The sequence below is a fragment of the Dromaius novaehollandiae genome, chromosome 7 (assembly GCF_036370855.1).
Source record: "Dromaius novaehollandiae isolate bDroNov1 chromosome 7, bDroNov1.hap1, whole genome shotgun sequence".
Taxonomy (NCBI): Eukaryota; Metazoa; Chordata; class Aves; order Casuariiformes; family Dromaiidae; genus Dromaius; species Dromaius novaehollandiae.
Window position 1 is genome coordinate 32224412 of NC_088104.1, and position 245092 is coordinate 32469503.

Here is a 245092-nt window from a genome sequence, read left to right on the forward strand (position 1 = left end):
TCCAGCCCTTTTATCTAACAGATCTAGGACTGACGTGGCCTTTCCAGAGCCTTGGACCCGCTGGAACATCCCCTAAATCAGAAGCTGCAGAAGAACAAACAGCGACAACGCGGCAGGTTGCAGCCCACAGAGGACAGGCTTCGAAACGTGGAGGTTTTCAGTAATAGGGAGTCCAGGAGAAGAGAAAGTGATCCATAAATAAAGATATTTTTCCTCAAATGTAGGCTATGCTAGAAAAGACATTTATAGTGTTTTGTCTTTTTCTTGACCAGCATCAGAATTCAGCTCTGTGAGGAACAAGTGGGTGTTGGGGGGAGGCGGGGGGAGACCTGCAGGCATCCCTGGTACCGAGACCCTGGCTGCGTCGGAGCCCAGGGTTGTGTTTGTGTCAACAACACTTGAGAGCAGCCTAGAAAAATCCCACGCAAATACTGCGATTTCCTTTGCACCTTTAAAGTTAGGCATCCAGAAAGATAAAGTTTTGCTTTGTCCTGGGGCCAACAGGCTGCCAAGAGCAGCGCACTTGGAATTTTCATTGAGAAAATACGTAGCTGTTACCATTAGGCTTCCTAACCTTTGTCCCTACCAAGTTTGCTTTTCCTTGCGCGCCGGGCTGAAGGTCCTGGGGCAGCAGGGCCTCAGCTTTGCAGCTCGGCCTGCACCTCCCTGCCGGGCAAGCAGGACGCGCGTCCCCACGCAGGGCCCCGCCGTACGGGCGGCCGCGCCGGCCTGCCTCTCCGCAGGGCTCCCGCAAGGCGCTGCGGCGGCGGCACCGGTGGCGGGCGGCGTGCCGGGGGCGCGCTGCAGGGTGCCTGCCCCCTCCCCAGCGCCAGAAGTGCCTGTCTGGGAATGCTTCGTTTTTAAAAACGGTGTTCTGCTGCTCCTGAAGGTTTTTAAGCTCTTGTGCACCTCGATGGAGGTCAAATGTTAATTCGATTCTTTTACTTGCTTTCTTCGAAAGGCTTTTTAAGGGTCACGTTATTCCTTACCAGAAAGACTTGACACAAAAGCATGGGGAGAAAGAGGCTGGACTGACGCCAGGGAGATGAGAAATCCAGCAGGCCATAAAGGCGGGGGCACCCCGCAGAGCTGGCGTTCGCCGGCGGCGGGCGACTCCTGGCAGGGCAGCGGAGGCCGAGGAGCAGCGCCGGCCTCGCCTGGGCACGCGGCCGCCCCGGCCCGGGCAGCACGCCGCGGGCACATTTCGAGCCGCAGTCGCTTCCCAGCTGGCTGTTCCTGCTGCCATCGAGAGTCCCAGAAACACGGGAGATGAAGGAAGGGTGCTGCAGGTAAAGGAAGGTGCTTCCTCAGCACGGTCCTTGAAGTCCTGAAGCGTGCTTCGTCTCACGTTCAGGTGTGTAAGAGCGAGATACCAGGTTTCGCAAAACGTGGATCTCTACCCAGCCCTTCCCGAGGGCTGCAGCAAGCCGGCTCCTCGCCCCGGCACTTCGGAAGGGCACCGGCCGCGCGGGCCGGAGGGACACGTGCAGTGCCTGAAGGTACCTGCAGCACCTCTGCCCCCGAGGTCGTGCAGTCCAGGCGTACTTCCGCAGGTCCGCCTATACGCGCATCTTCCCTTCCTCCCCTTGCCCTCGTCAGGGGATGCTAGATAACACCGTTGCATGATTACCATTTTCCTTCCAGAGCTTTACGCCTGCTTTTCACAGAAGGTAATCCAATAGGGATTACCAGAGAGAGGCAGCTATATTTTCCCAGTTGCTTGTAGATAAGGGGAAAAATAAGAAGTGCAGCTGGTGCAGAGGCGCTCTCCTCATCACCGACGCGTTTGGGTTTCGCAGGCGTTCCTGCCCAGCAGTCGTTCGGCTGTCTGACCCCGGGGGAGCCTCCTTCAGGTGTCCGTCTGCAGCCCCCAGCGCGCAGCAAGCCCGCTAAAGCACGTGGCAGCGGCCAGAACTGGACTCGGCAGAGAACAAGACGGAGGAAACAACAACGTGAAATGCAACTCAGGGAGACCTCAGGAGATCACCTAGTCCACCTCCTGCCCGGAAGCAGAGTAGCGGAGGTATGCTTACTCCTGACAGATACTCCTTTAATCCCCTGTGCCTCTGGTAAGGGTGATAGTGACCCACGCAGCTTGTCCGGTGCTTGCCTCTCACAGCTTTTCCTAATAAAAGTAATCTGTCTTTCCTGCAAATTCTCTATTCTATTCTTCCATGTTTTCTGTGAACGTCTTTGGTAATAATCTTTAAAAAAAAAAAAATTGAAAAAAATCAGTATGCCACTCTGCTTCCTCAAAAACCACCCCAGCTCATTCAGCCTGTCTGGTCTGCTCTTCTCCAGGCCCTCAGAAGCGAGCGCTGTCCTCCGAGCTCCCTGGGGGTACCTGCCAGGACGCCAAATCCTCGTCCTGCCGATTTAGTGCGGGTTCAAGGGCAAATTTTGGCAGGCCCATCTCATGCCGAGAAGTCCCTCTGGGTAGCCTTTAAACGTGTTTTCCCCGTCCTGGCCGTGCCCCGTGCCAGCCGCACCGCGCACGTGCTGCGGTCGCTCCGGGGGGCGGCGGCGGCCGAGGGGCAGCGCGGCCGGCTTGCTGCGGCTGCACCCACCGCTGCGCCCCGCCGGGGCTGGCTCGCCCTCGGCCTCCCCGCTGCCTGCCTTCGGGGAGCCAAGCAGCAGACTGCAGTCGTGTAGACTGGAGCGTAGCCAGGAGAGCGGGGCCGCTCGCCTCCAAGGCTGCAAGTCACATTGAAATGGTACTCCGAGCAGCTCAGGACTTTAACTACTGCATTAACTTAGCAAACGAAGGAGACAGCTTGTCACAACAGAAAATCCATCTTCACAACCGGAAAGAGGGCAGAAAACACGAATGCGATTTGTGACCCTGTACGAGAAACTCGGCATGAAATCGCGAGCGCAGAAGCCCCCGGCAGGGCACCCTCTGGCTCGATGCTCCATCACTGAAAAACCGTTGAGCCACCACTGAGATAAAGTACTAAAGCTAGAGTTATGAACAGCATTGCAAGGAGCATGCTTGGTTTTAAGCTACGTGTTGCTCTAAGCTACTTAGAGAGAACTTTTTCTTAGCATTTTTGATAACGTGCTGAACCTAGCCCCTTTGGTGAACATCACCCTCCCGCTGCTCCCACGCCCCGGCCCAGCACCAGCCCTCGGCGCTGGCCGGGCCACCCGGACGGGACTGCGGGGGAAACGTCTGGCTTAACTTTGTGGGGTTTTTTGGTTTAGTTTTAAGATGTTCGCAAAACCACAGCCAAGTTGCACTGAGAACAGCAAATTACTCTAAGAACTTTTTATATACTCAGTAGATGACGATTTTGCTACGAACCCAAAATCCCACTGGCTTCTGGCCGAAGCGGAGCCTATACCTGGCCTGCACCAGCTTCACCCGCGCCCAGCGCGCTCCCGGCAGGGCTGGGGTTTCGGAGGTGCACAAGCCACCTCCGCGCCAAGGCGGCTGCCTCACCCCCGCTCTCCTCTCCCAGCCTAACACACCGGATAACTAAGCTGCAGATGACATAGTGGCCTGCAGTGAAGAGAAAATACTTCTAGCTTGATACTACCACAGCATTAATCTCCTCGGGGGGCAGGGGGTGTCTTTTCTTAGCTTCTAAAATGAAATAAGTTAAAGAATGACGAGTTTTTAAACACATAATAAAGTATTACTATTGGATCCATGACCTTCGTCCTCTGTTGACCTTCATAGATACATGTGTGTTGCTAGGAATTAGGCTTATCTGTCAAGCACAGACACTGCAGCCACAAGCCTTTCTAATTTCTTCATGAGAAGAACGAAAGAATAGGTTTCAAGAAAGAAGGTCCTACCCAGAGCAGCAAGGTTTTTCAGATGGCCTTCTCATACTGCGCTTACTGCCTTTATTTTAAAGCATCAAGGAATCTAAATTATCTCACCATAAAACTGGTTATCGTTTTGTTATTCTTTCCTCAACTTAGGTTTGTTTGCAATGCTACTTAGTTTTTGGCATTTTTAGATTTGATACTGTAATGAAAGCTTCAGATTTTGATCTTGGTTATTTTACATCCTTTGGTGACCGACTTCTTCCCCAAAGTGATAAAACAAGCTAACAACAAAAACCTCACATTATCTGAGATGGCATCTCTTTCATTTTTAGCCACCTACTCTACAAATAATAATAAAGAGTAACTTGGCACTCCTGTAAAGTTTGCTATTCAAAGGCAATACGCAATTTTCACCAATAAAGTTGGAGGTTTTGGAAGGAAGCGTTTTGTTCAGGTGAAGTTTTCTTTGTGTCTAGGATTTCCCTAGGCTCACGGCTGCTTCCCTGCTTTGCGTGCTAGCTCTTAAGGAAGAAACATGGGGTAAAGGAGAGAGATCTTTTATAGTCCTCTTTCTTTTCCAGTTTGAAAATTAAGCTTGATGTACCAATAAATCCGTGAGATCCATTATAATCTAAGTATGACTTCCAAGTTCAAAAGACAAAAGATCAGAAGCCTGCCTTGGAAGAAGGGAAAACAAGCAAAAACAGCCCTAGGCAAACCTAAATCCTCTCCAAAATCTCTGCATCTCTTGTGCTTTCCTTAGCGAACCGCAGCCACGCAGGTGCGGGCGCAGGGAGCAGAACAGCCAGCGCCGAGAAGCCGGTGTCCACAGCGCGCGGTGCCTGCGGAGCTTTACTTCGAGCCGGGATGAGCCGGGTCGCACAGTCCAAGAGCAAAGAGCACAGAGTAAAACGCTGCAACGCCAGAGCGCTCTGCCATTAATTGCCCCAGCAGAAGGGATATTTTAAGCAGTTACAGGTTTTCGCTACAACGGAAGAGCGGTTCCGCAAGAATTTGGTGCTGTCATTAGCTCTGACATGAGAACGTGGAAAAAATCCCAGAAATTTAAGGGTAAGGGACCTCCTTGCAGTCTCAGAATGCAACCTTAATTCTCACACCCTATCTTAAGATTAAAGATCAGGGGGCTCCGTTTTGTCAAAGAGTTTTAAAGGAAAAAGCAGGAATGGGTTTGTCACCTTCTAGTGCGTATATTGTGACAGATCAGGAGCAAACAGTTGCAGTCAAGACCTCCAAAGTATCCCAAACTACTTTAGTCTCTCTCCTTATTTTTCACATGAACTAACAGAGATATCCAACTGCTTTATTTCCTATGTCACTTCCAAATCCATGAACAGTAAAGTATGAAAAGCATAAGCAAAAGTAGAACAGAGTGTATACACTCTTAGCACAAAAAGGCTATTGAAAACCTGAAATACTCCATGCTGAAAAGAGCCCTTTTCACTCAGTGTAGTGGAAGAAACCTGGATTTCTCAGAACTATCACATAGGCTAGGAAAGGAAAAAATTCATAGTACTTCCCTCATCAGTCAATACAGTATGTTATTTCTGGACTACTTAGTCTGTAACAGACTCGGGATACAGCGACGGTTGATCTTTCTTCTTCTATGCAAAATCCACTAGCTGATCTCAAGGGTCAAATGGAAAGAAAAACTCGCATCACTTGCAAAATAAAAAACCACTTCTAAATCAGCTACTTCAGATGAAGCCAGAAAACCACCATGAACATACACCAGTGAAAAGGCACCTGGAAGCAACAGATAGATTTCCGCTTAGCCAGCAGAGAGAGCGTTCCAAAAACATTTCAACTTTGAATAATGCGCTGTAAGTGCAACTACGTACAAAACAATTAAAGATGGGCTCGTCTAGACAAACATCGGACATTTCCTTCTACCCTCCTCAGCTCAGGAATAAGTCAAGCCATTTACACATTTAACACAAAACAATCCAGTAGACGCTGCTACACTAGGTGTATAACACAACCATGCTGGAGACCTAGACTTAAAGATGGATACCAGTTTAAATACGGACTATTTAAAAAAAACTGCCCATTTACAAGAAAAAGTATTCTGAAGTTCTCATGCAGTTTTCCAGACTACATACAAATGCATCATGTGTGATACGCAAATACTACATCCTGAGAGCTATATTTTAAAGATCTTACATGCCTAACTTTGTGAATCAAGCAAGAATGAATCTGCACAGACTCAGATACCTGCTCAGATTGCAAGAGTAGTGTCAATTGTTCAGCAAGAGGAGAAACAGCAAAGGGGAACTGGTCAAAGAGAAATGTGCCAAAGGTTTTAGGAAGAAGAAGTTGTTCTGTGCACGGCAGGAGGCGATGCCAGTTTTCCCATGGTTTTAGGGCTTTGGTTTCTCCAGCTTCTCTTCATCTCCGCCGGATGCTTCTCTTGTACCTGCAGGATTCATGTTTCTCTTCCACGCGGCCCCTCTGGCATCAAGCTACAGACTCCTGGTCAGCAGGACGCTCATGGCAACTCTCTCCTCTTACCTACTGCTTTTTTTCCAATTAACCTTTGGTAGTGTAACCTCTTGATCAAACAGGGCTAAAACTGACCCAAGGGTTCAAAAGTTATTTGGAAAGGGAGACACACACAGAGGAGTTGCAGGAAGGTGTTTGTAAAAAACATATGCAACCTAGAAATCCATTTTCTCTTCTTCTGTGTAACCCTCCACTAGTCCCTGATGCCAAGTCCAAACAGCAGCTGTACTTTTCCCACATCCTCGGCCACCAAAGGTACTGGGCGACAGGCAACAACCATACGCTAATGCACAGGGACCAGCACCTCCAGTCAAGGTCCTGCTGACCTAGGGATTTTAAAAATACTGAACAAAAAGAAATCTAACAGATACAGTCCGGATCATAATTTCTAGACAAGAATAATTAGGAGAAGCAGAAAGGAAACTTTCTTCGCCCACACTGAATGGACTTGTAACGCTACTAAAAGTTTGTAATCATTTTACTGCGGTAATTCAGACTAGCATGCAGATGTTCAACCAGAGGTGTCCCCAAAACTTTACAAGTGGATTGTTATATTGATTATGTGTCTAGGGGATGCTTCTCCCACAGTGAAGCTCTTCCCAAGGGGTGATACAGCAGATCATGAACGACACAGAGCCATGTTATATAAAGGCTTAGGTTTGCCTGCGGGCACCAACTACGCTTTTTTAAAGAAGGAAAAGTTCCACTAGTATAAGACACAGGGATCTGCGAATTTGGAGCCAGTTATGAGACAATAAAAAAAAGAAGCAAACAACAACAATCACCAAGAGATCAAAACAGGCAGGAGGAAGCAGCCAGGACTGCCAGCGGCTGCTACCAGAGAAAGAGCACTCTGATGGAGGAAACTTGAGACTTACGTAAGTGTGCAGGAACTAAATATCAGATCTATAATCCTTCAATTGATAATCACAGGAACAAGAATCAAAATAAACAGCGATCTTCAGAATAGGAAGAGCTTTTCGGAGAAGTAAAAGGTCTCCAAAGGAAGATATCAATTGATAGCATCTGGGAACTGTTGTACCTGTTTTTGTTTTAATTTCCCTATTTAATCAAGCTCTGGCCATCACTTTTGTAGTACGCATACTTCAGGAGCAATTTGCTTCTGCACAAGCAGAGTCCTGTCAGACGTAGCAAACTTCTGTGCAAACTTTTCCCATTCACAAGTGTTTGCTGATGAAACAAAATGCAAGAGAGATGGAGCATTCACAAGCGTGTTCGGTACCGGACCTCCAGCATGAGCTGTGGAACAAGCCATTGCGTTCTCAGCATGCCAGGTAGTGTTGTCATTAATAAGGAAATAGAACTGAGTGAAAGAAGTGACTACCTCCCTTCAGAAATCTGAACCATACTTTTTTTTTTTTAAAAAAAAGATCCAAGAGTTGCTAAGAAACCACATCTAGATTAATGTAAACATGGCTCTGATCTAAGTGAAGCTTAGAATATGAACAGCTTGACAGACCTCAGAAAACTTGATTTTTTAATGAGTCATTTGGTGCAATTTTTTTCTCCATAGGAAAAAATGTCCATTTAATAATAGGGATTAGGTTAATTTCCTTAACACTTTACTGAAATAATCATTTTAATTGTTTTCATTTAAGTTTTGTAACAGCTGCAGGCTCAAATCTATAGACTTTAAGAAGAAGGAAACCAGCAGGGTTCCACAGAAGTCACCGCAGAGTCTTCAGGCATCATTATTTCTCCAGAAACTGGAGGAATAAAGAATTTCAGAGTAAACATTCAGTTTAAGTGGTAAATTAAAGAGTCTATTTTTTATTAAATCCAGTCAATGTTAATTATTTCTTACGTGGAATCCAAGAGGTACAAAGCAGCTTTTTGTTAATCCTGCGGTCATTTGCAAGATTGAGTTTGACTATTCATTAATAAGATCACACTGCATAGAAAGAAATGTGAACCCACCCATCGCACAAGCTCACTAATCCTGTGTTTCTTACTTGCTTACACAGGCTATCAAGAGAGTTAGATGTTTGTAAACAGAAAAAATAGCATAAAATGAAGGAAATGGGTGTCTAGAGAAAGAAAGATAAGAATAGCGGTGCTCTTCGGAGCAACCCGAGCGCAGGGGAAGGGCTGCAGCAGCCTGGAGGAAGGCATTGCCCGGAGGCCTTTGAGGAAGGAAGCCGGCATTGCTGGGGCCGTTGCACACACAAGCGATAGCGCCTGGGGGCCGCGCTGCCCGCCCTTCGGGTCGGCTGGGCCAAAGGCCGCCGCAAAGACCGCGCTGGTGGGAGCTGGGCTGGGGCGAGCTCCCGGGGCGGCTGGGACCCCCGGCCCTGCAAGGCCCAACGCAGGGCCTGCTTCGGGCACGGGCCCAGTGCTGGGGACGCGTTTGCCCATGCATTTTGCATTGACCAAGACCAAATCTGTCTTAAAAGCAATTACTGGAAGCTCAGTTCTATCAATGTTCATGGCTCCAAGGGTAAATTGCAAACCAGAAGGCAACAAACAAACAAAAATCCCCTGCAATTTGGAGCGCAAGACTATTTCTCACTTGAGACGGAGTTTGGAAGAAGTTAGGCTTGCTAACCCGGTGCATTTTATCTGTGTTATTCGCTCATTTCATGAGCACATCAGGAAAGGAACCAAATAAACATGAAGCAGCTGTGTTTACATTAGAGCAAACATTAATCAAAGGAATAACCTTAAGAGCAGCTTAGAAAGTTCATCATGCCCTTCAAATATTTGTAGATGATTATGTATTTATGTAATCTTTTATTACAATGGTATCTAGAAATGAGGAGGGGAAGGAATTATTTGGTTCACCACATTTATTCGTTTAAGCATAATGGGCTGAAATAAGAGAGGGAGGGTGAGCTGCATACTTTGAAGAGTTTTTTTTCCACAATAAATCTACCCTCATCCTCAAGTTTCCAGCTGACATAAAAAAAGAGGAAAAATTATTGTAGAAATAACCTGACAGTTGTCTCTATTACTCCATTCCTCCTCCTGCTACAAATCTAGTGGATATATCCAACACAAGTATGAGCAGATGTTAATAGCAGGTGTCAATATTTTATATCATATTTTATGATACACTAAATTGTTCAGATGTTGTTCTTCATAGCCTGAAGAACACTTTTCTGCACTGTATACTAGATGCGTTCCAGTCTGCTAAATTTTACCAGTTCAAATAAGATCTAGATCTTTCTCAGTCCCTGTTCAGAGCAACATTAGTATCATTGAAGCTACAAACTAAAAGCCCTGGTCCTTGCGCATGGGTGACATTGCATAAGATCAGTCTATTTTATATTATTGTGACAATTCAGATATAATAGAAACGCTTTACATACATGATTGCAAAAATCAAAGACTTACAGCCCTTCAGTGAGTGGGAAACAGAGACCAGAGAAGGGGCAGAAATGTCATGCCAAGGTCAGCAGCACGTGTTCTTAATGAGTTTGTTTTTCTAATAACATGTAAATTAAAGAGGTTCCAGATGATTAAGCATGTGCTACTGGTCTGTTAGGTTCAATGACATTCTTTATTTCCCCAAAGACCTGAGTTCCTAGGCCTAGAAAGAAAATAGTGCTGCCTGGGATGGCCAATTCAGCTGCTGGAGCACACATCCACATTTAAGATTACGAACAATCCCACTGAAGTCCATAAGGTCAATCACACGAAAAAGTTGGCCAAATGCTATGTATATGTTTGGCTCAACATAGTCTCTCTCAGGTGGCCAAACACATACCTAACCTTTCTAGGTTCATGCCTGTAGTCTATAAATAACAATTCAAGGTAATTAGTCACTTAATGATATTTTGTTTTATATTTCCTATGATGGCATGGCTTAAAAGAATTCACAGGTTAGTTTCTAGTGTCTTTTTTAAATCTGAATTCATTACTACTATCAATAACATGTTATCACTAGCATGCAAGACACACACAGGCCCTAATCCTATAGCTGGATCAGCAGAGACCCCTATGCTCATCTGGATGCCCACAGACGTTTTGGGGAGTTGTGGCACCCATTTGCATAGGTAGAATTTAGAGAAGGATGAAGCTGTAACTTCTGTTCACACGTTTAAAGCAACAGTGTGTGTCCATATATATATTTAGAATAGAAAAAAAAAATCAAAAAGCAACTCAGGCAGTATTTCAGTGGTCAAAAGATTTTTTGAATATGTGCAGTTGTAAACTATTAAAAAAACAAAACACAAGTTCCCATTTCTCTCTTAGTTGCAACCCCAATTACAGTTCAGTAACTCCATGTGACACCAAGTAGTAAAAGAAACAATACACTGAATTTCCATTGAGGTTGCAATTCTACTCAACCCCCTTAGAATTAGTTTGGGATTTTCTAGATTAAAATACAGTTGTTCTGCAAGGGATCATTTGAAGTGCTGCCTCTATCCAAATCACTTTTTGACAGCTTGGTGTTCAGACACATGGAGAACTTGCAGTTACTCAACACCTTTGAGAACTGAGTCACCTCTTCCCTCCGCTCCGAGTAGCGGTAAGGATTGTCATGGAACTTATTTATATAAGCAAGTATAAAAAGACAGTGTGTTTTGTCTACTGCTGCACACATGCTGAAAAATTATTAAAGGCATGTTTCTTCGGATCATTAAGGAAACCATCAGCATTACTGCACAACTCAGTGCTCCTCCGCTATCGGAGTTAGGCATTCTGCCAAAGGAACTCGTTTCACATGTCATCCTGGAAAACACTTTGAAAACTACAGCCTGTTAAGAAGAATGGAAAAAAAAAATCCACATTTATGTAAAGGATTAGGGATACGTGTAATGCAAGATGTGTTGTGTACCGGGCGCCAAAGGCCTCTGCTGCATATGCAGTTGTACGTTCCCATTTTCAGAAGAGCAGCAATGCCTCCAAGCAGGCTGGCAGCATTCCCGCCTGCGCATACCTGTTTTTTCACTTTCACTTCTGGAGATTCTAAATCAAACCAAATTTATGATCATAAACTCAGAAGACTATCCCGATAGTCCCAAGCACAAATCAGACAGTGACATTAGACAGTTGTGAGGCCTGAGCTCCCAAAGATTAAAGCTAAAAGCACAGTCCGCAACTATTTACACCACCGAGAACACGGATGTCACATGGGAGCAATCACGTTAATGCAGACAGTATGCAGCAGCAGTTTAGTGTCCAGTTTAATATTTTGTAGTTTTTAATTTCTTGCACATTTTTTAAGTTTACATTTTGCCCTGTGAGATATGTTGACTCTTATTAAAACAAAGCTGAAAAAACACACTAAACTTCGCCTTAATCCCAAGAATAGATTCTCCAGATCAAAATCATATGATTTAAGAGTCATTTTTATTCCTGAAATGTTAGTTCCGACACATCTGGTCATTGAACCAGTCACAAGTCACAGCGCTTTTCTCCTGCTACCAGTACCTAAACTGGTGAGAAAGCTGACAGAGCAGATACGCTGCGGCTTGGGTCGCTGGCAAAAGGGGATCTTTCATGCTTAGTAACCTTTGCAGTTTCGCAGAGAAAGGACAGTTTTACTAACCACAAGAGCTATTGAGCAATGCACTGTCTTCATTTTAGTATTCTCATTGTGTCCAGTTTTTTAACATGTTTTTCAGCTTTTCCTTTAACTGTTCATACAGTGTTTATTTATTTTATTTTAAATATCCTGCCAAAGAATGAACCACCCAGTAGATAAAGTAGGGGAGCTATTTGTGTCGTTTCAGTGGAATATATTCCCACAAAAGCCTCCAGGACCACAGAAAGGGCCAAAACAAGAAACACAAACAATCCTTCGTGTTTTACTTCCCACAGAGGATATCTTGCAATGTGGCCTCGCTCAGCTGAAGCATCTTTTGGGCTGTCTCAGTGCAACTTTTGGCCTAGATAAAATTTTTCTTTTTGGAAGAGAAAGAACTATAGAGTATCTTAGCTGGAGAAAGCATGAAGCACGCATCTCACTTTGTGGGTGCTTTTATCTTCCGTCTGTCATCTATGGCTAAATATACAGCTAAAGAAAAAAGCCGTAACCATATACCAAGCATTTTATATCGACGAGGATTTTAATTCCAAGGAGGAAGGACAGTCAGAGATCAGCACACACACCTCTTCACACTGACAAGCTGCAGCTTGGCTAGTCTGATCAAAAAGGTGGCTGCAGAGTCTCTGGAGCTAATGTGAAACAGGAAAAGTGTTTCCTTCCTCGTGCTCCCGAGAGCTGGCTTCCCCTCATGAAACGAAATGCCTTTCATACAACTGGGGCGACCAAACCCTCAGGATCAAAGAGCAAGGAACAACTTGAACTTTGGGTTTTGCTGCCCTCCGACCACGCCGGCCAGCCCAGGCACCAGGCACCGACGGGGCAGGCGTGAAGCCCAGGGTTTGCCGGGGGAGCTGGACCGTGCCTCGGGGTTGAGGGCGTCCAGGGCATTCCCCTGGGATCTGAGCCTGCCTCTGGCAGCCTGAACTCAGCCAGGCGAGTCTGCAGGCAGGGAAAAATGTCTCAGCTCAAGGGAAGAGACAACAAAGCCCAGCGTCTAACTCGGGCTCCTGAGACACTTCATTTTTATTTCCGTTTCCATAGGTTCCCCACTTGGGGAACTTGCCCAGAGAGCAAGGCAGCCTGGAGAACATGAGAGCCTGTAAACAGGGACAGGGAGAGGGAAAAAAGTTTTAAAGAAAGAATGGAAATTTGAAATCTTAATGGCACCATCTAATGGGTAGTTAGACACTAAGATGGTGCATTTTTTTGGCTGGGATTCAGTGGTTTGGGGTGGGGTTGAGGTTGCCCTGTTTTGAGGGGACCCTTCGCCCACCCAAGCCCAGCCTGCTCCATCAGGAGGACAGTCACTGATCTGCAACACCGGACATCTCTGCTGTTGTTGTCTCCACTGTAGGAACTGCCTGGAAAGCCAGACACTGCTGCCGCCTCAGCTCCTTAGCACAGGGAGCAAGAAAGTACGAAAGAAATCAATTTTTGTCTTAATTTTGTTCTTGAACCTTTGCAGGACTTCTTTCCCCACCTCAATAGCCAGTCTTCAAGCCTAAAGAGCTTTTTAAAAAAAGAGCTAGAATAGAGATTTGACATTTCTAGAGGTAAATATGATAATACTGGGGAAAAAAAGTGGCTATACACTCATTTAATTCTCTATGGAGGTATACAGGTTCTTGAGCTAGCTACAGCTAGAACAGCTTCAGTGGAGAGTTTAGTGTGAATACGTTATAAAATAGAAGTCTTTTCTACCTCTCTTGGAAACAGAAACAGTATTCAGTTCACACGAGTTTTGGACCGAGTGTGAATTTCCAAAGCAAACGTTCACATCTGGCTTTCTGTAAAAAACCTGCAGAACCAGCAACTTTCACAGGCAGAAGGAAGAGCCCATCACCCAGCCAGGCAGGAGCGGCCGCCGCGGCGCCCGGCGGGGAGCCCTCGCACGAGCCATGCCAGCCAAAGCCTTCGGCTGCTCTGTGGTTCAGTCAGCGCCGAGGCAGTAATGCTACTGTCTTCTTCTTTATTAGTTAACACTGGGCTATTACTTCATTTCTGAAGATAACATAAATTGCCCAATGCTTGGATCAGAATATAACATATATAATTACAGGATGTTGTCTATGTTCAGCAGCCATCTATATTAGCAGTAATACACACAGATTCCTATAGTAGGAATAATCCCATCTGCATTTTTAATTCAACTTTTAAAGTGTTAAGTTGTGTCGTGTGATGCTTACCGAACAACACAGATTGTGTAGCTGGCAGTTAACGCATGAAGCATGAGACAACAGGCTTTTTGGGGCAAGGTCCTGGAGACCAAGCTGTAATACACAGGACTAGATCACTGAGACACGTAAAACCGAAGCACTTGGAGATGCACCACGCTACAGCCACGCAAGGGAGGGGACTGCACCTCCAATCTCTGCAAAAGCAGAAGGGATGCAGCAGTGGGTGGCAGCACTCCTTATCCTGAAACAGCAAGCCGGGTTCTCTGTCTGTCAGGCAGCTAAATTAATGTTTATAAAATATACTGAGATCTAGCAGTAGAAAGTGTCCTAGGAGCGGAAGACATCACCACCCTTGTGCTACACAGGGCTGCATTAATTTTACTCCTTTGAAACCTAGCTTGAATTAAGAACTACGTAAAACTTTGATGTAAAGCAAATAATTGTGTGGCCCAAATCACAAGCTGTTTTTGTGCTTTGAAGATGCATGGCGGTAAAGGGAGGGAAGCCGCAACCGATTTCCCTGGGAAACATATGACTCCACAGCACCCCTATCATCGCACAGACATCTACTCCTGGGTCTTCTGATTACATTATGAAAGGATGTGAAACCTCAGAAGTATTATTCCTTGTATATTTTTACATGCTGTGAGTACAATGATAGTTATGGCTCCTAGGAGTAAGTCACAGGGCACGCTTATTGCTAGGATCACAATGCACTATACTCAGATTTTGATCTATTAAAATGGACTATTTACAGCTAGCCTTTTGAAGAAACTTCCCCTTCTGAAATCTCATTTTTTTCCTAGAGTTTTCTAGAGCTTTGGGGGTTGTTTTTAAGGAGGCTGTTGGTGCATTACACGCATGCTAACATGAGGATGCACCATTATGCATGATGCACCTATTATGGTTTTGATACTGGTAATTTTTAGACAGATTGAGAAAGATTCATGGTAGCAGTTTTCCCCCAGATCACATGATAACTGCTTCAACCAAATAGCAAAAGCTGTTACAGCATAACCTGCTGTTCCTTTGAATGGGTAGTTGGCCAGCAGAGAACCACCAAAAGCTAGTCAAGAAATCTGCTCCCCCCATTTGTAGAAGCTCCGGTGCTTTCAAGGCTCTAGAAAGCTAGCATTTCTGATGCTGCAGGGAACGAACTGAATCCAAAATAACTTTTACCCACCAAAAGGCAGAAACAACACCTGAGCAGGTAACATGTAAGAAAATATTCCTGATCACAGCTTTACAGGCAGAGAGCCTGTATGACAGACAGACCGACCGACCTCACTGGTTTTCGTGCCGCCCTATTCGAGTTTCCATCGCACACCTCCGAAATGCCCCAACGCCCTTGCAACGCGTCTCCGCTCAGCTCCTCTCGGGGACCTGCGGCTACTGCCGAGCACCCTGCCCTGCCGGCAAGCGCCGCTCCGGCGGGACGGGTGACTCTCGGCCCGTAACGCCAGCGCTACGGAGCCCCGTTCCCACGGAGGTGCCATCTGAGCAGCCACTCCCACCCTAGCACCCGGAATTGCTCTGCTTAATAGTATGCACACGTATACAACCGAAAATATTTATCTTCAGTTTCGGGGTTGTGTTTTTCCTTAATTCCTAGCCTGCGTTAGGAAAATAAGTAACACCTCTGAAGAGTATAAATCGGAGCTATGGAGGTTAATTCCAGCCCGCAGACGAGGCAAAGGAAACACACCAGCTCCTTTCAAGGCAAAAATAAAGATCATGTGAGGAATGTGCCAGCTGTTCATAGAAAACCAATAGCAGTTGGACTTCCTAATTGCATTTCTGTTTTTCCAAGGACAGAGGAAAGAGCAGCTTCGAGGAAATGAAACTCCTGCTTACAAGCATCGGCATTACTATATTTGCTGCATCTGTGCAGAAAAACATTATTTATAACTCCAGAAACAGCAGCAAATATTCTAACAAGCGATCCTGAGGGAGCAGCTATCACATGAATTGTCGGGCTCTATTTCAGAGCTGGCAGATCCTCGTACGAAACGTCACAGCAGGCGCCCCTGCTGCTGAAGGTGCCCCGGAGCAGGCTGCGACGAGCAGGGCTCCCCGCCGCCCGCAGCCCCCGCGCAGGCACAGCGCTCCGCTCCCGGCACAGCGCTCCTCCAGCAGCGGCTGCGGGAAAGGCAGGAGGGTATCCGCCACGGCGGCGGCGAAGGCCATCGCGTTAAAGTGAGCACGGAGCTGGTACAGTAGAGATGGTGTTTTCTACATTGCCGACCTCACACCCCCATCTTTTCAATGTGCGCAGAAATTTTTGGCTGTTACCTGCATCTCTCAGAAGTATTTCCACTATTTTATCAATAAACAAACATTTGAAGCATAGCAAAGTATAGTAGAGATTACTGATTTTCCAAGATTAGCCCAAGCGCTTCCAGTAACAGGTACACTAAGACAAGACCGTGGCACAGAAACTGAGCCCGATGTTGCACTGCGCTTGGCGACACCGTGCTCCAGGGAAAATAGAAGGGAAAGCGGTGATGTCTGGGAAGGGACCTCCAAACCAGCTCTTAATGCATCCTTTCCAGCATCCAGCGACTGCAATGCTGAATTCGAGTCATAAACCTGATCCGAAGCCCGGTGAAATCCACACAAGTACTTTTTTCTGCCGACTCCCTTGGGCTTTGGATCCAGCTCCCGAGAAAGCCAAGGAGCAAGGCTGGTTTCCCCTCGCATCCCCTCACCCCCACGGCCTGCAGCCAGCTAACGGCACTGGAAACTACCATCGTTAATGGGTATCGTGGCATGTTCACATCATCCGCTGTTGCCAGCCACGTGGCCTGTTGCAGACATGTAGCTAGTCCCTGGTCTGCACACGCGCTCAGCCTGAGCACCCGTGCCAAAGCATTCAGCAATTGGAGAAGGACACTGCAGAAACCTCAGGTTTTTAAACTCAGGGAAGAAAATCAGGCATCAGCAGCATTACAGGCAAAAGGGAGTAGTTGTCGACTTGGAGCACTGTTTGCTTCACAGAGCCTGAACCATTCTGTTGATTTGCCCTTCTCATTCCTTCTGTGTTAAACTTAACTGGAGGGGCTTGAACTTGCAAAAAGAATTTAAAAACAATCCTAAAACAACCAGCTTGTTACCCTTTTACCTAAGAGCAATAAATTTTCTTACTTAATGAGATATGTTAACATATTATGCAATGGCTATTAATTCTATGAATTAATAATAAGACCTAAGATTTGCAATTTAATAACATTTGAAATACCTATTAGAAGTTATAAAACCATCTTATAGTAGACTATATCCATTTCCTGACCTACTGAGCAGAGCTTCTATTCACGTCAGTACAGAATCAGAAGTTTGCCGTCTGAAAAGTGGATTTTTATTCCGATCAGCTGTACCTGTCACTCTGATAATACTTATTAATAAGACAAGCAATGTTTTTTTTCTTCCTTCTTATTCCTAAAGGCAGTAGTCCATACAGAGAACCTATTCAGGACTGTGTGAAGTGCTTGCTGCATATATTAGTAGTTTGAAGGGAAAATTTACCTGAAGACAATAAGGGTTTAAGCCTCAGATCAGTAGCCTTATGAGATTTGCAGGTTCCAACATTTATGTTCACATCCTTCTCCTTTTAATAATAAAAGCTTTCATAGTCTGAAATACAACATAGGTAGTGAAGGGAAGGTTGTTTCACCTTTTAGATGATGGAGGGTCAGTAGCGCTGTGCAGAATTTGATTTAAACAGTATTATCCAGGTGAAGTTATTCCAGAGCCTATTTTCAAAAGGTATTTGTTTTTCCAGGCATGGACACCTGCATGTCCAGATGTTTTAGATAGAAGGAGAAGACAAAAGCAAGTAAAAGCAAGTAATATCTCCATGTAAAAGCACAGTATGTGTTAGCAAGGAAGTTACGAAACTTGGGGGGGACATAAAGGCCACCATCACCCAGGAGTTTCAAGAGGAGCTTAGCTAAAAGGTAACTGCAAGGTGCTGTAAAATCTTATCGCCATTACAAATGCTCTAGATAGCCACAGATCTGTTCAACACATCCTTTGGTGCTGCCCAGAGCGTCCGATGACGTTCCGCTGTGTAAAGAATTTCTTAAGGAACGAACACAGCAGTTTCAGTCCATGTTAATTCTTTCCCCCGCAAAAAGACAGTGAAAGTTAAATGCCCTCTGTCAGCTTCCCAGGACTAAAACAGGGAGACATCTGAACCAGCACACAGCACGGCACCAGGAGCGGCGGGAGGTGCCTGCCGGAGCCTCCGCGCCGGGCAGCGCCGAGCGGACCGGACCGGACCTCGCCGCCCCTCGCAGCGGACAGGCCGGGGGCCCCCGGGCTTTCCGGGTTTCCCTCCGCTTTCCTTGTGCCTGGTGGAGGGGGGAAAGGAGAGGGAAGAAAAAAACTGCGAGAATCCAGAAAAAGCTTTCATTTTAAGTTGCTAATTATTGCGTGTTAAGCCAGCAGCTCCCGGTGCCCTTTCACTCTAATACCCCGTTATTGCCGATTTCTTTTAACACATCTCACACACACTTTCTTGCCCCGCTCCATTGACTGACAGGGTAGGCTTTATCCACCTAGCCTTGACCTAAGGTGGGCCCTGCTTTACCAGAGACAGCCGAATCTCACACGACCTGCCGCCCCCTCGCACCTCGCCGCCAGCGCCCGACCTTGCCCGGGAAGCGCTGAGCCGGCCCGGGGGCCCCGGCCGCGGGCGCCCCTTCGCCTGCGCCCAAGGGCGAGCGGCTCACGCCTGCAGGGCTCTTGTTCCTTACTTCCTTGCTGTGGTTAATATTTATCCGTACCGTCTGGTTTTCATATACTGTTATACCTCCAAAAATACAAACCAGCAGGCTAGGACTACAGTGTTAAAGGAGTTTTGTTGTGAATTTGGGCTAAATCCCTGAACAGCTTCAACCAAAATAAATAGGTTTTCCTCTTCACTTGGGGGGGGGGGGGGGGGACCCAAAACCACAACGCTTGGGGTTTGACATTTAGAAAACATTTTAATCTTTTACTTTACAGAGTTACTTTTGTTTAGAGAATGTTTCTTTTTTTCAGATAAGCTCAATATTTTGGCTTTCCTAAAATACATTCTGGCGCGTGCTTTCTTTTGCTGCCGTTAGCTTTTTTCATTGTTTTTGCCAAGAACGTTCAAGCACTTGAGCGAGACCCGCGGTTTCTCTCTTCTCCGGGGCTGTTTCCCCCAGTTCGGCCGGGCCCACGTCTAGTTGCGTGGCCCCGTTGGAGACCTGCTCTAGCCCCGGACTAGGGACCGGCTCTGCAGAGCCGCAGGGAGTGCGTGCCGACCCCCAGCGCCAACCGCCCTTGGCTTTTGCAGAGGGCTCAGTTACCGGGTCAGGTTTTCCCACCTCCCCCTCCCTGCAAAGGGAGCACCACGAGACCTTCCTGCAGGGGAAGGCGCTTGCTTTCTCAGGTGCTGGAAATCGGCCTTGAGATTTCCACTAGCCTTGGCCCCGCGCAGGGGACGAGGCTTCCCGGGGGGAAGGCAGGGAGCCGCAGAGCACTCCCGCGCCGGCCGGCGCAGGGGCTTTACGAAGCGCCGAGGTGTCCGTCACATGGGCTGCCTTTCCTTTCCCGTTCTGGTGAAGATTTCCGTGGGAAAGGGAGGCCGAACGGCGCCCGCCGCTCACGAGGCTGCATTTCTGTCGCGCCAGGGGAGCGCCAGGCGCATTCCCAAGGTGATATTTATAGCTGGTGTTTATAGCAATGCACTCCTGGCTGCGTTTTAAACGGCACGATAAGCTCCCCCACGCCCATCCCATGTTTTAATGTGGTTGAATCCTACCTTTTTCGTTATTTTATGCTCACACTTAACACGGTCATCTCAAGTTTCCAGCCTTACAGCTCACCTCTTACCACAGCGTTTTCCTATCATCACTGTCAGACGCGCGCCTGCAGCTGGAGCCCCAGCCCGGGACGCGCACACAGGTTACACCTTCTGCGTTGGGAGAGGTGAGCAGTCCTCCGACCCGCGCGTGCAGTGGCAAAGCCCTGTGGTGCAATACCAGTGAGCTGCCCCCATCTTGGTTATATTTCATGAGTTCCAGCTCTCTTTCATTCACACCAAATTCCCTCACAAGAATCAGTATCTTGGAGGGTGCTGCAAACAACTGCATGCAACGGGAACATCGCTAGCGACCACTGCGTCCAGTCAGCAGAGTCCTCGCGCTGCACTGAGCATGCGACGCACTCCGATGCTTGTTATTAATGAGTAATGCATTAATAGATTTGCCACACAATCACAGATAAAGCAAGAAGGGGAGAAGCGTAACTAGGAGACATGTGACGGCAGCTCCTGCAGCGCTCTGGGAGAGGCCTCAGCGAGATGCTGGCGCGCGAGCTGCTGAGTCACGCGCGCCGGCTCGGCCTCAAAATAGCATTTCCTCTGGCAAGGCACCAAGGGGCCGGTCGCGCTCCCTGCTGCTCGGGGGCCGCGCAGAAACCCCACGGCAGCGGCAGCGCACTGGCCAGCAGGCCTTCTCCTGCCATACAGCTCTGCCGCTCACATCAGCTTTTAGCAGCACAGGAAAGCCCTCAAAACATTTGCAAAACACTCTGTGTTTTTCCTGGGTCTGAGGCACCCTCGAGCAAGCTTTACTTGCCTTAGCGCACGCGCAGGGCTGCGTTGCTCCTGGGGGATGCCCACGCCGTGGTGCCCTCGGTGCCTGCAGACTGAGGTGCTTCCTAGTCCCGGGGCGGGGGGGAACAGGCACCTTCCTCCAGCAGCTGAAGCAGGCAGGAGAGGGTGATAACACGAGACCTATCTGAAGCCTTGGGAGAGGGTGATTGCTTAATGCAGCTAACGAGGGCTGAGAGGTTTAAAAGCCAAGGTTAGAAGCCCCAGCTGGAGGTAACGAGGGTCTCTGATAGGTTTTGCTGCGGCTGCGCTCCCCAGTCCCGGCAGCGGGATGCCTGCTGCCTCCTTGTCCCCTCCACGCGGCAGGGCTGGAGCGGGTGCTGGTGCCCCTCTTCCCGCAGGAGCAGGGCAGCCCCCCGCCCCGGCCTCCGCGGGGCAGCCTGCTCGGGAGGCAGAGGACGCTGCTTCCAGGGTTTCCTGAAAGGCGCTTTCGGTCGCGGGGGATCGAATGCCCGGGGTGGGCTGCAGAGACGTGCTGGGCTGGTGTTGTCGCTAGCGCAGGCGACCTGCCGCCTCGGCCCTGCGCAGGGGGCTGCAGGCGCTCCGCTCGCCTCCTCCGCTGCGCGGGCTGTTCCTCGCAGCTCCTCCCCGAGCAACCCCCGCAGCTCTTCAGCACGGCTGCGGTTAGGCGCTTCCAGGTCTTCGCCTGGCAGGTCGCGCCTTTTCCTGAAAAGTACAAACAGGTGTTGCTTCTTCACCCCACTTCTTCAGTTTTCAGCGGTAAATGACTGAGATTTTCTGAACGAGTGGATTGGCGGGCCTCCTCGTTCAGCAGGCCCAGGACACAAGCGACCCAGGTGATCAGCCCTTCGGTCGCTGTCACTAGGGCGACACAGGCCCGGTCCCGCTCCAGGTCGCTTCAGAGGCGGGAGTAAGACCCAGAGCCAGTTTTCTGCAGCGTGACCAGCGACGGTTGATGATCTGGGGGTGAGGAAGCAGGGAAGGATGGGAAGTTCCCTCGAATAAAATAAAAGCCTGAGGGGGGCAGAGATTTGAGTAACGGCTAGAAGAGAGCTGATCGCAGGAAACCCCTGAATCTCGTTCTGCAGCACCGGTGTCTGCCTCGCGCTCCTCGCAGGCTGCAGCGCTTTCCGCTTCCTTCACGTTTTATACTCTTCTGTCATCCCAGCCTGAGCCCTCCACCGCGCTCTTCTCCAGGTGTCGGAGAAACCTTCGCTTACGGCCGTGTCTGCAGTCCTGCCTCCCTCCCCGGCTTCCTCCTGTGCTCTGCTGCCCTCGGCCACGCGCTGCCGCCGGACCTGGCTTTTGCACTTCCAGCCAGCGTTCGTCCAAAGGCTCCCACGATCCGTTTATTCTCCCCATCTTACTTCTTTGTGGTTATAGCCAAATTTCTGGTGTTTCCCTTCAGTATGAGGCAAGATAATAACTGCTGACTCACCCTCAAATACCTCCAATAATGCCCCGTATCGCTTCCTCAGAACCGTCTTGAGAAACTCGTGGTTCCTTTTTTTTTTTTCCACTTTCATATATGTAAGCAAAGTTAGCGGAATAAAAATGCATGGTAAAAATTGCAGCCAACGCTACTGAAGTGAGCTACCCGTACCCGCGTTGTTACTCCAGACGTGACACCTGCCGCTGCGCCGGCCGTCTCGCTGGGCGGCACCCCAAGGCGAGTCCCTGAACACCACGGACAACCCGCAGCGCTGAAGTGCTACCGATGCAAAATGCTGCTTCTCATCTGCGTGGCAACAGCCCAACAAAGCTCCTCCAGATGCCTCTTTTCTGGCGTCAGATTTGTCAACGAATACGAAGTTATCCACACCAAATGGGGGATGCACTGGAAACGCATAAACCCAGAGATCACCTGCCCTGACACACAGATGCTGCTTTCACAGTTTGGACCTCCACGGATGCGGAGGCACGTGGCGAGGGTTGAGGAGGATGCCGATCTGTACTTTAATTTTCTTTATTGCATTTAAGAGGACTTACAAATGCCAGAAAGTGCTGAGGTTGTTAATACGATCTTCTAGCGCTTCCCTTTCCTCTAGTGCTCTGATACCTGTCTGAACCACGTCCCTGGGGCTGACTGGGGAATGCCAACGGGACAGCAGGGGCAACAGCAGAGAGCAACATGAAATCGGCCTGAAGTTACAGCTTTCTGTTGACCATCCAGCTCTTGTCGTTGGTCTCTTCTGTTCGCTCTGTTCCACTGAGAGAAGACAAACGTTTAGATTTTACCTAATGAAATGACACCTTACTTTCCTCTATAGCCCTGAACTTGAACTGGTAACCTAAGTTAGTACCCAAGTTAAGTCAAGCTACCATTTCTTTACTGAAAACCTAGTCTCAGTTAGCAAAGCAGAACTGGATAACTTCAGAACTTGTTATTTGTGGAGGAGGACATACCTATGCATTCATCTCGGAAAAAAAAAATCTCGCTGTTGTTGTCTGATCAAGCTGCTCTGAACCCAAAGAGCACACACACATCCTCAGCTCAGACCCCTCTGCTCACTGGATATACACTAAAAGTGAATCAGTCCCGCTTGTGTCCACACGGTCCCACAAAATTTAAAAAAGAGAGGATTTGAACAATAGGAGAACAGTTTCTTTTTTCCCCTCTTTTGGCTAACTATGGGGCAAATAACACGGGCAGGGGAAGGAATTAAAGGTGATGAGACACACTTTATGCTTGAGCAGATACTGTGGCTTTTGCATTGAGGCTAGTGGTATCTGCCAGCTTCATGCACTAGTTACAGCACGCAAGATTTTAGAAAAAAAAGAGAGCCAAAGCGTGACTTCTTTGACACGTGAAAATCACTGGAAAGGCTATCTTGGGACAGCAAACACAGGAAAAAGGCAGTAGAGTTCAAGGTCCTGAATGTGCATTACATAAATGACTGTTTCTTTGTCATATGGCAATTTCTAGGATTTCTGTCCTGTTCAAAATGAAGAGAAATGTTATGTCCTAAAAACAAATAAAAGTCTCCTGACGCATATACATTTTCAAGATATTTCAGGTGGGGGAAGAAACTTGTCAAAAGACACTGGGGAGACTTTCTCGTACAAAACTTTTGTCCTGGGAGAAACATTTACGTTTCTTTCACATTCCTGCCACGGGCACGTGCTACCTCAAGCAGTATTTTGTGTGCTCCTCTCCAGAAAGTGGTTCTGCTCTAACATAGTGTGTATTCTGTGTAGGGGAATTTGCTCCTCATGCCGTCCACTCGGTCCACTGATATCTTGAGATTATGCTGCTGAAATCTGAGCGAGTTTCCACAAATTTGCTTTGCCTGCTCATTCAAAACCTCTTGAAAGAAAGCGTTGCGTGAGTGACGTTGCTCCTTCCCTCGGACGCCGGCCGAGGACGCGCTGCAGCGCGCAAGGAGCTTCCGTGCTGCCTTGGTCCCGGCTGCGCCCGGGGTCGCTGCCCCGCGCACGGCCCGCGGCAGGGTGAGCTCCCGTGGGCTACGCAGAGCGCGGCCGCGCAAACGCAACCACGCCTGCTCGTAAGGCGCGTCCCAAATGGTTCTCTCAGTCTGGATTAACTCATCTTCGTTCCTCTGCAATTCCTGTCAAAGCTGTCCCAAAGAATGGGTTCTTTATCGTGTTTTGTTATCTTCCAAAGATAAATGGAGAGCAGCACACTTTATACTGTGAACAGTAACTTTGACTGGCCCCACTCCAGTAACAGCTGAACAAATATTTCTGAAACAAGCAGCTCGTCCTCCCTCTTTCTCAGTTGGAAAGACCACATGTTTTCGTAACTCCCTGTCAGCTCCTATGTCTAACGCGGTCAGTTCGTGGAGGGAAGCTGTCAGATATAAAGGAATCCAAACATTACATGTACCCTTTCAGTAGCCTAAAGCCAAAATATGCCTTTCTAGAAGTAGACCCAGAAAACACACTATCCATGTCCTCCAAGATCCATAGCTCTTATTTAAATCAGCAGGCTCCGGACAGCTAAAAGAGATCAAAGAAACAGGCCGTATAGGAGATGTGTATGTATAATGTAGGCTGGCTCTGCATGGCCATATTGTAGCATGTTAGCATTTTGGAAAATAGTTACTGCAAGTCTGTTTAATGAAAATAAGATGGGTACCATGTTTCTATGACCAAAATAACTTGAGAGAAAAACTAGTATTTCTAACTGTCAGGCTAAAAAATAATGAGAAAGGTCTTGTTTACTTAAAGCAGGTTCTCCACTAGAATAATATGGATATTAATCAAGATGCATCATTTTGAGGTCCTTAATGCTTATGTTCTCAAGCATGATTATACATTATTTCCATCCTCTTTTACATACTCAGGTATTGTTATCACATCACCTCTCACTCTTTAAAGGATCCTAATTCTTTAACTCTTGTCTTACTGTCATGTTTTCTGGACCTCTGATTGCATCCATCTGGTTTCTGTCCGTTTAGCACTGCTGTTGAAGAAAGATAGGAAGGAAAGCCGAATGTGGTACTCCAGTCGTACCACTTCCAGGAGGACAGCAGCGTTAGCTCATGAATCATACAGGCTGCAGTCCATTTCATGTTATGGAGCTGACCAATGTTTGGCCTTTGCTATGCTACAACCTCACGGTTCTTTTCTACATTAGCAGGTCGGCGTTCCCCATCCAGCATTTGAGCTGTCAACTCTTCCTGCTTAAATGTAGCGCCTCGCACTTGTCTACATTGGATTTCATCTTCTTTTTTTCCGGACCACTTTACCAATTTGTTGAGGTGACACTGTTGATTATAGCACAGATTGCGGGCTTATCACATGCCCTCAGTTTTTACCCTTGTTTCCCAAGGACAGAGGACTTTCACAATCACGGTGTCCTCTGACTCCCACACACCACCATCGCTTCCTGCCAAATAGCCTTGCAATCAACTGGCGAACTCCATCTAAATTTGATGAGAGAAAAAGGTCTCAAAGACTGACTTAATTTTAAAAGTTTTGCAAAAATCAGTGGCTGGGTAGAGGAGCAGATCAGAACGGTTTCCCTTCTCAGAGGACCGGCCTTTGGCGCAAGCACGGTGTCCTGCCCGTCCTGCCGGCTGGCTGATAGCCCCAGGGACGTGCGGCCCCTCGCGCACGGCGCTGGGGAGCGGGCAGAGCTGATGAAGCAGGGAGAGCGGGGTGCTGCAAGGAGATGGGGTGGGAGCGCTGGGGGTGCGCGAGGCAGGGCCGAGAGCTATGACTATCGCAGTTGTGGGTGTAGAGGGACCTGAGACACAGCTATAGAAAAAACAGGCTTTGTTAGTTTTGCTGCTCAAGGAACACCAATTCTGAGGCTCCAGTATGCTGCCACTGTGATGCCAATATTCTCCAGATTGGCTTTCCCCTGCCTGAAAAGCACAACGGCTTGTCAGGAATAAACAGCTGTGCCGTCTGAATCAATCTGCACTGCCATAGCAAGTGTTCGTTTTGCTCACTCTGTTATATCAGGGTTGGGTTCTTTTTTTTAGCCGAAAGGAGTGGTGCTCAGGTACCTACCGGAGTTTTGACAGCAGGGTCCAGCGTACGTTCTCTTTCCCTTGTCTGCCAAAGGAGCACAGCCAGACCATCTAAATATAAGTCAAGCAGCTTTCCTTGCATTTACACGGGAGGAAGAGCTCTAATTCTGCACGTATGAAAACACATTGCTCCATCACGCCGTATGTAGAACAAGAGTGGAAAGCAGTTATGTGCTTTTGTTGTGACCAAATTCAATAAAAGCTGAACTAGAAAGAAATACTGACCTACATGAAGATGAGCTGAAGTATTTGGATAAGGCATTATCAAACAGCTCGCACTTTGTCCATGTGCTTTGCCAGTTTTCAAGCAAATATCCTTGTCCAGTTTACTCTGCCCTTCAGAGTTGCAAAACATAGGCCCTCTTATTACAAGCAGAAGCTGGAGGCACAGTCTTATTCCCAGGGGCAAAATACTCTTGTCTTTTAAGCCTACAACGATTATAGCACCACGCTGGTAACAGCAACCACAAGCAGGGGGAAAAAATGCGAGTACAGAGGGTGAGAGGTACTAGAGCAAGACAGGAATGCAGAGCACAGCATGGCACTTTCCTGGAGGACCTGAAAATAGATCAATTTGAGACACATAAGGAAGCAATATCATCTCTCTACAGCTGGGTTTTAGAAAAGCTGGATCTATTAGTTGCACTCTTTTTGGCAGAAACATAATCTTCTTTACACTGAATTATCTGGGGTTTGCTTGTAATCCTGAAGTGCTGTTTCAAAGTCATGAAGAGCCTATGACTTGGGACTGACTCAGTAGTATCTGCCAGTTTTTTCTGCAAATCGTCATCATTTGTAGATTAAGAGTTTAAAACTACGCTCCGCAGCGCTAGTTGTGTTGCAGGCTCAGAAAAAAGGCTGTTCACTGGGAAAAGAATACAACTACGGTATGAAATGTTGTGGCCTTTGACAGCGATGTGGAAGGAACACAGCCAACTTAGTAAGGAAATGAGTCAGCGCTGCTAGCTGGGGATACAAACACCATGCACTTGGGAGAGGCAAAGGCAGCAGTGACTAAAGAACTCCAAGACTGCTGGATATGAGCCTATTTACTCTTCTGGAATTTCTAAGTGATAGACTTTTATCATGAGAGAAACAGAAAATAGCTTAAGTTGAAGGGATTAAGTTCACTCTATCCTTTTTCTTTTTTGAAGAGAACTCATGAACATGTTTTTCTAAGACAAACTAGCTCAAAGAGGAATCAGTTCAGGGAAATCCTACTGTGCTACTGAGCACTGTATCTTTTCTGGCTGGTCTTACATTTGAGGATTGATTAATGAAGCACACACGCTTTCTATAACAAGAAGCAGTTCTGTAGAAAATGCTCTTTTTCCCCAAAAAAATTAAAACCAAAATATTAAAAATTAATTTATTTGCAATCGCTCTTCTATGCCTAGCTGTTATATAGTGCTCTCACCTGCAGACTGTGCTGCAGAAGAGCATCATCCCATTTGCAATATTGCAAGAAGGAAAGAAGTATAAGAAGATAAAATCATTTGCTTCCTGTTGCGCAGCAGGCCAGTAGTCAAAACTGCTGTATCCTGAATGCTGTCCTGTGCTGCTGTCGTAAGATCGTAGCCTGAACTTCAGCTATTGTGTCTGAAGTTCCTGCAGATGAAATTCTATGGAATAATTACTACAAATCCCACTCAGTTCACTAAAGATGGAGCTAGAGTCATGCAAAACTTGCTACTGCATTTGCAGTCCATTCCCTTCCCCCTCAACTCCATTTGTCTGTGCTTCCTGGCTGCTTCCAGCCCTTTATTATCAAAAACCTTCATCCTCAGGATCCATAGCAGATGCAGCATACCACAAATGCACATGCCCACACACTGAATAGTACAAGACAAATAAATCTTTAAGCAAATTTATTCAAAAGCTTTATTAGCAAGATTAATATATCAATCAATACTATGTCCAGCATAAAGTTGTATAACAAAATACGCTATTTTGGTAAGATTGATTTTTAGTGTGCACATTTTAAGGGCAGTTTTCATCCAAATTGGACATCCAAAAAAATAAATAAATAGTAGGCCAAAAATGCTTACTTAGCAAAAGCCCTGCTAAGTAAAACTTCAGGCTCCACACTGCTCCAAAGCACTAACCCTTACAGGTGTCTGTGTATTTATTAAAGCTATATACACACATGGGTGTGTACTCAAGCAGCACACGTTTTTTGACATCTTCTGACTAGGTCAAAAATATACCTGATTTCCAATACAGACCTCCTTATTCCTGTTAAAGCTAGAGTCTGTCTTGCTACTTTCAACCTTTTAGGATTGTCTTGGCATCCAGTCATGCATTCTTTGCACACACAAACTCCTAGCAACAGTACGTGTGCGAAATATGAAGGACCAGCCCCCTCCCAATACTACTTTTTTGGCTTGAGATCCAGATGCCAATATGCACTGGGATTGTTTGTGAAACAAAGTGCTACTCTACTGACATAAGAATAAGGCTACATTGCTCTTCAGGAAAAAAAACCCTCACTTTGGGAACAGATGGACACACGGTATGCTCCCAGCTCTGCTTGCCGATGTGGGGCTTCTTGGGGCTCGACAGGCAGCGGGAGACCCTGCCTCTCGGGGCTGCCCGGCGCCTAGCGCTACCGGATTAGGCTTCAGGCACAGGGTGTTTCCCTAGGCTCCAGAAAGCCCCCAGGAAATGTATTTTCAGCTTTGTTTCTCTGAGGGACAGTGAATCACATATACATGGTGGCATTCAGGTGATCCTGGAAGTGCAGTATAGAGGCACTTATTAAGGCTACCTTTATTTGCAACAGTATTACAATCTGGTCCCAAGTTAGCTAATAGATGTATGGAAACAACATGTTTGGCAAATCAGAGATTTTATTTACTAGTGTACTTCAAAATTCCTTACTGGCTCAATCCTACTTGCTATCATGTACTGCGGAGGCTATCCTTTGGGCATCTTCATTCTGCAAATCTAGACAAGCTTGTTCTAATTCCTCTGACTTCAAAATTTTGCTGATCGCAAAATTCCCTTTTCCTTCAGAAGTTATACCTAGGATCAAGTCAGATTCAAAGAACACTCTACATATTTCACTATTACAGTAAAAAAACCCAGAAGCTTGGTCAAAGTACAAACACTTACAAATCTAATGAAAACATCCCTGAGAGCCTTTCAGTAATGATTACTTTTGGTCTATTAGAGAAGAAAAATTGTTATTACGTCCAGTTATTGAATATTGAGAGCTACAACTGGGTTGTACATTGGATTCCCATTCATTCGCTTTCAGTCCTCTCACAAAATATCATATTTGAGATAGAAGCTACTACAGGTTTTTTACATTCTGTCCAGACTGATATGTGATACACTCAAATTTTTTAGATAACTGGCCTAGATTCAGCCCTGGTGTAACGCCTTTAATGTCCATGGAGTTGATACACTTACATTTCAGGGTTGAAGTCTGGCAACATAGATGACTATTAAAGAAAGTACCTAAAATAAAAAAAACTTTAAAAAAAAATATCAGCAACATGTAAAAAATACGTTTTCTTATTTCTCATTCTTCTAATTTTGCAAACAAGCATTTTACAAAGATTTAAAAGTCATGCTGCCACACTATAGGAAAACTTGGAATACTGTAGGATTCAACTCCACTGAAAAGCAAAGTGCTTAGAGTAGCTTCCACAAAAGTGCATAAATGGCTAATGACGATAGAAGCACTGTGTTAGTACATGTGCAGGGTCAAATAATGCAAGAACTTCTTGAAATCAAAGGGATAAATCATTCTCCATTTCTCTGAAGTTGCTAGAGGGCCACACAGTCCGATGTCTGGTACTGTTTTAGCAGTATCTTAGAATAAACTAAATTGTAAAATTCACATAAATGTAAAATGGGTAAGTGTAAGTAATCCACTTTTTTGGATATGTTCTGCCTGGACTAGTAATCGTTTTTCACTACATCAGCTTTTAATAAGGTTTCTTAAAGCAATGGCATTTGAAAATAAACCAAAGCTGCTTGTACTGAGGCAAAGGCTAAATTAGCCCTTGGTTTATCTTTCTGTACCAGCACTCCTGACCTTAGCACTCTCTGCTACAAACCTGAACAGAACTGGTATGTGAGTTTAAAACAAATGCTTTATAATGTTACATTACATCAATAGCTTCTACTAAAATGAGGTTATGCTTTATGAAGTGCAAAAGCATAATACAATATTTTGCACCCAGCACTAATCTAATTGGTAAGGAAACATGAAAAGCTACACAGGTGTTTCTGTAAAGTCAAACTAGAATAGATGTATTTTGGGAAAACACCAAAACTTAAAGTCCCCTTCAGACCTCCAACAAGGAGGTTTTATCCAATTTGGGAAAACAGGAGCAATACGTGGAACAGAACATGCTTACAGAAGGGGAAAAATAGAGAAAACCAAACAGCAAAACAGGGTAAATCAAGCTTTTCTAAAAGAACTAAACAAAAACCTTATTTTGCTCAATGAACAAACATGGACAAAGTGAGTATGTATAACTGCAAACAGTATCAGGATGTAGGAGTTGGACAGAAATCCAAAGTTATTTTTCTGATCAAATACTTCACGCATAACTTCTGGGGATCCTTTCAAATGCTAGCTGTTAAGATCCAACTACGTCATCCCTAGACCAAAATGAAATGTGTAGGTTCACTGTGAGATGATTTCTATTTCTTTTGAGAAGGCTTCCTTAAATAGTTAAGTTCTATGCATTCAACTCTAGAGAAACACCTTAGACTGCCTTTTGTGACCATTTCTACTCATCTAACCACGATGTATGTGTAGCAAATTCCTTCAGACTGTAGATGTATCACCAGGTGATGAACAGTCAGAGACTGCTTTGGGATCAGGAGTGCAACAAGCAAAAAGTTGTGTTCCCAAGCATTTCTGGGCAAATCTGAAGTACATTATGTGACCCATTGCAACAAAAGACACAGAAATAAGCACCAATAAGCCAAAAGCTTCAGGGTTAGGAGCCAAGATGACCATGATGAAGTGCAGCAGATCAAGAAGATAATTCATGGAGTTTTGGACACCATTTATGATGCCTCTTTCAGATTCCATCACGTTTTCTTGGAGCAACTGTGTGACAGTCAAATCGAAGGACCAAAGGCCTACGGAGAGAAAAGAAAGTTATCCATACAACTGGACTTCTCAGCTCCCATTATTGGCACAATCATATGTATTTCTGTGAACACTCAGCTTTGCCTAAAATATGAGGGACAAACTAACCACTTGACAGACCAGAACGGATTTCACACTGGCACAGTCAAGAGCAATTTTTTCCCTTTACTATTTTTTTTCTTAAATAATACATACTGCTTGACATGTTAACTCACCTGTCATGTCTTGCTTCAACACATCTACCAAGTTAACAGTGTTTTGCTCAACTATCTGTTCCTTACTTAAATAGCTGCTTTAACACCTTAAACTGTATTCATGCTAGTTACTATTGCTAAGTTTTGCATAAGAACATGTTTGCAAAAAGAGAAGGGTCATGCACATTTTAAACTCTTAATTAGCAAATTTAATGCATAGGAACCAAATATTTTCTTCCTTCAAAATTCAGCTAAAGCTTCAGAAATTCATGAGACAAAGGTTTTACAGGTTACAAGAATTAGATTTCATTACACATTCAACTGTTCTTTGATGGAGATATACTAATATTAGACTGTCTGGAAACTCCTCAAAACATTAAGCTGTCATCCAAATCAAAGTGTCTACTTCTGAACTTCCTTGCTGCTCATAAGCTTAAAGATTATTAAATAAGACAATTTAATGACTAAATTAACCTGCTAATTTTGAAAGTTATAGTAGCACAGATGTTTCATTTTGTTTCCCATTAATGAATGGTTTTATCTGGGTGGGAAGAAAGGAAAATTTAGAGATGAGCATTCCCCAAAAAAACAAGTTGCATCTATCTCCAAATGTGATAACTGTTTTCATGATTCGAGCAGTATGATATTCAAGAAATTAGAACTGCAGTCTCTGTATTAGCAGTGCTATCGTAAGATCATTTCATTTGCATATTAAGTGTAATGAATTAGTCTTAGAAACATGATGCAACACTTCAAATGTAGCCAACAATTCTGAATTCAAATTGGATTTAGCTGACAAGCTGTGTAAGTTCTAGAATTAAACACAGTCAGTAAGTCAGATTTTAATAGCCATATACTACTTACCAACTCTAGCAGCAATGACTCCTGCAAACAGCAGACTAACAGAGATTAAAGGCACAGGCTCAGGACTCATCTCTGGGTCGCCGTTAGCAGGAGTAGACCCGTTTAACACGTTGGGCATTCCAGTTGCAAAAGCCATTTCAGACTTATCTCCTGGAGATGCAATAGTAGGTAATGGCTCACTTTCAAACAGCCTGGCACCGAGGTCAGCAAACGGGGAAACGGTCAAATCCAGGGGACTTCCAGGCATGAATACAGAGATGGCGCATAAGATCAGACAAGCAAACTGGGCTACTCCAGAAATAAGGCCTGTGCGAACCAGGCCACATTTGCGACGAAGCCAGGTGAAAGCTACTGTTCCCATGATGCCAGTGACCGCCGAGGCACCCATCAGAAGGCTGAGCACAGAGCCGCTCAAACCCTGAGTGTACGCATAGCCTGTAGTAATACAATCAAAGCCTAGAACAGTCATATAGAGAAATGCAAGACCCATGCCTGCCAGAAACACTGGCTGGTTGTAGTATGCAACCCATCCATCACGGAACGTGATGAAAGGCTCAGCAATCCGGGCGGCGCAGCTGACTTCCTTCTCCTGTTGGGGCTCAGGGCCAGTCACATCTTTCTCAACAATTAACTGCACTCCTTCAGCGGGTTTTGGTTCACTCTCTGCGAACAGAAATGTAACTGTCAGATACTCTCCTGCCAGGAAAGGGCAGAGTGTAAACTGCAAGACAATTGTTTGCAGTTAGTGGCTCACTGCTGTAGAAGTGTATCAGTTAAATTCTGCAATCAACTTTCCTCTGATCAGTTGAATGTTTAAGTGCTTTTAATTCCTTTCTATACAGTAAAATCAAGTAAAGTTTGTCCATATCAGTTTAAACTGCAGTCTAGTTTGTTAAACTGTGGTGGGAAAGGAACAGGCTACGCTTTCTTCTTGATAAACTTCTTGTGACTGAATGCTCTAAACAATCTTCCATAAATAAATTATTTATTAATGAATATTAGTTAACTAACGTTACTTCGTATTTTAAGAGAGCTTTTATGTTTGAATGCACTAACCATACGAAGTAGGGAATGTTTCATCAACTGGCAGTATCTCATGTTATAGCAGAGAAGCTTGCTGAAGCCTACCAAAGAAAAAAAACCAAAAAACCCACACCTTTCCAAACTTGATTTTAGAATCTTAAGGCCATGCTTTTCTACAATTCCACTTTCACTCCTTTAATGTAGAAGAAAGGCACCACACTTCCACTGTTCACAAACAAATCCAAATACCAGGGCTGTACTTGGATTAGTGGTGTGGATAGAAACTATAAAAAAAATTAGAAACTCCACCTACTCTCCTCTAGCTAGACTAGAAACTACCACCTATTCCACAACTTCCTGAGAGCCTGCATGTGGAGTACTGCGTGCGAGTAGAGACCAGCTAGGAAGAAAGAGTCCTACACAAATTGTTTTGCTTGTAGACACTACATATCAAAGGGCTTTGCCAGCACATTAGATATAGACAGACAGGGATTCATCAAGATCAGCCAGCTCCGAACAATAGGGCAGGCGTACTGTAAAGGATCAGCTAAGAGGAAAGGATTCGTTCTTTGGCTGTATTTTACGGGATACCTCTAATAGCTGGAGCAAGAAGTATTGTTACTTATAGTGTCTGGTGTCTAGGGCCAAAAACAGAAAGCTTCAAGCTGCAAGTAAAAAGCTATAGCCTCAGAACAGCATCTGTACAAGACAGAAAAGTGAACAATTAAGTTTTGCTCTGACTAGCGCAGTGAATATACTGAGGTTTTGAACAGCTACTTCAGTACTTTCAATACCTTTCTTTACATTCAGCTGCTTCAGTTCTGATTCTTCAACTTTTGAAGATTTGAGAGCCAGAGTAGGGGTTTTCTGATAAACCTTCCAGAGCAGCAGATATTCGATGCACATAGACACCAGGTTCCAACCCGAAATGAATCCACAGCCGATCACTGGGGAGCCAAACGTCATTATCTGCCCAACCGCCATTGGGGCCAAGATATTGGTCAACTGGTCAATTCTTCGTATTGTGGCATTCATATCTGTTAGAGATGATTTGATAATATGAAGTACTTGCTAACACTTACAGGGAAATATTTATTAACAATTGAGAACTGCATACACGTACACATCAAGCTCCAGAACATATGAAGTCAGGGAAAGTCTCCTGACAAGTGATTTCACTTGGAGCAGGAGTTACTCTGACTGCTAACTAGAGGCACTTTTATGCACTCCAAAGTCTAAGTTTATTGGGACCAATCCAAGTGTTTGGAAACTAAATTCCCACTCCTCTCAAGTCTTGCCTGCATGAAGGCTTCCAGGTTGAGCATACAGGAATACAGCTCCACTGTAAACCCAGGAAGTGAAACTATTAATCTGCAATCACACACTGCTCTTGCATCCAAGTGACTTCATGGACTCCTAAGCCTCTCTAACACTCAAACCCAGCATGCACAACTCCAGATACTAATGGGAATCTCACATGGCAGAACACATTCCTGTAAAGATATTTTAGCAACTGCTATCTGGACTATGCTAATAATAATAATCTGCTAATACTGGACCATGTATTTCTTAATCTCTTCCATTTACTTCTAATAACTGGTGACCACACAATACTCACAGTGATAGCAGCAGACCTTTGAAATGGATTTAAGTTTCCTTATTGAGTCACATTGCCTACAAGTGCCATCAGCCATTCTCAGAAGTCACTGAGCAAAGTCCTCGCTCCCTTCTGTTCCACACTTGCATGTTTATGGTCAAAGCAAGGAGCCCCTTCCTCGTACGGATGGGTCTTCCCTTTGCCAGTAGGGCAACTTTTCCATTCCCCAATTTAATCAGCTTCAGAGTCATTTCACCCTCTAGGCTGCTGTAGGTCAAAGCTCAAAGCTTTTGTACATCTGGGCCTCACACCGCTTAGAAGCATCTCTCATACGCATTTTAATGTCCTATTACGAAAACAGAACTTTTAAAGGATGAGTGAAATTGTAAACCAATGTGAATCTGCTCTTCCTGAATCTGCAGAGAATCTAATTGCTCCCTATCATTCAAAGTAGTGTTTAGGTTATTCTGTTTAGAATTCAAATTTAAATCAACTACTAACCATTTCACTGATAATTAAGATGAGTAAGTTAGACTTCTTGATATTTTGCTTTAGAAATTCCAAGAACTAAGGTTCATTGAGTTATTTGGGTAAGGCTAGCATTTCTAGACTTGAGAGCTACACAGCATTTGGAGTGAATGGAAAGACTAATCAGTGATTAAGAAGGGGAAGCCAAAGCAACTTTTATGTGCTTAGTCCACCAAGCTAGTTAAGACCCTTCTTTGAGGAAATGTAAGAACACAAAGATAGAAACCAGTATTTGCTGCAAAGTCAATACTGGCTTTTATTTATTTATTTAAGTGAAGGTAACTTAAAAGTGCCCAAATTACATTATAATTAAACACATAACCAACCCTATACCTGCCTGGGAGAGCTTTCAGATTTGCTGAGCTAAGGGTTTTCTTTTGCTGTTTTACATAAAGTTGCCTCAGAGTCTGCAGGAACCTCTTGCCTGGTTTTCAGTACAGAATGGTCACGCAATTCTGCCTAAAATTGCAGCAGACATGGGACTGCCTGCCATGCAGTTCTCTGCAGGTGTGGTCTGGACCTTATCTCATGCGTAGAAGTACAGGGCTGGGGGACAATTTGCTGAATAAGATCTAACACACCAAGAAAGGTTAATGAGAGCCATTAGAACCTTAAAGGCTTCTACAGATAGTTCTATTTTTCCACCTGCGATTCATATGTGTAAAGGAAGTTGACCTGTACTGCTGCTCTACAAAAGGCATGGCCTAGAAAGGCACTGCAAGGTCAAAATAGAAGACTACCAGGAAAAATTTGTACACTGGGAAATGAAAAATCTGAGACACTTTCTTCTGTATATAATTAAGGGTTAACCTCTCAAGTGAGGGGAAGTAAAACTCATTTACTGGAAACAGACCTCAAGAATAAATCAGTGATATGTAGGTCCAATCCCTAAAAGGACTTAGGCATGTGAATTGAACTTTATGGACAAGACGCTTCATACAAAATTAGTTCACTGAACTGAAATGCTGCCTAAGCCTGGAGGCACCTAAACTCCACAAGTGTCTTAGACTAAAAACTCTTAGAACCAGAGTTACCTCAGTGAGCTGTGCATGTCTGGGCAATGTAAAGCTCTTCTGTGCCTTGTTTGTATTTCAGTATCAGTTCCTCTATCTGAGAGGGCTTAAGTCCCTATACAGGCTTATTCAGAGCCCATGTAGACTGCCCAAGTTAATCACAAAAGACAACTGCTTCCCACACTGTCTTTTGTGTTGTAATCAGAACAGCAACACGGCCAGAGATCAATCATACGTCTCAGTGTGAATAGCCTTGAGTACTCTCCCAGCAAAAGGAAGTCAGGTTCAACGTGTCCTCGGCTTGCAGAGGATCCCAAACCATCTCTCACACCCTAGTAGTGTCACAACCACCAAGCGACAGAATTTGAATGGAAACTCACTCACTCTCCTAATGATGTCATGCCACTGTGCAAGAAAGGGAAAAGGGAGAAAGAAAAAGATTTAATAAGCCAAAGAGAATATTAAGTCTGTAGTCTAATGCCGAAGATATCAGATGACAGATGAGCATTTCAAGTTTTCAGTTCCAAGTGAAGAAAAGCGTTCACAGCTCTGAGTCAGGCACCTAACGCTAGAGAAGTGCAAGACTTTATACTGGCAGTTTCCTGATCCACGTTCTTTACTGTTCTGGACTTCATTCATCCTCTTTCTTTGATCTCCATATAAGGAGCCTAGTTAGGCAACACAGTTCTGTTGCATCCCAGGAGCCTAAAAATAAAGCCAAGTGTTGCAATACTTTAAGTGCTTGAAAGTTAAATAGCTTTTCTATTAAACACTGGTTATTTGATTTAAGAGCACGTATGTTTATTTGGTTGACAAAAACAAAGTAGTTTCTCTTAACAAGGCTGCAGTAGGATTAGATGAAGAACAAAAGTTTAGGGTTACCTAACTGTATTGTAATCACAAATTCACAACAGTAATTTCTAACCTCAGTAAGTGTAGTCAAGAACAGAGAAGAAGAAGAAGGAAAAAAAAAAGGCTGCTCTTTTTAACTTTTTTTCCTAACAGTATCTAGAACTCAGAAACATGCTGACCTCCAAAATTCTAATCTAAAGTCAAGCTCGAAAAGTAAGACACTTTAAGGTATTAAAAAGGCAACATATTTCACCTGCCAGTTTGCTTCTGTCTTCCCCTGCAACCACCACAATCCAGTCCCTCTGAATTGTGATCGCAGTGGCAGTGCTGGCCAAATTGGCAATATTTGCTATCGTGATAACCAGGATATAGCACATCGTCTAGATGGGGGAAAAAATTATGGAGTGAGAAAAGTGATGATGGGAGACCTCCACTGCTACCTTGTACAACCAGAAACTACAGATCTACATTTGAACCCATTCATTTAAGTATTACTCTTCAGACATGACAAGAAGTCTACCTTACCATTCCTGACAGAAAGCAATCACCCCTCTTTTTCCAATTAGCTTAAATTTTTATTTGCCAGTTTTAGCTCATAGAAATGTCTAAAAGGACTAGAGAAGAATAAAAATTTCATCTTCTTTCTCCCATACTCCCAAAAGTTCCCTTATAAGTTAATTCCTTATAACAAGTTTGAGCACTCACAAGAAGCCATCCATGGTACAGGGTCAAGAGCTGTGTCTTAAACAAGAAGACAATCATCAGGATAACACCACACAGGATGACGGACGCATTCTGTACAACCAAGGATGTCTGGGCCACTGTGTTAAATCAAAGAGAAGAGTAGCAACAATGAATGCAAGAATAAGCAAGCTATAAGCTTCAGGAAAGTGTAGTTAAAGAGCATGCAGATTCTGTAAATGTTTTTAGCTTCCTAGACATTTCCTCCCCCTGTTCTCCCCCACCACCACCACAAAGACAAAAAACATCTGAGAGGTGTCATTTTATACTTGATTTTGAATCATCCATTGTCTCAGAGAGTCAAACTAATGTCTAATGTGACTTCGTAGCTTTGAGCAGTTTTATGCCCAAGTAGGTCTTTTCTCAGTCATCAAAACAAACTGTATCTATTTAAATTATTACTTTTAAAAAGGTAAAAACAAGACTTGGCTTGAGTCTCTTAAATTTATTTCTGATGTACCATTGAGTGATGCTATTGTGTAAACTCTTAGAAAGAGAAAGTGTATGAAGAACTTGATGCTATATCATTTATACAACAGACTAGAGCATATATATTAAAAATAGGTATAAGGCAGCCATTGTGTGTGTTCGTACATCTTAAGTGGAAAATATCTGTAGCCAGACAGAAGATAGCAAATGACAATAAGATTTGTAGTATTAGCTTGCAAACAACTGAGTCTGCAGTTCTTAAAGCTATGTGCTTTCTACCTCATGCATTTGTGCGTCTACTGATTATATGGGCTTAGCCTGTGTAATGAACATATCGTGATGTAAAATCATTTTCCCCCTATCTTTGATACTGTCCTTGCATAATTATTACCATCATGCTGAAACAGTATCATTCTTCTAAGAGACTGAGCAAGTCCAGTTCTCTCATTTGACTTGAGGCATTAACTCTAATAGCTTTGACTTTTGACATTAATTTGATCTATCCTTAAGTAAATAGCCTGCTCTAGACATGCTAACCTTTGAGCCTGGAGTTCTTGTCCACCCAGTCTCCAATAATGGCTCCCAGGAGAAGAACTGATCCTGCCACAACCAGTCCATAGACTGCAGTCAGGAGTAAGCTGTTTCCATAAAGTTCAACCAGGAACACAGACACAGCAAAATGCCACATACGATCTCCCTTTAAAAATAGAGTACACACATAGCATTACTATTTGCACTTCACAAGTATGCTGGTTGGCTCTCCTGTTTCATTAATGCAATGAAAAACATCCAAATTAACCAAGTATGAGGTTTGTTGCACATGCTTTTTTTTTTAAACCATAAACTATATGCTGCCATTGAGTTTATTCAATCATCACTATGATCACCTGTTCCGATCAAGTGCTATGTTACAGTTTTTAACATTACATCACAGATTCCAAATTTTCACTTTTCTAATAATATGGGACAAAGTCTTTGCCAGCCACTTCCAATAAGATCCAGAGAAGACTCAGATTCTCCAGCACAGATCGCCAAATGTTACCACAAAATTTTGATTATCAATGCTGTTTACAAACTTTAAGACAATGGTTTGTCCTTAGATGAGCAAAGTTTAAACCAATTTTAAAATATAAAAGTCAGTCAAAAGTCAGAACAAGTCAGTAACACAATCAAGGCCAGATACAGATAAGTCAAGGAAGGTGCTGTCCTAAACCTTCTTAGGTCAAGTTTTTGAAGTCAATGGACTTAAACTCTTTTTAGCCATGGTAAGTATTGGTGTATTACTAAGAGGCAGAATATCAGAGCTAGTTTATACTTAGCCTATTGCAGTACTGTTCCTTAGACTGCACAGTTTTTCCTATTTCGATACTAGCTACAGCAGCGAAAAAAAGTCCAAATGGTGAAGATGCCTAATTGAAATAACTTTCATACTGTTCAAAACATTTGTTACCAAAGAGATCTATGATTTGCTAGTGAATACATCAGTTTATGTTGTCACATGACTGGAGGCATTATCGCACTGTGTTTTTAAACATGAAGTGCGCTATAGAAAAGGCTTTATTTAATCAATAACAAAGCAGATAAAGAGAACACATGCATACTGTTCTAGGGCAGAGAGTATGTTTAATAAGGGTTCCTGATGTTAGCCTTCTACAAAACAAATGTGAAACTGTTCTCTTCTGTCACCTTAAGTAATTGCTGTGCGATACAGCAACTACAAATATTTAAGGACTACAAATATTTAAGGACCTTTGAAACATGTAGTATCTGAAGGGCTGGAACGGTCAACATAAAAGCACTTTTAAAAGAGCAAAGACCGCCAAATCTAACACACTGAATAAAATAGCCATCAAAAGATGCATAAAAGTCATGCTATTTTAAGGGTTAAAGCAACTGCAGACCAAATTTGATGGAAATCTTTAACATAGCAATAGTATACACGCTTAAAGAATTTGGCTTTTAACATTTATTGAAGTTCTCTGAAGGAGGTTTCTTCAAACATTGCAAAGGGTAAATATTCACGCTGGTCTCCTTAACCACAGGCATAGAAATAATTGTGCCCCAGTTATTCATAAAATTTCACTTTTTCCAGTTCAGAGAAGCATCTCATTATTTTGTATGATTTTTAACTAAAACCAATGAAAGAATGCAAACAGGAGCATGACTGACTTTATTATGTACAAGAGGGCAAATTAACTTATCCCTCTCCCAAAGTGCCTCGTATCTTCTTTAAAATACGTTCCACTTGCATTCCACAGTTAATAGAAGAAGAACACAGAAAGCATTCTGGCCATGAAAAAACAGAGATTATTTCTTCAAGTCTAGCATTCACTTAAGCTTAATAGGAATTTAGGTACCTCTTTACCAAATTTCATTTATAGTGTATGCAGGCAGATTAAATACAAATTTTGATTAGCCTGGGCAATCTTTTATTAAGTTTGAAAGTAATGTTCTAAGTCATATTTCTCACTAGTAAAGTTTCATAACAAGTTTTTTCCTTATGCAGAGATGGTTCAGTTACTGAATTCTGATAAAAATGAAAGAGGAATCTTAAGAAGTTAAGTTAAGAAAGTCAGTGATAGTCATCACTGTCAGAGTGACAAACCCAACCGCACTTGGAATCTGCAGGAAAATTCCCTCGACTTCAGCAAAATCATCATTTCACTACAGGATTCATTTAAGGAACCCATGAACTCTGTTTAACCTCGTCCAACTTATTTACCCAGAGTACTTTGATCAGGCCAATCCACACAGCTAACTTTTGGAATAACTGAAGCCGTTCCAACCTGGAAGCATGAGTTTCAGAAATTAAAAGCCATAGAGAGCAAGTAAAGATAAGTCAGTGTCACGAAAGAGCAACATTAGATTATTGTAGAGGTTATGAAGCCAATATGAAATTTCAAAGTAAAATTTGAGATATCAGTAGTAAATACAGCCCTCAAACAGGCAAAGCCTTGATTATATATACTTGATCCTACTTTAAGATGACTCAGAATAGGGATATTTAAACTTCTTTTAATTAATAACTATAGCTGTTTAGCCTGACCATCCTTTTAAAGCCAGTTCTTAGCTTCTCTGTTATTATAACCATCCTTACAGCCTCCCAGATTAAGTGTATATAATCCCAGCTCAGAACTGAAGCCAACAAGTCAAGCAGTAGCCAGGCTGCTGCTTGATGAAAGGCGTCCTGGGAGTCTTGAGCGCCATAGACACAGCTGGGAAGCTGCAATACTTCTATTGGTAAGTATTAGGCCAGGCAACAACTCCGTGAACAGTTTCATTCTGCTCCATCCCTGTCGTTGAGCAATAGACAGGAATAAGTGACATACATGAAGCAACAGCATAAATTCTGAGGCTCCGGTTCAGCAGTGCAGTTCAGCCTATTTGTTGGGGATCACTGAGGCCAAGCACGCACTCGAGCACTTTTACCAAACAACAGTCTATGGCACAGTCTAGACGTCGTTCAAATTTGAGCATTTGTAGAGATGAGAAACATTTAATCATTTATAGCTTCTCCCTGTATTTGGGAATGGCTTGGCAACATGGAAGTCGATCAAGTTCTCTCACCTACAGCAAAGATACATTTCTATTAGGTTTTATGTTTTGGGCATACACGTTTTCGAACAACGCTATAGTAATTTCAGCTTTGAAGATGAAGGTGCTTGCTTGCCGTCTGCAGAAAGCTCTTCTTGTTAGGACACACGTTCAGACTACATGAACACCAAAGCCTAAGAGATGAAAAAGGTGCAGTCCTGCACCCAGTCCTGTCAAAACAGGCGACACTGCTGATACTTCAGCAGTTTGAGTCAGATTTTCAGCACAAGAGGAAAATACCCAGGAGCCAGGAGCGTACTGCTGATACTGCCAGACAGCTGAACAGACATCCTGCAGCCTGCTCATCGCGGCGCGTGCTGCAGCTTTCAAACTGCTCTGCCTCCCTTGCCCGGGCATTTGAGTGATCCCACTGCTGATTTCGGTAACACCTGACAGCAGGGAGAGGCCTGCAGGGCGCCCAGGGGAGCAGTTTGCCCCTTCTGTTGACAGAACAAACGCTTGCAGGCAACAGCCCTGGACTCTGAAGAACAGCAAGCCAAACAAACATCACCCAACTCCCTGAATAAAATTAATAATTGCTAAAAATATTGCACTTGTTTGAAAGAGTGTTTGACACCCCTCCAAGCCTTCCTTTTTCCATTAACAGAAACATCAATACGACTTTTGGATTGGTGAAAGCAAGCCATTGCCAGAGTTAGGCAGGCGATGTTGTAACTGCGTATCGGCAGCATGCTCAGTGTCGTACAAAGCACACGTTAGAGCAGTCCAAACCCAGGACTAAAGACAAAACAGGGAATATCAGGAAAGAAACTTTCCACTTCTTTTGAGCCTAGCCATTTGTAGTGAATCCACACTCTACTACATCTTGGTTAAATACTGGCCTGTTCTTCATTTTACCATAATGAAGAGGAGCAGATTCTCTTTTCTGTTCATTTTTTAAAGGCTCTGAACGATGCTCCCAAGTGAGCAAGGGCTGCTACTTTAAAGCAGCTGCTCCTGCTGCTTTAGCACGCGAGCGTGCCAGAAGGGAAGCGTTCTGCCAGAGAACAGGCACCTCCGCGAGGCTCTCCGCAGGCTCGGCGAGCGGCAGGAAGCACTCCTGCACACACCGTTTCCTATTTGCACGGCAGCACAAGCACCCTTCCAGGTGCCTGCTGCCACGCAGCGCGCCCTTCCCGCGATCCTCGCTCCGCGCCGCGCTCCCTTGCTTTCCCCGGCCTCCGCGGCTCCGCGCAGCTGCTTCAGGAATTAACGCGCGCAGCATCAGGCCCTCGGGAAGTCGTGAGCCCGGCACTTCTGTTTCCAGTCAAGAGTGACTACACCGCAACCCACCACGCAAAGGCTTCTGGCGGCGCAGCCAGACCCCCGCCCGGGGGTCCCCGCTCCGCGGCGGCCGCTGGAGGAGCCCCCCGGCCGGGCGGGGCGGGGCGGGGCGGGGCGGGGGCGCGGTACTCACCCAGGTGGACAGCGCGTGCCCCAGGTAGAGCAGGAACTTGGCGGACGTGAAATACCCCACCAGGGCGCCTGGGCGAGAAACGAGAGACACGGGCTGAGCACGCCGAGCGCGCCCGCCCCCCGCCGCCGCCGCCCCGCTCCGCTCCGCCGCCCGGGCCCGGCCCCGGCCCCGGCCCCGGCCCCCGCCGCCGCGCACTGACCGCAGCGCCGCCGCCCGCCCGCCGGCCGCGGCTCCTCTGCCGCCCGCGCCATGCTCGCTGCCCGCGCCGCTGCCGCTGCCCCAGCCCCAGCGCGTCGCCCGCGGGGGTCGGCGGTGGCGCGGCTCCGCTCCGTGCTTGCCGTCCCCGACTTAGCCAGCACTGTGGCTGAAGTGGGGACGCGGTGGCCTTATGCGCCGCCGCCGCCGGGGACCGCGCCGCCGCCGAGGGCCGAGCGCGGCGGCGCCCGGCGCAGCGCGGCTCCTCGGTCCTGCCCTGCCCCGCCCGGCTCCGCTCCGCTCGGCGCGGCCGCGGCGCACAGACTGCGGGCGGCCGCCCCGCGGCGCCGCCCTTTGTACGGGCCGCCGGCGCCGCCCCGCCACGGCCCGGCCCCCGCCGCCACGGCCCGGCCCCGGCCCCGGCCCCGGCCCCCGCGGCGGCCCCCGCGGCGCTGCTGGCTGCGGCTCGGGGCCGGGTGCCGAGCCACGGCGAGAGCAGGCTGACAAGCGCCGCGCCCGGGGCCGGGCGGTCCCGGCTTTGCTCCGCGCTGCTCTGCTTTTCCTTTTTCCCCTGCGGGCTTTCAACAGCGGGAGGTCCGCGAGCACTCGGGGACTTCCAGGAGCAGGGGCGACGGCTGCGGGGAGGCTCCTCCAGGTGCCACTGCTCCGAGTCGCGGCTTTCGGAAACCAGAGCCAGGTACCGACCACACGAGCCTGTTCGGCTGCAGTCGCGTCCTCTTCCCCGGGCGCGGGTGCAGGGCGCGCTCCCGGGGCCCCCGCTCGCGCCCACTGCTTCGCATCAAGAAGCCGCCCAGTTCCTACTGTAAATGTCACTGTATTTTTTTCCATTCCATGTAAGCCATATTTTTTTTAATGGTACTTAGAAATAGTCACGATGTACAGTGGCCTATGTTTTTTTCAGGATATTATACAAATATTTAAGGCCTGCTTGTCCTTGTGCTTCAGAAAACACAGTGACTGCTCCTGGCTGCCAGGGTTGAGATAACTTCTTCATTTTGTAACACTGCAAAGTTCCTTGCTATAGCTGTGTAAAATCTTTTTCTCCTCACCCCCCCCCCCCCTTTTTTTTAAGTATATAGGCAATCCCAGAGGCAAATGCCAGGCATAATAGACCAATAATCTGTTCTGGTTTTGCCACTCCTGTGATCCTGTTCAAAGTATTTCAGGTATTAATAAGATGGCTATGTTTTCTATCCACGAATCACAGTTTATCCTTTGCAGAAAGGGAACTCTACCTTGGGAAAGAATAACAGAAATAAAAATCCACATAAAGATAGGAAGCTCAGAACTACTATTTTAGTGGGATTCATGACCCTAGGTGAGTTAAGTGTTTCTTCATAGGGTATAATGCTTGGAAAATACACAAGATCTTTTCTCAGACTGCCATCAAAAGTAGAGGAAGTTTTCTGATGGCCCATGTTATAAAGCCTTATTGCTTCAACTATATTCTTCTTTACTAACAAATAAAAAGATATTTTTTCTAAAACTTAATGGTTTTAATATTATTGGTCTGCATTAAATAGTCTACAGTATATCAAAATCCACTGATATTTAGTTGGGGTTTAAGTCTATTTATTAACTGCCAGTTCTTGCACCTTTACTCACAATTTAGGTGTACTGTGCAAATAGATGCCCTGAATTAACTTGGGCTTCTTCTGAAGTTAAGCTGTGCTTGGCGTCTACATTACTTGGACTTTGTGCAATAAGGTGATAGACAATCTCTAACAGCAGCATGAGCTGCCTGTAACGATCCACATAGGCCAACATACTTGACTTGCGTCTTTTCCGGCCACTGTCCCCCATGGAGTTTCTGACCATCGTCACAATTTGGTTCCTGGACTAGATGGATCCGGGGTCAGATCTAGTCTGTCAGGTACCATGTTTAATAGAGGGGAAGCAGAACTGGACCCTAAAGAGATTTACCCTTCATACAGTAACACTAGGAAAGCATATCAGTAAAAGACTCCTGGTTAGACCTTTTAGACCTAGAGAACACTCTGTATATACTAAAGTTCAAATAATCTTTTCTGATTGAATGCTCAATGTACTTCATACATATGCAGTGTACTTTATACATATGCATTGCATCACCTAGCTGAAAATGTTATCCTCTCTACTTTTCCTACAGGCTAATGACCCTTTGTTGTGATATTTAGGGCGTGACATAAGGGTAAGAAAAACACCTACCATTATCTGAAGTTTAACAGGCAGTGGTTCCTGTATCTCTGCCTGGGATTTATTGGACAGAAGTATGTATATTCTGCACAGTGCATATACACCGAGGCTGACATGTCCATGAAAAACTGAATATATTGGATGCCAATGACATATTGCATGCAGTGCAGAGTCGATCCGCGCACAATAAAGTCAGCCTGTCCAGAACGCACAAAGGCACAAATCATATGAGGCATATGGTTTGCATAGTGCAAATAAACTGTGCAGTTCATATTCTGTAGGTCATGTATGTCCCAGACATACAGGATTCACTGCACATGTGATACAGATACCCGCCTTCACTGATGGGTACAGCAGGTATCTATTCGTCCAGAATTTTTTGTTTCTGAAGCCATTAAGAGCACCTTCGCTAACACTGTGTCCACTGGATGTCCAGAGGTCCCAGACATACAGCTACAAGGGCCGCCATAGCTGATTTGTGAAGTATTTGTCTGCTTCCAAGAGCAGTGAAGTTGGCAGGTATGGGAAATCCACAGTCCTCCAGAATTTGCCACTGCTTTGCTCCATGATCTTTCCCCAGATGTTCATTAAAATAAGTCTGTTCCTAGGTTTCTTTCCCTGTCAAACAGGGAACAACTTAACATTCCTTATCAGATTGATATTAAACCTAATACACTGGTTTATGCGCTTTGATTTTTACATGTAAGAAGATGCTAAAAAAAATCTCACATATTCTTATTAATGCTCCAATAAATGCAGCTTTTACTGGATTGCTTTGTGAAGCCCTCGTGAATATTTTTAAAGAGACAGTTCTTTTATCTTGGTGCCTGGCTCACTGGAGTCTTTGTACCACAGCATTTGCAGATTTCAAATGCATCAAGGGAGGTGTTCAGTAAGTCGTATGAGAGGTGTGACCTGTTTTACTGGGTATAGCCCAGACTCAGCAGTCTTACAGCAATAATTTCCATAATGGGCTAGCACGCCAGCAGTGGATTTGAGCCCAGGCCTGACTAATTGTCACTGGCAGCATGGAATGGGAGACACAAGAGTGGAATTTGGGAGACCCCCATCCTTCTTTCACCTGAACCCAGGTGCCTCAAGATGTTCTCAGACTCAGAAAGTCTGCTTCCATGCCCATTTAGGTTTGCAAGCGATAACTTTGGGGTTTTCAAAGGTTCAAAACAATAGGATTTGCATCTTCCCATACAACAACGGCAACCAGTATGTGCAGAAGGCCTGGAGTATGTTTATGAGTGTTGACCAGAACAGTAAGATAACAGCATCGCTGTGCAGATAACACTGGCGTTCCACAACCCACTGGAATATAGATGTTTGCGAGCCTCTTCCAGCCCTCACCTCCTACATAATAACTTGATGTTTCCTGTTCTTACCTACATCTCTGCTTTTCCTATGGGAAGGATTAATCATTTCTTTTATTACTGCCTGTTCCAGATTATGAAACAGATTCCACAATTTAGCTTTGTTTTGTTTTTTCATGTGAGGAAAACCCTTTCAGAAATTCTCCTTTCTGCTTTTGGGGCTCTCACAAAGGCCTTTTACTCTTAATAGAATTCTCTCAGTTCTTTACAGCCTATCTCTGGAGATGCACAGGAATTAACAAGACCTGTATTTATGTTATAGTCTTCCTAGGCAAAATGTTTCACTGGATAAACAAATCTTTAATTCCTTATGCTTTATTAAAAATACATGGTTAAAGTTCTCTCTCTAGTTATTGAGTGGAGAAATATAACTACTAGACTAATTCAGAATTTATAAGCTACAGATTAAAAACTAAAAAGATTTTAATTTCATTCAAAAGACAGAAATATTCTTCAAAATGTTTCTAATGAGACAGATTTCTGTAACTGAGAAGCTACTGTACATTTAACCTGTCTGTCAACTAGGACAACAATTCAATTATAAGATGTAAACAACAGAAAATGTTTTAATTATTAGTAAACACATGACACACAGAATATTCAAAGATACATTTCCAGGAAAGACATGTCTTGAAAAATAAGAGAGGATATATTTTGGCTTTAAATCATTGCCCACATCAGTGGCAGGTTCTATAAACACTGCTTGTAATAGAGTCTCAGAATCTAGAGCAATAGCAATTTCACGAAATAATTCCCACAAATGTCATCACTGATTCAACTAAAGAGGCATGAATAATAGTGAGAGACTTCATGTAAACTCAGATCTTATACTCAGCTGAGAGGTTTCATGAATTTTAATTATCATGATATTACCATTCTTTATTAAGACTCCCCTCTTGGTGTGCAAAGTGGTTTTTTACTCATTGGCTTATAAAGGCCTAGCAAAGCTGGGAAGAGTATATTTTATATATATATATATATATATATATATATATATATATATAAAACACCTAACCTGCAGTCTTTTGAAGAGTGAAGCAGAGAATCCCTCACTGATCTGGCCTTTGCTACGACTTGGGTGCAGCGAGCTGTGGCTCTGTTGCTCGTAACCCTATGCACGTAAGCTATCTGAAGTATACTCTCTGCATCTGCTGACACTCAGAGTTTGCAACGTACTTGCAGAGGGAAGTAGGCAGAGATGGGGTGGAGAAAAGTTTCCACGGTTTCTTAGGCTTTGTGCTTTGTGTTTCCATTTAAAAACTGGTGCTTTTTACTCCAAAATTCACTTACGTGTAAGTAACCTGAATGTCTGTACGTAATCCTTATCAAGTAAATGTGCATGCCCTCCCACCACTTTCTAAGATACTCCCACATCTATTGGATTTGTTTCCCTTGGATTTCAAAGTGACAGTTTCCTATGTTTTTCATTGCTCAAACACAGGCTGCAGTCATTTTAGCCTGAAACAATCATCATTTTCATTACCAGAGAAGACTCTTGTGACAAACCCTTGCAGGAAAACTATTCAGGAGCTCAAGCAACTTCAGAATGCAGTGGTTTATCAGGCCAGGCTAGACTTATCTGAGCTTACATAAAACACCTGCTCCGGAGGCTGAACCAGCTCTCTGCTCATAGACGTAATCCAAGGTGTTTGTATCTGAAAAGTTGATGGTCTTAACTGATAAGCAAACCAACTTACTTAAGATGCTGTTGTCTGTGACAATTTGTTTCAGTAAGAGATTCCTTTTGTCAGATCTTTCTCAGTCATAAGAAAATACTGTACCCAAAACACAAATAATGAAAGCCTCTTGTACCGAATGAGACAAAAAAGTGATTGAAAGAAAGGAAAACACAACATCTACAAGTAACAAGTGAATGCTTCACACCCAAATGACAACAGTAGCACTTCTGCAATTTCCCTGTACGTGACTGCACATTCATTTTCGAGAGTGTGAAATTGTGACTTGAACTGGAACACTGTGACTGGGGGAGACTGAAACGACTCTTGAGGGTAAGATAACAACCTATCTGCAATTTAAGCTCATTTTATGTAGTTTTCCTCATTAGAACTTGCTGAAGTTTGTCTTCTAAAGAGTGTCATTCTGCTGTTACTAAAAAATACAACAATGTTTAATAAACTCCTTACTCTAAGGAGTTTCTCGTCTGGGACAGAAATGGGGTTCCTAGTCCCAGAGTTGGCCTGAACAATTTACTAGGGTTAGGGTTAGGGTTAGGGTTGGGAGAAAGAAAAAGCCTAGAGGCTTTGTTGGAGTGGGTCTGCAAAGGGGCTGCCAAAGGAAGGTGTGTGCTGCCGAGAGACCTGTCCTGTGAGGAGTTTCTCATCTGGGACAGAAATGGAGATCTTAGTCCCAGAGTTCGCCTCAAAAATTTTGCGGTTTTAAGGATAGGGTTTCTTTTACTGTGGTCCTAAGAAGTATATGCATGTTAATATTACGTTACTTTTGTAACGTATCTAAAATGAATGTTAAAGCTATTAAGTACAAATGAAGCACTCTCTCTCTGTTGCATTAATGACATCCATGGCCTGAATCATACTACGGAGATACTGCCTGGGTGACTCCCCAGTATCCAGTGTGGTCTGCAGAGTCTGTTGCCACCAGCGTATTTATGCAACCATTTTCTGTGACTAGATACAATTCTCACTGCCTGAAGATGGTTTTCACAGAGATGGTCTTTCACCGCAATGGCGGTTTGAGCCTTCACTTTCAGCTGGTGTACGCACGCACTTCATCAGAGCTGAAAATGCAGCTCACAGTATTTGCAGAAGTCTTTAATATCTTACTAGCTTAAATCAAGAAAAAACAAATATGAGTAATAGCTTGTCATTATCTTGCGATAATACTTCTCCACCATGTAGTTACACCTAGCACTCCCAAAGTATTTGGAATGACCAATTATCCTAACCCAGATAGCCGGCTAAAGCACAATTTTTGATGGAATAATTAATGTATGGTGGCCCAAATTGTGATGCCGTGAAATATTAAGTTAGGGAAAACAAATCTCAATACAAGCACCAATCAAAGATTTTAAAAGCAAATGAGATCAACATTTTAACAAAAAATTCAACAGAAGCAAATGCGGTCTTGCTTCTCGTGTGGGACAACGCCATGCAACAGTACAGCCTGGTGGACAACTGTCTGAGAAGCAGCTTGGCAGAAATGGATCTGGAGGCACTGGTGGACAATTTCAACATGTGTCACCAGCGTGTCCTTGCAGCAGAAGAGGCCAACAGCATTCTGGGCTGCATTAGCAAGAGTGCAGTCAGCAGGTCCAAGGAAGTGATCCTTCCCCTTTATTTGGCCCATGCCAAACTCTGTCTGGTGTACTGTGTCCCATTTTTGACTCCCCAGTACAAGAAAGACACGGACATACTGGAGTGAGTTGAGCGAAGGGCCACCAAGATGGTGAGGGACTGAAGCACATGACACATGAGGAGAGGCTGGGGGAATGGGGCCTGTTCAGTCCGGAGAAGAGAAGGCTCATGGGACAGCTCACCGGTGCCCAAGGATAAAGAGAAGACAGAACCAGACTCTTCTTGGAGGGGTGCAGAGATAGGACAAGAGGCAATGGACACAAGCTGGAACATGAGAAATTCCCACAGGTATATTTTTATCATGAAGGTAGTCAAATACTGGAGCAGGTTACCCAGAGAGGATGTGGAATTCCCATCCTTGGAGGTGTTCAAGGCATGACTGGACACGGCCCTGAGCAACCTGCTTTGATTAGAGCTGCTTTGAACAGGGACTAGAGGACCTCCAGATGTCCATTCTAACCTAAATTATTCTATGATTCTATGGTTATGGAAATTTTATTACCTCCAACTCTCAACTTCTCAAACTATGGGCTCTGACGGTAAATAAGTCCCATTACAGATCCACCAAGTACAGCATCAGTGTATATGAAGAAGAAAGGTCAAAAATTCAACTTGTCTTTTGAAAAGGTAATTCTCATTTAAATTTGGGATTGGGGGCTTGTAAAAAAGATAAATATTACAGAAAAGCTGGTAATGAAAAATACAGCTGTATTCACTGCTCAAGAATCAATTCAGTTTATATTAAGGTTCAATTAACAGAAGAAAAAAATCAGATCTTTAAGATTTTGCACATAGGAGATCAAACATTGATAAATTAAGGGAAATGGTCTGGAAAGTTATAGCATGGGGATCTGGGTCAAAATATATTTGAGGCCTGGAATGCAAGTCAAATGTGAGTTAGCAAGAATCCTTTCCTTCGGTATCTGTGTCAGGAATACAAGCAAATATTTTCAAAAAACTTCAAGCCACTTTAAGCAATGATAAGAAGAAAAAAATCTAATGAAGTCTGTATATTTCTGTTGCTCCAAAGAGCAGCTGTGTTTTAGCTGCATTCTTAAACTACACTGCATGAGTTCAAACATGGGAAAAGTAAAAAAAGAGCAGGATCGGTGGACTTAAATTTGTCCTTAAAAATTGTCTAAAATTGTCTCTTACTGGAGAGTGTATCAATTTTTTTTCTGACCTCAACTGTGGCTAAGGAAGGACTTTTGCTTCACTGCAACAGGGATTGACTTAAGTTATTTTTCAAAGTAGATTTCAAGTAAATAGTCTTTTAAATCTGTGGACTGCTCACCAATTATGGCTTCAGTCCTGCAAAAACATATAATTGTCCATTATTCAGTAGGAATATTCAAGTATTTATTATGCACGTGCTTCCAAGTGTTTTCACAGTGAGAGCCTATGCTGAAGTCAGTTAAGTGTAGGGCTCCAAAGTGGTTGGGAAATTCTATAGGACAAACAAGCAGAGGATGTTTCTTACGTGAAGGTGCAATTTTGGATTTCAGACATGGTCAGAAGCATTGTTGTGATGTATTTAACCTTGGGAACAAACAGAAGAGCTAATGTAACATATAATTATTAAAGAACGCATTGACACAATTAAACCTCTAACTTTAATGCCTATTTACACAATATTCACATCCATCTTGAGGAGCACAGGTTTTTTATTTATGCAGTCTTTCTATTTTGACCACATTCTTACTGTCAGCAATAGATTTCATATCTGCCATCACAACACAAATATTTTGTTTATGCTGTTGCACATCACGAGTTTCAAAATAGTGATTAATTTAGCTGAAAAACTGCACAGTCACTACATGTTTCTTAGGGCCAAATTAAGCTGCCTATATACAAGCATGTAGTTTGAGAATGTGTATCTGAAACATCCAAATGGCAATTATAACTTAGGTCCTATAGGAGACTTGTGCTCTTCCAGATTGATAGTTGGGTGGCAGGTAGGATACCCTTTGTCATTTCAGATGATACATCAAACCCTTATTCTGTACAAACCTTATGGAGGCTGTCGGAGATATGTTGAATCTTTAGGACATCATGTGTTTATTAACATGCTAAGTTTTGCTTTTGTATGTTATTCAAGAGACTCAGAATACTTTGCTAATATTTCTACATTGAGATTCACGGCAGCACTTTTGCACTAGATATTACAGCTGTACTATGGGAGAGCCGAGATTCAGGAAGACTGAGAGCCACATTCACCTTTCCCAAATTCTATATAAGTCTTTTTGTCCAGCATTTTCCACTAGAAAAGCTTATAGCCAGCTAATCAAAACACTATAACTTAGCTGCAATTCAGACAGCTTGAGCTTGGACTTACACAGCTTCCTCCAAGATGGAGTCATAGTGGGGAACTTGTCCTTGCTGATTTTTAGAAAACAAACTGAAAGGAAAAATGAGGACTCCCCAATACATGAGCTTGTTTCCAAACACATGGGATTGTGGCAAAGATTATGCAGTTGCAGGGAATAGTATGTTGCGGTAGTAACTGAAGGAGCTCCTCAGCAGGAGGGAGAGAATCATCACAAGCTAGCCAGGGGAACTTGCCTATCTTCATAATTATTATTCATTAGATAATTAAATACATGGAAATGGGCTGTGGGAATCATTATTCGGATTTAAACAGATTCATTTGCTTAACATTTTGTATAGGTGCTTAGACTTGGAGGTTTAAAGAAAGCCATTAGAACAAGTATTTCATTAACTGACTCAAGAGACCAGATTCATCCTCTTCATTCAGCTTTGTTAGGTACTGCCATTTAATTAGTAAGTTTATATAATCATGTTCCAATATATCAAATTAACAAACACAAGATACATTCAGCTAGATTTATTACTACAACTCAAATGAATAGGGCAAGACAGGACCTAAGAGAAAAACACAGGTGGACATTTACTTAAGTAGGATGAGATAGGAAAAAAAAAAGAAAATTCAAGACAAAATTCAGGACTGTACCTGCCAATGTGGACATGATCTGATCTCCAGTAGAGTCTGGAGGAAGTAGAAGGCAAACGTGAAGAAGGCAAGAAAAAATGAGGCTTTGGCACACAGAAAGAGAGGATCAAGCAAGAGACTGAATCCAGTGACTGACCAATGGGCTGGGTGCCAGGCACTTCTGGATTCTGATCTTAGATTTGTCATTGACTCACCAGGCAGCCAAAACCAAATCGCTCCACCTTTCTGTCTCAGTTTCTCATAAGCAGGGTGATATTTATCTACTGGTCTCACAGAGCGTTACAAAGATTTATTAATTAATGTTTGTAAAACATTTTGAAGATGAAAGGCCAAATTCACAATAAAGTCTAGGAAGGCATCTAGTTGACTTGCATGTATGACTGTTTATCAGCTAAAGTTAACCATATGCCCAACTGATTGCTGGACTGTAAATGGTGTGGAAATAGACAGTCTTTTATAGTATGGCTACAGATACACCTAATACACATTTTTTAAACACAAAAAACAATAGCTGATAAGATATAAAAGAGTGCCAAATACATATAGAATGAATCATCAGCTCTCTGAGCCTAGGACCATTTTTAAGGTCTACATTTGATAGGTGTCTTAGCATCACAGCACATTGCTGATGCCTGATGTTCATTAGAATTTTATATTACTAAATTACAAAAAATTCACCACTAACCATAAGATACATTTATTATTTCCTCTAATGTCAAAAGCCTAATACATCTCAGGCAGCTCTGTGTTTATCTGGTGAGAACTGGACCAGATAACCATTCTAGGCTGGTTAAATTCTGCGTACTTACTTTCACTAGTGATTCCTCTATTCGAGGCTAAGGTTATACAGGAAGGCAAAACAGTGTTAGCGAGGCCATTAGTGTCCTATGGCTGCCTTAAGTCAGTTATAATTTTTGTCAACTTAATAAGCCTGTCCTTTCTAGGAGTCTATTTATAGTTTTGTGTGTCAGGCTTTATATATGCAACTATCTATGAAATCAAACAACTTGACCTAATTTGGTAACACTGAATAAGAGAAGAAAGCTCAATTAAGAAAGTCCACTAACCATCCATAAGTGAAATGTGTTCATAAACTATTCAAACAAATTCTTTAGTAAATATTTTCAAATGCTATATAAAAAACTTGTTGCCAATTAATATTTGCTGTGTTTGGTCAGGTAGTGCCACCAAGCTAGTAAATTATCGTCATCTAACACAGCAATACAAAAGACAACTGATATTCAGTGTGAATTAATACATGAAATATCAGACATGCCATAGTAATCAAATGATTATTTGATCCACTTCTGCTTCTCCTATAACTATTAAGCAGTGAGGAAACTATTTTTTTTTTCACTCTGACTAGAACAAGGAAAACTGTTGAAAGACCAAAATTAAATGCTTAGACAAAATTTGCTTTAATGGCCTAATACATTTTCAGTATTTGGCAACCCAATGTAAAACAATTTTCCATCTCTGCAAAGTAGGAAACATAGAAGTGTGCATTATTAGTCAATCATAAAGAAAACTTAGGATTTTTTCAGCCCATTTTCAAACCAGGAAGTACATGAATAAGCAATACCAAGCACACACACACATTTTCTTAAAGAAAACTGCAAGTTGCAATAATTTTGAATTTTTCTTTTTCTTAAATAATAATCTTCCTAAGAAATTGTACTAATATTTTATTTAACAAAACAAAATAACAGCTACTTTGAAACAAAACATGGGCTGCATCTCTGAATGATAGCACACAGTCACTAGTTTTCAAGAACACCACGTATAACATTACTCAGGAAGTTGTAAAAAGTGACATTACATCTGAATATTCCCATTTGAATATGAAAAGAAACAATGCTTTTTGCTAGCTTGACTGAACATTAGACTGGGACAGTAGTAATTCCCTCCACATTCTCTCCTTACTGTTACCAGAATGAAAAGATATAGCAGCTTGCTAATTAGCAGTCTCGGATTCATCCAGTGTCTGGCTTTCTCACGGATACAGGGTGCACCTATGCTGCAGTCACTAACACCAGGTTAGTTACGGCAGCACTGAGATCGGGGGAAGCTACACAGCCTTTCTAGAAAGCAGGTATGTGCTTAGATGGTTAGTCCACATCAAGCTTCACGCTGCCCACGTGGTGCTGATCCTGAACTCGTCCTGCACAAGCTATGAACTCCAGGAGAAATATATCAATATCATGTCACATTTTCCTTGATGCCTTATCAGCAGCTTGACGGCTCTAGAGTGACAATCCACTGGTCAGAGACTAGTTTTGGTTCTATCACAAGTCTTTTGTGTATTCCTAAACAAATGCTTATCTTGCCTTTGTTTCCTGTGCTGTCAAAGAGAGAGATTTTCTGAAGTTCTTTAAAATTTGTGGATGAATAGTGTCCTGCACAGCAAATTCAAACTATTGGCATATATAGTCATGTTTAGTTTTGTATCGTCCAATTTCTATACCTATAAAATGGGAATTATTATTTGTGTAATAATTAATGGGTTACTAAGAGGTTAAATTCATGAATGTTGGTCAACTATTTTGAGCCTGAAAAGAAAGGCAGCATTCAAAGAATACTATTATTAGTTTCACCACATGCATATTGTATGAAGCTTAAATCTACCGAGAGGCCACCAAGCAGGAGGAGACAGGGAACAGTGATGTTATTGTAGCCAGACCAATATTGCAACAACGGCCATTTTAAGCTGGTGACACTGCATTAACTGAATGGAACAACAGCTGAGGCTTAGCACCCAGTACTCTATTAGTTGTGACATTATAAATCAGAGAGATCATAAAAATGAGGTCAGTTTTCTGGGCTAATTCTCTTGTCTACTTGGCATATTAGCACTTACTGGAACCTCTTTTTCATTAAAGGTCAGATTAGGTTTTCAGAACTGTGTTTGGCTATTTGTTGAGAATTGTTTGCCTACAAAAATATCTATAGTTCACTTTACAGATCTACTGTGTTACAAATGAGAAATTCGAAAGTACTAAAACTCAGCTGCGTTTCTCCTTCAGTGATACCAGGTAGGCTTCTTTACAGCAGAGTTGACTGATGCTAAGCACTTCAAAATCCCAGTGGAAATAGTGGGCAGGTTGCAGGATTCACATGTCATGATTCATTCTTTGGGAGGCAAAGTCATACTGTTAACACTTAAAACCTACTGTTTGCACACTGTCCACAGTACGGCGTGCTCAAAGCACACAGCATTCGAACAAAGCTAAGGACCCAGGATATTGCTGTCTTTATCTTAAGCGCCTTGGTTAGAAATACTAGATACCTGGGTAATTCCACCTCCGTTACATATATAGTAGCTAACAGCACTAAACACGTCACAGTATAAATTGCAGACTACAGCTAATACCCAGTGGTCTAACCTTAGTACAGTTCTCCTAAGGAAAGAAGTTCCTCATACAGTTAGTGGGGAGGTACTGAAGTTTAGACTGACACCACCTTCCTTGAAGGTCTTCAAAGCCTCCTCTCCACTGATGATAAGCAATGAAGGCACTTCCTTTGGCAGGATTAGTTCGCTGGATGCCTAAATAAGGTAAACTGGATTATACCACACATCTTCCCCAACACATTTGTTATATACTTTCTGATGTGAAACAGCGTTTAGCTGGCCAAACTGCACTAGGATTATGGGATGAAGTTCAGCAGTTACAGCAATAACTGTGCAGCAAAGGAGCAGGGAATGCATACCTACTGAAGGGAGGGAGAAGAGAGGAAGTGGAGTTAGTTAATATAGGTAAAATCTGAAATGCAAGTTGTGATTTATTTTTTGTAGTTGTTACAGAAAACATGAGCATTAAAGAAGGCTGGAGTAAGAGGATGGAAGTGGCTTGAATGGCCAGGTCAAAAGGATTATTCTGTGGGAAACTGTGAAAAAGCACAAAAAGTGGGAAAACACGTTAGCTAATCACATACAGTACTATTATCAAAATGAAACAGGTAAGGAAATTCAGTAGTGAAGCACACTTTCAGAAATAACATATTCATTGTATTTGCAGGAAGTCTTTTGTTACATGGTGTCCTTGCCCCCTCTGCTCCCCAGTATAACTCTGGAAATTAAATAGGTATGCTGTTGCAGCCTTGGGGAGAACTGATCAGCAGTCTTTGAGTGGAGTCTGGGACAGATCAGTGGATGTGGAAAATGGTTTTAGGTAGCACCCCACACAGATGCAGGTGTGGGATGATGTGAGCAGTCTGACTGGAAAGAAAGGCAAGCAATGCAAGGAGAATGTTGCAATTAAATATCAGGCCAGATTGCAGCAGGTTTTATGGGCCTTCTGAGATGCTGGACACCTGCAAACTTTCCTTGAACTCAGACTCAGATAACAGGAAAATTCAGGTTGGAAGGAACCTCAAGAGGTGTCTCGTCAAACTTCCCGCTCAAAGCAGAATCAGCTATGAGATCAGACCAGGTTACTCAGTTTTATCCAGTCTGGTCTTGAAAACCTCAAAGGATGGAGACTGCACAACCTCCCTGTACAACCTGTTCCACCGCTTGACTGTCCTCATCTACGTCTTCTTTTATCTCATCTGAGATATGAATCAATGCTTCCAGTTGCCAAACATGTCCTGTATCTGCTCCTGCTTCATTCTCATTCATAGTGGCAGCCTGTGATTGCTTTTACTCTGCTCATGAGGCATAACTACCTGCAATTATTTTTTTGCCGAGTTCATATGTTATGAGCTGTAGCAATGTGATCAGAATAAAAGAGAAGCAAGATGATGCTGCATTATAAATTCAAAAAACCGCCACCTTTGTTCACCAGATTGTAAAGCATTGGCACAGCCAATGCTATGAACACTTTTGCAGTGGCCATATTTAAATTCCATAGTGGAGTAACCTTATGAGCTCCCACCCGACTCCAGTACAAGTTGAAAATATTTTCACTGTCATCAGAACTAAGACTTCAGTCCCCAAGGATATTTTATGGAAAGAAGAGAAACAGCTGTGCAAGCATCCCTGCCAAAATAATCAACAAAACAGTAACTAACAGCATCCACAGTAAATGGCTGTTTATTTTGCACCCTGAGAACCGCAGGGAGTTAAAGTGAGAGCAACAGCAATGGAAGAAGTAGTTAGGAAAAGAAGACAAGTAAGCAAATGCTGGCAAGATATTCCACGATACAGATTTCTACTCATTTCTGAGGTATGTGTACGTACCGTCTGAGACAAGGGGCCAGAATGCTCATCACCTCACAGAATTAAAAATCAACAATGTCATTTGTGTCCCAGACAAAATAATGACAAATGTTTTTCTTCACACCTATGCAATGAGGTGTGGCAGCCTGGTCTTCCATCAAATCTTTATTTGCAGGAAAGCAGCTTTATGGATACAGCTTCTGCATAGTAAAAGCCTTTCATAATAAACACTCTAAACCTGGCTGGGTAATCCACGAAATTCCCTCAGATTAATAATCCTTGCTGCTTGGAGATGGCTTTTATGGATAAGCCTGTAGAGACTGCAGACTGCTCAAGGACAGAATGTAGGCCCAATTATTTGTCCATCTTACCTCCTCAGGCAAAATGCAAAATTTTCAATCAGGATGTTGCAGCTGTTCCACTGTGCACAGCAGTACTGTGCAATAATTTAGGCCAGGAAATGGAGATTACTTCATACTGATGCAGAGCTGGATGATGATTTTTAAAACTTCTCAGAAGCGAAGTTTTATTTCCCAACAAAACAATAAGTAAACAAATACATGAAGCAATAGGACTAAGTCAAGCAGGAAGTCTTCCTGATATCTTTAAAATAAGAAGGACTAAACACAGTTTAACATAAAATGACAATAACACAAGGAACAAACAAAAATATCCTCATCCTAGTCAACTCAGTTGTTAAGCTTACCAGAAATATTTAGCCTGCTACTTAATCATATACAGGCCGCTCCATAAGCGGTAAGAATGATTTGATTCGAAAAACACACTACATTCTTTCTGATGAGAAACAATCTAAGAATTACAGAATGAAATGCTGCTGAATCATTTTTCTATGCATGAGGTAAGTAATACTTCAAGATAACTGCCTATTCTGTTAATCAGAAATTGAGAGATGTGATAAACCCTTGCTATATAATAAGGTCTTATAGCTATATAATAAGGTCTTATTTTTAAAGATGAACTAGTTAGAAACTCTTTAAAAATGGGTGATACTAACATCTAAGCAGAATTCCCTTTTAATGTCTCTTTTAGTAAAAACTGTAGCAAATGAATGCTTCAGGAAAAAGGAATAATAAAAAATTCTGATGTTCAAACGCAAAGAACTTCAGTTGAATCCAGTTATTTTTAATTAATCAGTCTAGTTAGCACAGTAAAACCTTAAAACTGACAATGATAACCAAAGATTAGCATGCCAGCTGCCTATCTTCTCATGCAAAAAGACAAGTCAGGTTACACTGGCATTTGTGAAATTGTTTTACTTCCATTACTTAACAGCCTGCAGCAGTTAGATAGGGCACAGGACACTGTATAGGGCTGTCATAATCTGTTCCATTTTTCTGTTGTTGCTAACTTCTCAAAAGGAAGATTTGATGCTGGAGCATAAGGTCTTTCACATTTGAGCCAAGGGTCTGACATTCTGACTTCTGCTCTGACCAACAGTCAGTACTGTAGAAGCAGACGGAAGATTTCAGTAGGGCCAGATGTGTAATTCAGTGTTGTATCTGCACACATCTGTGCCAAAGAAGACATAAGGGCTTAAAACAATTCCTTCCTGACACTTGTGAGTGATGTGCTGATACCTTGAGGGATGAGATTTGGGTCCCCTTATTCTACTGTACACTATGATAAAAAATGCTAGCCTTCATAAAATTACAGTCTATTAAAAAAAAAAAGCAGCATTTTTAAACTGACGCTTTCTATGACGTGACATTTCACCCGCTGTGTGCAAAGTAATGTTTGAAAAACTGATCATATTTATATCGCCACCAACCATTGGTCCTTTTTCTATTACAAGATTAAATTAAAAACAGGCAACGATCCTTATAATTTTGGATGTCTCATTCAATTACTCTTCCAGTTCTTACTAACACAATTTTAAATAAATTCTCCCACACATCAACCACATAGTATCAATGAGGTGTTAGATCAGAAAGATAACTAATATCAACACCGTTAACAATTATCTTGTCCATTATCTAGCAAGTATTTCCTCATGGTTGTTTTGCGTAGTGTTTATGTAGAGCAGATGGCACAACCTGGTATTAGAAGCTCTGCTGGGAAGAGGCTGAACACTACAAACCCTCTCCCTCCACTACCCCCCACAATCACTATCCTACCTACACACAAATAGAAAAAATATTTACTACCAATATCCTTAGCTTTCTCCTCAGCATCAAAATACGAAACACACTCACAGCTTTGCACGGGCTAGAAGCCAAATCATCCACTATTGTCAAATCTTCAGCTTTCTTCACCAGTAACTGCTTGATGCAGCTATGTGTTCTACCCAGACAAACCAAAAGTACACTCAGTTTTGAAAATCAAAAAGCAGCTTGAATAAAATTGAATGCATTATCAACAGCAATAGTAAGAGATTCTGCACGGTATTGGAATGGAGTTTTGCCTGAAAGAAGACAGTGAACTGCAGTGATCTTAGATGCATATTTAGATCTGATTCATTACATGTGATGTGGAAACTGCCTCCTTTTCTGTTTCATTTCTATTAGTGTTTTAATTCATCTGAGTTTGGGTTTTAATGACTTGTGTACAGTTGACAAAACTATTAGTTGTTATTCACGATGATTTAAAAATCCTTTTCAAAAGAGGATCTGGCACCTGCAGAGGTCATCAAGCCTGAGAGAAAACTTTCTCAGTGTGCACGGCAGATGAGAAGTAGACTAAGAGTAGCATTTATTAAGGTATCAAATTGTTTAGAATTCTTCCAGTTCTCCTAGGGTTTTTCTAAAGAGTTTAGTATCACCTGACTTTCTTCTTTAACTTCTAATTCATTGTTTAATATTCTAAACAATATTAGTCCACTAAAAAGGCAAGACTCTTCTCATAAGCAACTTCCAGATTCTTCATCCTGGGAACAGCTATTCATTGTAACACTTCTTAGCACTTAGGCCTTCATTCTGAAATGAGTTTCTAGCCTGACCTTGTCACCTACACAGAGCACTAATTCATCCAATATATTCCACTGCCCATACAATATTTTCCAAAGAGTTTACATTAATTATGCTGTTTATGCATAATATATCAACAGAATCCTATCAAGTCCAAATTTAATTCCTAAACTAGTATGGATCTCAACACAAGAGCTTGTTTAAACTTGCAAGCACCTTTCTGCAGACTCCTTGTGATTTATACCTGAAAAATTGTTCTGGATTCTTGTAAGTTAAGTTGGGAAAATATTTTACAAACAAAAATCAACACCTGCACTGCATAATCATCTCCGCTCTGGTTTCTAGAGAATCTCCTAATCTCTTCTTAACGTATGATTTTAATACACAGTTTCCAACCCCCAAACTGTTTTCTATAATTAGCTCTTGCTAATTCATCTCTTGCCCATGTTTTACACTATTCTTCTTGTTTGATTTTCACTAATGATTCCTAAGACATACAATGGTTCTAAGGAAAATTAAAGCACCCAAAGCAAAACTAACTCCTGATTTTTTTTTCGATGCTTCCTCACAGAATTAGAGGACAACCAAGCTTATTTGAAAACAATGAAAACTTACTGAGATGCTTTTCTGAATACACATTCAATATTTTATCTTTTTCTACTTCACTTTCTTCTAGAAATTATATTAACTTGGAATTGATGGGGTTTTTCTGAGTTAACTACAAAGTCCTTATTTGAGTCCATATATATATGTGTATATATACACATATGTATATGCATATGCATCAGAGAATTTCACAGCTTAACAAAACACTACTGGCAGAATTACTAGAATATACAGGGTGACTATCGTCTAACACAGAATTAGTGTGTACATATATACAACCTTGCATTTCTGTACTCACACACAGAGAAACACTAACACACCTATCTTTATAAAAATGAGATATACATTTCCAGAAGCTCTGCTAAAAGTAATGGGAATCCTCCAGCAGCAAGGCTTTCAAGACTGTGTTCCTTTTATTCCCAACATAAAGGATACATTCACCCAAACAGTTCTTTACCAGCTAATGATTCAAATTGCTTAGAATAGAAAGGCAGCAAAATTTGGATTTGCAGACTTCTATTCATTTAAGCAAATAAGATGCAGATCATAAATCCAACTTCATCTATAAATATTAGTTTATAAGATGATAATGACTTTTTCTACATTTAAAAATATCAAATGTGATTGCAAGTTAAAAATAAATCCATTTTCCCACTATATGAGAACAAAAAAACCCTATTTTAAAATTTCTGGTATGAAGGAAATTGTCCAATATTCCACTAAGATCTTGAGCTTTTAGTAACTAGTGATCTAAAACATCAAGACTGCAAAGGATCCTCTGCCAAATCAGACTTACGAATCTGGCAGTTGTTTTTCTAGTTTTAATTAAATTATCTGAAACCATTTGTACATCCTCCTTCACTCCTTCCAAAAAAGTAAATAAAACATCTGTGATTTCAGTTTTTGATTAGAGTCTTAAAATATTTCTCTGGTAGGAGTTGTCCAAACTTTGTGCATAAGCAAACTGAAGTCAGTGGGTCTGGCCCACAGTTGACAACATGAAAATATTGCAATAATACAAAAAACTACATCATCAGTGTATAACCTAAAATTTCAAAATTGAAATGGCTTAATGTTAGATCTGAATTGCTTGGTAAGACTATGTCGAACAACAATAAATTGATTTCTGAAACTAAAGAATCAAAATCGACTTCTCTGAGATCCCCTCCCCAAATGCAATTCTTATAAACTGAAAACTTCTATTAAGTTATTTTGAGTGCCTTGACTCTGTGCGCCCCATTTAAGCCTGGGTTTCAGAAAGATCCATTATGTCCACTTGCACACTAATCCTATCCTCTGCACGTACTGATTCCTACATAAGGATTTGAGTCTAAGATAAGTACTGTCTTCTGTGAAAGCTATTCCTTCATCTTGTCCTTCTTATTTAAGTCTCTCGTGATCCAAGCAAATCCCTGAGACAAGACAGCCATCTTAGTAATATTACAGTCATATTGCCTGCAGTAAGATATTATACCAAAATTTTCTGGTCACAAAACCATGTTCCTTCTCAAATGCAGACATTAAAAACTCTGTGAGACTTTAGAAACTGTTAATTCTGATGTTCTGGGCAAAATCTAATTCCAAAGATGACATTTGTTCACTTAAACTATCCGTATTTAATTTTTTCCCCAAACAAAAAAGCTATATGTGCACTACAATATGAGACATAAAATATCCAGCCATTTTTACGAAAATAATGAAGATGAAAGAATGTGCACATCAGAGGCTCTTGATGGTTATTTGTGAGACACAAAAATCTAAGTAAATCCAGCTCCAGCAAGACTGGAAAACTAGCTTAAGCATGTCTCCTGCAGAGAAGGAGACTCACACAAAGAGAGACTCTCACAAAGGAGAAATCACAACTCTGGATAGCCAAATAGCACTCATGCAAAGGTTTATTTTACTCTCCATAGTGTTAGAGCTCTTAAAGTACAAAAATAATGGTATAGTACTAAAAGGGGGCATACAGTGTGCAGGAGTCTTTTTAACCATGTGATTCAAAATACACATGGCAAAGTCTCCTGGAAACATTCAGTGTAAAGACAGTAAACAAGTGCTAGTACATGCACAATAACTGAATGTGACAGTCTTCATTTCTCATCTTAAAAATGTTTTAATTGGTTCTGTGTGCTGGTAAGGAGCTGCTGCACTCCAGTCCAGAAGTGGTTACATGTCAGTAGCAGATGATCCACGTAAGACTATATTTAATCGACTTATTTAATGGAGAATTGAAAAGAGAGGTTGATTAAGTACTTCAGAGAAAAACTAAGTAACTGCAAAAAGAAGAAAAAAAAATAATGATCACATGATTTTTAAAAGGATCATGATATCCTTCTAGCTAATGTAATTTTTAATCAGATATTTTGATGTAATTTCTGCAGTAGCTGTTTACTCATCAAGTAAATCTGATATTTGCGAGTCTGGCTACTTCCTTTTTGTTTATTTTAAAGAGAAGACTTTTCAGAAAGTATTTGTCAAACCTGTATGTTCTGCTGGTTAATTGTGTTGAATGCAGTATATCATCTCTATTAATTGTGACAAACTTTTCACTTCAAGTCTGCTTACCAATAAGTCAGGCACAACCTATGACACTGCTACTCAGAGTCTTGGGTGTGTTTGTTTTTTACTGGGAAGACACCTGAATAATTCTTGGAGGCTGACTGTCATTCCAAGTTTCAGACAGAAACTTTTTTGTTTTTCTTTTTGGATGTCAACATCTTAACCTTACACTCTCCCCCTTTAAATTTAGAACTGTCGTTTGAGTTTTGAATGCCATCAATAAGAGGACTTCGACCTGATTTGCAGACTACAGAATACGAAGCTTGAAAAGGAAGCAGCACTGTCTTGTGCAATTCACTTGACAATAGACCAAGCACTACTAAATTATAACCCTGCCTTTGACATAAACAGTGAGAACATGGCAAATCAATTCACCACAGTCCCCTGTTTAACCTATGTTGTGGGGGCAAATTAAAATTGTCTCCAATGGCCATTTGGGGGATTAGCTACTTACCATTTATTACTTACTGCATACTATAAATAACATCATTACACACACTTTACCAGCATCTGTAAAGAGATTATTCCAACAGAACCTCTTTTCCAGATTGCTTCTGAGGGAAAATATGGCATTCTTCTTGCCATGCACTGGTGTGAGAAAATTGTAGTTCTCCCAGTCTAGTAAGTTAAAAGCAGCAAAGAAACATTTATTCATGAAAAACTCCTCCCAAATGCTTAGTGCTCTCTCTCTGTTACAACTGAGAATCAAGTTTCCAAGACTTTTGTTACATGCCACACTTTCACCTTCTACTCCGAGAAGGTGCACACCCATCTCCTCCTTCATCAACAAATGGCCAACAGTAGCAGATGAAACCGTCTCACCTTGTTAAAGAAAGCAGTATGATTTCGAAAACCAAAGAACTTCTGCCTCACAGATTACTTTTTATAGTGTGATCAGCATTTGAAACAAGTTGTTTTTTTCTTATTTAAACTTCCTTCCTAGGCTTCAGCTATCAGCTACAGCTGGAGACAGACTATAGAGCTAGGCAGACCTTTGATCTGATTCAATACAGCCACTTGTGTGTGATCTGTCCTAACCCACTTTTTTCATAGAGTGCAGTGTAGCAGAAATAGCATAATTTTCACTGTATCAGTTTGGTCCTCTAATTCAGACATAAGTGTATTAAAATAGTTTTGTAACTCAGATAACATTATTGATTATTTTTGTTGTATAATAAGGAAGAGCCATGTCCATATCATATATATGTAGTCCACACTAGAAAAATGTGCTACATTCCTGAAGTACCTCTTTACAGCTTCCTTATGAAGTACTGCAATTCATTACTTCCTTGATAATTAATTTTTAACATTTACTGGGAGGATAGAAACTACCTGAGAAGGCTGAGAAGATGCAGTGGCCAGTGCATCTGGCAGTGGGCCAGTGGAAAAACAGTGGCCAGTTTTCCTTTTTTGAAAGAACTTTCATCCTTTTGGAATAATGGAATAATTCTAGGAATTTCTGTTACTCCATTACAATTCATTGTCAGACCTCTTCTTTGTTTTGGGCCAGAGAGAATCAAATGTAGTCAGGTTTCTCATGTTGCTAGCAATTATGCCAAGAATGTGAAGTTCCATAGTTTTGTTTTATTTGCTCAGCCAGTACTAAATTTTCCTCATTTATGCCAATGTAAACTGATCCTGACATTACTGTCATCTTCAACCTCTAGAGACTGTAAGCAGAATTTTGCAAAGGTTGTTTATTCTAACTTCAGTATTGTTATTTCTGACTTCCACTGCTAATCAAGGTCACTGCTTCTGAATATCTCTGTTGAATTACACTGATACTGTCATTACTCTCATCTTCTTTTTTAAAAGTTTGTTCCAATAGCACTAACTGAACTCAGTGTGTGAAGGCTGAGATTTTAACTTACAGGTATCTGATGTTTAGGCTTTTTTTTTTTTCTTTCTTCTTTCCTCCTCTCCAGACACCTACATTAATGTCTTGATTTCAGAAGTGCCAAACATGGTTATCTTTCACTAAAGTAATAGTGTTTGAATATTTATAAAAATGGTATGTTAATCTAATATTCACTGCTGTAAAATTGTATGATTTGTCTAGACCTCTATCCCATACTCTAATGTATCTCACCTTCTTCAAGTTTTCTATTACCTAGTGTTATGACTCTGAGCCATGGTCAATGTTTTACCAAATATCCACTAGCTAAAATATATGCCAGGAATTACGTAACAATGTCTCTCCTTTCTTTGTGGTTATCCTTGTTCCCAAATTATGAACTATCATATTCAGAATCAGCACTGTGAATAGTAGAAACTCAGCCAATATTGCTGCATGTCAAGTAACTATATCATCTATGGATTACACTAACTACAAACATTCAAAGCCTATCAATATTTACATTGCTAGTTTCTTAGCTTCTGGTGGTTCTGCCTCGGATGAGAAAGAAGCATTTTAGAGTACTGCTGAACTATTTAAAAGATGAAGTTCTTATACCTCATAGTAGTTATAGCCTTTTCATACCGGTATGTCCTTCTTCCTTAATTCTAACAGACGTAATTACTCCAAAAGTTGTGGTAAAAGTGAGAAAGAGTGTATGATCAGTGATTACATTTCACAGGAGGGTAGCTGAGAAGAACAGATCTCAGTGACGTTTAGACTGTAAGATGACAATCATAGTAATGCATAGGACAGAGCAGCAGTTTACAACTGGTGCTTTTTTTTGCTTTTCTTTGAGTTTTATGTCAACACAATAAAGGGAAGATGTTTTTGTCTTGTGCCATTCTAAAATAAATTTCTCATGACATCTATTGTGTAAACTCTTCTGTCAGAACTTACCTAGCTGGGGAATCCTTATGCTGCTCCCCCACAAGAACTTTATCTGAATATTTTCCTTCCCACTGTGTGAATGATGTGTCTAGGTACTGAACATGACTTGCTGAACATGATGTTTTAAGCGAGTCAGCATGAAAAGTATGATAAAATTCAAATAGATAAAAATTCACTATTCAGTGTAGTGAACATTTCTATAGCCAGTAGTTTTGTTGACTGTGACTTCATAAAGCAAAAATAGCCCCATTTTAAACATGCAAATAGTAATTTAAACATGGAAATAGTAATGCTTATAGACTGAACATGTGAAGAAAAGTCAGGACCTCAAAGTTCTCTTCCTCACTCTGCCAGCTCACAAACTTTGGCTTAGATTTCCTCTCTGTATTTACCTATCTCAGTGAGGCATTTTGAGCTCTATGGAACAGGAGTGCATTTGCAGCACTAAGGATCACGTTCATCATAAAATGATGGTGAGCAAGTGCAACCCTCAAGACTGAAAGCTCTAATAGCATTTGAGTTATTTGGTTCCAGGCTGTTCTGCCATGTGTGCAGGTTGATTTGTACCAGAGCTTCAAATAGGGGAGGTTAAAAAAAAAAAAAAAAAAAAAAAAAAAAAAAAAAAAGACTGGAGAGGAGTAAGGCTTATGGATAAATGGGAAGCCCTCAGCATAGCATAAGGCACAAAGAACGAAGTATGAAAATAAGTGAAGCTCAGCAAATTGTGAGATGACCTAATGCGTCCTCCAGCAAGTTAGAATTTGAAAACATAAAGAGTTTCCTTTCAAATCACTTCCCTCCTCACATCTAGAAAAAACAAATTCTCTCTCCTTGGTGTCCAAGGGGCAATATTTGCTGATCAGCAAGCACTAAGTCCAAATGTTTGTAACAGAAAGAACAAAGAAACAGAAAGCACTTTAGAGCACCAAATTTTGTAAGTCAATCCAGGCAAGATCCTAATCGAACTAGGTGTCTTAGAAAAAGCTTTGCCTTCACTCTTGCCTCAGAGAGCCTTGCAAAGATATTAGCCCTTTCCCCTTCTCTCCAACCTGCTGGGAATCGTTCTGGTTTGCCCAGGCTCATGTTCCAGGCAGGTCCATTTTGTGTCTGAAGGAACGTGCTTTATAAGACTGTAACCTATCTCAGCTGAAATGACTGAGGCTGATTCTAGGAGACCTGCATTAGAATACCAGAAGTAAGCTGCTACTTCTGTATCTTCAGCCCATCCTGCTCAGGCCTGCCTGCTCCTTCAAAGTAATCTAATCTGTGTATCATATCTCCAAGAAAATATCAGCAGTACATAATATTTCAAACAGCGTACTTACCATCAGGGAGGCACTCCCAGCAGGAAATAGAAGCAAGCACATAATTCTCTCTCTAATCTTCTCCAGGCTTCCTATCCCAACTTTGCACAAAACAGACTACTGGTCAGGCTGACTTTTCTCAGAGAATATTTGGTGCAGTTCTCTTTTCCTTTCATTACTAGACAAAAATACTATCAGTGACCTGATTTTCAACCAAGATGCCCCAATCCAGGCCAATGCAAATGAGGCACAGGTGAATTTGGCATTCACAAGCAGTTCTAAGCTGCTCAAACCCTTGCTCCTTACCAGCATCAGCAGAACAGGCTTCCAGCTACTAGGCTTATGCCTTCTTTCTGTAAACAAAATTTTGCTGTTGTAAGACCCTAGACTTGATTTTTCAAGACATCTGAACATTCACAGCTCAAAAGGTATACCTGGAAATCTGATCCCGCATTCAAACTAGACAGCTACTGTGATAAACCTGTGTACTACTCGTTATTCAATGTTTATGACATTGCCAGTTTTATAAACCTTGTGAGGCAGAAAAGACAAAACAAAGGGTTTTTTCTACTTTCTTAAATACCACTACCATTCACTTCCCAATGTGAACTTCTCAACTCTTTTTTAAATTCAAGTACAGTGCACAACAAGGTGTTTTGCACCAAGGCAGGAAAGATTATGAGAAGGAACAGTCAAACTGTGTTATCAGCTACAGTGACAGAAACCTGGAGAAAGGCCATTGTATTCATTAGAGTTATTTCAATTCTACACTGTTGAATAGAGAGAGGACTTGAAAAAGATTATTTTTAAGCCCTCTGTTATTTAAACTCTCAGCCAAAACACTATGCTGAGAATACCTCTACAAACAAGCTGCTTGGCCCATCGCTCTCAGGTTTTAAGCAACTCAGTCGGAATGCAAAAAGTATTTATAGGACCGATTCTATGCAAATTCTCAGCTATTTTCACAACAGCCTGAAAATCTTCCATGTAAAAATAACAAAATTTTGCTTTTAATTAGAAAATTAAGAATTGTATGCATCTGAGCTAGGCAAAAGTTTTGTGCAAAGGAGAAATTCTCTGACTGCTTTAAAAATATATCAAGAATAAATATTGAAAAAAGTGACTGTACTACAAGCTCATAAAAGTGCTTGGAGTTTGTTTTGTTTTTCAGTAGTAGGATTTTAAAGCAGAGATACTAGAGGGTTTGCGCTGCTTCTTATGCAATTGTTAATCCAGATACTTAATATAAGGAAACACACCACAAGTTTACATAGATCCAGATCGCTGGGTTGTGTAAACTAACCTAACTCCCTTCAGATCCCAGTCTCCCAATCAGATTAACAGAATGATTACCATAGGGCAAAATTGATTGATTTCAGCAATTTGAATTTTCTCGGACTACCCTGGAATGAATTAATAAATTATAAAAATATAGATTCAACAGAGAAATTAACACAGAGATCATTGTTACATCTAAGAATTTATTCTCATGGATTCTGAAGTAACAAGGTCTGAATACAAAACCACCCATGATTTGAATGGAAAATATTCCAAAAAAGACAAAGAAACATAAATGCAAACATCTTCTGACCATGCTCTCTCCCTTCTAGCCTTTTCTAGAGACCTCTTCCAGCTGTCTTATATCCCAGGCTCCATTCTAGCTTTAACTAGCTCTGGACTATCCTGGACAGCCTGCAGGGTTTCCGCTGCTCTCTTGTGGCCAAACATTAGAGCTGCAGTTGTCCCGGTATTGTTCAGTTCCAAGGACATTCAAGAGTGCTTCTTTTAAAGCGCTACAAATTTCTTCAGATTACAATCACTTACAGCTGAATCCAGTAAAGGATTCGAGTTCAAACTCCCAGTCACGTTATCACAGCTTAGCACATTACCGAGCATCGGTTTAGAAACAGAACCAAGTACATGTAGATTCTTAGCCACAGCGAAGCATGGCAACTCAGCACAACCTGGCCCCAAAGGCAGTATCAGTGCTCACCTGTACCTCTCATCTGTAAAAACATCTGACACAAATGTAGCGCCAACACCTTGAAAAGAGGACTTCAAGGCTGACAGCAGTTTTCGGAATGATGACCCAACATTCTCAGTATGCTTTTAACAGCAGCCTGTCGGACCTGGAGTTTGGTCATTTGAGGACACTGTTCTGGTCAAGTGCTTGCTGATCAATATTGTCTGCTGACAGCAAAATGGCAACTTCAAATATTTTCTGGCATCAGTAGTGACTGCTTGTTTTGTAACTGTTTACATTGTTTGTTGAGTAACGTGTGCTTTTTTGTATATTTTTAAAGATCCTATATGCAGAAAAGATGGGAACTTTGACAGATTCTTAAATACTGCTTAGTACTTAATTAAAATTGTGTCCAGGTATTATATTTTATTTTTTAATAAAAGGGAAATATTGATACAAACTTGGACAAGGGAAACAAAACACCCAGAATGATATAGTATTCTAAAGTGAAGCAGTCAGAAAACTCATACATGCACAAAGCAGAACTTTTTCAGGAAATACCCTCAAATGAAATTAAATTTAACTTCTCTTGGTTACTTCTCAGCGCTGCTCTTTGGGGGATAAAATAATTACCTACAAACCCTTTGCTCAAAACTTTGCATACCCTGTCCCAGCTGAGTACTTCCTTTTCTCTTACACTTGTCTGCCCCCCTCTGAGAACTGACTAAACTCTGAAAAAACAGATGAAAAATAATCTACTAAAAAAAAAAATAGTTTTATGCTAGAAATTGTTTAGAGCACCAGAGCTGGCACAAAGGAAATACACACACATAAGAATGCGTAGATTGACTTTAAATATATTACTGAACTACAATTGCTAATTGTCAGCTAGATCAGCTCCTACCTCACCACCTATGTCCTTGCACTGGTCTTCATGGCATAGGAAATGGTGGGACTGCAGCAGCCCTGAGTACGGTTGATTTAAGATGTCAGAGACCTGCACCTGAGACATAAGGTGCAGACCTCTTCCCTTACTGAAGGTATGAATGTGAGTAATTTCAGGTGTAATTATGTGGTAGGAATCCCTTCCTTTAAAGAAGACTTGTCAAAAGCACATTTCATATCAGTAGAAATATCTGTAATTTGTGGTAAAACCAGAAGTTGAAAATAATGCTCACATTCACTACTATGCTGTAAAACCATTATCACCATTCTTGCAAACTGATCAATGAAACGTCCTCAGGAACACGGTGATGAATTGTTGATTCATAAACATTAACTGTATTTATTACTGAACATAAAAAGGATCATCAGTAAGGAAATTATACTTTGACTACTGGGTTACTTGATCATCAACCTTTGCAACACAGCAACAGCAAATAAATTACTGAAGCAGCAGAGTGCTGGGAGGCACTCAGATGAAATGAATTCCTCCACAGAGCATGAGTGACAAATTACAAAGTGCATTAATCGATAGCATCAAAACTGTTCTATGTGATCCAGGTATGTGTATTTCTCACAGAATTTAAGCCCACAACCCCTCCAGTGCCAGTTTCAGTTAAGCTGAATTTGGGCTGCCAGGTTCATATAAGCACTGGTACACTACAGAGAAACCTGGATCAGCTGCCTAAACTGGCTCACTGACAGTCCCACAAGCAGCTATGCTGAAGCAAGGGTGGAGGCAGGAAAGCACAGCTGAAGGTGGAGGGAAGAGCAAGACTGACCATTTATAAATCTATATCCTCAGTTTCTTTTTCCATTGAAGGTAAACATAGTAATGCTAACAGTGTAATGTTGCAATTTATTGTATTGTTAAATATTCTTACACATAAATTGGCTTTTCTCATACCTCTGCTAGGAGCCAGAATCCTCGTTCTCCCTATTCTACTGCCAAAAATTCCAATGAACTTTAGTAAGGCTGATGCACACCACCAAAACAAGGTGCAATCTTGCTCACAAGCTGAAAGGAATATCACAATACATAACACCTATCATTACGTGAGCCACAAACCATGAAGCAGAAAAAGTCAACATTCTTATTTCATTTACTAAAGTAAAAAAAGTTTCAGATAATTTATCAAAATTTGCACAATGTTTACAGTGCAGTAAATAGCAAAAGGACTTGTGGGGTTTTATGAGATTTCCATACAACTGAGCTGTCAGTAGCAGTTTGTATGTTTGGAATGGCTGTCCTGAGCCTTTAAAATGAGATACAATATTTAAAAAGAGGGAAAGGGATAAAATGAGACAAATGAAAACCCTCTAATGTTCCTACATTAACTTCCTTGATAACATCTTACCCAAATTCCCCAGATACTCATCAATAAATATATGATCTAATGATCTTGAACACAATCACTGACGTTGACTTGATTCCTAAGTGGTGTGTGTTACTTGCTTGAGTTGCCCGGTTAGGAATATAGGCCTGGAAGAGGCTTCCTGGGATACTGAGTTCACTCAGCAGTTAGCTCAGGGATTAGAGCATATAATTCCTCTCATAACTAACTCAAACTCTATCTTGAAAGAATTTTTTTTTCTTCATTGGCGCTATAGGATGATATTTTCAGAAGTTTCTTGTCATTGCAACTTGGCTTCTTTTTCCATTTCTTAACCTAAATTTATAATAGTGAATCATGTTTATATGGACTATCATCCTGCTGCTTGAACAACTCTATTCTCCCCTGCCATATTTGTAAAGAACGGAAGACAGATGCATCACTACGATACACATAGTAGCAGGGTAGAGGCAGAGAAACATTATTACTAGCATATTAAAGAGTAAACTACATAATCTTAATATCTGTAATATTACATAATTCCTGTCTCCTCTAGAATACTTCTACGCAAATGTATGCGCTTACAAGGGAAAGCACACATCTATCTTGTCAGTGTAAACAGTTGCTTTTCTTTCAGGAGAAACATTACATCATCATGAACGAGAGGTGGGTCTTCAGACAGCCTGACTACTGAATTTAAATGAAAAATGTTTAGTGAATCCAGACCAAATTAAACTATTTTGGAGATATCTTAGGGAAATGATCACCATTTTAAAAATCACTTCCATCTTTCACATCACATAAAAATCCCCTGAAAGCAAAATATTGAAATATTTATTTCCTAAAGCATTTTTCTTAATTTTTCTTTTCCTTCTCAGTTCTTTAACAAAAAAGTTTTTAGAGTGCCAATGGACACTGAGCTGCTTGCAACCCAACCTACTACAACATTTCAAGTAAATGTCCTTATAACACCAGCCTTGTGTTTCTGTTACAGGTAATAAAAGAAACAATAACAAAGGATCACCAACAGCACACATTTCATTCAAAATAACAGTAGCAGTGCCATCAAATTACAGAAACTGCAAATAAATTTATCAAGTCCATCTTCCCATGCCAATTACATCATCACAGTGACTAAGCACTCATAAACTCCTTATCGGTTCACTGATAAGATGCTGCTCATCCAGAAGTATCCATGCTTTCATCTGTACTCCCTAAGCAAAGTAAGTATCACTTGAGAAACAGGAGACAAGCTAAGCTTTTTCTGGCACACATAACACGTCATAATAAAGATTATATGACTGTCAGCTTTGATGTTGTATCTATCAGACTGGGATTCATCCTTCTCTCACACTTCATGTTCCCTATGCTATGGTAACAGAAACGTAACAGAATAAAAATTATCTTGGTATTGAAGCATGGAAATACAACAGATAGTATTTGATAACCATATAGTCTGACTCTTTCTCACATACATTTTACAATAGAAGTAGCCCCAGTTATTCGACCTATTCATGTTTTCAGGTGTGATAACTGAACATAGCCCCAAGCCTGTATTAATAGAATCATTTTTTTTCTAATAACTTGTGTGTTTCTATTAGTTGACACATTTTAAGGCTCTTTAAAAACACATGATCAGAAAATTCCTTTCCATTGAGGCATGTTGTCAATATAATAAAACTATTTAATATTAAAATTTATTTCAACAATTTCATTTCTTTTTGGTGACAACACTGTTGCATGGACATGGGAGCGTGCACAGAGGCCTGCAGCAGAGTCCAACAATGTAGTAACATACTACACATTAAATACGGCTGGATTCCAATCACTCGTTGCAGAAACTTGGCACGGATCCACTAAATCACTGGACAAGCTGTCCCTGACAAGTCTTTGGGCTCCAGCAACCCTGACAATACAAGTGGTTTACTAGCTCTCTTTCCTGTTTTGACTGTCAACAAAGCATAGCTTGAGGTCAGAAAGAGGTCTCCCATGTCAGAATTTAAATAGCTACCTTTGCTTTATACAAGCTTAACATATTGAGCCTGCTAACATGATTTTTACTTGGAATCACTGCAATCAGAAAGTTTCCTTATGAGCACAATGCTTTCTAACCCACCCCCTCCAAAATCATCCATGTGTTATTTCCTATGTGAGAAACGTTTCTCAGACCTCCACCTGCTACAGCATTTCATAGCGTCTCAAACTCCTATTACACATCTACTGATTTTGTTTTCAGCACAACCCAACTGTTCTCCACACTCTTCACGTAACATGGCTTTTAATAGCTTACTGCTTTGTCTGTCATTAATGAACTGAGCAGACTGTAGAAGAAGCGTTTCTTTAACTTATTTATGCTGTCGCCTTTGATTCAGATGACCTTTGTCACATTCTTTCTGTCCAATCACTTAAGAATGTTTTGAAATATTTAGTTGCAGGTGCCCCCAGTTACGGGTCCTGCCTCTGACTTAGCATCAGGATGAGGCACTTCTGCCACTTTTTCAGGCATCTGTGTTGAGGACTGCTGCTGCTAACAGCAGCAGAATAATTTTAGCAGGCTGTGCAAAAGTTAAAGCATTACACCGTTATTCTTAATTATGGAACCAAGCCACTTAGCCAAGCAAAGGAGACCTGAGAAACCCCGCTTGCTTAGCGACCTCTGAAAGCACCTGCTAAATCCTGCTGCCCAGCTCCAGCGCAGAGCCACCGCCACCTCCGCACAGGCTTTCCCAAGCGGTTCCCGAGCAAAGCTTTTCTTTCCCGCTCGCTTTTCCCCCTTTCGTGCCCGGCGGCCCCCAGCTCCCCGCCCTTGTCCCAACGGCCGGGCGCCCCCCCGCATCCCTCCGCCGCAGGTGCGACGGCGGGCGGCCGCGGCCCGCGCATGCTCGCTCGCCCCACGTGGGGGGAGGGCGGCAAGCTGATTGGTGCTCGCAGCGCGCAGACGCGCGCATGTCTTTCAGTGTGGTGTGCGCGTGCGCAGCGGCATCAGCTGTGAGGTGAAGGCGGCCGTTGGCGGCTGGTGTGGCCGTTGGCGGCGGGGCTGCGGGATGTCGGGGCGCGCGCCGCGGCCCGGGGAGGAGAGCGCGAGGCTGCGCCACAAGGAGGAGCTGAGCCGGCGGGTGAGCTGCGGCGCGGGGCGGCGGCGGCCCCGTGGGGAGGCGGCCCCGCGGCCTTGTGGGCACCTCCTCGCGGTGCCTGCGGCTGCGTGCGCCGGGCCGGGCGGGGCGGCGGGAGCTGGCGCCCTGCAGTCTCTAGCCTCGGGGGCGCCCTGCTTAGCGAAACGGAGAGCGAGTCCTACCGGGAAACAGAGTGACACCCCCCTTCCCCCCCCCCCCCCCCCCCCCCGTGACACTTGTTTTCGGGTTTTTACAGCTCAGGATCGGCCCTCTTGTCGCGTAACGGACTATATTTGACGTCTTTGCTAGTTATCTTAATAAAGAACCGAGTGAATGAAGCTGTTACTTAGCCCTTACTGCTCCAGGTCTAACTTGAATTATCCAGTGAGTTGGTGAGGTTTTCCTTGCAGTATCTACTTGTCCTGTAGCTGGTCAGAGTCCAAGCAGATTTTGATCTGATTGATATTCCTTGTAAATATTCTGTTTTCAGAATAGCCAGTAGTTTCACTTAGTCTGAAATCTATCAAGTTCTATAGAACTGCTTTCCCAAAAATAACTGGTTTCCTTTCCATATGATTATATTACCTAAAGGCAGTGGTATTTTTTGATTGCCCAGAAAGCTATGAAAAAGGCAAGGATTAGACATAAGAGGATTGCAGCTTCTAAGCTCTATTATACTTAAGTTGCTGGTTCAGTCCATAGCAAAGCATGGCACTGCTGTTTTGTCAGATGTTCACATGTTCCAATAGACATAAGATATTGATGTAGCTGCTGGAAAAGTTTCTATTTGCAAGTTTAGTTTGGGTAACCTAGCTTTATGGCATTTTTCTGCTGTTGTACTAATTCCGGGTGATGCAAAGAAAGAACAAACCCATGTTTTCTTCTAACAAAAAGAAACAAGTGCCTGCTGGACAGTTTTTGTTGATCTTGTTGGCTTTACAAAGCTCCCCTTGATTGCTCTCAAGCACTGAAATTTTCCATTGTAATGAAAAATGTGATGACCTGCCACATCTGTCAGTGCAGTTGAACAGACTGATAGATCTCACTAATGAAGCTTGTGCAAAACTTCAGAGCAACTGAAAGATTTCCATTAATACAGTGGTAGGTTTTTTTGTTTGTTTGTTTGTCACTTAGTTCATTTAGAATCTGGGGAGTAACTGTGGTTATAAAGTGTATTGTAGAGCTTATAAAATAGTTTTATGGGAAAAAATTAGCATGTTTTCTTTATTAGTTGTTTGCAATTCTTTTCTTCCAGGGGGGAAACATGATCTCTGACTGAAAATAGCTAGAGGTGGCTGGCTTCCCAGTAATGATTATTTTGAGGGATAGCCAAAATACAACTCCCTGCAGGATGACTGCTTTCTAAAGCAGTTATTTAATAATGCTTCACCAGCTCACAGGCATATTAATATTTTAAATTAATAATTCAAAAGAAGTCTGTGTATGTAATTCAGTTGCATGGCCCAAAGTATTGTAGTGTCAGTTTGGAATATGGAGCAGTCTTGGAATATTGAGCAGCCTGTGGCATTTTTTCATTCTTGCATTTGCTTTTGCTTTCTTTTTGTTGGTTCATTCAGAGAACAGCAACTATATGTGTGTAGCTGTCTTAAAATAGGGGTAAAGGGAATTCGAACAGGATTGTTACATACTGGTTTATTTTTAATAACTAGCTTGAAGTATGTCTTTTGCCTCCCAGATTAAAGAGCAGAAAGTTGTAGTTGATGAGCTTTCTAATTTGAAGAAGAACCGGGTAAGTACTTACAAATTTGCTTTTGGCTATTTCATTTTCGTGTCAGAGAAAAAAGCACAGAGGCAAGAGGGGAAACAGAAAATTAGACCAGCAAATAAACTGTACAAGTCTCTTTTTGTTCAATACAGACTAAAAATTGCCTGGTATAGACATGATCTGCTGTTCTCAAAATAATTTGCTCTCCAGATGATTTTATCATGTATACTTCCGTAATGTAACACAGTACAGTGCTTTTTTTTCCTCTTAAAATCTGTCATCTTTTTTCTCACCATTTCCCCTTACTTTGAATTTGTTTCCATATCTTCATTAAGTATACAGTTACATAAAAGGTAACAATAGTCTATTATATGTTAGAATATTGCATATAATCTGGTTTTTTTATACCCTGTGCAAAGAGTCAGCTCTTTCTGACATTTCATGTACCGTGTGTTTGTTTTTAGCATGATGACTTTTAATATTAAGGAGCTGGTGGATACTTGTCATTTAGAACAGAATGAAAGAGTTTTTTTTTCTTCAAGGTTTTACGGTGCTTGCCTTTGTGCTATCTGAGGAGTTTTTTTGTTTATGTTTGAATTGGCCACAAGAATTCATAAAATTTTTATATTTTATATGTATATGTTTTTAAATAGAATGTGCTCCTTCATATATGATGAAAAGGGAAGTGCAGAAAAGAAATGCAATCATGAAGTGCTTTTGATGGTACATTAGAACGCTGCTGTAGGCAGGGCAGAGCTCTCTGTTCTGGCACAAAAGTAAAGGGTATCTCAATGGACCAGTGTCAATTTCTGCTGCAGTATGATTGCCTGAGTTTGTTGTTTTGACTTAGCACGGTTTTGTTTTTGTTTTACAGAAAGTTTATAGGCAGCAACCCAATAGCAACATATTCTTCCTTGTAGACCGAACAGAAACACTATCTCAATGCAAAAGTAAGTTCTCAGTGTGAAAGTTAATCAAATAGTTAACTACTTTAAAATGGTCTTTGTAGTTCAGGATTTCAGAGGCATATTAAAATGAAAACTGGCAGCTGTTCATTAAACGCAAAGTAGGCTTCAGACACATTGTTGTTTTTCTGGATTGGATAAACATAAAAGTAACTCCACTTGATATGTGGATGTCACAAAGCAGCAAGTGCTGAAGATACAGGAAGAGGGAGAATGTATGCCCTGTGAAGGGTTCACTATCCTTGGTGCCCTTTAGGAAGCTGTATAGCACTTGATTCCTTGTAAAGAAAAGTAGACTGACTAAAAACTGTGTGGGATGGGTAAGAAAATAAGCAGCTAACCTGGAAACTAAGCTAGAAATCTTGAGGTGGTTAATAGAATGGATTTATGGGGTTGTGAAAATAGGAGAACAGAGGATAAATGAAAAGAACTGATGACAGAACAAAGATCAGAAAAGTAAAGTTGAGATGTATAAGTTTAGAATTATAAACTTATTTTACTTTCTGAAATGAGCAACTGCTAATTTCATTTTTTTTCTTTCGGTTAGAGCTATTTTTGCAGTTTGTGGTGTTGACATTTTAATTGATAAGAGGTTTTTTTTAATTATTACAAATGTAAATTGTACTGATTATATAGGCAATAGCTGGCCATTCCCCGAGTCCTTGTATTTGTACAGTGGTTTTCTTTTGGGGGGGGGGGGGAGGAGGAGGACACTATAATCTTTGTGTAATTCAAGAGAAATTGGCTGCAGCAAACTGTTTTTTGTGTTATATCGTAATTATAGCACTTTCATTTCTTATCATTTCTTGTATATCTCTTTATTGAATAAGTGGGTGGACTTGCTTGTTCCTTAGATATCCTCTCAAACTTACCTAGTTCATGAAACTGATTATTCGTTTATTTTTCTCTATTCTGTTACACAGATACATTAGATGAGTTGAAGAAGGCACATCAGGAGATAGAAAATTCAGAAAAGACCAAAATCAAGAAATAGTCCATTTGAATTCTAATTAGCAATGTGTGGTATTTGTTGTGTTGTTACCTTGTCCAACCAGCATACTGTTCATGATTTCTTTAACAAAGATGTGCTCTCCTGTCTTAAACGAAGAGGACCAGACAGTAGTCAACAGTTGATAAAAACTGTGTCTGATCTCTCTTATGAGTGTCTGTTTTCTGGTCATGTACTTCACTTGAGGGGGTTGATGACTCCTCAGCCTCTGGAAGATGCCAATAACAATATTTTCCTTTGGAATGGAGAAATTTTCGATGGAGTTCATGTTGGATCTCTGGAGAACGACACTGAAATCATGTTTCATCGTCTTACCTTGTGCAATAGTGAAGCTGACATTTTGTCACTCTTTTCATCACTTCGGGGTCCATGGTCTTTTATTTATTATCAAGGATCTAGAGACTGTTTATGGTTTGGTAGGGATTATTTTGGTCGTCGTAGCTTGCTTTGGCAATTCAGTAATGAGGTGGTCTGTCTCACATCTGTAAGTGTTTATTCTGAATCTGGTAGTCAATGGCGAGAAGTCCCAGCATCTGGAATTTTCAAAATTGATCTCAAAGCTTGTGCAACAAGTAAATCTTTGTCTTTAACATTGTTTCCATGGAAATACAGCTCCACAGAGAAAACAGTAGAAGAAATATTCATTAGTGTTCTGGATCGAGTTTCGAAAGATTTGCCAAACTACATACCTCTCGTGACAAATGAATCAAAACTGTGTTTGACAGCACCAGTTATTCCTTTAAATAAAACAATTTCTGAAGCTTTAGATGAATGTCAATGCACTGATGTTAGCAACATTAACCATACAGTTTCTGTAGAAACCCTTCAAGCATTTCTTGGAGTAGAATGCAAGAAGAAATTAGTCCATCAATTTATTGATGTTTTAAGTGAAGCAGTGAAGAAACGGGTTTTAGGTCTATTTAGAGATAAAGATGAGAAAAGAAGAGACATTCCAAGCACGTCTACCAGTAAAGCACATGTTGCGGTGCTCTTCTCTGGAGGCATTGATTCTATGGTTATTGCAGCCCTTGCTGATCAACATGTTCCTATGGAAGAACCAATTGATCTTCTCAATGTAGCTTTCATGATTAAAGAACAAAGTAAGCAAAAATGCACTTCTAAAAAACATATTGACCAGGAAATACAGCTTGATTTGCTTTCATGTCAAGAAAGCTATAAAAATCTTGATGTTAAAACTGACGATCACTTGGTTTGCTTTGACGTTCCTGACAGAATCACCGGTAGAGCAGGACTGAAAGAATTAAAAGCTCTTAACCCTTTAAGAACCTGGAACTTTGTGGAAATTAATGTTACGCTAGAGGAATTGAAAAGAATGAGACAACAGCGTGTTAGTCACTTAATCTATCCATTGGAGACAGTCCTAGATGACAGCATTGGCTGTGCAGTTTGGTTTGCTTCCAGAGGGGAGGGTTTTATTAGTAACCAAGGAGAACTGAAACCATACAGAAGTTCTGCAAAGGTACAGATCTTTTTTTTTGCCTTATGCTTGACTTATAAATACTAAAACAGTTCTGCCTTGTTTCGGGAATCAGTTAACTATATTTAACATTCATAAGACTTCTGAAATTCAGTGGAAGAATGCGGGGTAGTTTTGTACTGATAATCTTTGTGTAACTCTGAGATTAAAAGTTGCATTCATTTCATTTGTCATGTAACTTATATGGCTTTTCAAGAAGTTTGAATAGGCAGCAGTATGACTAGAAGAAAATAACAGCCAACACCTATCATTTTCAGTGTTAGAGCTCTAGTTGTAATAACTGCTGTTCAGTCTAAATTGAGTAGGTTAATAAATGTAGAGACATAAATTCTAATGAGTTATTAAGCAATATTGTTCTGTGCCAGCATCTCCAGGTTTGCAAGTTACCAGCTTATTATTTAGGCATGATATTTATGTGACAAAATTAGCCATTACTAATGACAGGCTACTTCTTGGAAACTTTGTAATTACGATCTGAGTGAATGATTGTTTGAACTACAAGAAGGAGCTCTTTCCTTTTTGTAACTTGCTTTTGTATACATAGTTTTAAGTAAGTAAGGTTTTTTTTTTTTTTTTAATAACTAGATGTTTTTCTCAGGAATTCTGTTCGTTCGTTCTCACTTTCCCCACCCCTTCACAATCTCCTGATGGTTCATGCAGGGAAGAATAAACTTTTTAAGTTCAGGAGTTTGCAGCCCATTGCTGCCCATGTTTTTTGAGATTCTTTTTATTTTTCTACTAGTTACTAGGGTTTTTAAAAAAAAACAAAAACAAAAACAAGCTGTTGGAGTAGCTGTAGCTTGCTTAAATAACATCACTGTAGAACACAGTTGATTCGGTTGACTGGTTGACTTAAAGCTGTATATCTCAGGTTTGGGGTGGGGGGAAAGCAAGTTTAGTTTATGTTCAAAATACATTGAAATAGGTCATGAGTTTGTAAACCGTGAAGAGACAGTGTCATTCTCCCCTCATTTACACGCTGCTGTGCATAGGTAACTTTGTTTCATACATAAGTTGACCACTAGCAGAAGTCAGAATAGTTGTACATGCTTGACTAGTTATACAGTATTGAGAATTCTAATTTTATAGTGAATTGCTGTTGAAGGTGTGTTGATGGTCCAGGTGTATTAATTTTTTTCTTTCTATGACATTTTATGTATCTGTCATTGACAAGACAGAACAATATGACACGTTTTTACTTTGTGTAAGATGGTGGTTATTTGCCCAATAGCCGATAAATTAATAAGGATCTCTGTGTACATTCAGATAACTATTTAAAACATGACATGCAACATGATGAGGATGATGACTTTTTTGATAAAGGCTGATGCTTAATAGATTCTGGTTATTGTATAGCAATGGTGTTCTTCAAAGATACTGGTATATTTGTGACAGACATAACGTTATTTCAGTGTTTTTCCTTGCATGGGTAGAAATGATTGTACTTTTAGGTCTGATCATGAACCTACTTAAATCAGCCTTTCCAGCAACTGGGAACTATTTCCGGCTCTGTAAATGTGTAAGGTACATCTCATTGTGCTAGTTTATATAGAGAGAACATGTACACGGAAGTTATTCCCCTTACTAAGTTTTAGTCAACTATTTTAAATCTGCTGAATATTACTAGACTGCATGGATATTAAGAACATTTCTTTTATTCTCCTTCCTTAGGTTGTACTTACAGGAATTGGGGCAGATGAGCAGCTTGCTGGGTATTCTCGACATCGTGTTTGCTTCAAAAATTATGGTTTAGAGGGTCTAAATAAAGAAATTGGAATGGAGTTGGATCGCATTTCTTCTAGAAATCTTGGCAGAGATGACAGGATTATTGGCGATCATGGAAAAGAAGCCAGGTAGTATTGTCTTAATGTAAAGCAAAACTTTTAAATTCTGATTTTTAACACTGCGAGAGAAAGTTTAATCGCAACTTGTATGTGCTTTTTTTGTCTCTAAATTCCAATTTAGTTGTGTTCGTGTGTACTGTTGAAAAAGAAAGTCATCTATAGTATGGTAAAAGAGTTCTTTAAGAAGATATAGCAACTTGAACGTTGTATTTCTATCTGGAAGTTTTAAGAAGCAGCAACTGTTGGATGTTGGAATAAGCAAAATCAAGTTGTTTTTATCATTTTAAGTTCAAAGTTCATTGTGTGGTGACTAGGGGTGGTGACTTCGGAAAAAGACAGCTACCTAATCTAGCCTTTACAGAGGCTGTGGTACAGCAGAATAAGAAGCCACGTATTCCTGCTGCAGCAACAGCAGCATGATCATTATCCGCTAGACTTCCTGGCTATTAAGTCAGAATAGTTAAAGAACCAGTTTATCCTTGTTTACTTCCTCCACACTAGCACCTACTTGCAAAAAATTCCTTATAGCTGTTGTTCAATAACATGGACTGCTCAGATGCATGAAGGTCTTTTCATGAGATCTTTGTGCCACAAAGGGTTTTTCCAAATCTATTCTTAGTCATACATTTTTCAGTTTAGCAAAAAATAGTTGCAGTGGTGGACAGGCAGTGCTGTTAATCATTTTTGTGATCAGATACAAATATTTGGAATTCTTTTACTCCAGAAGGCTGTTTACATTTTTTGTGTAAATATTTTTGTTTCAAAGTTATGATGTAGCATTGTATAGTATTCTTAGCACTTAAAAGTTATCCTGAGAAATGTTATTTTAAAAATTATTTTGCTCTTGCATAGTACTTTCTGATTTTCTGAGTTTTTTTTGTTGTTGTTTTGGGGTTTTTTTTGGATAGAACAAGCATCAAAAATGCTAGTTTTTGTTCTTGAGTGCAATTTTGAAAATTTCCAGGATTCTGAGTTTAAAGGTGGTATGGTATGTCATCCTCCAAGATAGTGTGTGTCTTGGAGACTTGCTCTGGTACTGCAGCACTAACATTTAGAGTACATCTTTAATTAGGAATGGATGTGGGCCTTGAAGTCTTTGCGTGAGATAGGAGAGAAAGAGCAAGGTGGTTTGTATCTAGCTTGTAATGAGTCTTTCCCCACGTATATCTCTTCTTTAGGTTTCCTTTTCTTGATGAAGATGTTGTTTCGTTCCTCAATTCTCTGCCTATCTCAGAAAAAGCAGACTTGACTTTACCTCGAGGAATTGGTGAGAAGTTGATTCTGCGCCTTGCAGCTGTGGAGTTTGGCCTTACAGCCTCAGCCATTCTGCCAAAAAGGGCTGTACAGTTTGGATCTCGCATTGCAAAACTGGAGAGCAACAGTGAAAAAGCTTCTGATACATGCAGCAGACTAAAGTTACTTTCAGTAGATGAAGTATAAAGCTGCATCTTGATAAACTGCCGTTATCCTGTATGCAAATTCAGTAAAACCTTGGGGTTGTTTTAGAATATTTGGTCTACTTTTTTTTTCTTTACACACTAGTATATTATTATGGTCCTGTGGTTGGGAGGACTGGAGGTTTGGGAAGCGGGAGGGAGCACGGCAGGTGGGGGAGCCCGGAGAGGACAGTGTTGCCAGGGTGCTGCTGGGGCATCGCTGTTGCCGTGGAGCAGGCTGGGGTGGGGGCAAGCAGCGGGCACCGAGGGTCGGAGCCACTGTTGTGGGGGCCTGCGGGCCTGCCGCCTTCCAGGGTTACCCGCAGGCCTTGCGCTCGGATTTGGCTACCTGAGAAGCGGCTGCTCCAGGTGCTGGAGCTGGGCTGGGGGGAGCCCCAACCTCGGGAAGCTCCCCCCAGGCTCTCCCTCCCCCTGGCTCCCTGGACTTGCTGCTGCTCCTTTAGCTTTAGCTCTTCTTATTCTAAAGTTGCAAGGCGTCCTTTGTGTAGTGGGGTCTCTTTCCTTGAAGAGATCAAGGAAAACAAACAGTTGTTTGTTTGGGGTTTTTTTTTTTTTCAACAAACAACAACAGTCAGACTGTGTCTGGGTGAGTATCTGAATGCAATCATGGGGCAGAATAGAAACACAGAGGGACTTCCTCTGAAGAGAAGCTTAAATTAATTTTTTAAGTGTAAATGGAAGGAAAACGATGTTATCAGAAAAACTGGATACTTGCTCTCCAGTGTGTGGTGGTCTTGGGGTGTCTTGGGGTGTTTTGGTGTTTTGGTTTTGGAACGTGGGAGTTTGGTAGTCATCATGGTTCCTTACAGTTCTAGTTTCTTAGAAAGTTTGTCCAGTTAAACAGAGAAAGGAATGCTCGTGCCAGGCAAAATTACTTCGGTTTCATACAAAGTGTATTATAGCTATTCCTACAAAGTATCACTAATGGTATAAGAGGATTTCAAAAATAACTCACTCAGGCTGTAAAGTAATACTTATTACAAAAGCTTAAGTTTTGCAGTGCTTCAGAGCACTGGCAGGTTTTGTTTTTGTTTTTAACTGGTGCTCTGAGGACAACTGATGTCCTAGTATATTATCCTCTGACTACTGCTTCCAAGATTTCTTGTATCATCCTCTATAGCTGCTGGAGATTGGACCAATGAGGACTATTGGTCTGATGAAATATGAGCCTTTTTATGTTACTTTTAATCTAAGAATAATGTAACAGTATTACAGAAAAGTTATGTGGAGCCTAGAACACTAAAAAGATGTGGTGCTCTATTATGGCACGCTGGCCAATAGTTCCTTTTCTGCTGATTTTTAGGAAAGCATTAGAAATAATTTTGAAAGACTTCTAAATATGTTTAGGCATTAGCTTTAAAAAGAAGCCATATAATTTGGTGTTGGCAAACTTCTCAGTTTATCCAGTTATTCATAGGAAAGGAATTTATTAGAGCTATGGACTTTTCTTAACCAAATAGTTGGTTCTAGAGAAAATAACATTTTAAAGTGCTTGACATACCGAAATCACTTACATTCATTGACATTTTAGAGCAACTTATATGTATATTAGTAGCTTTTAATCTTGTCCTTAAGAAATGTGTTGTTTTCTTGCACATACTAATATAGTACTAATATAGAACTATAGTTCTATATACTATAGAACTAAATAATAGTTCTCTTATTTTTGTTAGCCTTTCTTAAGTATCTTATTTTGGAAATGGAAGAACATTCTTGGAGAAAGCTCAGGCCTGTCAAAAAAGCCTTCCCAAGAGCTGAACAAGTTGATGAGGCAACCCATTTGTCAAACTTAGCAGTGCAGAAAAACGCCAGTGCCTTCTTCAAGAAATATGACCAAACTGAGTTGCAGGAATTACTTACAACCATGTCCTCTAGTTGGCTGGCTTCAAAAGATGACATACACTGTCCAATAGAGCTTCCCAGTGGACTGGTGAGCCAGCTAAGAAACATGAGTTCCCGGACTGCAATTTTGCTAGCACCAGTGGTTTCAGATATACCCTTGGATTGTAAAGAAGTCCATCAGATTTTGAGAGAATTGGCTGTTGGAATTTATTGTTTAAACCAGATACCTTCGATCAGTTTAGATGCTAATTATGATCAAAGCACTTCTTGTCAGCTTCCTCCAGCTTACGTTGATACCAGAATTGGACAAATTTTGATCAGTGTTGATTACATGCTAAAAGCACTGTGGCATGGGGCATACATACCCAAAGAGAAACGTGTCAGGTTTTGTAAGTTGTGGCGCTCTGAAATGGACATTGATGCAGATGGGAAACCTCAAACAGATGGAAATGTCTTTTCAGAGTTTTGCTCAGGAGGTAAGTACAAAATTATCTTCCTTTGCTATTTTCTGCTATTGTACTCCTAACAAGTCTAACGCTGCATATGCATATAAGTCTAATATGTATATGTGGCATTCCTAAAAGCTGGGATCGTTACTTGAAAAAATATAAATTGTTGGACCTCATGTAAAATTATAAGCTGATACCAAAACCAGTTATTTGCCAAAATTCCACTGCAGTATTTAAATGAGTGGTCAGATTTTCAAAAGTACTTGGAATGCTCTCTGAGAGTAACAAGAGCTCCAGGCTTACGATTTTTTCTCAAAATACATCTCTAAAGAGGCATTTTTTCTAATATCATTTTACACAGCTTTATTTATATTTTTTGCTATGTCTGTATAACTAAGATTTTAAATCAGTTACCTTGTCATATGATAAATAAGGTGTTAGAGGCAAAATACCTTCTAACTTTTACTAATATATACTAATAATTTCCACTCTATTAGAATGCTGTCAGTTTATAGATATAGCAGCAAAGTGCTTTTGAGAAATGAATTTCTCAAACTGAAGAATAGTGTTTGCATTTGAGTGGTACAGATATATTTTTGGGGCAGGCAACAAGGTTCTAAAACATTTTGTTTGATGTTGTAGATTTTCATATTTCTATGTTTTGTAGGTCTAATTGATATTTCTACTGAACATGATTTTGAGGGAATCTATGATGAAAATATGAATGAAGATCCAACTTACAATCCAAACAGTACAGAAGAAAAAAGTTTCTTCATGCAACATGCTGATAATATAGTACTTAAATTGACATTTGGCAGTACACAAGTTGAGCAACGTGAACATTTTTTTAGGTTTGATGCAGTATATAGGCTCACCAATGTTATAAGATCGACAGAGGACTATTTAGATACAGAAACATATCAGAGATTGCAGCAGAGGTTAGCTCTTCACCAAAAGCTTCTGAAGAAACAGTTAGAAAAAAACATTGCAATCCACAGGAATATAGAATACCTCAAGTTAATGAGTTTTTTGATTCCATTTTTACTGGGGTTTAAAAAGAAGATGGTAATCCCAAATTTAAGTAAACTTCTTCAGCCGTATTCAAGTAAGAGAACTGTAGTTTAACTGATTTTTAAATTCAAATTCTACATTTTTATATATAAATACAAAGAAAACTATTTGACTATGTTGAATATGTGGGATGCAATTTGTTTTCTAAATGTAGTAATTCCAAATACCTAAAATTAAATTGTGATACATTATATAAAAGTGAGAGTCACCCCAGGTGTAATTCCATTGAAAGCAGCCATGCTGTACTAGTGAAAACTTGTCCCAGTATATTTTTTCCAAAATAATATGCTATTTCTGCTAAAATAAATTTATTTAGAGTCTAATATTTTCAATATTAAAATAAAACTTATTTAGTGTTTTAAACTATTGTCATAATACTACTACTAAAAAAAAAAATCTTTCTATAGATCACGAGCTTAAAACTGAAAGAGAATTGCCACCGTTTTCTCTTGGACAACATTTTAAATGTCAGCATTTTCAATATGCACAGAATCAGTATTTCCATGCCCATGGAGGAATTGAATTTGATGTTGGTACTCCTTCGATACAGGATATTTCAGAAGAGATCAAGGTTTTAGTTTGCTCTCCTTTGTGTAATGTATGTGTGCATGTCTTTACAGCTAATAAGGTATGAGAAAATCTTGTAGTTCAGATGCAGTTTACTTGCGCTTGAAGAGGTGAGAATGATAATGGTGTATGCCCCCCTTCTCCAACGCAAACATCCAAATACTTCTCCATCTGTCTTGCTGTGGCTCTGGTTCACGTTACGTAGTCTGAGGATACTTGATTCCTGTCTTCACACTCTCTTGGGAACTGAATCAGTATTTTGTCCTGGAAGTGCATGTTGTAGAATAGGCAGTACAGTGCTTATTCCAGTAGGATGAAATTTTAACTATGGCTGTTGCTTTTTCTATGCAGCATTGGATTTTGCCTTTAAAACCTCTACAGTGCCAGATATTGCTTGGTGTTAGACAGCTGCTGTTCTTAAAATGCCTGTCCTAAGTTAATAGGTTTATCTAGATCATGTTAAATTGGAAGTTCAGCTTGATTATGCAAGCAGTTTTTACAGACCAGGCTAATATTGAGTTCAATACTCATTTCTCAAATAAGTATGCTATTAGAATATTTACTGCTAATACCGAGCTGTACATATTTGCCTAAGATATCTTAATCATAAGGACAGCATTGCTCTAAAAGATAAATAGCCTTTAGGTATCAGACTTCTTGTTTAAATATATAATATGTGGCATTTCTGGATGGCATAATGCTGCTTTGAGGAATTGCCAAAACAGATTCACCTGAGGAGGTATAAACTATTTCCAGAGGAATGCTTCTCGTTAGATATGGATTTATTTTGCTCTGTCATGTGAAATGATCTGTATGAAGATGCAAAGCACTTTTAAACATGAAGAGAAATCAGAATTGTACTTCAGCTTGCACATTTGATGAGCGTTGATATGACTGGTGAGGCTGTAATTCTAACAATCATTTTATTAATGTAAACATTTCCGTATAGTCAGTTTAACAATTGTTTTCTCATAGGCTGCCTATGAAAAAATACAACATAGTGTATCAAGCCATATGGCTCAGTTGTTTGATATGGATATGCAGTGTAGAGAACACTATCCTATTCCAATCATGGAATTTGATGGTAAGAGGTAAGGAATATAATATAGTCTTTAAAATAATATTGGTCCTTTTTGTTTTCAGATTGCTTTTCACTTAACTGAAATTACTGAGTACGCTATGAAAGTTTGACAGGAATAAAGATTTTTATAGCTTAACAGAGAATGTAATTTGATCCAAGTTTCATTTTAACAGCTTAAACAACTCTGTCAAATGTTATTTAAAGTATTATACATGCATCTAATTGTGTTGCCAGCTAAATTTTGTGCAGCCATTGGTTTTGTATAATGTAGTTGCTGGAAATAATGAAAACCTAAATTTATGTATAAACAAATGAGGAAAAAAATAAAAATTTTTATTTAGATGTATTAAAATACACTTAAAATGTAAGATTACTTGATTGTCTTTTTCAATGACTTAAATCCAAGCAGTTGAAAGTATTCTTACAAAAGCACTATAAAATTAATGTTTAAGTTTGAAAACAAGCAGAGGCCATGGTTGTGTCTTGTCCTCTCTTACTTTTAAATTTCATAATGCTCAAATGTCCTATAGGAGGCCATGGTTATATCATTTCATGTAAAGAAAAGTGGTAGTCTTACTTGGAATTTAATACACCTTCATAAAGTACTTTTGTTTGTGCTAACTAATCTAAAACTATTATTCAAACATATTTCATAAATAGAGAATTTCAAGATGAAAATATCTTAAGGTTTAAAATCTTACCAATTGTTTGACTGTTATGGTTACTGAAAATACTTCATACTTCAGGAGTCCTTTTGTTTTTTAATCTAAACTGGTTACACTGTATTGGTTTCAGTAATAACCTGAAAGTTAGCTAGGTGGAGGACAAGGCATATATATTTAATGCATACGTTGTAACAGTGTAAGGCTGCAAGGGCTCTCTAGAGGTCATGTAGTTTATGACCTTCTTCTGAGTGAAGATGAAGTATTTGTAGACCATTCCTAACAGATGTTTTACTTCATAACATTCAGTGGTTGAAGATTCTGTTTCAGTAGGCAATGTGCTCCTATATTTCCTGTCCTTAAAATGGAAAGCTTTTTGTAACATTTATTTAAGCCTTTTCTGGCAAATTTAGCTAAATTCTTCCTGCAATGAAGAGCAGCTAACACTGTTCTTTCTAGCATATTTTCACAGACTGGGAGTCCCTTAGTGTATCACCTTCATTCCTTTTTTCAGCTTCTTACTGCAGTAATAAAAAAAAATCCCCCATATTTCTTATCTCTTATGTATGTTATCTATTATCAGAGTTCGCCAATAAGCCATCAGTAACTAGTCATTAAGCACAGCTTTTTCAATCAGCTGTGTGTGCAATCTGCTTTACTGTGATTGACTGTTTGCTAAAGATAAGTCATGTGGGATGTTGTAAAAAATTTTACCACAAGCAGCATATGTCATACATGTTTCTGTCTTATCTATGTAAATTGCTATCCTGAGAAAAGAATATAAACCAAAAATGTCATGGAGAGCTTTTAAATATGTTTTTTTTCTAACTTGGGGGTTTTGTTTTTTAATTACAGCTACTATGTGATCTGTGTTGAATTTGAAGGGTTTTATCAGCAGCTATATAAGACACCATGGTGGGCAGCCATAAATGAAAGAATAAGCACTCTTAAGCCTAAAAGAGTTGCCTTTACTGATTTACAGACTCTTGAGCAATTCAAAAAAAGATTTGGTTACAAGGAAGCTATTAAATGCAAGGTACTTAATTAATGAAAATATTTTTCTCTTAAAATTCATCTGCATTCAAGTAATATAAATACAAACATTATGACAGAGTATATTTATGCAGTCTACAGTGAACTGTTTGTTTCCACACCTCTGGATTCCACCTGAGATCAATAAATGGAATTATACTCTCTAGGCTTATGTATCATCACTGCTCTTAATGGCTCTGCAGCCCTTTTTCTACCCTCATTAACATCTTCAAATCCTATTGTTTTCACATTTCTCATTCAGTCGCACATGAACAATGTGTCTTCAATATTATGATATAAAGCTGATAAAGGGTAAAAATTTGATTGCGGATTTATATTTTAGCAGATCACACTACATGGACGATGTGAGCCACAGTAGAAGCCATTCACTTGGCTAGTGTACACCGGTTGTGGTTGCTTCATTTCTGATATCAGTAAACTGTAATAAAATGATTTTTAGTCTCTGTAGCACATAGGTACAATTTTTAAACCTCAGGGACAAATCTGTTGAGATAGCATGACAACATTTTTGCACAGTCATTCTCAGAGACTGATCCTTAGCTGATATAAATTTGATAGATTCATAGAATCCTATTGTTACACAAATTTATACCAGTTGAAAATTTTACCATCTAGGAAGATCTAAAATTAGAACTGAAGTTAATGCATTCATGTTATCTTTTCCAAAGTGTAAATTAGAAGAAATTTCTTCTGAGATATTAATATTATTTTCCATAAATTTTAGAGCTTGCCATATGGTATGAAATCAGCTGCCAAGAGGGGACTAGCTGCTATCTTCCTTACGTTTTGTCGTAAAGCATCTACCTCCAGTTTCAGTGTTGTTGACGAATCTGGTTTCGCCCTTCTTCACTATGCTTCCATGTACAACCGTGTTCCAATTATATACCAGCTGATTAAATCCCATGCGGATATCAATCAGAGATGCATTGTTCACATTAACCTTGGTAAGATACAATGTGTGTTGGGAGAACAATGATTTTTAGGATCCTGCATTCTTTTTCACTCCTATTAGAAGAAGAGTTTTGTAAAGAGAGAGTATCAATACAGAGAAATGTGCTCTTTTTCTAAACCTTGTGAAAACTTCAGTGAAGAATCTTCACGGGAATCTAGCTCTCTAATGTGAGAAATGGACCTGAGCAAGTCACTTTATCTCATTCTCTTCTCTTCAAAACTTTAAACTTCTAGTTTAAACTCTTCTAGGTTGAATACACAATTGTGCACCGATCTGTGGAATGTCTGTCCTTTATGGGCTGTGGGATTTGGAAGCTCAAGGGATGACTGTAATTGCATTATTTCTTTTGACAAAGAGCCAGCTATGCCAGGTGTCAGAACAGATTAAAAGTTATTTCACGTAACTGTTCTTGTCTGTAATAGACCTTTGAGAAAAATGAAATTAAACATTCATACTTTGTAAGCCCAGTAGGATGGTGAAGTCTGATTTTGTAAGAATGCCATCCATTCATTCCTGCAGGATCATGTTTTTTTCATTTCACAGGTAAAGTACCGCTGCAGAAAAGTAACCATAGTCAGGAGCCATACTTAAATGATAAGACTTGTTGAGGAAGGTCTTTAATAGAGATTTTAAAACTCTTAGGAAGTTTGAGTTTTCCATTGTCCTTTCTAACTAGTTTGGTAGAGCTGGATCCCTACTTCTGCAGTGGAAAGAGAAATAGGAACAAATTCCTGTGCACTAGTATGTCTATTTGAACAGAAATATGCTGTTCTTGACAGCTTTTTCTGTCTTTCTGTAAATTTTGGGCATCTCCTTTACTGGACTAGTTATGTAGAAGGCGGGGGGAAATATATTCTGTTCTTTGCAGATCTATAAGGTTATTCATGAACTTCAGCCCCATTTTACAGTAGTCTTAATTATTTGTTACAGTTAGATTACATCTGTTTATATTATTCCCTGTAGGGAATATTTTTTTTCTTTATAGCATCTATGTATTTATACTTCTAGAAATATACATCTACCCACATCTTTTCTCTCCTATATGTATGTATAAATATTTAGTGATATATGCAGTATTTTTTTGTATAAAGTTAAAGTAGAATTTATGATAACATTTATAAAATGGATATTTTATTACAGGAAAACATTCACAAAAGAATAAGGCAGAAAAAGCACGTAAGTATAGTGTTAAGTTTGTCTTTTATTTTTGCTAACTTTTGTTGAATATATTAGCCCTGGATGTCAAAATACATATTTTTGAAAAAACTTAAATTAACAAATTGCTAAATGAATAATATATAGGAAACAATAAAATTCTCCACAAGAGAGGAAAGAGTCAATTTTTAAAATGAAAATTAGTCTTGTCCTTCCTTAGTCTTCACAGAAAATAATTTATCTTAAAATAATAAATGTTGGCTGGGTACTTCCAAGATTTTTAGGGTTTTTTTTTTTTTTTAAGCATGGAAAAATGAACAGCGTTGTATTCAGAGTTTCGTTTACAAGTAGTTTAGAGTCTGCAATAGTGAACACTACTCTGTGTTATTACAATAGTCTAGTTCACATGGGTAACACTCCCATTTCTATTCCCTGCCTAAGGAAAGGATTTCTTACCTTATTGGTTTATTATCTGCTTATTTAGAGATAAATGAAGACTGTTAGTTCCCTGAACAGCATAATATTTAATATCTTTTTATTTAAAAATATGTATCTTGAAATCTATGGGTAATATATGCAATGTGATTTTTCCTAACTTATTTCAGACTGCTTGCTGTGCTACATTCTCTTTCCACTTTTCAGAGAGAATTGTTGATGCTGGTGGTCTTGGTTAGTTGCAAGAGCTGTCATTTTAGAGGGTGACTTCTGGAGTTTATTATTTAGCAATAACTACTGTTCATCCATACAAATGTTGGCACTGCCGGGTCTTCATAGTAATGGTATTGTTTTTTGTGATTGTATATTATATGTTTATTTTCAGGAAAAAAAAGTGTGCAGACTTATGAAAAGTCTGGTAAGTTACCTGTTACCCATGCTGTGTGGGGAAGTGTGGTACCATGCACTAAGGAAAAAGGAAATACAGTATTCACGTTTAAATGAAAAAGATTCTTAATCCAAGTCTTCGGAAGCTGTAAAAATAAAATTTTCCAAAATATATATCCTGTAGTATGGAAGGCGAGATATTTTAGTTTTGTATTTTGAGAAAAGTAGAATGTGATTGTGCCAACACTGAACTAACAGCTTGTATCAGTTGTTTACATAAGCTGTTTCTGCAAATACGATGAAAATAGCCTTACACACACACACTCACACACACAAACGTTTTAATGCATTTACTTATTTAGGTCAGCATGTGAGATTTTTCTTGTATGTGTATATTAGTTCTAGGTCCTACTGCCTTACACTTAGCAGCTCAGTGTGGATCCATTGAAGCACTTAACTGTCTCCTTGCCATGAAGGCAGATTATAAAGTGTCTGATCATCGAGGATGGCTGGCTGTCCATTCTGCTGCTTTCTATGATAACATTGCTTGTGTCACAGTTCTCTGCAGAAAAGACCCTAATCTACTAGAGACGGAAACAACAGCTGAGTAAGTTACTAGAAGTGTTGTCAAGAATGTTGTATAACAAAAAAAACTCATTGTAAAATATTATTTATAATATGTGAGGTTAAGGAAAAAATTTGAGATTGAGAAGAGGAAAAAAAAAAAACTTTCAAAATAAGGATGGCAATACACCTTCAGCACTGTCCTTAAATGTATGGAGACAGATCCACTAGTGTTATCTGCAATGAAAAGTTTAGCTGCCTTGAAGGACAGAGCTTTATCATCTCTTATTCTTTAGGCTGTACAATTTAATTATGGAAATATCAGTTATTGTGATTTTATATTTTTATGATACATCTATGGACTGGATGAGTGAAGACATATTGTAAGCCTCAGTAATTGTGCTTTTTCCCACCATTAGTTATGGTGACTAGTATGTCATAGGCACATCCAAGCAGGTTGGTTGCTGGCTATTTTTACAGAACAGAAAAGAACAAGATATAGAATTTGTCATGTGCAAGTCTGCTCCAATGACTGTTCTTTCAGTGTGGAACAGATGTGGATTATTTGTCCATATGGGAGTAAAATAACTCCTTTGAAAGTGTTGATGTCTTTAACTTGTAGAATTAAAATGTATTTAGAACAAGGAGAAGAGAGAGGGTTTTGGTCCTGCCGATGTGCTGAAATTTGTTCTTGGCCTCACAATACTGTGCAGCTGTATATCTGTGAGCAACAGAAATTGAAAATCTTTTATAACATTCTTTGAAGTTGACAGAAAATCAAGCAATTTCAATCTAACTTGAAGTCCTGTAGTTAGCCTCAGTTCAGCCTAATGCGAATAAGCAAACAAAAACTGAACAGACAAAATGCATAAAATACAGTAAATTAATATATTGGGATTCAGAACTTCCTATTTGCACCTTTTTGGCTTTTAAATTAAAAGTACTGTTTTTAATAATTAAGTGAAATACTTTTTAAGTAACCATGTCTTAAATAATAAAATTTGACATAGAAAAAGTTATGTGTTTATATTAGGATGTCTTTGTGTCTCAAAGGTATCAAGTTACTCCGCTACTGCTCACTGCCATATCTGGAGCATTAGACACACTTCAGTATTTGTTTTCTCTTGGTGCCAACTGCAAAAAAACTGACAGTGAAGGAAACAATGTAATTCATTTAGCAACGCTTTACTTTCACACAGAAATTCTCAAGCATCTGTTAGAGAGAAATAATCCAGATCTTCCAGTTTGGAGTACTATCATAGGTAAGTATATAAGTGCATCTCCAAGCAGTTCATAGGTACAATTCTTACCTAACCACTTGCAATTTCCCTACAATTCTGAAATTGCATAACCCTCAAATTACAAGTAATGAAACCAAAGTGAATACTTCAGGATCAGAATGTCTCTAGGGACATACTCTTTAACATTGGGTTATTCCTTCTCTTTGATGTTTGAATTTGAGGGAGAAGGTATAACCTCTGCATGCTAAAAATCTGAGTTTGCCACATGAATACTGGATTTCATCTTAATTTCAAGACTACTCTCCACTAAAGTACTGTTTATTTTTCCATTCTCAGGCATTTCTTTATTCTACTATGTTGAGGCTGTGATATGCTAACATTTAAGAATGTTTTTGAATTTTTGTATGCGAGTAATCTCATGCAGTGCAATAAAGCTATTCAAGTGATTGTTACATGCTTTCAGGATCAGTATCTTCTAGTATTAATCAAAGATGCATCTGTAAGGCAAGAAAACTTGACAATGGAAAAGGTAGCGTCTTGGAGAAATGCATGCTTCTTTTGGAAGTGTGTTCTGCATAATTGTGATCCTTTTGACTTAAGTTCAGTTTTAAACAGAACAAAGGATTTGATTATCTGCAAAGTTGTCACTGTATAACGTCACAAGTATACTTACTGCTGTTTCTAGCTTCTCTTTCTTGTGAAGAGGGTCTTGCAAAGGATAGTTTTTTGAGCACTCTTCAGAGTTTGTGGTGCAGTTAGGAAAATTTTTCAGAGGCCTTGCGGAAGAATGACTTTTTTTGCCTCTGAGAGGAGGACTTTTCCTCCAGTAACAAGCATACATGAACACACAACACTTGAATATTCATTTCTGTCATAGCGTGTCTGCCATTTTTAAAAAATAAAGTGCGTTACGAATTTTTAGTCTTAAAAATTGAGCTCCAGGAAAGGGAATTCTTTTTGGCCTACCAACAGCAGAACTATATCTGGCATGAAAAGTTGTTTAAGTTGGCGGGATTTTTACTATTGATTTCATTAAATAGGAATCTGTGGCTGAAATGGAATATCATTATGGTGAAATACACTATGTTATTTTAAGGGTCTAGTAATCTTTACCGTTCCTATTCAAATGTATGATTGTTTTGTGGATTTTTTTTTTATGTTAAATGTATTTTAATTCTGAATAGGAATGTTAAACTGTGAAGATACGAGAAGGAGAGAAATGGCTATTAGGTCCTTGGAAGTACTTTGTTTAGCAAAAGATTACTATTGGAAGTGCCTTTTGGATGCAGGTAATACAGTACATCAAATGTACTTGATAACTTTATGCCTTATCACATGGTAATGGTCAAGTAAAATAATTATGCTGTCATCTGTTGCTAGCAACAAAGCTACTGCAGAAACAAAGATTTCATTAAGTGCTAAATGCAGCAAAACAGCAATAACTTCAGTTTTATTCAGAATAGAGATTAAAATGGCTGCTTCATGTACACATAATATGGATTGCAAAGGTTAAATAACTACTTGCCTTGGGGAATAATTTTCTCTCTAGTATCATGAAACAGCAGAGTAAGTAAAAAGATAGGAAAATGAAGCTCTGGCGTATTAAACCTAAAGCTATATAAAGACTGGATAAAAATATTTTGAAGAATGATGTGTAAAAGGTAAAAAGCTAATAATAATTCTAAAACTAAACTTGTCAGAAGCCGGAGAGTCAATGGGCTAGTACAGAATCAAGATGTTAACAGGTACAGCCAAGGCTTTTGCAGAAAGACTGAGTGTCAGAACTACTCTTCATGAAGGACAAGCATGAGAAACTGTCTGTGTGTGAACTGTCAGTATGGAGCATCAATGAAATTATCAGGCAGCAAGTTTAAAAGCAACAAAGTTGAATACTTTTTCAGGCATACCTTGGATTGTAAGTATTGTAAAAACTGAAAGTGTTAGAGATTCATCACTTTCCCATTCTCTTTGCTAAACATCAGCTACAAGCTGGAGATAAAATGCTGGGCTAGGCTGATCTTTGGTCTGATACGGTCTAACAGTTTTTATATGTGGCAGTCTTATAAAGCTAGAGTAATCAGATGTTTGCAGAAGTGTACCTTCCTGAGGAATTTCGAAACCAGAGATAATTAGGTGTCTTTAGGTTAGATAACATTTGAGCCATGCTTTTAGGCTAGCAATTTTGGATCTATAGTCTTGATTGACGTGCGCATCCTTTTTGTATCTGGCTATAAGTTAGTACTCATTTGACAAAAGTAGTATACTGTATCTTGAGAATCAGAAGAGTAGTATGCTTGTCTTGGCACATTTCAAAATCTTCTTGTATATATAATAAGAATAGGACTCAGCTTAACATGGAGGCTTTTTTCATTATATTCTGTAGTTGTGCACATGCGATAGCAAAATCATAGCTTCCAAATTTTTTTCCAGAAGAAGTTGCACATTTTTTATAAATATATTCAGATTTCTGATTAAGTTTTACATTGTATTTCAAGAGATTAAATTTTAGAGGTAAGACATTTTCTACTTATCTCTTTCTCTTATTTATCTGATATTCTGAATGTCAATTGAAAATAAATACTATTTTGGATGTTTTTTTCATGATGATTGAAAGTAAGTGATGTGTCTTGTTTGTTTGTTTGTTTGCAGGCACTATATCCCCTATAATAAATTTGTTGAAAAGCCAGGATATCAAGCTTGCATGCATAGCTTCAGGTGTTCTTAGTAACATTTCAGTTCATGATGCTGTTTCCAAAGCTTTTGCAGAAGCTGGGGGCATTTCTGTATTGGTTGATTTATTGGGCTGTGGTGAACCTGAATTGCAGTCTCGCTGTGCTGTTATCTTATATGATATTGCTCATTTGGACAATTATCAGAATGTCATTGCTGAGCTGGTAAGCCTGAATCCAGAATTATTAATTAAGCTTAACTGATAAAGCTACTGTCAGCCTCCCCTGCCACACACACACACACACTATCAAGTCCTATGTGTAGTTTCATGCAACAGATATACTCTTTTTTTTTTTTTTTTTTTTTTTTTTTTTTCCTACTTCAGGGTGGAATCCCATCTTTGGTAAATCTTTTGGAAAGTGAAATGGGTGATTTGTTGGTAAATGTAATAAGTTGTATCAGAGTGTTATGTGTTCAGAACAAAAGTAATCAAGAGAAAGTGAAGGAACATGCGGGTATTCCATTACTTACTCAGTTTCTAACTTCACATTCAGGTAAAAATTCGTCTGTATAGACTCCTTTTTTGTGTGTGTCATATTCTTGTTGTAAACACTTGAAAAGCATAAGCTGTTATTACTGATTGCAATGTGGCTGTTATTTGTTTGCTCATGGGATCTGAGAGAAAGTTAACTGAAAGAAATTAGATCAGTTCCTTACTGAATATGGATTTTTCTTTTCTTTCACATCAGACTAGTTTAAGCAGCATACTTGTATGCAAGGTACATGTAAATGCTTTAATGTATTGTATAAGATGATTCACAAACTGAATTTTAATACACAAACACCGAAGGAAATATATAATGAATTAAGTGGGGAGAGAACTCTTCCCCCCCCCCCCCCCCCAGCTGCAAACCACATAGCTTGATCACTTTTTTGAGGAGGTGGGGTTGGGGGGTTGATGGTATTACGTGGAGTTGCCTGTCAGGTAAATCAGTGTTTTCCTTATATTGGTTTTGAATGATTGTCAAATGTACAGTGTATAAGTATAAGTGTATAAGTACAACATGTCGGTTACAGTTATGTGTGAATGAAATTTTAAGTGTGAAAATCTTATGTGCAAGTAGCATAAAAGTATCATCTTTAATTCTACACTTGATCAAAAAACATTTTCATCTTGCATGAAATCAAGATAAAATCACCACTTAAAACAAAGCATTTATAGCTACAATGAAGTTTATTATGCTGCATAAATGCAGATACTGCAAAATTTTAAAGATCTGATAGTCTTCAGTGATGACATTTGGACTTGAAAGCCATTCAGAATCCATAAGGATCAGATACATTGAACAGGGATCTGGGCAAAATAATAAATATTTTTGTTGGTTTTTGTTTATCTGTATTAGTTCACTTAAAAACTATCAGTGTTAACATCTATTTGAAACACAATCTGTTTAGTTTAAATTACATGATTTTCTGTATGTAGAAATGATAGATGGTTGCACTGGTTCTTACCTCTGTAATTGATAAATACTTCTTGCCTTTAAAGGTAAACTGCAGGCTGTATCTTCTGCAGCTATTGCAGAACTTGCTCGAGGGAATAAAAAAGTGCAGGATGCCATTGCAAATGCAGAGGCAATTGATCCTCTAGTTGAACTTCTAAAAAGAAGGAATATCAATGTACAAATAGAAGGTGCTATGGCTGTAGAGGCACTATGTGAAAACAACACTCGTGTGCAGAAGGCATTCCTGGAGAAATCAGTAACAAAGGATCTGTTGAAGCTCTTAAAGGCAAGAATTTCTCTTGTGTTTATTGGATTGTTTGACATCAATTTGTTCAGGAGAAAAGAGTATAGAAAATGCAGTTACCCTGAAGTTTTGGAAAACTTCTAATTTCATGGAGTAGATAGTTGGGGGTTTTACTATGTACATCTTAAAATAATGCTATGTGTAAAAAATTTTTTTATTGTTATAATGCAGGCATTTCACTTGAAAGTTAAGGAACGGGGTGCAACAGCTTTGTGGGCATTGGCAGGAAAAAGACTAAAGCAGCAAAAGTTCATGGCAGAGCAGATTGGGTATAACTTAATTACTGATATGCTTTTGTCACCATCTGATAAAATGCAGCATGTTGGTAAGATACATTTTTGTGCAAGTTTATAAAAATACTGGACAGTTTATTAAAAAGAACTTTAAAATTTTCAAACTTTTTTGCTGGAAGGAGGAGAAGCAGTTGTTGCTCTTTGCCAAGAAAGCAGACATCATCAAAATCAAATATGTGAAGGGAAGGGAATCAACCCTTTAGTCTGGTTGTTGCGAAATGGAAAAATAGCAGAGGGAACACTCCTGAATGTCATCAGAGCCCTGGGGACCATGTGCATTGGTTTGTAGAATCTATTGAATTTGTTTCTTTGGAGCAAAAGATTCTGAGTAGAAAAATGGACTAAGTAGAAGCTGTATGAATTAACAGATTGTATTTTCTTTTGTACAGTGTATATAGTGGAACCATTGTGTGTCACTGAATATATGATGCCATAAATCACACTCTTGTTTTAATCCACTTCTTATAAATTTCAGAACCCCTGGCATGTCCATGAGAAGCTATCTGCACAATGTTATTGAGGTGTAAATGTGACTACTTTATCACATTTAGACACCGTATTGTTTTTTTCTCACTAGTCTCTAATGCTGCTTTTTGTTGGCTGATATACAGCAGTAAATTGCCATGACTTCCTAATGCATTTGATATCTTTTGCCTATATATTTAAAGATGTACTTTCATTAGTTATGCTTTTTAATAGTCTGGGTTTTAAAATTCTTCAAGAGTAAAGAAGGTAGTTCAGGTATACTTAGTTTGCTTCTACTATATATTGTATGCGTGTGGTTTACATATCATTTGTCAATATGTATACACTAATGTATGCATACTAATATATACTGTAGTGTACATATGCCCACCTATAAATTCAGCTATCCTTGTTTCTGTTCCCCTCACCGCATGCACAAATTCCTTATATGAGAGAAATATTTTGTTATGTGAACTCTTACAGGTGTGGCTCATACAAGCAATCCTGTCAGCCAGAAAAGCATGTTGGAGGAACAGGCCTTACCAATTCTAGTGCACATGCTAAAACATCACAGTTCACTCCAGATAAAGGTGTGGAGTAAGAAATTTCATGCATATGTGTATGTGTGTACATGTATGTGTTTGTGTCTTCCTTGCCTGGCTCTTGCCTGAGCAATAATAGGGGCATAATTTTCTAAGAATACTTCTTGTCTTTTCTGCAGTGCAGTCAGAAGTGAGACAAAGGAAAAATGTAAAACGCAATAAAAAATCAGCTACTGAGAAGTTATCTGTAAAGCTGTTTTATAAGCATTCTTGATTTTACAAATGGTTGTAAACAATGGCTGGTTTTATTTGTAATTGTATGGAGGACCGAATTGTAGGAGGAACTGAAGAATATATACCTATGTATGTATTCTTCTGTAAACAGAAAATAATGTAAAGCTTCAAAGATATGGTGGGGTGATTCTTACTTCTATGGTTCTCCTGAGCATGTTAGGTAGATGTTATTTGTTGGTGGTGTTGGGTTTTTTTTTCCAAAATAGTTGCTCATGAATATGATATTACTCTGTAGTAACTCATGACCTAGTTCTTTAAAGAGTTATGTAGGGGAATAATAGTTAACAAATGTGTTAAAGACACCTTTAACACACATTAAGCAAATGGGACCAAATCTGGCTGCTAACATGATCCTGTGAGATCACATGAATACTCTCCTTCTAGGAGGTTAGAGTAAATACAGTTAAGTTCATCGTTTAAGCATATTCCTTAGCATTACCTAGCTTGGAATGCTGTCATACTTTCTTTTTCTGCCAAAGCTCTGATAAGGAAAAGCTTTAGAACTTTTGAATCTGGTAACGTACAGAAGTGTAGTCTTGTGTAGGTGGGACTGTTGATATCTTCAAGAGAGTTACAAGAAAGTATATTTTAATCCTAATGCATAGATAAGATTTAATAAATCTTAGAATAAAAAGCTAGTTAAGCAGGCATCTCTACAGAGTAATGAGGGCAATATTACATTTATCTATGGTTTGTAATATATAGATATTATGTATAAAATATTTATCATAGATTATGTATATATACCTGATAATCCTTGTAGTTTGTGTGTGTGTATATATATAGATTAAAAAAAAAGGATTATCTGTTCTCATACTACATGACACAGAGAGATTATGATTTGAGGTTAGGAACATAGCCATTAATTTACTAAATTGTAGCAGAAATCCATATTCGATGACACCCTAGAACAGTAAGTAGTTACAGATTCTTTGGAAGAAGATGCAAGAAGTCCATTAGTGGGCATTTAAGTAGTTATCTGACCATTGGAGAAATCTTTTTCTGATTCTTCCAGTTCACTGAAATGAAAAGAGATTTTAGTGTTTTCAAACATGTATTTTATAAATCTTATGTTCTGTAACTGGATCTTTTCATTACCTGGATAAATAGCTAATACTTTAAAACTTGCTAAATCCTTGGCCTCTCTGATATTATAGTTACAAATTCAATGTATGAATTAAAGTTAAGCAAATGTATTTTTTTATCTAAGGTGGTTGCCTGTTGCCTCTTGGTTATGTTAATTGTGCTTGTTACAAGGATAAATTGCTGGGCTTACCATTTTTCTATCTTCTATTATTTTCAATGTGTCTAACATACCCCCTTCTTTAGCTTCGCCTTCTCCTCCCAAAATACAGTTATAATTTTGTGCAACAGAGTAAATTACAGCTTCTTCATATTTTTCATTTTCTGCATTTTTCAAATGTGTGAAGTCTTACTTTTTCTCATGCTAGAAGAACTAATGATTTGTTCCAGTATGGCAACTCTCATATTTGGATGCATACACACTTTAGTAATAGAAAAGATAAAGTGTTTATTCTTTGTAAAGTGTCTTTAATTATTTTGTTGTGCAGAGTAACTGCCTCTTTCATAATGTTTAGGCTGAAGTTGCATATTCCTTGGCTTGTATTGTTTTAAGAAACAGTAAGTTACAGGAGGTGTTACAAGAGGAAGAAGGTTTTGTTTATTCTGATGTTCTTAAACTTCTTCACGCACCAAATAAGGTACGTTTTTCTATAAAATAACTATCAACTTAGGAGCAAGAATTTTCCTTTCATAATGTCACAGCAAGTTTAATGTACACAAAGTTTACTATACAATAGCTCCTTGTATTTTCTATATGATTTTTTTTTTATGCAAGCCATAATAAAAAATAATAGCCCAGTTAAAGACAAGACAGTTTTGGTTAATGAAATTATTCACTTAGGTTTGGACATTTTTTGAGGTAAAAATTATACAAGACTTTGGTATATTTTTGGAAGATTTAAAGACAAAAATGCTGTTACAGTCTAGGCACACACTACATTTATGGTAACTAGATCTGAAGTTCAGGAAGATAAACCCTATGTTTCCAGAACGGGTTTTACAGAAAGGCATTTCCTTTAGAGATATTTCTGCTGCAAGATTCCCGATGAGCTGACTGCCCACACAGTCCCTTCAACCAGCCCACCTGTAAGGAAATTAAAGAAAATGCTGGACATGATGATTGTACCTGTTAATGGCATCATCCAGTATTGTAGTATGCAGTGTCAGGGGCTGGGCAGGCACACATATGTCTGTTAGTGTAATCTTAGCACAGAGAAAAAAACAAGAGCTGTCATTCATCAAAGCTTTCTGCTGCACATCAGCAGCTATTTTATCTTTTTTTTCTTTTGTTTTTTTTCCTCTTGCCCCTTTGTCTCTGTTGCAACAAAGAAGTCTTACTGTATATTATCAAAGCCTTCCTTGGAGGTAAAAATAAAATACCCTTTGGTAGAATGAATTGTTTTTCTTATGAATATTACAGATTTTATTTTAGGTGTACTTGTTTTACTACTTAGTTTTGCTGTATTTCAAAGGAGTTTTTTTACTTTAAGTAATAAAGGTTCCTTGATGTTAAGTGTTCGTACTTTATTATTTTTCAATCTCTGAAAACTTTGGTCTGGAATACATTTATAGAAATCCCTAAAAATAAGATAAGTGGAGTGGCAAGAAAAGATGTATGTTTGATAGACTAGAGTGCAGGCGTAGTAACTATTCTAGCATACCTAAAAAGCCACAAACAGTCTGGGGAGGGGTAGGGGTTGATAGTATGAAAATACAAATTTATATGGTTTTCTGACTTTTTATTTATTTTAAGAATATTTGTTTACGAGCAGCATATGCTTTAGCCCTTTATGCATACAATAACTGTGTCCAACAACTCCGGATTCTGGAGAGTGGAGCAATTACAATATCTGTGTTTGAACCTTTTCTGCAGTCAGAAAGTGAGACAGATAAAGCATTTGCAGCATTTCAGGTATGAGATTAGGGAGTATTCTCAAAGCACGGGCCTTAAATATTTGAAATTAGAAAAAAATTTCTGCATAATGTTATGTTCATATATATAGTTTATAGAAGATTAGGTACCTTTGTGTAATCATGTATGATGGTATAGTAATATTTATAAGTTTTTCTTTTTGAGTGTCTGTAATGAACTATTTAAAGAACATTTTGTACAGTACTTTTTCAAGCTTATTAAACCATGTTGACTTAGTCTGTACCCTTCACTTATCTGGAAAATTAGCTTTTTGTCTTAAAGCATGCAGCGTTCTTTGTTTTAATTAATTTAGCATTAAATAAAATGCATTATATTATAATTCTTCTAATAAAGTAGTATGATATGAAGTAAGCAATAAACAGTGTTACTTGAGGGCATTATATATTAGCTAGCTAAAACCTCATCTATTATATTGTTTGTCTTGCACTCTTACGTCTCTGGTGAAATCAATTATCTTTTTCACAGTTGATATTGGTTATGAATGTATCGCATTGCTTGTGGTGATTAAATTTAGAGCAGCATGTATAGTTTTTTTTCCAATAATAAAGAGAAGGATAAGGAAATATGAGGCTTACCTAAATCAAATTATCTTTTGATTTCAGATTGTTATATTAGCCAGAGTTATAGTGGATGCTGATCAGGTTACTTTGGCTGCTAGAGGTGTTACTACTTTAGTTGAACTGCTACATTCTGAGAATACAGCTACTCTTATTCTTACAGGTAGGAAATAGAGAAAATGAACAGCGTATTTTTGTAGTAGCAAAAGCTAAGCATATGCATGTCCAAAAAGGACTGTTTTTCCTCTAGGATAATGTAGTAAATGATATGATAATTGAAGATGTGCAATGCTAGATGCAAAGTCAGGAGATTACAACATGCCCAAATTACTAGCATAAGAAGTTCAGGGGGGAAAAAAAAAAAACCCCACCCTAAGTAACCCTTCTCTGATGGCAAAGCACCACTAACATCTTACACTGTAACATAAAGTAGAACCAGCCTCTGTATAGCTGCTACTCCACCTCCTGGGGAAATGTGGAAAAATGAATACCTCATTTATCTTAAAAAGACCTTTAATGGGGGGTCGGGGGAAGGTTTTGTTTTAGTAATGAAAAATAAAACTGAGTAAGGATTTCAACAGCTTGCCAAAAGATTGGAGATTTAAAAAAAAAAAAAAAAGAAAGAAAGAAAAAAGAAAAAAGTATTGATAGCTATAGAATGATTTTTTTTTCTTCCCAAGGCAGATTTCTTAGAGAAATATAATATTTTACATTTAAAAAATGACTGAGAGAGTTTGGGTGAAATAATGGTGGCAAGTTTGTTGATATTACAACCAGTTAACAGTTTCTAAAGTTTTTTCAGAAAGAGTATTGATATATATCAATAAGGCTATGGAGGAGATTGATTGTGCTTACGGTTTGTTTGTACACTTCTCATGTCTCATTTCTAGGGAAGTTACTGGCCAGCTTGGCCCATACAAGGGCAGGAATTCCAGAAGCCATTACTACATTAGGAACTATCCAGCGTCTTTGTTATCATCTGTACTCGGATGACGAAGAGGTAAAATGGTAGAAAAGTAACATTTGTGTTCTGCATTTCTGTTTGTTTTTGCTCTGTGTTAAATTCAACTTGTACAGCTGGCTGACAGTACAGCTCATGCAAGCAGGAGTATTTGGAAAAAACTCAAGAATAGGATAATTAAATGGCAATCAATGGTTTCTTATCTTCATTGAAATCAGGGATTTCGGAAGAGGCCAGTCTTTCAGCTGAATGTTTCAGTGCATGTCGGCTACCCATCAGGTCCAGCCCATAAAGACTCCTGTTGACTTGAAAGTAGTGCTTCGGAATAACAGTGATACTGAATTACCAACTATAGTAAAGATTTACCATTTTTGATTTTAGCTGGTGTAGTAGGTATGTTTTCTTTTTCACTTGTCTTGATCTCTGTAGACATATGGAAAGTATGTTCTGTAGTTCTGTGGATTTTAAGTCTGTCAGCACTTCATCTGTGCATCTTTCCCTGAATTTTTGCTTAGTCTGGTATTCAATAGTCAAAAGTTAGTCTTGTTATCTTTGTAAAACTTAAGCAGATGTAGTCCACCCTTTAATCTAAGTTTACAAATTCCATATGAAGGCAGGATTTATCTTCTGTTTTGAATAAATGGGTAGTGTACTGGGAGAAGCACCTAGCCCTTGCAAAAGACCATAGTGTATTTACTGCCATAATCAAAGCTTTAGTTTTTGTTATCCAATCAAAACAGCAGTGGTAATAGCAGATAATCTCCAGTACTATGTGGTTCAACATTAATTTGGTGAAAAATTGATTAATTACCAACAGTGCTTCTTACAGCACTTGTAGGTTGATTATATGAGTAGCCTGGGGTGTCTTAGGAAACTAGCATAAGGTAGTTTGGCTGTCTTCTATTACGTCTCTCTTGTAAAATTATGTATGTTATAGAGTTGTATATGGAGATAGTGAAGTAATAATGTTAATAACTGACTAAATAGTGACTTGAAAAATTTGACTACTGAAGAGCCTCATTTGTCATCACGTGTGTGTCACGCAAATTAAAACCATACTTTTTCCCATCTCTCTATGAATATTCATTGTTTTCAGCTGCATGTGAGTACAGGAGCTTCACTCTTTCTTTCAGTGAAGTAAATTGCACATCTCCCATTACTTCGCCCAAGCTAGAGCAACTTTTCAGTTATAGAACCAAATTGGTGTTCATTTAACAGGAATGTTTCTCACTTTTTTTTCCCCACGCAATTGGTTTTTGACCCATTTTGGAATTCTGTTGGGTGACTGCAGAGCTGCTGGTATGCACTTGCTTTATTTTGATAAAATGGTCTCTTTGTTTACTAAGAAGAATATCCTTTGACCTAAGGGTGAGAACTGTTTTTCTTCTAGGTTTGTATGGCCTCTGCAACTGCACTGGGATACTTAACATTTAACCAGACTGCGTACCGCCATCTATTAGTAGAGTGCAGGAACAAACCAAAGCAGTTCAGCCGTCTAATGGATTACCTCAGCAGAGATGCCCAAATAAACCAGAATTTTGTAAATGAGTTCCAACGAGAAAGACGAGTGGGACTGCCTTCTCTAAGGTACTGTCTACTGTACTTCTACAGGTGTATGTTCTACTCAAGTTAAAATAATGTATTATAAAAACCCCAGAACTATTTTTGTATTATTTTAAGGGCACATTAAGGAGATTGTTGTGGAAAAAAATGTTTTCATATATGCTTACAGACAAAGTAGTGATGCATGCAATATGATCTTTATGAATGCAAGTACCTTTTTCATGTAGCCAACTTACATTTGTAAAAATACAGATGTATCTGTAGCCGTATATAAAACTAACTTTATGAAAATGTTTCTTAAACACCAAATACTTTGTTCTTCATCCCTTCTTAAAAGGGTGGTATATGTTATCATAACTAGTCATATGAGGTCATCTGGATTTTCTAATCTCAAAGTGTTAGCATCTTGTTTTAATTTTGAATTTTCTAGAAAAATCTGATCAATGGGACAAAGTCTGAAGTAATCTAACTAATTCTGGTGGGATTCTTGGTGTTAGCCAAACAGAGATTGCGTATTTCAGGAAGTGTACTTAATTGAATTTCTATATTACTAATGTGACTTCTTCAATCTTAGTTCTTTGGGGACTCACAGCTAGGAAATATGATCTGAATTTTTTTTAATAAATATCTGGTTTAGCATAAGCCATGTATTATGCACGAACTGAGAAGAAGGAGTTGTTCTACATGGGTAGCATCTGTATTTCACCATGCTAGTCAAAACATGTTAGTGTTTCCTTTTACCGTATTTATTGCTGGCCGTTCATTTGGGGCCATTGCTCCATAGAAGTTGGAGGTAGCTGCTTGTTCAAAAAAACCTTGCTCTATATCTGATTTATCTGCTCCATTTATCTAACATTTAAAAATACACTCATTCAGTACTCAGAACTATTGAGGAAAATTTAGGACAAATCGATTGTAGTAGTCCTGGGATGTGCTAGCGAGTGTGAAAAAGCATTTAAAAATAAGATTACTGTGTCACAGTGAAGGAAAATGTTAAGAATATAATTTCTAAATAGTGAAATTATTTTATTAAAGTTGATATAATAACAGAAGACTTAAGCTTAATCCAAGATACAGCCCACATTGTACTAAATTATAAAAGAATAAACAAGAAAGGTATAGAATGTGTCCCAGAATGCCCCCCAGAGCAAATTGTTCTGTAAAACAGTCCAGTGTAAGGTGCCATAGGAAAATTGGCACAGTCAAGTTGACCAATTTGTTGGTCTGTATTATCATTTGAAATAAATTAACACCATGCAGAGGAAGCCGCCATTAAAAAGCAAAAAAAGGAACAAAAGACTTCTTTGATCTTAAGGCATTACTTGAACGGTTGTAACAAGAATGAATATATATCAGGACTTCCTGAGAATTTTTATGCAGTTCTGTCATTTTGCAGTTGAGAGTTTTCGTCAGCTAGAGATGGTGTCTTTCTAGTTAATAATGTTCAGTAGATTTTTCTTTCATCTTCTGTTAACTTATTCTGTCCTTTTTTTGAAGCTGTCAACAACAGTTGCACAAACTTCTTCAATTTTCAAAATTCCTAAATTTCCTATTGTTTGTTTTCAACCTGCTATCTATTAATTTCAACTGATTCTTTCTTCTTGTATTGGAAGACACTGAACAATCATGCTGCTCTGTTTTTAGAGGCTGAGAGGGGCCTAATTCAATCATTTCCCTCATTTCTGTTGAATATGGGGATTACTTTCAACTACAGGTATTAGTATTATTCAGCAATTCACTCCAATACTAATAAATTCTACTGTTGAACCAAGTGCTAGCAGTGCCAAGAAGCATAGTAATTACCTATTCCCTCTCTTGAAGAATGATCTGATTTATCTATGTTAGTGATAAGATATCTTGTAGTTAAACAAAAATTGATAGAAATATTTTTTGCCTTATGTGTTCAAGAGGATTTTTTTGACTGCTTGGGATTTTTATATCCTAAAGTAATTTTACTCTAATTATTCTATTATGATAGGATTTCCACTTCCTTGTGACAGTTTTGTAAAAAGAACAATGTTTGGAAAGACCGTAAGGCATTGGAGTATCATTTTTTTGCCTGTGTAAACTTTCAAACGCTTAATCAGGATGAGATAAACCTAATAGTGATCTGTCAAATTACACAAGAAAATTTCTGTGGCCTGATACAATCAAGCTTTTGTAAGGCCTGGGACATACTAGAACCGATCTAGATCCAGTGCATGAGGCAGTGTCCCTGATGGGAAATCTGTGATGGATCTCATCTCTCCCTCTGGTATGACGGAACACAGCTGTCCAGGGATTCCCTCCTCCTCAGGGTTCAGAAAGTTTGGAAGCAGGGACAGACTTTTTCAGCAGCTAGACTGACTTGTTGATGCTGAGGAGGGTATGACCAGCAGTAAGAAGTGGGATGCCTGCGCACAGATTAGGTAGGGTACAGAAGGAAGAAGGGGGCTGCTCACTCTCAGTTTCACAAAGTCCAGTCTGATCTGTGGTGAAATCAGTGAGCAAGATGTATAAACATGCTGGACTGGGCCTATGCAATGTGATAGTTGACTCTATTAAAAGATAACTTAGAGGATAGACTACTTTCAGATAAATTACTCAGACACTTTGAAAATAGTGAATTTTACTGTGAATTTTACTGTGACTTTTCTTTAAGGTATACAGCAATTCCTTTTCTTTTTAATAAAACTTTAAGATTTTAAAGATATGTGCAGGTATATGGATGAATGGTTAGAAAAGTGGGATTTTTCAGAAGTGCTGTGCCCCCCTTAACAGAAGTTTTTCACCAACTGTTGCAGCTATGACAGGAGTGTAGTTTAAAATATGTAACTGCAAATTCTGAATAGTCTTAATAGTCATAAATGATAAAACATTGGCTGTAATTAAGGTCTTTTTTTCAAAATTTGAAAAATTTGAGAACAAAAAGGTATGGTGCCAGCATCCTTTGGTTTTGTGCATTTAAGTTGTTCAATCATACATAGTTATTTATCAGAAATTCTTTATATTTTTGCCAACTGAGTATTGAATACACAGCTTAAACACAAATATTGAGAGAAATGCTTTCCTCTTGTATTACTTCTCTCTCATGTTTTGCATTATGTATAGACCCCGTTTAGCTCTCAGTAAAGTCAATGAAATCTGCCATTTGACTTCAGTAGTTCAGACAAGATTTCGTATCTTGCAATACTGGAAATGTTCCTGGAATAAGATTCTGCTTAATATCAGTAAATACGCAGGAATGAGTTCCTCTTGGAATTAATGGCCAGGGGCTATGGTCAATGGTTGGACAAGCAAGGTTTGCACTGGATAACCTTCATCTACCCAGAACCTGCCCCCAAATGCCAACTATTCTTAGTAGTTATGTAGATTAAAAACTTACCTTAAAACAACAGGCAAGTTTGCATTTTTTAAACTATGAAAAATCTGACAGTTTCCTAATAAGTAAGTGTATAAGTAAAGCTGAAATTAAAAAAAAAAAAAAAAAAAAAAAAAAAAAGCTGAAGGACTCCATTTCACTAGTACAAGAATGTATTGAGTACTTTAAAATAAACCACTCATTTTGAAGATGTCACTCTTCCATTTGCAGTTTGATGATAAATGGAGGACCACCTGCAGTTCCAACTTACTCTAGAGGTATGTTATTTCTTAGCTTGCTTTGAATAGCAGAGTCAGGTAAGCAGTTTACTGGTGCATCCCCAAAGTAAGGATCTGCAAAGCAACTCCAGAATCAGTCTATATTTGCTATAGCCATAAGATATGTATTAGTCAAACTATTAATACTTTTATTTGTCTCTACACAGCAAACCAGTACCAGTTTGTACTAAATACAGTTTTCTACTGGAGAAACTGTAAGCAGCAAAATTTAACCACTGTACTGCTAAACAATGAAGATGGTGGATAAATTCAAAAAGGTCACAAAAGTCATCACTGCAGATGTAAAATACTTTATTTGGGTCATATATAACTTTAGTTTGAGGTTTTGCTTCTGGAATTCTCAAACCTATAGCTTATGCTGTTCAGAACTCAGTTGCAATATATTACATATGATATAAATTCTAACAAAATAATTTACTATATTTTTCAGAGAGGTTGCAGAGTGGTAGAGGAAGACATCCCTGGACTAAATGTCAACCCAAGGATTCACTACTATTAGTATCTTCCCTTGCTCACTTAAGGGGAAAACTCAGAAGAGCAAACATGTCCCATAGACAAACTTCTAGAATATATTCATTTACATATGCAGTTTCATCAGACATCACAAAAGTTTCAAGACCAAGAATTGTTAATGTCAGTAAGATTTCAGCCACTGCACCAGGAGAAAAGTTTAAGACCTGTGTCAATGACGGAGTTGAAAAGCACTTAATGTAATTATGCAATGTTCTGTTACTTTGTATTTACAAAGTTTCTTACATCAGTTATTTCACAAACATGTTTTGTGAAATCTCAGTTCTTGAGACTGTGTTAGATGAAGACCATCTGTGAACACTTTAAAAAGAGCTACAGTACTAAAGAATAAATGCATTAAAAATTTAAAAACTGTGAAGTAGTTGGTCAAAGAGGGCTTGGCAGGTTTAGAGGGTTTAAGCGTCTATTTTTAATCAAGCAGTGCACTCTATCCTTCTAAAGGTGGTCTCTGAATTCAGTTTTTATATGGAGGAATTAGAAAATAACCTCTGACAGTGTCTGAACCTATTTTACAGAGAATATGTTAACATCTACAGACATATTAGATCATTGGAGCTATTGTAGTTAAAATCCCATGAAATTATACAAAAATACTCCTAAAACACTGCGTGACAAACTGTGAATACTGAGTATGTATTCTTCAAATACCAGCTTCTGCTTAATGAGGGATGTTCACCTTTTTTACAAAAAGTACTGGCAAAAACAATGCACACACCTTGTTAATTTGTGTTAAATTTGGCATTAAAGTTTAAAAAAAGAAAAGAAAGACCAAATCTGGTCCAACCATATTGCCTTCTTTACCAAAACAGGGAACATGATCTTCTGTCTGTAACTGTCTCAGATATCCCAATTATTTTTGTTCATATTTAAATAGAGCTAACTTTAAATATATGCATTATATATTAAAACATTTTAATTGTCATCTAGAACTAAGACATGCTTAATACATATTCCAGTAAACACCAGTGCAATGAACAATAATGTAAAAAGCATCTCCTACTGATTGTCGAAAGGCAAGGCAGAAGTAACCCACTATTCACATCCAAACTCAAAACTTGCACCTTGATATCCCCCCTTGCAATGTTAATAGCTCTATTGAGCTGTTCTTAAAACAGAAAATTAAACAGCACTAGTAGCCACATACTCCAAAATTCCAAGGCTGTGTTAATATGAATGGGCTGCTTAAACCAGAAGAAGAAAAGTAGGTACTGCTGAAATTCAATTATTTACACAGCCAACACCTTGAGACCCATATGAAAATCTGTGCTCACTCTTGTTTACTTTCTCTTTTTTATCACAGAAGGTATGATTTTTTTTTATGTATAACATGAATGATAAATGTACAAATAAGTGTAAATCAATGAGACAGTGTAAATTTACACTAACAAGAAAATGCATTGTTTTGTTTTTTTATTTTGCTTTGATACCTAGAACTTACGCAGTTATGGAACAGCACCTTGAAACATTTTGGTGATATTACACAGTATTTATTTCTATGACATGGTTTTCAACAACTGTAAACCAAGTATTGATAGTAAATGTAACAGCATTCAAACAGTTCTTACTGAAGAATTTGCAGTTGGATTTATTTAGTTGCTTCTTAACTTGATGCCAATGATCAAATCTTCATTTTTAGTCTTGGCACCTTGATGGAATCTTCTTCAACTCTTTTTGAGATATCAATGCCAAGGGGAGCACTAGAAAATAATCATAATTATAACCTGTTTTTAACAAATGTCACTTTTACTGCAATAAGAGCACAGGTCAGGAAATGCAGCAGTGATTTCAAAGTTCTCTTTTTGGAAAGTCACTTTTAGATTCCAATATTAGTTGGTACTTCATCTTGCATCTCACTGATGAATGCAAGACATACTAGAGGTTCACAGATAAGTTTTTATTGATAATGCTAAAGGAGGTATAGCCTACAGCAAAGAAAACTTCATTAAGATTTTATTCATTAGGACATATAAAGCAAGTTCCTTCTGAAGAACAGTACTTTATCATTTTTTTCATGTGAAAATTTGTCAAAAATTTGACAAAATTCTTGTCCTGAGACCTTCCGGGTCTATCTTACTGGCTGTGGAAAGGGAAAAACTGAAAAAGTATTTCATAAGTTTAAGTCCCAATACTGAAAATTCAAAATACTACCTATAATTTTATTCAGCTCTAGAGCCCCAGAATCTACTTAAATCCATAAAACAAGACATACGTAAGATTACTACTTGTCTATGGAACATAATAAATACAATCAACATTGTCAGATGTTGTATGTCAAATATGTATTTTTATTTAAGATTGGTGATTATGAATATGCAGTTTGGCTTGGAGCATTTAGATTTATTCTGGTAAGAGTCACTGAGAAGCTGGGGGATGCAATGCTTAACTGATTTCTATTTTTCCATATTAAAATGGTAATAGTGAAATACAAATTTTATGATGTGCGATAATTAAGATTTCTGAGCCAAAATAAAAATAAAGCCCAAGCATGATGACTTGTATTTCACAACTACATAGAAAAGGCTTGTAACTTTTAAAGCTCATATGCAATGCAAAGACATTCCACATCAGCTTCTACTAATCTTTTTAGTCTATGTCTCCTTCCATTTTCATTGACTGCAGTGAATAAATGAAGAAATGGACTGTAAACAAATTTAGTCACTTACTTTGCTTCATAGCGGATGCCATCAGTACAGTGTAAAACACCAAGTCCTGCACGTAACCTTTCAATGCCATTCCTAAGCAAGAATGCAATTATATGAAAATGTACATCATAAATTATCTGAATACATATATGTGGTTCAATCACAATAAACAAGTTCTTCACTCTGATGTTTTAAAGAACACTACAGAAATACACACAAAGAAAAACAGTCCTTACCATGCAATCATAACACCATTATCAGTGCACAGTCTTGGAGGAGGACACAGAAAAGCAAAACCATTCACATCTGCCAAAATCTGCAGAGCTTTTCGGATATACTGGTTACTTGCAACTCCTCCTGACACAACCTGACACCAGTTTTAAAAACAAAAAAGGCATAATTCAAAAATAAGCAAGTAAGAGGACTTTTAGTACATTAGTGGACCCTACTCACTTAACCTTTTTTTAATAGGATGGTATCAGATCAAAGTCCTGCGGACAGCAATAAATAACAAGTTTGAAGATTAAAACGTATCAGAAAAGAATATGAGAAGTGAGCATATTATGCTAAGAGATTCCGAAATAAAAGCATGCTACAAATAGAACAGCTGTAAAGTACCAGGTAGCACTAGACCAAATTATGTGGCCTGAATTGTTATGGAAGGTTGGATTGGTTTGTAAGAAAATCTATTTCTAACTTAAGACCAAACTACGAAAAACTTCATTTTAAGTATTTACATGACCATTGTTTTAATTCCATATTTTAACTGAATGTAAAATAGGTTATTGATATCTTCCTCACCTGTAAATTCCTTATGCAATTGCTGTTGGAAACATTATTTTTCTACTTTTGCCTCAACTGCTTTACAGTGTGCTGTGTTCACTGAAACAAGCTGTGCATTTCATTCCAGAAGGAGCTGTACTGTGGTGGAAAGTGATGCTGCTAGTCCTACCTGTAATTTGCATAGCACACTAAATTTTATAAAAAAGTGCTTTGAAGTCCATGGGAGTAAGAAGCGTGTCCATAAGAAGAACATGCCATATATTTAAATACAATCTACAAAGTTGTAGGCTTCAAATAACAAAAAATCTTCAAATAATTTTAGTATTACTTTAACAACACACCATTGTGCACAAACACTGATGCACTACTGTTTAATTCAGTACCTATACTTAAGGTAGAATTATATACAGTTTTCACTTATTTTGAAATAGCTCTGTCAAAGGAGAAAGTACCAAAAGGCATCTGCACTTTCAAGTGATATTATACAGTCAAACATAAAATGGAATGTTTCCTTCACAAACACAAAAAGAAAATAATGTATACTCACCAAAGTTGCATTTTTTGGTGATAATATGCTATGTTTTATGCAGAACAGCATAGCTCGATATGTCCGCTTGACAATATGAACAGCCACTGCATGCTGTGCAGCAGCAGCAATATCCTTAACACAAGGCAGCAGCTCTCCCTTCTGAAGACCTGTAAAAATTTATGACCAATGGGTTTTGCTGAGTATAGCTCATCAAGTGTGTAGTTTATATCTGACTTTGTTTAAAAATACCTTCTTCTTTTTCTTTTTGTATGATTACTTTATTGACAAGATTCTGAAGTCCAGAAAAAGAAAAATGACAGTTACGATAATGTTGCATGGGAACCCTGAATTTGTACTGCTGCCGGTTTCCAGTTTGAGCCAAGTGCTCTATAGCCTTCCCCCCAGCCATGCTGTGGCACTCTGGGTGTTTGCTTAAGGAGAGCCTTCTTGCTACCTGAGGAGGAAATAATAAACAACAGACTCAGAATGAAGAGCCAAATTAATTCTTCCTGAAACTGCATCACTCTATTGAAGTCAGTGGAGTTAAATTAGAGACATACCACAAAATCCAACATTCCTAATATGAAAGTATGAACGGGGCACAGTAAGGGCAAGACTTTGTGGGATGCTAATGTAGGGGATTGTTTTGCTAGTGTAATTAGAAATGCAATTCTAGAATGACTTAGACAAATATGAGGGTCAGCAAGTTTTGCAAGAAACATAATTTGCTCAGTTATTGTGCTGTGGGAAACAGATGTGGGCAGCTGTACTGTATTATCAGGTAAACAGAAACTAAGTTGATTTCATAACAATCCTCTTTTCCACTCCACTCACCTCCACCCCTTTTTTTAATACACGTTTAAAAACTCTGCTTGTGTTTGAAAATAATTGGAAGTGGCCAATTTTACAGATTGCACTCAGTGACCCAGACAACTTGGATTCTGAAAGCCAAACCAACCTTTTTAAACTTCACAACAAAACTGGTTACACAAAGGTTTTAGTATGTATTGTTTTAAATTGGACAGTATGTTTTAAATATTATTGATCTTCTCATGTTAGTACTATTCAATTGTACAATGGGTATCACTGAACCTTCCAACACCAATTTTGGTTGTTTGTCTATTTGTTAAAATATAATTAATACATATAATTTAGTACTGATGCTCTAAAATGCACAGATTTTTAACAGCCTCTTGGCTCTTAAATCTATGATATTTCAATACATGCAAAAAGCATTAACTAGAGTTCATACTTTTTATTACTGTCTTCAGGCTGATGTTAATACTACTAGTTTGTAGTATAATTACAGTACCAAAAGAGTAAATTGATGTATGCACAGAAATATTACCTTGTCCAACATGTCGCCTGGTGCTATATCTATCGACTGTCCAAGCAGAAGGAAATCTGAAACTCCTTGTGCTACTGCCAAAATACAGTGGCCTCCAGACAGTAAAAGAACTAAGAAAGGAAATTCCACTTGATTTGTCAGTCTAATGGTGAGTGCATGAGCCTCCATGTGATGAATGGGTATGAAAGGCTTCTTATACTTGTTTACCAATTTTAAGCTGTATTCCAGTCCCACTCCAAGACTTAATGCAAGTCCTGGTTTTACTGTAGCTGCAATAGCAGCAAGTTCATTTACAGAAACTCCACTGATGCTAAGCGCTTCTTTTACTATTTGCTCGATGTTTTCTCTGTGAAGCTGCTGTGCCACCAGAGGAATTATCCCACCTGTTCTAGTTAAAAACAAAGAATTGTAATACATTTGTATTTCATAACAAATATAATCACAGAAAAAGCAAATTTAAAACACCTCTTAACCTTGACGTATCGTTCCTGTTTCCTTCTCAAATGCTTTGTTTAATGTAAAGGACACCTATGTACTGAAGAAATCATCATTTTCACTGGGACGCCAGAAAAGCACTTTACTTGCATAAGTTTAATATATATTCCTCTTAAATGCTGCCACACATTGTAGCAAAACAATTTCTGCAACTGATTATTCAAAATCACTGACCCCTAACTGTCCGTTCAGGTATTTAGCCACCAGTGCCTATTTTCATTAATTCTCTCTTAAAACATTGGAGACGTTTAGTGATTATAACTAATAATAATTTGATGTTTAATTCAGCTAAATAAGTTATATAACCTGTCTCTTTTTTTGGGGGGAAAAAAAAAACAGTAGAGGAAACTCCTTAAACGCACAGCATTTCTTACCCTCACCCTTACTGGTATCATAAGAAAAATGTGTTGTGGCCCAAAAGACCACACCTTTACACCCACACACTTCGTATCAAGTATTTTGGAGAAGAGTTTTGTGCTGACAATGATGCAAGTAAGACTAAGAATAAAATCATTAGTAAGCATATGTAACCACAATTACAGTTATATAATAAAGCACTAAGAGCAGTATGTTCTTACTTCAAATGGACTTCCTTTTGACAGTGTAGTGCTTCTCCTAGAATATTGCCGGCATCATCCACCACAGCAGCACCGGTATCGTCACAACTTGTTTCTATTCCCAGCACTAGTTTTGGAAGACACTGTTTTCTGGAGTGAGTAGAGTTGCTTCTTAGCCATGCAGCTTGTCCATGTTTAATTGATTTCAAAAGGCTTTTGGTAATGCTGTTCATTGTTAAAAATTTGTCCTGTAGTTACATCTAGAAAGGAACTGTACAGAGATCATCTCTTCAGAATTCAAGTTTTACAAAGGTCTTCATCAAGGCCAGTAAGCAGCAATTACTGAGGTATCAGCAATATTCACCCAGATTGTAATTTATTGAGGATTAACTTAATCCATTACTTTAAAGGTGGTTTACATACTATTTATTTGTTACATCCAGCAGCACAAGGGTGATAAAATACTCCAACTATATTTTGCTGGCTGCTACACTCTCCAATCTTCTCTCACCTAGACCGCTGCTTAGGGAAGCGTCGTGTCTAACCACGGAGCAGGAGAGAGGTAGTGGTCAAGTGCCAGGAAGAGGGAGGACGTTCCAGGTCCACTTGAAACCTCTTTGAGTTTTCCTGTGCCTACTCAATTATTACTGAAGGATTTTCAAGCATGTTCTCTTTCAGATATACGAAAAGTAATGAATTTAGCATTTTTTATGTAAAATATGCCATATGCGTATTTAACTCTCTAAAAGTCAGGATTTTTAAACCAACGTTGCTCTGAAGGGGTGTTTTTACAAGTCTGAACTACTACACACGATTTATAAGACCACAGGAAAGTGTTATTTGTGTCACAAGAGTCGGGAGCTAGCGTCTTTGCTTTACCTTAACCACGCTCCAAAAACAGTGTCTTCGCTCTGGCTTGCTATCACGCTTCCTACCGTCCTAAGGGAGGGACACAAACCACGAAGTAAGTCAGACTCACAGTCAGACTAAACTTTAGCCGGCCTCTCATCGCAGGCAGCGCGCACTCCGAGTCCTGCCCGCTCCGCCCCTGAGGAAGCCCCCTGCTAGCGCCCTCGCAGCCGCGGCAGGACGGGCAGCCGCGCGGGCCGGGAGCGGCCTTCCCCCTCGGAGCTCCGCAGCCGCACGTGGTATCAGCATTACTATGTTCTTCCGCACGGTTCGTGCTGCCCCTTCCCCTCGGGCCTCACGCAGGCCTGGCCGCAGACCCCTCTCCCGCCGCCCCGGCCTGAGCCCGCCGCCATGTCAGCGCCCCGCGTCTCCGCCCGGGCACCGCGCAGCCTCGCACCGCCCACCCCCGCTCCGCGCGCCGCCGCGCACCGACCGCCCCGGCCCCGCCCCCGCCGCGTCACGTGGTCCCAACGGCACGAGGCCGCCCGCGCAGGCGCGCGGCTGCTGCCGTCCCTGACGGGGCGGGGGCGGTGCCTGCGGCTCGCGGCTGCCTCCTGCCGCTGCCCCCCCCGCCGCCGGCGCCGGCCGTTTCTGCCGTCTGCCCGGGGGCGGCGCGGTGAGGGGCGCGCGAAGACTGGGGCGGGGGGCCGGCCGGGGGCGGCCCGGGAGCGCCCCCACACTCCGCCTCGGCCGGGCCGCAGCGCCCCAGAGGGAAGGCAGCTGCGCGACGGCGAATTGCTTTATTCCGCGAATGACACGAGTCAGCGAGTCTCGTAGAGCCGCCGAAGGGAGCTCCCGGCCGGCCTGCGCAGGCCCTGCCCGCGCGTTTCACACCGGCCAGCGCCCGCTGCCATCCGTCCCTGGGGGGAATTCAGCCCTTGCCTTAGAGCCGTTGGCACTTGCATACAAAACGGTGATGTTTCAGAAGAAGCATTTTCATAACCGTGCCACGGGCCTCATTTCAGAAGTAGCCAGTTATCACTTTGTGCACAAATAACCTGGAAATTGATCTGAGACCTATCCAATTGCTAAAAAAAAATGTTGTAATCAACTCATTAGCTATTTTTATAGCATCTTTATCAAGTAAGTAATCCAAAAATTCTCTAACATGAAAAGAAATACGCCACTGTGGCTTTTTTTTCCCCCTCTCACAGGCTGTCATTGCAACCAAAATGTAAATCAGGGCCATGATACTAGAAATTAAAAAGTCACCTCTGAAGTCTTGAATGGAGTCTTCTGTCTAATCCATTTTCAGCTGGCAGCCACTTGGTAGATTTAAAAATTTACCTTTTTTCCAAGATACCGGAATAAGTGCTCAGTGCTCTAGAGGTACCTCCTTCGCTCTAGTTCCAGAGCCGATTACATAGAAGATTACTCAATACCACACAGTACCCTTAAAATGCTGCATTCCTGCACATTTCCAAGACATGCAAATTATTTACATCTTTTTCTGCAAACACATACAGCTAGGCCATACGATTTGCCTACTTGCCTATTTCTAGTTGGGCTTCTACTCTAACTTATGATCTACACAGTTCCTCTCACATAGTTTAACACTGTTACTCTCTAATGGAGCTGCTTCTACAACGGCAGCGACCGTTCCCCCACCATCACAGGCCTCTCAACTACTGAAATACAATCTCTAAGTCAAGTACCAGAGAAAATAGTCAAACATCCAACTTAAAAGAAATTTCAGCTTTTCAGGATGTCTCATTTACACACGGAAAATCGATGTTTCATTTTTGCCGGAAAGCAAAAATGAAACAGAACAAGAACAACCTTGGCAACCTGTAGAAGCATAGGTAAATTAAGCTAATCAGGTTGACGTAGAAATCTCCTGAGCTGACAGTTAAGGACTTTCAGTCTTTGTGACAAAGATCACAGGAAAAATAAGGCATTGATTATACCATCAGGTTATACTAGCTATCACAGTATTTACTGAGACAAACTTTTCCCATGCAGTAACAAAACAAAACGATTTACAACCCCAAAAGCAGTAACTAGCTACTTTTATGTAACCCAAGAATGCAGCCTCACCAGTCCTTTAAATTATGGATTCTGGATTTAAATATTAAGTTGCCATTTGTACTACAGTTGATTGGGTGGTTGTGACACACTGCTCTCCATTTCAACAGTTACTCATACCTTCTTTACCAGTCACTTGCATCAGCCAGACATACATATCGTCGTAGTGCTGATTACACTATAGAGCTGGGCCTACCCAGTTCCTCACAGAAATCTTTCTTCTAGAGGTTTCCAATTCACATTTAAGTATTTGGAGGCATCTTTTTACAAACTCAACTTTCATTCCAGACAAGGTCGCAAGAAGTAGTAACTGGATCTCAGAGGTAAAAGCATCTCTCACTGAGTATTATCAGATAAGCGGCACAGCAGCAAACTACTCATTTCCTTCTCCGGAAGAGAAGCCACAGCAGTGCCAGGGCTGGTTGGCGTCGCACCTTCTGCTCAGTATTTATTGATGCCAAAGACTCTGACGCCATGCAGCTGCGGCAGCTTGGGGATGAGCACCGTCAGGAGGGAGGCCGTGTTGAGGATAAAGTGCGTTGGATCGTACTTCGTGTAGAAACTTGCCAGGAAGTACCTGCAAGAAAAAGAAGGAAGCAAGCTGAGCTGATAACAACCTCGTCTAAAAACAAACAAACAAACAGGGCATAGTTTAACAAGGGGCTTAGTTAATCACTAATAGTTTACTCATGTATTCCCATACTAGAAATCTCACTTCAGATTCTAGGTCTTACAGTAAAGTGATGGGCCAGGTACCTTCTTCCCACACTCATCACAGTGCTGAAAAGTACCTCTCAGCTGGTATTTTCCTCCATTTCTCCCCTCCAAGTTGGGGGTCTCTAAATTCTTAAATTACAAGCCTAATTTGTGATACAGGTTTTAAACGGTGTAAGACCCATTAGTGATATATATGCACTGCAGCTACCCTGACAAGCTCAGTGACAAAACACTTGGCATTTTTCAATGCAAAAGTCATTTATGCTGAGCACATCTGTGATCAGTATCATCTTTAAATGCTTCCACTCTAGCAGGTATTTGCAGGATAATTTTCTTTTAAGCTAGTCCATAACCTCTTCAACTGGAAAAATAAGGGAACATGTCTCAAAATCCAGTTCAAATTCAGATTTCTTACACTCCAAAACAATAATCCCATCTCATTCTTTGCAAAAACTTGTCACAGAAGTAAGACTATCAGATTGCTTTTTTTGCATCAAAAGAAAAATGTTTGTTCAGCTTCTTGCACATTACTGGTGCGTGTAGAGAACCATATACCTGTGTTACGATTATAAAAGTCCCACTGGAAAGTGGGAAGCTATCTCTAAAGAAAGATCTTTTTGTAGAGTTTTATTTTGGTTCAGTTGCTATCCTTTGTGAGACAGCTTTCTAAACTTGATGCAGGATCTTACCTTTCTCCCCCTTCCCAGCCATGCAAATGGCCAGCTTAAAGGAAAACAGCACGGCTTTTTAGAATTGGCTATTAAATACTTATCTGATTTCCTGTAGTTACACAACCGTATTTTTGTCAAGAAACATGAGGTGCAGAGTTTCTATCAGAGTTGTTTACGTAACTCATGTAAACAGAAGAGAGCTTGTGCAAAGTAAAACTGACAGCAATATCACGGAGGATCCCATTCACCGAGCACTGCCACATTCCTCGTAGCTCGCAAGCTGCAAAATGGTTAGCAAGTGCCATAAAGTAATGTACATGTAACTAAGGGTATTTAGATTAGCTTAAATTTTCAATATTTACAATTTCTCAAGCTCTTAAAAAATAATAACAATAGCAAGTTTTAATTGCAAGTTTTACTTGTGAGGTTTCTAATCTTTAAAGCCTGTCCCATCAAAAACTGTTAACAAACTTTGACTTCAACATTTGAATTAGTGTTGAAAGCCACATGAGGAAAGACAGTTGATTGTACGTCCTGTAAATATGTACTCCCCAAGTCTATGACGTAGAAACAAACAAAAATCAAGAGAGAAAAATACTTTTAAAAAGTAAAGTGCAACTCATTTAATTGCAGCATCCGAAATCATGGTTTTAGGATTCAGTTCATGCATAACATAGTTTAGAACTCACAGTATTATAGGAGAGATTGTGAAGAATTTTCTTGAAGATGTAAATTGTACTCCATAATCCAGCTGCTCCCAGTGTGTTAGTAGCCTAGCTTTCCCCTGATCAGGTGTCTCAAAAGGAGTTCCCTTAACTGCATGCAAAAACACATACATTCCCTGGGGGAAAAAAAGAGCAAATACAGCGGCACTATTATTTGTTTTATGTAATTGTTGCATTGCTCAAGGTTTTGGGGGGTGGGGAGAAAACAAAAAAAGGTTACACAGCCAGTGGCATAGCCAGAGTTAGAACCAAAGTCTACGTGACATCCAGTCCAGTGCCTTGTCCTCTACATTCGATAGCAAAGACTGAGTGCATCAACCAAATTTTAGTCAGCATTTTAACAAGTTTAGGGCTGCCAAGTTAATTTTACTGCTTTTCTAACACTGTGGCAAATTGAATGAGGCAGAGTCTGTGCAAAGTAAAAATCTATGTATTGCCCACCTATCTACTATCTAAAATCTATCTATCTACTGGCAATATTACAAGGAGAAGTTTTGAAAGCTCTATCAACCCACCATTAGCTTCAAACGCTTAGAAGCTACTATGTGTTGAAGACTATCTGTCTGTCTCCTTTACCATACTGGACTGTTTTTTGTTTTTAATTAATGGACCCAAGCCATGTCTAATCTGCTCCAAAATATAAATTTGAGCCCACTATTTTCAGATAGTGGAGCGTGCTCTTTTCCAGCCCATGAGATACACAACAATCAGCAAATATCCAAGATTTCTGTTTTCTTTCTTTCAACTGCATTTATTTCTTATGGCACATATGCAAAATGCTAGAGAAACTTTTATATAGAAAAAACAGTTTTTCACAGTTCTTATACAGGAGACAAAGGTTAAGCAAGTCACTTCAAGTTTTATTCCATTTTATTAGGAACAGTCTCCTTGACTGGTGGCAGATTACCACAGATAAGAGAATTAATTTGCTTAACCAGTCCTTTGATCCATGGTATTTGCTGCGTCTCAGTTTTAATAACCCAATGAAACAGGCATTTTATTGTTGTCACTTCTCAGGATGAAACCAAATGCTTACTACCCATTTTATTTTGCACTGGTACTTGCAGTAAGGACAGCCAAGAGTGCTTTCGAGGTCAGCTGAGAGTTAGCCAATAGTGGAAATCCAAGATTTTTTTTTTGTCAAACCTTTCAAGGTTATGTTTCAAAATAAGTTCTGTTTAAATACTGACATATCCAAAGTACAGTTCATACGCATCTTCTATTGCTCCACTGGAAAACTACTTGCCAGTGCTTGTTCTCATCCCTGTTGCTAACTATAGCTACTTGCAATTCACAAAGGTTTCACAAGAATTCACTGAGGTTTTGGGGAAATATTTGGTAATTTTCATGTTTGCCAATATCTTCCGAAGTCAGGCATGTCTGATGCTATCAAAAAGAATGTACAAAATGCTATAATAATACTTACAAGCTCACTACTAGTTTTAAACCTAGCTAGAAAAATAAAGAGTCCTTGAGAAAAAAAAAGGAGCGTTACAAGCTTATAGAGGACATCATCTAACCTTTGTCTTTAAGGTGACTATCATCTTCCTAAATAGGGAGGAAGCTACCTTTTTGTCAAGACTTCTTTGTTGTTAGTCTTAGAAACCTGAGTTAGCAAATCTCAAGCATGATGTAAACTGCTGGATTATGGCCCTCTTTTCTTTGAGCTTGGCAGGACCAATATTCATTCAGACTTGCAGTACTTTAAATGATCACAACAGAATTACAGCATCCTAGGGAGGGGAGGCGGAAAGACTTTCAAGGTCTTCAGCTTCCAAATCATTTTGCATGCAAAGGACATCATGTGCATCAGAATCCACTGAGTAACAAATGGCTTCAGAGCCTGGGTCCCTGTGGTCCAGTTTTGCCTCAGTGCTTTCAAATCAGGTTTGTATTATGTCAAGCATATGACAGAGTTGTATGCTGAAGTAATTCTGAGCTAAAACTTACCTAGCTTGACCAAAAATCAAAACAAGAAAAATACAAACATTTCCATCCAAAGAACAGGTATCTAAAGTACTAAATTTAGCATTTTGGGGCTACTGATAGGTTTATGCAGAAACATTAGTAGATAATATCCAAGAATATCAAATGCAGTAGCTCTCTACCCTGGGAGTGGTATGTCTGCTACCAACAGAACAAAGCACTGTTGGCTCGCCGATCTTTTAAGACTCTAGCATAACTAAATGCCTTTGAGTAGAGTACACAGAATACAAAGGGAATCCTTCATGACTTTTGTGCTTAAACCCAACGTGGTAATCAATCACTCCTCCTCTCAAAAACCCCCAACCCATTTACCAGCAGATAAGCCAAACAGAGAAGGTGTTTCGGCTAGCTACCTTTCATTACCGATGCAGCCTACCTATTTTTCTCTTCGCTTGCTTCTAAAAATATATGAATGACTTTTAAAAATGTTGCCGTAAGGCCAGACACTCACCAGATTGTGAATCACGTTTGTTAAAGTCCACGCAACAGGGACGCTGAAGAAGGGAATGCTGAGCAAGACGATGTGCAGCAAGCCGACTCCGAGCGCGTACGTCAGCCACATTCCTCGACTGTTCATCACCCGCGTGTTAGGATTTACCTCGCTGTGGGCAACTCCGACGTTCATTTTTGCCCTTTAAAACAGAACTGCTTGGAGACCGAGACTGTCGTAATATAGAGGTACTTAATAAAGCTTCGATTTAGGAGAAAGGCTGTTGCGGGCAAGTTTGGAAGGACGCTGTGCATAAGCTAAGATGCACTTCAAGATCTTCAAGTGCTGTATGATTTATAAAGGAGTCAGTGCAAAGGGGGTGTGAAGGGTTGTTTGTTATAAAGAAAGGAAAAAAAAGAAAGCCTGCCACATAAGCAGCATTTAGAAAAAGAAAAAAAAACACTAAGATGTTCTGGGAAAGCTGAAGTAACAAAGCTTTGTCTCCTGCAGATTTGCAACTTTTTTTTTCCTCCGAATTTCCTTCCGCTTCCGCTACAACATCCACAGTTCTTCCCCACTTCCCACATCAGGCTGTTTCTCCTCCCGTCCTTCACTCACGTTACAGCTAATCTGTAATTCTTCATACACCAATTACCCAGCTACCTACTGCTACAAAGAATGGATAAGGACTAATTTCTGCCTGCTTTCCTTGCAGCAGAGTACAGATTTCAGATTTTCCACCTCTCCCTAGCTGTTTATTTTCTGCAAGTGTGGGAACTTCTCTTCGACACTGCTCTTTCAAACCTGCCTGAAACCAGCCATTGGGTTCAGAAGGTTTCGCTGACAGGCGGACGCACAGAGCACGAATTCATAATCCTGCTCCCTTTAGGGGCTTTACAGAGTTTACCGGCGGTGACCCTCTCTCATGGCCCGGGGTACCAAACTTTGCAATCACTGCTAAGAAACACCGCCGCGCAGCTCACGCTCACACAGCTGCAGGACTTCACGGTTGTCTGTGGGACCGGGAGGGAAGATTTCTGACTTCCTCCTAAACCAGCCGGCAGAAGCGCTGCTTAACCGGCAGAAACAGGCCGCTCTTTGGTAAGCAGTCTCTTTCTCGCACCCGCTCGGCGCCGTAAGGCACCGCAGTACCGAGGCGTTTCCTGGCAGCGGCGCGGCGCGGAACAAAACCAGGTGCGATGAACCCGGAGCTGGCGCGAACCCGGGCCGCGCTCAGCGAGACCCCCGGCCGCCCCCCCGCCGTAACCGCCCCCGCAGCCGCCGCAGCCGCGCACAGGCCCCGCGCCCAGCCCGCGCTCGGACGCCGCCGTAGCCGCCCCCAGGCCTCGCCGGTGCCGCGCAGCCCGGCCGCCGCCCCCCGCCACGGCCCCGCGCCCGGGCGCGACCCCACCTGTGCCGGCAGCGCCGCCGCCGCCGCCAACCCGCCCGCGCCGGGCTCCGCCTGCCGCCGCCGCGGGGCACTGGGGCGCCGCCGCCGCCGCCGCCGCAGCTGGGGGCCGCCGGCCGCCCGGGGGCGGGGCGCCGGGGGCGGGGCTGGGCGCCACGGAGCGGGGCGCGCGGCCGGGGGGCGGGGCCGAGGCGCTGCCGGGGGCGGGGCACGCGGGCAGGGGGCGGGGCCGAGACGCTGCCCGCCCGCGCGGGGCCGGTGGCGGGAGCGGCGGCGGCGGCGCAGGTAGCGCAGGCGCGTGGCGTCGTTGTGCTGTTGCGCGGGGCGGGCTGGGGGCTGGGGGCTGCTGGGCGGCGGCGGGAAGGGACGGCCGGGCCCGCTGCGCCCCTCGGCGCGGCCTGCGCTACCGCGGGCACCGCTAGGCCGGGCCTGGAGGCGGCCGCCCGGGCCGGGGAGGCCGCGGGGACGGCCGGGCCGGGCCTGGCCGGGGTGGCTGAGGGCGGCGGGGGCGGCTGGGAGGAGGCCCAGGCCCTGGCCCTCGCCCTCCCAGGTGCTTTCCCTAACGATAGGCGGAGCCGGGCGTTAGGGGCCGTTCGTGTGGCTTTACGTAAATTCAGGGGCCACTCTCAGAAGATTTTAGTCACAATTTTTCCTCGTTTTTTCCCTTACACAACTGAAAACTTATGTGAGTGCATGTTCTGGTGAGCTCTTAAGAGCAGTGGCTGTCGAAGGGGAGTTTGAGTGCTGCCGCAGGAGCCTGCGAGGCTGTAGCTGTAACTGTCACAATTTAAAATAGTAACTGTGAGGGTTTAAAAGATGTTGTTTTAATTGCAGCTTGCCTAACGGTATGTAATGCTGCACCTCTTTAGAGTGCCTACTGCCACAACACCTGCCTTCACCTGGGAGGGTAAAAGGAGTACGTAAGTGACCCTCCTAAAACAGAAAACATTAAGTCGCGCTACTGATTACAGGTTGTAATATGTGCAGTCAGCTGGGAGTTGTGGTTGCTGTGTGGTTTGGGCTGAAAAGTGTATCTTCTGGCTAAAGGCAGGCAGGGTTTGGGTGCATGTCCACAGGTAGCAAGTACCACAGATACTTCCCTGTCTGAAACCCAGGCAGACCTAAAAACCCGTCATCCTGTTTAGTCTTCACTTTTGGCTCTGCCTTCTCTAAGTATTTTAAATTAATCTCTTTGTAAACGAACACTCTTACATTTTGTAATATATTCCATTGCAAGGTGCAGGAGATTTAAGATCTGATCTGGCAGAGTACTGAGTACGGTGTGTTCGCATTGCTTGTGTGGAGACTTCTGCTTCTAGCAGACTGTGTGCGTATCACTTTTTTTTATTTTGACAGGGTGAGCCCCAGGAGCTTTACCAAGAGGATGCCTCAGTACTTCTGAGGTTTGGACAAACACGCATGTATGACTACACTTGTTTTCACTCTTTGATCTGGTGAGTAGTGGACAGCACTGGCTATGATGCTTTGGGTCCAGGCAGAGAGGAGGGACCACAGACCTGTTCCCTCTCTACCAAAACACTTGCATCAGTGACATCTAATAGAAAAATTGTCTTTGTGATGTGCAGCTTTTCTGCTTTAAGATCCTCCCTCGTCTTAGTCAGTGTTTTTTAATAACAATATCCAGCTCCAAACTGGCATTTGTCATTAGTAAATCATAAAACACTTCACATAGGAGTCTTATATCATGTTGAATGCATGAGAAAACTTGCTTTTCTGAAAATGATTAATGTTGGTGTTTCCTCAACAACCACTCATCTTCCTGTGTTCCTTTTTTGCTTTGTTTCGTGAAAAAACACTTTGTCAGATCTTGTAACCACATCTGAAAGGTAAATTTTTATTGAAATGTATATAAGTATAAATTGATTTGTAGTTGCTCATAGAAAATTTCTGATTCTGCTTCCTCTTCAAAACATTGTGGTTTTTTTTCCCCGAGTAACTACGTTTTTTGTTTTGTCTTCTATGTTTAAAGAGTGGCGCTCTCTAGAAGGATGTCAGTGTGGAAAAGCATCGTGAAATTGTTGTATCAGCTCCATGTACCCTGCAGGATAGTTGTGCTCTGTGGTGTTGGCAGTCCCGCCTTGCCACGCACACCCTTGCCATGTGCCGACTGCGTCAGCAGGCAAAAATCTGGGTTTGCTCCATCCTCCACAAATGCCCATGTCCTGTGGAAGGATGCTGAGTGAGCGGTCAGGGGCCAGCCACAATACTCGCCAACACATCGCTTGGGCTGAACTGATCATAAAACCAGGATTGCAGGGGTCATTGGCCTTTCAGTGTAAATGCAGCTATTCCTCCTGTCACAGTAAAGAGTGTTGTCGTGGGCAGAAGAGGTCTTCCTTGGAGGGCAGAGAGGAACATCACACTTTTGTCGTTCCTGAGGTGTAAAGAGCTGTCTAATAATGCCCTTTCTCCCACCATCATCTGAAGCCACAGCCTGGAGCCTGCTACCTGGCACACTACGTTTTATTCTTTTCATATAAGTTTAGTCTGCTTAAAATAATGTTTTCTAGTCTAGAGCTCCACGTACTGTTTGTTTCTTACACAAGTCAAACACCCGTTGACTTCAGTGCAAGCTGGATCCTACCTTGAAAAATGTACTCTGTAGCTATAATGTTTTTATTTAAAAGTCATTGAAAAATAGTTCTTTTAAAATGTGTTTTTTGTAATGTGCTTTTCACATTATTTTTCTGTTATCTTTCTATGCAGCTTCTCTGATCATAATTCCATGATGAAACAGTTGTCAGCAGAAACTATCCGTCTCCTTTCAAGTTCTCAGGTGATTACATCAGTTGTCAGTGTAGTAAAGGAGCTGATAGAAAATTCCTTGGATGCCAGTGCCACAAGTATTGATGTTAAACTGGTAAGTCTTCTGTCTTACTCTTTCACTTATTACAGAAATTGGATATCAAATAAGATGTGGGGAAAATTGTTCCACTGTCAATGTATTTTTTAGGGCATAGTAGTTTTGTGGAGGGGTTTGGTATCATTTATACCTATATATTTTAACCTCAAATAAAAATGGTCCAAGATCAGTCCCCCCTAACATTTCTGAGGCTCCGCTGGAACTGTAAGGCGTTTTTCTGCTGAATGCATCTTCAGAAAAAAATGCTAACTTCTTTAATACTTCTCTTACTTACAATTTACTTTTTCTGACTAATAGTTTATTCTAAAAGATGCTGGAGTTGTGTTTCACTGCTAGACTGGTATAGCTGGTTCTCAGTATGAAATATTGGCAAGAAGATAAAAATGGAAACTGTGGAAAGGGTTTATGATATCCATGCTGGACATTTTTGTAATACAAATCATCATATGCTCCCTAATAAACATGCTGTGTTCTGGCTACTATTAACGTTTCATTTTTATAAGATATTAAAAAAAAAAAAGGCATATCACTCAAGGATGCTTTCTGAAACAAGAAAATACTGGCTATAATTTAAAAAAAAAAAAGTGCTTTTCCCCCCAAATTTGGACTATAACAAACTGATCAGCTTCTCTTCCTTTTGTTAGTATTTCTGGTTTTGCAGTGTTTTGTCAACAACTGCCTAATAACATTAACTCCTGCTTAGTAAGAAATTGTATTGTTACAATGTGTATAAATAGATGTATCCAGAAATGCAGTCCATTTGTTTTTCTACAAATAACTGTGAATGTATAAGCTATTCGCAAGTTACCAATCAAAAAAGTAAATGTTAGGCTCATTTAGTTAATACTTCTAATTAAGAAAGCAGTATAACTTCTGCTTGCTCCTTCGTCCATGTCCAAGCCACAAATATCACTGCTGTCTTTTTTGGATGAGTCTCACGCAGTTACCATTTGAGTATGGTTTCCTGCAACTGCTGAGGAAGATGCTTATTCGTTATGTGCCTTACCTGAGCTGAAGGTACTGTGTCTTCCCAATGATCTGTGATGTCCTGTGTCTTCCCAATACTTAGACTGCGTAATATCTTGCTCAATGAGTAACTCCAAAGTGTGTAGTATATGTGCAGTTTTGGGGATAAAAGTATCAGAAACTGATCTTGTCAGCTGATCCATAATTGATGGAAGCCCACAGAAGGTTTTGGAGCCTTCGGTAATTGTTAGAAGAGACCTTGTCTCTTCTCCTGGGATGACAATACAGAACTTTGCTGAATTCTACCCAATACAAATTTCACAGTGCAATAAATGGCGCTTTCCATAGTGAGAGGTCTCAAATCAACTGAAGAGCAATTTCAACCAGAATCCATTGCGTAAGTCATCTGCACTAATGTTACTCCTTGTCAGTTCAGGCCAATCCAAATTTCTAAAACAAATATTTCTAAAACAAATATTAGTATTTCTAAAATGAATGATATGTTACTTGACTTTACTCCGGTCATCAATGACTAAATGAGATTTGCTGATTATTATTTGGTGGATACTAGGGTAGAGAAGAAAACCTGCAACATGCACAGCTATACTAAATAATATTGTAAAACAGGGGATTCTTTTTCTGGGTTTTTTTTTGTGATAAGAATATTTTTATATTAAAATGTTATTTTTATTGAGTGAAATTTAAGTAAGATTGACCGCATAATAGAACTCAACAGTCTCATTCCCTCTGGATTGGTTCCACATCCAAGTTTGGAGGGGCCCTCTAACAAAGAAGCAGGAAGAACTGACTTCATGTTCTTGATATTCCTTGCATAAAAATATGGGTAGAATATAAATGTAGAAATGTCTTCTTTCTTCTGAACGCCTCCCCAGCCCTGCCCCAAATATCCAGTTTCCTTGCAGCCTAAGCAGGAAAAAAAAAGACAAATATATTTTTTTCTAAATGCTCTCCTTCAAAATTTTATAAGTTATGGCCCACTGACTTTAAAGGATGCAGAGTTGCATTTGTGATTTGAAAAAATTGATGCCAAACAGGTAAGAGGGGTGAAAAGGAATGGACAGTCTTTAGTTTTCCAGTCATAGATCTTTTTCTGAGTTTAGTTTTTACAAGTTGCGAGGTAGTTAAATAAATTACTTTGTCAAACATGAATAGGGTAAAACTGAAAAACTGGAATTATGTTTTGTTTCCAAACTACAGGGTATAAATTACATAATTTAATTAGAGAAACCATTACTACAATCTTAACATGTTTTTTTGTTTTTGTTTGTTTTTTTTCAACTGAGACATTTTCTAGTTGTTCAGCTTCTCCAAATAAGCAAAATTCTTACTTCTATGTTGATGGCTACCTGCTGGACCCTCAGCTGTTTCAAACTTGTAACTTAATTCATTTGGGTTGCTATTTTAGTGATCAATATGTTTTTGTCCTCTTTTAGGAGAACTATGGGTTTGACAAAGTAGAAGTGAGAGACAACGGCAATGGAATCAAGGTTGCTGATGTTCCAGTTATGGCGATTAAACACTACACCTCAAAAATAAGCTCTTCTGAGGACCTTGAAAGCTTGACAACATATGGTTTCCGTGGGGAAGCTTTGGGATCAATTTGCTGTATATCAGAGGTGAGAAGTTGCTGTAAATGTGTCAGATCTTTTGTGTTGTTTTGTTGTACGTGTGTGGGTGTGTGTACGTGCGTGCATGCACATGCAAATTATATCAAAATATAAGTGCAAAGACATTAATTTGTTCTGGCATCCTGTCAGGGGTATGTTTCCTTAACAGTTTGCTTTATGTGTGCTGCCTTTTTCTCTACCTAGAACTCACGTAACGTGGTTAGAAAGCAATGTGGATTTCTTGTTAGCATCAGTCCTGCCTTTCTGTCGTATTGGTTTGGTAGTTGGTGGTGCTGTATTTCCTTCCCTTTGTCAGAGCAGGTCAGAGTACTTAGTGTTTCCTTGTCCTTTTCTTTTGTATCAGGGTATAGATAGCTGGTTCCTTGGAACGGTGGCTTATCCTTTGTGATTTTATCTATCAGAAAGGATAATGTGTGAGAGAGTGGTTGAGTTTTCTGCCTGAATTAAGCTAAATCAAAATGAAAAAGAAGAGGAGATGGCCAGCAGAAATCACTTCAGAGGACTGTTACTTCACAGAACTGATGGTCCACGGAGCTCCGGTTTCCCTGAGGGTTTCTGCCTTGATGTTATCTAGGTGATCAGCAGTCATGGGATCTTGCTGGGCTCCATATTGCTCCTTGACAAGTATGTAACTGCCGTTGCATGAACACATTGTTCTCCTTATGAGGAAACAGGAACCTGCTCCCTGTCCTGAGTCTGATCCATGTGTTGGTGTTAACAGGACTGACTGTGACAGTGTATGGATACTTAGAAATTAACTTGCTGACCTTTTAAATTGGCTCAGAAGTGACTTAAAAGATGATCAAACTGTTAAGAGCACAGCATCTGCATGTTCCACTGTGCTCTGCCTTTCAGTCTCCATGCTGTGTTACAGCCAAGTTTTGGGTTTTGCTTTCTGAGTCTGGCGGATTCAGTCATGCAGGAAGATGATGATATCTGTGTCTGCTTGGAACCGCCGACTGTCAAGGTCAGGAGAGATGTTAGCGGGTGGGAGTGCTTGACTCCATGCTGCCTTGGGCAACGTTCTTGTTACGCTAAGCAGGACTGGACTATGTGTTTGGACAGAGATTTGCAAAGAAGGATGCTTCCGGAAGTACTGGGGTTTTGACAGATGACGACAGACCTTGGTCATGGGTTTGTTCTGATGAGTTGTGAGCAGGAGGCCCTCTCTTCTGAGCACTTAATTGGCTCTGTGGTACGTTTCATAACAGAGGGGAGGAGGCCTGAGTGTATTATGTACTTTAATAGGTATTGCTTTAATTCTTGGATCAGCAGTTATGTTAATTAAACGCTCCTGGCCGTAGTTGCATTCCGTCTACCTAAATTGCCCCCCGTAGTTTCAGTTAAGAGGTACTATACTATTGGCACTTAACTAGGTCTGTAGTATTGTCATTGCCAATTAATCAATTACTGTTTTTTCTCTCCAGAGGTGTAGTTGAACTTAAAATTATTCATATGGGAAACCAAAATAAACTAAAATATCCCAGAGCTCTGTATGAATGATAACCTTTATGTCCTTCTGGATGGTTATAGTGGCTTTATCATTCTGAGTATTAATATCTGAATTGGGGGAGTTGCAGTTTTATTAAACTTCCGATGTGTGATTGGTTTTGCCAGAGCTGGTCTGTGTATTACCTGAATAGGTTACAAAACATACCACTACTGATTGCTAGATGTGGTGGGTGTAGAAAGATAATATACTGTTTGTTTGATAATAGTTGTTGTGTGTGTGGAATCCAACATGAATTAAAAGAGTTGTCATATTGTATCTTCTCTCATGAAGGACAAAAATGCAAAAATATCAATTGATTTAGTTGTTTAAATCAACTGTATTTAGAATAGAAAATACAGAAGTGTGCGTGCGTGTGTTAGATATTAAGGCTAGCTATGCTTTATGTAGTATTGTAATAGAAATGTATGGCTTTTAGTTGAATGATTGGAAAAGTCAGATATAATGTAGAATGTTTCTGTGACTGTAAGCAACGCCAGTGGAAGAAATATTTTATAACCTTATTAAATATAATTGTTATTGCTAAAATAAATTGATGTTGAGAATGATAGCAAAGCTTATATAAGGCCATTTGGAACTTTGTGAATCTTTGATTAACATGGATTCTTTTTATTCTTTATAGGTTTTGATCACAACAAAGACAGCTGCTGATGACTTTAGTACTCAGTATGTTTTGGATAGCAGCGGACATATAACTTCGCAAAAGCCTTCCCATCTTGGGCAAGGTAGGATATCGTTATTACAGTGTTGCGTTGCGAAACAAGTATTTTATGTTTCTGTGGGGCTCCGTTTGATGTTGAAATACCTGTTCTCTACTTGAAGCCTGAGTATGAAATCTTAGTAGCTGTAAACATTTCTTGCCTCATGTCTGTCAACTGAGGACATGTTATTAGCATAAGAAAAAATGTATCTTGGAAGTTCCTTTAGACAGCAATTATACTAGTTTCTACTTCTCTGACTCTCTCCCTCAAGCTGGCAGAGCTCAAATAAAAGCTATAAAAATTCTATGCTGCAGGTCTGGGCAGACTTACTCTATAGATATATAAAAGATTTGTTCAGGGCTAAAATAGTGTTTCTATACGAAGCAAAATCTTTCCTTAAAGGAGGAAGAATTGCCATGCTGTATGAGAGGGAGTTGCTAGTAACAGTGTGCCTGTAGGACCCACCAAAGTCACAGTTGTTCGTAACCTGCAGGGAAGGGTGCGTGCACTAGAAATTCCTGCTACAAGTTTATGTAAAAAATAGAGGCTCTCCTCACCTCGGCTTTGGCCTTGGTTTTTCAGACTTGGTGCAGGTTTGGAGTAGCATTTCCTCTACTCCGTGCTCCGTTCAGCTGATTCTTGACTGGTGAGGACTGTTAAAGACCACTGTAACCTCGCATTCACATTTCAGCAGTTGCACATTCTCGAAAAAGAAACTGTTTATTCCTTTCTTGCCACTAGAGCATACTTCTGGGGAAGCAGTTTAAAGTTGCATCTGTTCTCACCCTTAGTACGTCCTCGCTGAGCCATAAGAGCTACCGCTGTCTGCCAGTGTTGTGTGCCCATTCGACACCGTGTCTGGCTGCGCTGTGTTTTGTATGGGCAAAGTGGAGCCCTGCTACCAGACTTGTCTCTCTTCCTTGTCTGTCTGATAGCTGGCAGTATGAAGCCGTTCATCCAGAGGCTCGCTGCCTGGAGCTAGTCAGTGGACAGGTACTGAAGAAAGAGCTGAATCTGAAAACTCTACAACGTGGGGTCTGGACATCCAGTTTTAACCAGAGAAATTCTTTTAGATTTAGGTTGTAGTGTTTTCCACAGCTGGAAAGCCTGTTCTGGAGGTCAAGTTGCATTGAAATGATTTTGTCAAAGCTGTGGGATGGCTGACTGCTGTGGAAAAATGAATTCTGTGTTAATACTTTGCAATCTCTTTTTAGTCTAAGAATTTGTATGATTGTATTAGTAGAGTCATTCTCTTCTACAGGTTATATACTACACTTTGAACAGAGATGTCTGGTCTTTTAGGTCTCTATGCAAATAATAGTGACGGGCTTTAATGAGGCTCTCTATTCCCCTGCCTCCTGATATATCTGATCATGTGCTGGTCCATTACTTATTTCAGGAATGAAAGTTAACTTAATATGCACCAAAAGAGTCTTAGTGGCTGATTCTTACTACTGTCAGTATATACGGAAGAAAGCTTCATGCTGCAGTCGTAACTAAATAAAGGATGGAGGGTGGAGCTTGTGAGGTTTATTCGTACATGTTTTGGGAAGATGACTGCTAACTTAGTATATTTTTGTCTTCATGCTAACGTAATTTAATTTAGTGTTATTAGGGATTATCTGTGTGCAGCCGTATACAGACATGTCTCTTCCAGTACAAATAAAGTTTCCTTTATATCCAGCCACTGGTATGTGTTCAATGTTAACGCTGCTCGTTTTTTATCACTTGCTTGCAGGTACTACAGTAACAGTCCTGAAGTTGTTTAAGAATCTTCCTGTAAGAAAACAGTTTTATTCAACAACTAAAAAATGTAAGGAGGAACTAAAAAAAATCCAAGATCTTCTGATAGCATATGGCATCATAAAACCAGACCTGCGGATAATCTTTACACATAATAAGGTAATAGTGATTTTTTTTTTCTGTATCAGCTATCATAAGAATCAGTTTCTGATGAATATATGCAGTTCACTAATGCTTTATTACATAAAACCTTTAATTCCTAGGACTTCTCTGTTATCATAGGTTTCTTTTGGACTCCCACTTCATTCTTCCCTCCATAAATGTGTATACCCATGATGGTTACAGATCTTGACCCTAAGCTTCTAAAACTCAGAAGAGACTCAGATCTGCCTTTTGGTTTGCTCCAACAGATACTAGGTTAGATACATGAAATGTAAGAATTACTTTACATGCTCATAGTTAATAAAGATGTTGGTGTTTTACAGAACAAAGTAGTGGGATCTTATTGGGCCTAAGGGGCTGATCAGGTGTTAACCTAAGCTAATTGAATAAACTCTTGAAACTGTTATTTGGCGTACCTTACCTGGATAGACGCTATAGCAAATACAGGTAGTTTGTTGTATGCTGAGTCATTGGCATGCAATACGCAATCATGGCTTAATTTAAATAAGTTAAAAAATTGAAAACAATTTGCTACGTTGGTTTAAGTAAGAGTAACATATGTCATAACAAGTTTTAGTTGAGCTAGTTTTTGTTTATTTAGACTTGGGAGTACAAATTAAGAGGCTGCTTGGAGGCTGCTTTGACTTCACAGGATACTGGACAGTAATCTTACAGCACAGCTACAGAAATGACACAGTGAGCCACTCTCCTTTCCCTGAGCCCAATCCGACGTAGCTAATACTGTTGGCTTTACTCCTGACTTTTGACACATGTGAGGGGAAAATTATGCTAATGACTTTCCATTTTGCCACGAAATAGAGGGTGACATTTTGTGGACAGATCCCTCAGCGATTCTTTCTGCTCTAAAATACTATGTTAATTTTGCTGTTTTCCTGGTTTATGGAATGATTTTGATCAGTTAGACTCTTCATTAACTAAACATTCATGCTTCAGTTCCCTTCCAGGGGAAACCATGATTGACTCTGCTTTCTTGAGAAGACAGCAAATCTCTCAGCCTCTTCTGGGGTTGGATAACATGCTCTGATTATATATATGTCTGTATTTTTAAATATCAAAATGTAGATATTGCAAAAAAAAAAAAAAAAAAAAAAGCCAGCCCTGTGGCTACAGAATTAGTATTCCAAAACTGAGTAAGTATAACTGCTTTCAGTCTTTCATTTGAGACTACAGAAAGTTTGAAACCATAGATCTTGGAGGTGTGCACTTCCTAGATTGTGTTAATCTCCCTGACATATCTAGCAGTGCTTCACAGTGTTGGTCTTAACTGTAAGTTGATAAAACTAACTTCATCTTCTATTGGTGGTTTTTGGCCTCTCTCAAGGATGTGGTATAATTATTCTGTGGTTAAGCTGGGGCTTTTATTTAAGGTCCTTGGCTACTACAAGGGCTTAGTACAACGTGTTGCCGGTATCTTCCTTTTTCCTGACTTTTCCTCCCCTTATGCAGCAACTGTAGCTTGTTATCGTCTATTACAGATTTTGAGTTTGGTATAGTGTATTGGGAAATATCTTGTTTGTTGTGGTTCGTGGAGGAGTTGCTCAGTTGACTTTTCTGCACTAGACATCTATTGCATGTTTGCTTATGGTACCCGTGTGATCCTTTCCGGTCTGTTTGGAAATTCCTGTTGACGTCTCTGGGTGCTGGAGGAGAGGCTTGGGAATGTGATTGCTAGGTAAGAAAGCAGTGATTTGGGGGTGGAGAGGGAAGAGGAATGAGGAGAAGGGCTGCAGCAGTGAGATTACTGCAAACAAGTTGTAAATGATTTTTAGTGATGTTTTGATTTCATCCTCTTTTAATTTGATTAGACTATTATATGTCTTGTTTTTCTTTTTTCTACATTTATTTTAATACTGTAGAAATCGTGCAGGAAACTGATCACATCTCTCACGCTACTTACTGCAAAAGTAGCACGGAGAGAAGCACAAGAGTAGCTGTTGCATGTTTGTTTTGGTGTTGCCTGTGCTCAAGTGACAAAATACATTTCTGCAAACTCTTAGCTTTATAAATTCATTCTGGGGCGCCAAGAGTATGTTTTTTTCACTGATGTACAGCCTTTTGAGCAATGGACTGAGTTTGCAACATCACTATTACGCTCTTTGTGTGATCTAAAGCCTGGTGAAAGCTAAAGTAGATGCACAGAGAAACAAATGGCTGTCTTGCTAACCTGTCCTTTTGCTGATGAACAAGAAGGAACATAGCCAGTCCTCTAAGCTCTGTTGGTTTCGCTGGAAATAATGGTAGTAAAATTCATTATGAGGATATTTTGTCACCAGAGTAACTCAACACGCACGCAAACGTTCTGTTAAGAAGATGACATTTTAAAATATTTTTTACCCTCTGAAGTCTGGGTAAGCTCAGCAAGTTGGAAGAGAGAAGAACCTTGAGGTGGAGAGAGCAATGGTCAGGACGTATGTACATTATGGTTTACAGAGAAGCAGAGATAGCTGAAAGTCTTTGTGATCATGTAAGCAAAGAACTTGAGAACATTTTAAGAACTGGTGTTATCTGCTTGCATGCATGGTGTTCCTTCAGACTTGTAATCTCTTGGTTAGAGGATATTGCATAGATTTAAAAAGAGTCTCTGATACGGAACAAGAAGAAGAAAACAAGATTGCATGAACTGGCACTACCTACCTAATGAGAAAGTAGTAGTAATTGAAAAACTGTCTCATTTAATAGCTACTTGAAACTCATTTCCGGTAATAGTCTCAAACCAGCTTTGTAAGAAAAACATCCATATTACAACCCAAACAGTTTCCAGTTTCTGGAAAGATATGAAGGCTACCTATCCTTTTAGCTTCAGAGGTAAATTCATCAATACGCAGTTCGGGTAGGCTTGTCTGGTAAAACAAATGAATACAATTGGTGTCTTTGGTCTGTATTTATTCACTATAGTGGTAGAGATGGTGCTAATTTCAGGCTCTTAATTTTACACTGCCAGCTTACATGTTCATTTAATTTATTTAAAAAAAGAAATCACACTGCTCAGACAGGTTTCAACACAAGAGGTCGCTCAGTAGCTATTGCTGATCTGGAAAAATCAAGGACTAAAATCCTACAGAAAGTGTAGTCTCTTTATGTATGTGTAAATGTTTTAAAATAGTCTAAAATGCTCTAAAGCTCTAAAGGCAGATTCCTGTATTTCTACTGCTGTTGTCTTTCCTTCCAAAATAAAAGTTACCTATCACATTGTATTTGTTAGGAAATTTAAAATTCTGTAATTCCACTGCATAACAAGTTTCAGCAGGTCTACATGCATCTGTCTTACCATACTATTACAGAATATGAATAGTCATTAAGTCTTTTTCCTTCATATGCCAAGTATTGTTGTCACTAAATTATAATTTCAGATTAGAAGGCGTTTTTCCTATGGTGATCCTACAGTGTATTTATGCTAGAAATATACTCTACCAAATAGCATTGCCTGTGATTTTTCTTTTTTTTGGGGGGTGGGGGGACATTACATTTCTGTTTGAAATGTACTAAGGGAATGAATCGAGTTCTGAGAACAGCTCTAGTTTTCATGGAGCTCATGACTTAATATATTAGTTTAAAAAATTGTATGGCCAATCATTCAAAGGAGTTCCTAGAATCCCAGATTCTTGAGGCTGAGCCAATACTTTCTGTTGCAATGGAAGAAGATACACATCAGGATCAGGTTCCAAGGCTTAAAAGAGCAAGAAGGTAGCAGAGATGAGGTAGTGCAAGACGTGGAAAGATGGGTTGAAAGAGTAGTAAGGATAGTACAATACAGTATATATCAAAGAAATCTTGAAAATAAATGACAAAACCAGTACTTTAAAAAAAATCCTTCTTCTAAGTCCTAGCATTTTAGAAGAAATGGAAGGAGTGTGAAGGAAAGCATAGTTCTAGCTTTACTGAGGAAGAATATATCATATAATAAGGCCAAAACTTTCATAAAAGTTTGAGGTTAGGCATGTTGAAAATGGTTGTCTAATTGATTCTAGCAGAAACTAATTTTAGAGAATCAGGCCTCTTATTGAGCTGTTTAATGTATATGCGTTTTCAGGGTCCACAATGCACTGCATATTTCATTTCCACTTTTTTTTTCTTTTTTTTTTAATGGTGTGCTTCTTGCTGCTTCTACAGGTTCTGGAAATTATTCTTGCCGTTGTACCACATTTCATATCTGTGTTAGTTCATATGAAACTTACCATTAAATGTCAGGGTTTTTTTCTATGAAGAACCATGATGCTCCTCTTGCTTTTGGGTTGTTTTCTAGTAAGTAAGAAAAATGTATGTGCTTTTATCAGTCGTCTTAGCGTTCATTTATAATGCACTTTTTGTCAGTGAATTTCTGAGATAGGAAATACTCAATGACTTTTGTTTCTGCTCACAATGTTTTGTTTGTATTAGCAATAAATAATGAATCACTTTGCAGATCAACCCTTGAAGTACTATTGCTATTTTGACAACTTGGATTAGCTAGTGCTCCTTCTTTTTATGAAGGTTTATCCTGCCAAGACATTCTTTGAATACTGATAATGTTGATCCTCTTGCCAGTATGGTTATGTTAGAAAGAGGTATTTTTCTTCTTTCATCACCATGTTCCTTGAAAGCATATTGAATAATGAGACAGCCAAATGGAAATAATTTACATGAGTATTCAGCAGGTTTATTTAAAGTTAACATTATCTGAAGGAGTGCTAAGAACATTCCAAAGTCAGCTACTGTTTAAACAGCGTCAAATTCTTCAGCCCAAAATGCCACGTTCTAGCCACCTCTGCACTCAGGCTCTTCTTTGCAGTAGGTGCTGAGGGCTTTTCCCTGGAATGACAGTTTCCATATTCTTTCCTGTTTAATATCAGCAGCCCTCGGCTCAGCCTGGTAAGCATGGTGAGCATTTGTATGAACAGATACCGGTGTTCAAGAAATGCCTTTGTGTGTTGAAAGACTGATGATATGAAAGAGCTTTAATTCTGTTTAGTTGTCTCAATTCCACAAACACCAAAATGAGAGGTGTTTCAGACTACACCCGCTAACTGTACCTGTTCTAACAATTGCAGATACAGTAGGGCTTGAACAAGTTATGGCAAAAGGTGGTTTAGATGGTATCGTACAGAACTGCTCCCACATCTTGTACAAGGCACAGGTGGGCTGTAAGTAGACTCAATAAATTTTCCAGTTCTTTTTTAGAAAAATCTGCATAAGAGAAAAGCTTTCTTCTGTTTTTCACGCATGATATTCTGAAGCCTCACTCAGTTCTCTCTCTAGAGCTGTTTAGGGGATCTCAAGAGAAACATGGATTAGGGCTTCTGGGTGCAAGCAAGCCATTTTAGAGCTGCTCTTGTAACTGTGGATGGTATTCTTGCCCAAACCCACTTTGCATTTTTGGTTGTGTTGGCCTCAAAGATGCCGTGAAGTGATGAGCCTAGCTATGTACCATGTGGGGAAATGGTAATTTAAATAATTAAGAAGAAACATTTTGTTTAAGGTTTGGAAACAGCCTTTTTTGCAGTTATCTAGTGGCTTACCCTGTTTGGTTTCAGTGATTTACCATTCTAGTTCCTTTTGAAGAAATGTCACTTGATTCTCTGCTATATTCTTTTCTCTTTTTTTTTTTTTTTTTTTTTTAAGTTTCCTCTTATTTCCGAAGTTGGATAATCTCAACCTTTTACAAATCTGTATCCATTTGTCTGACAACAGTTTGTTTTCTGTCTCTGAATCTTCTGTAATAAGTGCTTTTTGAGATGGAGTAGCTAGAACTGTGCATTAGAGTAAACTTACTGTTTTTAATAACTGAATTATAATACTTTATTTTTGAGTTCATTCATTATGCTTCCAATTGTTGTTATAGCTGCATGTTTAAAAAAAAAAAAAAATCTGCATTGAGCAGAAACAGCAGCATGTAGCCTCTTTCCTGAGTTGGAAGGGCTACTCCATTTATGTTGATGATGATATAAAACAGGAGTGCAATGATGATAAATTAAGTCCCTCCCTAATCTGTGTGTCCCATAAAGTGAAATTATGGTTAAGAATCTGCAGTGCTCTTCAACCAACATGCCTTCTTGCTGACCTGGAGCATAGCTGAGTCTTTACTTCCACTTGCTGTTCAGTGGCTTTGCTGAGAAAGCCAAACAGAGAGTTAATTATGGTGTTTTCTGTGATGTGGACACCTGTCCACTAGGAAAAGCGCTGAGACCCTCAACTCGGTTTACATCAGCCAGCGAACAGCTGCCAGATGGTAACAGCTTTTGGTCACTACCAACCTGGCTGAATTTGAACTGGTGACCTAGAGGTGAAATACTTTATATCCTATTACTAATTCCTTGAGGTTTCCAGTTTCCCATCCATCACACTTTTCAAATGACAGCACCATATATGTCTGAAATCTCAAAACAATTACTGTTTCAAATATGCAGTGTATGTTGCAGTATCCAAGATGTGCTTTAGCTCCTGAAAGGCTTTCAGATTCACTGTGTGTGCTTGAGAAAGGTTAGCAGAAGAAGGATGCTTCCAAAACTTTCTGGGAGTTTTCGCTCTTTGTTAGCAATATACTTTGTTATAGTTACGTTCTCTCTTGCTTTTGTTAATCGCTACTTTACAAAGGGCTTTTAAGTCCTTCCTCCCTCTTTTTTTTTTTTTTTTTTTATAATAGAATTCACTGTAATGATGTTGCATCCTTAGAATAACCATTTAGGATCGGAAACTGATTTTTTGAAAGGACTTGAATTGTTTGGGGTGTTTTTTTCTGATTTTTTCTTTTTTTCCCCCTGTTATGGAAGTGGAACTTCTCTGACTATCCACAGCTGAACTGGTGTGGTTGGAGCAGTTGAAAAACTCTATCGTGTTTGTAACTCTTCAGAATTCGTAGGATGAGCAGTGCTGTGGAAAATGACTGTCCTTCAGCCTTTTCCCAAGCAAATCACTTTCCTAGATGTACTGCCTGATGCCTGCAGAGAGAGGTGTGGCGAGGGCCTCTGGCAAAGGAAAAGCCGGTACCTCGAGTTGCTCTGTTCCATCCCTCTGCTGCCAGTTGTGTCCCCATCGCTTATCAAGTGGATGGGACAATGGATTCCTGTGAGGCCGATATAAATATTTGGGGAAAATAGTTATGGTTATGTAGAGTTGCATTATTTTTCTTTGGGCTAAATTGCAATACTGCCCTGATTTTTGTTTTCAAGGGAAGGTTATGCAAGGCCTGTCACTTAGTAAGATAACTTACTATCGGTTCTAAAACAAGGCACCAGTTACAGTTTGGAGTAAATGAAACAGTATTAACCCTTTTCAAAGCTGGGATTTTAAACAATGTGGTCATTAAGACTTTTTTCTTGGAGTCTTTTTGGTCTTAGCTGATACCTGTTCTTCCACTGCAGAGGATATGCCTGCCCGTGCAGCTAGGTGTCTGTGTATCGTAAACCAAAGATGTTATGTACATTGTACAAGAAGATTTCTCCTTGCTTCCATTTTTCCTGAATTCAAACTTTTGATTTTGCTGCTTGGTTTCGTTCCAGTTTGTGTCTCCTCTTAACAGGTAGGCAGTGGTCTTTCCAGTTACCTTGGAGCCTGAGGCACTGTTGGGTTTTAAGTCAGGAAAGCCAGGAACCGTACTTGCCCAAGGAGTTAGCTCTCTGAAGGGAGCTCTCGGCCGCGAGGCTGGCAGGAGTTTTGAAGCATGTGAAACAAAACAATTAGAGAGACTTTGAAATGGGCTTTCTTACAGGGCTGTGGTAGGTTACGTTTCCAATCTACAGTTCACATACAATGCTTTGCACTGCTAGAGTTTTACACCCTCAAACTTTATTACAGGAAAACTAAAACAGTGATTATCAGAGAATAAACAAGAAAAAAGTCCTTCTTTGGGTAGTGAAAGAAAGACATTAATAACATGTTACCTTTTATCTGAAAATCTTGATGTGCCAAGAAAGTTGTGTTAGTGCCGTTATGTAAACTGAAGGGATATGTTTAACTCGGAGACACCGTTGCACTGAATTGGGAGCAGTTGGAAACAGTATCCCGTCCCCTGCTCCAGTTGAGAGTTTGCTTTTGTCCGTGTGGGCAGACCGTCGTGGCTGCTGGTAGGACTTCTAGAAGACAAAGGACAGGTAAGAGCGAGGACTGGCCTTACTTCTCCTCTGTCCGTCCTTGTTGTCTTTGAGGAGACAAGTCAGGAGCAGCTCTTATTTTCCGCAGTGACATATCCTAGGGACCCTAGTGGGAAGGAACTGCATGCTCTTTCTCCAGCTGGTATACATTCCTTCAGGAAAACCTTTTGGGCTATATATGTGCATCCTGAAATAGAGAGAAAAGCCTGCTCCACGTGTGCACGTATGTTGTCAGCCAGTGTGAGATGTGTGTACGCATATATCCTAGATGGGGGCAATGACGCACACACGCACGCACACACGGACTTGTCTTCTGCATATGTGGAATAGGTTTTATATGTGGTACAGCTTTTTATAAGATCTCGTTAATGTAATCCCCTTCAATGAAGCGGGGAGGGAGATGGGTATATTTGGCTAGCTCCAGCAAAACCTAAGATGGGCCGTATGTAATACTATATCTCTGAGTAGGCTGTTTTTGCAGTGTCATCATACTGACCAGAGTCAGGTTCTTCCTTGGCTCATCCTGGACACCAGGTTTATATGACATAGAAAAAAATATGGGGGGTGTGTGTCTGTATTTTTAGCCTAACTTAAGGGTATAATCAAGGTTTAAAAAAAAGAGTATTGCAGGAACCTCATGGAAACGGACATTTTCTGAAACAAAGGAAATGGAAGGAGCATCGTCTCTTACTAGCTTTTATTTCTTTTTAAGCCTGTTGATACATCTGGAGAATCTAGAAAATTATTTTCTTTAGATTACTGGATATTCCTGTGTTGTTCCTTCAGAATATGCTTACAAATGAAAATACAATTTATACTGTGTTTATTTAGTATAGAAATTTAGGAGCTGACTGGCCTCTTTCATATGGGCTTTAATTTAACCTATAGTGGTAACTAGTTCCTAAAATTTTGTCTGTATTTTCTAATATCAATATTTGATAAATAACATGCTAATTAAAAAATGTTCCCTGAACTTATTAACGGTACCCACTTTTACCAAGATTGCATTTAATCAGTTCTCATGTTCCACAGCTTTCTTAAAAGCAGCTTACCGAAGTGATCTTTTTACAGTCAAGTGTATCAGCCATTCAGCAGGTCAAGCAGTGTAATAACAACCTTGCATTAATCAGCAGCTAAGATTTATATCTGTACCTGAGGCATCACACTAGTATAACCTAAAATAAACAGCATGATGTTTATATTAGTCATGTAACAAGTATCTTTCTCAGTTTGGTCACGAGCATTTAATTTGAAATATATCTAGCGAAGAAAAAATTGTTTGGCACTTTGTGTTTCCATTTTAAGTAATCGCTTTTAAAATAGAAGCAGTACAGGATATGTTTTATAAGATGAGCTCTAAAGGAGGGGACAAATTCTTTCATCACTCCGAAATGTCTTTGAGGAGATTTACAGCAGGTGTAGCGAGAGGCAGCAGGCAGTGTCCCGCGGGCGGCCCTGCTGCGGCATGGGCAGGGGCAGGGGTGCTGCTCCCGTGGCCCCGCTGCCTTCCTCCTCCTCCTCCTCCTCCTCCTCCTCCTCCTCCTCCTCCCCAGAAACAACATCTTTTGTGTTGAGGGGGTCAGGCTTGCTGGAGGATGGCGGAGATGTGATCACAATGCAAATGTGCTGTAGGTGAGGTATAGCCGGGCCGGACTGGGACAGCCCTCCTTGCAAACAGTGCAGAGTGTATTTGGAAATGGAAAATTAAGGATTGAGGAACAGTTTTAGGCTCCACAGTCTTGAAGCTTTAAAATTCCACCTGTCCTGTAAGAAGGGAGTATCACTTTACAGGAGCACTGTGTTCTTCAGTGGCATTCACCCCTCCAGGCCAGCAAATATCCTCGTGGACAGGTGGAATTTTAAGGCTATGTATTGCATTTCTTGAGATGGGTGCATGGATGTTCTGTGCTCACTCGCCATGCTTTCACCGAACAGCCTGCAGCAGCATACCCGGAACTTGGTTTCAATATGTTGGCTACCTAGCAGCTTTTTAAAACATTTATTTCTAAACTAGCCTGGTAATGTCAGGTTTCATTTGCAACTTACTGCATGTTTTTTTCCTTTTGTGTTTGAATGTTGCACGTTGAAATACACTTAGTCAGCTAACAATGACAGAAATGGATGTAAAGCAGATCTGATTCTAGCAGTCGAAGTTGCTCAGAAGCAATTAACTAAGTTAACTTAGTAGTTAACTAAGCACTTTTTTTTTAGCTACACAGTGATAAAAATAAGCAGACTCAAAGTTAAATTCATGGCTGTTTAATACAGGACTTCATGTCAATGAGAGACAGAATTTCACTTCCCAGAGCAGTTAATACTCTCTATACAACTGGCCTGAACAGGTATGATTTTTCTGATGCAAGTCACAGTTCATCCTGCTTTACTGTATTTTTCAAAAGCTTTACAACAGTATTGCAAGTTTTGTAGCTGATAGAGCAGGCTGTCCTCCCCCTTTTTATCCTTCCATCTTAAAATATCTTACAAAGTTTTCAGTTAAAAAAAAAAAAAAGCCCTGCTTTCCTTATGCCTACTTCCTTAGAAACTGCTTTCCTTTCTAAAAAACATATTTGTGATAACTCTGATCTGGAGACTCAGGGTTTGTGAATGGTCATCTAATATCCTGATTTCTACCGAAATGGCTTATCTTTTGAGTACCGTAAGTATTTCAGTGCCCAACTTCAAATCCTGACCAGCATGCCAGAAACTTGTCATAGTTATATGCTCAGTAAAAACACATAGCTTACTGCTATATATCCAAGAGAAGAAGTTGCATTCTTTATTGATTTGTTTTTAACAATGTTTGTTTCAGTTGCAGAAGCTCAGATAAGCATTGTAACATTCATAAATAATTGGAAACACTTTCCTTAATTTTCTGATCGCTGCTTATCTAAGCAAGTAATATAGTATGAGAAGACATGCCAAAAAGTACCATATCGTGTGTTAACACTGAAAGTTGTGAATGTAAGAGGGTCAAAGTACAGAATGTTACATATACAGTATGTGTGCAGTTGCGTATACATGTTCATAGACATGACTTGAGTTCAACAAATATAAATATAATGTCAAAAATTTGACTCTGTGCCATTTGTTTCAGGCAGTTATTTGGCAGAAGACCAGGGTGTCAGATCACAAAATGGCCTGTATGTCAGTTCTGGGAACAGCCATTATGGGCAGTATGGTACCTTTTCAACACTGCTCTGAAGACCCTGAGGTGAGTTTAAGCTTCTTTCTCCCAAATCCACATACAGCCTGTCAATGAAGAGCTAAATCAGTATTCAAAAAGAGGAAGAGACTTTTAAAAAAGAGAATATTATCTCCAGGCTGACCTCTGATTAATACCTTTGATTCTTTTACTGCTCTCTCTGTAAAATTAATTGGTTTGGTGACTGAAAATGCACTCCAGGAATCATCTAGTCAGGACTCATGTGGCACTGATCAAATGGCAGTAAAAACAGTTGTGATGACAAATGTAGAATTGCTGATTGCTCAGAGCTGTCTAAGTTAGGATTCCTGGCCCTCAGGCAGGTTGTGGTCTGACTGATACATAAGCATTTATGTCGTTCTTATCCTCACGGCCTCTTAGCCTTTTATTCTACAGAATATCCCCTTGATTTCAGTCAGAGGTACGTGAACAGTAAAATAAGCAGATATTTCTAAAGCAGGTTATGCAAAATTTCCCCTAAACCTTGATTTCAGGGAAATACTAGTTTGCTTTGAAAAAATTCAGTGCACTGAGCTCTCTTTGTTCCTATTGACATTAAGGAGACAATTCCCCATCATATTCTCCTCTCTGCTATATTTTCAAAAACATTTTATTTGTTCTGCTTCCATTTTTGTTATAAACATTCTCACAAAGGAGAGTCTTACTCCGTATGATCTTTCAGAGTTAATTTTGTTCCATATCTTGTAGCAATAAATCTTGACCAGAATAACATAGATGAGTTGAATCACCCTCTGTAAAGTCATAGTCTATTAAGCACAGCTTGTCATGCTGCCAGAAATTGTTTGTTCAGACAACTTGAATAAATTGTCTAAGTCATCTTGAGTTTGTAAGTATGCTTATAGTGTATACATGCAGGGAAACAAGAAAAAAGTGGTGTTGCTTCTCACCATTTACCAAGTTTTTGATGTTTGTCGGAACAGAACATCTAGAAACTGTTCTCACCTGACTGAACGCTGGGGGTGCGCCCCGTGGGACAAGCGCTCTGAAGGGGAGACATGGGGGTGTTTAGAAGGGACTGGCTGGAAGCAGGCAGTCAGGGCTCACGTTACCACTTTGCTATATCATGAGGCATCCATATTCCTTGAATAGAAGTTGGGGAACATTCCATCTCTCTCGCCGTCTCTAAATAGTGTGTAAAATACCTCGTGTATCATTTATAGGTGTATAAATGATCTATATGAATTGCTTATATGCAAATCTATGTTCAGAAACCATGGACATTTCTAAATTAAGCAGCCAAAGACTATGAAATGACTGAATGAAGGTTGTCTAATCTTAATGAAAGTAACCCTAATCTTTCTCCCTTGTGTGCGGGTGTTGAGATAGGTATTCAAATGAGAAGTAGCATATGCTACTTTTTTTCTTCCCATTAGGTCCATGCCTCATTCAGTACCCAGACCTGAGAGCAGCTGTTAAATTCTTTTCCCCTCCTACTTGCTCATTGTGTGGCTTCACACTCCATTTACTGCAAAGTCTACTCTGAAGACAAAATTAGTGTTAACTATAAACAGCTCTGCAAGCTGTGCCTTATTAATTGCATGGTTAAAACTTGTGCAACAAATGATCCAGGGGTTTTAAAGGCTGGCCTTCTTCAAAACATCTCCATTCTGAGCACTGAATGAAACAACAGATTTCAAGCCAGTTCCAAAGCGTGGAAACCTAGGAGCTACTCACAAAAGTAAATAGGAAAACAAAGAAAATAAAGAAATGACACAATTTTTAATATGTGCAAAACAGCATCTAAGTTTTTCATGTCCCCATTCTTGGAAATGGATGGATCCATTTTGGCTGAAAACTTTCACACAGCAAATTTTCCTAGTCTCCTATAAAGCACCTGGCAGATATAGTTTTCCTGGGAAGGCAGATCCTAGCAAATACTCAAGCTGCTGGGAAAAGGTAAATACTGGGGAAAGAGTTTATACTGTCTTCCCAACATAAATATATTTTAACACCTGTGTAAGGTTTTTTGTTAAAGCCTTAACAATCAATCTAGTTTAAAAACAGAATTTCTTGACTATTTTCCCATCTTCTGTAATTTTGTCTTTATAAAAAATGCACTTTCATATATCGCAATTTTAACAATTAAGACCAGTTCTAGAAATTGTAATTAACTTTCAAAGAGCATGCTGATATTCCACATGACTTTAAATAGTAACAGCAGTCAGCCATTTCTAAATCTGGCAACTGCTTAAATGACTTATTCAGAGACTTTCAGTTTTGTTTTACTGTTGTCTGTATATAAAAATATTCTTTGGAGTGAGTGACTTATTTGTACAAATATTTGCAAATTAGAAGAGGAAACGGAAGCATAAGGGAAGAATATTCAGATGGGATGTGATAAAGTTGCAGAATAAAATCTAGAAGTGCTGCAGGTTGTTTTCTGATAATCACCCAAAGACATTTGACACCTCTTTAACTTGTCCAGTGGTGTTTGGTTCTGGGCAGCGTTGCTGACCGGCCTGCTCCAGCTTTAGCACAGAGTGCTTACTGCAAGGTCAAGAGGGAATAAGGGAGCGCAGGAATAGAGAGCTGGGGTGACGTAGGTGAACGGGAGGGATGGCCAAATCACTGGGATTTTATACTCTGTTCCAAATGCATGGTAGTTTGGATTTAGGTAAACACAAATGGTTCTGCCAAAAGAAAAACTAATGACGCTTGATTTCTGTGATTCCCCCTGCTACCCTCCACACCTTCCCAAAATCCTCCTCCTCGCTACGCCCCAGTCTTCCCTTTCCTGTTGTTTGGGCAAGCGGCTATGGGGCAATATGTGGGCTGGTTGGCAAATCGGCACTTGAACACTGATGGATCCTGTCTTTTGAAAAGTTGCAATTGCCTTTTCCTCACTGAGGCCATTATTTTGAGGCTCTTCTCTCCAAACAGCTGTCAGTTACCACAGAACTTGTGGAAATACAATCTCATTGGGATTTCTGCTTCTTCGTCAGATCGAATTGAAATTGATCCAACAGTTATTATTAAGTTATTTGGTGGGGGAGAGGGGGAGTGATGGGGCAGATGGCACAAGTCATTGGCCTCATTTTGGCCTAGAAAAACTAAGCTACAGAAAGCCTAAGAGAAAAAAATCTAAAACTTGGAGTTAATGTTAGGTGCTAAAAACATGTGATTTTTCCTAGGCTCCTTGGCAGTGTCCTGTGCTCACAGGTTCTGCTGGAGCCTGTGAATTGCGGGTGATCGGCACTGTTGAAAGTCAGGTGGTTTGGATACAGGTGGTGTAGGTGCCCTGAAGAAATGTCTGATGGCAGGCTCTTTAAGGCCCTATGTCTAGAAGGGAAGGGACTATGTGTTTTGGTTTTCCCCATCTGAAGTCATTTACTATTGCCTTCACCACCTTGGGCAGCAACATGTGCCTTTAGCTTATACAGGGGTTGAGCTGGCAGCCATCAAGTCTGCAAGTATAAAGCTGGTGCCCTTCCCTGGAGCCCTCCGTTGTACCCAGACCCCATGGCTGATTCAAGGGTGAGAAGGGAGGAGAGGGGAACTGACGTCCTTCTGTTCCCCTCTGTGACCATCACATTGCACCACCTCATGCAACAGACACTCCAGAGGGGAAATTTCTCAATAAATTCATCAGGGAAAATAGGTACATCCATCCTTCTCAACATTTTTTTTTAAGTGCTTTTGTTGTTTGAATCATAACTTTCAAGAAGCAAGGCATTTGTTTGACCAGGATATCTGTATGATTTCATTTTAATATTCCTCTTCGAAAAAGCCTTTTTTGGGATTCTCTTTTAAAGACCTTTGTATTGTGCTTATTTTATTATTACAGGTACATCTTTCTGGATTTCTCCCAAAAGCTGAGTCAGACAGTTCTTTGACAAGTCTTTCAAGTTCAGAAAGGAGTTTCATTTTTATAAATAATCGTCCAGTCCATCAGAAGGAAATACTGAAGGTAACATCCTCTATCTTTTTAGTCAAGGAATAAAAACTTAACTTCGAGGACAGGGACATCTATCAGCAGCCTTTTCCCCACATAAAATAACTAGAAGAAACTCATTACAGGTGAAGATACTAGCATTTATGATAGAAACCTCTTCCACAAGTCTGATATTTCTGGTCTCTCAATTCTGTTACATTTGCTGCGTTCACTTGTGACCACAGAGCTGGAGGTTATATCTATAACTGCTTGAAAAAATACAATTTCAAATATTCCATGTGAGGAGCCAGAATAGTTGATTCTTCCTTCATATTAACCTGACTCCCATGCAGTTTTCTCTGAGGGAACTTTATGTGGTTTCCTCTAAGAGAATTCTTCTGAAAATGAAGTTCTGATTCTGTCTACTTCCTACTGTGGGCTTATCAAGCAAATATGCATCCTTTCCTGTTAAAATTGTATGTGCATTCAATAAAAATGAAAGTGATAGTCCACTAGTATTGGCTAAGCCAGTCATTGTGTAGGCAGAATTTGATACTCTTAGGTTTCTCACACTACTGAACCTTGCAGCACCTTGCTCGAAGCACCACTGCTGTTCCAATCCTAGCCCTCCCCAGGAAAGAAGATTGTACGTGCAGGTTTTAAAGCAGAGACAATGAGATAGTCTTCACTGGACGATCAAAGCCTTGTGGAAGTAAAACCTGAAATGCTGTTCATAGTCTAAGTGACAAATAAGGCTAACTCTGTGCTCTATCTCCCCACGGTGTTTGACTGTGCCTGGTTCTGGCTGTAGTTCACAGCTCAGCGTGAATCTCTGGAAACAGGCAGCTTTTTAACCAGAGCACAGAGGCCTAGATTCTGGGTGGGATGGAGGATACACTAATATATAAAGTAAAAACACACTGCCCTTCACTTAGAGTTGTCCTTGTAGTGGTGTGATAGTCCCCTATTTCCTTTCCTCCCCCACCCCCCAAAAATTTTTAGCTGGTTTTAGGCCAAGTGAGAATAACAATACATTTGTAAGACACATTTTGACAGGTCTGAAAAACAAACTATAAACTGCTTATTTTTAGCTTCGTGCTCTGTTGCTGTATGAGGGAAGAAGTGCTGGTGGACCTCACTACTATAATTCAGTGCCTGATAAGGCCAGACTGTGGGAGTATAGAGTTTAAAATAACTTTAAAATATGTAAATAATTTTAATGTTATTTAAATATTAAATATTACTTTAAAAATTAAAATATAATCTACAGCAGCTCCTCCTTGTTTTTATGTTAACTCTTTAGTTTTCTGTTGTGTTAACACAGTGTTTTCTCCAGTGTGTGTGTCTGTTGAAGGATCTGCGATACTAGAGGAAAACACAAACACCTTTATTTGATCCTTCTAGTTAGCAAGACCTAACCTCTGAAACAACTAAATAATTGTGTAGTCCTCTAGTAGGAGTTTTCAAGAGGATTGTAGGGAAAATATTAAGGGCAAGCAAAGTTTGAGAGTAGTCATAAATTTGTAACTGGATTAATAAGTGGAACAAATTAATCCGTGTTCTGGGAAAAGGGCAAGTCTGTGGTGCAAGTGCTGCTTTCTCAAACAGACTTTATTTTGGCTGCAGGAGGCAATAATGTAAAAAATAGTTGTGTGCTATGTAAGTAGAGGTTTTTTTTTAAAAAAACAAACAAACAAACACAGAAATAATAGCATTTGTGTTGAATAAGAATTGGAATTGCTGTCCACTTTGGGCTTTTTTTAAGTACAAGCATATCATATCTTTTCTCCAAGTGTGATCAGTACATTCATTTAGAATGTCAAAATAACTACCATTAGTGTCTGGGATGGTGTTTTTTTGTTTTTGTTTTGTGGGGGGGGGGTTTTGTTTGTTTGTTTGTTTTTAAATCTCGTTCCGAAGACTTGGGAGCTACCAGTAAGTGCCATTCTGATAACTATTCTGGCATGTATGTGTACCCATGAGGATCTTTTTAGAGTTCCTTTAATTTGGGAAAATAGACCCAAAAAATGTTTTTATATTGTCAAATATTGTTTCTGTGCTTTTGTGTCTATTTTAATGCCTTTACTGATATCTCTTTACTAAATGAATCTGTAGTTAATTCGACAGTACTACAGTCTGGTGACGCCTAAGGACTGTACTCGTTTATACCCTGTTTTCTTTTTGAATGTTACTGTACCTGCCTCTGCTGTGGATGTGAATTTAACACCTGATAAAACCCAAGTTTTACTGCATTATAAGGTAATTAATGTCTTCATCTCCTAATAATTGTCACCTTTTTACTTATGTAAGCACAATAAGAGCCCCTTGAAATGGTTGAAAGTAAAAAAAAGTCACTGCGGTGGTTTTAGCTCCATGAGAGCTTGCCTTTGTGACAGCACTGTTTTGTTTGAAAATTATTGAACACACAAAGTGGAGGATTGTTTGAAACTCATTTCCCAGTTAATTTCAAAGATCATCTGTACGCTGTCACATACATGGGTGTATCGCTTTGTTTCCAGATGGCTTTACAGTGACCAGACCTAAATAGAATTATGATGTGAGTCCTTAAACAAATTGCGTGCTTAGTTTTATAATTACACTAAGTAGAGTGATCAACTTTTTAACACTGCATAGGTTTGGAGCAGGGGGGAGTTGAATTCTTCTGCTGAAAGCAACATTTTGCCATTATGCATATAGATTGCTGTTGACATCACTAAGTTTCAGGATTTCCTGTTCATGCCATCAAGACTGAAATTTAGACCATATTTGCCCTCCTGATGTTAGAGGCTGTGTAGCAACAAATTTTTTCATAAACTCACTTAAACTGATTGGCAGTTCATATCAAAAATAGTGCCACAGGAATTAAGAAGGCTACATGGGTAATGCTGTCATTCAAAATGGATGTAGGTGATACGATCACACCAGTATGCTTATCCTTTTCTTCACTGAAAGTCTTTGTATTTGTGTTTGTTAATCTTGCAAGTGTATTGTCTGTTTAGTGTCACTTATATGCAAATTATCATAGCATTCTCACATCTAACTCCCCTGCCCCATCATTTAGTACAAAACCGCCTTGGAAACAGGCGCTGTGAGAGCACCTACACAGCATGTGTATGTGATGCTGTTGGTGCTTCTGTCTTGACTATGTGCTTTTACCCCCATATTAGGTGGCAATAGCTATATTTGAGGTTGGTTTGTTTTTTAAGCAATGAGTACACATTTTGTGATATCAGAATAAACCAGCGAAGCAAAATATTTAGGAAATACTTAAAGCTAAAGATTTCCACTTCAGAGTCTTTTAGACCGTGTATGAACAAGACAAGTGCAATAATCTGGATAGATTATTTGAAAAATATGCTGAATAAGATTGCTTTCCTTATTATTGTTTTGTATTCTTAATATCTGTCAGTTACATTCTCATTATGTGTGTGATTTTTCTGTATGTTGTTTTTTTTCCAGGAATCTGTCTTACTTGCTGTTGAAAATGTGTTGAAATCACTGTATGGGCCACTACCTGCTACAGTCTCTAGTGAAACTAATAAAACAGATGTTACCTCAGAAGACATGTTTGTTCATAAAACAGAACAAACAGATGTGGTTGTTAATGAAATGGAGCCATCTGGAAACAATGATCTCCATGCTCATACTTCATTCCTTTCATTCAGCAGTGATGTGCAAAATTGTCAAGCAGGAAAAAACACAGAGATCTGCTTAAATCATCAGACGTTTTGTGGTGATAATATGCACAGTCGCCTTGACAAAGAAGAGGTTACTGAGAGTGATGCCTTTCGAGACAATTCCTTAAAAAGTGTATTGTGTCAGGAGAAACAGGACGGACAGAATATGACCGATACTCTCAGCAGTGTTCCAATGGACCCTCAGTCTAAAAATGCTGATGACCATCTCTTGAGAACTGATGATATTAATGAAATAGAAAAAGATGAAGAAGTCTCAGTCCCTAAAGACTTACCTGAAATCTCTGCTGATAATTGGAGTATGGGAAATGGGTTCAAAAACTGCATAGGAGACAACCTGGAACCTGTTAAGATTTTGATTCCTGAAGTTGGAGAAGCAATTAATAAGCAAAATGAATATACTGGTGACCAAAGCCATAACCCCCAAGGCTCAGATCAAAGTATAAAGAAAGTAAGCGTGATAAATGATAAATCAGGACAAGTAATGGCTTATGACTTAATTAGTAGTCAAATAATAAGGAAACCAAAGTCTGCAATAGCACTTTTCACCCAAGAATATCGTTCAAAATTGTTAACTGATAATCCAAAGGCCAGCATGGAGGACATACTGCTGAAAATTGAAGAGCAGTGGAAGAATTTGAATGAAGAGGAAAAAAAGAAGTAAGTTTCCAGGCTGCATCTTGCTTCTAAATATGGTAGTTGCCAATGAGTCATCTGCAGTGAATAAAAAAAAATTAAAAATTACTTCCTAGTGATTTATGAAAAACAGAACAGAAAATGATTTTTGGCTTTTCAAGATCAGCACTGATATTGTGAGTTGTCATATTAGCTGTCTGCAGGCATCCTATTCATTGATGTATTCATTTTGCTACTGTATTTATCATTCTGCAGTTAAGTAGGAACAGTTTTGCTGAATTGTGTTTAGAGATAATGGGCAAAAATATGTACTTTCTGAATCCTATGATCTTCAGTTTTCTACAGGCTGCCTGAATATTGTCACTCCAGATGCAGTGTCAATGAAAACCAGCACGGTGATAGATGAGGCATTGTATAGCTCCTCCAGAACTTTTTCCAACCCTCGGTTCTTTTTTTATTGCTATAAAGTGAGCATTCTTTTTCAGGATCTTTAGTACTTGAACATTTGGTAAACTCCTTTCCTAAACTTACTAAGCATCCCAACCAAGGATACCCCATAATTGTATTTGTAAAACCCAATCAAATGACACAAGGAATTTCTTTTCCCCCAGACAGCTATTCCAGTGCTGGTCCAGAGAATATAGTACAGTCTGAACTTTATACTGTCTTTTTCATTTTATTCTAAATCAAATCATTTTTCAGATTACAACTTGAATAGCTAAATTTCATATTCTCTAAAATAAATTCTGGCTTTGAGTGTTTGAAATTCATCGGAAAGCAAGGGAAGTATTTTAAATTGCTGCTTGCCTAATTCGAGGGCAGAGGGGGTGGATTAGTTAAAATACATGTATGTATTATCCACTACATGGGATTTATGTTATGGTAAAAGATAAATCAGAAAAACAGATTTTGAGATATCCTAAGAGAATTTAAAAAAATACACTCCACTTTTCACTTCTAATCTTATGAAATGTAAAAAGATTATGGATCATAATACAAATAAGAAAAAGTAGTTCTTCATGGATAATGATTAGTAGTTTTATATATAGTGATTTGAATGTGAGTTGTGATTGAAGCAGAAAGTTTGGGAAATGAAATTTGTTTTTGAAAAACAAAGTCCTTGGAAGTGTTATGAAAAAATATATTTTTTAATGGATGGAAGTAAGGTCTGGGGTATTCCACTGAAAAGGGAATTACACTAGCCTAAACAGAGTATAATGGTAACACTAACAAGAAATTTCGTTAGGAGAATGGTAAGAAAGAGGAGCTATACCTATTGAATTACTGCTAGTGCATCTGGTCCTTCCTTGATCCTATGCTTCTTGATTTTTCTTTTATTTGAAAACATCTGCAGTGTTTTGATTGAAAATACCAGGTATGTCAGTGTTAAGCAAAACCTTTATATTTTGTTTCTGATTTACCTAATTTAAAGGTCACTAAGCAAGCAACATGTGCTGATGATCACAAAACTCTGTGTTTTGGCCAACTCTGTACTAGCAGAAATATTAATGTTATAGTAGAAATCTCCTCCAATTATATTCATGCTTTAATGAAATGAAAGAAAAGGTTCTGCCAGCTGTTTCAGGAAATTATAATTTTTTCTGCTTTAGCTTTTGAGATTTCATGGTTGCTTTCCTGGTACAACTGTTATGTTTAAGAGTGTGCCTACAGATTAACTTTGTATTAGTTGAGGAAGGAGACCTATCTGCTAATGATATTTTGCTTCTATATAGGAATGAGTGCAGTATGGTCCAGTGGCTGTCAAAGTGAATGAAAATTTTACCATTAATTGTGCTGATATATTTCACATTTGGTGTAGCTCTTTTGCACTTTTAAATTTTGCATCTTTTAAAACTGTCTCTGAAAATAACAAATATGAAGAAATATGCAGTTATCTTTTCGTCAAAGGCAACCCTCCAGAAGAATTGTTGTATGTCTGGCAGAGAACGCAGGTCTTGCCTACTAGATACTCTGGATAGACTGGGCCACCTAGAGGTAACAAGAAATGTATATGCAACAGGGCAGCCAAAGCGCCCCACTCCTGCTGAGCATGCGGTACCTGCAACTTCATGCAACCTTTCTGGCAAGGCACCACTTCTCCTGGGCTCCATCCTTCTGTGACAGCAAGTCATGTGCCTGTGACAATGGGTGTGCTTGGCTTCAGCATCTCTCTTTCTCTCTGTGGCTCCTCCAGCAGGTCTAAATGAGGTTAAATCCCTTTTGGGAGCAGTACAACCAACAGATGGCTCACAGTGACATAGGATAGCCTTTTCAAAACAAGCCAGCATTTATTACTCAACCGGAATGTAAAAATGTTATGGTCTTTAGGTTATAATAGAAGACGAAAGCTTCCATGCATGTCCATGTTGGCAGCTTTGCGTATCCTTCTGCTCGACAAAGCCAGGACTGAATTTCTTACACTCGCTCTGCTCTTAATACAGCTTGTGTGTGTTTCTGGCCTTAATATTTATTGCATATCATGCTCAGGTAGGAGTGGGGGGGAAAACTCCTAACTGCCATGACAGTGGAAGCGGAAATTATCCTGAAGGTGTAGGAAAGGTTCAGAGCTACACACACATTACCATGGGGCTAACAAATTACCTTGTCAGTGCTCTACAGTAATTCTTCATGGGCGTATTTGTACCTTGGGGGAAATATAAGATCATTTCAGGTAGCATGGGCCTTTGCTGTCTGTTGACAGAGAAGAGCATATGCGTAGACAGTCATTGCAGACTAGCGGTAACTAGATCATGTGTGGTAGCTTTCTATCTCCTGACAGCCTTGTCATGCATCTCAGCCCTCACCTTGCCTTGTTTGTACACATGTATATATACATATATGTGTGTGTGTGAATATATATGTATGTATGATGTATTAAGCCTTATTTGCATCTCTTTTGGTGTAAATTATACTGGGGGAAATATGCTTGCTAAGCAGTTCCAGGAAAAAAAATCTTTTTAGTGTGTTTTAACCTTCTAGTCAAGATGTTCTCTTTCCTTTGGATGATCATTAGATGGTAATGTTTGATCATTGGCCATCCAGTGTATCTCTAGGCAGCTCTATTCATACACTGCCAGTTTGGTATCAATCCAGCCATACTTTTCTTGTCCCCATCATCTCTTCAGTCCTAATAGTAGGTCCCTATTCTCCCCTCTGAAGAAGCAGTGCTTGTCACCTGAAACCCGTGCGTTTCAGCAGCCGATTGTGCTCCCGAGAATGTAACGCCTCCCTGTTCTGGGCATACGTGAGCCAGTGCAAGAGGCTCTGTCTGGTCAGGGTTTACTACAAGTTGTCAAATTCAAGTAAACTTGTTTGTCTTCTCAGTGTAACAATCTAAGAGACCTTATGTGTAAAATTCATTTGCTAGATATTTCATTTGGGTTTAAGATGCGAGGGGAAAGTAATAAATCATGGGGTCTATTTTTCCATTTAAACCAAAGCTGCCTTTAAACGATACTTCATTCTAGCCTTCCACTTTCCTCCTTCCATCCAGTTCTGCAGATTTCCTTTGCTTTACGGTTTTGCAGTTTGAGGAAAGGATCCTGAATTTACAGTCTTAATTCACAAAGCAGAGATTAAACTTAACTGTTCTTGTAGCCCTTCTTGATTGTACTTGCCTCTGTTGAAGGATTTTTTGAAAAGGGAAAGGAGTTCCCCTGTAGTTTGGAAACCTGCTGTTTTATTTGATTCTGGACAAATACTGTTAGTGGTATGAACCTGCAAAATCCTCCCAGTCAACCTTTGTAAGATCAGATTTTTTTTTTCTGATGGAAGCCTAAAACAGCAGGCAAGTTGGGCTTTCTTTGCAAGTGGTTTTGTTTTGGATTATCAGTGTATCACTGTAAGCTCGGTACTCTTGTAATTAAATATTCTCCTTCATAACAATTGGATCATTTCAAAACAAAGGATTTATTGATCTGGTCAAAGCTATAAGTGTATTCTGGATAAAAATTTTCTGTTCAAGTGATTTCATACATTCATTTTAGAAAGAGCAGATGTTTTTTATCTTAACATTTACTCCATATTTTCTAGGACATGATTTATTGCAAGAAACTACTTAAGCTGACTTTTTTAGTTGACTAAATATTGGTACCATATGTGAATGCTAGCACATCATAATTAATTGCAAATGGTGACCCTTTTGTTGACCTTAATTTTCCAGCATGCATACACATAATTGAATCAAACTGTTCCAGCAAGTAGCAATAAATAAATATGACCAGCTAAAATACTTATTTCCAATACTTATATATGATAGTACTACTTTTTATTGAAGATTGGGCTGGTTTGAATTACCTGACAGAGTTCAGAATATCAAATGAGGGAAATAGGAGGGAGCTGAGCAAATCAGTACTTTGGCCTTCTAAAAGTAAGGTTCATATGCGCTAGGCAAGCAGAAACCTGGCATCTCTGGAACTTACGCTCTCCTCCTGATACTCGCAAGCTCATTGAGAGCCCAGTCAGATCATAGAGCTTTACTGTATTAATAATGAATTAGACAACATTTAGGAGTAGTTTGTTATCAAGCATTGTTTGAAAAATCTGTAATTTGATTAAGGACATGGTAATCGTACCAGTTCTGGATTCTCAGGCTTTGTATTTATGTGGCTAATTTTAGGCCCTTTGAACTGACATGTATTTCTTTGTATTAAACAAAGGGTGAGGTTTATGCAACTAGTTATGCTCCAAACTCTTAGGTAAGCACTTGGACTCCCCTGGAAATTTGTAGAGCTCTTGAAGCTTATGTGACTTTGTGAATCAGGTTGTGTGTGCCTATGACAGAACTCTTTCCAAAACTATGTATTTGATTACAAATTAGGATTAAACATGGTCTTTAGGACTCAGGTCAGAAGTAACTTACTGTAGCTCTTGGTATGATGCAGTTTACTCCTCTCCCTTCAGTAATTCAGGTTTTGCTGGCTGTCATGATGAAGGAAAATCTCCAACTCGCCATGTTCGCACGGTAATGTAACAGGGGCTCCGTCCCTGATCTCCTTCCCACCTCAGTCATCATGGAAAGCGTATTAACATGGCTACTTAAATGGGCCATAGAAATCCATGTCTATACCAGTACAGTCACCTTGCCTTTTGGTATAATATATTAGGAGTTAGGGTTTGGGGATTTTGTCTGACGGTGCTCCTGTTTGGTTCTCCCCCTTAAGTTACGAAATGAAAGCTGCTAAAGACCTGGAGCGGTACAACAGGCAGACCAGGAAAGCCCTGGAACAGAGCAGCCACAGGGCAGCAAAGGAGGTGGCGAGGGGACAGAAACCCAGGCTGAAGGCTTCCCTGTCCGACCAGAAAAAGCTTGACGACATGTTTCATTCGCAGCTTGAAAAGAAGCAGAAATCTGACCAGCCTGTGAAAACTGTGACAGTGCCCTTCTCTCTGAGGTCCTGTAAACGTGAATTCCCGAGGCACAAGAAGAACGACGCAGATGGACACGAGCTTTGCCTCATCCGTCGTCAGAGTTTTCCTGATGTCTGGATATTTGCTACTGAGGAGAAGATAATGTTGCTTAATCCATATAGATTGGAAGAAGCCCTGCTGCATAAAAGGTTACTGATGAATCATAAGCTTCCAGTAGAGAAACTGGACAAGCCAATTGTATTAACAGACAGGTATAGTAGAAATGACCCCAAAGTTGTACATCATTTAAAGTGTCATTTGATAATTATCTGTAGTAAACTCTGGTAAGGCCCTCTTTGCAGATTCTGTGACTTTTTTTTTTTTTTTTTGCCTTCATTTATCTTTATGACCATGCTATTTTTGCATTCTGTATAATTTTAGCTTATAATAATGAGCAGCCTGGTCATGCTCCAGCTGAAATAGGTATGAATTTTGATGAATTTCATTGGTAGTGCAGTGAAGACAAATTTCTTCCCTCAGAGAAAGATTGAATGTTCTGCATTTTCACAGCTTCACTCCAGCTAACTTCCCCCATGGATTAGAAAATGTCTGATATGATTATTTTTGTGTGTCTACATTTGGTTACTTTTTAATGTATGCCAAATGGTTGATATTTTATGATGATTCTTTAAACAAATTACTTTTTCAGAATATTTTTTTATAAATCTAGATCACTCTTGGGCATCCAGGTTTTTTTCTGTATTTTCTCACATTTTTAATTTTCAAATTAAGGATTTTTTCCCTTTGGGGGACTTTTTTTTTTTTTTTTTTTTCCCCAGCCTTCTTGGTGGATCTCACTATATGGCTACTCTATTTAAAATGCAGAAGGATTACCAGAGATTCAATGGATCAAGTTATTTGTCAGATCCAAGGCTTGTAGCAAATGGATTTCAGATAAAAGTGGTACAAGGTATGATGATTTTAAAATCTCTTTTGGTGTGATTGGGGCTTGTTTCTTCTGTTTCAATGATTTGAATGATTGCTAATCTATATTATCATGCTGTTCTAGATCACCTTATCTTTTAAAGCACTAACATCCTGATTTTCTTAACCTTCAGGTTTTCTTACTTGGCAAAAAATGTAATCTTCCACACAGAACCTTGAATACTGGAAACTGATAACAAAAAATGTTAATGGAAAAAAGGAAATGCCTGTAGATGACACTATAGTGAACACTTCCTATTTCTACATCTCAGTGTTTCAAAGAAAGCACTGAAATCCATGCTTTTCTGTCATTTTATTCTTTCTTTTTTCAAAATGTTGAATGCCAATATCCAGAATTGCCATATGACAGAACTTAAATTAAACTGATGAGACTTCCTTAGCCCAGTGGCTTCTGCCAGAGCGATGCTTGCTTGCTCCTGCAAGTCCTGCTTTAGCTCGGTATTCCTCTGCTGATCTGCAGGTGAGGAGCTCCAGTAAGGAACTGGATTAGGATATTGCCATACTGTCATATCAGGATTGTAACACAGTAAAGGCAGGGTTGCTTTTGATGGAGTTCAGCCTGAAGGAATTTGGAGAGATCTCACATGATCTCTTTCGCTCTCTTTTTTGCTCTCTTCTCTGATGCTTTTATCACAGAATAATAAGATCCTCTTAGGTTAGCAAGAGAGATCGAATGTTTATACCTGTTTCTCGAGCATGACTTGGAGTGGTGCTGCTGGCAATGCAGAGGCAGCCCTCTCGGAGTCAGCTCTGCAGAGGGGGTTTCTGCTAGCCGAATTCCAAGGAAAGCCAGCTTCTTTGGGGGTACTACCTAGCTGACAGCTCGGAGAAAAGGCTTGCTATAAGAGCTGTTAGAAATGCTATCGCTTCATGTGTTACAGCACCGTGCATATGTACAGTGATGACAGATCTGCTGTAACATATGGGATATTTTAAGGGTAGGTACAAAAAAGGGATGCAGAGCAACTCCCTCTGTCAGAGGCTAGCAGTTCTCTTGGGAAGAACAGAGCCTAAACTGTTTTCTGATTCACGCATGGCATAACTGAGGACACCTTCTTGGCTGGCTAAGTCCCATAATAAATAGGAAGAACTTTGTAGAAGAGGTGTTCATGGAAAATAATCATAGATTGAATGAACAGAGGAATAAAGTGCCTATTTTAAAAGAAGGCTTTAAAAAGACTTATCCAGTCTAGCAAAACAAAAGCTGAGCGGGCCTATGATTTGTCTCTAGAAATACAAGGGAGGAAGAGACTAGAGCGTAGCCTTTTTGCTCAGATACTTTTTTTTTTTCTTCTCCTTCCACCACCTGATATCTAAGTCTGCACTAAATCTAAATACCGTAAACTGGATGTGAATAAATTTGATGTGAAAATTTGAAGACTGTTCCTAGGCAACAAAGGAGGAGAGTTGTTAAGCAGTCTTGTGTTATTGGCGATGAGAAACTTGCTTTAAAATGGAGTTTGAATTTAAGGTCAGAATGAATAATGTATTAAGAATATAATTATTAATTACTTATAATAATATATTAATAATAGAACTGCCTGTTACAACAAGGGACTGGACTTGGTGACACAGAGGTTTTATTCTAATCCTACATTATTAACTATGTAAAATTCAGGTCATGAAAACTTGTAAGGAAATTTGTTCTCATTAGGTTTAAAGTTATTGAAGGTAAAAACACTGCTGAGTTGACTCTGTATGCACTGTACACGTTGAAGAGCCATGGTGGATATGTCAAGGACTTGATCAGTATCATATGGCTGGCCCATATGAAGACTGGGAATCTAATTTGAGCTTTTCTCCCAGTCTTACATTTTAACTACTTGAATGAAATGTTAATAATATCTGAGGCTTGTCAGTCATATTTATAAGCTTTTGCTGATGACATTAAAGCAGTTACAGCCTCTGTTATTCAAAGAGCATACTATTGAAGATGAAGGAAAAATTACCAGCAAACAAAGGGAATTTCATCCAATCTATCTTCCAGTTGACCCAAGGATTTTTACTTTCTACTTCTCCCATTCCTCCTCCTTTCCTTTCTTTCTTCTTTTTTCTTAAACTAGTCTCTGAAATAGGCTGTCATCTACTTCTGTTACAAATGCTCGTTAAAGCTATTTTTCAGAAATACAAGTATTGATTATTAACACTCCTTACGTGTCCTTGTCTGGGACTTTCACTATGTAGTTTGGGGTTCTTTAATTTATAGATACTTGCTTTATATTATGTAGAATGACCTGCAGACCAGACATGATTTCGTCCAGCTTGCAGCAGAGTATTCTGTACAATTTCTCAATTTTGAAGGGATAAGCTTTTTTCACAATACCTTCTTCACTATCCTTATAGAAGCATTTTTGTTTGTTTTCTGAGTTCAGTGTCTGTTTTTGTGATTCTTGAATCTCGGACACAGCCTAAAAGGGGGACAAACATTCAACTAGAAGTGGCCTCAGAAAAGCTGTTTCTTTAGTATGTGCTGTTAATTGGTTGGGGGGGGTTGCACTTTTATATAGTGGATGATTATTATAGTTTGTTGCCATTCATGGAGAGGTGCACAAAATGCAAATGTGCATTTAACCCATAGTAGCTAGAGCATTTCACCTTAGCAGTATTCATACAAGCACACCTGAGCACCCTTCTTTGTACCTTTATAACTCATTTTTTCTAAAACTTGTTGGTCAGATTGGGTCAGGCCTAGTATTTGTTGTTTTCTCAACTGAACTATTAATTCTTTTTTGCTGTCAAGATCCACTGCAATATATTTGAAGGTCTGTACTTTCCTTAGGGGCTTCAACCTGGACGTGATCGTGTTAGATGTCCCTTTCTGATTGCTGGTTGATTTCTTATTGATGGCAACTGGTGCACGGCTTCTTTTTTCCTCCTGGGATTAAGAGTTTTATTTCCTGTGGTAGAAAACTTCCATTTTTTGACAGACACTCTCTTCTATGTTAGCAGCAAAGGTTCTATTTCTTTAGCTTTTAAGTTGAATGTGAAAGTGGTATCTCTATTAATTTCTTCTGGCAAAATAACAAACTCTTCTGTTGACCCATGTGGATAGGATGGTCTGTGATGCCATCACTAGCCCCGATACCCACCAAAAAAAGAACAAGGTAAACTTAGCTGTTCCATTGCTCCATTTGGCGGCACTGGCCACAGTAGAGGAGGCTTGCCTTGAACCTTGGTGACATCTGAAGAGGATTTTCAGTCTAGTAGGTTGCACTGATTATTTGCTTAAAGCTCCACACATTCTACCAAAGGAAGAGAAGCAACCTGAGTATTGCTGCTTGTTATCAGAAATGAAGTCTACCCATGATCCCCAGATACTTATCGGTAACACAGGACCTCTTGCTTTGGCATTGTAAACTTTACTAGGACTGTTTTCTGGGAGAGTGTAATGAGCTCAAGCTTGCACTTTGATACAGGCGTCTGTCTTGAGGTATTGATATGTTGTCCCGTTACTGTCTCTTTAATTTGTCAGCTCTGTTGAGTCTCTTCATGACCAAAGTTTCTTAAAATAGACTTTATTAAGCACCTGTGACAACTTCACACCTCCTCTAAGGACAGTCTGAATGCCTTGGGAGGAAATAAATGAAAAAATCATAGATTTTCATCCCTATATTATTTAATCCTTACAGTAATTCTCCATTCAGGGCTCAACATTGGTGTTTTCCAGGCAGCCTTGCAAGAGGAATCATGAGAGAAGACTGAGATGTGCTTGGGAAGCCATACCTTACCATCTGTTTTATCACCAGCAGATGCTCAAATTAATTCCTCAGCTATACCTTTTAATAGTTGCCACAGCTCCCAGCTTTTTAGGATCATTCTAGAAGTTGTTACTATTCCCATGAGCCTTTTCTTTCATTAGTAGAACAGGCTGTAACTCCTGGCTGTACTATTTCACCTTTTCTCAGTCATCCCTCAAGAGATGAAACCAAGGGAAGTCTCTCCCACATTTCAATCAGCTCCAGAGGCCTCAATCCCTTTGTTTTAAAGCTGACACTGAGAAGCCAACAGCAATGGTTGCTGTGATCATGGTCTTTCTCTGAACTGGTAATAGAGCTAGAACTTAAACACAGAATTCTTGAACGTTTCTGTGTGGGAATCTTCTTAGCCACCACAACATATTGTACATTCCCCACTGTGCCTCAGTCACTGAAGTCCACTTACATGTTAATGCATGTAATGCATTACACTAGTATGTCTAATTTAGCAAGACCTAGCTACTTCTGTGGCAGTGCATAGACGAATAGGCAGAGAATGCTTTATTCCATGGGGTCACTGGTTCCTTTTCTTACCTAGCATAGCACTCTTCCCTTGTAGCTATTGTAGGTACATGGAAAAGCAATCAAGCTAGAGTTTTACCCATGACAAGGACTACAAACATGTTGACTCTTTTCAAATAAGATATATTTTTCAGTTACGCTCTAATTTTCTTCTTCCAGTTTCTACCAGAAGAATTTGGAAATTAAAGGGCAATATAAGATAGTGCTATTCTTCAAGAATCCCTAGTTCCCTTTGACACTACTGCTAAATTGATTGCAATGACTATGGGTGTTCAAAGATGGTCCTGGTTAATAGTCTTAGATTTCTTGAAGTCCATGCTTGAAATTCCCCCAAGCTGGGATGATATAATTGGGGGATTCTTTTTATTCTTAGAGTTGATGTATAGACAAGGTGCTCTGCTAAAAATTGCAGAGCAATCCCATGGTCTCTAGGTGTTTTATTGCCAAAAAGGAAATCTCTATTTCACATTGTACAATGCACTCTAAACAAGCTAGACATCAGGAGCTGCCTAAATGTAGTCTGTATGGGATTGAGTTTATTAACATGGAAACTTTTGGTTTGGAGGCAGACTTTTGAGAGTCTTTCCGTGGAGAAATGAAGCCTCACTTGTCTAACACAGTTGCAGCATATCCTACCTAGTACAGCACCTTTTTACTGGCAGGCTTTTACATCATTTGGCAGTCCTGTGTCCCGTTCTGTTCTGCCACGTCCCAGGTCATGAATATCTGCTGAAGTACAAAGTAAAGACACAACTCAACTGTGAGACCCTAGATCCATTCCTTATTTTCTCTTGGTGAGGTGAAGGGAGGGTTTTACAGAAGCTATTGTTTATTTAGCAACACCAACAAAAAATCTGGGCATCTGATTCAATTTGGAAGGGTGACTTTAGTAATTCCTTTGCTGCATTGGATTTTCATCTCAACTGGTCTTTATTCAAGATACTTCTTTGCTGTTTAAAGTCCTGCCTTTTGGCATCATATGGCATTGAGGAACTCTATAAAGATTTTGATCCTGATAGTTGCTTACCTGCAAAAAAATGTAGAATTGATTTATCCTTACTCAGATGATTGGTCTGTAAGGGACAGCTCATCTCTTAGCATAAATAATTTTGTTAGTCTTGCTCTAAATTTGGGAAGTCTTGGAATGAATACGCAGAAATCAAATTTTGTTCCCTCAGAGTGCTTGGAATTCATGGAAGTACAACTAGGCTCTTTAATGGTCAAGAGCTTTTAGCCTGTGGGGTGGTGCTGAACTTCAGTCATTCTAATAACCTACCTGGAGTCCTTCTCATAGGTGTAGCACAGAGCCATCTTACTCTGAACCCCATTGCACCATATGACACCAAAGGCACAAGCAGGCAGAAATTAATGTGTTGCTTTGAGCAGCCTATCTTCCCAGTATTCAATTGCAAACAATAATGTCCGTCCTAAGTCATGTTTTCAGTTGTCCTTGTTTTGGCAGGTACAGGTAACATCTGTATAGCAATGCCATTTTGTTCACCTCCTCATCCTCTTCCCCCTTATGGTCCACATGCTTAATTGCAGATATATTTCTTTCTGATGGGGAGCCCATTCTGCTGATTTGGAGGCTCAGGGTATACCATCTGCAGGCAGTGCCAGTCCTCATAACGGCACACTGGAGTTGTGAGTTTTATGCTTACTGTGCCTTTCAGCCTGACGTTGCAAGACAACATACTTGGGTGATTACAGATAGCACCATCACCTTAAACCGTAAACAGGATGATTCAGGGTCAGTTCTGCTGTGCAGAAAGGAGGTCAGTCTCTGGAGTTGGAATGTCGATCGTTCATCTCAAAGCTGTTCACCTTGCACAGACTTTGTATGCTCTCTTTCAGAGCGAAGGAACATGACTTGAGTGTGCAGCATTTCAGTGACTGTTTTTAGAACCTGATATACCTTGAGTTGTACCTTGACTTTAGAGGCTAAGAAAAATTGTCAGGTTTTGCAGGTTTGGTGGTTAGTTCTTGTTTGTTTGTTTTCCTAGAGTTTTCTTTTCCTTAGGATCCATCTGATGCATTTCTGATCCCATGGACAGAGAGACTGATATATTTGACTTCACTTTGAGCATTGCCAATATTGTTAGCTGACCAGTGCTCCAGGCAGTTTTCAGTTCAGAATTCTGTGTCTTCTGGTTAGAAACCCAGATCCCTGCCCTTATTGCCATATCTTCTGGTACTGCACGTGGGCCAGCTCCTGCCATCTTAAGAGTCTGGATGTTGAATTGCTCTTCAACTTAGAATGGGACTGGTCATCTTTCATCACGGATGATCTTTTCAATTAGAGAAGGCTGTCAACTATTTATTAATTTGCCTAAATGGTTAAAATTTTCAGTTATATCAGCCTTCTTCCCAAGCTGTTTTTCTCAGCCTATTCCTAGTGGGTTTTTGAAAGATCTAATAGGCCCTCCTAAGAAGGACTTAGTTACATGTGGAGTTTGGAACTTGCTCTATCATTTTGATGGGAAAACTGCTTGAACTTCTAGCAAAGTTCTCCCTCTTCATTTGCCGTGAAAACAGCCTTTGTACAGTTACCATTTCTACAAGAGTGGGAGAGTTTTAGGCCCTACTTTGCTATTGCTTTCTTTAAAGATAACTCTGGCCTTTGAATATGCTCTTGTAAGACAAGAAAGTAATTTACCTTTGTGCCATATTGTTCCAAGACTATATGGCCGCAACAGAGGCAGGTTTTAGTGTCCTACATGCTGGACATGCCGTATCTTCTATATTGGTAGACCAAGATTATCTGGAATGTCTCCTTGTCTCTTTTTTTATTGATTACTCAGCAGCTTAAAGAGTATTTGATTAGATTTTTCACTGGATAGCTGACAGAAAAACAAGCTGTGAAATAGCTCAGAAAAAGCTTCTTGGTGTAAATACATCCTAGTTGGGCAAAATCAGTGGTTTCTTTCTGGAATGTGCTGGTGGTTCTGATCTGCAAAGCTGTGATGCTGAGCTCCTGTCTGTCTTCCACCACCCATGGTATGGCCTTACAGAGGCTTCGTGGAGTCATGCTGCCTCTGGGAGAGGAGAGGGGTCTGTCTGCACTGACTTATTTCTGCGTTCTGGGATCTTCCAGGCACTTGTAATGACCCATGCATGTTCAGCAAACAAGCACATCTGTCTGTTTCCCTCTGTGAAAGTCCAGGAGAGAGATGTGAATTCTTGGGGGAAAAGGAACCGAGAGCTCTTGCCCTATTTTGTAACTGTGGTGAGCCTCGAGTCATGCTCCTAGGCATGCCATGGGTTAGGCTAGAATTGTCTGCCTAACAGAATATGTGAACCCACCGTAGGAATATACAAAGACTGTGCTTGCATGTACTTACCAAGGGCTCAAAGAATACTAACTGGTAAATAACGCATCTTTCTTGGTAATAGAAGCAGCCTGACTTCTTGTAACTTACCACTGGAAAATCATGCTGCTACTTTATTTCAGTTTGATTTTGATCACAGACTGAAAGATAGATGGTCTTACAGTGTCACCTAATCTAGGTGGCAGCTGGAAGAGAACGATTTTTCCTGGCCATCAAGAAGGAATTATCCAAAGATGATTGTGAATGCTTTGTTTGGAAAGAGAAAGGGGAAATTTGTACCAATGAGAAATCCACATTTTTTAGTCAGTTGAAAACTAGTTTATTTGTCTACTGAAATATTTTCCTTGGAAGTTACAAAGCATTTCACAGAAATTGCCATGGAAACTGCTTGAAGACTGCTGTTTGAATACTCAAACATCTTAATGTATACGTTGTCAAAAATTTACAAGTACACTGAGGTTTGGGCATCTGCTTATATCATCAAATGTTGCCAATATCTGAATCCTTGCAAAGACTTGCAGATAGATGTATATTAATCGGCATGCAATGGGCTACTTTTCAATCTAAAGAATGGAAGCGGAAAGGGAGAATGACACATAAACGGAAGTAACAAAATGGGAAATGTCTGTTAACTGGTGCTTGTATTGTTTGTAAGTTAGACTCCTTAAGGTCCCCTTTGGCTTTCAAGTGAATGAACAGTATTGTGAAGTCAAATCTGGCTGTCAAAATTTGCAGGCAGGGAAATTGCTATTGGTGACATCAGAAAGTTTTGAGCACTAGCAATCTTATTAGCAAGCATGTCCAACTGGTTTACAATTAAAAAGAAAAAGTTGTTTTACAAATCGAGAACCTCACTGTCCTGAAATTTTAAGTTGAAGCACTAGAAATACAAACTATTAAACTGAAAATCTAAACAAATTTAAAATTCTATGCAGCGCATAGAGCTTTTCATTGAAAGGCTGTCAAATAAAATGCATTCTTATTAGTATTAACTGTTCATTTTAGAGAGAGAGAGAAGCATAGGCAGATGGTCTGGAACAGCTTACTCAAGTCTAGTCTTACTTTCATTAAAACAAAATTTGGATAAAAATGAAGAGAAAAGAGCTGAAGGAGATTAAAAACAGATTTTATCTTTGCTGCTGTCTCTCACTGGCAGCCTTTCTCTTGCAAAAATATTGATATAGTACGTGGTCGTATCTCACCTGTATTAAACTGGTAAACTCTCAGCTTAAAGTTTTGCTTTCAGCTGATCACAGGCTCACAGCAATACCTATAAAATATGACTAATTTTGCTGGCCAAGATTAGGGAAAGACCATCTAAAAAGGAGGAGGAAGACAGTTCTAGGTGAAAAAGAAAATCAAGTCTCAAATTTAAAGTGGTGTTAAATATGTAGCTGGAAGGATGTTATGTGGTTTTTTTCTTTTTTTGTGAGGACTTGCGAGCCTGACCCTTGAAGAAGTTATTTCTGATCGAGAGTGGAATAAAAGTTAGCTGTACAGTAGGATTTTCATTAAAATTTTTGGTAGGCAGTGTGAATGAGAAGTGAAATCCCTTATGCCCCAAAGACTGAATAGCTAATTTGTTGGGAAGTTTATTTAAACATTTTCTTCATCAACCCTGTTCAGGTATTGAGCTGCATGCAGCAGTGGCATCACATGAATGAGTATGAATGCTGTCATGGAGCCTGTAGTTATATGAGCCTGGATTCTTGCTTTGCTGTAGTAGAAGTAAAAACTACTTTTCATTCCAGTGGAAGCTGAATTTACCATGCTAACATTTGAACTATACAGATGTTTAAACCAGTTGTGTAGGAAGTAGTGCCAACACTGTGGGGTTTTTTTTTCTTTTCCAAACTAAATTGTAATTTATTACTAGCTTCTACTTCAATTTCGTGTGTGTTTTAATTAAAGCTATAGAAGCTTTAATTAAAGCTGTGCTTAACGCTGGGAATGCTGCAGAAAGCTTTAAGCATTTGAACAGTGCCAGCTAGGATTTGAATTAAATAAACTGAAACATTTGTGATGTGAAAAGGCAGACGACATCATTATGATACCTTGGACAAAGAAGCACTTTTCACTCCAAGATAGGAGCAAAAAAAAGTTTTCTAGTTGTATGGAAATCTTGAGAATAATTTCCTAAAGTGATTTTTATATCAGTTTAATCTTCTCTGAATTTAGACATCAAAGCAATGTATAAAATAGATTTTTTTGGTTTTGTATTTTCAGGTGCTTCAGCTACAGAAAATCATTTGGAAATAGAAGGACTGGCTAGTTGTCTGTCATACTATGGTATTTCTGATTTGAAAGAAATTCTGAATGCAATAGTTAATAAAAATGCAAAGGAAGTATATGAATGTAGACCTCTCAAAGTGATAAATTACTTGGAGGTAAGACATAATAGTTTGCTTTTAAGTATTGGCCATCTAAGCTTATAATAAATTCTTAAACCACTTGAAAATCTTTCTTCAACTTTCTGTTTTAATTAAGTGTAGTTCCATTCTGAACAGAAATTACTGTTAAAAAGAAACAGAATGCTCTCTGAGGTGTAAGAGTTCTGCATTGCTTACCAAAATACTTCCATCAAACGTGCCCAAAACCAGCAGTCATCCAGCTGAAAGCTGGTCTTCACCAGATATTTCTACTCAGGCAGTTTTCAGACTAGAAAGGCAAATCTGAATGAATTCAATATTCCTCTATATTATTCTGAAACATTATATAGACAGGCATTTCTCCATGTTAGAATACAGAATTATCATAAAATTGCTTACAAACTCTGGAACGCAGTTGATTCCAGAACAGTCAGGAAGATTTAACTCCTTTATAAATAAATCTGTGAAAAAAAAAAAAAGAATAAAATGACTTAAGGTACTAGCTTATGAAAGTTGGGCATTAATTGAAGCTTAACTTTCATATAAACCTCAATGAAACGCACACCTCAACAATCAGAAAGCACACCATTTCCACTTACAGGAAAAGAATTTCTGTGAGTCATTCAAAGGGAGGGTAGAGATACATGAAGGGGAGCTTTTGCCAAAAAAGCAAACTGTCACTGAAATGAAGGCATTAAAAGATAAGTCTCGTGAGCAATGAAACTCATATGCTTCTGCATGATATTGAGACAAGTGCTTGTATTTAGTTAATATCAATAACTTCTGCAGTTATAGGAATTTGAGCATATGCTCAACCAAGACAACCAAGAGAGTCTTAGAAGAAATTGACTCTATTCAATGCAAGAGTGAATCAGCTGGGCAGAGTACTGGCAGGGAGGAAACCATGTATTCTTCACAAGCAGGCAGCATTATCAATTGCTAGAAATATGGTCCTAGAATAAAAGAATTTCTAATCTGTTTTCTTAAAGAAGACATTATGCAACAGTTGGAACTGCAGTTACTCTTGCTAATATCTGAGATGCAAACAGATAAAATTATCTGTCCGGAGACAGCTATTTTATGTGGCTCTAGGTAAAGCTGGAGTAACTAACAATAATCCTTCTCCTTGTCTAGATATTCTGCTAATGCTACCTTAAATCCCAATTCTTAAGATCTCTGTTCAAAAAAAATATGTGAAGTCCATGTGTTGAAACTGGGGTTTTTTGACCATTCTGGTGGCTAAACACTGTGGAAACACAGTTCACTGTGTTCAGATTTGCAGTTTGTATCATAAGGTTCACACTTGAGCAGTCAGTGTGTCTGCATCTTTTGGGAGACTCGGAAGAAAGAACACATGAATGATTAAATGGTTACCTTCCTAGGTAGAGAATAGTCCACAGTGCTCTTAAACCTTGGAAGAGAGGGGAAAAACCCCAAACGAAGACAATATCCAGATTAAAATATGAACACTGCCTCAAATTTGTACAAGGTGAAGGCAGAGTGTGTTTCTCATCCATTCCTGTCTAGGCAGTATTACTGTAGTACAGGAGAGAAGGCAGCGGCAGGAAGGCCCACCTTGGGAGAGGAACCACAAAAACTGGCCCAACTTCCTGTTGTAGTTGTTTGATTCTTTGTAGATGAGTGCTTCAGTAAGTGCTTAACAGTTGCTTCTGATTTCCAGTATTATGAGATAACTGCATTCAGTAGGCTTTGATTAATACAAGATTGATCTTATAAAATTTCAGTACAGTGTCTTCAAAACTTTTAGTCAACTATGTATGACTTCATTTAGGTTGAGTCTTAATTTTGTGATGCAGAATGTGTCTTATGAACTGGTAAACATCTTCAGCTGCTGCCGATGCCAACAGGAAATAAGATATTCAGAAACATTGAGCTTCTTGCCAGAGCGGACCTGAAAAGAAAAAGAGTGCAAGCATGAGCAGGACACTGATTGTAGAAGTGTCAGGAAATGACCAGTAAGATATGTTTAGAGTTACATGTGGGTTACTGAGATTCAGAATTTTTGACAGCAGGAGAGAGAAGAATGACCTATGAACAGCAAGTGCTCAGTTCCTGCTGTCTGGTAGCCTCAAGTAGTATGTTACAAAGTGGTACTTTAAAACTATTGGGGTTCTGTTTTGTTTTGTTTTTCCTTTCCACAGGGAGAAGCAGTACGTTTAGCTCGGCAGCTGCCCTTACATTTGTCAAAAGAAGATGTTCAAAACACAATTTACAGGATGAAGCAACAGCTTGGAAAGGAAAATAAAGGCTGTGTTCATGGTCGTCCTTTTTTTCATCACTTAGCAGATATTCCAGAAGTTAACAAGCACAAATCCAAGGAAATTATTCAGTAAATGGAACATTTTCTTTGGATCATGTTTCTCTTGCTTAATTTTGATCATTACTTACTATATAATTTCAGCATGTTTTGTGCAAAGCTTTTGTATAATGACTTTATTATCGTAAGTTCACCTTGTAGAGTTTTTTGAGTTTAAATTCAAATGCTACTTGAAAACTGAAAATAAACTCATACTGTATAGAGCAACGCATCACTATTTTTTCCATTATGAATTTAGTAAAGAAATGTTCAAAACTGTTTTGATGCTTTTCTTATTGCTGCAGGTTTAGAAAATATCAGTATATCAAAATATTTTAGATGTAAATGGTTAGAAGCTGCTTTCAACAGAGCCTGGCAACATTCATTGCACAAAGGACATAAGATGTTAATTTTTAAAGGAATACCTGAGGCGTGCACATATTTAAATGTGTCACTGCCATATGCAGTTACTGTAGCTGCACTTTCATAGTGGAGCATTTCTACTTGGAAATTGTTTGCTCTTGTAAATCAGTATTGAAGTCCTAGCGTCCAGGCTCCAAAGAGCTTTTCTCTAAGCTATGCAAGTAACTCAGAATATTTTAAACTTTGGCATATGAAAGTACGTTTCTGAGAATTACAGTACACTCTTAAAAGTTGAGATCAACAAGAGCTGGCAAATGACTTGAGAAGATGTGAGTCACAGGAGTAGGGGCTAGTACTGAAAGGGGTGTGCGTATTAGTGCAATGCCATGCAGAGACTGTTTGGGGAGGGAAAACACGCACAGTCCTCAATCCAAGAGAACGAGGGAAAAACTCTGTGCCTAGTAAGGCCATAGCAATGCCTCTCAGCACGTTTTAAAAATTTCAAGAAGGGGGAATGATAGAAAATTCCATGTGATCTAACTGTTCTGTCGTAGCAGCTGCAGACGCTACGAAAAGGTGGTGGTGGCACCAGGCCTAGGCGGGCTCCTGCTGCCTGGAGACCCCTGCTTAGAAGGCTGCTGAAAGGCGGCCGTATTAACTAGTCTGGGGTAGGAGCATCCCACCAGGCAGGCACATGGGCCATGTAAAAACGCAAATTACTGACCTGTTGCTTTTTATTAATGTGGTATTGGTGGACAAAGTTAAGAAATCACAGTAATGCATGGCAACATATAAATTCTGAACTGAAAAGTAATGTTTAGATTTTTATGCCATAAAAGTAAGTTTACTCTTTTTGGATAGAAGATGGATTTATAATTTCGAGCTGCGGAAAAGAAAAATAAGTACAGAGGGCACGGGCTGCGCTCAGTAGCGGTTCATCGGTTGTTTCCAATCAAACCGCTGGCTGTAGGCAGCTGCCCGCCTCGCCCGGGCGAGGCCCCCCGCCTCTCCACGGCGGCCGCTGCGAGGCCGCGCTTCGGGCGGGCGCGCGGCGCGAGCGCCGTTAGGCTGCCGTTACCGGTTGCCATGGGAACGCGCCAACGGCCGGCACCTGTGAGGGCCGGTGCGCGCGGTGAGCGCTTGAGCGCTGCGCCTCTCCCACCTCGGGGATGCGGCGAGGGCACGCAGCGCCGCGCCGCGCCGCGCCTCGCCTCGCCTCCCGCCGGCTGTCGGGGTGCCCCGCTTGCCAGGGCGTGAGTTGAAACGGGAACCGCCGCGGTGCCGTGCTGTTGCGAGGTGGCGGCAGGCAGGGCCGCGCCCTCCCGGCTTCCCCCGGCAGAGCGAGGCAGGCAGCGGCGGCAGGGCAGGGCTGGTGCGCTGCGCTGCCCTCCCCTCCCGCTGGCCGGGCTGCTGGCGCTTGCGTTGCCCTCTGCTGGCATCTTATTTTTGTACCGTTTCGAACAGTTAAAACGGGTCAGTAGGTCGCCGTGAGGTTGGCCAGGAGCGAGCACCACCGCTTTGCTGCTTGCCGGTACTCGAAGCGCTGGGGCTCGCGACGGCGTCGGCTCACCCGGGCCGCAGCCTCGGCTCATCTTAACGATACGTGAAAAACAGCCCCCTTGGTTGCACGTAGCTTTGCGTTTTGCGAAGGACCCTGCGTCGTGTGCTCGAGTTGGGCGGTTTTGGAGCTCCTGTAGTGCAGCCCTAGCTCAAGCGCCTGCCCCACCCAAATCCCACAAAGTTGTGTAGTTTTGGTCTCATATAAAAGCACTGAATGTTAACTTTCTTTTTAAATACAGGGAAATCTGTTGAGCGAAGAATGATTTTTGGCTGCCTGTAGATATGAGTATAAACATGAAATGGAGGTAATGCCTTTTCAATTTTTCTCTTCTAAATGTATTAATAATCTTAATAATGAAGTTGCTGTTTCCTCTGTGTTAAGAAATATGTGTGTGTGAAGGATTTGGAGTATTTCCGTGGATTCCTTTCTTCCTTTAATGTGAATAGTAGCAGTTCAGAGAATAATAACAAAAACAGAGGAACGCTCAGTTTATTTCAGAAACCCTTAGCAAGGCATTGGCAGCAGTAAAATCTTTATGATGTATGTTGTTAAAATGGGCTCTTCATCTATATTCCATATTTAAAATGGAATATTATTTAGTAGTAGACCCAATACCGCCAAGTAATTTATTGTAGTTAGTTATACAAGCGATTATTCCTTGGTCTCAATTTATGTGAGTGGTTTCATTTCGGGGCTTTTTTGCCTCTTATTTTGTTCTGTTTCTAAATGCATATTGGCTTGACTTGCATCAAAGTAATCATCAAAGACTGGCCTATTTTCTTGAAAGGTTTGTAGTATTTGGTCTTCAGAAATCATTTTGTCGATGTAAAGCAGGTCTAGGTTTGTGTTTTGTAGGTTTTTGTTTTTTAAACAAACCTGTAACTCCAAATTCATTTTTTCAGCCATGATAGTAATACTTAGAATAAAGTATGAAGGAGTCTAGATTTTTTTGGTCTCTTTTGTACCTAGTATTTAAAGGACTGCATTAACAATTGTCTTGCAAGAAACTTATGGTACATCCATTTAATTTTGCAAATGGAAAGCTACCAGATGTAGCTTTTATTTTCTCTAAGTATGGTGTATCATATCTAAAATTATGGAGAGTATAAATGTGGAAATGTTAAATCTTTTGTTAATGGCTTCGAATTAAGCACACATTGTTGCAGATGATTTGGAGGACTTATTTAAAGTAAATATACAATTTCAAGCTCAATTATCATTCATAGTTTGACTAAACATAGTGAGATATTAGTTCTGTGAATTCGATACAGTGTTACTTCATAATTACGATGCTTTTTTGCAGTAAATTTGATATAGAACAGTTGCTAAAGGAAAGCTGCTGAATAGTGTGACCAAACATTTTATGGAAAACATCTGGTGAATTAGTTCAGGATGTGCACTGCATAAGAACAGAGTCTTTTGCACAAAATGAGAAGGAAGCTAACTCCACATGTATATGTTTTGTGGACATGAGAAGAGGTTAAACAATTATAAGTTAATTGTGTAAGCTAATAGGAGTGGTGCTCACAATGTCATTTTGAAAGTTAAAGAGGAAATGGATGAGAATTATTGTTTTAAAATCTCCAATGAACAGTTTACACCTGTTAATGTTACGTTTAGAACAGCTGTTTCTTTTATTATCAGTAAACAGATGCAGAAAGTAATGGAATGTTTTAAAGCAATATGTTAATCCTGTCTTCCACTACTGAACATTCTCACAATATCATGATTAAATATTAACTGTAATGCTGCTGTCATCTACAGTTGCAGAATTCTTAGTTATTTCTTAAATCATTTATATATCTCAAGTTCTAAATGTTTATCCAAAGTTATTGTAGTCTTTCATCAATGATTTGTAAATACTTTTGCATATCAGTAATTTTATTAATGATTCCATTGAGCTAAATTACTCAGTCAAAGCAACTCTAAATTTGGTTTTCTTCAAAGGATTTCTCTATATTTGTAATTTTATTTTGAAATGAAACAAACTATAATGAGATAAAAACCAGCTTTTGAGGGCTTGGGCTAACAAATATGGTTTGCGTGAACTCCGTATGTGGTTGGTTGGTATCGCATGTAAAGCTTAGCCAGAGCACGCTTGGTTAGGTCCAACACTTCAAGCTACTGCCTATTAGAACAGTGCCAATAAGATGGTGCAAGTAAGATTCTTTAGTGCATAGGGTTTCTTGTTTTTTATGAAGGTAGCTGTGGTAAAGTGTATCTCAGATTTTCTGAATGTCTTACAACAAATGTATTATGCTACTAAGGTATTGAAATACATAACCTCTGTGGCTATGACAGCCTTTTGGAAAAAATACCTTAAAACTGCAGATATGATGCACCCTGTAGTTAGATAAAGATATTTCAAAATACTTAAAAATTAGTGCCTTACTTGGCCTGAAACTTCTTAGAAACCTATAACTGTTCAAAGGCAATGGCAGTTTGTCTTCAACTGAAAATATATCTGTCTTAATTTTAAAATTATAGTGTCTGTGAATGTTCTAAAAAAAGAAAAAAAATGTAGCATTTCAATGAAATAACATGCAGTTGAGCATTACTAACTCAGCACTCAAAGAACGGAAGCACAGAAGATTAATACTGTAAAACTTGTTTGGCAGATTAGTTTTCAGGAAATGTAGAGACCAATGAATATGGCAGCTGCATTATTAAAATACTGTATTCAAGCCCAGGTCAAATTGTTCATTCATGCATGGAGTAACTCAGCATTAATTGAATCATTACATTTTTGGGATATTTTAGATCACCAATGCTTTGTGATTCAGTACTTAAAATTTTCACAAGGAGCAAGCATTTTGACAGAGGAACACTGTATTAAGCATTTATACATGATCGTTCATTTGTCAGATCATCACATTAATAAAATTGCAGTGGTAGAGCTAAGGTTCTACCTCCTTTCTAATGCCTGGATGACCTATTTTTTGACTTTTTTTAAAGATGCTAAGTCAGGTAAAGTTATATAACCTAATAAAGAATTTGTCTTCCCTTGTTCTTGTTAGCCTGGTACTGTTTATATTAGATAAATGACAGAGTGTTCCTGATGAAAGATGAGAGTGTTTACTTTCTCAATAAGAAAAGGGAGGAAAAAAAAAAACACCCTCATGTTTATTATGTAAGTTTTAAAGAGAGTCCTGTTATCTCACTTCCAGAGAATATAAATGAATATTCTTTTGGAGTTAACTTGAGTTTATTTCATATAAAGTGGTTGTTGGAGGGCAAATCATTTTAGCTGTAAAGAGCTGATTCTAGGTGTAATTCTTGTCAAATTCTGGCTGAAACAGATCAGTAATAAATGTATCAAAGCAATGTGCTGTTGGACTTGTGGTTCCTCACTTAAAACAGGCAGTTTGACTATTATTGGCAGTTGACTGTTCAGTCAGTTGAAATTCCTGATGGTTTAGGACTTAAGGAAGTTGTTTCTCCTGTGAGGGAGTATCCCATGCACCAGAAGGTATCCGGAGGCTCTTCGCCCCCGCAGGTCTCCATCCCGCTAGCTGCAGCTCCTCCCCAGGCATGGCAGCCCCGTGGCCACCAGCCGCTTCCTGGCCTTGGGGCTCTGTGCCTGCCAGGCATGCAGCAAATGGCAGGTGCCTGCTTCCCCTCGTGCCAATTGCATGCATGTGTTAGTGCGTGGGTAAGTACAAAGGTAATGACAAACTCGAGGAGAAACTTGAGAGTAGAAATACTACGCATTTCTGTCAAAAATTGGTTGGATGTATGAACAAGTTCATAGATAACTGGAAGGTAGTTTCAGACAGAGCAGTTGTATTAGTGTTGTCTTCGCAGGGAACAAGGCTAAAAAAGGCCTGATCTGGTCAGCCTTGTATTTAATTTTGAAGCTGAATCTGAAGCTTTTTTTTTTTTTGAAACTAGTTGCGTGAGATCCCATTGCCATTTAGTAGAGTCATAACTTTGATGCCTTATTTACCTCAATCTTTGTGCAATTGAAAATGCTGTCAAGTCCTTTAGGAAGTGTGGATTTGAAATTCTGGTTTTGGTCTACTTCTGCAAATGAGTAAATGTGATTCTGTATCAGGTATATAACTATAACAGAGCACTAAACTGATACCCTCCTTTTAAAATAGCAATATTTTACACTAGTTGTGAGCTTCTTTACTGTAGGATCTCAAAATACTTTACAGTGCACAAACCACTTGCAGATTATGGAAACTGAAGAAACTGGGCAATGCACTGAGCTGGATGCACAGCTGCGGCAGGGGGAACCAAACCGTTGCATCTCAGTTCCCACTGTTATGCCTTCAATATAAGGAACACAAGCCTCATGGTTAGTGGTGGATGTAGTTAATTTTTGCCTGATTACAAACTTCTTGTGGAGTCTTCAGGACTGTGTAATCACTGACTTTATACTAATCTGAGTCACCAAAAGTTATGCATTTTATCATTATTATTCTGTGTCCTGTTTCTTCTGAGTTTATTTGGCGCTATATAGCAAGGAAGTGTTGTATTGATTCTTAAATCATGTAAAGTACAGAAAGTTTCAAGCACTAATTTTTTTTAACGTGTGGATGCAGAATTAATAAGACTAAAATCAAGTCTTTTCAAAGACAGACTTAAATGATAAAATATGTTGGAATGGTAGCTGTTTTACCAGTTTTCTTTTTGGTGGTCAGTGTAAGTCTGTTAACTGTAGCTCAGAAATCTGGAGCAAGTATTTTGGCATAGCACAGTTTGTTGTAAGGAAGATTTAATAGCTTGTTATGTCCTATTTCTATAAACAGAAGTCATTTAGAGTTCAACAGATATATTTAGAATCAGCATTTGTGCTTGTAGTTACAGGCTTAATAAAGTAATCTTTGAAAAGTTTAATATACAGAAGGGAATATAGAAGTTCAAACTTACCTCATAACTACCTCCCTTTTAAGAGGCTTTGACATATTCATTAATGTTAACCTATAACATTAGGAATCCAGCTTGTTATTAAAAAGATCTGTGAATGAAATGATAATAAATTTAAACGTTGCATGCATACATTAGTGGTTTTAAGAGAGTTTTATGGTTACTGTTTTACAATATAAATTGTGAAACAATGTGTGATCTTGCAGACATTATCCTGGCAAAATTCCCAAATCTTCACTGAGGCTTCCTCTGTATGAAGGAGTGCAATTAAGGCCCGATGAAACGGGAGGCTGAAAGTTCTAGAGAGCTCTTCTCTTCTCTGTGCTGTTGGATCAAAGTATTAATAGGAGTTTACAGTGAGTGATTTGTAATCTCAGTTGTGATTTGTTGACTTCAAGGTATGTGTAATATCTGAAAAATGTATGCTAAATCTGCTTAAGATAGGAGTCTTATAGCAAATAGTAAATTAAAACCAGAGTGACTTTTTGGTCTTGTTGATCATGTGTATAAAGGTGTTCATCTGTTCAGTCTGTACTAATCACAGTAACAAGGCTGTTGCTCAGAAGATAGCAGGTATGAGCAGTATTGTTGTATACTTGCTCTTCTGCAGGTTCTTTATTGAAAAACTTTGTAATTGAAATATTTATAATCACACTTCGGGGTGTGGGTGTGTGCCCGTCCGTGTCCCCAGTGTTCTGTTCTGGAAAAGATAGTTGTTCTTTTCCTAAGAAAATAAGATTCATCAAGTAGTGTAAATAGATGTTAGTGTCCTAGTTTAAATTTCAGTTGATATTTCCGCCCTTATTGCTGGCTCTTGGCTACATTGGTCTGGGTCTAATAATTTCTACTATATCATTTTTAGTATAGATTTTACCAAGCATTCGGGAGATGGAAAACTTTGAATTCAAAGTATTTTATATATTGTTTTTAAATATTAACTTTTCTCTCCTGTGTTTTGACCAAATAACAACTGTTATCATTTCTCCTTTATTAAGTTGCTGTACTTCCAGCATCACAAATGTCACTTGATCATGTGGTCACCCAGCCTTTCTAAAGAAATATCTTGTAAGATTTGCTATGTAAATAACTAAAAGTTTCATTTTATATTATCATATCTCAGCAGGATTTTTTTTCAGTTTTTACCAGGCTTGAAATTTGATTGTTTCAGTAAGCATCAGAGAAGTTCTCATTTAACAGTGTATTTCTTAAAATGCCATTAGGGAGGAAGGAAAACATAAGTATGCTTTTCCCGCATTACTTATGTAGATTATAAAATGATACTTTACAGTATTCATTGCTGTTCATCCAATAGTCTGAAACATTAAGTTGTATGCACAAGTATGAGTAATATTATACCCATTTGTCCAGTGATTAAACTGGCATATTGAAAAGTAGATGTGGCCACATAGCTGGCTGATGGCAAATCTGGGAACAGACCCTAACACACTGATAGTGTTTCCCCACTTTAACTGCATTAGAAGTCTAGCAGTTAAAAAAACATGATATTCTGGTACCAAATGATATATATGATGTGCAACACAAAAGATTCCCTGTTTTCAAATTATATTCTTCAGTCAGTCCACAGGTCATGTAAAACATCACTGAGAAAGTGCTATATCTACATATACAAGTGTTTCTATTGATACATTATTTTTCTAAGATTTTGCTGAGTAAAGCTATTTCCATACATAAGCATTTTGGCCATCTGCAACTGCTTGTCAGTGAGCCTGGTTTGAGAACACTAGTCGTAATTGTAACCTTAGGAATGTGTGACCAGCTCGCAGCCAGCTGTGCATGCCCTGACTTTTTCCAGGTGTTAAGATACATGGCCACTTTTGTTCACTTTAACCAATGGGGCAAAATACGTTCCTTGGTTTTTTTTTTTCCCCACCTTGTATTAAACCCACAAACTGTTGTTCACTTTTTTGTTTGTTTTTGTTTTCTAAGACATCATTGCAAACAACTAGATGAAGCTGTCACTTAATTATTATGAATACATGACACAGTGTTTGATATCTGTATGATAGAACGTGTTTAGAGAAAACCAAGAAAGGTCCTCAATGTGCTGTGGTCGTCTTGTAAATTAACAGTGCTGACCCTGCGAATTGCACAAATGCTCTAATTTTTGTTTGTCAAAAATTTTGCCTCTTTGGTTAGTGCTCATATTTCAACAGCATAGATATTTCTGCAGCTTAAGCCTGTTCAGCTAGACAGTTAGTAGCAATGTTTTCTAATCAGTTTTATTCTTAATAATCTATTTCATAATAGTAAGAGCACTTGCTCACAGTCTTCAGCATGGGTGTTTAATTGGAAGTCCTTCTGAATCCAGTCTGGAGTTGTTTGTATAGAGTTTTCTGGTTTTGTTTTCTTAACTTTTGTAGGTCCACTTGTGGTTTACAGTTGTTTAGTGGGAGCCAGGTGGGTCTACTGTAAATCAAAGCAAGATCTGTAACAGGTGAAAATAGGTAATGAGCATCTTCAGTTGTCTGGAGAAAAGCTATGATAGACATTTTGATTCAAATATCTAATGTCTTTGCATTCAAGAAATGTCTTCTGCATTGCCATAATTACTTTTCAACAAAAAGTGATGCTCTTCTAGTACTAGATATGTGTTGTCACACAAATAAGCTAACGTTTTGCCCTTCACCTTTCGGAAAACTATGTACTATAATACCACAGTAAGCAGGAGTAACTATTCAAAATAAAATCTAGTTAAAGGTGAAAATCTTTACATTATAATACATACAGTCTGTATGGAAGAGATTAGAAATCAATTAATTTAATGTCTGTGGACATTAATGTAATTGTAATTAATGATGGCTTTAATTTAACTGTTTAGATGTGACAATATAACTGGTGTACTCTGTGCAGCCTTTAAACTGCACTAACAGACTGCCATTGTGAGCAGAAATAAAGACAGAGGATCCTTTGCACAGGGTGACATTACATGGAGGAATATTGCTGTCTTGTTAGGCAGTCTGCGCTAGACCTTGCACAAAGTAGCTCTACCACTGTAGAGGATCAGACTTTCATCCTTTGGAGTTAAAGGAATGAATAAAAGTCAGACTAAAAGATGCAACTTAGACTGGCCTGATTACCCATTTAGGGTTAATATAGCAGAAGATCAATATAATTTGGATTTCAACTTGAATTAGAAACTCAAGTTTAATCCCAGCATCACCCACAGAGTTGAACTCAGGCTGATAAAAAGCTGTTCCAAAAAGAAAAATATTTTTACCATCCCTATGTAATGTGGCTACAGTAGAATGTGTACCCTAACTTTGCAGTAGAAAACGTAGTAAAACTGTAATTGTTAATAAGCCTTGTTGTTCAAAGAGGCGGTGCTGTAGAACGTACCTAATACAAAGCATCTACTCTAGAAAGTAAAATAACCTTCCTCATCTAAGATATTCATTTCAAATTAGAAGTGTTTTGCTTATGAAGAAAATCACAGACAAAAAAGATAAAAGCATTGTATACATTCCAGATGAAGTACGAGTACCAATACATATGAGCACAGGTCTCCCATCTTACAGACATTGTACAAACTAAGGAGGAAAAGTATTTCTAGTAATCACAAGGACAAAATTTACTCTCTAGCCCATGACACTGTGTTTAGTTAAGTAAAAAGCGAAGGCCTGCGATTAACTTACTGACATGATCATTTGTACAGGATGTGCATGTCTTGATTCTTACAAAGGAATAGAGCCACTTCACCTCCGGCTCTTGGCTCACTTGGCTCTTACTTGCTGAAATGTTGACATAATCTCTAAATAGCGCATATGGATGAGAACTGAGTTTATAACTTGGAAAAGGACAATTCTTTCTAGGGCTGAAAAATCATCCTTTATCTCTAAAAGCAACCTGCCTATTCAGATCAGTTTCCAAGCTGAATAAATTCAGACCTTCAAGCAGAGCGGATATGTTTCTTCTGTAACGAGTTGTAAATTCATGAAGGATGAACTGGCATGTACAAAAATGTATTTGAAGAATTTGACAAAACTTTAACTAGAAATAATACTAAGCTTACCTAGTCTTCAGTCATCTCTAATTGTTTCTTGGGTCAAACCACTGACTCTCCCATCTTTCTGTGGGGGTCAGCAGAAGGTTGTGGGGATTTTTTTCTTTTTTTTCTTTTTTTTTTTTTTTCTTCAGACCTTTGACCTATTACATTTCCATACTTGAGGTGGAGTGAAAGTTGAATGTCAGGCCTTTCTAATAATGTCAAGACAAATCCTTTCTAGACAAGATAATTAATCAATGTTTGACTAATGCTATACTAAGAAGAAATCACTCCATGTGAGTACTAGCTCATTCAGTATATTTGTTTTACTTGGAATAACTTAGAAAATGTGTACCTGTTGCTTAAACTTTTAATCTTTTACAGCCTTTCAGTGACCTTACACTGTTGGGTTTGCTCATCTTTAAATATCATAAGGACACACAGATTCTAAACCAGAGCTAATATTTTCCTAAATGTTTTGAAATCAATAGGAGATTAGCACATCTGAAAACCTTCTAAATGCGTTTCAAAGTTTAGTTTTTAGGGACTCAAAACTTAATTAAATCTTGAATGTTTGTGGGAAATAGGCACCTAAGCACTTGCTTAGCTCTTGACAAGTGGGCTAGAACTGTTTATTTGGGGAGGAGAAGAGGAGCACACCAATCTGGTACTAAGACCTGCTTAACATAAGCTTGTAGCAAGAAAAGATCTCTCTTAAAACTGCAATGTTATGGAGTACTCTTACATAATGGTACTATGGAAATGACTAAGTTGTGTGGTTATTTAAGGGTGTTTCTGAAGTTAAAATACTTGTGTGTGAATCCTCTTTAATAAGCAGGAACCGTGCAGTCTTTATCAGAGCACATAGGAAAGCCAACAATAAGGCCCAAGATAAAATTTAAAGGTAGAAGTCGCTCACAATAGCAACTTGTGCCTCTGACTTCTGTCTGGTGACAATTTTCAGACATATACCAGTATTGTACGATTCTTGTAATGCTGGTCTTTGATATTTCCTGTGAAAGTTAACGTTCAAAAGGCTGCATCAGCACTGAACTATTCTGTCCTTTGTTTTGTGTTTGTCAAGGCAGCTTTTCTCATTAGTATAAATCACAAAGCTCCTGCAGCAGTAGCATTGCCTGTATGATATGCAGCATCTTTTCTACAGCCAAAGAATACTTACAACCCAAAATGTTCTAGTTTTCATGATTTGGAGAGGTATTTTGTTGTTTCTTCTTTGACAGTTTCTTGCATCCTAAGAAGTAATTCTGATTATAAGATTAAGTAAGTTTTTGTAAGATAGAATCACTTAGAATACTGTGATATTTTTATTATTTATTATCCATGTCCAGTGTGAATGAAATAGATTAGCTAAAGTCAACAAAATGCACCACCTACAGAAGTTTAGACAAGTTTTAAAACAATAAAATAGAAATATCTGCCATATATTTTGGTAGACTAAGGTAAGGAAGATAAATAACTCTAAACTGTGTGCAACCTAGTTGAAGAAATAAGATACTTCTGTAGGGTATGGATACATAATGTAAACAACTTCTAAGAGTATTTGGCAGTCTCTTGGAACCTTGCTCCAATTTCTTTCAGTTCAAAGGGAATGAAAAGCCATGCTCCACAACAACCTTGATATTTCATTTTGGATGAAGGAAACTTGGAACTTGGAAGCTAGTCGTCTTCTTATTATTATTTATTATTATTGCTTAAAAGTGACAATTGGTGGGGGGGAAAAAAAGAAAGCGCTGCACAATTATATTTCTTCCTACCTGCTCATCTTTATTTCTTTCATTGTTGTCTTTAACTTTCAATCTCACTTAAGTGAAAAGATTTCAAATGCATTCAGATATCTCTGCCAGCATAACATATGTTACTTGATTAAATACAATCTGGTTTATAATGACAATTGCTACGTCATATTTGGAAGAAACTAATCTGTATGCATGCTTTAGTTTCCTGTTTTTTCTCAGAGATTGCTTTTGGAGAGAGGATAGTTATTTCTGATGTTAACACTGTGTATCTTCATATATGTATACCTTCATTGTAGTATTTATTAATATAGCTGTGGAGACAACTGATGATCTTAAATGCTTTCATTATGAGAACTCAGGACTTATTAGAGCAGGAAGCACTTTTTTCCTGAATAGCCTTTGAGGGTTTGGTTAGAATTGCTCTGATTCATTGCAGTTTTCAGTCATATTTGTCTTCTGCTGCATTTTCATCAGATACTGCATGCTGAGTAGTATTAATCCACTCAGTAGTGGGATAGAAACTGCAAGTAACACCAAGAAGTCACTTTTCCCCACTTCTGTGGCTACATAAAGTAACAGTTGACCAGTGCTGCTAAAGAACCTTGCTCCAGCAGGCTAACATAAATTAAAGGTCCTGAGCACTGCTGGTTGTTAAAATTCTCATAGGGCTCTTTATAAGTATAAGATGTTAACCCCCGTGGTCTGGCCAGATTCCAAAGTGGATAATTACATTCTTCCTACCTAAATTCCCCCTGCAATTTTGATTAGATGTGGTGGTATTCTTCACTTCCTGTCCTGGGCCGTACACTGGAACAGTTGTCGCGTCTCATCCCAGAGGTACTTGCTTTCAGTGACTGATGGAGTGATCTGCATGTATAGTCTGTAAAACGTTTTAAGGTCCTCCTGTATGAAATGTTATGTAATTTATTATGCTGATTTTTTTTAATTATCTGCTGTTTAAAGCATACTAGGTTAATCTGAGCCTTGAAAGCATGCAAACTGTGTGCAACAGACCTAGAATAAGATAGTACTGCCAACTGTTCTAATTCCTTTTTGAAGTTCTTTGCAGAGCTTTTTATAAAGGAAAAAGTAACAGACCAAACTAAAAATATAGGAAGGTTTTTTTAGGGTTCGTTATAAAAGAGGAGGAGCATGGAATGTGTAATAATGCTAACGTGAGCTTTGCCTCAACTAAAGTATATGTATGTTCCATCCACTTAGGGATTCTGTTGTAATCTTCAAAGTATGGTCTAAACACACATTTTAGCACAGTTGCTCTTTTCCTACCATCGTCTTATAATAGAAATGCCTTTTATAATAAATATATTGTAAATTTCATTTAATAATTTCAATAATTGCATACGAATTGGAAATAGTGGCTATTTATGTATGAATTTTAATATTGCCTGTAAGCAGACAGATATGGAATTAGTACTCTTCACTTTTTAACAGAAGAATAAGCTAAGCTCTGTATATACCAAATATACTCAGGCTTCATATACAGCATTCTGTAAATATGGGATTTGCTTTAATGTGCATCTGTAATACATATGGCATAAAGTGATGCTAGGGAACACTTCTGTGTGTTATTTAGTTTCAAGTAAAGGTTTCTCTCTTCCCTTCAGTAGAACTCTTACAGCACTACATAGGGAATCTTTGTACACACAGTAACCTGAACAAATCTCCTCTCCCACCAGGAGGAGCATGAGATCACTTTGCCTGATCTGTTATATATGATAGGCCATTATGTTTCATTTAGTGTTAGTGTCAAGCTTAAAGAGTGGCTTAGGCCAGATATTTCTATTCTAGAGTATTAGCATTTAGGCTACAGGTGGAAACGAAAGAGCACTGATCTGTTAAGGGGCTGATGAAGTGAGATCTTTCAACGTGGTGTAAACAGGTGAACTACTCCCTATGCTGCAGGGAAAATGGAAGATCTCCCAGGATTCTTGTCCTGTAGCCCAGGAAATAAATTTCCAGTCTCAAATCTGAAAATCAATATATGACCTTATGTGACTGAATATGATGTACTAATTGAGCTCCTGAGGGGATTCTTGCCATTACTTTTTGAGTCAGTCCAGATCTCTAAGGGGCATCAGTCAATCTTTGGTGCTTCAGAAGAAGGTTAAAAAGCCAAAACAACCAACAAGTCAACAGAAAAACACTCCCGTCTATGTAAAAATGGAGGGGGGAGGGGAAGCCCTGTCTACTATTATCCAATAGATTTAAAAGCTTGATGCATAAAATGTGCTTACAAGGTTTTTTCCAGTGTTTCAGTGAAAAACTGCACTATTATGAGCATTATGAAAGAAATCTTTAACTTAAGAAAGATGAATTCAATTGACTTGACAAATATTTGACAGCAAGTTTGGCTTAATATGGTCTACTGCTTCTTGCTTAGAAAGCAACCTATGCTAACTACACCACCAGATGTTAACCTGAGTTATATCTCTGCAATTCAATTCAGTGAAGGTTTAATGACTTTTAACACAAAGATGAAATTTAGTTCTCTTGCCTGTGATCAATTCAGACGTACCTTATTTAAATACATTTTGCTACTTAGAGTTGAAATAAGCTATTAATGTAGTTTTAGACCTATAACCTTTAAGAATGTGCTTGTCCAATTGCAGTATGAAATAGTAAATATTATTTGCTATTTTCTTTAGTAAATAAAATATGGCTGTGCTATGAAGGATTTCTCATGACCATTTAAAGTTAACATTACCAATGTAGTTTAAAAATATAGTTTCTAAAACTAATATTTCTATTCTATTGGAGAATGGAACATGCTGTTATTAACTAGTTTGTGTGTAAGTAAATAGTTTTATTGGAACTGATCGTCTCCTAAGAGGCATAAAACAAAATACTGCCTTTTGCCATCGAGTTTCACAAAACACACAGATATTCTAAGGGTCCTTCCCCATAGCTGAAGACTAGATTGTTTTATTTGTTTGAGCTTTGGCAAATCAGCACCCTTTTTCTTTTTCCAAGATAAGAGTAAAATCTCTGGATCCTTTCATACAAAAAATAAACATATATTTTAATACTGTAGCAACATTTCTTTTATCAAGTTTTTCATAAAAGTAATCTGACAGAATAACTTGGTAAAGGATTGATTCTTATGGAAGATGATCCATAGGCAGATGATGTGGGGCTATATAGCCTGTAATTTTATTGTATCTGACTGATCTTTCTAGCTTTTCTTGTTTTGTATAACTTTTTTTCTACCTGACATTGTGGTATAACTTTTTCAGCGTCTTTTTGCTATTAGTATGATTATGAATGTTTCCTAAATAGATGTCAAAAAAGAATAATGTATTTTAAATTTATCCATGTTTAGAATTCTTTTTTTAATTTTGGATTTCTTTTCTCTTGGCAAGTTGTCTCTGCTGTGTGAGTTTTGGGGGTTTGGGTTGGTTGGTTGGGGTTCCCCCTCCCCCCCCTTTTTCTAGCTATCAGACTTCCTTTTTCTCCAGTAAATTATCTCCTTCAGTAATTTTTTCCTTCCTCATCTTCTTTCATCCCTTGCATTCTCCCCCTCGAGAGAGGGAAATTGTAGTCTTCTCTTCTACACAAACATGGCTTTCTCCCTCTCTGTCTGTTTCTTTTCTTATCCACAACTCCTTTTCCCCCCACACACACACCTTTTTACAGCCTCTTTCCTCTGCCCTCCCTCCAAGCACTCACAGCTCTCATGAATAACTTGTATTAATTTAATTTAGACCTGCCTTTTTGTGGAACTGTGAATTTTATTGGACTCAGCAGAAGTCTTTGTATCTTAGGGTGGAAGAAAAAGTTCCACTTTTTTTCCTGTTCCATGTAAGTTCCTACCTGTTTCTTCCTTTCTTCCCCTCACTCTTACTATCATTATTCCTCTTTCCCCACTCATCTCTTGAGCACTCTATGCTCAAAAGTTTCCTTCTGTGCTATATATAATTAAAAAGACAATCTGCTAATTAAGTATTTTTAAAATCTGTAAAATTCAGTTTTCAGTGAAAATTCAGTTCACAGTAAACTTTTTGGGAAAAAGTTTTCAGTACAACTTCATTTCGTTCTGTATTGTTGGCACTGGTCAATGTGAGAGAGATTCTTCAGAAACGTCAAAAAGGCATTGAAACAATTTTTCTCACAGCCCAAACCTTGTATGTATGAGAGATTGTGGATGCTACCCAAGAGTAGATTATTACTGGTATTCTTTGGGAGGAAAATGTAGCAATATCTGTACATACTCTGAAAATTCATCATTGTTATGGGATATTGTCTTTGATTACTGCTTTAATTCTGTTTTTTTACAACTATTTTGTAAACTCTGTTGTGGAGGCAGATGTGTATTTATAGTAAAATTGAGTTGAGCTTTTGAGGAAAGCAGCCATACCAGGAATACCCACTTTAACCTAAATCGAAGTTAATATTTTGAGGGTGACTGACTTTAGTTTTGAAATGGTTAATAATATCTTTGGAGGAGATGAGGGGTAGATGAATGGTGAACAACTGGGAAGCTGGCTCTGAAGCACGTGCTGCTGGATTTGGACACTGACTGATCTGTTCTGGCTGTTGCTGGCGCTGCAAGTAACAGCCTAATGCAGAACCTTCCTGCCTGTTCCCACTCCCCAGCGAGGGCGGGCGGGGGCCGCAGCCCCCACGGCTAGCTGCAGAAGGGAAGCGGGAGCTCTGCGAGCTGCGGCTGGGCCAGCGTTTTGGGCGCCTCCGAGCTGGGGCGTCCTCTCGCCTGCCCGCTGCGGCTCCTCCGGCACTCGGCTGGCCAGCGGGAGCCGCAGCACAAGCCCCGGGGGTTCCCCCTTGCCGGCCTGGAGCCAGCCTCTGACATCGAATGAAGCATGTGACTGATTAAAGGGTGTCAGCTGCGACCATATGGGTCACACTTGCCCGGCAGCAAAACTAGGCACCTGTAATCCTTTTGCATTAAACTGTCTTCCACGTTTCCAGTAGTAGAGTTGACCTGAAGAGAATTAATATGGAGAAGCTATCATTCAGCGTTACCTAATGCCATTTTTCTATTAGCTTCCACACTATGAAGCACTATGGGGTTTTGGGTTATGTCTTTTTTCTTTTTAATCTTTTATAAAGATGATGTTGCATATACAGTTGTATATGAAGTTGTATACGCAACTTCCTCAAAATTTCTCATATTCAGATTTTTTATTGGTTTCCTTAGAAAACCGGATCTTCTGCCTCCTTCTGCAGAGAGTTCTTGCTCTTAAGAATTCCTTGCTGACTTAATGATATTGAGTGAATTTTATGTAATTTCATCATCTTGTTCAAAAGTTCTTCTAACATTTTGTCTTTTAGAATATCTATCTTTATCTTTCTTAACTGCTGACACAGTGGTCTAAATTTAGCTTAGATTTTTTTTTTTGAAAAGTGTTTAAACACATCAATAAAGTGTCTATAAAGGGCAAAAGGAGCTCTACAAGCTTCTCTCGGATGCGTCAGTTGCATGTTTTATCTTACTTTGTAGGTGTGTAGTAAATCACTAAGTTATTGAAATGCTCTGTATGCTTTGTTTCGTTCCTCAAACACAACAGCAGTTGTGTTATCCTTCAGATATACCACTCTCTTCCTTAGGATCAGCTTGGGCTTCCAGCCTACATTCTGACTCAAGGCTATGTGGGGACTGTGTGAGTAGCAGTGTGTGTTGTGAAACTCTTAGACACCAAGAGCTCAAGGTATAATTTGATACTAATAAAAAAAAAAGAAGTGTGTGTGGGGGTGAATGTTGATATAAATGTATAAGAATGTGCACCTCACTCTGGAAATGTGGGATTTTTTGTGTTAGTATATATACGAATGCAATTTTGTGTATGAGCCCTATAGATGTAGGGTTTGATCATTTTAAATGGTGCTGCCATCACCTGCATTGTGGGTGACCTCTTCTCCTTTGTAACTAAAGATAAGTAGCTTCAACCACATCTTCTCCTCTTACAACCCATTTCTGCAGTATTTCATGTTCCCCACTGGAAAGAACATCATGAGCTGCCTTTCCTTCAGGACTGACTATCTCCTTAATGGTCCTGTTGTTGTCATCGTTGTCCTTTATAGCGCTGCTGTTATCTTTTTTTGGCTCTATACCCTAGAACACCTAAAGGAAACATTCTCTAAACTGCTAGCTTGTCATCTTCATTCAGCCTTGTTTTTTTCTGCTGATAAGTGTATGTATGGAACAGGCTCATGGGTAGAGATGTGCTGTTTATGTCCTGTCCGAAGCGCAGCAGTGATTCTTCAGTGGCTTGCCTTCACCTGTTCCCGCAGGCTGCCCCCAGGGAAGCAACAGTCCATCAGAAGCTAGTAACTTGCAGGGAGCCTCACATGTCCATCATGTCATTGGATCTGCACCAGGAAACCCTCTAATGACTACTGAGAATTTTAAATGAAAATAGCCTTGTGTATGGCTGTTGCTTCAGCTAGAAGAAGAAATGATATGGAAAGGATTTTGAGGAAAATCCTGTATATTCTATGTTGCAAGAAGACTTAGGTATAATCTCAAGTTTCTGTAAAATGTGGTTTTAGACTTTCAAGTTAACCAGATGATTTATCTTTTGTTTTTCCTCTCAAAACCCATGTGTCATTCTGAATCATGCAATGTTTCTCACTCCCTGTGTGAAAAGGCTTTTGTGACATTGTTTAGAGAAAATTGTCTCCATTATTTCCTAGTTTTTCATCTCCTTTATGTCCTTTTATCTGCTGCATAAAAGCAATAGATTTTATCAATCCTATGTTCATAAAGGCAGCCTTCATGTGTTTCAGACTCTTCTAACTATATTAAGACTCGCTATCAAATAACAAGGAAGGTATTAAAGCCCTATTCCTCCAAGGCTCGGACAGTCCCTGCTGCTTCCCTGGGAACTACAGCTGTCCAGTGTTTTTCAGGTATTGATTTTTGGAGTTACATGAATGTATTTATTTCCCTTACTTCCCACATGCACAATTTCAGAAAGTATTGGTAAATTTCTCCTGTTCTCACTCTTCAGATATGAGCGCTTTTCTATCAGATAATCTGTGTAGGCAATCAACTGAGGAATAAAGGATGCCTGTTTATCCTGTAGTACATATATACCTTCAAAGTGCCTTCTGTATACAACTGCAGGGATTCTTATTCTGCCTCTTCCCCCCCCCCCCCCACTAGCTAAAGCACTGTTGATTCAAAAATTTGAAGTGCAGTTAAGGCTATACTACCTTTATAAAGCAATAAGGAGGGTAAATGATGCACAGTCACACCTAAAGGAACGCTTATTCCAAAGAATCCAACTGCATGCATATAGCAAGCTGCAGCTTAAGCGAAATCTGTATGGGCAAAACATTTTCAGTATCTATTCTTATATAAGTGTCACTTTTGATCATGGTCCTTTGAATGGAAGGCAGCCTGATAAATTGAGAGAAAATTTCTTGACCGTAGCTAATAATTGATGACTGAAATGAAGTCTTGGTATGGTCAAATTCATACATTCTCCTTGTCTCATTTGTTCCTCAAATAACCTCTTCTGTTTTTTAGTTTGAACCATGATATCAGCGTCTTTGTCAAAGTTCAGCAAAAGGTATCAGCATCTTTGTCAAAGTTCAGCAAAAGAACTATATTAGTTCTAAATTTTCCCAGTAGTTCCTCGCAGTATGTTATCACTCCAAAATAATTAAATATTGCCCTCAGGTTTGCTTTGTGCTTTTGATTTTAACTCCCAAATTGTGTAACTTCTTCAAAATCATTCAAGCCTGATTCAAACTCCTAGAACAACTCTAATACTGGAAATGGGAATTGCAGCTGGTCAGTATTTGCATAAATTCTTCCTAATTAAGTAAAATGCCATTTGCCTCTGTGCTCATACTTCAAGTGATGGTTTTGTAAATTACTGAAGCTGAGAAGTATGATCAGTAGCAAACTGATCTTCATTGATTAAGGTTTTTTCTGATTGAAAAGGACATCTAAGAGAAGGTTTGAACATTTGAAGTAGGTTGGCAGAGGAGTAGCTTCAGAGTAGAGCTTTAAGGAAATATTGAATGTATGCATATAAAGATTTATTTAAATCACAGAAGATTGGACTGACACAGGAAAATAAAATGGCAAGTGCGTTTAGGATTCTCTGTTGCTTAGAAAATGAAGACTTGGGTTGACTGTAAGAGGACATTGAGACAGTCTTAATGAAAAGGGAGTCTGGCATGAATATATTTAATTAGATGTAAAGTCAAGGTAATGATGGATAATGACTAGATACTTTTGTAAACAGGTGCAAAACTTATTTTTTTTTCTCCCTTGCCTGGAGAGTTGCCACTGTTATGCGATAGCTTAATGTCTTAACTAGAACTGCAGCTGGAAAGGCAATGATATTGAGTGATCTTCATTATCCTTTCTGTGTCACTGAAATGGACGTACCCATGTAAAATAATACTAAAATAAAAACATCAGACTTTGCAAAAAGTTTCACCAAGAGGAATGATTTTTCTTGTAATTAAACTTCCATCATGGAAACCCTTCGTAAGAGCTCTGGACTGCTGACTGAGTTCTCAAGTAACCTTTTTAAACCCATATCATTTAAGGTACGGAACTACAGTTATAGGAAGGCCTTAGCCCTGAAGTTATTACCTTTACTGTTGCAAGTAGTCTTAGAAAATGGAACAGTCTCCAGTCTAGTATCAGCTCATAATTGTTCTTTAATATTACTGTTGTAGCTCTGGGTCATTGTTGTTGATGCTGCATAAGCATGTTGCAGAACTACAATCCTTAATCTGGGGCAGTTAGTGACAGCTGCTAGATTTGTGCTAATTTTAAAAACTGCCCTCCCCTGCGCAACTGCATTTCTTGAACTCACTTGGGTCATGCTAAAGGTATCTGGAAAAATGTTCAGTTTTGGTGTGATCATAAATCTGACTTAGCTTCTTGCTGTTGCTGCCTTGTGTTCAGACCATCTAGTTTTATGCGTTTAACTGCATTTCTGTCTTATCAAAGTTTGTGCAGCAGAGTTTGTAATATTCACAGGGCTAGGATGATAGCAAGCAAGCAGAAGCATCACTAGTTAACTCCTGTGGGATTATTATTTTTAATTCAATATAGAGTGCATAAACAAACTTGAACAGGACCACTTGGTTTAAAGTGTAAGTAGAGAAAGTTCTTAATAGTGAATATTCCTTTTAGCCTTGGATTTTTGGATTGGGAAATATACCTATTTTCCAGTACATTGAATGTGCCAGTACTATATATAAAAGGTATTTTAGCTTTCCAGGAATGTTTTTAGTTTCCCAGCTGTTTTAAATTGTTGGTTCAACATAGAACAGCATGAATGTATCAAATATAAATGCCTTCTTTTTAATGCAGTATATTATGTTGCCTTGTTTCTGAGTTGTATTTCAGCTTGAATAGTACAATCTCTATACTGAGAAAACAGGATGCCAAAGCGTACAGTATTGACCAGTTATCCAGATATTTAGAAAAACATGAAGAGAAATTTGTCCAAAATCTTATGTTAATAACAGATATAATTTATTACCTTGGAAAATCCATTCTGTATTTTAAATTGGATTACTGCTGGATTCAGAAGGATGAAAAACACTGCTGAAGTGTATCAGATTATTCATGGCCCATAGGGGAACTATGTGCTACGGAAAAGCAGGTGTCTCATTTCACTAGGAACGCTTTCCATTACAGAAACAGGATTCAGAGTGACAAATGGATGCCTTCAGAATTCTAAAAATCTCTGCTTCCTGCTACTTTACATCCTTTTTCCTCAACCTTTTGGCAAGATAAGGCAAAATTGTGTTTACTTTAATTTTTTAACTTGCATAGCAAAACTACAATTTCTTTCTAATTTTATGTTGGTAGACTGCATGATGATGTAAATAATCTTGATTTTTTGTTTTGTTTTGTTTTCCCTGTCCCCGTTACCTCTTTGTTAATGAGTAGGCTGTAGTGGTAAAACCGTGCAAGTTTCCTCCAAGTTAACTATATTCAGATGATTTCTGGACCTGTCCAGTTCAAAGGTGTTTATTTACTATCCTTCCCAGTTCCCAGCTTTTGAATATACAGCAGAACGGCAGAATCTTAAGAGCTGTAATAACCACTCTGTTTTTCTCGGGACTACTTATGCGTTTGAATTACAGGAGGCAGGAACTCTTCTTCAGAGCCATCCAGGGAAATATGAAAACCACAGATGAAATAACGCAGTGTCTTTTTGAGCTAACTGTGGCATCACTGTCTGCTCCATAAGTTGATCCTCCGTGAAGTCAAATTGTGAGGCTTGGGAGTTGTCATAGTGTTGACGGCCTTAGGGGGAAGTTCTAGTTCTATCACAAACTTTGAAATCTGGCCACTGTTCAGAACAGAGCAGTTCTGTGGGTCCGTGGGCAATCATGGTAGATGGTAAGCGAAGATAAGCTACATGACAGCATATTACAGTCGAAGGTCTGTCAGAGCATGACATTAAGTTGTGGCCATCTTTATGGAATGGGAGGTTTAGAAAGGCAGGAATTACCAAACACTGTGTCAAGGTCCTGGAGGAAGTCTAAGAAGATGGCAGCTATACAAAAAATATTTTGTATCACATGCCTCTATTTGCATATGTCCACAAATCTAAAGGAAAAGTTGCGAGCTGTTTGAAAGGGATGATCATGTGTTATAGTGCCATCAAGAAGTAATTCATGTTTTCTATGCATTCTTTCTTCTGTACGTTACATTTAAGAGGAGTAATTCTTCCAGATATAAAGTGTGTTTTGTTTTAAAAACAGATGTTCACCTGTAGAGGTTATTCTGGAATAATATTTTTTTTTAGCTATAGGGATGGAATTGAATTTCCAGTGAATATAGGACAGTGATCATTTGGTGACAAACAGCTTCAGAAGAACGGTTAGATTGTGAAGGTTTTAGCTCTGCTTTGCCTCTCAAACATTCCTTTGAAGTGATGTGAAGTCTCAGAGAAAACACAGTTGCAGTTTATTATCTAATCATAAAGGAATATTCAGACACAGTGAAAATTCTGGGTGAATCTTTGCATCAATATGCTCAGTGTAGCTACATTGCTTTGAGGTAGAATATTGGGTTTGCCTCCCTTGTGACTTGATGCAGTTTCAAACCAAGTAACCTTTCACAAATAGGATCCCTATTGCAGACTGATACATTGCCTCTATAGAATAGGTACCCTGTTGTAACTATGTTGATGCGGAGGGAGGGGGGGAAAAAAAAACCCTGAGAAGTGTTTTAGGTAGGGTATTGCAAGCTCTCAGTTTCCTCCTGTTCTTGGTACCAATTTGCCCTCTGGAACAGTACTTTTAAAAACAAACATTGTATTTCCATTATTGGTAAATCCTTGCTGAAACACTAAAATATCATGAGTTGATTGTTTAGTTCTGTCATGGTGAATTCCACTTTTGTCAAATGCATCCGCTGGTATAGAACCCTTCTGTTACCGGTTGTATCGCCAGTGTGTAGATCCAGCAGAGAAGCTAATTTAGTCAGAGGCTATAGAGCAAGTCATAGCTAGTGAATCTTAAATATGATGTCACTGTATTTTAAAAGTTGGGTTTTTTTCTTTTTTAGAATTTTCATCATTTTGTGACGTTATGTTGTACTGCTTATTTTGTAGTATTACCGATATGTCCCTAACCTGAGTAACTGTTATATTTTACATCTTGTTTGCTCTGAACAAAATAAAAACAAACTTCACAATTTTCAAGAGTTTCAAAATGTTCATTATTCAAAAAAAAAAAAAAAAGGCTGCTTTACTGCTTGAAGCACACACAGATCAACAAGCAGACAGGCATGTTGGAAGTCTCGTGGCCTGGGCAAGCTGTGAACCAGTATATGTAGGGAATGCCTGGATATTACCTGGAACAAGGATGGAAACAGACTCATTCAGTGGGTTGAAGGAGAAACACTATGCCATTCTCTCATTATTCCAAATAACATATAATTATTTATTCCATGTTATGTAGAAATGCTCTAGCAGGAGAACTGAAGAGAACTATACCATAGTTCGATGGTGAACTCATCTGTGAGAAAAGAAGTAGAGAATTTTAAAAGGCTTCCCATATGTTTAAAGAAAATGCATTTATCTGTAAACAGTTAGGTAAAAGGGAAGAAGGCCCAGAAGAATTTTGCATTCAAAATGATGTTGCCGTACCTTTGTAGGACAGATTTGATGTTAGGGGTTACAGGACTTAGGGAGACACAGGAATGTAAGTGCTGTGAGTAGCATCTGTGTTAGACATAACTATCCAAAAAGTCTATTTAGAATTTATTCTTTGAATGTAGTAACAGGTTGTCAAGTTTTTGGTCCAAAAGGTAATTCTGGGGGCATCTTTTGGGGAAAAATACTGACCCGATTATAGAAGAGAGAGACTATTAATGCCACATTTTTCAATGATGCTGATCTGTGGATATGTCACCTTTTCAAGCCCCCAAAGGAAAAGTTACCAAGTTACTTCTTCTCCAAAAGAGCATTCTGTTTCAGATGGATTTGCCTGATTTTAACAGAACGATTGTTTTAGGTCAAAGAGGGAAACTGGTTATCTCATGAATTTATGATACTCTTTTCCATGTTACCTTTTGGATAATATCTGGAGGATAATATATAGATAACTATATATATAAATATATATATACGGCAGAAATTTGCATCCTGTGTAGACTGTAAAATGTACTACGCTATTGAATATAAGTTTAAAATCGGATAGCACAGTAGGAGGACCAGTGAATCAGTGACTTCTCTTCACCTGATAAATATTTATTTCTATATCCTCATTTCAGTAGTAATCAAGCAGACTGACAGTCTAAGGTGACTGACACTTATTTCCAGGTTAATGCCACACATCCTGTATCTAGATTTCACCAGAGTTTCACAAATGTTTAGGAAAGCAAGGGATAATGAGGGTTTTTTGTTACAATAAATATGTAGCTTTATAAGAGAAGAAAATGTGGTCCTTGTTTTTCCAGAGAGCTAGCTATAAACACATGCATATCTTTGTTTTAGTAACTCTGGAAACATTTACTACAATTTCGTTAAGTGAAGAGTATATAATTTTTTTTATGATTACAGATAGAAAGTGAAATAAAAGGTCTGATAATGGTAAAGGTTATAGAGACAATATAGCAAAGTACAACAGGTGTTTTCACTGAATGAGGACTATATGATTTGGTTTGCTGTTACTGTTACGTCACATTTGTATGGATGGGTGGGAACTGCTGCAGAAATGAAATCTTTATGCTTTGGATTAAGAAAAGGGGAAAAGGTTATTCTTGAAATTATTCCCTTGAGCTTAACTGTTTCTATTTCAATTTTTCAGTTTCATGCTTGTTTCAATTTGTTTAGCACTTCTGAACAGGTGAAATGCACAGAAATACTTCAAAAGAAAAGGTTTGAAATCATTTCATGTTTTCAAACAACAGTTTTGCTCCTTGAGTTTGCAGGCAATAACCCAGAAATGTTGCAGGCACTAGAAGCAAGGAAATGGTTGTCAAAATATTGAGTTGACTTTTTTATTATGTAGTTATTTCTCTTTTGCTGTCCACATTGACAGTAGTAAATCATATCATATCTAACAGGAAAAACAGGTGTAGATTTAAGCCAGAAAAAATGTTGTGTGTTTGAATCTGTTGATTAAAAATGCAGACCTTCTTGGCATAGAATTGCAAAACAGTTTAGTTCTGATGGGAGCTTCAGAGGCCATCTAGCCCAAATCCCTGCTCAGAGCTTCAAAGTTAGGTCAGCTGCTCAGGGTCTTGTCCCATCAAGTTTTGAATATCCCCAAGGATGGACGTTCCTCAGTCTCTGGACAATGTTTTTTAGTGCTTAGCCATGCTTCACTATAACTGTTTTTATTGTTGTTGGTGGTGTTTTTTTGTTTTTTCCTTTGATGTTGCTGCAATACCCTTTGCAGCAATACGTGACAATTGCCTCTTGTTGTTTCGCAGTGCACCACTGAAGAGATCCTGGCTCCATCGTCTTTCTAACACCCTCCTTACCGCTGGCAGTAACTTGAGGGCGGTAATCAGATCCCCCTTTACCTTTCTCTCCTTCACGCTGAATAAACCCGGTTCCCTGACTCTGTTGCTATGTCGTGTGCTCTGGTCCATAACTTCTTGTTGGGCCTCACTCCAGTTTGGCAGTGTCTGTTGTATGGGGGAGCCCCAGACTGGACAGAGTAGTCCAGATGCAGCCCCGCAAGTGCTGAACAGTGAGAAATAACCACTTCTCCAGACCTGCTGGCCTTGCTCTTGTCAATGCAGCCTGTTACACAGTTACTCTTCATCACTGCAAGGATGCAGTGTTGACTCCTGTTCAACACACTGATCACCTGGACTTGCATGTGCTTTTTGGCAAAGCTGCTCCTTAGCCAGCCAAGCCCCAGCCTGTCTTGTTGCTCAGGGTTGTTCTGTCCCATCTGTAGGACCTCACATTTGTCTTTGAACTTCATGAGGCTTCTGTCAGCCTGTTTCCTGTTTGTTTAGGTCCCTCTAAGTGACAGCCCTGCCCCCCAGCATGTCAACTGCTACGTCCAATATGGGATCATCTGAATGTGTGAAAGGAGTATTCCACCCCCTTTTCCAGGTCAAGATGTTAAATGGCATCAGACCCTGAGGACCTCCACTTGTAACTGGCCATGAGTAAGACTTTCAGTTGTTTTATCTTTAGAGCCTGGTGATGTTGTCCACCCATCAGGTCCATACCTCTAAAATTTGGCTACAAGGCTGCTATGGGAGACTGGGAGATCATTTCAAAAGCCTTGCTAAGGTCAAAGGAGATAAACAGCACCGACTATTCTTATCAGCAGAGCCAGTCACTTCATCATAGAAGGGATTCAGGTTGATCAGGCATGATCTGCCCTTGTTAAATTCATTCTGGTTGTTTCTGGGCATCTTCTTGTCCTTCAACATGCTTAGATACAGCTTCTAGGAGTATCTGTTCCATAACCTTCAGACTAGATCTTCCTTCTTACCATTTTTGAAGATGGGTGTAACATTTGCCGCCTTCCAGTCATAAGGGACTGACCTTTTAGAGATGATAGAATGGTCTTGCAATGGCACAGATCAGCTTCCTCACCCTTGTTCAGTCTTACAGACTTGCGTATCTCCAGTTTTCTGAAATGGTTCCTATCTTGGTCCTCCTCTACTTTGGGTACTCCTTCCGTTCCTCAGACTCTACTATTAGGCATGGAGGCCTGGAAGGCCTGAGAGCAAGGTAAAGAAAGCACTGAGCACTTAGGCTTTTCCATGCCCTTTGTCACAAAGTCACCCCACCCCGTTCATCAGCAGGCGCATGTTTTCCTTGGCTGTCCTCTTGCTTCATATCCCTCACTGTTTCAATTTGAGCTTTGGCCTTCCCAATTTCATCCCTGCATACCTAGGTAATGCTTCTATATGTCTCCTAAGTAGCTTGCCCTACTCCCAGCTTCTGTATATTTCATTTCTGTGTTTGAGCAAAGCCAGGAGTTTCTTGTTCAGCAAGCTGGCTGCCTGACCCTCTGCTTGACTTTCTGCGCATCAGGATGGACCATTCCTGTTTTGAAAGGAGGTTGTCCTTGGAGATCAATGGGCTCTCCTGAGCCTCTGCCTTTCAGAGCAGCCTTCCACTGTGATCCCACATGCCAGATACTTAAACCTGAAGTCTAGGGCTGTTATTCTGTTAGGGCTGTTATTCTGTTAGGGCTGTTATTCTGTTAGGGCTGTTATTCTGTTAGGGCTGTTATTCTGTTAGGGCTGTTATTCTGTTAGGGCTGTTATTCTGTTAGGGCTGTTATTCTGTTACGTGCCTTCCTTATTTCCTTTAGGGTCTCACTCTGCCATCACTACAACAAAGTTGCCATCAGTCATCGCATTCCTAACCAGTTTTTACCTACTTGTGAGCAGGAGAACTTCTCCCCCTGCCCAGCACCTGTCTCCAACATCCTCCAGAAATCTCTAAGATTGTGTGTGTCCTGCTGTGTTGCCCTTCCAGCAGATGTTGGGGTAGATAAAGTCCTCATATTAACCTGTGATCATGAAGCTTCTAGTTCTTTAAAGAAAGCTTCCTCACCTCTTGATTAGGTGATCTGTAACAGGCACTTGCCATGATGTCTCTGTTGTTGGCCTCCCTCTTCTGCAGGTCCATAAGCCCTTCACTAGCATGTTACCTCTTCCGTTGTAAAGCTTAATGCGTTCAAACTTTGCTTTGCATAGAGACCAGCTTCATCACCTTCCCAGCCTCCTCTTCCTAAAGAGCCTGTATCCATCTGCTGCAGCACTTCAGTCTGCAAGCAGTCCCCATCACACCTCTGTGATCCCAATAGCTCTGTAAATGCTTGGGAAATCCAGATTCGTCCTGCATGCTTTCCATGGTGTATGTTGTTTGCATACAGGCACTTGAAATGGACCTTGTGGACTTGCAGCTTTCTCAGGGGTGAGTGAGAACTGCCACCTCTCTATGGTATGTGTACTTCACTGCCCTCTGTTATCTGTGGGCTGAAACCCCATTCCTAGCTAACCTAGTTAAAACTCTGCTCCCTGGTTTGGAAGTCTGTTAGTAGAGGTTTTTGCCATTTTTGCCAAGTAGATCCCCCCTCTCCCCAGCACTGCTTGTTCCTCTGAGAGGGTCCTGTTGCCATAAAACCAAAGCCCTGCCTGCAACTGGCTGTGCAGCCAGGTGCTGATCCTCAGTAATAGCAAAGGAGTACTTTACAGCAGAGTGCTTTCTCTTCCTACTTGCCCCTGTCAGAAGAGAGCTTTGTTCTACCTGTGTGAGCCTTATGAAAATGCAGTTGATTTTATTTAACTGTTTAACTGAATCTTTAATACTTCTTATTTTTCTAATGTACCTTGTATGAGTTGGTGTGACTTTAATTTAGAACTATGCAAAAAATATATAGGTCAAATATCTATGGGGAAATCAGTGTTGTGTACGTGGTGGTATGTTGGAGAATGAAACTGGTGTTTGGAAACTGGTGTTTGGAAGCTGGCTTCCATGCTGCAGAAGTACTAACTTTCTTGTCTTGCCTTTGGTACTTGCCTTTTTGTGGAAGAGTAGAACAAACTGTAAGGCCTATGGTGAAGTGTTAAATCAGTTGATATAATCTTACTAGCTGAAGGGAGAGAAGCTCAGGTACTCGGGCCTAGTCAGTGGACCTATAGGCATATATCAAGTCTAGTGCTGTTGCATCGTCACTGTCGTTCTCTCTGTCTAGTCTGTAACTGCATATTCTAATTATAAGAAGCTTTAACTTTTTGTTGTGGAAGTACAGTATAAGGTATGGTTAATGGAGCTCAATCTTACCTGACACAGAATTCCATCCTTTCTGTAATTGTAAAGAGGATGGGCAGAATCTAATATTGATAACTTAAATTGTGGTATAAGGAAGCTGTGGGTTGACAGAGACCTGGGTGTTTGCTGTAAATTACTGGAGAAGGTGTTGCTAAATCTCCAATTGTGATCCGCAGTAATACTGCCAAGAAACAATTGGCTTCTGAATCAGAATTAGGGTCCATGGGAGCGGATCTCAAAAAGCCCTGTGGAGACTTCATGGCCAAAACCGAATAATCAAATTTTGTTATAACTAAGCTCCTTCGTCAAAAGAAATTTGTGGAACCAATTTCTGGTTGCCTTCCAGTTAAAGATCTGAAGTTTACTCATGTGCAATTCAAACAACAGATACTGCGAATTTCGTTTTACCTTCTGTAGACATAATTTGTTTTGAGATCTATCATATAAAAGAAAAAGACTGCCATAAATGATTATATGCTAGCAACAATTTAACAAGAATCTAGTCAGATGAATTCTTGCACGGTGGGAGATTTAAACAGGGCAATCATTGAACAGCTGTAGACTTCTGAAGCATTTTGCAAAGACTGGTAGTCTTATAACAAGGATGAAGATAACAGTAAGATAGCAACAACCTACATCAGGAGCACCACTGTTAGCAGAAAATGGTGATTAGAAAAGGCACAAAGAGAATACAGTTTTGTGTAGGATCTGTTACTAGATGAATAGCTTCCTGCCTAAAACTTATAAAATGAAAATAAGCACCAATAAGAAGTAATTCACTATTGCTCTTCATATATAAAAAAGAATATATATGAAAAGAGACACCAATAAATATCCGGTTCAACAATGTTTAGGATGGAGAGAAGGTATTTTTACCAAAGAATGTATTTTTTATGTTATCTTCCTAAGGCTGCTATTTTGGTTAAATAAAAAATAAGCAATTGAATCACTACAGCATGTTTTAATGAGGGTAAAGCAGTAAGAAAATAGGTTTTTAGATTGGTGCTTCTGCATTGGGGAAAAGCCTAATTTTAATGTGTTAGAATAATTCCTGCCTAGAAGGAAAATACTTGATTATGGTAAACTTATGCTGATATTAGTTGGAGTAACTCTGCTTTCTGGCACCTCTGGACCTATAATTATTATTGAAATACTGTGGGTTCTTCCCATCTTTCTGTATAATTGAGGCATGAAGTTTAGTACCCACAAACTGATACCCTGATTCCTAAAAACTTTTGTATCCTTAAGCCAGTAAATTCAGCCAGTTTTTGTGATGCTTGCTTAAAGGCAGCCAATTCAACTGTACAGTACATAACAAACTTTTTCACCAGTGTAAATCACAAAATACAATCATCTTCTCTGAAACATCACCATATAGAATGTCACAAGTCAAAAAGACTGTAAAAGCACGAACAAATGAAGGTATATATAGAAACTGAGTTGACATAATTCTGAAGGTTCAAATCTCTGAAGTGATCAAAGGTACAGTGCTTTCCGTGCTGTTCTACCACAACGCATGAGCAATGCAGCTGAGCAGAGAACAACATCCAAATAGCGAGATGAGGTTTCACTGTATTGTGGTATGTGTCATCTATGGCAGTGAAGTAACGGGCTTTTTGGGGGGGGGGGGGGGGGCGAACACCTGCGCTATGCTCTGCTACGTGGCAGCAGCGTCACGCACAGAAGCATATAGCATAACGATGATAATTCTAGCAAGGGGGTGGATTGCTGTTTGACTTCCCCTAATACTACTGCTTGCCTGGGAAGATGATCACTTTTCTCTTAGGTGAAAAACTAATGAGGAAGATTTTTTAAAAATTTTTTATTCTATTTCTGGAGAAAAAGTCCATGAATCAATCTTAATTTCAAGCTATTAGCCACATCCTGACTAACTGTGTTTTGAATTGCTACATATTCAGATTCTTGATGCAACTGATGAAGGTAGATCTACTTTGCCAGGTCTAAAAGGTTTGGTTTAAAAAAAAAAAAAAAAAAAAAAAAAAAAAAAAAAAAAAAAGAACAAACCTTTTTTTAGAATTTTCAGTTTAAGCATTTCTGTGATAGAGGAAGTCAGAGTTTAGCAAAAGCCTCTCAGAGTGTCGTCCTGGACTTGTAAAGGAAAAGCCTTTCTTACTGATTTTGCTGCATATTTTGACTATATTATAAAACCAGTCAGAAACAACTATTTTCCTTTAAATTTCAAATCTTTATGCTCTGTTCTTTAAACTATGTAGAAGCAGGCCAACCTTTGCACATGACTACTCTGAAATGAGCATTTTACACTTCACATGATTTCAGTGTATTGTTCTGTTTGTGTTGCAGTTGTTCATCCCAGAAAACTGTCTTGGAGTTTAGCCTCCTAAATTGGCTTTTCTAAGTTTTGTGAAAGCTGTTCATCACGTGATGACTCCATAATGCTTTTAAGGATACTAGTCCCATATTTTTCTTCATATATCTCTTACAGGTCATGTTACCAGTAGAGTTTTACTGGGGACATAGGTTGCTTTTGCTACTACAAGCAAATATTACTATGCTTTCCTGTCTGACCAGATCTCACGTAAATCTTCTAGTGTGGGTCAGTGGTAATGGAGAAGACAGCACTGAGGCACTGCTTCTCCCTCTTTGCCATTCCACAGTAAAGATAAATTCAAGCTGAATCCTTTCAGCTCTTAAAAGCGGGAATGGCTTTACTGTTAAGGCCTAAAGCCAATATGTGAAATATAATGGGAAAATGACAGAGTTGAAATTAAATCTAGTTATTGACTTTTAATGAAAGTTGTTTCTAAGTGGAGAAAAGCTAGGAGTTTTTAGGATCACTGTTTACTTTGGAAATAGAATTAGAGTTAGAGAACACAAATAGCCTTTAGGTTTTACATTGAGCATGCTTGGAGTAGAGTTGGGAACTGATGCATCATAGGCTGACTCCTGGACACTAAGCTATTTCATTTTCTCTGGAAACTATTATTTTGAAATCATGCATAGTATAAATTACATCCACTTCTAAACAAAAAACATTTTTCTTGTAGCATCAAAATGAACTTAGGCAGTCAAGACTGGTAAACTTCACAGAAATATATCCAAAATGAAGGAAAAGTCATTGTGGATCTTGTCTCCTGACCTAAAGAGGGGTTCATGACTTGTTGTCATCTATATTTTCTGCAATACCAACACACAGATAGTAGAATACTCATTTTAATATTTCTTCATACTTTAAGGTCAGCCTGTGCAACCATCAGAGAGAATGATTCTGCTTAATTTATCAATACATACATATATATTAATTGAAGTAGTTTAGTGCTGAATCAGCTGTACATTCGCACTTCTCTATTGCTTTTTTTCCAAAGGATTGCTTCAACAGATGCTGGCACTATCACTTGCTTTCTGATTATTTAGAAATAGCCAAGACTGAACAGAGCTGTACTTCATCTCTGTTCTAAGTCAGAAGTTGGCCTATAGCCCTAACTTCTTCCTTTGGATCTTATCAGGGCTTTTATAAGCTAAATGAGAGAGAATTGGGGCTTTAATCTTTTCCAGAACTTGTTAATATTGTATTCTGTTGATTCAAAAGATGCTATGCATGCAGTTCAGGAGAGAGTTGTGGTTTTACTGCTTGTAGGGGGAGTTTGCATAGAAAAGCAGATGCAGAGGCATTAGTGATTTACTGAGTGGCTCTTTGCCATGCGACTTCTTATTAAATCAGTGTATACATATCTGTGATGCTAACAGGCATACTGTTGCTAGAGGTGACATTTGGGACGAAGCTAAAGTGCCAGCCCTTGGCTTACTTGGGATAATTAGAATGGGTAACTAAGGTTCTCCATAACATCTTTGCTAAATTACATAGGTATTGTACTTTTTGAAATAAACTTTTCACATAACATTTCTATTTAGTGCCTTCCATGACTTCTTATTTCCTAACTTTATTCATTAAATTTATTATTGGTGTTAGGAGCATTTGGTTATTAAGTTTGTCTAGCCCTTCATATTATAATACCCTGCTTTGTCTTGCTGTAACTTTAGCAAATATGTAACTGCCTGAGTTTTCCAAGCCTTGTCTCAGGATAATTTCTTTTTTAAGACATTTAGCCAAAAGAACTCATTTGCTTCCAAGAATGAGTCAATTCAATAATCTCACTGGTTTAAAAAGAAATGAAAAAAAAATCAAAAAACAAACCTAACATCTACAGAATTGGGGAAAGATATCTAATGTTATGAATGTGAATAGCCTCTGTTTCTTTTGAAATCTGCTCATACTTACTAAAACTGTATATCTTTGAAAAATTTCAGTTCACATATGCTTAGTAGCGATGACTTCTGTGTCAGCTGTTAAATTCCCCGGAGGCTCCCTTGGAGCATACTTGAAGGTTTTCCCCCTGAACTGCAGTTTTCAGCAGATGTGGGATGTGTTGGATCTGGTTAACGTGCAGGGGGAAAATGCTGCCCGATGAAGATGCAGCGGTGTTGCGGGGCTGCAGGAAGCTGCTGTGCAAGGGGACCTGGGGCAGACGTGTGAGCGTGAGCACAGCTGTGCAGAAACAGGGGTGGAGGTAGGGGTCGGATAATGCTGGCTCGGCACAGAGACTGGCTCAGTGTCCAAAGAGGAGCCCTAAGAGAGGAAGAAGAGGAGATGGTATCAGTGCAGAAGAGAAGTCTGGGCAGCAGAGACGAGCTGGAGGGCTGAAGTAAAACCAGGAGCAGCGAGTCACTTGGACAGGCCTGTGACACCCTTTAGGACACTGATTGTTGTCTTGGAAAGCTAGATCCTGTGCCCTTCTTAAGGGGTTGTACGCTGCTGGGTGAGGAAATGAAACTACTTTTCAGAAACTATCCCTCTTGCACATTCCTTGTTTTCTGTGTGCCTGGCTTGATATTGAGATTCACGCGAAGGACTTGCAGATGCCACTGAAGTCTCTAGGACCTGGGCCTTGAAAATATAAAGGTGTAAGAGTAAGAAATGAATGATTAGGCCTTTGGCATCTCAAATTGGTTGTCAAGAAATACATTAATTATGAATCATTCTTGTGCTAAAATCAACAAGATAGAAGCACAATGCACATTCCATGAGTAGCCACTTGTATATAGGGTCAATACTAAAAACATGTGAATCAGTTCTGTCCTATAATAATGTCAAGATTAGGCAAAATATAAAGGATGCATGCTACATAAAACTTCCATGTATAAAATTCATCTGAACCTCAAGATGGAATTCTGGTTGGAGTAGAGGTTGGAGTAGGAACTCATTTATTTTCTTTTGTTTCTGGTTTATGTTTCTTTTCACTAATACCAACAGAAGTTTTATCACTTGTGTAGGGTACAGTTATTACTAGACAGCCAATGAAATTGCTTATATAGTGGGTAACTAAATTTGCATTAGCTTTATTTTAGCTATTACGAGTAGAAGAACGTGCAGGTACAATATCAGGATTTCTGGGCAGGCCAGGATTGTGTTTAGTTTGTTAACGGCTCCAAAATCTGTGCTGTTGCATCTTTGCTTCCGTTGCCATCTGAATGACCTGGACGAAGTGGAGGTCTAACTGCTCAGTATACTGAGGAGATTTCAGATGAATTTCCCAAACAGTTTCAGGGGTTTTTGGTATACTTTAAGGCCCAGGTTGTGCAAATGCACACTGCAGATAGTTCTATGCTGCTCGTTTGAACTGTCTGGTACCTGAATGTCTCAAGTTCAAAGTCAAAGGGTAAAATGTTGGCATCCCTTGAAGTCAGTGGAAGTTTTGCTATTGACTTAAACGAACCTAGGATTTCTCCCTTAATTCTGTAATCTTGGCTTTCAGAAAAGAAGCTGCTGGGTTGTGCTTTCATTTCTTGAAGTTTCTGCTAGATGCTGTATTTTAAGTATTTTAAAAATATATTTTATTTACTATAATTGTGTTTTGTGGGAAACTAAGTTGAATATGTATTTAAGGGCCCCATACGTGCTATGTTGAACTATATTGGGAGAAGCTGAACAGGCTTGATACTTGGATACAGCTTTAACAGAAGTCCAAATGGTTCAAAAAATTCTAGAAACTCTAAAAAAAAGTTTGTTTTTTAAGTTCTGAATGTTGTCACTGAAGGAATAAATTATGTCCTTACATGAAAATAAAAAAGTAGAAAACTCAGTACAAATTATTTCCCACCCCAGCAGAAAAAATATAAGAGGGGAAGGGAAAAGAAAATCAAACATTGACATTTTACAATCATTTTACACAAAGGAAAATTTGAAAGTGGATTCTGGGACATAACACAAATGGGCATCGTACTAATATGAAGATGTTTTAAGAGTGCTTGTGTTGTCTTAACGAATGCCTATTTTATCAGTCATATTTTACATGTAAAATGAAATGGACTTTATAGTAAATAGATGTTTAATTTTGATTAACAATTTCTTATTATAAGGAAAATATACAGAATTCATGTGGAAATCAGTTTACTAGGTTTACTCAAAGATAGTACTTTGCTGCAAATTTTTAAGTATAAGAAAATGCATTGAATAGCAATCTTTCATGGTATCATCATTATTTATGGATATAACATTCAAAGTATGGAAAATCAGTTGTGGATCAAAATGACCATAAAAACAGTAACCCAAAGAACCTTATAAACATGTCAACACCCATCATTTATCCACAGGTGGCTCATACCAATGTAAAAAACATATAAAATGTACTATAATTCTCAACATATGGTTTACTTCGTTGCATTGTTCATTATTTTACCTACATATTACTTGTGTTAAAATCCAGGAAATCATATTATGAAGAGAAGGCTATTTATTAAACTAAAGTACAGGTTAACTTCATTCTTTTCTTGCCACGAACATATACCAACAGTGATTAAAAAATAAACATTTATTTACAAAATATTGATGCATACATATTACACAAGTCAGCTATATCAAAGTTTTTTTTAACAATATCTGTAGCAACCAACTATTTGCATTGGTTTATCGTAGTGCAAATGGTAATGTTGCAAAGGCAGATTATAATGTGGGATAATAATTTCAATGTTAGACTTCTCTGCTGCCTTTTGTTTTACTACATCTAGAAAAGTATTCACTTTCATTTAAAAAATATCTGTTTCTTGCGAATGTTGAATAGTGTTGTACCTGAGGAGAGGGCAAATTCATTATTATTCTAAATTCTTTCAATTAGATAACTGTATTTACTCAGCCTGCTTACATAGCACCATTGCCATTGATTACTAACATACTAATGAAAAAAAGGAATGGAAACACACTGAATACACTATACCATCTCCAATTTCAGGATTTGTCCATTTATGTGGAATTTCATTTTATACATTTCACAATTCTGCACTATATATTCAAGTGTTTAAGGACAATTCTGGTGGTGTTGTGTAGTGGTGTATATGTTACCAGTATATATTTTCCTGTAAATACAATATTAAATGAAGCTGTGAAGAAATAGATTTAAAAGCCCACTCCTTCTGTTCTCAGGTGACAGGAGCTTGCTTTTAATTACCAACACATGTTGAAACCTGCATATAAATTTGTGTCTGAATGACTGAATATTGATTCCCTCACAATGTAAGAAATTTCATTTGTTAAATCCGATGATTTTGATTGTAGCTTTTCTTTTTCACTGGTTAAAAGCCAGCCATTAGGTATCTATATTGTCTTTTAGTTCACATTCTATAGCTTGTGTACTAAATCGGTTCTGTACGATAGCCTGTCATACGGCATATTGGATGTCGGCAATGCCTAGTGTACATGATTTCACAGTTTCAAAGACTGATGAGGGGATGGATGTAACTCTTTTTGGTAGCTTCCACGATTTATGAAGTAGTGGATCTAACGATGATCTCATGAGCACCCACAACGATCCACTACCATAGCTGGTATCTTTCCATATATTATTTGTTCTTTTCCATTGAAATATAGCATATTTATCGGGGACATCTTGGTAGGTGTGCAGCAGGGGCCTGCCGAACCTCTTGGATTTGCTTGGTGTACAAGATGAGTGTGTGGATATTTTTGTAAAAATACAAATTCACATTCTCCAGAGCAGTAATTGGCTTTGTATCTTTTAGGTGCTATAATCCAGTCCCATCCAAAAGCTTCAAAATCCACTGTCAGCGGGTAGCGACAACATCGGGATTCTGTTGAGTGCTCATCACAGTCAAGGCCAAAGTCTCTGCGGGATCTTTTTGGTGTGTCTGTAACTCTGACCTCTAAAAATGGATTCTGTGAGGAGAGGAAATGGAACTTGAAATATTACTGAAGTAATTATGAGTAAGTTCAGTAAAAACATGAAAATAGATAATATCTCAGATATAGATTGTATCAAATCAGTATTCTCCAATAATGTTTATAAATCTTTCCGAAGTTCTACCCCTCAGAGAATTTTTTCTTCTTTGAATTTTCTGCTACATTTGACCTCTTCTTAAGGATTATTCCTCTTTTTCATGCTGAGGACCAGATTTTACCTGATGTTCCTCTGTAAGGAGCTATAATTTCTTCCTGTAATTATCATCTCAATGCTAGCCAACATCACCTCTGTTGACTGCTAAAAGACAGTTTCAGCAATGTGGAGGCTGCTGGATTTTTTATTGCAAAATTTTTATTTAGCCTTATAGAAAGAGCTATTTTCTTCTATAGAACCCCCAAAAGGAAGGAAACAAACAAAAAAACTCCAAGAACTTTTAAAGGGCAGGATCTGACTGCTGCTGGTCCCCCTTTTGTGAGTCCTTCTGAAATTCCTTTCATAAAAATTGTGTTCAGTGCAGGTTTTGAGGGAGGGTGCTTTTCCAGCCAAAGGAGGACAGAAATTGCTCCATAATTGCTAACTGCTTCAGATGATTTAAATGGTAGTAGAAAAGAATGTTTCACCTGTTAGTACAGGCTACTTTTACTCCACAGCTTTCATCTCTGCTAGCAGGCTGAATTACTGTACAGAATTTGCATGGGCAGCTAATGTTTTGGCTTCTCAAAGAGCCTCGTGGCCAAGAATGTACTTTTGGCAAATATCTGAGCCACATGCTTTGTACCGAAGGTGTGTCTCCACAGTCACCAACTGAGAATAGAAAAAAATTACAACCTTTACAGTCACAAGCTTGAAAAACTTCTTGAAGTTTCCTCCTTTCTATATTAATTTCAGTGTGGTGTGTTTATTTGGCACATTGTTGGCTTGACCAGATTGTTGTGTTTCCATGACCAGGAACTGCACAACACTGTTCCCCAAGAATGAATAACAGCCCAGCTAACTTTGTGCTGTACAGGTTTCTCCCTTCCAGGATGCCCACCTTTATGCCTACAACTCCTCCAGTGCTGCAGAAGATGCCCTGCGGCTCAAGAGCAAGGGAAGATGAACAGTGCAGGAGGTGGAGAAGAGGACCTGAGTGTAGTGGCTGCAGGAGAAGACCTGCTGCTGGCTGGTGAGTACCCTGCTGCCCACAGGGTGCTATGGCTCAGCCCCTCTGCTGAGGGGCAGGAGGGAGAGGGGGCTATCCTGGGCAGCAGAACAGGCCGCAAGGAACGTGAAGAAGGCGCATTTCCTTTTACATTAACTGCATGTACATATGAACCTGCACTGCTGTCTAGTCAGGTTGTTTTTACAGATGATACAGATTATCAATATGTGTGAAAACATGGCATTAAATGTTCTAATGGATGGAGGTAGTAGGGACATCCCTTATTGTAAGACTCAACTGGCCTGTTTCAATTATGAGAGATTCACCTCTATAATGGACCTATAATTAAGATATCACAATGTTTTCTTTCTTTAGGTTCTTTTAAGTCTATTATACTGCTAAGAAACTAAGCATTACATAGATGCATGAACAGCTTTTTCTACTGCAAGATATTTTGTTCAAAAGCAGGAATTTCTTGGTTGTAATTGTTTCAGTAATGTACCTGGGTTCAGGAATTTTTACAGGTTGAAGACAATTCGTGATTTGTGGAAATAAAAAACAAGGAAAACACTGTAGTTTAACTGGTAAACTTCAGATTTAATTTCTTCATTTATGCTTACAAAAAGAAACCAGATAGCTATTTTATGTTCTAAAGCCAAGATCTTTTTCATCGTTATGTACCACTGATTGTATCAAGCAGACTTTCTCTATTCAAGCACTTCTAGTAGGTGGAATGATACATTCTATCACTTTGTAAGAGGTACATAATTTAAGACATTATGAAAAAGATCTGTTCTCACCTGCATAAACATACACAATTCTCATTTTTGTCAATAGAAGATATATGCACACAGACTTAAGGAGAAGCTCTCTCCTTTGAATGCAGAAAAGCTTTGTCAACGATATTTGAGGCAACAACAAGTGAGAACCTAATGGCTATTTTTTTTTAATTCATACAAAATGACTTATTAAGCAGTATTTGAACTTTTTTTAAACTCTCAAATCTGAAAACAATGTTGCTTCAGCAGTACCATCAATCAGTAATTACAAAAGCATTTTCCAGTTAATGCCTCTCAACATCTCTCTGAAGTAATGTAACTGTCTCAATTTTTCAAATATGGAAATGGAGACCTAGGAACATTATGTGATTTTGACATGATTAGAGAGCAAAGAATTGAAGGAACTGGGTTTACAGAACTTTTATCTCCCACTCCCACTGTAATGCTTCCATTTTCTCCATTTCTTAAAACACAACTTAAATTCTTTCCAATAAAATGCAAGAAGTTTAAATGGGATTTTTCTAATTAAACTTACCAATCCATCTTCACCTGGTCCTGGGAAAGTTACAGCAAGATCTTGTCCATTCTCATCAAAAGCTTTTATTTCGATGCCTAAATTGGATTCAGGTTGTTTGAGCCAATTTTGCAGCACTGTCTTCACATCGATACTCTGCCAAATACCAGTGCCTGGGTTCATGTCAAGTTTCAAAGATCGAATTCCAGTATATCTTGTACCGTCTTTCATGGGTTTAATAAGTCTCAGGATCTGCACAAACACTGTTGTAGGTTTTTGGACTTGTCTCAAGTATATCCACAATTGGGCCTTTACTACTTTGTTATATTGTATTTTAGAGCTAAACTTAAAGAAGCAACATTTTGGTTTTCCCTCCATTTGTACAAGAAAATCAGCTATAAATGAATGGAAAGAACAGATTACTGAACAGGGAACATAAAGAGATATGCATATATAAACCCAGTTTTTTTTTCCAGACTGTGTAGGACATATTACAAAATGTTATAAACAGAATATCAGTAACAAAGTATATGTAACATAATTCATTTTCTGAGTTTTACGCTCTAAAGCAAATTTAATGGATGTCAAGAAAATCATTATGCTGTCGACTGAAAGTAACATAATGTGATAAGGATTCCATGGTCTTTTTGTAAACAGACTAAAATGAGATTTGATTAAACATTTTCTAAGTAGATCTAGCTGGTCCATTAAACTCTGTAGGCTATTCATTTAGAAGTGTGGACAGGCTGAAATTCAAAAATGTTCAGGAATCATGGAAAGAAAGAAGCTGTGGTGGACTCAGTCCTCAGCATTCCCAGAGCTCTGATTAGCTGTACGAGCTAATCAGACCTGTAGACGGACTAATGAAGCTGCAAAAAAATCTCTTCCCCTCACAAAAATTACCTGGAGACAGAGCATAGCCTATTCAACTATGCAGTGACTACTACCAACTCATTTCTGGTATTTATCTCCTGATTACCTCTGTAAAACATGCAGAATAGCACCTTTACATCAGCTGACTCAACATTTATGTGATCTTCCAGATATTTCTAATTTAGTAAATAATGTTGGTGTGCTACATATCATATAAACAGAGGCAGCTATTGGCAAGCACTTTACATGAGTCAACACTAATTTCTTTTCTCAGTGGAAAAAAGTATAATTAGTGTTACTCTGAGAATCATCTTTTCTTCTCACTTGAACAATATCATAGGAAGGTTATTTGCAGGGCAATGTTCTTGTTTCCTGTAGCCCATGATACAGCTATCTTACCTACTCATGACAGTATCTTTCCATGGTAGGATAAAATGAGTAATGCTAATCTTAAATGGTGCAGAGCTTTGAGATTCATAAACCTTTTCTTTAAAGATAACTGTTTCTTAGTACATGTAAAATAGTTTAAAGGCTTTTTATGCAAAGTATGAAATGAACTGCAAATTAACAGATCAATGAAACATAATCTCTTTTCAGTCACTGTGATTATGTCATGGTTCAATAAAAAAAGCTATAAAAGCTTGGACATAATAGACTGGAATAAAACTGATGGCAGACCTCAACTACAGCACTGTGGTAGGACTGCAATAATATATTGCTATTAAGTACCCATCTTACTAACTAAAGTTAAAAGTTTTACATATAAAATTAATTTTTAATTGATGTGTACATTTTTAGCTAGCTACAGCAGCTGATTTTATTCTAGAATGAGTATTGTAATGATATCTGTTACGGGTAACAAATCTGTGCCTTATATGTCCGGTTGTCTTTTTCCTTTTTGACATCATATTCATAAGTGTTATTTAAAAAAACCAGCTGCCATAGCCAAATAGTTTAGCTGATGAAGAACATAAGATACTATAGTATTAGCTGTGCAAAAGATACTTGATAGGAGTCATAGCAGATGTTTAGCACTCAGAAGATAACTTAGAATCTGCTCATTCAGTAAATGCCTTCATTCTTCCTTGGCACAATTACTGGAGCTGATTGCTATAACATGGACATTTTAACATTTAAATCTGTTGCACACATACTTGCTTTAAATATATAGTTTAAACTCAGAGGTGGGTGGTGCTAGTTTATGGGATCAGCAGAGAAGCAAGAATTTAACTCTATACTTGCACTTGCTATAATGTTTGCAGTTAAGTAGCTCTAGTGCTCTAACTTGTATTTCTAATTTCTGTTGCTCTTAAAAATATTGGTGAGTGAAACGTTACTCAGAGAAAAGTAGTTATCTCATTATCTGCACTGGTGCTTTATCTTTGTGATAGGCAATGCATTGAATCCTGCAAACAATCAAGTTAACTAAACTGGAAATCTCACATTGCTTTCTAAGGCAATTGACAAATTCTAAGTGCTACAGGCATACATATTATAAGGAGCAGAAAAATGAACAGTAAAACAGAAGATCACAACAAGGTCATTTGAACCTGACTCAAATTTAAAAAAAAATATGCTCTTCTCCCTCCCTCTAACACGCTTCAGCCAGCAGCCTGTTGGGAGAGACTGAGAAGGAGTTCAGTTGCTCTACAGCACGGAGACAACTTTTTCAGTGGAGCAGCATGATAGGGAAAGCAGCAGGGTTACTTACACTCTGTAGGCATTGTGATAATAGTTTCAGTTGTGGCATGATAGTCATCATCTTCCAAAGAACCATCGCTACTATCATCTCTCTGGACGTCATACTGATCAATCAATTCCTGTAGCGGAGGAGCTTTGGGTAAAAGTTGTTTAATAACATCCCTGCTAATATTAGGAGCTTGTTCCAGGCGCAGTTTGCTGAGGATTTGAATTTTTATGGCTTCTATTCTGGAAGATTTTGTATTCTGTCTCCATGTACAAGCATTGCACAGTCCATCTTTTTCAGCATTCTCTGTTGGCTGACTGCTATCATCAAGAGCCACCGGATCAACTGAAATCAGCATGAACAGGTAAATATAAACATAGATTGCTACCTTTTGCATGGTCTCACATTCAGTGCAGCTTTTTTTCCTTTTCCTTTTTTTTTTCCTCCCCCTTTCTCTTTTTCTTTTAGTACTGAACAGATCTGTAAAAGCAAATGCAATCTGAGAGACAGCTTGCCACACTGGTGTACCTTATATATTCCAAGGGGGCTTTTATACTCCAACTTTGATTAGGCTCATGTCGTCAAAACCAATGATTGGTTGTTGTACCAACAATGAATCTAGCTGTCAGAGGTTAAAGCCCTGTCTATCATAAGTCACTAGACAGCATTTAGTTACAGCCAAGGGTGAACTGATTTATCTGGTCACTTCATAGAGGATATGCCTTCGCATACTGAAAGGATATATTTCCAGTATTATAGGCAGCAGTACTGAAAGACAGCACTATCATTTTTAAATATATACTGACTGTATGTTTTTACTATTAATCAAGGCAGAGCTTTTGCTAAAGTTGCTTAAGACTTCTGTCAGTATTTTTGATTAGAAGTTTGCATTTTCTCTCTCTTTTTTTTTTTTTTTTTAATCCCAAGAGATTATTATTAGCAGGCAGGAAAATACTTTATAAATACACTGCAAAACACTAATTTATTTTGCTCAACAACTAGAATACATTCAGCAGTTTATAGTTCAGAAAACCTTAATAGGGGAAAAAGTCTAAAGTACTACTGAATATTTTGTACGTATATTCTTAAAGTAAATTCATTTCTACCTGTTTGTTCCTTTAGTATATATAAAAATCAGTAGTACATATCCTTTACTGAATGGTGTGAACTATTAACTATGTAAAATGAATTCATCTCCTCTTAATGCCTTTCATTAGGTCAGCAGAATCCTCAGCAGTAAATCAAATACTGGGAGAACTTTAGTAGAAAAGGTATTTTTTTAAGGAATATCGTTAGCTACTCATATTATACAGAAATAGTCCAGTTTGCTTTCCACATTATCAATGAAAGTACTGAAAGAATTAAAACGTTTAAATCTGTACTATGAATATATCATCTTTTTCCATGACATCTTTTATTTCAGTTAAAATATCTTTGTTTTATGCCAACTTAGTGATGTCTTCCTGTGCTTCTTTTGCTTTCTACTGAAATATGTGTAAATTCTCTATATTCTGCTTATATTTTAGAAGTACAGCTTTAATATGCTTTCTGCTTTAAAGTAGATGGCATGTCTATATCTGCAAGCAAGTCTTAATAAAAGAGATACAGCTAGACATGATTTTACAGTTTATGGTTTATAAAAGCATACAGCAATATAGCTCACATCTGATGCAGTGTTAGCAAGGATTTTGGCATTCATACTTTGTTTGGAAGGTGGCTCTTTTTTTTTAATTTTTTTTAACAGTAAACATAAATCCTGGAATTAGATATGCCATAGTTTGCCGAAGTTAGGACCGAATTGACAGTTTCCTGATTTTCTCTTCTTTTTCGGTTTTGAATACACCTACAGATGTAGCAAACTTTTTTTTTCTTTTTTTTTTTGGCATATGTTCATGCAGGAAAAAAATTAGCATACTAACTGATGTGGAGCAGAACTTTCAAAGAACTTATTTTCTGTCTGTTTATTCATATTATTTTGTATCACCTTTCCAGGGCATGCATATTCACTACATAGCAGAGAACTGAGCCTAATATTCAGGTCATTACCAATGATGTAAATCACAAACATTCAATTGAAATTGATTGTCCTACGTTGGTGTAAAGCTGATGCAAGCAATAAATGTATCATGCTCACAAATTCCAGGCATATGGCATTAGGGTCAGATTGTGGTATTCTGATTCCAGCAAAATCCGTATTTGAAGCAAGCAGTTTGACGACTTATCTCCTGAGCATTTGTTTGTGACTGTTCTTGACATATGTAAATGGGTTTATGGTTCACTGGAACTCGAAGTCAGGATAAACTTGAGTTTCTCAATAGAGACTTCCTGCCATGTCTATAACAGATACAGTTTTAAGCGGGCTGTTACTATTCTTTTAATCTAGAGAGGCCAGTACATTACAAGTCCTGGATCTTTATGGAAGGTGCATATGATGATTCACAATAAGAATCTTTTTGAAAAGCACTAACCCTGTTTCAGATTCCAGTGGTCCTTTTTTTTCTTTTCTTTTCTATACTATTATTGCAATGGAAGTCTGTCAAAATAAAATTGTTTTTTATTCTTTCAACTTATTTTAAATTAGAATGGCTTAAAGAATTTGTTATAAAAGGGAATCTGCTCCTAGGTGGAGACCATGGCATGTACCTACACTATAAAAACTTTTTAAAAAGAATTATGATCCAGTTATAAACAAGTGGAAGTAATGATACAGTCATTAATTTCAGAGTAATTAAATGCTCTGACAGATTATGGCTATAAGCCACTAACGGTGTTGGAGGGGGTACAAAGAAGTGGTCAAAGAAGCAATGCCTCCAAGACTGCATCTCCTCTTTGAATGTGGTCTGCAAGAGCTTGTGGGTGATCAGGGGCCATGCTTTTCTCTGGCCTGCTCTTTCTCCTTTGAGGCCTTTCCCACGCTGACTGTGGCTAGCTTATGAGCTAGCGCATAAAGAAATTCACAATTTTTTTCCCAGTCTTTTGCAACAATTCTGTTAATCTGCAAAAAAAAAGGTTACATTTTTCCCGCTCGGTGAGGTATTTATTTATGACTGCTGGACCAAAGTTTTCTCCTGTTTACAGGGAGTGACAGTGATCTCTGGAAGAGAATTCAACTTGCCCTCAGCCACCAAACTGGCCCGTTGCAGCAAAAGTATCTTACTAAGAACCGTGTATCTGGTTGTTACTTAGAAGTGGGAGATAGCAATGGCAATTGGAATGGTAACATAGTTACTATCAAAGATGGTAAAATCTCCAGAATTCACCAGTAGGTCCACAACCAAAAGTAATATTTTTCTAGTATTTCCCTTGTAAAATGCATTTCATATCAATATTAGATGTCGTACTCTGAATAACCTCTAGCCAGTTAGTAGAGTAACTTTCTCCTCATCTTTCACTGCTGTTGCTGCTGCCGCCATTTGTTTCTTTTGTATGAGGCTGCAAGGATTTGGAAGAGAGCTTAAATAGTTGCAGCTTCATCAGGACTTATTGAAGGATCTGATTTTTCTAATCATACAGTATGTAAGTTGTTTATCTTTCTTTTTGACTTCTGTTGTTTGTGGTGGTGTTGAAAAGTGGTAACCACAGATGTAAGAGCAGGTGACAGAGTAATCAGATATAAATTATTCCAAAAAACTCTTCCAGAAATAATAATAAAAAGAAAAAATATATTGCCGCCAATGACACAAAAGAAGAGTTAAAAATGAAATTCACATCTTACTGAACTCTATGGCATTTTAATATTATCTTTGGGATTTGTGTCATTCTACCCACTGTGCCTGCCAATACTGAAGAGTATTCCCAATCCCAGCTATTCAAAGATCATGAGTCAGGCCCCCAAAATCAAGCAATATAAGAATGTGCTGCTTTCAAAAGAAGGCAGCTCACATAACATCCCTCTCTACCTATCTGTCAGCTTCTCCTTTCCTTTCCTCCTTGTGTACTTCTGTGCTTGGAAAATACAGACCAAATCTGACAGATACAGAGGTTTCGAAGATGCTGTGTTATTGTGAGTTTTATGAGAAAACAGTGACAGTGTAGAGGAGAAGGAGATTACTAATGCCCTCCCTGAGGAGAAGGCAAACAGAGCCCAACTATTACCCATTCTTTTTGGCAACATTTAATTAGCCAATGAGCATGTGCTTATTACTCATTAGTCAGCATGCTGATAGCTCTGGACTAGCTGCAGCATGTCGTCTCCTGTCTGGCCAGCAATCCATAAAAAAATAGATAGGAAGAAGCATGGGATTTAAGCTTATGGGGGGGGGGGGGAGGCAAATGGATATGGAGGGGAACCAGGGTATTTCTGAGAAAAGGGAGAGTTCTAGTATGAGGAAAGCTGCTGTTATGGCAGGGAAGGAGAGAGGTGTAGGTTACAACCATATGAGAATTTAGACTTCTTCATTCTGTTGTTAAGCTAAATTTTCAAAGATTTCTTTATAACCTAGAAACCTGGAGGACTAGAAATGTATTCCTTCCCCCACCACCACCCTCACCCTCCCTTTTTTTAAAAAAAGTAAAATGAAAAATTTCACACAACTGATTTACTTCAGAATGTAGAACTTAAAATAAATCAGATGTTTTGAAAAGCACTGTAAAACTGTGACTATCGTTTACACTGATTTTAAGTCTTCCTTCAGAACAAGGCAACTTCTTTCCCTAATTTTGAAACAAATATTATAAGGAAGCTTCTGAACTTCTGAGTAAGATGCCCAGTTAGTCACCTTAACTCCTACTTTTGTCAGCACAAAGCCTAATTTCCATGCTAGGATAGAATATTGAAATGGTTAGAAAATTCCATTTAAAATCTTTTGGACTGGATTCATCTCTCAGTTGTAATAAACTGGCAATAATGTTGATGAAGTAATTTTGGTTAGAACAGTTATGTTTGAATAGAGTTCAGACGTATAATTAAATGTGATGGAGTTGGGGCATTTTGAGCGTGTAACTATCAGCTCAGACATCTTAACTCATGAGATGCTTGCTCCTAGCCACCTGAATTGTAAGATAAAATGTATTACTTTGAACCTCAAGGGTAGATATAAGATTATGGCCATGAAACATCTAGAGAGCAATGTCACAGTAACAAAAAGTCTATGAAAACATCATCACAACCGCATCATGTAAATTAAAATGACAACTATTATAAGGCAAGCGTAACCTTGTTTTTTATTGAACTTATTACCATAAACTAAAATTTGAAATCTGTGACTAATATCTAGGACTTTTTGCTTTATAACAAAAGCCAAAGTAACCCCTAGAACAGTTTGTCCTCTGCTATCATTTTTTTCATATAAAAATTGGTTATATATAACCTTCTGAACATTTGCTACATCAGCTACTGGTAGTCAGCTTTTTGCTCATATGGATATTTGATTGCTTCAACATATCAGAAAAGAAACAAGTTGTTTTCACCAGTTTTGCCTTTCAGGCCTTGCAGAGTAGGTTTCATGTGTGAAAAGACCATATGCTGTGCGAGGCGTACAGGCCATGGCACCCAAGTACGTGGATGGGATATGCTGCGCCTCCTTCTCAGCCCGTGCTCCCCGGTTTCTTTCCCAGGAAGCCGAGGGCGTCGAAGGAGGCCGGGCCTGGAGCGGTCTTGCCCCAAGCACGCCTGGGCCCATGAGCCTGCAGCCCGCTAACCCTCAGCAGGCACACAAGGCCCTGCTGCCCCTGGATGCAATGGTGGGTTGGCTTGCCCTGAGGCACAAAATGCAGATTTTTAACAGGAAATGTGTTACTGGTAAGCAAAATGGTGTGTAGGCCCTACTTTAGCTTCCAGGACCCTGTGAGGCAAATACAGCACATCGGGAAAAACGGAGGTTGCGTTGTACATTGGACTTTACATCTCCACGTGCTGAACTACTGCACTACCCTCAGCTTACATGTGGCAGAAGAAAAACTGTACTACTGCCTGGCAGATAATTTCCTTGACTTGGGAAAGACTTTCTCACAAGTTCTATTTGGTATGTAAGCGTGCCACAGATAAAATTGAAGAAATGATAAAATTGAAGAAATAGGTAAAACTGCGACAAGCTGGTGCTGTGGTGATCCCAGGCTTGATGCATCTCTTGGCTCAGCCCAAGAGATGCTGCTGAATTTAGGCCTCAAGGAAGTTACGTGGGGTTGGGGTTGTCTTCAGTTTCTGGCTCAAAGGCCACCCTTTTTACCATCTCCTTGACTACAGGTTTTGCACTGCAGTGTATAACTGTACAATGTACACGGTAATATGCTAAAAATTCCCAATCATATTTCTCTCTCGTACATATCCCAGTACTCGTTTATTCACGTACTTGCTCTAGAACCAACCAGATGTACTAGTGGAAAAGAACTTCAGAAGCAGATGGAAAAATCTATATTCCCATTAGGCTCTTTACAAACATTTAAGGAAGGATGCAATTGTAGTAAATGCTGCCAGTTTTTCTGAATTCTTTTGTATTCAATTTTTTATCCTGCAGTCCTCACTGCGGTGTCTAATTAGTGATCTTGTAACAGATCTTATAAGAGAAGCCAGTTAAATACCTGTTTAATTCTAAAGGCTCCACCCTTGTTACAAGATGCTGTCACTTCTTTACTGTTGGTCTGCTCTGCTTTCACACAGAATTCCTGACATTCAACTTCGATGTGTTTTAAAACAGCTGAGAAAAACAGCTCAAAGTCACAGGAAGAAAGGAGTGGATGGAATAAGCATAATCCCGCTCGGGTACGCAGCTGTCATCTGTGTGCCTGCCTAATCTTTGTTCCGTGCCTTTTCTTAAGCAAAGTGCACATGTGTAATAAAATTCTAGAAAGAGCATCACCTCAGTGCATTGAAGACCAACCCAAAAGCTTCACAGAGATGTGGGAGTGGTAATTAGATTCTTGCTACTGCAAGAATCACTCTAGTATGATGTGAATATTCGGTTTATAGTATTTTCAGCCACTGCATCACTGACGAGAAAGCTTGAATTCCCCTGACAGAGTTGTTACTGTACTTGCATAAGCATCACTTCTGCATGTGCATAATTAAAGCATCTAAAATGCCAAAATACTTCGTTTTAGTATCACTAACTGCAATAGTACTTTTATTTCCTCTAAGGCAGAACTCTCTGAGGAGGATTTTCAGGCTTTGAGGTCACCGATTTGGTGTGTGCAGCCTGTCCCCTGCTGGGTTGGTTTGGAATTGCATCCGCTGGTAAATGAAGGGGGCTTGGTACAGCTCTGAGAGCAGTAGAGATTTTTTTTTTTCTTTTAGTACATGGGAAATTGAAATTTAACAGATGTTCGGGGAAAAAACAGAAAAATATTGCTTTGAAAAACGCAGTGAATCTAATTCTGCTTAATTTTTCCTACTGCCATGATGTATTTAATTAATTAACTGTTTATATTAAAAGGCAGCTATATGTGGAATAGATCTGGCTCTTCATCTTGAACTATTCGTGTACTGCTCTCCCTGGTGTCTGTATACTACCTTTGCTTTTGTCCCACTCCATGGTTTTGTCTCCACTGAACAGAGATACAACTGTGTGGGGAGCAACCTGTAAAACCTGGAACCTGCTTCTCTCTAAATCACTCATAAAACTATAGTAATATAATGATATACAGTAGTAAGAATAGGCTTTTTTGTCTTCTACTTCTGACTTTTGTAAGTAGAGGAGCTGATTTTGAAGTCTTGTATAACTGTCAGAATTAGGGACTCTGAATTTTACATATACATTGAATTCTAATGGTAAAAATAAAAACGGTTCTGTGATTCTAAGTACAGAATATCATTCCAGCAGTATGCATCTGTAATGGCAATACATTCAGTGAATTCTTATTCGTAAGTAAGCTTCTTCCCTATAACAAGAACTCAAGGAAAGTTGGGATGTTAGTCAGACTGTAATAGACCTGATAATACATCATAATTATTTCATAATGAAACAGATATTCAGAATTTGTAGCAGCAATCTGTCCTGGCTCTTAGCAGACCTATCAGGTTCAACCAACCTTACTCACACTGTGTAACTTTCTGCACATATTACAAATATGTTCATTCTAGGTTTGTATATTTAGTGTCTAGATGCATGTTTAAATGTTGCAAACATGAGTAGTTCACAAGTGAAAATAGCTCCAAAAATCATAAGACATTGCTGGCAGAATACTTTAAATATTGTCTATTCTTCATGAGTGTTAGAATTTTTAGTTGCATACATGCCCGAAAGTATGTACAGTAGTTGATCTCCCGATGATACTGGCAAGCAGATAGAATAAGATAGATGAAATTATCATACTGCTTTTCCTCTCCTTTCTGCAATGTCCTATCCTATGACAGAATATGCTGCAAAATTTTTGATTTTAGCTTTTTGGATTTGAATCTTATGGGAGAAGATAGAGGAAGATCCTAGCATACTTCTTCATCTTTTTTCCAACACATCCTCTAAGTAGACTGTGAAAAGGGTAGCTATTTCCATTTCCACCTCTTATTTATGCACTGGGTGTTAACTGGGCCTGGATATTCCTGGTGGTTAGAATAAAATTGTTTTCTACCCTTTAACCCATCCTTCCCTGTTTGTATGTCAGACTTCTGTATGATATTAATGCCATAATGAGTCAGTTAGCTTAAATAGAGGGCTGAATAGCACCAGCCTGTCTGGTGAGTATCAAAGGTGCCCACCCTTCAGGAGATGCAGTATTAACCACGAGGCCTAGCAGAAGCACAGCACCTCTCCTGATTGTGCCTGGATATGCTGGTATCTTAAATAAAGTTGCAACCTGCTGTTTAATCCATCTTTCCTCTGGTAGTGTTGTCTTCTGCTAGTCATCGGTGCCATCTTACAGGCTGAAGGAAGTGCACAGAAGCCAGAGGGTGGTTGTCATTGCATCCAGTGACTTCCATCAAGAAGGAGTTCAGCTGTGTCCTTAAGGGTTCTTTCAAAAGCACTCGGCGTTGGTCAGCGCTGAAATCCACAGTGTGTTCCAAAGAGCCGAGGTGTCAAGCAAGAAGCTAATCCTTGGGGTATCTTGTATCTAAAAAGTTTTGTTAACGTGGTTTTAGATGTGTTACTTTGAGTCAAGAGCCTCTACAATTGAATGGTCTTGTGGAAAAAGGTGGTATCATTGTGAAAGGAATTCTCAAAAATTCTCAAAATAACTAAATTGGGATCCCTGTATTCGTCCAAGAAGGCCTTTGAATCTGGCATATTTATCAGCAATGAGTTGTTTAATTAAAAACTTAGAACTAGATTACCTGATTATGTAACCCTGCTGTTAAAAAAGTGGGTAATGTGAATTCTCAAAAACCCTGTGGAAAAAAATGAAACATAATTTATGAGGATAATATGTCATGTATTAAAACTTTTGAAGTCATGTAATAGCATAAATGTATAATGGCAAAAAAAACAGGCACAAGAGGCAGTGGTTTCTGATGAAGCTGGTCTTCCTTATGTAAGATCCTGGAGAATCAGACAGTACCAGTGATAAAGCCTATACAAAATAATGCAGAGACCATAAATCATATAAGCTACTTTAGAGTCTTAGAAGACAAAGGAGAGTAATTCAGACACTGATAAAAACAAAAAAATCTTGATTATGATTCTCATTTGGAGGAGAGGAGGATAAGAAATGACAGGTTCTGTGATGGGTAGATACCTTTGACAAATTGTAGCATAACTAGTTTGATCTAAAGGTGGTGTGGCTTCTAAGGGAAGGAGAAATTCAGCTTTTACTCTCTCTCTCTCCTTTTTAAGATCTTTCTTTATTGGCTGTTAGCGTTCTGTTGGTGTAGTAAAGATGTTTTTTATTTATGAGCTCCATTATGAAACATCATGTAAAAGCATCAACTTAAGGAAAGTGGCCTCTACTGGATAAAGCTTTAGCTTTGCTACCCTTTTCCTCTTGGGAATACTCCTGTTTCTTAAAAGACATTTCCATTTCCTCACAGTTTAAAATCTGATGCTTTAAAAGATTTACCAGCTCTTTTCTTGAAACTCAGAACCTTCTCTCTCCAATTAGCCTGCTAATTGGCAGTATCAGCTAACTGGTTGATGAGAATTAAGGATAAACTATAAAAAAATTAACCATTTGGGGTTTTTTTGTTTGTTTGCTTGTTTTTACCTTTAGTAATAGACTTTCAAAGCACTGCCTCTGCCTTTCTGCAGATGTATAAAACCACTTAGGACTTAACTCTTTGTAGTCTTGTAAAAAGTGCCTGACTATAGTTGTATAAATGGATGTATGTTCTATACTCGTGGAAACAATTCAAAAATTTCACATTCTTTACTTTCAAAATGTTACAGTGAATGTTGTTTAAAGTTCAGAGTTCAGGTTTGAAGGCCTAGAGGCATATCGTTAGTTGAAATAGCCATGATCCTATCAATAAATGAAGACTAAAGAATGATTTTTAGCTAATAGATCTGGAAGGGTAAATAGAAAAAAATATTATTAGGATTTCCAGTTTAATAGTTACAAAACTATCTGAGTGTTACAGACTTTGTGATAACTGCCTAAAGTTTGTTTTATGTCAAATGAGCTTAGTACCAGGATATTCTGAGTACATAGATCTGAGGAACTTCAAGCAAGCAGTTTAGGAAAGACTGTTTCTTCAGTTTTAATAAGTAAGAAAAAATTCTTTGCTACGTACAAAGCCAAGGTTATGATCAATTAAATAAAATGAAAATTTGACCAAACCTTTAAGAATTTCCAACATTTATTCATTAAAATAGATGGTTGATACAATTAGGAATGCAATGTAAAATGGAAATAAAATTTACTGTATCAAATTACTTGGTTGTACTTCCTACAGATTAATATTAAGAAATAGCAGCATTTGTCATTTTGTACAGTGCCTTTAGAACACAGGAAAATGAATTAAAAATTACTGAATAGAATTGTGCCATGGGTGGCTTCACTAATTCTAAAGTTTGGTTGATGAAAGCTAATGAGTTATGGCAATAACTCTGAGAAAGCAATGTGGTGAATTTTAAATATCCCAGTAATAACTTGGTAGAGAGGAATTGCTTTGCTGGATTGTAAATTGTGTTAAAAATATTACATTTGTATTTATGTGTTTGAGTATGTGAAGGGGTGTACACATTTGAAGGTACACCTACTGGTTTTGTATAGTCATTCTACCCAAAGAGTAGCTTCTCTGCTCACAAGCTTCCTCAGATTTTCTTACTGCCGTCATTGGCTTAACAAAAGAGATTACCTTTCTAATATACACCTTCCCTCACTTATTAGAAACAAAATCTTTCAGAAATGAGAAGAAACTGCTTATTTTAACATTTGTTTGGAATTGGATGAAAGAAATGTCAATGCATCTTTCATACAGGAAGAATATTGTGCTTGAGAAATACTAATTATTTACTGATGGACGTTTCTTCTTGCACTTTGGGCTAAGATTTGGTGTCAGCTGATAGTACAAATTTTTTATCTAATCTATTAATCATCAATAAAATTAACAGTTCATTAGCTGATCATTACTACATAGGGTTAGATTTACTTTTCTCTTTCAGCCATTTGGGATTACTAAAGTGCAATAAAAAATAGAAAACAAATAGCCAGTTTTGTAGCCCCTGTTTTGAGTAATAGTGAACACATTTAATCATATTACATTGGGAATGATTGTTGCTTGCGTAGCACCTTGGAAAGCTGTACCAAGCAAAGATGTTCTTTTTTTCCAAGGAGCTCTTTGAATGGACTCAAGCTGTTATCAGCCAAGAGTGAAACAGGACAATGCAGGACAAGTACAAATTCATAGAAATGCCTTATGATTCCAGTAACTACCAGGGCATAGCACAGAATTTTATTTTTATTTTCTAATGAAAATTTAATCAAGAAATATTTTTCAGTGTAAAGGTGCAATCCATAGTTTGTAGATAGTGAGACAGTCACTACCTTCGGTAATTTCTCCATACAGCTAGGTATGATGTGTATTATTTCCAGTTAGATTACATAAGAACAGAGTCCCAAGATGCTCTTAATCTTTACATTACAGCATTTACAGGGAGGGTTTTGTTTCCTGCTAAAAAGTCAGCTTCCTAAGTGGACTAATTAGAATCAACTAGAATTGGGGCAGAGTTGCCCATTGAGAACTTGTATTAATATGCAATTTCTGTAAGAAATCCTTTGTGCTTTATGAACTTCTTTCTTCTAGAACTAGTGTATTTGCTGTGCACTAGTGTAAATCATGGCAAACCTGTTTGCTGTAAGGTGAGCTTCAAGGCATTAGTCCTTGGAAAGTGTGGCTGAACAGATACTTGTGTTGGGAGGATGGGCAAGAGTACACTTATTAGAAATATGGTGAAGGATCTGTTATCACAAGGAGAAACAATTGCTTTAGGACTGTAGTGGCCTGGCCAGACTTTGCTTTTTCAAATAGAAAGAAAAAACAGTCTTAGAAAATACTTAAGTGTGGTATAGAAGCATTTTTTCCCTTCAGCTTTCTGACAGCGTGGTCTTTCTGGAGTTTTTGCATTTAATGTAGAAGTAGACAACAGAACACAAAAAACAAACTTTCCTAAGCACAGGAATTTGTGGGAGGGAGAGGACAGGCCAGTAGTTACATAGTTCACAGCTCTCTGGTTTCTGAAGGAATAGCTGCAGAGCACTGTTACACCTGTGGATACTGAAACGGTGGCTCATCTTCTCCCAGGCCAGAGCTCTCAGTAATGGTGAATAAGTATATCTCAGTTCCCCATCAGTGAAGGACAGAGCCTGAAGTGATTTATTTAAACTTTAATTTGGGGGAGGCCTGGTTTCTTCTCATGACAAAGAGAACTGTCTTACAAAGGCATGTATTTGAGGATCACCTTAGAAGCAACTTCCCTTCTTTCTTCCACAGGATTAGAAAACAGGTAACAAAAGTAGCAGAAAGGCAAGGAATAGAAATGATCTTCCCCGAATGTTCTAACACTGCCTAATTTTAGCTAGCTTTGAATTGCTATGGAATTGCTTCTGATGTGTGATTTCTGTTGATAGAGCTGCTCACAGCAAGCAGAATTTTTGTTTGGTAACTGCATGTTTTTGGTTAGTCACAAAAGGCTTCATGTCTGTTTTTGAGAAATGGGTGAAGAATTTAATTGTTTTTATCTTACCTGAACTGGTTCGTTTGTGTCTCACAGCAAACTTATCTAAACAGTAAAGTCAGTTGAATTATCAGTTACAATTTGCATCCAGATATTCTCACAAAGTTCACAAATTTCAGTACTAGCAGCCATTATAAAGCAATGAATTTTTTTTCCAGAAAACTTGTTTTGTGAATGATACTTGCTTTCTATAAATCACCTCAGAAAGAGCATGTGTTTTAACAATGAGCCAAAATAACATACAAATCTTATTAACAAGTAATAATAAGAAAGCATAGCATGGGGCTCAGTACAATTCTCATGGGTGTCAGAGTAGTCACAGGCCTAATATATGCACTCTACATATAGAAAATCAATTGTACATAGGTAGTTTACTCATAAACAATTACAGAGAAATAGTTCACAAATATCAGAAAACTACATCATAATTAGACTCATACTGCAAAGGAATTGTTTAAATACCAACAAGACAGATTATAGTGTCGGAGCAAGTTATTTTTGCTGCTTGTTTTGCATCCATGTAAGGAAATCGGTCAGGACCCAAGAATTTAGGTTATTTTCAATACAGAATCAAACAGTCCTGATAAACTTGCTCTGCTGTTGTAAAGATATAATGCTAATATCTATTAAATAGCTCACTGTTGACTCACAGGGTTATATCCTTGGATCTAATTCAGCCATTCAGCATCATAAACAGTAACATTCAGTTAATTCATACTTCAGTACTACTAATAGCTAGTTCCTGAATGTATATGGTCATCTTTTTCATCACATTCGCATAACAAACAGAGACATAAAGAAAAAAATCCAATAGGGAACACAGAATGTAAGTCATGTTCTGTGCTCTTGGATCCCTGTTCCACCTCATCTTTCTTTTCTCTGGTCTTCACTTCACCTTCACTTTCTTTCGCTTTCCATTGAAAATCTCATTAAGCTGGACATTCTGTAAAATAAATCCTATTCTTCTTTCTGCTGTTTAATTAACAATCCTTCCATTTCTGTTAAGAATGTGAAATCAGAGATGACATCTATATGTTGAACATAGAGCAGACTTGAAGGACCTTGTTATAAAATTATTTTCCTTTACTAGAATCATAGGCTCTAAAAAATTGTATAAACCTCAATTCTTAAGAAGCATGTGAAATAATCTGCCACCTCACAGGTCCCCATCTTGATATCAACTAAGGATTGGCTTCAGCTTAAAGGCATGAGATTAATATCCCTGCCAGACTTTGATGTTGTGCATTACAATAAATGTAAGTGTTCTGAAGCCACTATAAATATTCAGTCCTTTTTCATATACTGCTAAATTCTTTACCTCAACAGTTTTCTATGATAGCATCTTCTACTGTCTAATTATATGTTATATGAAAACATATCTCTTTTTATCACTATGAAATTTCTTCTCTATTGTAAATAGCCCAGATTTTTCAATACTAGAGTGTTTCAGACCTTTATCATTTTCTTTTCCCTTTTCTGTGGTTTCTCAGGGTGGCATTTGTTTGGTTTTTTTCTTGTTTTGGTTTTTTGAGAGGGGTAGTCGATGTTATTCTACAATAATAACAGGCAATGCAACATAGTGACTATACAACTATAGATAAACTGTAGTTGTCTTGTATTTACTCATTCTGCATGCCAATATTTATAAGTTACAAAAACACCTCCACACAGAACAGAAGTTTTAAATTGAGCTGTTTACAGTGGCATTCTCTTAAAAGGGTTATAATGAACATAAAACCGTGTAAGCTCTGCAAGTAATTTAGTTCTTCTGAGTGACTGTGCATTCAGTGATCGCAATTTAGTTATTTGCTCTCTAAGTCTGTTTGACTGGAAGGTATGATGAAGGTAGACATTAGAAAAATGCTGTGACTTTCAGACAGAGGAGTGAAAAATCCGGTGGAGATGTTTTCATAGGTGTGATGTTCTACTGCCTGCCACTGTGACATCCCACTCGACTAAGTGCATCCTGCCTGCAAAGGCCGACCTGTCTGGCAGCTGCTACTGACTAGCCACAAGTCATGCAAGTTTGAGGGGGATAAAAAATAAATCAGTGACAGCAGAACGTATTCAGAAGCTACTGTGGAGTCTATCTCAACTCAGAAGCCAAGGTTCAAGGTATAGTTTTTTTTTTCAATAACTGTTAGCTATTTGAACATTCTCTTTTTAACTGTGTCATTATACGAACATCAAGCAAACATCACAATAGTGTGACATTAGCAATATGTATGCAATATCCATGAAATAATAGATTGTATTCATTAATACAAGTCACTAATTTACTAATTTGTTACTGTTAGTATGTTTGAAATAGATTACTTGAACAGTTAAGTGTGCAGAGAATCTGAGAAGTAAATTCAGCAAATCCATCTTTGTTAAAAGATATTTCTATTTATAGCAAGTTTGTATCTAGCCTATTTTACATCAGTTCCATCTCAAAACTTTAGAAGAAATCTAAAAAAACCCACTCTCTCAATTAGAATTATGCTAATAGTAAATTGTTTAACAAATTTTTTACAACTGTAAAGAAGTCGTAGTGACCTGTGATCTTTCTTCACTATAGAAAAACAGGGAAAAGGTTCATTTTGAACAATGAGCAAAGGCTATTTGGTTTAGAAATCTTAAAGCTCTCCTAAATACAGCAGTGGAATCCTGGTTCTTCTGTAGTCAATTAGTATTTCCTCACTCACTTACGCAAATACGATTTCATTTTTCCATTATATGAAATCTTGCTGTAAGGGGGTGACTATGATAAACTGAAGGGGCAATTTTCCAGTTCTGTTTCCCTGGTTGTTTGTGTGACCTTGGACAAATCTTTTTAGTATTTCTCGTGTATATTTATGTACCAAAGGCAGTAATGCTAGGAGGACTAATTGTTAAATAGAGTCCCTATTCTTTCTATCGGTAAAAGCAGCTTATCTGCCTGACGCCTTGCTGGGCATGCCTACACCACGCAAAGCAATGCTGTATTAGACACCTGAGCCAACTCCAGATGAACTGATACATCTGCACTGTCAGTGCAGCACAGACTACAGCAAAACACTAGGGCTGGTAATGAGACATTATAATCACTTTAGTCCAGTGCCTTACCCTGGCATGCTCAGGGTCCGTTCATATCACTCTGCACAGTGCTCTGTTGCAGGCATACTTTAAGTTTACCTATTTTCCAAACTTCCCCACCAGTTTTTCCTCATCATTGACCCTAATTTCCTCACCATTAAAGCAAAATTACATTTTTCTGCTTAGAGGATTGTTGTGAGAACAAAATTTATAAAGTTATAAGATGCTATAATGTTGAGACCTATGCAAGTCTATAGGTAGCTAGGTAAGTAGATGGGAATAGCACAGATTGCTGTAACTAAGCAGATACTTAATTACAGATAGTGTGTGATGCTGTTCATAGATGAGATAGATAAAAATACTGAATATTCTTGTTTGGCTGAAACTGTTTGTTCTGATTCATCATCTCTGATTCAGAAGAACTGAAGCTTGAAATAATGTGTGTCTGTCTGTGTGTACTATTGATGCTTACTGAAAAGAATTTGTCAGACTGCATATGTTTATGAGCTCTTGGCTGAGCTAGTGGAATGACCTCCTTTAGTTCACTAAATACAGGCTTGTTTCGGAGCTAAAGGACAGAAGTTTTACTGTGGAAATTGCATGCAAATGCTTGGCCTTTGATCACAGAGTCTGTATTTGACTAAATTTTTCCAGCTAGTAAGATGTGATGCAGCATACAAGTGGTATCTTGAACTTTGAACTGTGTGAGAGGAACAATGTTTAATTCAGACATCAAAAACAGACTTCTGATTTGGGGGCAAGGGGAAGAAAGGGGTAGCCAGAAGGAGAATGAAAAGTTATTCAAGTTAATCGGAGTGATTTCCAAAAAATAAACTGTAGGGGTATTGGCAGACCACCTGGGATAGGATGGCTTTGCTGGACTTCGTGATCTGTTTGTCTCTCAGATTATATTAGCTTTCCTATATTAATACTATATAGAATTAAAAAAATACAATCATATAACATCATGCAGAAACTGAATACAACAGAATTGTTAGGTTTATGAGATACTGGATCATAGTATATTATTTATGTACAGAACTGTACATCTGTGTGTCTATTCCCTTGTTCAGATTACCCAAACTGATAGGATACAGGCTCTCTTATGCTTTTTGAAAGATGTCCTCTAAAATAATCAAAAGCTGGATAGGTTTATCTCTGACATGGAAATACTGCTTTTTGGATGACACTATTCTCCTCTACATTTCTGCTTTGAGTGCAAGGACACCCCATCAATTAATACCCATTTAGGTGTGCTTTTTTTGTATCCGAAGCTTACCAGAAAATGGACTAAGATTGAAACTAACACTATCAAACTTCCAATGGCAACTTCTGTAGCTTTCGATTTTCTTTGGCAGGCCCCTATAAATTTGATTTTGCCTTAGCTCCTGGTTTTCTTGGAATCTAAACCTTATTTGTAAGCTAACATTTAGGCAGAACTTGAGCCTAGCTTAGATGTCACCTCTCAGTGTACTTGGGCAGTGTACTTATGAACCTTAATCTTTTGCTATAGTCTCTGGCTTTCTCCTAGCCCTACTTCTATGCTTACAACAGGTGTCCCTGCCAGGCCCAAACCTACCTATGTACCCACCATTTGTCAATGGTGAACGCAAGATCTCAATTAACATTGACACTTGAAACCTAGGTCTTAATCATGGCTTTATCATGTCCCAGTGTTTACAGACTGTTCACTAGTTCAAAAGAGCCAGTGGCAAATTCTAGCACGAGCTCCATTTTTTATTTTATTTTTTAAGCAGTAGCTGACTATAAGCTTTAATGTATTGATTAGGACCATGCGTATTATTAAATTAAAGATTTTCAGTTTTTTAATTCATAAAAACTTTTCTAAATGCAGTCCAACTTTGCTTTAATTCAAAGCCCTGTTTTAATGAAATGATGTGTAATAAGTTTGCCTTCCAACTAAAATAGCCTTTCTACTGCTGTATTCAAGGTAGGAATAGATTAAATTAATTTAATTAGAAATTGGGAAACTAACATTTGGAAACAGAACGTTAAGCCATATCCTAAAAAAGGACTCCTGAAACATACCATTGCAGTCTGTTGAATCTCTCAAAATACAGTACTTGTCTTAAGACAATCCATATTTATCCTTTATTTTGTTTGAATTATTCTGTGAGGCTCATGATTTCCTAAAGACCGACTTTCTCCTCAAGAGTATTTATCTGTACCATGTTAAAGGTACTTTTTCTTCCCCCTCTTGAAATCACACTGCAAGGTTAGAGGTATGAGGGCCTAGGTATACCAATGAATGAAATCTATTTTCTTATTTTCTGCTTTGCCGTAATGCTGTAGATAACATTTCTACTTATGACCAAAGAATCTGATGTTCGTTGTAATTTGTTCTTTAATCTATGCACTGTCATAAATTTCATTGTGTACAAGAGTTCTGATTTCAAGATTATGCCATTGAAACTTACTGTGGAAAGGAAATCTAGTATGGGATATTATCCTCAGATAATTAGGTGATGTGAATATTGGATAATATCTTTAGATATCGAAATATTATGTATAGTAATCATAATGATAGTTCTTTTAGGTAGACTTTTGAAAATGAATTTCAAATTTATCTTCTCATTTCAATGACAATTCAAGTCATTTTGTGACTTTAAGGATTTTTTTTTTTTTTTAATATATAGCTGTGCTGCAAAAGTTCATGTTGGTTTAAGAGAGAAACTACATAGGACTTGATCTCAGTCAACCAAGTGATTTAGGAAAATGAAATGATCTTCGGTAACAATAACTCTGATTCAATCACTCATAAATCTCCACAGAATGTGGACATATGGATATGTACACCCACGAATATCAGCACTTTCCTCATTCAGTACTCAGTCTTTGCCTTGGTGCAGAACCTGAGGGAGTCTCTACTCCAGCCTCTTTTTAAGGCATCTTCTGTCTTATTTGGAAATCTGTTTGTTCTGTCCCAAAAGGAGCCAGTCCTTCTACTGCTTCCTCAGCACATGGAGCGGCTCTGGCCACCTTGGGGCCTGGGCCTGTTTGGTGAGGGCCCTTTGGGCTTGCTGCCAGCGAGAGGCTGTGGGGCCAGGGTGAAACCCCTCCAGGAGTCACAGGATCACAGAACGGCTGAGGTTGGGCAGGACCCCTGGAGATCATCCAGTCTCACCCTCCTGCTCCAGCAGGGCCACCTTGAGCAGGCTGCCAGGACCCTGTCCAGATGGCTTTTGAGTATTTCCAGTGGAGACTCCACAACTTCTCTGGGCAACCTGTTGCAGTGCTCGGTCACCCTCACAGAAAAAAGTTTTTCCTTATATTCAGATGGAGTTTCCTGTATTTCAGTTTGATGCACAGCGCTCTGGTGTATCAGCCACTCCTCCCAATTTTGTATCAAAAGTCGTGGGCAGGCGGCTGTGCAGGGCCGTTCCTGCATGCAGCCACGAGCCAGCACCATGCGTCAGGGCTCTGCCGTGACACCGAGCTTGCTAAATACTGGCCACAGACCTTATCTCCCTCTGCACTATGAGTGTGAGAGCATGAGTGCAAGGGAATAACACGTTTTAATGCATCTCAAATGTTGAAGCCACATCTGTGCCTTATTTCTTGTAGGCAGTTCATTGAAGGAAATTTATGTGAAAAAAATCTTTGTGGTTGACATTTGTTAAAAGATTGGGTTTTTTTCAGGCTCAATTCTACTCTGAGAAGAAGATTTAATCAGATGTTTCGCTATCTTGTGTTATTCCAGAAGGAGGTGTTTAGTTTAGTTTTCCCCTTACTTACATGACAACGGATGAAATGAAAGATGACTCTTAAATTTAAGGGGGATGCATACCTGCCCTCAAAGAAAAATGAGAGAAATGGGCCAGTGTGTTAAAATAGAGGAGATGTCATGGCTGCTCTCCTGGCAGCAAGAGGCCACCTTTCCAGAAATTTGTCCAAAAGGCTGAATTTCTTGAATCTGAGAAACTGATGGTCTAGCCGTTGGTGTCTTTGAGAGCTGCTAGAAGTGCTAGAAGAAGACTTGCAGTTTCATACCCATTAAGCATCTTTAGCATCATCCAGAAAAACAGGCTATGAAGAATATGTTTCAGGGAACATATTGGTTATTAGGGGCAGGCTGATTTCCTTTGAACAAAGTTGGGATGAAACACAAAATCTGTTACTCACTTCAGAGTTGTTAATGTTCTTTACCTGTTGTTCATAATAACATTTATTTCAATGTCAGAGCTTCAAGGTTGTTAGACGGCGCGCAGATGCTACTACGCTCTTTGAAACTTGTTATTTCTCCATTTAAAATACACTAATGTCCACAGTGGTAATGTGACTGGGGGCAGGGTCTCTGTTAGTGTGTTACTGGTCTGCTGATCCACGGTATTGTCTGCAGCGCAGCCTGTCTTTATTTTAATTTAGAAGCAATTTCCTATTTAACATTTTATTTTAGTATCTTTTGTATTATTTTCATTCTAGAGATGGGAATGTTGGGGGAAGATTTCATCCTTAAATTTTTATTATTTCTTTGTATTTTTTCCCTTTGTGTGGCAAGATACTTACAAAAAGCTACAGCTTTGTCTGTTGCTGTCCTCAGGGTTCTTCATTTTTGGCATGTCGGTGACCATATTCAGTGGGATTTTCCTTTGTTTGCAGATAGAATTTGACTATCACAAAACTATAATTTTTAGTTTAGAAAGAAGATGGCATTGTTTGCAACCTCATGTCATAGGAAAGCCTGATGTGATAGATTGCAGTGCATTACCCCAAATTTGACTTTATTCTAAAAGTTATCTAAATCTAAAAGACATTTTCTGTCTGCCCGGCTTTTCAGCTGACTGTAATTCTGGTGTGTGTTTTTTCAATCACAAATCTCTTTGATCCTCTTTGCAATATTTTAATGCCCCATGTTTGGTTAATCTCCTTGCTGTGCTGCAGACCTAATGTTGTGTTTTCAGCACTGCAGCATTCAGGATTCTTTAAAGTGCATCCTCCTGTGTTTCATGAGGAATTTTTTTTTTTACTGATGTTTACTAGATATTGAGGAAACAAGAAAGAAAAGAGGATTTGCATATAAACTAGAAATATTTCTCTGGTTGGTGTACTGCCTTCTTAGTAAAAATATATTTTTTTTAATATATGGTTTATCTTTTTTATGTTTTCCAGTACCGTGCACAGGGAAAAACTGGCTATGTTTTCAGGGAGATAAAGTATCTCACTCTACAGGCTATATTTAAACTGTACCTGAGCTGCGGGATTAATGGGCAGGCTGAAGCCATGTGTCCATGTTGCCTCTGGTAGACAGTGTAAATTCAGATTCATTACTAATGTTCTGCCAGATATGATCACCGGTTTCAAATATAGATAAAAGCAAAAGTTATAGCTGCTTCTTCCTCAAAGCTCCTGGGAAATTTTTGTAACTGTTGTTTCAGTTTTCCTTCATGATGAAAGTGTAGTCCTCCTTTGATTTAATGTTTTACTTCTGTATGCACTACAGAAAGAGTGATCATTTAGAACGGTTTCTAAATAAAATAAAACAAAAACCTAACCATTGCCATGGCACCAGGAAGAGGTATACACTTGAGACCAAGGTCTGCAGTTCTCTGGGGAGCACGATCTCAGTTGACTGCACTGTTAGCATGAATCCTAGGTTGGGGTTCACCATTGCTGAGTCTTTACTTGAAATGGGTAAAATTATTCCACTGGAAGAATTTCCACTATTCTGAAAATATTTTCCTCTTGAATGAGAATTAATATTCAGGATTATTTTAAAAAATTTCCTGGCTGCTTCTGAGTTCCTCAGGTCTCCTTGCTCTGCCTTTATTCAGAGTCTAACTAAACCGTCTTTGGGGAATGGGGTAGTTTAGGGAGTTCCAAGGAGTCAGCACAGTTCTGAGTTGTAGAGCAGAAAACCTGAAAACCCCTGAGAGCTGTGGAAAGCATTTTGTTTTTATAATATAGTAATCTTTGACTTTTACAACAACCAGTATGGCGAAACTATTTGATATGAGTCACAAGATACTAACAAAACAGACTTGAATTTTCACTAATTTGCTTTTTTATCTTTTTATCTTGAAAACAATTCTTCTTTTAGCTAAATTCCTAAGCATATGGTGAGTATAAAATGAACCTTTCCATTACAGAAGTATCTCAGCCCACCAAGCATTTGTAACTGGTGTGACTAATAATACAAATGTTGATTAATCCCATTCTTTCCTCTTACAGAATTAATGTTCACTATGTAATAGCCTGCTTGGTGTCTTCCTTCAGTCCTGAAGTCATTTTCCTTTATACCCTTAGGCCAGACTCTGGCCCTGCTTTCAGGTCCTACCTGTGTAGGGTATTATGAAAGTATCTTCGTATATTGTAACAGTGCTATAAAAAATAAAACTGATGTTAGATATCTGTATCTTTCAATTTTTAATATTTACTCCATCTTATTAGGGTTTATTGATAAATCTACTAAATAGAGGTGTAAGGTGGGAAATGCATAAAAAGAAGGTGGAGAATGATTGCACAAGATGAGATTTATTACAACTAGACATAAGGTTTCTGACTGAAAAGCAGAAATAAAGAAAGTGCTTTCACACCTTTTCATATATCACAGGTCATAAAAAATATATGCTGATCACATTGCACAGAACAGAAAAGAAAAGCTTCTGTTGGCTCCTGTGAATAAACGTTTTCTTGTAAACTTTGTCATCTCTGCTGTACCTAATAATAAACAACAACAAATTTTCTTAATGTGGTCAATATAGTAGTATTTCTATGAGATGTGGTAGGACATAATTTCCTGAAAACATTACAGGTTTTATCAGACAACTGAGACCTGTTTTGTGAATTAACCTTTGTTTTAAAGATTCCTAAAATTACCCTAAGCAGAGTTCCAGTACATACCTTCTATTAATTTCTGGATTAACAGCTAGCATGCATTGAAGTGGAAGGCTCTAACTATTAATTCAATGGGCTAGAAACCTGTGCTGTATAGAAACATCTAATTTATTTTCGTAATAACCCCTCTTCCCATCTCTTCTTTTTTAATACTGATAATGGGAGAAAAGAATTAATACCCACAGATTTTATCTTATCTCCCTTTATTTGGGTTCAGTGCCTTTATAGTATAACATATAGCTATGTAGCTATTCTTGTAATTAGCTTTAGCATGTTCCTGAGTACCTAGACAAACTCAAATATTGCTGTTTCTTCATAGAAAAGGTTACATGTATGGTGGCTTAAATAGCTGCAAATGATTTAGCATAGGCATTATTGTTAGTGAATGGATGAAATTATGAATTACTGCAACTTGGTCCCTATCCACTAAAATACTTTAGCATATGCTGAAGTTTAAGTGCATAAGTAAAACTGAGCACATGCTTGAAGTTCTTCTGCTAAACTGGGTATTTTACCTAGTTTTGGATAAATTAAAAGGTGAGCCAGGTCCTTGCCAAACTATGTCATCATGATGAAGATTGATAACAGTCAGCTATTCTCACATAGTGCTGGTGATTCATTAATGTATATTGATGAATATACTGAATATACTGATTCATGTTGTTATTCTGATCTGAGCTATAGGAGTATACCTATCGGCCTGTTTCACTAAAATTGTACAACAAACCAATGATCTTTTGCTAAACTGTACAGATTCTCATCATCAAACCTGGTCCAGCATTACCACAGAAGCAGGGTACCAGGATCTTGTGTTTTTTCTTTTTTATATAAGTTAGCATTTTGTGTTCTCTCTTCCCCTCTGATATATCTAGTTTCTGCTGAAGAAAAGCTGTGTTCTGAAGAATACGAATTTCTTGTACACTTCTCTTAACTGTGTACGTTTACTAGGCCGTGATTTTCAGTATTAATCCCTGCTGATTCAGGTAAAACATGAATGAATATATATTATGTGTGTGTATGTGTGTTCAACATGTATTTACACACACACAAATGCCTTTTTTTCAGTCCTGCTCCACCCTTAATCCATTTCAGAGTTCAGAAGATTTGCGGAGAGAACTACATAGGGCTTAAGGAGCTAGTAGTGAATAGACATATGCCTTGTGTTACTTTTTCCAGCACAATTATTTAGGTGTATGCATAGTTTACGTGAAATACTTTATTGAACCGCATACATCTTTGTCGCATAAATCAAATTCCACTGTCTTGTATGAAGATATCCTAAATATTTAAAGAATAACATATAGTAGTGTTGCTATTAAGTTGATCTCTTTTTTTTATTGTTACTTGACTGTTGTAATTGTACTTCTAAATTTAAAGTTAAAAACTGTCAAACTCTTTGAGGGCAGGAGGAGGGTGAGATGTTCCAAAAATAATTAATCTAGAAATCAATGTTGTGCCCTAAGGTTTGGAGCAAATGTGTAATCGCCACTGTAATGTACTTGTGTTAATATCAGAGCTGTAAAGTAGGGCAGCATTGAGTGATTTCCATGGCCTGTGCTTTGACATACTGTAATCATACTTGTCTTTACTTTTAATCAGCATGGTTGTAAACTTCAAGAAAATACTTCAGGAAAATACGAGCTTTAAGAAAAAGCTTTTGTAAATGTCAGTTGCGTGCAGAGCACAAAGCAATGCATAATAAAACACGAATTAGGAAAAAAAGAGAGAAAAATCCATTCCTGAGGAAAGGAACATCTTTCCCAACAGCAAAGTTTTTGAAAATAGAGGATAGTAGAGTGTTTGTTTACATGGAGGTTATACAGAATATAGAATTGTTTGTTGCCCTGAAGCAGACCTACTCTGCATCATAGTTTTGATTTTGAATATTAAGTATCTTATTGCAAGCCGTGTCAGGTAAACTAAAAGGCTTTCTGATTAATAGGAGATTTTAGCTGATGAGAGGAAACTTTTTTTTTCTCTTCTCTTGAGGATCTGTATTGATTCTTTTCAGATTGCATTACATTTTCCAACCCATACAGTTAGTGGATTACTGCATATATAAATAGATTTTGTGAAGTTACTGTGACCATGGGAGATAGCATGTGCATGTTGGGTGGGGGAGTTACTGGAGTAGAGAATACTTTTCCTATCTTGCCTTCTTTAACAGTTCAGCTGAATTACAACCCAGTGAAGCCTTGCTTAGTACAGGTGTATACATGTATGTAAAAAAAAAAAAAAAAAAAAAAAACAGAGCAAGTGCGGAGTAGTTCAGCCAGCAACTGGTGACTGGGGGCTGTCTGAGTTGGAGGTTGCATTTGGACAGATCTACTAACTCCTTCATGAATTTTTGTAATGCCTCTTTGACTCCATGAATACTTCGGCCTCTATAACATCCCCGTCAAATGAGTTCTTAAATTAACTTATGCACTGCTTGAGAAAAAGACTTATTTTTCGCAATCCTCTGTGGAAGAAAGGCAAGGAGAGTTTGACCCTGGTTTAGTCTGCGTGCCAGATGTATGTACCGGCCGCCTGGGCAGCACCTAGTCAGATCTGGAGCTCCAACTAGCTTTTGCCCATCTGGCCAGCCAAGCAACACAGCTCAGAGGTTGCGGAAGAAAGATGGATTATTGTAAACTGGGCACAGCTGAAATAGGAGGGAGCTGGGCTATTGCCAAGCAGAGGAGGATATGAGTAGTACAAAAATAAGCTTGGGATATTGTGAACTTACAGGACATAAAGCAGGAATCGAAGGCTCTGAGGGGAAGGTCTGCAGATGCAGAGGAGCCCTGAGGGGTAGTGTGGTGGAAGGATGAGGGCAGGAGCTGCAGCAGCTGTATGGGAAGGGGGGAAAAACCAGGCGTCATTTATTCTGCTGCTCTTGAACAGACTTGTTAAAAATTTGCCATGTCCCATTCCTCTGATGCAGAGGTTGCTAAGTGACAAATTACATGCCAAAAGTAGTAGTTCAATATCTTGTCTAAGCTGCTTTCAAAGTCTGGAATAACTCTAATCTAGTCTGGCAACTTGTTACCAGTCCAACAATGCAGCTACTGTGCTTTTGTAACTTTCCTGGTTCAGCTTACACCATTTTCCTCCCATTGCAGATGTATTTATATTGCATATGCCTTATTATTGAAAAGTGCTCGTATCACCCTGGGGAAAACCAAGTAGTTATCCTGCAGTGGCTCAACCACGGGGAAGACACACGGATACGGAGCAGAGCACGCAGAGCACTTGGAAAGTCTGGGCTATATCGCAGTGCAGACAAATAACTAATACAATAAATAGATGCTGTGACAGCAAAAATGTCAAACTAGGTTCAAAACAATTCATTTGGGGGCAAAAGCACCTTCCTTACCCCTAGAGGAAGGTACATGCAGCCACTCAAGCAGGAGGACGCTGAGCTCGGAGCTGCAGGAGGGGGCTAAGCCGCCTTCCCCACAGGCTCGCCGGGACAGCCCTGCCCCGAGGGGGCGGCCGTGGGGCACCCAGCCCTCCCGGGCCTCCCAGGGCCCCCTGCTGAGGCACCTCGAGCTGCAGCTGGGGCTTTCAGCACCGCACCACCTGGGCCTGGCCCTGGCCTTTAACCTTTAAGTACTTTATCAGCTAAAT

At 39.2% G+C, this 245092-nt stretch overlaps 7 protein-coding genes and 2 long non-coding RNA genes across 26 annotated transcripts in view; 5 read left to right on the top strand and 4 right to left on the bottom strand.

Moving 5' to 3' along the window:
• LOC112981024 (uncharacterized) overlaps nt 1-134 on the top strand; it is a 1421-nt gene extending 1287 nt beyond the window's left edge. Inside the window, exon 2 of the long non-coding RNA XR_003258586.2 lies at nt 1-134. This exon is cut by the window's left edge and continues 717 nt beyond it. This is a non-coding gene — a long non-coding RNA (uncharacterized LOC112981024).
• A 27808-nt stretch (nt 135-27942) lies between these two features.
• SLC40A1 (solute carrier family 40 member 1) lies at nt 27943-43991 on the bottom strand. Its single transcript, XM_064515074.1, has 8 exons — nt 43659-43991; nt 43460-43527; nt 38986-39145; nt 37984-38099; nt 37532-37658; nt 34083-34325; nt 32266-32928; nt 27943-31197 (listed from the first exon to the last, which is right to left on the bottom strand). Exons 1-8 carry the CDS (start codon nt 43708-43710, stop codon nt 30878-30880), a joined length of 1749 nt encoding a protein of 582 aa, XP_064371144.1. The 5' UTR covers nt 43711-43991; the 3' UTR covers nt 27943-30877.
• Nucleotides 43992-76031: 32040 nt separating this feature from the next.
• On the top strand, nt 76032-84772 carry ASNSD1 (asparagine synthetase domain containing 1). Of its 4 annotated transcripts, XM_064515084.1 has the most exons (7): nt 76032-76223; nt 77244-77321; nt 77917-77970; nt 78821-78896; nt 79835-81400; nt 83090-83271; nt 84441-84772. In XM_064515084.1, exons 5-7 carry the CDS (start codon nt 79928-79930, stop codon nt 84700-84702), a joined length of 1917 nt encoding a protein of 638 aa, XP_064371154.1. In that variant the 5' UTR covers nt 76032-76223; nt 77244-77321; nt 77917-77970; nt 78821-78896; nt 79835-79927; the 3' UTR covers nt 84703-84772. The 4 variants fall into 4 exon arrangements, with proteins under 4 accessions (XP_064371154.1, XP_064371153.1, XP_064371155.1 ...); XM_064515083.1 differs by lacking the exon at nt 77244-77321 and having other exon boundaries at nt 77891-77970; XM_064515085.1 differs by lacking the exons at nt 77244-77321; nt 77917-77970.
• Nucleotides 84773-86355: 1583 nt separating this feature from the next.
• ANKAR (ankyrin and armadillo repeat containing) lies at nt 86356-112698 on the top strand. Its single transcript, XM_064515505.1, has 22 exons — nt 86356-87037; nt 87678-88115; nt 88489-88709; nt 89624-89739; nt 91247-91427; nt 92169-92388; nt 94779-94980; nt 95991-96199; nt 97363-97467; nt 98828-99072; nt 99234-99402; nt 100395-100636; nt 100826-100979; nt 101067-101228; nt 101896-102002; nt 103847-103969; nt 105085-105243; nt 105867-105984; nt 106712-106821; nt 108173-108369; nt 111917-111982; nt 112407-112698. The coding sequence occupies exons 1-22, from the start codon at nt 86419-86421 to the stop codon at nt 112696-112698; spliced, it is 4455 nt and encodes a 1484-aa protein (XP_064371575.1). The 5' UTR covers nt 86356-86418.
• Nucleotides 112259-120201, bottom strand: OSGEPL1 (O-sialoglycoprotein endopeptidase like 1). Of its 5 annotated transcripts, none has more exons than XM_064515087.1 (9): nt 120183-120201; nt 119749-119808; nt 118891-119140; nt 117818-118205; nt 116719-116923; nt 116488-116636; nt 115394-115524; nt 115179-115250; nt 112259-114212 (listed from the first exon to the last, which is right to left on the bottom strand). In XM_064515087.1, the coding sequence occupies exons 3-9, from the start codon at nt 119100-119102 to the stop codon at nt 114134-114136; spliced, it is 1236 nt and encodes a 411-aa protein (XP_064371157.1). In that variant the 5' UTR covers nt 119103-119140; nt 119749-119808; nt 120183-120201; the 3' UTR covers nt 112259-114133. The 5 variants fall into 5 exon arrangements, with proteins under 5 accessions (XP_064371157.1, XP_064371156.1, XP_025952426.1 ...); XM_064515086.1 differs by having other exon boundaries at nt 120176-120194; XM_026096641.2 differs by lacking the exon at nt 119749-119808 and having other exon boundaries at nt 119849-120200.
• Nucleotides 120202-120838: 637 nt separating this feature from the next.
• On the bottom strand, nt 120839-127862 carry ORMDL1 (ORMDL sphingolipid biosynthesis regulator 1). The gene is made up of 4 exons (XM_064515088.1): nt 127744-127862; nt 126354-126534; nt 123881-124032; nt 120839-122380 (listed from the first exon to the last, which is right to left on the bottom strand). Exons 2-4 carry the CDS (start codon nt 126525-126527, stop codon nt 122245-122247), a joined length of 462 nt encoding a protein of 153 aa, XP_064371158.1. The 5' UTR covers nt 126528-126534; nt 127744-127862; the 3' UTR covers nt 120839-122244.
• A 77-nt stretch (nt 127863-127939) lies between these two features.
• On the top strand, nt 127940-175792 carry PMS1 (PMS1 homolog 1, mismatch repair system component). Of its 11 annotated transcripts, none has more exons than XM_064515076.1 (15): nt 127948-128025; nt 128575-128660; nt 129097-129194; nt 130468-130621; nt 133045-133227; nt 135372-135474; nt 137189-137352; nt 148537-148653; nt 152450-152572; nt 154652-154795; nt 155996-156891; nt 162030-162488; nt 163056-163186; nt 173054-173214; nt 175359-175792. In XM_064515076.1, the coding sequence occupies exons 3-15, from the start codon at nt 129160-129162 to the stop codon at nt 175548-175550; spliced, it is 2862 nt and encodes a 953-aa protein (XP_064371146.1). In that variant the 5' UTR covers nt 127948-128025; nt 128575-128660; nt 129097-129159; the 3' UTR covers nt 175551-175792. The 11 variants fall into 11 exon arrangements, 10 of the variants coding, with proteins under 10 accessions (XP_064371151.1, XP_064371146.1, XP_064371150.1 ...); XM_064515080.1 differs by having other exon boundaries at nt 127951-128025; nt 128575-128585; XM_064515078.1 differs by having other exon boundaries at nt 127956-128018; nt 128571-128585.
• A 1862-nt stretch (nt 175793-177654) lies between these two features.
• Nucleotides 177655-214798, top strand: LOC135328871 (uncharacterized). The gene is made up of 3 exons (XR_010390022.1): nt 177655-177741; nt 213353-213554; nt 214541-214798. It is a non-coding gene; the product is annotated as an uncharacterized LOC135328871 (long non-coding RNA).
• Nucleotides 211667-219034, bottom strand: MSTN (myostatin). Its single transcript, XM_026097789.2, has 3 exons — nt 218550-219034; nt 215987-216360; nt 211667-213506 (listed from the first exon to the last, which is right to left on the bottom strand). The coding sequence occupies exons 1-3, from the start codon at nt 218920-218922 to the stop codon at nt 213126-213128; spliced, it is 1128 nt and encodes a 375-aa protein (XP_025953574.1). The 5' UTR covers nt 218923-219034; the 3' UTR covers nt 211667-213125.
• Between the last annotated feature and the right edge of the window lie 26058 nt (nt 219035-245092).

Excerpts from the sequence above, each read along its gene's own strand:
- ASNSD1 (XM_064515084.1), top strand. The coding sequence starts at position 79,928 with ATGTGTGGTATTTGTTGTGTTGTTACCTTGTCCAACCAGCATACTGTT. Across the intron at positions 81,401-83,089 it reads CATACAGAAGTTCTGCAAAG|GTTGTACTTACAGGAATTGG; the intron begins GTACAGATCTTT and ends CTCCTTCCTTAG. Across the intron at positions 83,272-84,440 it reads GATCATGGAAAAGAAGCCAG|GTTTCCTTTTCTTGATGAAG; the intron begins GTAGTATTGTCT and ends TCTCTTCTTTAG.
- SLC40A1 (XM_064515074.1), bottom strand. The coding sequence starts at position 43,710 with ATGGCGCGGGCGGCAGAGGAGCCGCGGCCGGCGGGCGGGCGGCGGCGC. Across the intron at positions 43,528-43,658 it reads GGGCGGGCGGCGGCGCTGCG|GCGCCCTGGTGGGGTATTTC; the intron begins GTCAGTGCGCGG and ends TTTCTCGCCCAG. Across the intron at positions 32,929-34,082 it reads GCAGCTGAATGTAAAGAAAG|AGAGTGAACCAAAACCCGCT; the intron begins GTATTGAAAGTA and ends TTCTGTTCGCAG.
- MSTN (XM_026097789.2), bottom strand. The coding sequence starts at position 218,922 with ATGCAAAAGGTAGCAATCTATGTTTATATTTACCTGTTCATGCTGATT. Across the intron at positions 216,361-218,549 it reads TATCACAATGCCTACAGAGT|CTGATTTTCTTGTACAAATG; the intron begins GTAAGTAACCCT and ends ATTCATTTATAG. Across the intron at positions 213,507-215,986 it reads GACCAGGTGAAGATGGATTG|AATCCATTTTTAGAGGTCAG; the intron begins GTAAGTTTAATT and ends CTCTCCTCACAG.
- PMS1 (XM_064515081.1), top strand. The coding sequence starts at position 129,160 with ATGTATGACTACACTTGTTTTCACTCTTTGATCTG. Across the intron at positions 162,489-163,055 it reads CCAATTGTATTAACAGACAG|CCTTCTTGGTGGATCTCACT; the intron begins GTATAGTAGAAA and ends TTTTTTCCCCAG. Across the intron at positions 173,215-175,358 it reads AAGTGATAAATTACTTGGAG|GGAGAAGCAGTACGTTTAGC; the intron begins GTAAGACATAAT and ends TCCTTTCCACAG.
- ANKAR (XM_064515505.1), top strand. The coding sequence starts at position 86,419 with ATGGAAGAACATTCTTGGAGAAAGCTCAGGCCTGTCAAAAAAGCCTTC. Across the intron at positions 88,116-88,488 it reads ACTTCTTCAGCCGTATTCAA|ATCACGAGCTTAAAACTGAA; the intron begins GTAAGAGAACTG and ends ATCTTTCTATAG. Across the intron at positions 102,003-103,846 it reads ACAGTTCACTCCAGATAAAG|GCTGAAGTTGCATATTCCTT; the intron begins GTGTGGAGTAAG and ends CATAATGTTTAG.
- ORMDL1 (XM_064515088.1), bottom strand. The coding sequence starts at position 126,527 with ATGAACGTCGGAGTTGCCCACAGCGAGGTAAATCCTAACACGCGGGTG. Across the intron at positions 124,033-126,353 it reads CAAACGTGATTCACAATCTG|GGAATGTATGTGTTTTTGCA; the intron begins GTGAGTGTCTGG and ends TTTTTCCCCCAG. Across the intron at positions 122,381-123,880 it reads ACAATCTCTCCTATAATACT|GTACTTCCTGGCAAGTTTCT; the intron begins GTGAGTTCTAAA and ends TTTTTCTTGCAG.
- OSGEPL1 (XM_064515087.1), bottom strand. The coding sequence starts at position 119,102 with ATGAACAGCATTACCAAAAGCCTTTTGAAATCAATTAAACATGGACAA. Across the intron at positions 118,206-118,890 it reads CAAAAGGAAGTCCATTTGAA|AACAGGTGGGATAATTCCTC; the intron begins GTAAGAACATAC and ends GTTTTTAACTAG. Across the intron at positions 114,213-115,178 it reads GGCATCCGCTATGAAGCAAA|TGCTCCCCTTGGCATTGATA; the intron begins GTAAGTGACTAA and ends ATTATTTTCTAG.